The sequence below is a fragment of the Drosophila mojavensis genome, unplaced genomic scaffold, assembly GCF_018153725.1.
Source record: "Drosophila mojavensis isolate 15081-1352.22 unplaced genomic scaffold, ASM1815372v1 contig_231, whole genome shotgun sequence".
Taxonomy (NCBI): domain Eukaryota; kingdom Metazoa; phylum Arthropoda; class Insecta; order Diptera; family Drosophilidae; genus Drosophila; species Drosophila mojavensis.
The window spans coordinates 2,850,063-3,130,332 of record NW_025318772.1 but is presented as its reverse complement, the minus strand read 5'-3'; the positions used below and the strand labels follow the sequence as shown (position 1 = coordinate 3,130,332).

Here is a 280,270-nt window from a genome sequence, read left to right as displayed (position 1 = left end):
TGGACACATCTACTTCGTTAGCTTGTTTGCAGTCAGTTCGATTCGTCAGTTATTCATGATTTCTGATATGGATATATACAAAAGTTAAATGTCTATTGTAGTATATAAAGAATGGCAACTGAAATGGAGAACATTACTTGATATATACAAAGCTTTTATTAAAGACTCGACTGGTATTAAGAGTATAAAGAAACAGATGTCGATAGGCTGAGAATAAATCACATAATTTGTGCTGCAGTTGTCTTCGTTGCTGCATTGGGGTTTGCGTGTTATGCTGCCGTTTGACTATTGGCATGGAAACTGGGGGTTGGGGCCAATGCGGGATTCGTAACAAGAAAACTCATAAGTATTTTACATACATATAACATTTATGCAGTTCAGTGACTCCGCAATGCGTCTCAAATTGCGATAAGTCGCACGTATTTGTTTTGCATTTACATATGCGAGCAATTTGCTTGTGGATATTCTTCTTCTTCTTCATCTTCTTCTGCTACTTTTTGGCAGCTTTAAAAAAGTTTTCATAATCATAACTCTGTCACATTTTCCATTGTCTGGCATTTCACGCAGCGTTCAATTTCGCCAGCACGTGAAAGCACTTACTGTGTGAGTGTGCGTTGGCGTGTGTGTGCTAGGGTGTACATGTGTGTGTGAGATGAAAAGAAACTGGTGAATGGAAAATCAATACATATTTATGAGTTCATGTTGTGGACGCACTTACAAAACGAATGCTTACACCTTATGCCAGGGGGAACTTTTGTCAGGCTTACTTCTTGTTGGAGTGCAGCGCATAAACAGCAATCATGAGTGGGGTGTGGGGCCTAGCATTATGTGTGATATTTCTTATATTCGATTTTAAAAAGTCTTAGCCAGTAAGCCCCTTACATATATTATTTGGATTATTTGTTTTGTAGCATTGTTTTTATATTACTTTTTGTTTTCCCCTTTTGTCTTTTTTTTTTTTTTTTTTTTTTGTGTAAAGCGTATAACAAAAGCAATTCGTGCTACAGTAAACAGATGCTCGACGCTTCGTGGTAAAATAAAAATTGTAAATGGCGTGCGCTGTGAAGTATGCTACGATTTTTCGTTGCCTGTAAGCGGCTTACGAGCTCAGCCGCAAGTGCAATTTGCAGCGTGGCGAGTGCATGGCATGGCGTCAGCACTCGCCGCAGAAGGGATCAGCCAGCAACTAGTGCAGTTAATTTTTAGTGGCATTAAAAGCATCAACAGCCAACAACAAACGAATTGCACTTAAAATGCAACTTTCTGCAAACCGGCCGTAAGAGGCGACTTTAATTCGGCAAAAGTCTTAAAGCTGTTTGCATTCTGGCTGAACAGGTGCGCAGAAAATGACAGTTACAGGTTACAAGTTTTCTCTGTCTATGCATGCATTGGCAACCAGAGTCAATGTCAAAACATTTTATTGCATCAAGTGCTGCACTCAAAAGGAAGTCGAAGCACTCAAATTGTATTTTGCTCGCTTATGCTGGGTGCTTCGGATTTTCCTTTTGCCTCAATTGCTCTGTCTCTGAATACAAACTTTTTAGTGCTTCAATGTTTAGATTGATTGCAACCGACTATGTGTGGGAGTGTGGGAGTGTGGGTGTGTGTGTGTGTGTGATGGTGTGTGGGTGTGTGTGGGTGTGTGTGAGTGTGACTGTGTGTGTGAGCTGGGTATGCGTGTGCGTGGGCATAAAAAATCAATTAACTTTAACTGTGAATTGGATGTGTCTAGTGGACGAGCTGTGCATATCGATTGATTTCGGCGCTGAATATATCCTACAATATCCTGTAGCTATAAATTGGGTCAGAATCGGGTACACTCACATGAAGCCCAAGTATAGATGAGACTAAAGGTGATTTCTAGTATGATATCAGGAATGATATCTAGTATGCTTGGCTTTAATAAAGCTGATTCTTCTTTGATATATATGTTAAATATACATCATATAACCGAGCAATGCTGTATCATAAGATGTCTCATTCATAAATTCATATCTGCCTAGAGGGTATCTCTCGTCTCTCACACTTCATAGGCTTGCCTCAAATTTGTTCCATGCTCTGCACACTTGACTTAATTGCAAGTGAGCCGCATAATGCGAATGTTCTCGCAGTAACAACAAATTGCTGCAGGCCTCGTTTCGGTAATTCAATAGGCAGTCATTTTTGCATTTCAAATGACAAATATGGTCCCGGCTTATCCCCAGTGCTGTAACGGAAAACCGCTTTGATATCAAACAGGCCACTAACAAGCCAGAAACTTGCCCGGGCTTTGGCTGCGTCTCGTTTGTCAAGCCAAGAGCGCAATTTGATACAAGGGCTCAAGTCTTTAACTTTAGCCCTAATCAATGCGAAATAAATGGCAAGAGCCAAAAGGTTGACTTTCCCAGCAGAGATATATTAAATGTATTTACATATATTTATGTATGTATGTATGTATATATGTATGTATGTATGTACAAGACATATTGTAATGGGATCCACAAATATGGTCACAATCTGTTCGAACTTTCAACTCTGTTGCATATTAAAGACTGCGCAAAACGTGTGCAGTTGAGAATTTATTTTTCTTTGCTGTTTTTTGCACAATGTGTCATCCTTGTGTTGTAAACATCGAAATGTAAATAAATAAATGAGCCTTTTGCCTGGCTACAGCAGCCCATTCGAGTCCTTTTCGCATTTGCATAACATATTAAATATGCAGGACACAGATAGAGAGAGAGAGAGAGAGAGACAGCCACACACAGATTTCCTTACGACAATAAAATGACCTATGTGAGCTCCACATTCAGCAGAAAGCTCTGCTACAAAATGCCAACATTAAACACAATTGGTGGCTCGGGTGGCTCGGGTGGCTCGGATGGTGCAGTGCTGTGACAAGCGTCGAGCAACCAGCTAGAGGCAGCTTATCGCTTTGTCGCTTCAGGTATGCGAACTTGGAGCCTTTTGTTCTGTGACAAACGAGCAATTGAAATCTATTTCGATGGCACTGCAAAGGCATTTATCATTGCTTCCATTTAGGGCTTAGGCAGCTAGCTTATGCTGAGTGTGTGCTGGTGTGTGTGTGTGTGTGTTTGAGTAAATGCTACTTCAAATAATTGAAATTGCATGCAATAAAAGTAAATTATATCGATATAAATGTGGCAAGCTTTAGGCTCGATTGAGATATGTGTTGAGACAGAAAAACAGGTCATATATTGCCATTTGGTCGGTTCTATAAATTCCTTATTAAAAATAAAAAAAAATAAAAAAAAAAACGATACAATAAGATATATTAATAATAATAATAATATTAGGTATTTTATATCTCTTGAATTTACATAGAATTCAGAGGATTTATACGTATTCTCTTAAATATCGTGCTCAGTAAAAATATTAATCGCATAAGCGCCTATCGCTCGCACTGTTCATTACAACCAACAACAAAATGAATAGAATTATTCGTTTTTAGGTTTATTTAATCATTATTCTAATTAGATATTCCGTGTGTTTCGCTATTCAGCTTATTTACTTCAATGCGAACCCATCCAAAAATGTACGGAATTTCAATGGATTCCCCAGGGGAACACTCGGAATGCTAGGCACGTATCAGTCGCTTTTCAGTATTTTGTATAATTAGCAGCTGGGGAGCTGACCTCTGTAATCAATGCCATTCAGCAGGCAATTTAATGAAATGAGCTAACAATTCGCATTGAAATTTGAATTTGTTGCACTGTTGACAGTTTTACGGTGCGCCAAATGCCCAATCAGCTCATCAAACGAATCGAGTCTGCATGCAAATAGCTGTCGCCCGAGTGTCGCCGGTATTTAGATCAGCGAAATGGAATACCGAAATGCAGCGGAAAAGACATCACGAACTGTCAGCTATTGAATCCACTTCAGCTCGTTTACTATGTATTCTAGTTGCTGTTAAATTTCACTTTCAAGAGGGTTTCAGTTACGTTTAACTAAAATTGAAAATTTAAAATCGTTATATAAACATTTTAATTGATTTCGTATGATAGACTTTTAAGGCAGCTCCATAGCTGAAATTGAATTCGCTGGAAATTTGTTTACCTGGCAAACAGCTATCATTTGCATATTGTATTAATTGGTATTTCGCGATAGTTTGTCAGCAAATTGTTGACTTACGCAATAAGGTAAAAATTCAACAGAAAAAAAAAAGAAATTAAAAGCAAATTTCTTGCTGCTCCAAGCGAAAAGCAAATAACAAAACAGAAAAAAGAGCAAAGCTATACAGAATAAGCAGAAGTACGCAACTGCAAGATGCCCTGTACACTAGTCTAATATAATATTAAGGCGCTTCAATATGTTAATTTAATTAATTCTCACTCACTGGCAATCGCCTCGTCTGAGTGGCAATCATTTAAAATGGCCGACCTAACTGAATACACCCCATGTTGGCAGCTTGATGTGTACTGGGCATAATAAATTATCGACTGAATTATTGATGCGGCTCAGTGAGATGTGCAAATGATGTTGTCAAAGCGAACGTTTGGGAAACATTTTCCCAAGTCGATTTTTTTTATGCCAATCATTTGCTTTTCACGCGCTTTTCACGCAACATTTAATGTTTGCTGCAGACTTTCCATTCACAAACGAATAAAGCACGAATGAAATGAATGGAAATGAAAATCGAAATAAAAATGAAATAAAATAAAAGGCCAAAGCCAGGCGAAGGCGACAGCAAAAGGTGACAGATTTGTGCAGCGTAACCTTTGGCCCATGACTGGGGGCGTGGTAGGCGTGGCAGGTGTGCAAATTGAGTATTGACCAAACAGCTGAGCAAACGCTGTCGTGACCTGCGACAATTGCGCTCAAGCCTGGCTGTATTTGTATAAAAAGAAGAGAGAGAAAGTGCAAAAGAGAGAGAGAGAGAGAAAGAAAGAGGGAGATAGAGAGAAAGAAAGACGGAGAGAGAGAGACCGACAGCTGCTTGGGGGCAAGCTGGTGCCATAAAGTGTTAATAGGCAATTAAATGTAGTTGGCCCGCAGTGGGCGTGGTAAAACCGTTATGCCGATCACGTATGCAAAGCTGCCCGCAAATCCAAGCTGAGTCCGTGTATGTGTGTGGGTATTTGTGTGCAAAGTGCAATCAGTTCGAGTGTTCAATGTTTCCGTTTTCATTTCCGTTTCCGTTTCGAGCCACCTGCACTGTGTGGCGTTTGCATATTGCGTCTTTTGTATTGTCCTGTCATTTGCATTGTCAGCAGAACTCAATTGAGCTCAGGGTGTGCCACGCGTGTGTGTGGATGTGTGTGGCTGCGGGCGTGGCATGCAAGTGACGCCAAGGACAATTGGAAACGAATTGGTTTTGCATTGTGCAGCTTGGCCAGCCGCAAGTCCCACTAGACCAGCGGCCAGCCGGAACTCATATCAGCAACTGCAAATGGACAACTACGTTACCTGCGGCATAACTCATCTGGTCTGACCGTAACCACGAGACGCCACAAAATGAATTCTGGTTCCGTTTTGCCCAAAAGTTTACTATAAAATCAATATTTACTTCTGCTGCCGCTGTTGCGGCTGATGTGATGCCTGCAGTGAAATTAGCAAGCGACTGAACTGAAGTGAACTTCGCTCGCGCTTGCTCAAGCAGCAGAATCCCAGCTGCACTTGCCTCAAACATATATTTTACTACAACAGCCCCGAGCGCGGAGAGAACGAAAAAACAAGTACTCAAAGTTGCTGTGGTTTTTGGCTTTCAGCTTTTGTGCAGACAAAAACAAACAATATGTCGACAAGCAAAGAGAAAAACTGAAAGACAGAGAGAGAGAGATAGAGAGGGGAGTAACAGCAGGCAGATTGGCATGCATGGCGTATACATAATATGCGCAAATTAAGTACACGAATTGTAGCAAAACATGTTGAAATGCAAAGGACTGAAGAGTTCTTGACAAAGGGATACTTTAAAAATCAGACCAGAGTTAACCCGAATGATATATGATATGGCAAGCGATTGCTGGATTAGATTAACTCATTCAGGTATCCAGGTCTACTTTAAACTACACGACATTCAGATGAGCTGCATGTAAGTCCTTACACATTTACAGGGCATTGAGGCGAAACCCAATTGAGTGCATGACAGCAAACTGTAGTGAATGTTTGTCAAGTCGAATGCCAAAGCATTTCCAGTTTTTGTCTGTGTTTTGTTGAAGCTCTTGCGAGCATTGTTCCGAAGCCAAGAGCAAGACGAAGAGAACACTCGAAAATTAATGAACCAACTGTTGTACATTTCGGTATGTGCACAGCAGAGTGCATAAAAAGGATTGACATTTGCAACTTTTAGCAGCTAAATGAAAGTTTTTTGTGTGCCCGTTGCCATTGGGATGCCGAATGAGCCGAGGAAATTTGAAATATTTGAGGTTTAGCTTTATCGTAGCAGGAGTCTAGAGTGGTCCCAATTAGATGTTGATTAAAGAATTTTTGAAGAAAAATCAGAAAATGTATGTAATTTTATAATGGGTAGATAAAATAAGATTGATAGATGGGTCAAATATAGAATGGCAGATCTTATTAATAGATGAATAGATATTGTAAATAGATCACAATCATTATATCTATTTATATTTTATTTATCAATTAATATTATTAATTATATATTATATTATTATTAGTTAATAAGAACTTATGTGTAAAACGGAAAAAAAAAGAAGCTGATCCGCTTGTCATATCGAATTATCGAGGTTCTATTTTATATGTAATTTATCTATGATTTGATATGCTTACTCAAAAGCATTTACAGCTCATACCCCGTTAGGATAATAATCCATTACGAAACTTGGTCTGAAACAAATCATTTCATAGCAACTAAGCAGTTAAATATTTTACAGTTTTATAATAGTTAATTATTCATTTAGCTTGTTTCGCTCTGCTTAAAATTTACAACTTAATTTGCAAATCGTTGCCATGGTGTATAAACCTTGCCCCGTGGGCCGCACGCTGCTGCTGCTCGTGCTGTTGCACATGCCACATGCCACAAAAATTCTATTTTATGCTTAAATATGGAAAACTCTACCCGGGGCAGACTATGCGTGCTACGTGCAGCATAAAGTCATGTATGTGTGGGTGTGTGTGCCCATGCATATGCGATGTTTGTGTGTATGTGCGCTCGGGCATGCTTTGCCATATTGACCCACGAAGCCATCTGTGTGTGTGTACATTGTATGCTGCAATAAATTTGCAAATAATCCCACATTTTTAGTATTAAGTAAATGCTGTGGGCAATCATGTCGACAATCAAGCAATCTTCCAATTTCACATGCTCATCTGCGAATTAGAGCACGAGTGGCCCAAAAAGAACCAGAAAGAAGGTGAACTTGGCCTAATGAGTACCTGCTCGGACAGTGCCACGCCCCGGAGTGTGCCAGCAAATGACAAATGTTGCTGCATTCAGTTTGTCTCTCATTACGAAACCTGCGCAAGCTGTCCAATTAGCATAGTTGGATGTCGGCCATAATTAGTCAGTGGCAGACGTGTGGGGCAGCTAATGAATGCAGCACTCCATATCTATTAAATCAAATGGGAAGCATCTGCACTCGAAACCATCAACTCGACGACATTTTCTCTTTCTGCATGCGCTCGTGCGACGTCATTTCGTTTTCATTGTATTTAAATGCTCGTGAAACTCAAAGCAAACAAGTGATAAAAGCTGCTTAAACACACACAATCACACACACCCAAACAAATACACACGCTTACACTGCCACGCACAACATGAATTGTACTTGTAGTGCTGAAACATAAAAAATGCATCAGCTGCTTCTTGTTGCCATTTGATGCTTCTGGCGGTTCGCTGCAGTTCAAAGTTCGACAGGAGCAAGTGGCACACTGCTGAGATTTTATTTCATATATATATATATATATATATATATATGTGTGTGTATATATGTTTGCTATATTATTATACATATATATTAAAGTATGCTTGCATTAACATTAAGTTGTAAAAATGAGATTAAAAAAAATTAATTTTCAGATACCAATGAAAACTATAAAATATAGAAAAAATATACGCGAGGAATATGTATAAAATGAAAAAATTTAATCAATATAAGTATGTAGATATATTAAATAAAAATATAGATAGACATATTAAATAAAGATAAAAAATATTAACTAATTCTTCTAGAGTGCAAAGTCAATGTAAAATGCAACAGAATTTATTAAACATTAATTAAACAATAAAAAAATTTGTAATAATATAATCAATTTAATCTAATAATAATAAAAGATGCTTTTGTAACTTCACAAGGCAAACAAATTCCCTCATTAATTACGCTTGCCGTGCGGATAATGCGGCATTCTTGCATTATATTCTATAATTGGGACTTAATGACATTTCAAAGGGCTTTCCGTAGCCTTGTTCACACAATTATGCAATAATTCTACGCCTGGCGAGCACTTTTGTACTTCGGCGTCTGGCGGACCTTTTTGTTTTTCTTGGTGGCCATTGAGTGGGTTGCCTTATCGCCATATCGATATGGCGCGTGTCGGCTGCTGTTGCGGTCCGAGGGATATTGAAAATTCATAGGAGAGCACAGCTGACCAGCACAGCGTATGCGTAATGCTATATAAGCAAGGAGTCATTGATACTTAATTGGCTATCGGCAGCGATAAAACTGGTGGAATACACGTATATTATATGCCGCATACCCGGGCAAGACAAGACATTAAGCATACGACATGTGTGCCAAGCAGTGACATGGCTGACGTTGAGCAAACATCGTGCAGAACAAGCAGAATAACAACATCGTAAAGCAGCGGCACGTAGGCCAAAAAGGGGAAAATGACATGGTACAGTAGCAGCTGCCTATGAAGAAACTTTAAATTAAATTTATTGCTCTTCAAGTACAGCTGACTTTAAAGTTAATTTGATTTATTTCGATTGGCTTTTAGTAAATTTACTTATTTTTACCATATCTATCGTTTTCACCATATCCAATATCTATAGATTTTCTTATAGCCAATACCATTTATTTGATGCCCAACCCCATGTCGAACTGAGTAAGTCGCTGCTCTGTATTTTGTAGGCTCATCAAGCTCTAAATCTGTGTGCGTGACCGCACGTTTCAATCTTTAGTTGCTCGTTTTTACAATTTGGCTGTCGTTAAACAAGCTACAAAATGCATGTGCAGCCATCAAAGTTGAATCGAAACTTGAGCTAGCTCAAAGCCTGGCTCTCATTTTGCCATTATCCAGCCACCCGCCCAGCCAGTCAGCCGGTCCGCCAGTCAGCCAGTCAGCCAGTCCGCCATCCTGACACGGATTAGACTTCTCGAACATGAACTGCAGCACATCCGAAGTGGAATTCACTGTCTGAGACTAAGTGCTTTTTCATTAGAAATGTTTCTCATGCATTCTCAGAGCATTGCCTCCCACTCTCTCTCCCTCCCATTCTCTCTCTATCTACACCTCTCTCTCTCTCTCTGTCTAACTCGCCACACAAGTTTTTGTCTTATGAGCGAGCTTTGTTTTCCCCACAGCGGAACAGAACGTAAAGCGAATTTTTAATTGAAAAGTTTTTCATTTTTGTGTATGTGAGTGAAATTAATTAGATCTCAAGGAAAACAACTTTCTACTCATTTCACTTGATTCCGCTAGGTGTGTATGCGTGGTGATGGACAAGTTAAATGAAATTTGTGATTTAAGTGCAAGCTAAAGCCATAAAGCGTCCATAAATCAAAGCTGGCATTCAAGTCTATGCAAATGTTGTGGCTGCACTTGTTACACAGAAGCTAATCCAGTTAAGACTTTATGCAAACAGCATCATATGTCACTAGCTGAGCCAACTTCTTGCTCTCTCTCTCTTTGCCTCTCTCGCTCTGCCTCCTCCCTCTTTGCCCATATCACTTTTTCAAATGAAATTAGATGCTGTCGTTGGCAGCAGCCAGAGTCGACAGACGCTTTAATTAAATTAAACTGTAAAAGTTGGCACAACTCTACCGAAACACACACACACACACACATGCACACACGCACACTCGTAGACCGACTGGCCACATGTGTGCTTTGAGCTTGGTGCCACCTATGGCGCCTTCTGTGGCGGCGACTCCTGCTGCTGCTGTTGCTGCTGCTGCTACTCCTGCTGCTCCTGAGTCAAAGTTCACGCTGCGTGTGCGTAAATAACGCCTGTTGCCATACGAATTGTGCGAAACTAAAGCAGCTAAAAACGTATAAGCCCATATAAACATAATCCGTTGCATATACAGGGTGACGCCGAGGCTGAGTCAACAAAAATTCAATTTCATATGCCAGCTGATGCTGTCTGAGCTGCTGTCTGTTTGCATTGGATTAAATGCATTTCAATAGAGGCCTCAATGTGGCAACAGGAGGAGAGAAAGATAGAGAGAGAGAGAGAGCGAGGGAGAGCGATACATTGATCGAGAGAGAAAGAAAAAGAGCTAGACACAGAAAGAGAGAAAGAAAAAGAGCTAGACAGAGAAAGATAGAGGGAGATAGACAGAAAGAGGGAGAGAGAGAGAAGGAGAGGTAGAGGAGATAGAGAGAGATAAATAGGTAGAGCGAGAGTAAGAGCGGGAGATAGATAGACAGGGAGAGATAGAGACAGACAGAGATATATGGTTACATACAGAGCGAGAGAAAGATGGAGAGAAAATTGTTGTGGATGCCTAAGTACCTGATTCATTCACATACAACATTTTTATTACATTATATCAAGCCTAGGGCCACATAAAAGACAATATTAAATGCCTCATTAAGTTAATTTTTATTTTCATCAGAAAATATTTAGTAAATATATGTAGAAAGCCCATTTTGAAAATTTACAGATGATAAAACTCTCACTCTCTCAATCCCAACACCCAATAGACTCACTTGAGACTGTTTTTTATGAGCGCTGTATCTCAATCACTCTCTGTGTATCATATATGACCCTAATACATATATGTATATGACAACAACAACAAATTTCAATCAAGATATGTGTAAATACTGTCTGAGCTGCAGGCCAACAAGGAGTGAGCTCCGGCATATGATCCGCAGTAACCCTGTATATTGTGTATGTTTTAAAAATGTAGACAGGCAGCTGCTAAGACCATCAAGAACAAGGCCCGTTGCCTAATTTCATTAAATTCCAGAAACCTGTTGTCTTAAACAACAAAATAATAAGGAGAAAAAAAAAAGAAGAAGAAAATAAAATGCGGGTAAAGCGATGCCAGCGAAAGAATTCAATTTAAGTCAGCCGCAGGGTGAGCTGCTTTGCTTTGCTGCAATTGACGGGAGTTGGCGAGGGGCAAGAGGGGTATTAGCAGTGGGCCAAATGAAAATTGTGGTTGGTGACGTGTGGTTTTCAGCGGAATGCCAGCCACACAATGGCTGAGTGGATACAAGCAAATGAGGTAAGGTTTCGCTTTTAACAAAAGTTAATGAATGTGTGTGTGTGTGTGTATGTATGTATATGTGTGTATATGCCTGTATATATGTAAATCTCTGTATGTAGCTTTAGCATACATATGGGCATATTTTGTTATCCAGTTGGTGCAAAACATCTTAATGGCAGACACGACATTTAAGTGCTTAAAAAGTCAACGCAACTTTTCCAATTTTTATTGAGCAAACATTAAGCGAGTCTTTGCGCGCACTTGTGTGTCTGTGCCTGTGTGTGTGTGTGTGGGTGGGTGGGTACTTAATATAAATATAAATGGCATGTGCATGCGAGTCGTTCAAAAGCGCTTAAATATCGATATGGATCATTGCCTGGCAATGACAGTTGAATTTGTGCCAACTTTTTGGCAACAAGCGCCTGCCCTTCACTTCCCCTTTTATGCATTTCTTTATTTATTTTTGTTGTATTTGGTATTGCGGGCTAGCTCGTACCTCTAACTTATCGCTGTGAAAGTCAACCCTAATCACATTTACCCCCGACATCCAGCACAGTTTTTAACCTTGTCAAGCCTCGGGTAGCTCAGGCATTGCAACAATGCAGCAATGTCGCCGTCGACGTCGACGTCAGCGTCTGCGTTGTGGTCATGCGGTTAAGAGGCACTGGAAAATTTATTACTTTCCTTGGTGGCCCAGTCGCCAGCCAGCCAGCCAGCCAGCCACCCCGTGCCCTGCCCTTCACTGCCCTGTGCAACTGCCGGAGGTTTGCGGAGTGATTTTCTTGGCCGCACTGTGTTAACTTGTTTGAGCAGCTCAAATGAGCAGAGAGTTTGTTAGTCGCCCGCTCGTTCGCCAACTGCTGGCGGTTGCCAGAAAGTCCCACTCTTGGCCCCGTTTGACCAAAGTTTGTTTACTTGACGGCTTTGCAGTCGGCATTTTCGGCTATTGTTGCAGCCCACTAATTGGCGTTTGCCTTGCGGCGCCCCATTGATTTATAATTTCACAATTTTAATATTTAATCCAGAGCAAACGCTGGCAATTAAATAGTTCAAGATAAAATTTATTTGAATTTGCTCAGAGGACGTTTGCTTAAAATATTAGTTACTCTCTTTACAAATATTTGATGTGCAGCAGGTAAACAATTCGTGCTGCAAATATGTCAAATATTAAACAGAAATATAGAATGATTTTAAGAGGACTGTAATAGAAACTCCGTTTAGAGTAAAACTTAATGGCTTAAAACTGATTAGAATATGCATATACAGTTATATATTATGGCTTTATCAATTCATATTTAGATACAAGTAAAGTCTGTAGTTTACTCTACTTGAATCTTATATGCTTTATGCTTCCTCGATTTTTTCATTTTGGATGTATATTTGAATTATTTGTGCACTAGAAAAAAATATTAGGAAATATAGCTCCAAAAATTACCCATTCATAAGCGACCTCGAGCTGAAGGCATTTTTAGTTGTGGCAGCCACAAAATGTTGTATAATTCATTGCTTCACGTCTGACACGTGGCACCTTTCACAGTGCCAGCCATAAAGCTATAAAGGGATGAAGTAAAAATGTCGAGATGTGAATGTGACACTTTTGATTGAAAGCCAGCTAACACCCACACACACACACACACCAACTCTCACACACACACATCCACAAGTTTATGTTTATATGCGTATGAGGGTTAAGTGTGTGCACATTTTGTGTAGCTTAATCAAATTCATACTCGTCATATATTATGCTGTATGGCAAATAGTATTTGAATTCGTCAGATAATTGAAAACGTGTCAACAAGTTATCCAAGTTCCGTAAATAGGAAACGCTGAAAGCCCACGCAGCTTTCAGGTCCTCGAGCCAAACGTGTCACGAAACGCAGCAATATAGATTATCGAGCGAGTGCTTAACTTAAGCGCCATCAAGTTAAGCCTAAGCCTGGTAAACCCAACACTGTCTCGAGTGGATTTCCATGTCTTACGATTTGCATGTTATCATTTTTAGTTATTGATGTTAAAAGTGAGTGGTTTTTGAGTTTTATTCATACACTTTGAGTTATGAGTTGTGTCTTGGTCTAGCACCCAGTGGAACTTCTCTGTATCATTCCTATGAATCATATAAGTGTGGAAGTCTTCTATATATATTGTATTATGACGCATCAGAAAAAACATCAATAATGAACATTTAGCAGGAATTTGTGGTCTGACTTTAAGGCGATAATTCGTATGGACTTGGCTTAGATATTTGAAGGCGAACTAAACTAAAATAATATTAATTCATAATTTGACTATTTACTATGGCCTAACTACAACTAGATCATAGTTTGAAGGTTTGCTGTGTGTTTTATGAATTAGTGGACTAGACAAACTTCATACGTCACATTGATAGCCCTGAGACATGAGTTTTTTTATTTCGCTTTCGTTTGAGGTATTCTCTCTAACAAATTTGCGCTTGAGTGCTAATAACAAATCAAACAATCGACTGAAGTTCGCATTGAGCGTTATCGGTCGCAGATAAAACGGGTAACAGCGTCTTACTTGGAATTAGTTGGTAGTGCTCGAAGCAAAAACAAAAATACAAAAATACAAAAATGTGACGATAAGCGATCGCCCTGCAAACTGTGATAAGAAATAAAAGCGATCGCCAGCTAGGCGAGTGACTCCGCCGTGCAGTTGAGCGCGACATTCGCCGAGCGACGGACGCGTGACAAATTGAATTGAAGAGTTTCAGACGTTGCTGAGTCAGAAGCTATGAATGTGCTCGGGTATTTGCTAGTGGCACTGACGATATCGGCGGGCAGAGCTTATGGCAACTCGGACAGCGATGACAGTGACGAGTCGCAGTGGGAGGACTGTCCGGTGGAGCAGCAGCTGTGCAGCTTAGCGAGCCGCAACAATACGCCCGTGCGCTGCTTGGAGAAGCTCTTCAGGGCGGACATAGCTGGCCTGGTCTACTGCAATGCCCAGCACTGTGAACCGGAAACGTTTAAGCACGATTACATCGTGCGCAATCATGACCAGAGTCCGCATGTCAACAGCTGGAAGCGGACCAGAGCGGGCGAGGTGGGCACGCTGCACGACGTCTGCCTGCTGCGCAATGGATTGCCCGTGACTCGCAAGTGCGAAGTGTGGGGCATGCGTGCGCGGTGGGAGTCGCTCGACCAACGGCCGTACGTGGTGTGCATGCGGAGATTCCGGGAGCGATCGATCAGCGTGGAGCTGAACAACCTGCACGACGACATGCTGGAGGGCAGGAGGCGTGCCAACAGCACCCAGGAGCGTCGTCGCACCACAGCAATGATGCGCGACATGTTCCGGCAGCACGACAAGGCTCTGCTGCCGGCCGACGTGCATGTGGTGGGCCAGGTGTTCGGGGAGCTGCTGGAGCACGAGAAAGACGCCGCACTGAGCGCCGATCTGATCAGCATTTGTCGCGAAATCATGTTCAGCGATGCGCAGGTTCTGCAGCTCTCGGCTCAGCTGAATGCGACCAACTCGCTGCTAAACAAATTCGAGGACTACATGGATGCACTGCCGCAGCAGCTTGTGCCCCGAGAGCGCTGCGGCAAGGTCGTCGCCCATGCGGCTGGCGACGCTGGCGAGGCGGCTGCCAGTGGCATGGAAATCCTCAATAATGCCAATCTCGGCGTGCATGCCATGTTGAGCAGCAACCTGAGCGTCTTCTATGTGAATCCCGAGTGCGAACGAATCACGGGCATAGCTATATATTCAGCGGCGGCTCCAGATCGCAAGCAGGCCGTCAGCCAGTTTTGGTTTCGCTTTCTCTATGCAAACGAGAACGTGGAGAAGCTGCGCCGGGAACAGGACCTGGAGACGGCCACGTATGTGCCAGAGCAGCTGTGGAAGCAGCTGAAGCAGAGAGGCGCCACGTATTTAATACTCAAGATCTATGGCCACGACGGGCTCTTTGTGGAGACAGCCCCGCAGCGCAGTCGCAGGCCGCGCAGCAAAGTCTTGTCCATATCGATACCCGGCTGCGAGGGTAAGTAAATCGTTCCATGGTTACGATGTGTGTGTAACCTGATCTTCCTTTAGGTACGCAGTTGCCCCAGCCACTTCCCTTCCTGCTGCGCAATGAGAACCATCGGCAGCCGGACACGCGGGCTGTCAATGCAGGTTGTGGCTGTGGCTACTGGAACTACCAGACTTGGGTGAGCGACGGCATCACCACCAGCAGTGGAACGGATATGCTGCGGGATCCGATAGTCGTCTGCCAAACGCGTCACCTGACCCAGTTCTCGTACCTGGTGGGCGGCAGCTATCGCAGCAACGACCTGGGCGACGAGGTGCTAGTGACCCCAATCAATGAGCGTGTGCTGGACATCATCTCCATTGTGGGCTGCTGCCTGTCGCTCTTCGGCGTGCTGGGCATCTTTCTGACAGCGCTGCTGTTCAAGAGCTGGCGCAGTCAGGCCTCCACCAAAGTGCTGATGCACCTCTGCCTGGCCATGATGCTGCAAATGGTGCTGTTCGTGTTCATCAACACGGACGACATCTCGGAGCAGCTGGTCGTCCACGGCGACAACGTGCGCTGTGTGCTGCTGGGCGCTGCCATGCAGTATACCATTCTGGTGCTGTTCTGCTGGATGCTGATCATCGCCTTCCTGCAGTTCCAGCGCTACGTCACGGTGATTGGCGTCGAGCGGCCGCGTCGCTACATCCTGAAGGCGGCTCTCGTGGCCTGGCTGCTGCCCCTGCTGGCCACGCTGCTGGTGGCGTGCATCGATCCGGAGTCGTATGTGCCCACAGCCGAGCAGTTGGCCACGGACACGGGCATTTGCTACCCCTCCGGCTACGGGCTCACCTTCGGCATCGTGCTGCCCGTGACGCTGATTACGGTTGCCAACCTGGTGATCTTTGCGTACGTCTTCTACAGCATTTCGCACTCGCTCAGCCAGAGCATTCAGCGGGCGGAGCGCAAGTTGGTCCACAAACAGATTCGTCTGTCTGTGCTGCTCTTCTTCCTGCTCGGCCTGTCGTGGATCTTTGGCATCTTCGCCTACATGCAGGCGGGCGTGGCATTCTCGTACCTCTTCTGCCTAACGGCCACGCTGCAGGGCTTCGTGCTCTTCATCTACTTTGTGCTGCTCGACGAGGTCAACCGGCGAGCCTGGATAGGCCTGCTCTGCCCCACCAAGATGAAAATGGACGTGCAGAAGCGCACGACGGAGCTGCAGTCGATGACCACCAGCTCCACCAACTATTCCAGACCGGTGCAGTAGGAAACCAGCTGCTGACTGAAACATTGTAACGAACAAACTCAAGCTGCGTATTCATAATTTATTGTAACTCATATTTATTCATAATCATAATTAATAAACATTATTTAATTTAAATAATATAACCGTCTTTAAAATACAGAGAAAAGTCCTGTAGAGGAAAAATCATGTTTGATAATTAAAATATGCATTCTACAGTGAAGAGAGTGTGGAAGTTTTTTGAAGTTTAAAATATTTATTATAATTATATAAAAAGTCGATCGTATTTGGGCTTTGTTTTCAAATTATTTTTTTATCCCACATGTATGTCTTTCATTTTAAATAATTATAAGAAATTCAAAAATTATTAAATAAAATTTATGCTACATATAAATTTTCTATTATCCATGATAAATGTAAGAAACATAGACACAAACACGATTCACTTTCATTTGAAAATATTATAAAGTAAGATTAAACGAAATATTTATAAAAGTTCTGCCTTTATAAGCAGCGAGCAGACCTACGATTAACTTAGTAACTTAATATAAATTAACTTGGAAAAAAATTCAGTGAAGTTTCCTTAATATTTATGTGTTTTGTGTAAGCTAAGCCGAATAGAGTTACGATTCACTTTAATATAGAATTGTTGTGCATTAAGATTAAGCGGAAAATTAGAAAAAGTTCCTTCAATATTTATGAGTCTCTTTTAAGCAGAATACCCAAGCCGCGCCACGATTCACTTTTATATAAAATTATTATAAATTGAGATTCAGCAGAAATTTAGAGAAGGTCCTTCAATATTTATGTGTTTCATATAAACAGCATCAGAGACTCGCATATTCGCTGCTGCTTAAGGGAGAAGGGCGAATGCGCAAAAGGTATGCGCGTGTGTGTAATTGAAGTAGAGAATGCTTTCTGTTTGATTAGCTATGTGATAAATGTAGCGCTCGAAGCTGATTGATAGTCAGTGTGCGCACTGAAGAGGCGGAGCCGAGGGCGGAGGTGACAGCCACACACAGTAGTGGGATAACAGTAGTTGTTACTAAACATACACATATATGTAGGTGTATATATGTAGGTGTTTATGTGGGCCCAACCACATTGAACTGAGTGAAATATTCAACAAGCTTGGCGAGCATCGAATCAATGTTGAATGTAATGTGACTCAGACACTATCACATAAAATAAATGTATCTAATATCCAAAATCGATACAAAACTTGCATTTTTGTTTTTTTCTAGATAGCTTCAAATTTAATATAAATCAAATAAATTCCAGAAAAGTTGGCCAACATTTGCCACTGTATGTGAGCGCTTATTTGTGGCTTGCGGGGGTGGGCGTTAGCGTGCATCCGGTGTTTGGCATGGCATGACATGAAAAGCACATTTCGGCAAAACTTTCAGTTTTGACAAATGCACACAGCGTACGGGGCGTATTAAGGACGTGCTCATGTGGCGTATGCGCGATGCGTGAACTGTGAGCTTTAAGCGCGGAGCTGCTGTAGATTTGTAGATTAGAAAAACTCATATGCGAGGTCTGGCTGTGTCGCATCGATATAATTACATATTTAAAGAATTTTCTTGAGTCATGGAATGTCAAGGAACCCGACGGTAAAGGCGAAACAATCGCTGAGCCAACTCAAGCAAAAATTGGCAACAAGTCAACATGGCAAAACAATGTCTTGATTGTGTGCATTAGGAGTCAACGACTCGGCAAATGAATTGCAGGCCAAACAAATTAAATTTGCTCGCATAGCAGCAAACAACGAACAACAAACAACAAACAGCAAGAGACAAAGCAACAAAGTTTCGAAAGAGCTGCGAGACCTACGTCTGTGCACCCAATCTACTGTCATCTAATTACATTTATTTTTGATGGCCAACGCGGCGTATGAGCTATTTTGATGACACGCACCCATTTTTATGCTTCGCCCCAAAAATCTTTGGCTTAGCTTGGCATTCAGGTTGCCTCTTTCAGCCCCAATGAACTTTACTCCCGACCCAGAGTTACTTTTCTAATTGTAGACCCTTTCATGTGGAACCATGTGTGTGCTTAGGGCCCAATCATAGATTTTTTTTTTTTTTTTTATATATATATATTTTATTTGCAATCTGTCATGTACAAAACTATAAGCAAATCTTTAAACTATAACTATAAATAACCGGATGGTTTGAACTCCAACGAGATCAATCCATATATTTACATAGATAAAACTGAAATTGTTTTGGGGCAAAATTGATTATGTTGTTATAAATTTTCATTATGTGAAATATTTTAAATTATTTTCTTATGCTGCTCAGATTTCAATGCTATTGACAGTTATAATTAAAATGGAAAATTTTCTTTTATTTTGTCTTATTCATATCAAATTTCGATTATTGCTGATGTTCGTTAAATGATTAAAATTCTAATAAAAATATACATTTCCAATTATTTCATATGCGCGTGCAACAATTTGCTTGTCTAAGCTGCTCAGGTTTCGGCATCCAGCGCGTCCCGAGGGCCAGTGGCGCTACGACAGCGAATTTAATTGCACCTTGGCGCTCTGGTGTGCCCGCTCGCGTATGAAAATGTGCCACTTGGCCGCAAGATTGGCCTTTCGCCTGATGCTGCTGCTGCTGCTGCTGCTATCAAAATCAACTGATTACAATTACAAATTTCCTAAGAGCGGAAAGAGCCAAAGAGAAAATCGCAGACTCGAGGTACGCATGTGCGGCGCTCTCGTGGCATTTCAGATGCCCCGCCTGCCAGCTCTTACGTCAAACGTAAGGCATCGCGTATACGCAGCGCTGGCCCATTCAACAGTCGACGTCAAGCAGCACATTGAGACGGTACTCAAGCGGAAGTGCTCGGCTCAAATAGCAAACTTTAGGAAACTGACCGATTAGGGTTGACGGGCAGCATCTTAAAGCATCTTCCCTTCTGTCCGCTGTCCACTGTCCGCTCTCCGCTGCCCTCTGCCCTACCAGAGCCTTATCTAGCTTCAGGGGCCATCACTTTTGGGCTACGTGGACTCTAATCGCGCTTCTAGCAGCGCCATAAATTGCTTTAGACGCGCTTTTAATATGCTCGTGGATGCATATTCATAAAAGCGCTATTAAAGCAGCGCGTAAAGCAGACAAGGTGCCCAGCCAGCTGTTGAATTAATTAAAAAGCCCGAGCCCAGTCAAAATAAATGACTCGCGAGATTTATGCTTAAGGTCAACAGCAGGAATTCGCATAAAAATATTTATTTAACACCCACCACGCGCTGACAAATGGCGGCGGTTCAAGAAATTCTGCGCCGTGTATGAGACTGAGCTGCAAAGACTCGATGAACCCAGCTCGGCCAAAAATAGCCGAGGGACTCGTTTAATTGCTGCAAATAGAAGCGCGTGCAACACCTATTTGCACACCTGCCCGCCAAAAAGAAAAGGTCAGCGCCAGCACGCAATGCCCAGTCCGATAGAAACAAAATGCTTTTAACGGCTGTCATGCACGTGAGGCGCTCTATATTGAGATATATGTATATGTGTGTGTGTTAATTCTATATTAAGCAATATTGATTTTGGCTATTGAACTTGGGCTGATTATGTTTATGGACTCAAGGCTAGAGTATATTGGAATGGAATTTGAATTTATATATAAATGGTAGAGCATGTAAATATACTGTTATATAAATAGACTCTAGCAGTCCGTGTTGGAACATAGATTACCATTATCTACCTGTTAATTGACTACTTTTAATGACAGTCAATTATTGTTACTTATCGTAAATTACTATTTACTTAGTTACACTCCATACTGAACTGTAAGGTAGTGATTAAAGTAACGGAATATAAAGTAGTAGTATGGGTATATGTATATAATAGTAGAGTATATAGTAGTAGAATGTATATGTATAGTAATGTAGTATGTGTATGGGTATGTGTTTAGTAGTAGAGTACACGGTAGCAGTATGTATGTATATGTATAGTATGTTAGTATAGTACAATTGTAGTATGTAGTATGTGTATATAGTAATATATAGTAGTAGAAAATATTGCAGTAGTATGTATTTGTCGTTCGTAGTAGTAGTAGTACATCAAATTTAATTATGTATGATAGAGGTAATATATTTGAAATATGAATATCTGTAGTATAACTGATATGATAGTAAATAGTAGTATATGATTTTAAGTATAAGTATTTATAGTGGTAAACATTAGTATATACTACTCTACCTAATAAGCAGTAAATAGTAAAAGTACTTATAGCACCAAATGCATCTACATATATATAGGTTATATATGTCTCTCCATTTCTTCATTCAGATAAAAGTTTATTCGAACAAACCATACGTAAACCACATACATATATTCAAGTAAAGGCAAAAATAAAAACGTTTTGACTCTTCCGTCAGTTGGAAACTTGAAACTTTAATTGAATTCTCTTGCTCAAATCAAGGCTTAAGCGTTGCGGTTTTGATAAGATAATTTATTAAATTTATTACCACGTTTCCTTTAGTTACATTCGAGAACCCACTTTCAGCTTAATTTCAAGAAGTCTGTCACGTGTAATTTGTGGTTTCTGTGGTGCCTTTCATTTGAGTGCGACTCTTAAAACGCCACCCAGATTGACAGATGTCTAGGTAAATGAAATAATATGGGAAGCACACACACACACACGAGCACACACAGCAACAGATAGAGGCACACTAGCGCACACACACACACACGTTAGTCAGACAGACGTCTGCTGAAGGACGCTGTGGGTAATTAAGCGCAGTGCTTAGGCCTGATGAGGTTTTCAGCGCGAGATAAATACTTGCTTATTACAAAAACACGAGCAGAGTCCCTCCCCCAGCTACTCCTCCTCCTGCTACTCCTGCTCGAGCTCAAGCTTTACAGCTGTCTGCCTATCCGTCTGTCTGCCTGTCAGCGCCATTCAAAGCGGAACTCTTTGTAAGTATATAATTTCGAGTTATTTGCTGAAGTAGGAGCATAATATTAATTTGATTACACTCCAGTTGCCAGCTGAAATTGTGTTAGCCAACTTATGCAGCATACTTTTATGTGCCACTGTAGAAATTACGACGGCCAGGGGCTCTTGTCTCCTGATGTCTTTATTTAAGTTAGCTCGTCAGTGTACTCTAAGCCAAAGGCATCGCAGACAACTTGTCGGCCAGGCTTGAGTTTAATTTGGCTTAAAGTGCATTCCACAATTGCTTTCAAGCATAAATTGACATTTAATTTGATATTTATTGTATCTCGTCAGCCATTCACTCGACTTATCTGGCTCCAATGCTAACAGCATAATTGAAATTCCAACAATGTTTCACCTACAATTGTTTACGCCTAATGAATTCATCTGACTACATTGCATCCTGTGTAATGCTTTTCAGCTTTGAAGCTAAACGAAATAATTGAATGAAGTATTTCGTTTAGCTTCAAAGCGAAGAGGTCAACGAATCAACCATCTCTCAATAAATACATATAAATAAATTAAATTCAGACATTATTGGAATTTAATGGCCTTTGCCTGAATGTTTTCCACTTATACCTCAATTTCTATAAAATATCAATAACATATTTGAAATATTTAATTCTTTAGGTAAATTTAATTTATTGAAATATTTTCTAAGCTGTTCATAATCGTTCATAAATTATAAAAAAAAAAAAAATCATTTCATTAAAAGCGTTGCATTCTATTTGCTACTCTCGCATTCTCTTGACTGTCAAGTAAACTATATATTATTCATTTTTCTCTCAGTGTAGGAATGCAACTCTTTTCTCTGCTGTGCGGTGAGCTGCACAAAGTCATTTGCATTGTTTACTTATTTATATGCTTGCATTTTAAAGATAATGGAGCTCAGCTTAAAGCGGCTCAGGTGTGCACAACTAGAACTAGAATACACTTACACACATACAAACACATACATACATATATATATATATGCCCACACGCACGTAAAATGTTTATTGTACGTGGCGGAGCAAACTTTTGCAATTTCAGCTGGACAAGTTCAGAGTGAACTAAAACAGAAACCAAATACACAAGAGTCCCATCAACTTGGGAGAGTTCTTTCGATTCTGTTATTTTTTTTCTCTCTCTCTCTCTCTCTTTCGAGGGGTGGCATGCCAACTGCAAGTGTACAAAACAAAAGAGACTAGAGGACAAGACCAGAAAAAGTATAAATGGAAATGGAATACTTAGAGACATCATAGACTAGCCGTTGTAGCTAGTGAGTTGTTATGGCTGCTGGGGCAACGTGTATTTTGGATTTGCATATTTCATGTATTTATGCATAAGCCAGGCAGCCAGGCATCCAGGCAGCCGCTGGTCATGCAGTCGGGTACTCGACAACCGGGAGTCGCTAAAAGCCAGCTGAGTGCTTTTAGCCCCTGGCAACAAATGCCGCATTAACGTGGCCCTAGGGAGCTGCGTCAAAATGAGTGAACCGAATTTGCATACATCAGCACAGAGACTATTCATATTTACACACAGATGCGGAATAGCTGCAGATATAGATATACATATATACATATATATGTATATATACACATATTTTATATATTTATATGTATGGCGCGTATTGCACAAAACGCATCAACTTATTAAATATGCAAATTTATAAGTGAAATTCGCGGCAAGAGACTCTCGCCATTTGTCAGACATTGGCAATTGAAACCGAAATCGAGCAGGCCGTGGATTAAAGTCAGCCACTGTTGCTGATGAATGACTCCGCCAGTCAGCACTGTCGCCCGGCATCATTAATTATGCAGAAGTCGTACGGTCAAAGACGAAATCTACGCCGCAAGGCGCATCGCTTGCCTTTATACAAAAAGTATTTTGTCACTTGATTCGATTCAGATGCTCCACAGTGGAACTAAAAGCGAAAGTAAACAGAAAGTGAACAGAAATAAGAGTTTATTGCAGCCAACACACGCTAAAGACTTGTTTAGCTTGAAAATCAATAAATATTCTCATTCAGTTTGATCGAATTCATGCCAACATTTCGATCTGGCACATTTGTTTAATATCTGTGCGTCACTCAACGCGCATATATCTATATATGTTAAAATCTACCTTAAATTGATTAAATTTATATATTTTTCCGCATACCCTCACTTTAGAGTTTGCCCCAACTAAATGGAGTTCGACCCACTGTCGACGATAAAACATTTTAATTAGTTTATCGACGGTTTCGGCAAAGTTTATTCACATTTCGCTTGGGTGTCCGTCATTTCGTTAAGCCGGCAGCCAGAGACGTCAATGCCGTGGGCCAGGAGACAGGTGAGGTCTAGTCTGGTGCGGATTTCGTGCCAATGCAACATAAAAAGCGCTGATCCATTTGATCGGCCCCGATAACTGCCAGTTGGCGCGCCCAGCAAATGGCATTGCCAAATGTCTACTTGACCGCGCCCAATCCTAGGGTCGTCTGCAGGCGCAGCACGTGAACGAGTACTTGGTTGAGCGCTGCGCTTAGTCAATTGGAAAGCAATTCAGCCCGACCCAAGCCGGCCCACCAGAGCCCAACCCCGCCCAGCCTTACTCAACTCAGCTGAGTGAAAGGAAAAACTAGAGCGAGGGGACAGTGCAGCAGGAGGCGGCGGTGGAGCTGTAGCTGGTCATGCATAAAATATGAGCGTGCTGCGGGCTGCCTGTCAGGCATAACTAAGTTTGTTGCCGCTCGCATCCAGCTACACATCCTTTTTTGCTGCCACATACGCCACGGCTTGTTTAACGGCCTCGTCATTTTTATCAAATCCGTACGAAATGAAATGCCTCTCCTCAATTGGGTTTACTTCAAAAGCTCATCAAACTCATTACATAACAGTCAGGCGGACCATTTTAAGGGCTGAGAAATTGCCTTTCAAATCCAGCTGGACATGGGGCACCACAGGAAACACACGATTGCCCAAATAATGTGCTGGACTGAAAGATACTCCTTAATATCCAACTCGATGTCGATTCGACTCGACTCAAATCGCTTCTCATTATTGTCTGAGATTGGTTTAATAACTAACTTTGATAAACTTCAAGGAGTTTCGGTTTAAGTGATATATATGGCAAACAGTAAAATGATTATTGGTAAAGGATATCGCATGTCAAGCCTAATATATTCAACTACTCAAGCCTTGGGCTTCAAAGAGATAAATTCATTAATATATAATCGAGTCAAGTCTCCATTCCCATAAATGCCTCGTTCGCAACCTCTTGGAGGGTATTCAAATAACATTTTGGGCAGACAGTCTCCGCTTTATGATGATTATGATGGTTCCTTTGCGCCTCGTATGAAATATATATGAGCTCTTTGTCCGACTTAAGGCTGTTCGCTTGAGCAGAAGATACCCTCATCAATATGGGGAGTGGATGCGGATGGATGCGTGGATTTGCTTGCCAGCTGTGTGAATTAATTGCACAAATAATTTACATAGTAATTAAGCGAGCTTAAACGTTTCATAACACGTCATTCCACACTCCGTTGCGTACTCGAGAGAGCGAGAGGTAGAGAGAGAAAGGGAGAGAGAGAGCTAGAGAGCCATTGCGCAATTTTGCATATAAATCGAGATGTTAATGCAATCCAGCAGATGGAATAGCAAATTCCAATTACGTAATGCTCCTGCTTAGATCAATGCCAATGCAGCGCCTTAATTGAGTACGCCTAAAGCTAACGTAGCGCATCATTTCCGTTTCCGTTTCCGTTTTCGATTCGGTTACCCATTTTTTTATTCCAACTCATTTTCAGCATTTACTCTTTGCACACACCTTACTCTCTCTCTCTCTCTCTCTCTCTCTCTCACTCTTTCTTTCACCTTCTCGCGATTATGCACACAATAATGATTTGAACGGGAAAACGAAGGGCACACGCTCCACCCAGACAGACGTAGTTGGGATTCGCAATCACCGATTGCTACAAACAGCATCGAGCTTGGGGCGTGGGACGTGGGGCGTGTGGCTTGGCGTATGGAGTGGGCGTTCAGCGGGTTTTTTCGCGAAATTTTCAACAAATTCCATTAGATAATTGCATTGCTTGATGTGTGAAACCGAATAAATGAAAATTGAATACACCAAACGAATGCCACACACACAAATTCCTATTTACATAAAGCGCAAAAACGTAAAAAATGTTCATTGATCCAATTAGTCTGACAACACGCAACTATGTGAAAATAGTTATTTACTTTGGGGGTAATATTACAACATGAAAAATATGTTGTTTGAGTTTCCGCCCAATAAATACAAATGAGTTTTCACATATATTTTTGTTATCTATTTTTCAGATTTCGAGCTTTAGCAGTCAGTATAGAAATTGTGGATTACTATACTAATTACCCAAGGCGATAAATCTTTATTGTTTAGTTAATCTGCTGCTAAATAGCAGTAGATATATGAAATGCTGTCTGCTTTTCCTTTAGAGTATGTTCAATATGCTGTCTAAGTCTGTCTTGGAGTAATATAATATTTATAATAATTTCAAATATAAACACTTCCACAATTTTAATTGAAAAGCTGCAGAAATATACTTAACGCAAAGAATTATGCTTGAATCATTTTACTTTTTCTAACGAATGTATTGTATTGTATTCCATAGCTGCAGATAGATAGGCTGATACTGAAAATATTCTGAACTAAAAAAGAAAGTTATTCTATGTCTTACCTTAATTAGCTTTTATCTATAATAAAAAGTTTCATTTCAGGAATAATAAACACAGAGCTATTAAAATAAATTAAGCAAGAATCAAAATACATTTTTCAGAATGATTGTGAAACGAGCTAAATTCTTATCTGAAACCAAAATACATTGAAATACATTGGTAAAAAATATGTAACTATCTGCAACAGAAATATGAACATGTTATTTTTTAAAACATATTCATTATTTGCAAACCGTAATTCTGTCAACCAGTTAGGGTGAGAAAGAGATGGAGATAGGCAAAGCAACAGCTCATCTTGGCAGAAGTCAGTTTGAGTCTTAATTACAAAACAACATCAAGTTTTATTGCCTTGCATAATCAGTTAATTGAGTCATTGACTAGTCCACTTCAGTGTAGACAACCTGAGCCCATCAAAAATGTGAATTCAGAGTATAATTTGCGAAAACATGTGTAGCAGACAAACCAAGTCGTGGCAAACTCAAGTATATACATATAAATTTGTTAATCAGTTAACTCAACGAGCTCATCCCATTCATCTCATTCACTTGCTGATTCACTGATCAATTAAATCACATCATATACAATGGAATTGAAATCATATCATGAGCGCCAATCGACATCAGATTTCAGCAATCAGCAATTTAAAAAAAAAAAATAATTCAATTGGTTATGCTTAAGCATCAATATCATAATATTTATTTATTACTCAATAATATTTGTCATTTAAATAGTAATTTGAACGCAGTTATCGCCAAACAAGGCAAGCCACACACAATACAATACATTTCAGTTAAGTTGTCAGGCAGACAAATCTGAAGCTTTGCAGCACAGATAAATGAACCGAAAGATCGTGCTCAAAGAAGCATAAAGGGGCGGCGATTAAAAATCAATATAAAGCTACAAACGTCTGTTCATCGAACGTCTTTTGTATTCCTATATAGGGAGTGCTAAGTCCATTGAAGCCGACTGAATATTATTATGTTAATTAAAGACTTAGAAAAAAAATGAGTTAAAAAAATACTAAATTAATACGTACATTTAGATTGTAAAGGCACGGTGCCAGAGAAATGATATATTCAGATATATCTTGAGTTATTTGCATAATTATAATGGCGTGAACAGCGGACAAGTCGCCCCGTTGTCTAAGCTTGTCTAAAGCTCACACGCATGTACATTTATATATTTATGTTCATATGTATGTGTCACAGTTCATAAGCTGGGGTTAAGACAGAACGTGTAGTTTATCTCGACAATCTCCACACTCATTGTTTATTTAGTTCGCTTTATGTACGTGGGCTGGGAATTTGTTCGTTACGCACGCTGATCGATTCCACTCGATTGATAAACTTGGAAAAGTGAGAGGTGTTTGCTTGAATTCAAGACACCCTATATGGTAGAGTATTTAGGCGATTTGGAGTCATCTACTACATTATTTAAATTGAATTCATTTACCGCATCTAATGGAAGATGTTTTTACATAATTAAGACATTTACTGAAATATGAATAGCTTTTTAATTCAATTCTAACTCGATTTAAAGCTGATATAATTTATGTAGAGCACTTCACTCATCTAAATCAAAACTATCTCAAGTGGGGCCATTTTAGAACCCATTCCATATCCATCTAGAACAGCGCGTGTTATAAGGCCAGAGCAACTTAATTGCCGCAGCTATTCAAGAAATGTCCGAATTTTCGTATGTGGCTAAGCCTTATGATACCCTTTTGATGCCCATCTAATGAGTATGGTAATGAGTATAAAATGGAAGCAAACTCAAAACCAGATCATTCTAAACTTAAGTTGAAGTGTAAAACATTCCCAAAATAGAGAGAGAGCAACAAGAAAAGAAAAAATGAAGATGATTAAAAGATAAATATTTGCATAAATCACGTGCCCCGTTGGCAGCATTAGCAGAAGAATTAACTTTTAAAAATAAAGCGACAGCTGCCAGCTAAACAAAGATAGAGACAGAAATCGAGAGAGCGAGAGAGAGAGAGAGAGAGGCAGAGATCTAGTTGATGATGGAGATGGTTAGCATCGAGCACCGGTTGGAAATTTATGTAAATGCATTTGCGGTGGCCCGTGAACTTGAAACAGAAACTTTGCCTCCGGATTCAGTTGTTTAGCAACTGCTGAGCCAAGCGAGTCGGCGAGCGTGTGTATTGAATATCGAGCAGCGAGCCAAGAATCGATAGTCGTGAACCGAGGGCCGAGAGTCGTGAGTCGGTAGTGTCGTGTACTCAGTAGCTGGTGTCGAGTGATATTTATATTTAATCATGGCAGGCAACATGGACGTGCATAGGACGTGCCTTTGCGTGAGTGGAGCTGGCAAACAATATGCCATTAATGCCATTCCATAAATGTAATTTGTCTTTCAGCTGGTAGCTCTGCTGCTGGGCGTAGCATGCGCCGCCGGCCCCGCCTACCTGCCCCGCCAGACGCCCACGCAGCGGCCGACCCAGAGCGGCACATACTTCTATGATCCGCCAAGTGCGACGACGATGGCGGCGCTGCGTCGCATCATCCAGGGCCACCTGCAGCGCTTTCAGATGGCTGACAGGCAGCGTTTACAGCAGTGGCAGCTGGCTAGGGTGGATGTGCAGATGCAGCCGAATCGGCAGCTGCAATCAGCTCCGACCACCAAGCAGCTGACTTTCGAGTTCATTCTGCCACCGAATACGCCGACACCGAAGAACTATGCGATGAACTTTCTGCCGGAGGGCAAGGATGTGGCACCCGGAACTTCCTACATACCGTTACGGCTGGTGCGGATACGGCGTTGAATACACATGATTGAGCCAGCGAGACCGATGGAGAAATACAAATGGAGAGAGGGGGGAGACAGATGCGTCGGCATCGTCTGTTATTCAAATGAGCCGAGGCGATGGCAGTCGCAATGCCGTTCTCTATGAGCAGCCGGTAAATGAGGTTAATTTGTTATAATCCTACTGGTTGTTAAATAATTTAACGATACATGTATATATTTAAATATAACGAGCATAGACTAAGCGTTCCGTATTCTAACATAAGTTCAAGCCAATTTGTTGACTAAGAGCACAACCAAAGCATAACTCTGAGTTACGGCCTTTTTTAAATTTCAGCCTCCAAATTGCGGAATTAGATAAGAAACCAAATTAAATAAATAAAGCCACGCATAGCTCGTAATGAAACACACGCAGAAAAAAAACATTCACCGAAATTAACTTTGTCATATCATTTACATAATTTAGAAGCGATAAATTAAAACGCACCAAAACGCGACCGACAAAAAGCGGAAAAAAAACTATATAAACAAAATAAAAACAACTGAAACAGAAACTGAGCTCGAAATTGCTATAAATTACTATATAAGGTCGCGATCGGATTTGGTAGTACAGATTAGTCGCAGCAGTTACGCGTTCCCTTCAATCAAAAGCAATATTAAATGTCTCCAAATCCATTTTGTTTTTATTAACAATTTAAAACGACCGAAAACATGTGTGGATTAGCATTTAATATTCACTAAAATCCAACTGTTGACGCACCTCAACCACTCCATATCATTATGAATATATTTCAGCGCATGAAACATAAAATTAAAAAATATGTATATATTCTAGTTGATGCATATATAATTTGCTATGATAAGTAACTCCGCCAAACTCATTTCCATAACATTTAGTTGCTCTCTTCGGTGTAAAGGTCAAATTCAGTTTGGGTGGGCTTGTAAGCTAATGCACAGTGCATGTCAAACTGGGAAACCGGTTTGATGCACAGCTAAATCATTTAAGCGCTCTGTAAAGTGGTTGGTGTCTTGACTGACAGAAACGTCTGTTGAGCTTTTTGTTGTCGGTTGTGTGTCATGGCTAAATGATTAATACCTTAATGTGAGTTTTTAAGCTTAAAAAGATTTTAAGCTTTGATAGGTATTTAATATGTACAATATTTAGGAATTTCGTGAGTGAGGTCGCTACGGGTTAAAAATGATATAGTAGTATTGATATACAGGTATTTAATCCGACTGTCTACAGCAGTAGCTGGCATATGAACACGATTTTATACTATATCTGAGCATAGTTTTGATGGATTTAGTCATAGAACAGAGCTGCACTGTTACCAGAACTAAGTTATTCAAACTATCAATATTTTATTACACTTCAACAATTATGCTTAAACCAATAGATAAAATACCTGTTACAAACTTTACATATAGTTGTTCGCTGCTGAACGATATTCAAATGGACTTCACTGAGGATTGGGTTCGCCTGGAAGTGTTGCTGGACGAGGCGGACATAGACTGCCGTTCCGCATTGGGCATATTTATTTTCATCTGCCTGGAACAAATCAGACTCAGCCAAGCGTGTCGATTTGAGGCATTCAAAAGCACAAAATAAACAAAGAGCACAAAGCCTTGCAGCGTGGCGCTGAGACAAAAGAGATAGGAGAATATAATGCCCAGGCGCATATAGCTGCACAGGCCAAAGATCCAGGTGAGGCCCAGCAGAAAAAACAGCAGGACGGACAAACGCAGCTGCTGTATAATTAGCTGGCGCCGTGGATTGAGGGCGCGATGAATGCTATAAATGATGCAGAGCATCATGAAGGCGTTGGCAAAGGTTACCAAGCCAATGGGCAGCACGACGCCCAGCGCCAGGCCATAGCCAGAGGGATAGCACAAAGCCGCGTTGCCTTTCAGTTGTTGCTGCGACGGCTGAAAGGAGTCGGCGTCGAGCAGAACGACCAAGAATGTGGGCAGCAGTGGCAGCGTCCAGGCAACCAAGGCCGAGATGAGTATATAGTGACTGGGCCGAGCCACGCCTATCACTGTCACGTAACGCTGGAACTGCAGAAAGGCTATAATCAGCATCCAGCTGAAGATGACCAGCACAGAGTACTGCAGCGCAGCGCCCGATATCAGGCAGCGATTCCAGCTCTGCTTCAGAGGAAATTGCTCTGCCCCCAGATAGCCGAAGAGCAGCAGCTGCAGGGCGAGGGCCAGGCAGAGATGGAGCAGCACCTTGGTGGAGGCCTGACTGCGCCATTTCTCAACCAACGCCGCTGTCAGAAAGATGAAGAGTAATCCGAACAGCGAGAGGCCGCAGCCCACTTGGGTGATCAGGTCCAGCAGCTGCTCATGTGCCGCCTCCAGCTGCACATCCGATTCCTCCACTGAGTGCTGAGTGAAGCTGCCGCCAATCAGAAAGGAGAACTGCGTCAGATGCTGCGCCTCGCAGAGCACATTAGGTCCCTCGTAATGATCCCCGCAGGTGCTCACTCCATCGCTGAGCCAGCTCCCATAGTTCCAATAGCCACAATGGCTGCCCTTGCCAGAGACTCCGACACGAGGCAGCAGAAAGGGCAGCGGCGCAGGCAACTGAACTCCTGCAGGAATTGCAGGATGATTAGCCAAGCGATTGCTGAGCTGGACTTTGCTAGCTGGACTTACCCTCGAAGCCTGGTATGGATATGGACAGCACTTGGCTGCGTGGCCTCTGACTACGCTGCTGAGCCCTCTCCACAAAGAGTCCATCGTGAGCGTAGACCTTGAATACGAGATACGAGCCGCCTCTTTGGCTGAGCTGCTCCCACAGCTGCGTCGGCAGATAGGTGCCCGTCTGCAAGTCTCTCTCGGCTCTCAATGATTCCAGGCTCTCATTGGCATACAGAAGGCGATACCAGAAGCCACTGCTGGCGCTCGTTCGATCCGCAGCCCCTGCTGCGTATATGGCTATTCCAGTGATATTCGCACACTCCGGATTCACATAGAACACGCTCAGATTGCTGCTCATCAGCGCCTGCACGCCCTGCTCCGCATAGTTAACGGTTTGCACGCCCTTCTCAGTGGATTTGTCCGCCTCAGCTCTCGACCTCCCACAGCTCTCGCTCGGCACCAGCTGGGGAGGCAGTGCATCCATGTAATCCTCGAACTTGCTCAGCAGCGAGTTGGTCGCATTCAGCTCTGCTGAGAGCCGCAGCACCTGCTCATCGCTTGACATGATCTCCCGGCAAATGCCGACGAGATCTGCGCTCACAGCGCCCGTCGGTTGCTGCTGCTCGAGCAGCTCTGCAAATATTTGCGCCGTGCTGTAGACATCCACCGGAGCGAGCTGGCCTCGAGCCTCACTCAATAAATGCCGCAGCTCGGTCAAGGCGAGGGCTGTGCTGCTCCTACTCTGGACACCTTCGCGCAGCTGATTGAGCTGTCGGCTCAACTGGCTGCCGGCACTGCAGTTCACACTCCCAAGGGCGGCCCACTGAGCACTTGCGTTGCACAGTCGCCGCCAGGGCAGACCCTGCTCATCCAAGCAGAGATCCCGCATGCTCGCCCACTCTCCAGCTCTGGTGCGTGCGAAATGATTCAGATGCGGCTCAAAGGTCACCTCGCCAGCTGCAGTCAACACTGCGTAGTTGTGCTGGAAGTCCACTGGCTCACAGTGAGCCACGGGCAGCAGCTTCATATAAAATACACTCTGAGCAGGCTTCACTGTGCTGCTGTGGCTCCTAAGCTGCCATTGCTGCTGAGGAAACAGTTGAACACTTCGCTCGGTGGTGCTGGGCGCCAGACGCACATGCGCCAGACTGGGCCCCAGAGCAGCCAAGATGAAGCAAAGCTGCCAAAACATTTCGCCGACTGGTTAATTACGGCGACACATGATTTAAGCCCGTTAAGCTGCCAAAGTATTTAAGCTGTTTAAGCCGCTGTTGTGTTGTTGTGCCCAGCTAGCGCCACGCTCGACTGTCGCGTCTGGCTCGAGCTTGAATGGCATCACGACTTGTGCAATTCGAAGTCATAAATTTGTAGCCAAGATGCGCTTATCCGCATTACGTAATTACTCACCTGCTCATTCATAAATGAATACATACATTCATAAATATTTAAATAAATAAATACTTTATATATATATATATACATATGTATGTGTGTGTGTGTGTGTGTGTAGCGACCTCTCTCGCTGCTGACTCTTGGCAGAAAAACTCAAGTTCAAGTTCGATCGGTAGCTGCTCAACGTCAGAGCAATAAACAGAGAGGTGTACGGGCATCTCCTCGCCTCTCGCCTCTCGCCCCTCCCTCGCCATGCACATTTCACGCCATTTCAGCAATTCAATCTGTCTATAATTTCTACAATAATATATTGAATATATTGAGCAGCAGCAGCGCCTCGACCTGTCGACAGCTTCTTCATAATTTCGAAAACCTCTCGAGCTCGGGCTGTCAGCGCCCCAGCTTGAGCGGAATTTTATTTGGATTTGCTTTTTTGCTTTTATTGGCGGTCAAGTGTGCCAACTAGTTGACTTTTTATTTGCCTTGAGGCTACTCGAATTTAATTAATGGACCAACATCTGGCTCAAGTTGTTAAAATCAACAAGAACAAGCGCCTCGCTCACATTAATCTTGAAGAGTTTCTAATATCGAATCGTTTATAACTATTCCAGCACAATAAATTAGATTTAAGTAATCTTTCTCTAAAGAAACCAGAAATCTGAATTAGATCATATTCCAAATTGGAGCAGCACATTTCATTGCATAACTGGCAATGGATGATAAATAACGGTAATTATCGGAAGGCTATCTATCGGTATTTTAAAATAAACTACCATGATTTAGATTATAACGGAAATATGCTGTGTTATTGCCACTAGCGACAAGGAAGGCAACGAGAAGGCCAATATTCTTTGATTAGTTGTACTATTCATTGCAGATGAATCTGCGATGCATGTCAGAGAGACTTGAAACAATTGTTGAAATCTAGCGCGAATAAATAATATTTGGGTGGGGTATAAAAAATAAAGGAACTCAATTTAGTGCTCAATCCGAAACATTTCCATGCGTGAATTACTACTTTAATTAAAACAAAAATTTGTAGGTCATTTTATTGGGGAAGTTAATTTGTTAATATCTTAGCAAATTGACTAAACTGTTTAAAAAGTCTAGCATGAAAAGCAGCTTAAGCTATGCTAAAAGCGGAAAAGCGGATAAATTTACCTACTACGGAGTTATTTAATCTAGAAAAACAGTCACAGCCAATTATTTATTATTAACAAATAAATGGTACAATCATCTTTAATCAAATGGCCTTAAAGTATTTTGCTTACAATATAACCTTAAGCATATGTATATGAAATACAAATATGCGACCATCATCTGTGTCTGATTCGTTCCGGCCATTCCGAAAACCATTTTCGTTGCTCGACAAGTCAAGGACTGAGTAACTAAGTAACAACTCCTCAATAAAAAGATGTGGCTAAATGTGATTTAAATACTTGTAATAAGTTAAGGAGAAAATTTCTTATTCAAGCGGAATATCTATGAATATTATAATAAATTAAATATTGTAATAAAATATATAGATTGAATTTATAAAAAAAAAAAACACTTTAGTAGTACCAGAATGCATTAAGACTTATTTATATCCCCAATTAATTCATGTAGATAGAGAAATCCAACCTATTATAGAATTTAATTTCTTTTGCTTTGTTATTTTAAAAAATTTTAACTACAAATAATTTGTATTGTTCTATTGCACTACCCACATTACAATCCCTCATTGTCCAACTTGAAGAACATGTAAAACTCCTTAGGTCATCCTCATTACAGCTTGTTACATGCTGGCTCAGGTTGAATGCATTTCAACTAATGATACATGCCAATGTTGTTTCGAATGCTCATATTTATATATACATACATATCTTGGTACGATTTGCCTTTGGCCATTCGGCAGGGAGTCGAACGTTTGCATAGTTCTTGCCTTTTGCATCTGGTCAACTGCAGTTTGAGGTCCTGTCGGACATTTCTTTTCTGCTTGAGTCAATATGTCTGGGCGGGTGGAATGCAAAAATTGCAGAATATTCAAATATTTGTTCGCTGACGAAGTATGAAAGTGCAAAGGTGAGCATCGAAATGCAATAAATGCGCAAAAGAATTTCATAAAAGCGAAATAACGTGCATCCATGAGAGTAAATAAAATGTTTGCTCAGCTCCAATGATTGCCAATTCAAATCGAATTTTTCAACTCTATATGTTATGCTAAGAAGCAACCTAAAAGTAAATCAAATAACAGTCTAGAGAAGTTAGAATTCCATTTGCCCATTTTATAAGTTATCATAATGTATTATAATAGTTTGATTAAAGCATTGAAATAAAAATTAATAACTATTTGTGTGATTTCTCTGGATGATGATGATAATAGCAAAGATATTCTGTGTATATGTAGGACTAATTGAATAAAGTTGATTAGGAAATGAAATTTATAATTATTATTATTATTTTTGTTGTTGTTTTTTTTTTTTTTTTTTTTTTTTTTTTTTTTTTGGGTTTTATTTCTAATCAATTGTTTCATGCATAGCCAAATTTCGCTAAAATTTGTTTTCTATAATTCGGTGAATGATAGTCAAATTAAACTTAGTTAAACTGTTCTAATGAATATTTGAACATGGGAATGACTTGAGTTTCTGGAATATAGTAGTAATATTGTTATTGCTCAACTCAAATTGTTTTGAGGTATTTTTTGTTGTTTTTGTTTTTTAATAAACTTTTCCATATAGAATGTTTATTTATTTATAATATCTATGAAGCTATTTATGATATTAATATTTCTTTTTAATTTCTGAAGATTTAAAAATATTATTTTTATTAATATATTTTATGTGGCCTAGAATGTAAATATAATATTTACTATTTTATTTCGTATATAACTTATTGCCCACCTCACATAAACTGCTTATTAACCAACGGATAATAATAATATTAGCTGTAGGTATGTAAGCAACTAATTGTCGCTTAAAATAGTTGTTGATTTACGAATTCATATAGCAGCAGTGGAAAATTGAAATGCGATTTCCATGTTAATCGAATTAAGTGCTCTGACATGGTAATTAAATTTACAAATTTATAATTACGATTGTTATAAGAGGAAATGATTAAAGTTGAAATGTCATTGTGTGCGCATTTGCCTGATTGATTGAGTGTAGGAATGATGTATACAAAGAGGTCAAGTAGCTGCTTAGTCAAGCGCAACCTGTGCAATGCTGCTCTCAATCAGATAAACAGTTGTTTCTCCTCTTCCCAGTAACTGGAATTGCATCGAAATGCAATATCTCTCTGTCTTTGTCACACGCTCTGTCACTCCAACGGGCAAGGGGAGAGGCGGAGGTGATGGGAGCCATTAGGCTGCGCATCGAGACTGGCTACAAAGTTTCCTTTTCGTTTTTTGTTATTTTTTTTTTTTCGGGGGTCTGTGGGATGTGCGCTGCTTGCCTGGCTGGTTCCACTTCAGGAACTTATTTACTCAAGTGTGATGCGATTATCCTGGCTGCGCTGGTCCTGTGTCTCTATGCGCAACTACCGAAGTGCTGGGCACACACTCTGAATACCATTATTGTCAGTGGGTTTTGTGTGTGTGTGTTCGGTTCGTAGCTCGACTTCTTCACTACGCTTACTGTTTGTTAATTAAATGTCAGACAGATTGTCATCTTTGCGGCGAGCACTTGATTCGAAAAACTAAATAGGTTATCCCATCAAAATTGTAGGGTATCTACTGAGGTATCCTAGCTACAGTGCTCACATTCTTTTCCATTTACTTGCCAAACTCGAGAGCTCTTAATTTGACTTTGCTGCCTGAGCAGCAGCTGTAGTGCATTCCATTCTATTTCAAGGCAAAGCTGGTTAGCTGGTTAGGGTATTCTATTTGTGGTCTACGTCTATTTGGCTCTGATTTTAATAGACTGCTGTCTGCTGCGGGCGCTAATGCCCAAACCATACCTGGCTACACTTTCTCTATTCAAGGCCCGTTCTATCAGTGTCAACGGCATTGTCAGCCTGCCAGCGGCAGCTCCTTCGTTGGCCTTATGCCGACATTTATCAGACATCGCAGCTGACTTTTGTTGTGGTCTCTGCGGCTGCACTTGCAGCCTTTCAGCGTGGTCTTAAATAAAAGCTGAATTAAAACAAATAAAAAACGTTGCAGCTGCTCCGATTATGACGGCAATATACTCTGTCTCTGTGGAGCTGAGCTCGGTGTGGAGTCTCAGTGACTCTAAATTTTCACTCCTTGATAGATAATCAATGTGACTCTAATTTAATTACAATTAAGCAGAGCTAATGGAAGTATGCGTAAACTCAAAGTGAATGTACTCAATATATAATTAGCACAGCGACTATATTTAGAAGCATCGCTCAGGCTTTAGCTGTGTCTTTGTTAATCTTAATTGAAAGAGTGTCAAATGAAACATTATAGGAAATTATTGAATTAATTTTAAAACAAAATATTTATGATTTATTAATAATCTATTAATAATATTAAGCTAAAGTTCATAATAAAACAAGTAAGAAGGCTCCAGTCGAGACTGCTCGACTAGGAGATACTCTGAACCCTCCAAGCTGATATTCTAATCATTCTGGACTTTTTTTATGCACACATACATACACATGCATTTATAAGCACGCGCTCTGCTAGCTGCGCAGTAAGCAGCGACAGCGCTTGGGCTGCGCTGCAATGTGGGCTATATTATGACAATTTATTTGTTGAATAATTTCTTTTGTAGACATACAATCTTAATACAACTTTCAGAGCGTAATCATATGGTTAAATTGTGTGTACATTCCAAAGCACAAGTCTCTAGTACTTGAAATGCGTTTTTTTTTAATTGGGGGCGAGGGGGGCGTGGTATCCAAAATCTGTAAATTACAAAATCTTTGTGTCCATTAACTTTATATACAACGCAAATTTGAAGACTCCAGGTCTAAAAGTGTTCAAACTAGGCTGAAAAAACCAAGTCGATTTTTCGATTATTCTCGATAAAAAAGTTATCGGATGAGTTATCGAAAAAATAAAGCAAACTCGTACTGCCTATGGTATACTCGAGTATGCATGCCAAATTTCAGCTCTCTAGCTCTTATATCTTCTGAGATCCTTTTGCTCATACGGACGGACGGACGGACGGACGGACGGACAGACGGACAGGGCTATATCGACTCAGCTCGTCGTCCTGATCAATAATATATATACTTTATGGGGTCTGCGATGATTCCTTCTGCCTGTTACATACTTTTCACAAAACCATTATACCCTGATTTCCCATTTTCAATGGGTTCAGGGTATAAAAAAATATGCTAAATGCATAAGCAATTAAACTTGAATGTTAGCAGAGCCATCTATTGGCCAGTAGCCAAAGCCAGAGAGAGAAAGAGAGAGAGAGTGCTCGTGAGAGCGAGCTTTTCAGCAGCTTTTATTCGTAAACAGCTGAGCGTGTGCCTGGCACATTGACTAGCGGCTGGCAGGCGACAGGAGCTGACACAGGCCAGCGCGTTAGTGGCTGTTGGAAAAGCGCACACAAGTGTCCTGGCGCCAGCTGCGGTGTCCTTTAATATAACAAGCATCTAGCGGCGGCTGCTCAGTCGTCGATGGCTGCTTCAAGCTAACACTGTTCAAGCATTGCGCTCGCCCAACCTGAGCTAACGGCTATTCAAAGAAGGCTCGCGCGCGCTTCGCTTATCACAGAGCCCAGAACCCAAATACGAGAGTTGTGAGTGGATGAGTGAGTGTGTGTGCTTGTGTGTGTGTGTGGCAGGAAGTTGTTTAGCGAAACTGGAGTGAAAGTCAAATCTCAAATACAAAACAAATAAATCACAAGCCAAAAATAAAACAAAGGCCGGGAGTGAACGAATATATTAAAGTAAATACAGCGGCGCAAGCAAATCGCAAAATAATAAAAACAAAAACAAAAAAAACAGAGAACAAAAACAAAAAAATAACAACAACAACAAAAGCACATAAGAAATGTGTGAGACTCCCGCCAAAGGACTGAGTCAAAGCGGCGTATGCGCAACGCTTCCCTGAACAAAAATTAAAGCATACTTTTGAGGGCTCTAATTTATTTCGATGCGCATATTTCTGTCGCTATTGTCTCTACCGAGTGATGGGGCGTCAGCAAGGGGGCGTGTCATAATTTATGTTTTACGGTTTTTGTTATTTTTTTTTTTTGCTGTTTTTGGTGTCCACGAATAAGAAAAATATTACAATAGCACAAGTGGACAAAGCGTTGGAACAAAACGAATAGAAATATTTGCCTCAATATGTCAAAGTTTATTAGACATTTGGCTTTGCGTGCCCGCGGCAATTTGTGGACAGTTGTTGCGAGTTGTTATTGTGGTTGTGGTTGTTGGTGTTGTCGCATTTCGGGTTGGCACGGATAGTAAAACGTCCATTAGTTTTGATAAATGTTTGCCCAGTTGAACATACAATTGCCCAATTGAACAACTGGCCGCACAGCACGACCTAAGCCGCCTCGGCTGTGGTCTCATTATGAATTGAGCTTTGGCTGAATGAGCGGGCCATCGTTTACTTAGTTACTGCACGTTTAGTGCCAAATCGACAGACAATTTGGGCGCAAATAAGCAGCAAAAATATCATTACAGTTAACTAATATTAGCGTGTTTAACACTTGCGTGCATCACTAGGTTGACAAAACGTTTCGAGGGCATTTCCTGGCATGCCTGATCGCCCAGCCGAACACCCGGCCACCCTCTGACATTGTCATTCCTTAAGCCAGGGCAAAGAGTTGGCTCCCACAGCTCCCACAGACACTCGAGACGGCATTGTCACACTTTGCTTGGCAAGAGAGCTCCTATTTCGCAAAATGTCAAATGTTTCACGTAATTAAAATTCGCTGAATTGGAAGGCAGCTGAAGTGGGTTTGGTGCCTGGCTGCTTGCTTATTTAGTTGGCAGCCAGGTGTGGAGCGTGCTAAACTCGTCTGATTAATATGCAATAACGCCCAAATCAGTTGGCAGAAGTGGCTCAACGCAAACAACTGTGCCGAACGCTAAGCGATAAGCGATAAGTCAAACAATGATACACAGCTCGCAATAATAAAGCTGAAATAAGTACAGAATATAAATATACATATATAAACGGTGTATAAATATCCCTGATATGCACCTTAACGAGCGCGCTAATGGCACACACAACTCATATACACTCACACACAAACACAAACACTCGCGCGAGCGGGCAAGATAAAAATCGATATTTTAACTTGGGCCTTAAAAACTTGTTAAACTTTTGCGGCCGCTCCAAGGGGCATTCGTCTTACATTTGACTTGGCAAAACGGGGCATATCCTAGCAAACAGCTAAGCATGCAGCAAGGACTGCCTCTTCTTCGTCTCTTTCTTTTTGCCACCCAGTTGCATGCCCCAACGTGTGGATTTTGCAGTGTTGCTGCTGGCTTAGAAATGGGTGACGCCTTAATTGCCGCACACTTGGTGTGGCGCATAAATTTTGGTGCTACGCTTGACTTGCTATACACACACACACACACATACATATACGCCCATTTAAACTGTGTGTGCGCTCGCGAGTCTGTGTGTGTAATTAAACTGCGCTCTGCATCCTTTGTGCCGCTCGTTGTTGCCATTTTAGCTGCTTTTCGCATGCCTTTGTTGTGACCCAGTTGGGCTGGCATCGTGTGCGCCTTTGGCAGTTACACGTGTTGCATGTGGCATGCAACAAACAGGCTGGCATGCAATAACAGCTGCAATAAGCCGCCAGCTAATGGCGAAACATATATGGCAAAGCACCAGCTAGCAGCTCCTTAAGAGCTCACTCGCACTCATTGGCATATTTGATTAGCATTTCGTTTTCACAAAACATAAGAAAGAAACAAAAAACACCAGAAATGAAGAACGGTGGGGCGTGGTCCCTTGACATATGCAAGGCGCTGGCCAAGCCCAGCCCAGCCAAGCCAGACCAGGCTAGGCCAGGTCAGAAAATAAATAAAACCAAAGGCCAACAAAATTTAAACGAAGCGAAACGGAACGAGCGAAACGAAATGCAAAGCTGAAAACATTGTTAAGCCGATTTCAATGTTTAAATTCATGAAATATTCATGTCCATTGTGGAATTTCTGTTGTCATCTCAGTTGCCCACACAAGTCCTTAAAGCTTGTCCAGATACTTAGTTGAACTTGAACTCGAATATTTCACTATAAATGTGTCAACAATTAAATTACATAAATTCAACTCTAGCTCCCTATGGAAATAAATTAAATAAAGTGCTAAACTGAAATCCATTTCAACTCGATAAATATTAAATATATTCAAAGCGTTATGCATCACATATGATAAACAGTAATTTGTGCAAGTGAATTAAAACGCCAGCAAAAACTCTTTGCATTTCAACCAACCAACCGAAACTCAAACAGCCGGCCAAAATGGTAAGTTAGAGCATTCAGAGGGCACTCGAAACGAAATTGAGTTCATGCATGAACAGACCCGAGAACGAACTCAAATAGCATGTCATCAATGTATTGAAATATTTAATTGATGGCTCGACTAAATGATAAATTAAATTTTCATAGCTAAAAATGCGAAATGTTTCAAAGAAAAAAATATCGACTAAAAAAGAGAAGAGAGAGCAGAATAAACAAATGCAGTTTTTGGAAGGAGGCAAAATGTTTAGATAGTTGAGAGGATTCATAAATGATTGATGTGGAATATTGAATATAGAATTGATGGATTACTATGCATATAAACAGAATGGTAGAATAGAGAAAATATTTTGCTAAAATATATAATAAAATACAAAAATCTCAATTTGAAATATTAACAAGAAAATATAATATTATTAACCGAATCAAATTTTTATTAAGATAATTAAAAATTATATTTTATAAGAGATTTTGCAAAAATAAATATGTATATAAATGATTTCTAGTCATGCATAATTGAGAGTATTGAAGTACTACCTCATACACCTCTTGAAAACATCAGCTCAATTTAGAAAAGAAAAAAAAAAAAATTGAATTATTAAATAAAAAGATTATATATGTGAGCATCGTAAATTTATGTGTATATATAGACCACAGCATAAATAAACTTGAAATGTTATTTAATACACATAATACGCAGAAATGCCGACGTATCCTGATTTTATGACATAAATCAAACATTCAAAACCAAAAATGTCTCTTAAAGGCCTTAGGTAGAACAAATTAAATGCCAAGGACAATGATAAGATTCAACTTGGCAAGAATATCAACTCAATGACAAGGCAAACAAACTTCACATGTTGACATGTTACACACACACACACACACACACGCAAACACACGCATATAGAGGCACTCAGAAGGACCCACATCAGCAGCGTTCCTCATTTAATGGTAGCGATTTTCGCATTTCTTCGCATGCTTTTCCATTCTATTTTTAAATTACGTCAAACTGACATCCGTGTGCAATTGTTTGGCTCTAGTTGATGTTTTTTGTTTGTATATGTTGTTGTTGCTGTTTGTGCTAATGCTGGAACATTTCAATATATGCACAACAAAGGCAATAAACATCAAATATCGGTTAGATATATCTTCATCAGGCAGCTAACAAAGAGCAACAACAGGCGTATACGCAATGTATGTAAATATATTTCAAGTATTTTCCTGGCATGCTTTGCATCACTTCCGGCGGAAGCGATTGATTGTGCGCCATCTTGCAATGCTCTATGGGCATGTAAGAGCGTTAGAGTGCTTCACTCGCCCTCGCTCAGTGTGCGACTTGATTTCGCATAACAAATCAAATTGATTGCTCGTCGGATACATTTAAAAGAAATGAAATGCGCAATCCTTATTGATTTCACATTTTTAACAACATTTCGCAGGCCCCAAAAAAAAAGTCTGAACGAGTTTTCCATCATACTGCCTCTCTCTCTTTGAATTTGTTTTTTTTTTTCTTGTGTATATTTTCATTTTAAAATTTTTTTAGCCATGCATTCTTAGCTGAAGTCCATTTTATTATCACTTTATTTCGCCAGCGAATGTAATTAAAATGTTGGCAGCATTCAATTTAACTGGCACTTTTATGATTTCATTTTGAGTGGCCATAAAAATGTTGCTGTAATTTCTGAATGGTCGCCAGTTAAATTTCGGCATTTAGATAAATGAAATCCAGATAAAATACCAACAATTCAAGTATATACATATATATATATATATATATATATATATATATATATATATATATATATATATATATATCTGTATATATACAAATTTATTTGGCATTATCATGTAACTGTCCCATAATAATATGATATTATTATTTCCATTTGCAGTATGGCTTTGTTAACTACGCCCTGGAGCTGCTGGTACTCAAGCATTTCGGCGAGGAAATATGGGAGAAGATCAAGTAAGTAGCGCCAGCACTGACGGACAGACAGACGGAAACTCATTAGACGCGTCTAATGCGTAAACTAGCATCGTCTTAAGCCACAACTTGGCATATCATCAGAAATTAATGTGCGACTTTTATTGTGCGCTACAAAAATAAGGCAAGTTTCCCAGAAACGGCAGCCCAAACAGTTGGAAATGCGTTTCATTGTTTTGCGGGATGAAACGGGCAGTGGATGTCTTGATTAACATATTGTATTATGCGAAAGTTCATTAATTTCGTTAAGGCAGCAAACGTATTTATGAAGATACAGATGCAAATGCTGCTGATTATTAGCATGTCGTATATTTTATGCAAAATTGTTGGAGTTGGAGCTTGAATGGAGGACACAGAACTAGCTTAGGCGAAAGTTGCCAAACGGTACAAGTTGAAGGTATGCATTTTTAATTAAAGCCAGGTAGCAGATTGTCTTAACAGAAGTGCCGAAATACCTTAAAAGAAGAGAAATCAGGTGTTTTGACTAAGTTTTGTAGTTATAATATGAGTTGGGATCTTTCGAAAACATATGACGATGAGAATAATGATAATTAAGGTTTAAGATACTGTTAGTGGTAATGATAATGAGAACAGTAATAACTTTGTTGAAAAGGACAAGTAAGAACGTTGCAGTCGGGTCATTATAATTTGCCACGCCCCTACTGGGCGGATCTTAAAAATTTCAGCACATTATAGACAGACAGACGGACGGACAAGACGAACATGCACAAAACCAATATACTCATTTCACTTTTGCGATTGAGTATAATAATAATATTAGTTATGTTGATAATAATAAACCTGGCAATGCCAATATCAATTGAAATAGAAATTATAATGACACTGGCATTGACGATGTCAATAGAAATAGCAATAATAATGACAATGACAATGATAATGTCAATGGAAATAAAAATAATAATGACTATGACAATGACAACGACAATGAAAATGACAATGATGATGTCAATAGAAATAGCAAAAATAAAAACAAAGACAATGATAATGAAATCAATTAAATATTAAATAATATTATTTTTAATTGATAATGGCAATAGAAGCAAAAATAATTTCAAATACTAAATGATAAATACTAATGATCATTATCACAATATCCACAACGTGTCACTCGCTAATGTAATTAGCACAAGGGCTGACTTAAACAAATGACATCGCTGTAATAGCTAACGACTTGCTTTAATGAATCCCGACTCATTTGAAATGAATCCCTCATGACACACATAGAGACACATAAACACTTTACTAACTGCCGGATGTGTGTGAAAACAATTGTGTCCCGTGTGAGTGTGAGTGTGCGTGTGTGTGTGCGAGTTTGTTTATGTTATTTATTTACTATTCAATTGGTGTTGGCCTGCCTTTAGGGCAGCTGGCATCAGTTACAGTTTAAGATGCTGCTGCGAATTGGCATTGTGCCGCATTTAATTAATAACTAATATAAACATAAATTTATGCGTAATTGTGTGCCAAACACTATCCGCAATTAACTAATTATCCATTTTTCATGTGGATGGAACGTGCTGCCACGCCTACGCACAAGAGTACATAAATTAGTTATATGCTGTATAAGTATGAGTGTGTGTGTGTGTGTGTGTGGGTGCAAGTGTGTGTATGTGTGGCATATAAACAAAGCAAAACACGCGTCGCATTAATGTTAACAACGATTTGTGGGCCTAAATGCAGCGCTAGAATTAACGGATATCCGCCCCAAAAATGTCTGATTGTGCGTATGAGTGCGTTTGTATGTGAGCTCGTGTGCGTGTGAGTGTCTGCAGGCAAATACAATTCGCATTTATCTTAATTAAGTTATTGATATTGCGTGTGTATTTGCTTAGCGCCCGTTTCTGCCTCTGTGCTCGCCTTTTGGAAGTCATGGCTCTGCCTGAGTCATGCGTTCATTTCTCTTACTCCTTCTCCTTCTCCTGCTTCCGTTCCGTTTGGGGTCTTTGCGCCACTAGGCAACCAGTCACCCGTTCGAGCATGACGTCAGTGAAGAGAGCAGCTCGGACTGTTGCTAATTGAGCAAGATTTATGATTTTTGATTGCCTAACCGCAAGTCAGCTGACTGAGGAACTGACGGCATTAACTGCGGCCAGCAGAAAGCAACCCTTTTAATTATCTACATGAAAGGCAACAAGCAGTACAACCAGAAAGCTAACTTTTCTCATTTATTGAGCGAGAAGACGCTCAGCTTAGCCCCGGCCTAAACGTCTGTCGCTGCCAATGACATGACTTTAATTACATTGCAGCCCGTCGGCAATGACAGTGGGCAATCACTGCAGCAGAAGCAGTGGGTCAGCGGGGCAGCGGGGCAGCGGGGCAGTGTGGCTGTGTGGCAGTTGGCAGTGGCAAGAACCACACTTATTATACAGCCACTTGAGGCACCCAGCCATTGGCATTGACGTTCGCCCACACTTGAGTCAACAGACACACACACACACACACGCACAGAGAGAGAGTAAAAGAGACAGAGATAGACTTAAATATATTCAATTGGCGCTGGGCGCGTGTCGTGTTTTCTTTCGATTCCAAGAACTGAGTTGAAGTCTGTGTGACTGTCTGTGCGCTCGCACCTTCAACAGGCTAACGTGCAGGACATTACGAAATCTATTACAGAACATAACACGATTAAGCACGATTTCTTCGTAAAAACGACGCTTTGCATATTTGTGTGTGCATTTGGACTTTTGACGGACTGCCGTGTTTTAAATATTATATTGTGTATGCTCGTGTTTATATATATAATATATATAATAAGGAAACTAAGGAAATAAATACTCGGGAAATAAATACCAGTAGCATGTCTGTTGTCATTTAAGAAAGTTTTAGGCATAAATGTTTTGTAGCCAACGAGTTAATCTTCGAGGGCAGTTCTACCAGCACATATACCATATACAAGAGAAATTTCTATAGTTTCGTATCAAATTAAGCGTATTTGTTTATTGTATTCGATATAAATTAGGCTTTTACGATTATTATGTTAGAAGCTTTATTATGCTAAAAAGAGGGAATACTTCAATCGACTTGATTCGCTACTATTTAATACGAATACATAATATTCAAGGATGTTCACAGCTCGCAGCTCTTAAACCTCTCTGAAAATATATATCACCGCATTCCCGCGAAATGATCGTGTGTCGAAAAATGAAATTTCACAGAAGATTTTTTATTATTATTTAAATTTTGTTACTGTATGTTAGCTTAAATTGAAATTCTTTTCCGAAACTAGAGCGAATTCACTTCTTATTTTTGGCAAGTATGAGAGTCAGACGTTTTCTAACCGTTTTATATTAAAATCTCAATTTCGCAAAAATTCAACATATGATCAACATTTAACATACGATATCAAGTTTAAGCTCACTCTAAAGTTTATACTCCCCAAATACTAACAAATATATTCAAATAAAATCTATTGAAGTAGCACTTGAGTATTTCATTAATTTACATCTCATATACCCTATAATTTAATTTTTTAAAATATTTTAAAATTATATTTAGTATGAAAACCGTTTATTCAAATATATATAGAGGCCAGAATTCATTGCCTTGTGCTATCGTCACACACTCGCATCTCTAGCAACGCTCACAGACAAGAGTTGACGTCCTCGTTTGCCTCTCGTTTAGTTGCACTCGAAGGCATTGTCAAAGCGTTCATTAAAAAGAAAGCAAGACCAAAGGCGAATACCATTGACAGGATACAAGGAGCCAGCGCATACGTGCGTGCCCGTTATAACTACTGTCTGTGTCTGCGTCTGAGTCTGTCTCGCTATCTCTTTCTGTGTCTGTGTGTGTATGTGTGTGTATGTGCCTGCGTCTGAGCCTTCAGTATGAATGGCAGTGGCATTTGCCTTGATTGACGCACTGCTGACCGCAAATGAATGAATGTGTTTGACTATCTATCTCTAGCTCTATTTCTGTCTCTCTCTTTCCCACTCACTCTTTCCCTCTCTGTCAGTCGGCCTCTTGTTGATTGCCTTTAAAACTGACAGCTGCTTTATTTAGCTTTAAAGCCAGAAGACGTGGCTATTTAGCCTTCGCCTGCACTTAATCAGAATCTCGGCGCTAAGTGCTTTACGGGCTGCTTCTGTTACTCTTTATCGTTATTGTTGTTGTTGTTCTTCTTGTTGTTGCCGCATAATTGCAAAGCATCAATCTGCAAATGAGCTTCATTAATTTGCCACATAAATAAGAACAAACACAAGATTGAGCTTAAGCCCAAAGCAGCTTCAACTGCTTGGAAATATTAGCTTGAATTTTACTTCTGTCTCTTCGCGTGCTCTTCATAAATGGCTTAAGTTGGGTATATTATATTATTAATAAATATATATATATCATTCAGTATGAATAGAGTTCAGAGATAGAGAGAGATATTAAATCATATTAATAAAGCCATTTATATGAACAAATGCTGGGGATTGCAGATTAAAAGTGCATAACTGATTGTTGTAAACAAGTTGCTTAGAGGGCATCTTTAAGTCGAGTAATCTTTGGCTAATACACTTTCAGCTTTTTTTTTAGCCCTGCGGCTTGACTTTGACTTTGATGTGGCACAAGGATCAGAAAGATTGAGTAGCGGCTCGTGCACAATGTGCGTTGGCTGATTCATTCGTTGAGGCCGCAGTGCTTGACATTAAAGCTCATGAGAGACACACACACACACACGCAGACACACATGCACACATGCACACACGCACACATGCACACACGCACACTGTTGGCCACGGTCAAAGTGGCAGTTGTTTTGCTAATACACAGAGACCGGAAATGTAGCTGATCCCCCCTCCCCTACCGCCGACAGCAGCCCACAGCGGCGCACATCTCTCTGCTGTGCTGTGCTGTCGCAGTGTCGTTTTATTGTTATTGTTGCAAAAGTCCTTGTTATTGTTATCGTTGCTGTCGCCGCCGCCGTCGCCGTTGCCGCCGTTGCTATTGCTGCTGTTGCTGTTATGCGTGTTTGTGGCACTTTAGACAAAAATCGATTTGCCTATAAAATGCTTTACACACACACACACACACATACATACGCAGACATACTCACACGACCACAATAAGGCCAAGCTGCATGTGTCGGCATGGCGTCTAAGCTTCAAGGACCGCCCCCTTAAAGCCACCCGCCCACAGCTGTTTGTCTGTCCGCTCGCCCGTCCGTGCGTCCATCCGTCCGCCCGTATGTATTCCAGTCAACATGCTTGTGCGTAAGTCTGTGCATATGCTGGCTCAGCTGAGCTGCTGTGCTTACTGCCAAAAATTCACTGCTAATGTGTCGCTCCCCCGCTTCTCCTCCTGTCACTCTGACTGACCACACAGCCAACTGGCATGCGGGCAACTGGGCAGCGATTGATTATGCACACATTGTGTGCTGGCTCGCTTCAGAACGCTTTCAACTCAATTTCGCCTGGACCCGAAATAACCCTGGAGGGGCAGCTCGAAAATAACTGGGCTGAAAATGATTCAAATTTATAGAAATTTTGATTAGATCGATGACAAACTAAAGTGCTCAGTCACCTGCCCTGGCAGCCCAATGGAATGATGAAATGGATGGGTTGCTTTTGCATCTAGGAACAATTCTTATTTTCTTGTTTTTTTCCTTTTTGATTAGCTCGCTGTTGCGTTTGGAATTGTCATCAGGGCCCCAGAGCGAAATTGGGCCATAATTCTGCGCGACCTGGCCCTGTCGTTTGGGTCGCAGCTAGTGGCATGGAAAATGTGATATATTGACAGAGCAATGGATTAGCTAGTAGCTAGCAGCTACATACACGCGTCGCCTTCACTAGCAACACAATTTTCGCTACGCTTCGCTTATTGCGCATACGCCCAGTGCGACGTCGCGGCATGTGAAATGCAAATGGACCTGAGCTGGGAGGCTGGCAGGCGGCGCGAACACATTTTTGCAACTTATTAACTTTGTAAGCGTGGCAGCTGCGACAGCTGCTGACAAATCTTAAAGTATCATCAATCATCATTCCGCCATACTGCGGCTGGGCCAAGGGATAAGGATAGCGAGGCGCACCCAGTTTGTCAGCTAGGCGCAGACTTTCAATCTGATGGGACTGCACACGCAATTGAATCCTTTTGGCTGTCATTAAATATACATTTAACACGCGTATTCACACAAAATCACTTCGCTAAGTGCCGCCTAAAAAGCCGAGCATAACAATTTGATTTCGCTATATTTGCTTCATTCAATTTTTCCTTTTGGTTTATGGCCGTAGGAAGGCCCATTAGCCGCCTTGTCCGAGCTTCATATTACAGTGCTTTATTTTAGCCAACCATTTGTGGGCCCTGCCACTCTTTAGATATTCATATCAGCACACACGCTCGCAATCGCACACACACACACACACACACACGCACACGCACACAAATCCACGCCCGCAGCATTATGTGGTGTTTTCCTCTTTCTATTTTTTGTTTTCTGCTTTTGTTGTTGTTGTTGCTTTTTTTTTTTCACACGAAAATCGATCGCATTTTCATGGCAGACATTATGGAAATTCGAGTCGCTTTTCAAGTGTTTGTCTGTGTGAGTGACGGAAATGGCATTTCTCAGGCATGTAACGAGTTGAGGGCGTGTGTGTGTGTGTGTGCAGATATGTGTGTGTGTGTGTGTGTGTGCTAATGCGTCAACAAATGTGCGTTGGTGCGTCTCAAGTTTCAATCCCAACCAAAAAGCCGTTTCGTTTTGCTGGAAAAAATGCCTCTAGTTTTAAATATACAAAAGTTGCCAGCGGTGTGCGATATGAATGTGTGCATGTGTGTGTGTGTGTGTGTGTATCGCAAGCCAACACACATAGACCACAACAAACAATTCGGAGTGGAGTCTGTGAGTCTGCTGGATGCTTTCTTTTTATGCATGCTCAAACTTTTTCAGCTGAAGCCTATTTGAAAAACATAAATAAACGAAAGCAATGAAAAACGACTGATTACAGGGTATCTAATAGTGTGACACTGACGAGCTAAACAAACTTGTATTGAAACAAATTAGAAGAGCGAATGAAACCATATTAAACTCAGTCTCAATTTAATTGCTACAAACTTTGGCACAAGTTTCATAAACTTTTTTATGGCCACATCAGTGGCTACAGGGTATTTGGGCAGAGTCATCAAATCAACCCTTTCTACACCTGCTGACTACATAAAATATCGCCAGCTTATTTTCAACTTTTTCGCTCTGTTCTGTTTGTCAATTTTCATATCTCGCCTCGAACTGTCGCCGATTGTTTTCGACAGCTGAACGCATCCAATAAGATCTTTATATTGACTGTCGGGAGGCGTGTGGCAGGAGGCAGGAGGCGGGGGCATCTGTCCCTCTACTTTTTCCCTCAGCTATGCCAGCCTAAATGCCTCTTCATTTGACACGTTTTCGCACTTATCGCCGAGATTACTTTTCCCAATGATTGCATTTCCGTTTTCTCTCAAAGACGCTTCGCGGCGACTTCTTGGCTTTCTTTTCGTCCCTTTTCTTGTATTCTTCTTCTCTGCTTTATTTGGGCTGCTTCATTTATTGTTCGTTTGATTGCTTCATATTCAGCGCATTGGCACACCAGGTGTAGCCACGCCCATGTCCGCAATTTATGCTTGTAAGTTGGCGTTTTATGTGCAGCACTTTTATCGCTTTATGAATAACGCCTCGAGTGCGTGCGCTCAAAACTTGGCCACGCGGCGCATACGTAATGTGAATAGCGGCAAAGTCGACTATGGCTCTCATCATCGCCAGTTATGACTTCTCAATAACTTCCTTAGACGACCCTTCCGTGCGTCCAGCTCAAAGCGAGTACATTAATCTAAACCAAAGCATAATCGAGTTGTACGCTCGACAAATGTTTATAGACTGGCAGGATAAGATATGAAGAGCATCACAATTTATAAGAAGAATTTCAATACATATATTGAAATGGTATAAATTGAAGAATTGCTTAGATTAGTCAACAGGTAAACCAAAATACAACAAAAATCAACGAATGCAAGTATAAAATTCTATAAAAATAAATGAATTGAATAATCAAGTGAGCTATAGAGATATATTATACATACATATAATCAAGTGAACTATAGAAATATATTCTATACACACATATATACATATGTATATGTACGTATATAAACCTAAGCCTGAAATAATTCACTTATTTTAAGACCATCTATTCTATATATATCCATATCCAAACGCTGATTGTTAATTCCGTTAGACAACGCGGAATTGAGGTCATTCCGCTCTGCTCCCGTCCCAACGTGATAATCAAATCCGACTTCAGCCCTAAGGTGCGAACAGTTTGTGTTGGATTTCTGGCGAAAAGCTGTTGTGGGCCGTGCTTAACTAATTTCCAGCTCACTTGCCGTCAAATGCTAATTATAAATTTATCGACTTTCGTGCCAAAACTAAAGACCGCACAAAAAGTCCATTAATTCATAATAATAACTTGATACAAGGCAAACAGCAAGCCGAACCTGCCCCGTCCCACCCTCCATCAAAAAACCTTGGGCGAGTCGACTCGCTGCCTATACCTTGACGCCATCGGGCAGGCAACAAATATTAATTAAATAAGTTAAATATGCTGGTCGCTTGTTCGGGCTGTGGACGGGGCGTATACGCAATGCCTATCGCGTTAAACATACGCCCAGTGGAGGCTTTGCGGAAAATTTCGACTGAGTTCGCGTGAGTTCGCGTGTGTGTGTGTGTGTGTGTGTGTGCAATACAATTACGTTCATTTGTAGTGTGTGGTCAGCTACACGGCAAGTCTCTGGGAGGGCGTGGCATGATGGTCGACCCACGTATTCGGTGTTTAAATGCATCAGAGGAAAAATGCATATTTATTGCATTCGAGAATTGTGTAACAGCTGTGCGTAGTTGTATGTGTGTGTGTGTGTGTGTGTGGGTGTAACGTTGCCTTTGGGACGCTGTGCAACACTTGAATGCAGTTTTTATGGCGCTCATGCAGCGGATCAACGAAGCGCAACTTCATAAATTCCTTTGCTCTTAGTTGTGTTCTCCTTCCTCATTCTCTCATTGTCTCTCTCTCTTTAAATTCAAGTGAGAAATGCAACTTGAACACGCAATTCGAAATGCATTGAATGCGATTACATTTATTCAAGTGCCTGCAACAGCGGACACATCAATTTGCTGCCACAAGCTGTGCTGCCAGCTGCCGCAACTGCAGCTGCAGCTGCAACTGCTTCAGTCCCAGCTCAAAGCAAAGCTGCACTCGTTTGTCTAACAGAGATTTCTGTCCCAGCACCGCTACGTGCCCCGCCCTCCCCCCACGCTGTTCATGCAAATCGATGACGTTGACCAGCAGCAGGCAGTGCAAGGAAAATTTTTTTTTCCGATCTGCTGATTTGCATGCAACAACGCGCACATGTCTGCGACTGTTTGCTTCCGCCTCGCACACTCACACACACACACAGACATTAAGAACAACAACAATTGAACTGCCTGCGGCAACATTGCGACTGGAAACTTGTAAACTGCAATGGCATGCCAGACCGGAAGTGTTGCCACTGTGCCACTGTCAATTTGCGACATTTTGTTTTGTTGTTTGTTTGCTTGTTTCGTTTTATTCCTTTCGCTGTTGTGTTGCCATGTTGCTGCAGCTGCCTCGTTTATGTCACTTCGAATTTCGCATTTGCTTTGAGTGCCGCCTTGGCCGTTGGGCATCATTAAATCAGACACCCTGCTAACAATATTGGAGCAATGTATACCCTGTGCATATTGCGATAATCCAAGCAGACTTTGAGGCAGATATTGGAAGCATATTTTATAGAAATTGTAAAGGCGCTTTAAGTTAAATTTTAGGTGTAAGGCGAGTCATCTCTGAGTTAAGAAAGTATCTTTAGCTTAAAATGTATATAAAAAATATATAGCATAACTGAATATTAGCACTCATACTGGGTATTAGTCAGCCAGTCATTCACTTGCTGTTTAATCTACGAGGATTCCATGAAAGACCTTTTGGTAATCCAAGTAGCTTATTACGGAAGCTGCAACAGGCGCACAAAAAGCGTTTCATATTTCGCATGCTCGGCATTTCTTAAGTTTTCGATTACGGAAATTGATTTACTGGACATTAAAAAGAAATCTAGAAATTCGGCGAATAAAAAGATACAATTATTAACAAACTTTGGCTGCCCGGAATATGTTCAGCTTAAAAAAGAAAAATGCCAAGTAAATTAAGGGCTGAATGTCTGAGAGCACCCGAAATTTCGTCCAGTCAGCAGCGGCGAGGCACAAGTCAGCCCCAGGCAAAGGCAAGGCAAAGGCAAGGCAAAGGCGGGCCCAGTCCGTCCGCATTTGGGCGCATTTATCAGCGCGTATCGACAGTTGCTAATGATGTCCTAATTTCGAGATGTCACAGTGTGCGCACAGATAAAAATGCTTGCGGATATTGGGGGAGGCAACCGGGCGAAAGTCAATCGATGAGCGGATGGCCACAAAATGCCAGACATAACAAATGGCCAAGGAAATTTCAAGATGGAGATGCCCTGACAAAGCTGCGTTCGCCACGCATGTGGACAGTTATTAATGAGCTGATTGCAGTGCCGGACAAAAGTGGAATTCATTAATTTGGCCAGCCGGGAAGGTGTTTACTTTTTATCTATGTGGCAGATTAAGCTCTGAGCCACTTGAAACTGCGTTAAGGGCTAATCATACGCAGCGTGGCCGTGGCAACGTGGCATTGCTAGCTTAGAGACAGTAAAAATGCTAAGCCGCAGCTAAATTGACTCGAGTCGGCTAATCACAATCACAATGACAATGACAATGACAATGACAGTAGGGAGTGGGGAGTGGGAGTGGCGTTGGGTATGACAATGCCATACGCAATGTGGGGAATGTGGATGATGAGGGTTAAAACTGGCTCCCAGCTGGTGGCCAGGCATGTGGCCTCCTCCATCATTAACGACGTACATCACGTCTGCCTGTGGTTGCTCTGCAGCGGTTTAACGCTAATCGCATACAAATACGCGCACACATGAAAGCCCCAGCAGCTGAGGAGGCTGAAGGAACTGAAAGGGCTGAAGGGGGGGCGACACTCAGAAGGAAAACGCAGTTTCACAAACATTCGCAAAGTACGTGTAATTGCAGAGCGACCTGCCACTGTCCCACTCCCCCACTCCCCCACTGCGGCCTGTTTTGAATAACACGCCTCAAGGATTACGACGCCCAAGTCACATAAACACATAGAGCAACGGACAAGAGCATTTGCCGTAGGCTATGATGATCCTCAAGTTACCCTTTAAAGGCCTCTGCTGCTTAGAATTTAATTTCGAGGGAATACAGAAGTCGTGTGCTCTAAATTAAATTTCCATTTAAGCCTAAGCATAATATATTTACATTCTCGCATTTCTAAATAGATTTCTGATTGAATTCCTCTTTATCAGCTTCGATGCATCCCCAGCATATCAAATACTTTTGGCTAATGGTCTCTATGCTTTACTCTGCTGACTCTTTTTCCCACTTCTAGCGCCACACAACATCGAAATGCCCTTTTCTATAATACTTACAGGGTATTAAAACATAGCCACTCTGTGGCACTTACTCCACCCCTCTCTCTCCCCCTGCATTGGCTGCAATTTGAATGTTAATTTGTTAGCCCATGTGGGCAGTGCTCAATGCTCAGTTAACGCAGCTTAGCGAAGCTCTGCGACTTCGTTTCGCAATCTCAATGCAATTGTCTGGCTTTTGGCCATATTGTCGCCTCATTTTAGGTGCGAGCGGAGCCAGGCAGCGATTCCTTTTACCAATGCTAATGCCACAGCTAGCCCTGGCCATGGGCCAACTAAAGTGTCCTGCTGTGTGCGTGTGTGTGTGTGCGTGCGTGTGTGTGTGTATCTGTGCTTCTCTATTTGCGCACAATAAAACATGTGACTCACTTGAGTTATGCGCCACATTAACTTGCACAAGTCTTAAGTGGCTTTTAACCTTATTTCGTTTCCGTTTCTACGCTGCAGCTTTCCGCAGTGCGATGCCACACGGTTTTTGGTTGAAGGGTCGCTGCAACGGCTCCTTAGAGAGCTAACCGAGCCGAATATGTAATGCACTTAATTTTCTGGAAATATAAATGAGCCTCAATTTGTTTCCAGCCAAGTGAAAGGAAATGTTCTCAAAGCAAATGAAGTCAAGCATTGATGGCTTTAGAAGAACTTGAAACTCTAATGTTATTTTTTATAAATCTGTAAGCTTTTATTTCAAATATAAACCAAATCTCTGAGCCTGCTAAAAATGAATTATCAAACAGCTTAAGCAAGCTCCAACCAAACCTTTGACTCATTCGCCTCAAATATATATGAAAAAGGCTTAAGTATTTCTCTGTGTTTTACCATTGCCCATTATCAAAAGGCCAGCAGCTTATAGCCCATGTTACGGACACAACAAAATCAAAGTTACCCACAAGCCATAGGTAAGCTGTTTTATATTTAGCTGGGCGGAGCGGGCGTGCCTCTTTAGCTAAGTGCCCAGGCATTGCGCTAGTTTTATTCTCTCACTCTCTCTCTCTATCTAGCTATTTGTGTGTGTGTGTGTGTGTGTGTGTGTGGATGACACACATGCGAAACTTAAGTTTTGAGCCGCCTACAAAGCAAAGCAACATTGTGGCAACTGTCAGGGGCATGTGCGCCAGAGAGAGAGAGAGAGAGAGATTTCATGAGCCAAGCCCAAAGCTGGCAACAAAGAAACTCGCAATTTAAGGCTATTATCGCATTAAACTCGCAAAGCAGCGCCGTCTCATTAAAAATTCGCAACTTACTGAAGCGTGGAGTAGGCATTAAAGTCATCGTTGGGATGGGCGATGTCTGATCGGCAGATGGGCAGATGGGCGAGCAGGCGCTCAAAGCCGCAAATGGCAAATCAAATTAGCTAATTGATTTGTTATCAATTGCGGTTGACTTTAGCGAAAAGTTTGTAAGCCAACTTAAAGTGGGTAAGTTGAAGCTGCCAAAAGCCAACAAGTAGTTCATAATAAAGCGATTTAGTGGCTCGCCATAAAATTGACAGAGACAGTCAGGCGGGTAGCCAGAGAGGGTGAGAGGAGCGAGGGGCGGCACGCACGCATGCCAGGCACGAAGGCAGCTGCGTGTTCGAGCCGCATAAAATCCCCAAACAAGCATGTGTGCGTAATGATTATATCCTTGCCAGCATGCGTATGTGTGTGTGTGTGTGTGTGTGTGTGTTTGCCTTGTGGCATATTAAACAATAATATTTGCACGCGAGTGCGTCAAAAACAAAATCCAGCACCAGCTCCAGTTCCACCTCCACCTCCACCTCCAGCTCCAGCTCGAGCCTGGCCGTGACTACAAACATCTAATTGCCAAATGGAACTTTCCTATTTTGGTCCTTTTTTGTTGCTTTCGGTGAGCCATTTGGCAGCCAATTCACGTGCAACTAGGTTAATACAACTGCACGAAAAACAAGAGCATTATTTTTGGACTGCTCCATTGGTTCACAGCTATTTAGCCGTCAAATGTTTGCATATTATTTGCCGGCCAGCGCCAATTGCCAGATTAGGGCACTTAGTGGCACCCACCAGACCACACCCACCACGCCCCACAATATTCAAATGAGGCGAGAGAAAGTGGGGAAATTGAATTTGTAAACAGGCAACAGAGACAAGCGAGCTACTAACTGTCGCCTTGCATTTGTTACGCTACGCTTACGTGGCGTATACTTAACGCCGCCGTGAGTGGCTGCAAATAACAAGGTGATAAATTCCCCACGCCGGTAATTAATGTGCACAGTATAAATTGGCTTAAATGCTCCAAATTAATGTTTACTTTTTTTTTTTTAGAGAGAGAGAGGGGGAGAGAGAGAGAGGGAGAGCACATTAAATAAAGAAAAAACTTTCGCTCCTCATTTCACACATTTATCGCCAATTTGATTAGATAATAAAAGCCGCGACGCAGCCCGGGCATAAAAGACAAATTCAACAAATGGGCAATTTGATGTGTCGCTTTGTTAGCTGCACGCACACACATTAACTTTTTCAATTAAGCTGTCGATCAGAGAGTGACACAAACCCAGACACGCACACACACACACAGACAGTGTTACACTTACATTGAAGTCAATAAATATCAATCAAACTTTGTTTGGGCAGGTGAGCTGTGAGAATTATCAATCAATTTTACGCTGCTGCGATTAAACTCACAAATAAAATATTTTAATTTAAATTTTATTTATTTTAATCTCTGAAACATATTAAGTTCATTCCAAGCATTAACTTTAGAAAACTGGAATATATTTAATTTAGAGATTAAAATATAAATTTTAGTTAAACTATCAAGCAATTCTAGGCTCACATTTCAATGAGCCTTGAACTGTTGGCAGGTTCGAACACTTTATCACTTGACTTCAAACTGAAACTTTAGCCAAGTTACAGTTATCTAACTTTTAAAGATTAAAATTAAAAGTTAAAAAAAAAAAAAAAAAATTATCAAACAATTTTGCGCTTCTGCGATGAAGTTCACATTTCAAATAAGCTGTGAGCTGCTGGCAGAGTCAACCGTTTAAAGAATTTTAGACTCGAAAGTTCAGCTTTATCTAAATTCATTTTATCTAATCTTCAAAGTTAAGAGTTTGCCGTTTCTCTCACATTCAATTTGAATTCGTGCTCAGACGCCCAAGACTCTGCATAAATCTAAATTTTAATTTACGATTTCTTTACACACACACACACACACACACTGAACACCACTACATATCATGGCAGCATCATAAATTGCAACCGAAAAATCAATTTCCATTTAATGCGGAAATCCCTGAGAATTTCGTGGAGAACCGCAACAGCTGCGGCGCCCACTTGGCTGCTCGCATTTTTGTGCTCACAGGAAATTAGAAATCAATTTTTATCACTTACGCACAGATTCGATTCGCCAGCTGAAGAGCTCAAACCCGGTGCACCGTCGTCAACTAAATCACATCAAGTGCGAAACAATTTTGCAACGTAGTTTATTTGCGTGCCGCTGCAAACAGCTGCTGATATCATTTGCCAGCTGCAATTTGACAGCTGCTTCTGGCTGCAGCAGCAATTCGCTGGCAATGCGCAACAAATGGCCCGCCCCCACACTACCCCCACCCCATTGTCAACCCGCTCTATACCCTTCCAGCCCCCACTAGTCGACAGCTGTTTAATGCTTCTGCTGCTGCTGCTGTTGCTGCTGCGGGAATATCAAAAGTTAGGCCAGGTACAGGCAGGCAGACAGACAGAGGGACAGAATGGCAGGCAGACGCCCTGCGAGAAAATGGAAAAACTTTCGCACGTATAACATCGACTTTGACTTGTTTTCTTTCTCTCTTTTATTTTTTGTCCATGCAATTTCTGTTACTTTTCTGCAGCGTGCGCTCTTTTCTGATGACTTGTACGCAAGGCTAAAAGGAGTTGCTCAGTTCACATGCAATTTATAGAGCTATAGAATCCATATAACCAAAGATATTTATAGTTTCTCTTTCTAAATGCAAGCCTCTGTCCTATTTTCTTTTCTTAAATTTTTCCCTGTCTTAAGTGAACAGAGTATTACGCAGTCAGTCTTCATTTGTATATATGTATGTATGTATATTTATTTTTACTGCAGAGCTGTGGTTGAAACGTTGTATTCAATTTGTTTTGGCAACAGCTTGGCACAAGTTCTATTAAATAATAAAGTCGATTCGCACATTGTTCACAACAGCAAATAACAACAACAACAACAACAACAACAATAACTAGCAATAGGTAGCGGGGAATTCCATTGGATTTTGGCTGCTTTTTCGCATTGTTATTCAACGCAAAAGCGTTGCAAGTTTGGTCCTGAATCCAATCATTGCCAAAACTTCTTTAAATGCAAATTTAAGCAGCAGTTGACTTTAATAAATATTTCTATTGAAATTCTAGAGAGTTGCTCATATTTCTTTGTTTTAATGATGCGGGAAATATGAGGTTAAATAAAAGACTGTTATGAAAAGGAGTTCAATGAATAATTTAAAGGAAACTTAAATTTTAAAATTCAATTTTGGTGAATCACATAAGTGAATCATCGACTCGTAACAAAATATATTTCATCAACTGATTCGATTCACATTTATAGAGCAACACACCCTAAATTCAAGGTATACTGAGCAAATAGGTTTAAAGCTGCAGCCTGGCAGTTCGTATATACATACATATATACGCATGTATATTTAATTAACATTTTTTTAGCTGGCATCAAAAATATGATTTTGATCCATTTGGCAGGCGGCTAAAATAAAACGAATGCCGAAAACCATTTGCAACATGCCGAATGCCCGCTAAGACTTTGGATCCGGCTTCCGTGGCGGTTATAAAAGCCAGTGCCATATGCGCGTCAGTTAGCTTTATGGCTGCTCCCGGCTAAAATACACATAAACAAGCAGACTCCCACATATACACACACACACAAGCAATTTAATTAAAATTAATGTATGTATTTTCTGCTTCTTCTCTCTTTTTTTTTTCTACTTGATGCTGCTCCTGTTGCCGGCGCTCTTCATATTTCGGCTGCTGTTGCATGCGGCCGCCCACTCCTCTCTCTCTCTCTCTCTCTCTCTCTTTCTCTTTCGTCTGACATTTTGATGGCTAAAAACAACAACAACAATAACAACGTGCAGAAAAAAGGCCATGGTCAACATGGAGGGACAATTTCTGGTGCGTCAAATTTACGATGACGAAATAACATACAATCTAATTGGAGCAGCTGTTGAGATACTCAGTAAGTAGCTGACGAGGGGCACTTAGCTGGTTATTACTGTAGTTGGTGCCACATAAAACACGGCTCATATCACGCCCCAGCCACACTCATGTTGTATATATTTATTTTTATATGCCCCATACAGAAATACCTGCCGATGATATATTGGAGCTCTTTGGCAAAACATTCTTTGAGTTCTGCCAGGACTCGGGCTATGATAAGATACTGCAAGTGCTGGGCGCTACGCCGCGCGACTTTCTACAGGTGAGCTATGCTGCACTGAACTGCAGTCAAGCCTGGCCATAGAGAACGTCAAGAAGTGATCTCAACAGAGTTGAGCTGCTGCTCTATAAACACTTTGCATAATTAAAAATGAAAATACTTGACGTTTGCTTTGGTCAAGGCTTGGCCTACGTTTGGCCTGCCTACATGTAATTAAAGCACCATTTTCGCATTTAACGCTCATTTCACATGCATCACACACACAGCATCTCATTCAAGAGCCAATGCCGCCCTCGCCCACCTGCCCGCCCATTGCCAGTGCGTTTGCTGGTGCCAATTTCGATGCAAGTCATTTTTCATGTTGCCATCCAGTTGCTGCTCGCTTTTAGTCGCATTGATAAGCATTATTTTGCTTCGCTGCACCTAGACTGTGTGAGAGCGAGATAGAACACACACACACACATATATATACTACTGTAGCTCGTTTGGGGTGTGGCCTGGCCTTTTGTTGCACTCACATTCGATTTATTTTCAATTTTCCACACTTTTCACCGCACCATCAACGGCGCACATCATCAGGCGTCCTCGTCATCCATCTGAGCCCCATTCCTTAGTCATAATGAAAAATGAAATTGAATTTTTGCTGCATTTTCATGGGAAAACATTTGTAAAAACAACAACAACAACAACAATTTTATGGCCTGCATATAGAACCTAGATGCATTGCACGACCATTTGGGCACCCTGTATCCAGGCATGAGAGCGCCTTCGTTTCGCTGCACGGAACAGGACGGCGAGCTGCTGCTGCATTATTACTCGGAACGGCCTGGCCTCGAGCACATTGTCATCGGCATCGTGAAGGTAAAGGAAGGGGCTGGTCAGCCACCTGCGCTGACACCTGCGCTCACGAAGTTAACCCGCCGCATTATCTCTTACAGGCCGTCGCATCGAAGCTGCACGGCGTCGAGGTGGAAATTGACATTGTGAAGCGCAAGGGCGAGCCCATCGACGAGGCCGAGAAGGAGCGCGCCCTGGCACGCGAGCAGCAACAATTGGACACTGAGACGACAGCTGGCGGATCCGATGAGGCGGCAGCAGATGCTGCTGCAGCAGCCGCCCAACTGTCAGCCGAACACAATAATAATCACAATGCCAACAACAACAATGCCAGCAGCAGCGGCACCAACAACATCAACAACAACAACGACGCTCAGCAAATTGCCATTGAGCCGGGTAAGCGAGGCGCAACTATTCAGGCCAGCAAATTGCTCTGGGCTCATTACGTACACTATTAGCAGCGGGTATAATGGACTAGCGCGTTCAATATGCCGCAATTAATGGCTATGGGATGTTGTCTGTAAATTACACTTTGGCCAAAGTCAGCAAAAGCAAAACTCTTTGAAGCTTAGCCAGCCGCAGGCAGTGTCTCTGACTAAGTCGATTAAGGACTAGAGATGGCCTCGTGAGAAGCGAGACTGAGGTCAATATAATAGATTTAATATTAGATTTTCAGCTAAGAATTTTATTTTGAATTGCTTAGAGGCAAATTGAGAACAGGATTAAGTTATAAAATATTTTAGTTCCCATCGTTTCGTATCGCGACTATACTTGCTCATCTCTAGAAGTGAATATTCATAGATGTCCAATTCATATATTATCTAGCGGAAATGGATTAGAGCAAACCCCTAGAGATGGTCTCTTCATCTCTTCCAGATTAAATATGATAATATTATCGGTTTAATATGAGATTTACAAGTTCCAATTTCCTTTGACTTACAATCGGTGATTAACTGAAGGGGATTGAATATTAAATATATTAAGACATCCGCGAAGACCACACAAAGTCTCTCGAGTTTTTCAGATGACAGACGACAATATTATCGATTTATCGATTTGTAAATATATTACCTATAAGCATATTTAGCCCTGGGTAAGCTAAGCGCATATTTAAGCTCACATTCCTTCGTGTCACGACAGTTTTTGCTCATCTCTAGTATCATATATAACATATATATATTGCCTGCTTCTTCTTTGCCATTGCTATTAATCTTCAATTGTAATGGCCCCAACCATTGCACAATCCACAGCTGGCGAGCAATTGCCGGCCACATCGAAGGCCACAGGCGGCGCGACATGTGGCCCACTCGTGCAGGATAGCTTCGATTGCGACGGCGACAAGGAGCAGAAGTGCCTGCGTCTGCTGAAGAACAAGAGCGACGACATCGAGCGCTATGACCACGTCCAGTTTCTGATACGCGAGATCAATGTGGCTGCCAAGTCGCAGGTCGATGCCAAGAAGGATGAACAGGCGGTCATCGATGATATGGAGTTTCTGTGCGAAGGTAACACGAAAAGCGCTTTCTATTAATTTGGCTAATTGCCAGGCTAATCGGTTGAAACCCTTTTGCCCAACAGCGCCCCTCATCTCGCCGGCGACTTTCTGCAAGGTGTTCCCCTTCCACCTGATGTTCGATAGACAAATGAAAATCGTGCAGGCCGGCAAGGCCGTATCCCGCGTTATACCCAGGTGAGTTAAGGACTAATGGACGCTGGCCAGGTAGCTCCACAGCCAGCACAGGGCTTTGTCATGTTTGCGATTGGCCATTATGAGCGACCTTCTACCTTCCTCTTCTTCTTGTTCGCCGCAGAGTGGCCGAGGAGAACTGCTCGCTAATAGAGGTAGTGGAGGCCATTAGACCGCACCTGCAGCTAACATTCGAGAACATTCTATCGCACATAAACACCATCTATGTGCTCCAGACGAGGCAGGGCGCCATGAGCAGCCGGCTCGAGCAGCGCTTTCTGAGACTAAAGGTAAGCTGTGCTTTGATTTGCCAAAGCAAACTGTTCTCTCTCTCTGTCTCCCTCTCCCTCTCTCACTATGTGTTCCTCTTTAGTCAACCACATTTCAATATGCGGTCACACACACACACACATACATGTATATATCACATAATGAATAAGCAAAATGGCCGCTTAAGCGCAGCCGCTGCCGCCATTGGAATTGAAACTGAAATTGCTTTGCATTAAATTTAATGCGGCTTGCCGCAAAAGCATTGCATTAAACTCAATTTTACGATAATTGTTTTGTTTTTGGTTCACATTTTTACTGAGCTTCTTCTCCGTTTCTCTTCTGTCATATTCCAGGGACAAATGATGTATATACCCGAAACGGATCGCATACTGTTTCAGTGCTATCCGAGCGTCATGAATTTGGATGATCTAACCAAGTGAGTAGTAGTAGCAATAAATAAATAAAAATATAAATTTTAAGACAATTGCCATTTATATTTGCAATGAAATGGAAAACGAAACTAGTAAAGTTTTTGTAGTCGGGCGCTATAAAGTGCAATTGAATCTGTTTTGGCAAAGAAATACGCAGAAACTCAAGTAAACATTGCATGATATAGTATTATAGATTTTCCATACCTATGTGAGGAAATTTTTATCTCTTTAATACTCATACACGAAAGTGAAATGGGTATATGGGATTTTAAAAGTATATAAATGAAACGTAAATCCTGCAAATAACATTTCCCGATTTGCCACACCTCTAACAAGTGCATCAGAATAATTGCATGAGTTTACCAGACCAGAGTATATATTGCATTTTTCAAATATCTTGCTTCATTAGCGAGCAATGGCTTATAGACAACCGGACGGACAGCAGAACGGATAATACACAAACTTGTTCCATGGATGAGTAACAAAACTGATTCAAGTCATTTCATAACTTACTATTCCTGCTCCCAACTAATAATGTACACAAATTTTCCAATTGAATGCACAGAAATGTGTATTGTAATCAATGATTACGACAGCAACAATTCCATGAGCTACTCCTATACCAAAACAACCAGCCAGATAGGACTCTCTCTCTCTCTCTTTCTCTCTCTCTCTCTCTTTCTTTCTTACTAAAATTCCTATCGTTCTATATGCAAACTCATAAATGTTTGCTTCGCTCTTCTATTGTTTATAGCTTTTCTATAAGCGATTTCTCCGAAAAAAAAAAAAAAAAAAAAAACATAATCCCAAATGAATATAGACATTGTGCCAGATAATCTCATGACAGATCTTTTGCTATCTGTTGTGCATTAAAATTACTTAAAGCATAACAATTTACATTTGTTTATTTAAATGTAGATTTATAGAGCAGCTGCTGGCACTTTACGGCCCGTTGTTTATTATTTGCGCCTCGAAATTGAAAGAAATGGCAAATATTTCGCTTAAATTTATTGGTGACAGCAAATATGTATTGCCACCTGACTATAAGCCCGGTCATACATACACACACACACACACACGTGCGCACTCCCCCTTCTTAGACGCAGCGATTTTTTATTTTATTTACCAACATTCCAGCTGAAGCCAAGTAAAATCCAAATAGACTTAAGTTATATAAAAGGCGCGTCATTTTTTTTTTGGTAATTCCACTCACCCCTACAACAACAAAAACATCATTTATTACAGGAAGGGACTCTACATCTCGGATGTGCCGCTGCACGATGCGGCCAGAGATTTGGTGCTGCTTTCCGAGAAATTCGAGGCGGAGTACAAGCTGACCAAGAACCTGGAAATGCTGACGGATAAGCTACAGCAAACGTTTCGCGATCTGGAGAGCGAGAAGCAGAAGACGGACAGGTGAGAGGGGAAGCGATGCCAAAGTGTAACACAAATAGAAACACATTAGCAAAGAGCGCTCAGAAAAAAAGAAGAAAAAAAAACACGAACAAATCGTTGCATGCTTTCAGGCGCGAAATTAAAATTACTCGAACATTTTCTTTCCATTTGTTTGTCATTTGTTGCCGTTGGTATTTCTGCCGCCCCTGCTGCTCTGATGTTCTTCGCCAGGCTGCTCTACTCGGTGCTGCCCAAGTCGGTGGCAAATGAGTTACGACATCAGCGTCCAGTGCCGCCCAAACGGTAAGCCAAGAAGCCCCAACCCGACGATTACCCACCCAGGCTGGGCTCGTGTCGTGCCGCATGATATGAAGGTTTTATGAAGAAGAACTGAGTATGAAATTTATAGGCTAGCTAAGCAGCACTTGTATTTATTGAAAATACGACACTAAGCAGGCTATATAAGTTATTGGCTTGTCCTTTCACCTTTGACAAGTGCGTGTTAGCAACCGATATTTGGTAACACGCATTCAAATGCGTTAATAAATTAATAATTATTGACATAAAAACTGACACGAGTCAACACGATTCATAAACAGAGTCACGAATGTATAGCGGATTCGTAATAGTCAGGTAAAGTCTGTGTTTAATCAAATGTATATTGTATTAATCTTCGATTAATATGCATAGTACAAATATATACACATACATGTATGTGTCAGGCAAAATGTGTCTCTAATCAAATGTAATTCAGATCAACATATCAAATCTAAACGCAAATCGGATCAATTGTGTTAATATACCAAGCATATACAAAATCGTGTCACGACTCAGCTCAACACGCACTCATTAACCTAAATAGAACTGGTGGATAGATAAGTCATCTAGAACGCCTCAGCACGACACGCAGCCAGCTCTAAGGCTCAACCCGGAGCTGTCAATGGCCGCAAAGCATTCGCAATGTGCGCAATTTATTTAATGCTTCTATTTATTTTGACAGCTACGACTCCGTAACGCTGATGTTCTCCGGCATTGTGGGCTTTGGCCAATACTGCGCGGCCAACACGGATCCCGAGGGCGCCATGAAAATTGTGAAAATGCTCAACGAGCTCTACACAGTCTTCGATGCGCTGACCGACTCCAAGCGCAACCTGAACGTCTACAAGGTGAGTGCCATTAAATATATGTATATATAGCTATAGCTATATCTATACTATACATGTAGATGTATATTTGATAAAAATCCACTGAATGCACTCGCCTCAATGCGTCTCTAATGGCTGTCAAAACGTGGCCATCAACCTGACATTTAATTACATTTTTTTGTGCTCGGCCGCAGAGTGTTTGCAAAATTGAACCGGGTCAAGCAATTTGCCAGCTCGCTTTTAGGTCAGCTGTCAATTTGCCTGGCAGCCGCTTGAATATCTATTTTCACCACTAACACACACATGCACACACACACTCACACGTTTATCTGTGTGCATTATTTACTTGCCAGGTGGAAACTGTGGGCGACAAGTACATGGCCGTCTCGGGGCTGCCAGATCATTGCGAGGATCATGCCAAGTGCATGGCACGCGTAGCTCTCGACATGATGGACATGGCCAAGAACGTCAAAATGGGCTCGAATCCAGTGGTAAGTGTGAGGAGAGCCAAGCTCAGTAAATATTTAAATAGCAACCAGTTGAATATATTCTGTTTGTATGTTATCTGATGATGATGATTAAATTATAAATTATATATAAATTATTGTACCTATAAGCCACACAGATATTTAGCCAAATTCTAGTCACTTCCTTTGATTTTGATATGTAGTCAATGTAATTTATTATCGAAAATCAACCATGAAAATGTGTCGACCTAATGGAAGTTTGCATTCTCCCTGTAATTAATGCGTCACAAATATGTCAGCTTTATGTAGGAAATAATTCTGTGGATGTAATTTGATATTTGAAATATGATTTGAATTGCATGCAGTTGAGGTCGATTAATAACTCTTTAGTTGGTAACAAGTTTGGGTTATTTACAGCGCTGTCTGCTGTCTGCTGCACACTCGAGGCGCGACAATATTAAATGAATGCTGCAAATTGTATGCACAACTAATGTACAACTTTGTCAAGTGGCAGCACGGGCCGTGGCAGTAACAGAGACAAAGATAGAAACAGAGAGCAAGAGAGAGAAAGAGAGAGAGAGTTGCCAGTTGGTGCCGAGTCGTTTGGCTGCCTGCTAATTGTGCGCACTGAAAGCATTCGAAAGTTGCCCCCGATTCGTGTTGCAAGCTGAACAAGCTGCGCGCAATTTGTTGCTGAATGCATTTAGGCAACGGCTCAATGTTGCATAAATATCAATGGGGCACAGACACCAAAGGACTACGACTCGTAAATCGCCGTGACAAGCAGCACGTAAAATATTGATAAAAAAAAAATATATATATATATATATATATATATATATATATATATATATATATATATGAACGAGACGTTGAAGAGTTAGCCTTTTCGCTTTTCGTGCGACGCCACAAGAGACAGAAAAGTAATTTAAAGCAAGAAATTCACGCGGCCCGAAAAACTCAAAATTTTGCTGACTTTAGACAGTTTCAGTCTTTGACAAATTACTTCCAGGAAATGAGCAAAGTCGAGTCAAAAAATTAGTTTTGCTCTTTCATAGTCAAACCCAAACGAATTTGAAAGGATTTAACTATTTAAGCTGAACTTTTTTTTTGGTAGATTTGCTTGATAGTTATTCAAAAGCTCATGAATTTCTGCATAAGACTCTAGATTCAATGAACGCTCCACTCAGATAAGTGAGCTATGATGATCTAGGCTGAACTCGGATGTTTGAGTTGTAGAGGTTTGTGCTAAGCTGCTACTCAGAGTGGGTCGATGAACCAGATGAGCTAATGCATTCCATGCTCTACTCAGAGCTCTCACAGCAACTCAAACAGCCAGATCTTTGATATACGTCAATCTATTTTGTATTGATCTCTTCCTTTGAGCATCAAAACGTTAAAGAGAGATCCGTAGCACGGGAGTCTGAGTGAGCTTCAATACAGTGTGCTACACGAATCTCTTCAAAGAGTGATGTCCCGAACTTCAAATACTCATCTAATGGAAACATTCTTCTTCACATAATTAGCTTGATGCTCTCAACTTGCAAATGAAGGGCTCCGTTTGATGTGCCCGTTAATATAATGCTCTTATTTAGACAGTATGTAAATATTGCTGAAATATGAAGGAATGATCTCCATTCATTTATATTTAAATAGATTTTATTTACAGCAACCTTAAATATTATATCAAATTGCAAATGCTCAGATAAGCAAATTTAACTTGATCATTGTTGGCCTGCCATGCTCATCAAATTTATATTATTTATAATATCTGCTCCTATCTGTAGCATATAATATACACATATATAATAGCCTCTTTACATACACATATATATTATAGCTTAAAATTAGTTGATACGCTGCAAAAGTTGAGCTGCCAAAAAGTTGTGGCAAATTGTGTAAATTGCTGAAATTAATTCCAAATTGATGACACCGTGTCAAAGCACAAGCATCAAGTTGTGTGACGTGCTTGGGTTGACAACACATTCCGATCCCCGTCTGCCGCCGCACCACCGCCACCATCTCTGCCCCAAGACCTTGGGAGCCCGTGCCACTTGACCGTCAGCTGCGTCGAGCAGCGGCCCGCTGCAATTTGAAAAGAGTTTTGCTAAAGGGTATGCAAATTTGTCACCATCGCACAAAACGAGCGGACGACACTTTGATCCCACGCTTGAGTGGGAATACAGTTTTCAGAGTTGATAAAAACTGGGTCTACTTCTCTTGCTTCTCCTCCTGCTATCAGATATTTATTATTGCTTCAGCCAGCCTTAGAGCGGCATTCGATAATTTCCTGCCATAGCTCCTATTATACTTATATGTAGATCTACAGGGTATAGGGTATCCATCTTTCTGCTTCTGGCCGTGCACACTTGTTTTTCCAAGATCTCTTTCTGTTCTCTCTTGTGGGCTTAAACACTTTGAATGCTTGAGCTTAAAATATACGAGAGACATGTACACAGGGAAAGACATCTGTGTATGTGTGAGTGAGAGGACAAGGGGATGTCGACTTGATGGCATCCTTCACAATTACAGCAGCCCAGCCCGACGTCGGCGCCGATGTCAGCATTGTTGTACGTGTGGACAATGCTTGTGGCTTGTTGCAGTCACTTGCTTGCTGCATGTGCGGCAAGGCGTGCAGCAGGAAGTCGTCCTCGAATGCTCAGCTCATGTCGCCCGGCTTTATTGTCAAAGTTGTTTTTGCTAGCATTTTCATTGCACAGCACGACTCGCCTTGCACCTCACGCCGCGCGTCCCGCGCCCTCCCGCCAGACACCTCGACTGCGTCGTCTTAAACCATCGGCCCATTCGTCCTCCACTCGTGTTGCATGCAAGGCGACTACTGTGAACTGCTGTGGCTGCCACCGTTGCTCATCTTATGAGTGATTGCTCTTGGTAACGCAGCCGGATGCACGTAGCCGGACTCACTCCGGCTCAACTTCGAAGTATGTGCAGCATGTGTCGATGCGCACGACCGACTGCCAAATGCCAAAAAAAGGGAGCAAAACACAAAATAAAATCGAAAAAGACAAAGCTTGTTTGGCTTTCGACAGGCAAAGAGCCAAATTGATAGATAGCTCAAAATGCAATTAACAAATCCCAGCCGGATTCGTTCTACTGCTGCTCTGTGGCTATTTCGCGCTTCATTAGCTGCACAACAACAACCATGTGAAAATAATAAAAATGTAATAGAATACCCTCAAGCACTGTTGCCCCACCCACCACCTACCACCTCCCACCCACACCCTTTTCATGTAGCCAATTATGCAATTCTGTTTTCCTAGCAAAAAGCTTTCTATTCTTTTGGCGCGTTCTGCCAGCTGCTTGCAATCAATAAATATTACTACAACTGTGCAAATAAACTTTCGCCTGCAGTTCCTTTGTCAATACCCTGTATGGCAAATGCAGAGATTGAGTTGATTAGTTGCCTAAAGAAGTTTGAACAAAATTTTGATGCTGAAACTCTAAGACTATATTGTTGCTTGATATAATATAAGTATGTATATATATCGTATTTCTTACTAAATATTTTGTATGACAATTTTTTACTGAAATATCTAACATACATACCTCATTGAAATTAAACACCTACAATTCCGAATTTCTACTAACATCATCCTTCGTATATATTTTGTGCACTTTCTGAGTAAATTCACACAATTCACAAACTTTCTGAGCACTTGGGAGCTATATATGTACATTTTAAGCTTTTATTGAATAGAAACTGCTTGGCTCTAAATCGAAAGCAACACATCAAAATTACATTTGTCCGCCGCATGGTCGACCAGACATTGATTTGATTCAGTTACTCGCAGTTTCTGTGCGAATCGAGCTACACATATAGCACAATCATAAGAGCTTTGGACACACTCTTCAATGCCGTCCAAATGAATGGAGCAAAGTTTTCGACAGCTCTCACACTACCCTCATCTGTGCGACCTCCTCGCGTTCAATTGGCAAAACTAAGACACGTAATTACTGCAGCGCACTCTATGTCTGATATACCCTGTATTCTAGCAGATGGGCGAAACGATTGATTGACTATTTAACTACTGTTGTGAGGAGTATGCTTATGCAAATATTACTAAAAAGATTATAGTATGGGAAAGGAAAGCAATGAAGCTAATTATTGTTGTAGAATATATTGAAAAATCAATACAAAATTTTTCTATTTTTTATACGCTGAACGCAATCACAGAATTGTGGTTTGAGGCGTATAGAAAAAACAATTCTTATAGAATATATTGAAAGTAAATTAAATTCATTTCTGTAATGATCCATTTAATTAAAATAATAACATGTATAGCAATGATATAGAAATGTTAAAATTTAACGGATAAGGCTGAAAGCTGAAGACAGCTCTATACTGATAAAGCTCAGAATATATAATTTGCTTTAGACAGTTGAATTCATTTCTTCTATTAAAATTTCTGTCTATGCACGATTCGACGATTTGAATAAAAACAGATTAAAATTTAGGCTTTGAAGTCAATTCTTGTGTAATTTCTTCTATCTATGTTTATCCTTGCTCTCATATCTTTTATAACAAACATCTATTAATAATCATGATTCTTATATACAAACCTCGCTTATTGGGCAGAAACTTCGTCTAAATCTTCAATATAGGAAATTCCATTTACCCAGAAATCATTGGATATTCTCTGAACTTCAGTTGCGACTACAATCTAAATGCCATTCATGTCCTTCAACTGTTGTTCATTGTAAATTCTCTCAGCATTGGCTTCTCATGCAGCAGCTAGTCAAGCATCTATTCACCTTGCCACACATTCCTGACCAGCTTTGGGGCAACATCACCTGCTGGGGATTGTAGCCTTTCGCCTTTCGCTTTTGGGTTTTTGGTTTTTGGTTTTTGGTTTCTGCGTTTTTAGTATTTTGGCATTTTGGCCGCAACCGCAGCTCATTTCGTTTTAAATTTAATTAAAGAAAAGTTTTGGCCAACACAGAAGCAGCAGCAGTAGCAGCAGAAGCAGCAGCAGCCGCAGCAGAGGATGTGGCACTGGCAGTGGCAATGGCAACTGCAACTTTTTCAAAGTAATTGTGGTAACTTCTCCCCGGCTTTACTTGGCTGCGAACTTGCAACTTGGCACATTTTCGTGCAGAACTTGAGTCATTTCTGTTGGCCTGCTCCGAAAGTTTATTAGCACAATGAAGTGTTGGACTTGGTAATCTGCGCGTGGCACATACTTTAGCTGGGTGTTAGGCAACATTTTATTCAGTTAATAAATTACAAAGTTAGGCAGCTCTTCTGCAAAACTGTCTTAAATATATGTATGTCTCTGTTTATCCATTCACAGCAAATCACGATTGGCATCCACTCGGGCGAGGTGGTCACCGGCGTCATCGGCAATCGGGTGCCCAGATACTGCCTCTTTGGCAACACGGTCAACCTGACGAGTCGCACCGAGACAACCGGCGTGCCCGGCCGCATCAACATCAGCGAGGACACCTATCGGTGAGTGCCAAAAGACTGTGGAAATACTGTGTAATTAGCTAAGCGGCGGGTGGGTTTGGTCCGATGGTGGGTTCACATCCTGGGCAGCAGCATAGGCCTCAATGGCCGCCTGCTTGGCCTCGCCCATGTTGACGCCTTCGCCTGCGGTGGCCACAAAGGCGGCGACAGCTGCCTTCTCCGCATCGGTGACAGCCTCCAGCAGCTGCACATGATTGTCGCTCTCGTCCTCGCTCTCGGTGCCGCTGCTGATGGTCTCCAGCCGCTGCATGGCGTTTGTCGGCCGCTGCACGGGCTTCTCCGGCGGCAGCAGCTGCGTTCCGTCCAGCTCCTCGGTGAGGTCGATGTAGCGCTGCAGGCGCTTGGGCAGGCGCAGCGTATCGATGCCATTTGGCAGCTGATTATGCTCGCGCAGCACATCCCGAATGCGGCAGCTAGGCGACAGAGTAAAGAAATTTCGTTATATAACTAATATTTGACTTTGACTTTTTGTTAGCTAACTAGCTGACATATCTCTAAGGCAAATCTGTGGAGTATATTCCCGAAATTGGCCGTAAAGCTGGCTGCTTTCAGCAACTTTCTCTTTGGCGCTTCGCATGCCTGTCAATCTCAACCAGCTATTTCATAAATTAATTTAAGTTTCACATAATAAGCTGCTATAACGAAATAAAGTAGAAAGAGCTAAAAAAAAAAAAAATCAGCCAAGAAAAAAAAAACGCGCTCCGAGCGGAGCTCAGCAAAGTTCATGTGCTTAAAACTTTTGTTGTAAGAAAATTTCTATAAACTTTACTTTCGCACAAAGTTGCATTTCTCTTCACTCTCTTTTTTTTGCGGCATTGGAATGAGAAAAGACTAACAGGACTAGCGGATGCTCTATAAAATATTATTCGGGAATTTTTATACAATATTTTTGAGCATTTTTCATATTTCGACTCTAAATAATATAGTCTACATTTATTTATTAACTTAATGCAAACAATATTTGCTTGTTAATTTTGTTGTAGAGTCGAAAGCTGATGCATATATAGTAGAGTATTCTATATTTGGTATGCTCCACAAATACCTTTATTTTCCTTAATATACAATATAAAATTTGTAATATTTTGTTTGCTAACAAGAACAGTATTTTAGACAATTTTTTTTTTAATTCTATTTAAATCTTGAGAGCCGGATAAGCGTTGATTGCAGAGACAGCTACGATCCTTGATTGACTGGATTTTTTGTTAGTTTCATAGTCAAGTGTAGGCAGCCTTGCTCGCTGTGCAGGGTATGCGGAAGCAACTGAGTGAGAGAAGTTCGAGTGGCGGAAATGGTGTGTAGATTTTTCTTGCTTGCCTCTCTTGTTCGCATACTTTTTCACTTTCGCCACTTGATTCGCGCGCAATCAAGCGTCTTTTTTGAGGCATAGTGAAAGCTGCTTTCGAGGCGGGCAAAGGAAACTTACTCAACCTTACTCGAGTGCGTGTGTGTCTGTGTGTGTGTGAGTGTGTGAGTGGGCTTTGCTGAGGCAATTGCGAAATACTCTGTGCGAAATGCAAAAACTTGAACAACAACAAAAATTGGCTTCATAAAACGAGGCGACGCCAGCCTTAGAATATGCTAATCTCTCACTTAAGCTGCCCGCCTCAGTCAGCTGGGAGCAACTTTTTATGTAGCCGTTAATTTGCGTTGTCAACATTATTTACAGCTGTAAATTATGGCCTTCTTTTCTTCCGGCCACATCAATGAAGCGTGTCCCCAAGCGACTGCCGCTAAACGATTACGAAAATGACGAGGCACATGGCGTCGACTGGGACTGGAATGCGTCCTGTGGCCGATACATCACATTAATAAGGCCTTAATTGAACTCAAATAGTCGGTGGGCAGAGTAGTTAAGCTGTCGCAGAGAAATCCATAAATCGCACGTCAAGCGCCAGCCGCAGGCATTGAAATTGAAATCTGTTTCACGAATGCGGTCGCCGCTGCGCGCAATGCAATGCCTGCATATATATTGATTGCTGAATATAATATGTATGTAGAGCACACATAGACTCAATATATATTCACCAGCCATATATGCTAGTCCAGTTGCAAGAGCGCAGTTTCCCAGCACAAACATTGGCCAAGGAAAAATAAACTGGCAAATAGCTGAAGAAAAATGCAAACAGATTGGATATACTTTTCAAAGCGATATGTGCACTAGAGATACCCTGTAATGATACTGGAGTTGATGGTTGTGAAAAAAATATTTTTCCCTTTATAGAACACAATTTGTTTTAGCTTTTTTTTTCATTTTTCATGTAAATGAAAATGCAAACATTTCAGCTAAAATCTGAACAAAATCTAAGCAAAGTCAAATAATATTGCTCTATTATTTATAAGGATATAAAAGTAGATAATAAAATAAAATCACATTCCACCCATTATATTGAAATCTTATTAGCCAGAATTTCAAAAAAAAAAAAAAAAAAAATTTGAGATCTAAAATATAAACAAATTATACAAAGTCCTTCCTGAAACAGTTAGTTCTTTACAATATACTAAACACCCGCTAGCACAACGCCTGGCTTACAGGGTATTTAAGCACACACACACACACAAGTACAAGCCGCCTGTGTGGGTGAGTCAAAGTCGTTGCGATTTTTATGTGACACGTGAGTTGGCAAATGGCAAACATGCGAGGCAAATAGAAAAAAGTTGGGGTCAACGCGTGGCCCCTGGGCCCCTGGCCACAAGCCGCAGCCAAATCGGAGCACAAAGTGGAAAAGCCACAGCAAAGTTCTTTGTAGGCAACTTATCAAATTAGTAAATAGCTTGACAGCTTATCGATTAAAGTGCTGACTGCTAATCAAATTTGTACGAAATTCAATTAAATTTGGCCAACAGCTGTTGACTGAAACACAAGTCGGCCTGAAGCGGCGCCAGAGCTGAGAGCTCGCTAAGGCCTCGAGATTGACATAATAGACAAAGGGAGAGGACGGCGCCTGTCCCCTAAGCCATGTCATTAAAGCGACACAGAGCCCAAGTAAAACAAAGAGCAGCCAAATTTAAGGCCAGTTGGCAGGCGCAACAGCAAAAGAAGAGCGTCAACAAAATGCTTTGTCAAACTGTCTGTCAATCAGACAGGACCAAACGCCGTTGCTGCCGCTGCTGCTGCGACTTTTATACTTATTAAATTTTCCGGGCTTATCGTCGACAGTTGAGTGTGGAGCACCAGCAGCAGCAGCAATCTCAGCCAAAGTAATTGAATAAAAAACAAAGTTGAACTCGACTGCCAAACGTCAGCCTCGGCTGTCGCCTGTCAAGCCCGCCTGACCCAGCAGCCATCCTTTCAGGCCGAGGACTTCAAAGACAAGTGGACAGTAGTAGACATGGCCCCATGCCCCTATGCGGAACAAAGTTCGCTTTCAGCTCCCAGTTGATAATTACCGGCACAAATGTCGCAGCGTCGGCACACCATAGACCTGTTCCTTGCCCACGATTTTGTCCATTAGAAGTCGTCCATAGCGCTCGAAGAACATTTCTCGGCGTGTTCCGTACACCATAGGCTGCAAAGAGAGCAGAGGGGCGACAAGTTAAAAGTGAGCAGGCAGCACAGTTGGCCGATAAATGCACAGAGCTCTGACTGCCCGCATCTGGCCGCATTTCATCTGCCAAACCAAACAAACGGACAAACAACTCCCAGTTCCCAGAAATAGTTTTCTTTTGAGTTTTGGTAACAAAAATTTCTTAACCCTCAACACAGCCAAGAGATGGCCTAAAACTGTATAACATCTCGAATAAAATTAAATTTTGAATTTTTAATTTTATAAATGTATTGAAAATAATATTCTAGATATAAATTATGAATATTTGCATTAAATTATTAATATTTTATATTCATAAGGACCAAAATATTAAAATTAATATTTACTATTTGCATTAATTAATTAATAAATAATTATTATATTGAACTTTCTGATTAAATTATATATTCAATATTATATAAATATCAATATATAATTAATATGTACTATATACATACATACATATATATATGTTTTCAATTTTGAATTTTATATAAATAATATAAATATTATTCCTTATTTAAATTATGACTATTAAATTAAATTATTTATATTAATATTATATAAGTATATATATGTATGTATTTCCACATATGTTGCTTAGTTAAAATCTTTTCGAAATATTGAAGAAACTGTTTCTGGGAATATTCTCAGGGAAGTGAACACAGGACAGAAACGACGAGTGTCAGCTGAATGCTTGTTTGCTACTCACCTTGAAAGGCATTTCAATCATGGGCACATTGCGCATCAGTATCTGGAGACAGAGCACCAGCTCGCAGCTATAATTGCGTCCATTCTCGATGAGTTTGTCGAGCAGCGCAATTATCACGGAGGTGCCGCCGTCAGGTGGCTGTGGTGCGGCGCCGTATCTGAAATGAAAGACGGGTCACGGGCTATGGGTCACGGGTCACAGTTGTGGTTTACGTGCAATGTGCTGGGTGCACGTAGTTGGTTAGCCGGCGCAAATGCTTGCGGTTCTTAACTGTAATTTGTTGACGACGTTGCTCACGCTGCACTAACAGCACTATGCAGGTACAATATAATCGGGGCGGGGCTAGCGGGGCGCATACGGCAGGAAAGGGGCGATAAAGCTTTGAAGCGCTGATAAACAGTATGTGCTAATGAAATAATGAACAGAACACGGTTCGCGGTCATGTAGTCGACGTCCTGTCATATTCACACACACACATACACACACACACACACACATGCGTGTGGTAAATTGCAAATGAAGTGCAAATGTGGCGTGCGGAAGCACCAGAGGCTGTGGCAGCAGCAGCCGCTGCCAGCTGGCAGCAAACGGCAAATGTTTGATGGTGAAGGGCATCAGGGCTCTGTCACATTTTAAATTGAAAATGTTTGTCAAAATGTCTCAGTCGTTGCGTCGACTCTTCTATTTGCATTTCCCTCTGATAAGCTGCGTAATGTATATTTAAGTACTTAGACAGAAAAAGGAAAATCTCGCAAAAAATTCACTAAATTGAAGACGACAAGAGGCAAATTTAAAGTTGAGTTTAAAAAAAAAAATTGAAATCATAATACAAACAAAAATATTTAATTTGAAGACAAATTCCTTACTTTCCTTAAATGTAAAAATATCACATTTATGGCATTAACTATAATAACTATAACATAATATAATAGCTTGTCAACATTTACACTACTTACACTAATACACACACATACACCACATCGAACACACACCCACACACAAAGCGAAGTACCATGATCATGAATATTTGAAAATGTATGCAGGTGCGCGGCAAAACGTAGTTGAATGGCGTCAATTTGCATATTTCATGGCCAATTTCAATTGAAAATGCAACAAAGCGAAAAGCCAAACACAAATGAAAAGGGCAAACAATCGAAACCCACAAATAATGACCGCATCATCAGCGAAATCAATCGAGAATCGAGACTGAACGCAAATCAGAAACAAAGCACCACAGCCCCACAGCCCCAACCCCTTAACAATGCTTGTCATAATAAGCCAGCCAGCTCTCCACAGCTGGAAGCTGTCTGAGACGGTGCTTTTGCATCTATTTATATTATGAATAAGTACTGTGCTTAAGCATTTCCATTAAATGGAGATGGAGAAATAGATGAAGAAACAGAAAGAGTAATCCGAGTAAAAAAGAGCTCAATCATGGATGCTTAGTCTAGAAGACGAAAGCGTTTGCAATCTGTGGTTTATAGGGTTCATGATGAATATTAATAGTGATGTATTATATTATATATTATTATATTGTATTATATTATATTTTAATATATTATATAAGCCTTTGCTCAAGAGATCGAAATTAGATTTTAATCAAATTATAGCTACTTTTAGATAGAGTATAAACAAAATTATAGCTATTTTAGCTATGAGCTAAACTTTATTATTATTTATTATTATTATTATTTCTCTTATCTTTTTTTTATTTTTATAAAAATTTAAACATTTAATTCAAAATTCTAGAATTTGATCATTTCAAATCTATTTTAATTCATAAAAACTGCATAGAAAGGTGATTTTTTCTCTCCTTGGCCATTTCGTTCACCTTAGAGAATCTGATTCAAAGTCATGCCCGCTGTCTGTTTGTTCGTCCGTAACGCTTTCATTCCTTCCTTCCCTCTGATTTTTTGCTCTGTCCTATTTTAACTCTCGCTTTCTTTGCTGCAATTATCTGCCTCACAGTTCAAGTAATATTGAGATGCAGATTCGCAGAAACTGATACACAATGCCTTCTATAACTTATTAATCATCTCGCGCAATATTACATAGTTAAGAGAAATTGATTTTTAGCTGCGCTCAAAAGTATGCTATGAAAATGTTTCTGCTGTGCAATATGAAACTTGAGCGAAGCAAAAGTTCCACAAACTAACTAACTATGAAAGCGCTTAGTATACGACAGTAAATTCAAATGTCAAATTGGAAACCAACTATGGCTGCTTATATTACTGGCACCACTCTCATAAGCATTCTCATTGTTATTATCATCATTAGCATAACTTGCATTGCATTCACATTCATATCTAGATATTGAAAATGTATTTATGCAGTGCTAAAGGATAACCTTGCCCTAATAATAATCAGTTCGCATAGTTCAATTGAATCTGAATGGTGTGGAAGCTCTCTTGTTTGCAACGCTTTATGGCACTTGCTGAGAGCATTTGCATTTCGTGCAATTGGACATAAATTGTTATATCTAGTGGCCGGCTCTGATTTGATTGCAATCTTTGCCTTTTTGCCTTTTGCCGCTTTGGCTCTTCGATTTTTGGCTGGCAATCAATATGCGCATACTTTTTGGCGCTGCATCAAGAAATGCAACGAGAGCCGCCTGTGCCAAGGGGCGGCGCTGAGCAATGGGGCGTGCCGTAGCTACAACAGCAACAATGTTTAGGAAACGGCCAACAACTTGGCCAATATCGAGTTATAAAACAATAAATTGCCAACCGCAACCAGAAACCAAAAACAAACAAGTAAGAAGGCTCTAGTCAAGACTGCTCGACTAGGAGATGCCCTGAACCCTCTAAGCTGATATTCTAATCATTCTGCACTTCTTTTATGCACACATACATACGCATGCATCCACACGCACGCATAAGCCTGCGCTCTGCCAACTGCGCAGTAAGCAGCGGCTGCGCTTGGGCTGCGCTGCAGTGCACTATGGGGAAAAATCCAAATTATCGGGTATTAATTAATAACTTAAAAACTAAGCCAGATTTTTTGATCCGGTTTTTGTATTATTAATATGTATACCATCAGAAATATATTTTAGAAAAATGGGCGTGTCACCGCCCACCCAAAAAAAATTTATTAAAATTTTGTATAAAAAATTTTTTTTTTTTTTTAAGAATTTTGCTTGTTCATACTTTAAAATAATAATTTTAATTGAAAACAATCGAACTTTCATAAAATCGAAATTAGTTTTCTTCAGTTTCGAGTTCCAAATCAGCCAGAAATATTGATCCGCTAAAAAAATTCGGGTTCTTCAACTGATTTAATTGTGCCTTCAACTTTACATAATACAATACGTACAACTTCATTAGACAGCGACCTTTATGCTTTCAAACTCTTTTCTAAAGATTTGCCGAAGAAATAATCTGATCAGATGTATCCATTGTTAAAAACCATCAGCGAAATTATGGATTCTGCTCTCATGCTCTCATGCATGATGAAATTAGTCTGATTTATAGACCTGGTTGGGCAAATCAGACGCTTCCTTACCAAAAAAGCCTACAGGATGAACAGTACTTTCCATAATCTGCCTCAAATGAACAATTATTTTTATAAACATTTGCTGTCATAGGCAGTCATTCATAGTTGTCAGCTAGTTTTTGTTCCTGCTGCATTTCTTCCATTTGTAATTTATATTTTGGCAAAAAAAGCGGCTTTTGCTTTTTTAATATCATTTATAAGTTGAATCAATATTAGTCTTATTTAGTTTCAAAATCACAATTACTATTTCTTGGTTAGAGTTGCCTTTTTCATTGAGCCAAATATCACACAGGTCAGCTCATAGTCACCTGCTAAAAATTGATTTGCGCCGGTTGTGCGCAAAAGTGCACATTGAGACAAAGGCACTAAGATCCCAATTGATTACTCTATAACATGCAATTGGAATTACACTGGTGCGCCCTGGTGGCTGTTTTATATGTCTTTGCAAAGTTTAATTTTATTTACAAGAAATGAAATTTGACAACATTTGCTAATTATACAATAAATGATTAAAATAAGTTCAAACATCAATTGGTTTTTAAGCCAACGCATAGTAGAAGCCCTAAAAATTCATATCCTTTTTAAATTTCTCAAAAATAATGTCTGGTCATTGAATAACGATGATTTGAAAATCGGCTAACACAAATTGTAAGCTGAAGGCAAATGCTTTTCGAAGATAACAGCTGACTTTAACAGCTGTTAGGCTTAACAGTGGACTGTTATTCAACATTTTGGGTACAGTACCTTAAAGTTTGGAGTTTTATTAAGATGTTAACATAAAAAAATTATAAATTTTCATACTTCGCAAAAATGACTAAATACCCGAAAAACGGCAAAATTCCCCATAGTGCAGTGTGGGCAATATTATGAGAATTTATTTGTTGAATAATTTCTTTTGTAGACATAAGATCTTAATGAAACTTTCAGAGTGTAATCATATGATGAATATGTGTGTACATTCCAAAGCACAAGTCTCTTGTACTTGAAATGCGTTTTTTACAAATTGTGGGGAAAGGGGGCGTGGTATCCAAAATCTGTAAATTACAAAATCTTTGTATCCATTAACTTTATATACAACACAAATTTGAAGACTCCAGGTCTAAAAATGTTTAAATTAGGCTGAAAAAACAATGCCGATTTTTCGATTATTCTCGATAAAAAAGTTATTGGATGAATTATCGAAAAAAGAAAGCAAACTCGTACTGCGTATGGTACACACGAGTATGCATGCCAAATTTCAGCTCTCTAGCTCTTGTAACTTCTGAGATCGACGCACTCATACGGACGGACGGACGGACGGACGGACGGACGGACAGACGGACAGGGCTATATCAACTCAGCTCGTCGCGCTGATCAAGAATATATATACTTTGTGGGGTCTGCCACGCCTCCTTCTGCCCGTTACATACTTTTTCACAAAACCATTATACCCTGATTTCCCATTTTCAATGGGTTCAGGGTATAAAAACAAAAAAAAACAAAAAAAAAAAGAAAGAAAAACTATGTAGAACTAGCTCCAAGGACAACGTCTGTACGGGCTAAAACTAGTTGAAACTGCAAGCGTTTACATATAAATTTTATGAATATTTCAATGATATTATTGTTGTTGTTATTGCTGTTACTGCTGCTAGTGCTGCTGCTGTTGAGTGCATGCTCGCAAGTTAGTGGCAGGCTGCTTGGCTATGGCTGTAGCTGTGGCTGCCTCTTCTGCTGGCCATGAGACACAGCGGAGACGCCTTGTCATGCAAATTCGCTTTGGCAGCGACTTTCATATTTAATGTTAATATTTGCATCTCGCTCAAGAGCCGTTACGCCTGTCAAGGGTGTCGCGCAGGGGGCAAAGCGAAGGGGGCCTTCCATTGTCAGTTGTACCACTTGATTATGCTAAGCGCCGCATAGAGTTTTGTGTTGCATACATTATGATGACGCCGCCACTGCCAGGGCACTATGCATATTTTTTGTGCTAATTGAAGTGCGCACCCAACCAGGGCCCCGCCCTTGCTTACCTGAGCAGAATGAGCAGCAGCTCTGGAGCATTTGCCTGCAGCGCAATGCGTAGAGGCGACGAGCGTCCACAGGACTCAATGGGCACATCAATGAATCTGCAAATGAAAAAAAAAATCAAGTGAAACAGTTAGTTGACAATGTCACTAAGTGGATTCTTAAATAATTCTCTGAAATGTGAGCAGAACGACCAAGGCAAGTGACTCAACCCTAATGCGTGCCACGCCCTGCACTGTCCCTAACTACCAGTCAAATGGCTCCACTACATTAGCCCAAAGCAGAACCTTGCCAAAAGGAAATTAAGCTGCCTGCTGTTTGTTGCTTGTTGCCTGTTGCCTGTTGCCTGTTGCTGTCTACTGTCACAATTTGGGCACTTTTTGGGCTGCTCTCTTGTGCGCCTGCGGTGGGCTTTAGGAATGTAATCTAACATTGAGGCACTCATCGGCAGGCACATAAGTCTCTCAGCTTTGAAAGCTATGTTTGTTCAAGTTCTGGAAATTTTCCCACAGACTCAACTGATTGCATTTGAAAATGCAGCAGACATGTGTGTAGATAGACGAAACGTCTTTTGTGACGAGGAAATTCCTGTCAGAGTGCATTCAAGGACAGACTAGAAACAAGTTGGAGTTCATCCAATTGGACAGCTATTAGAATTTAATATGAAATATGATTTTGCTAACTATAATATGCAAGTGAATAAAAACTTCGTTTAGATTTTTATAAAGGTAACATATTGTTATTAACATATTTCTATAAACATAGATTAATCAAATATAGGAATATGTAAAATACATTTATATATAATATAATATATAGATAATATATATTTATATGTAATTTGTTCATTTGAAAGGGTATCTAATTTACGCATATTACTCTCATGCTCTCTAAATAGTTCTTTGTTAGCTCTGGCGTAAGCCTGCTCTTAGAGTGCACAACTTCAATATTGCGTATACGCAGCGTTGTTAGATGGCGTTTAGCTCCATTGAGACATTACCTTGTACAGCATATGCACTTGAAGCACTCTGCGGCACATGCGACACAATGGCACACAGCTGTGTGTGAATGCCTATGTGTGTGTCTGTGTGTGTGAGTGTGTGTGCGTGCGGCATTTTGTGTGCTGCTGTTGGCTTTTATGTCTGCGCATAAAAGTGGGCCCAAAACCACAATAAAGCGACAGCAGCCCGCATGCAGGTGATATACTCACACACACATACACACACACACACACACACACACACACACACACACACACACACGCACACACGCTGCTGTTGCGCAGTTGATAAGCGCATTTGCCTATTTTACATTGCCTGTGCTGTAAAGTCCTGTGCAAATTAATTTACAGCTAAGCACAAAACAACAAAAGTCCAGTTTGCCTATCAAATTTGTGGTCTCTTAGCACGTTTATGATAACGGAATTACAATTTACATTTATAGTGCACAATAAACTTTAAAAGCAACAGCACTTTAAACTGTGAATATGATGCTCTATATATACACAAATATGAGCGTAATTAAACTGTGACTGCAGAGGATATTTACATGGTTAGCCTGACATGATTTCTTTATGGCACATGTCCTTGCAGGCCTTTCTGCCTCAAATAAAGCTCCACAGTTAAAGCTGGTGTGTTTTTCTCTTTGAGCTTCCAAATTCAAAAACATTAAATTTTTAGCGAAATATTGCGATTCGATTTCAAATATCAAAGTCTTTTCGTCTTCCTTCACGCTTAAGATGAGGCAATAATTACTGTTTAGCTACTTTTAGCTGTATAGCTATTTTTAGCTTCGTTAACTATTTTCACGCATTATGCTATGAGCTAATTCTGCCTTCAAGCGCTGAACATAAAAACGACTTTCATCCACGCTATCGCATGGCCTACGTTGCGTATACTTAACAGCAGCTGTCCTTAGATCTTTAAGCTCGGCTAAAATTAAACAATTTCTTTAGCAGTATTAATCTCTTTGTGATATATATACACAAATTTTTGTTTATATTTATATATAAATAATATATACACATATAGGTTTATGCTCTACATAAAATTCTTGTTATTACACATTTTATGTTAGTTTGTGACGCTGATTTGTGCAAGTTTAGTGACACTCAGCAGCAATGTTTATTGGCACATTGCTTGCTTTTACTGTCGCTCACACACACACAGTCACACATACATAGAGCCAGCTATTAATGCTTATTCATTTGTGTTAATGTTTGGCTGAAGAAGACACAGTTTAAGCTCTGTCGAAAGGGGAACATAAATGTTCTTATGTTTGTCAGACAGCTTCACTGCTCTCTCCCTCTCTCTCTCTCTCTCTCTCCCTCTCTATGTGGGCGTGTGCATCATCGCTTGAGTGTTGGCTATGTGCGCTTATTACACGCATTTTTGACTTTAATCCTCCAGAGTGCTGGCAAACAAAGCCAAAATAACAAAAGGTTTACATTGCTGCCAGTTGGTTTGCAGCTTATCGCAGTCAGCAACACACACACACACACATGTACATAAATCTGTGGCAACTAAGAAACGACAAAAAAAAGCAAGCAAACAAACAAGGAATGCGAGAGACAGCAAGTTGAGCTCATGTTAGAAGCGAAAATCTTAATTATACATGACACCAACAGCAGCCCAGGCGAGTTTCAGATTGAAAGCCGCAGCGACCATTGTTCAAATAAATGACAGTGTGTGCGTGTCTACATGTACATATATATGCGTGTGTGTATGTATGTGTGTGCGCGCTGGTAAAGTGTCGGCATCTTTTACTCAATTACGGCGACAAACACGCGCCGAGCGCTCAAACAATGCAGCATGTATTAATTTAATTAAAATCCTTTTTATTTGTAATTTTCTCTCGCTTTCCCACCAGCCAGCCGGCAACAGGCAGCTCCCTTGTTTGCCCGCCTTCCAAGGCAGACAGATTCATTAAATTTGCCTCAATTTTTCAGGCTTTATCAGCAGCGATTCCGTTCTGGCATTCAGCATCAATTAGTGAATCAATTGAACTTTTATTTAATTACAAGTAATTCTCTAATTTTCTATCGAATTTCGCTACTGTCTTTAAATGTATATTTACCTTTGAATGTAAAGGGTGTTCGCTGGCTTCCAATTAACCTGCGCCAAACTTGTCGTATCTTGACAGAAACAACAAAAATAGCATAGACTTTGGCACACACGACCTGAAAACTAGTTTGGCTGGCTGCCTTCAGGCACTCGCGCTGAACAGCAATAACATCCGACTACACGCAACACAACAAGCAACAGAACATTGTTGCCATTGTCAACTTGAAAGTCATTCCTCGAGCACTTGCGGCATTTAGAACACAGCTACATACGTGGTAAGCTTTCACTACTTTCTGTAGAATATGAAGCAGAATGTAAGGAACTTTGGTCCACTCTAGACTTGCTCTAGATAAATTGCTTCCAATCAAAAGTTTAATTATAATTAAAAAACGGGCCCATGCTCTTGCCCAATAGACAAGAGATGAATTACGCCATTCCAGCACAGTTAAATGGGAAATTTATGATCCCAAATTGAAGGTTTTCATGTACTGCCATCAATTAAAAAGTCACGAAGCGAAAGCTTTTCGACTCATTTAAATTGCTTTTTCTCTAGAGTATTTCCCATTCGATTGAAGCCAAGTGCAGAGCACATACATATACATTTATATTTCTTTTTTGTTCTGCTCTTTGCCAGCCATAAATTTGGCGAGAACTGTCAGCTTACCTGAGCTGGCGCTCCTGCTCGAAGCGCGGTATCCATACGGGCAGCGTCAGTTGTTCGCGTGTGGCATGCTTCAGGAAGTAGACCATGGCACGCACATTTTCGTTCTGTTAAGCAAAGCAAAGATATGAAGTACATACTTATGTATATGTATGTATGTATATGTTCCAAGTGTTTACCTGATCCCGAAAATCGCTGCGCCAGCCGGCTATGAAGTGCGGTGCGTGTGGTCCAAAGAGAGCGCCCAAGAAGATGCGCTCGAACGTCTTCTCACACTCAAAAATCGACACTGTGGAGCAGCAAGAGAGAAGCAATTAGAACATTCAACTCCACAGGCTACAGCACATACCATATCCCTCAAAAAAAAAAAGAAAAAAAAAAGCCAATTACCCAGCTGCACTTGTTGCCAGCTCGCCCCTTCTGCACCCTTTTACAGTTTTTCCGACTGCCACAGAATGGAGTCGCAACGGAAATAGTGAAACGGAAGCTTGCAAAATGTCAGCAGCCAAAAAAATTAAAACAGAAAACAGAATTTTGTGTGTAAAAGCGAGCACAGGTCTCGAGTTAACTGGGCTAAGAGCGGACCGCATTGCACGCAGGCGAGGCAAAGGACTGTTGGCAACATTTTGACTGCTGTTGCATGTCCCCAAAAAAAGCATGTGAGGTGTGTGTCGCTGGCGAGTGCAGGACTAGCAAATACCCTGTATGCGAGACAGTTAAAATAGGGGCCTAGATGATGTGGTACTAGAAATTATTCTATTTTTAGCTGGATAACTTGCAATTGTTCTTTTCTTTGTTAGCTAAACTGTGATCTATGAGCATGATAAACTATATAGTGCAGGATATCGAGCTGCTTGACTTGGAGATTTCCTATTCCACTCTTGATAGACTCTCTGAAGCAATATTCGATCTACCTTACCTAAAACATTATTTTGGCTACACATGGCTTGCTGATATAAGAAACACAAGTTTTGCCGCTTGCTAAAAGCTAGACATACACACACACACACACACGCACACACACAGCAGTTGGCCTGCAGCCTTGGCATACCATTAATTCCGCTCGTCTTCAGGCTGTCAAGTTTAACGCAGCATTTTAATTAGAGAAAACACACACACATGCACACACACACACAGCCACATATCCACATAGTCAGGCGCGCAGCCTCTGGAGGCATGGCCCAAATAACTTGCAACACTTTAAGGCACTTTACAAGTTTTACGATGCAACAAGCAAACAAGCAGCAGCAGGAGCAGGAGCAGGAGCAGCCGCATTAGCAACACCTTTGTATCAACTTAACGTAATTCCGGCTCGCAATTAGCACAAACACGTGATTAAATGAGATTCGCCTGCTTATGTGCGAGCTTCATAATCTGATGCGACGTCATAAAATTCATTAAAATATGCAAAATAAAAGGCCAGACCCCAAAGCAAACCACACCCCAAAGCATATACACACGCAGACACACACACACAGCTGCATATGTAGGTATTAAATTATTAAGTTTGTGCCTTTGGCTTACCCAGAAGTTGAACCACAACCTCAGAATCGCGTACACCCCAATCCCAACAGGTGCGCAGCGCAATATACAAAATGTTGTGATATTTTCCCATGAGGCAGACCTGCAAAAAGGACACGTTTACATATTCATCTAAATATAGAAAAAGTTCCTTTTTTGTTGTCTTCTCACATAGAGTGCATTTAAATTTGAATGAAATGCTAGCCAAGTTTTCAGACCATGTGCTACAAATTACGCTGGCATTAGGGCGGGGCTTAAGAGCTAAGCATTAATCTCAGCTATGTAAGTCTGGCATAATACCGGGTCTTACATGAAACATATATATCTTTCCTACATAGATATATTGATTCTTCGTTATGTGCTATAAATTAGATGCTTGCCATCAAATATGTAAATGAATATTTTGGGTATTTAATGCCAAAGAAATTGTTTCAACTTGCTTTGCAATATTGGTAAAAATAAAAAGCTAATTTGGGCTATCTGATAGCTCTTAAGAAAGTTGAAATTGGTAAAGTTCTATAAGAGTAAACAAATGTTCAAGAAAAGCAAATTTATATACAAGTCTTTTGGCTATAAAAGTCTTAAAAGAAAATAGGCTGAAATACTTTAAGAGAAAATAAATCTAAATTCCTTCTAAATTCCTCATATATACTATATATATTCTTTATCCTGACCTTTTGTTTCTCTACATTACAGATATGCAGTTTGAAATACTTAACTACTATTATAGAGATTTTATTTTAAGCATATCAGAGACTATGATTTATATTAATTACTTTTATTAAGTTGTCTGTAGAGTTTACTGTTAGAGCAGATCAAGCCAAGTATGTATTATAGGGAATTCCAAAAATAGCAAATAGAGAACTATAAACCTATTACACTATGCAGAAAAGTGAGACTCTTAAAATCGACATGGGAATCTAAGAATGACAAAAATTGTACATTAAAATATTACAAACGATGGTTGAATCTTACATTTCCATTGCTCTGCTTGGCCAGTCGATGGAACCGCAAGGCGGCTGTGACCGCTATGCTGGCCGCCTCATCGGTGGCCACATTCTGGCCATCGGCACAGCCCTTGACAATGGCGCTGAGGTGATCGAGGACGTCGCGTCGCGATTGCCGGTCCTGGAGTCCGTTGCGGGTGATGTGCTCGAAGGTGTCGTTGAAGAAGCACTCGAAGATGTAGTCCATGACCAGTCGGTGTCGCGGCAGCTGTCCGTGGCGCTGGTAACTGGCTCGGCTGCTCGCCACACGGGGCTGGCCGACCAATAGCCGGAAGCCACACAAATGTTGCGGCAATGTCACCAGCCACAGCGAAGCCAATTGTCGTTTTAATTGACTTACGAACTGCTGCAATGCCAACAGCAACTGCAACAACATGTTAGCAAATCAAATCACAACGGTTAATATGCAACAAATGCAATTTCCGGCCAGTTAATGGGCCAATTTCGAAAACACCAAAATACGTTAAACAAAGTTCAGCACACGGAAGTTGAGTGAAAGAAAAACTACGCGGACGAGAGAGACGGATAACATTTCGCTTCTAGGGGGTGAGCTACACACACAGTGAGAGCGAGAGAGAGCGTGAGTGAGCGAATGTGTGTAAGCGTCAACTCTCTGCTCTACGCGCTCTCCGCTCTCCTTATTGATTTTTTCATGCTGGCAATGATACGAAAGAAGACAACAAAAACAAAACGGCAAACGAATACAATGCGTAAACAAACAAAACTATTCACAAATTATTTGCATTTAATTAAATGTGGGAATAGCGTGCAACGAGCTGAATCAAGTTTTATATTCCACTTGTAATTTGTTTGGCTTTATATGTGATTCTGAGTGAATTTCTAGCAGCAACAGGTGGAACTTACACCTTGCGTCCCTTTGCAGTTATCTTGCAACTTACATCACTTCATGCAGCATTTAGCCAAATTATTTGCCGTATTTCACTCTCAACACGCAACGCTCAATTCAATAATTCGAGCTGTTCAAACGCCGACAAGCAACTGAACTGAACAAAACAACATAACCAACAAATGCTCATATCAAATGCTCAGCTGTTTTTACCTGCTCGCCGCGCTCTGTTGCTCTGCCGCTCTGCTGCTCTCTCTCTCTCTCTCTCACTCTTTCAGTCTCTCTGAATGGCTCACCCACACGTACTTAAATTTCAGCTCGCTGTCACTCTCTTTTCTTTAAGGTTCGTTTTTATTGAATTAAATTTTTTGAATCTCTATCAAGTTTGAAACTGAGATTCTAATCGACTTACTTATATGTAATTACAGTTATGTGAAAATTCCTCTGATTTCCCCCCGCTCCACCCTCCTCGTCAACACATAATTTGTATGCACGTAGTTTTAATTGAAATGCTCGCAAAATATTTATGATATATTTTATTAAATGCAATTGAAATGCAGACAATTTTTTGATATATTTATAAATATATATATTCAATATTTTTTTTGCCCTGTCTGGCTGATAATTTTATTTATTTGCATATGTTAATTCAATTTCAGTTTCTCATTTTTCACAGTTTATTCGAGGGTCTCGAATATGAGTAAGGAGAAACGCTTCAATGTTATTTATTTGTGGCTATGTTCATAATGTAATGTATCGTAATATATGCATATTCAGTGCCTGCATATCAATTACCCAGCTTCAATATTCATAATGTATTCGCGCGATATCTTCAATATTTACGCAGCAAATTATTTCATTACTACCGTCTGCTTGCATCTGAGGGCGGTTCCTTAATCGCTTGAATAAACAGAAGTTGATTAATAATGTACTGCTATATACCCTGAAGCCCAGATTAACAGTGAGATTTGTCACAAAACAAAAAAAAATTTTTTTTATTAAACAAAATGACGATATAGAAATATATTAAATCTACTCAAGTTGCGCGATAAATACCCTCTAAACTGGTTTAAGGTGGTATATTCTTATGAAAAGAACAAGCAAATGTTAGATATATAATGAGAGGCTAATTATATACATAGAAGCTTATATTGTCTGACATAAAGATACTTATTAATCAAATAAAACCGAGACAAAGGATAAATGTAGATAAATAAAACACATAATAAAACAAATAATTCAATACCTAACACTAGGTTATGCAAAATAACAAGAAAAATCGAAAAAATTCATGAATTTACCAACAATTTACAGTATACCCCATTCTACATGTCATCGTACAGGGTATTCAGCTGATAAAATCGCAAGATCTTATAATGTGCAGTCCATTAAAAAGTGAAAAGACATCAATTTCACCAGTGACTTTTATTATATTGTTCCATTTAAGGGGTGGCCCATCGAATATTGTGTCCGAAATGTAAACCGCGTATCGAACTGTAAAATAAATTGAATTAAATATGCATGCAATCAGCTATTGAGCACTATAATCAAGTAGATGCTGCAGGGCATCCCATACACACACACACACACGAACACACGAACACATTGGTTGTGTGAGGTATTCAAATAAATTGTGGTGCAACTGCACCGAAAACGGAAACAGAAATGCGACCACAACAAGCGCCACGTACGCAGCCAGACAAATTCAATATATGCAGATACCCAAAAAAAAAAATAAATAAATAAATAAAAACTGAGAGAGAAATGTATTGAAATCTGAAAAATCGAGCAGAAATGTGTGCGTAATAAATTCAATGGGAAAACACACAATGCAGATATTTACATAAATTTGTGACAGGAAACAAATAAATTGCACTTGGCGACAGCAAAACTAGCGAGAATGTGAAAAGTTTTAGAGATTTTGGAATGAATTTAAATATGCGACAATTTGTGTTGCTTTGGCAAGAAACAAATATGATTATTTTGCTGTTATAGTTTAAATCATTACGAATTTTTAACGAGGACAACAGGATGTGAAGAACTAAAATGATCGTTGGCTTTGACTTTAGTTGGCAAACTTTGCAAATCCTGCAAATTCGCGTCAACTCTTCCGAGAGTATAGCTTTCTTGAGTCTTTATTAATTTCCTAATCTTTTTTTTTTTTTTTTTAATACATAGAGCCCATTCGCTATGATGTCGAGTGAGTGAGTGAATGCGCTCTTAAAGCACTCGCTCATTTTACTGAAGACTCTAGGGTATGACTCTTAATGGCTTAGAGCCTTCACTAAAATGAGTGAGAATAACTGAAGTCTTAAAATGAAATGAAAAAGATGAGAAGGCGTCGGTCGAGTCACTTAAGTTTTTGCATGCATAAACGACTTCGTATTACTACTTCGCATTCGCTCGGCTCGGCTGCTTGAGGCTCGAGCAGTAAAAATATGACACGACAAAATCAGTGCACTCGAACATAAATGATCACTCTCTCTCTCTCTCTCTCTCTCTCTCTCTCTCTCTCCTTACTTTTTCTATCGGCCTATGATCTCTCCCTCTCTCTCTCTCTCTCTCTCTCTCTCTCTCTTTTACTCTTTCTATCGGCCTATGATCTCTCCCTCTCTCTCTCTCTCTCTTTTACTCTGTCTATCGCCCTATGCTCTCTCCCTCTATGTGCGCAACGATTATATTCTGTTCCTTCTGAGTGAAGATTATACGTACTCTTGTAAGAGTTTTTTATGCGCATGCAAAATGTTTGCGTTTACATGATTATTTATGGGAAGGGTATAAAAGCATTGATGGGCATTAAGAATATTACAGTCCCGTGCTTCATGCATAAACATCGTTTTGCCCATATGCGAACTTGACAACTCATTTACTCAACTCATTAACTCGCACTCCCAATCCAATTTTTGTTCGGCTGAATATTCTGCCCCTGAGTCATGTACGAGCGGACTTTTTAATTCGAATCCCGTTATTTTGCTGGCATTCATGCTGCTCTCTACTACATAAATGACAAATTAGTTTTTCTTGGAACTCAACTCTTCATCTCAAATGAACAGCAACAGATAAGAGTATTTAATTTAAATGCCATAAAATACTGCTGTATGTAAATAAATTTTAGCTTAAATGTTACGACCAACATCTTTCGAAATTTCTTGTCTATAATAATTTCTATAATAATAAATTATAAATTTAAAGTGAATTTTAAGCCATGAATGAAAAACTTTTTGTGCTTTAAGACTTTAAATATATATAGCGCTGTTACATGTACATATATTAATAACACATATACCATGCGTGCATATATATGTATATATATCCAGCAGCAATAATTTTTCTTCTGCTTCTCAGCATTGTATAAAATGTGCTCGCAGTAAATTGTGAAGTACTTCCGAAATCATTTACCAACTATCTGCAATGGCCAGGACACGCTCAAGTGACTTCAAGTGCTCATCTGTGTGTGTGTGTGTGTGTGTGGGTGTGTGTATGTGCCTTTGTATGTCTCTCAATGTTGACATACATTAGCCATGTGCCGGCAATAAATTGCAGACGATTGTAGCCGCCTTTAAGCTCAAACGTAGTCAATATGAAGTGCCCTCGCCGAGTGCTGGGACTAGTTTTAAGCGAGTGTCCCTAAATCATTTTCTTATCGCTAGTTGAAGTTAACTTTTGATTGTAATTTGTAATGTCTCTCTCATTCCCTCACTCTCTGTCTCTCTCTCTCTCTTTGCAGCCTGCTGTGCCAGGAGATCAACCAGGATGATTCGTTTAATCTGGAATATCGCGGGCCGGTCATTATGAAAGGCAAGCCGACGCCAATGGACTGCTGGTTCCTGACACGTGCCAACAGCGCCCTAAATGCGAGCAGCAGCGGCAACGGCAGCCTCGACTCGCCGCAGCTGCAGCCCACAACGCCAACGGCCACATCGCAGCGCCTGATGATGGGCTTGGGGCATGCCCCAGTCTCACGTACGTCCTCGGCGAGCGGCAGCGGTGGCGGTGGTGGCGGTGGTAGCGGCGGTGCAGCCGCAACGGGTCCTGTGGTGCCACCAGATGCATAGGAAATGCAAATAAACTGTAAATCTACGTGCAACTCCTTGACTTCACCAGCCAAGCGACTATCTAACTGAATGTGTATGTGGGTGTGTGTGTGTGTGCGTGTGTGTGTGTGTGACTGAGCCACTTAACCACTTCATTTCAATGCATTTGTCCTCTGCGTGTGTGTGCATCTGTGTGTGACTGTTGCTGCTGCTGCTGCTGTGGCTCTGGCTCTGGCTCTGGCAGCGACTCAAGAAGCTGGCATCGGAATGTGTTGTGGATACTGTGGATGGATCGCTGTGCAAGGTAATTTATGTTAATGCTCTAACAACTGTAACCACTACACAAAAGATATATAGAATGGGCGCTAGAGTCAATGGGTGGCGCTCACACAAGCTAGTTTACAAATGATTTACAATTCTTCAGCGATTACGCTGCGTATACGTAATTTATGGGCATATTTACAAGGCTTATTTGTACTGCATGAATCAAAGGCGTCTATCTGGTTTACAAAATTAGCATTATGTATCATTTCTATGCCGGCGCACTCCGTGGCTGTGGCCATTAGTTAAAGTGTTATGCGATTGGCAGCCGGGCTATAAAAGCGAAGCACATCCTATACAAGTGTTCATACTGTTTGCCCAAACGCCGCCGCTTGTGCCGTAAACTAGATAAGTCCAAAACAACTCAATATAAAAGCCATAATATGGCAAACAGTTAAATATACACACATACATATATATGTATTTGTATGTCTATCTCGGGTTTGCAGTAGCAGCTGCCGGGACCAAGGCACGACACGCTTCTCTCACATTTTGTAGCATACTTTGCGGAGCAGCCGAAAGGATTGTCAACAGCAACGAGCGAAATGTTTGCATTTATCTTGTCTGTGTGTGGGTGTGTATGTGTGTATTTGTTTTTTGTTTACAAAAGTTCGGCTAGCCTCTTTCTGCGCCTGTGACTGCAAGCGTGATATATATACATATATATCTATACACTTAGGATATCAGCAGTAGACCACAACAAAATGAGCTTTGCCATGAGCTAGAAAGAAAGAGCACCAAAGTTTAGGAATTTAACACATATTTTCATATCAAATATTTGGCATGAACAAACAACCGCAGAAGCAGAAAGGCTGCCATGCAAGAAACAACAGAACAAAAAATGTAAATTTGCGAGGGTTGCCCGACAAATTGCCAATTATAAAGCATAATTGAAATGCAAATAACAAAGTTTGTCTAATTACCAAAAGTCAGAGAGAGAGAGAGAGAGAGAGAGAAATATAATGAATACTTTTAAATAAATTAATTTCTATATTATTTTTCAATTATCCGTTATGACTTATCCCTAGATCCTTTTGAGCCCGTCTTGGGACTTTCAAATTATAACAAAAATGCCAAAAGGAATTAGTAAATTAATTTTCGTGTTTTCCTTCAAAAAAATATTAGAATCTAGTACAGACCTAGACCTTAAAGAAGTATGTATATCTTACATATATATGTTAGAAAGTTCTTTTAGATGATCCCTATGATAATCATTAGATATTGTGTAACGTTAATCTATTTCTAGCAAACGCACACAAATCAAATATGTTATTTATGCGTTAACAGCTATGTTAACAGCTATGTTAAAAGTGTGACAAATAGCTGCCTGGAAATTGTCAGCGACCCTCGCGCTGTCATGTAACTCAAGTTTATCTTCAAGCCAACAAAACTTTGTTAATGTATATGGGCATTGAGACACAGGCACAACAAATCGCATTAAACGCCCAAAAGACGGCCCATGCACACAGATTCACAGATACACAAATACATAGACAAATACTGGCGACAGATTTGGCGAGAGTTGCTCATAGACTTGCATACGAATTTGTTTGGAAAGTGTTCGTGTGTGGGCGTGGCATTTTATATTGGCTCTCAATGTCTGTTTATGGCCTCGATATGCCGACATTATCGTTAAATGTTAACAATAACAATAACAATAATAGCAACAACAATGCAATTTGATGACTTGCAGGCTGGAAGGCATTTTGATGATGATGCCATACAAATACGTGTGTGACGTGTGTGTGTGTGTGTGTGTGTGTGTGTGTGTGTGTGTGTGTGTGTCAGTGTGTGTGTGTGTGTGTGTGAGTGCCTCTAACGATGGCTCGTTAGAAATGGATTAACATTGATTAGTTGTCGCATTTTTCTCTCTTTTCTATATACATACATACATATTTTATTTTACTAGCGCACAAACAATAATTAGAAGGGTAAAAGAAATGCTTGGCAAGCACATTTCACATAAATTATATAAATCACATTTCCGTCTCGGTCAGCAGCTCATTTACATTCATAACGAATGCAGGCAGCACAAAAGATTCAAATTAAGGTCTTTAGCCAGAAATGGGATTGGTTTTGGGCAAAGAAAGTTTTTAGCTGCGCAACGGCCTGCTCTAACTTGGATTAGGCTACAAAAATAAGCCCTGGCATTTTCTTTTATTTAATATCATAAAATATTCGATGCGTATACTGCCTGTCTGTATAATTTCTAACGGGACCTTAATGTAATGCAAGCTGAAATTATGAGGAAAATCTGTTTTTAAGCTTGAACACAAAAACTTTGAATGATAACAGCGGATATTTTCAGTTGGTAAATAACATTTATTGTAGCTAAATATGTTTAGAAATGTTCAAAGTGAATCTATAAAGTTAGATTTGCCTGTACGAGAGCTACTTATACGAACCTCTTCTGATTGCTTAATTTAAATACTTCTTTAAAAGTAACTCTTCATTCTGTCATACAATATTTCATTCTTTACTCATACTTCAATAGACTTTAATATTGGTAGAGACTCAATGAAAAATTTAATAGACTCAACAACTTTTCACTTAAAGAGTGTGTCTCTTTTTGGATGAGCATAATCGAATATACACCTGCTCGTTTCTTAGGGAAACACGGCATAAGTAAGCTTGTCTATCCAGCAGGAAACCATATTAAATATGCTTCGTTGGCTGAAAATTCTTGCAACACTTTCGTCACGCTGCCTGCTCCAAGCATCCGGTTGCCCCCAGCTACTGCTTGCTGTTACCTTCTAATAACGGCACTTTTTTCATATTTCTTCTATATATACACATATATATATATATATATATCTGTATATATATATTTGACATCCGGTTTATTTGGCCAGGATGTTGACTCCAGTTGTCCGCTTTTGGCCTCTTTAAATTTGAAGAGCTTCAATCCTTGTATATTTTTGATGGGCCTTCGATATGAATGAATGCTGCCGGCCCTTGGACACCCCAGTTTTGTAGCTGTAATTAATTTAGCTGAATGCACTTACTTATTCAGCATTATTCATTTGCTTTGAATGCGCAAACTAAAAACACTCTAATGAGCTCTTAATTAGGTTTGCGCGTCTTCGAACCGCTTGCCCCTCCCTCATTTATAATCCTTGCACCGGTTTTCAAATATAAATACCTATACAAATATATAGTAAAATTTCTTTACATTTCCGTGCTGTTTACAGTTCATGGACTTATATATATACATATATAGCTACCGTACTCTAGCATTTTTATATTTACTTTATTTTCCTTTTTTAATTTTCGCGCACAATTTGGTTTGCTGTTCGCGTCGCTCACATTTCAAATACTCAAATGCAAATCCCGAAACCAATCAAATAAATATTTGCCTAACTAAATACAACATCTTCTCACGCAGCCTTCGCCGGATGCTGCCCATGATTCCATCCAGTTCTCAGCTCAAGGTCGAGCCATACAAAAAATTTAGTTCAAATTGCAAGTGACAGGCTAAGCGGCTGCCACTGCCGCTGCCACTGCTGAGGCTGCTGCTGATGCTGCTTATACTTCTGGTTCGTTCTCCAGTTCGAGTTGGGTTTTTCTCATTAAAAATTCATAAAGATGGAAATTATGATTGCGATGAGCCGCCAACGACAAAATGTCAGAGGCAATGCTGCTGCCTTTCAGTAGGCCAGAGGCAGGTGGGAATCGCAGATGGCACACAACAGCAGTAAAAATTATGAAAAATTGCCCTAGCTACCCTTAAATACCCTGGCATTCTTATGCAAATGTTTCACATGAATTTGTAGTTGAATAACCAGATTCTCGATTTCCACAAAAGGCTTTATTTTTGCACAATTATTCCACATTCAATTGGCAAACCTCGCATATTTTCTACTGGGCATATTTTGATGGAAGTCAAGGGAACTTAGTAGGCTTGATGATACGACTGAGCTCTTGAGCAGATACCTTTTTATCTCACTTCTAATCAGGGTCTCTTCTATCTACTGCCAAGCAGAGCAAACAACTTGGCATAACTAATATGCCCTACAGCAGCCACTCATAATACGGCAAGGCACAAAAGCTGAGCCAGATAATAATATGTCTAACGTTAATGCTGATGACAACGACTATGTCAATGATGATAATGTGCTCGAGCGCTTCATCCGCTGCGGCCCACTCGCAGGCGTGACTTTTTAGAGAAAAATTACGCATACGCCGTGTGTGCAATGCCAAAATATGAACACGAGAGGGAAAAAAAGGGCTGCAAGTGGCGACAAACATCTGGCGCATGTGTTGCGCATTCTAATAGAAACAACTCACACGTTGGCACCGCTGCGTGGCCCGAAAGGTCTGCTGGAAAGAAGCTCAAAGGCACATTTCATATTGAATTATTTTTGATGTCCTTCTTGAGAGAGCCAACGCAACTTAAGGCCCTTTACTATTTACTTTACACTCAGGTACCATAGCTTCAATTCACTTGTGCAATCGTGGGCAAAAACTTTTGGGCCACATTTTCAGTTTTGGTCCCAAAGTTGTGCCCTTTGATTATTGCTAGCGAAAAGTTTTATGGCTTCAACTCTGTGGCATTAATAAATGATACCTAGTTGTGTCCATAAAGTGTCTCTCAGTTCAGTCCAGTTCCCAGCTCCATTAAATACAGTTGTGTGGGCGTATGTGTGTGTGTGTTTGTGTGTGAGTGTGTGGCCGAACAGTAGATCAAAGTTAAGTTCCCATTGCGATTGTCCCACAATTCAAATTAACTCACAGACAACATTGGGCTTACGCACACTTACGTTGAATCTCTATGTAAATATGAGAGTCAGGACTTAATCGAAAACTCGGCACTAATTTCAATTAAAGTTGAAACGCCTGCAAACACTCACTGGAACGCACACCCGCCCGGCGACAATGCACGATTTAACAACAGCATTAACTAAACGCCACTCAGGCCCGCCCCTCTACCACATAGACAAACAGACGAACGCACTGACAGACAGACAGTCGACAAACAGACGCCTTTCATTTGCATAAATTGCCAAGGACATGCGCATGCAGCGCTCTCTGCCCCACTCTGCTGCAATTGCTATGCCACAATTTGTTGCAGCTGCCACAAACACACACACACACACACATACAGCCGTTGCAAGTGAATGCTGCCACGAAATGTTGCCTACAACAAATCAATTTGATTCGAGCTTAGCATATTTAATTGAACTACAATGCTTGTTACGCCCAGCCAGCCCAGCTTGTGGTGCGCTCACGCCAGCTGGCATACACTGCGCAAAATTGGCAGTATGGATGTCCCATGATTGCAATAAAAACAATATGAAATAAAATCCAGCTTTGAGGCAGCTCCGACTATCAATTCGGCCAGCGTTTAAATTTTCCTCCCCTCCCTCCTCTAAACACTCTTTGTGGGTTTACATAACAGCTGCTTGCACCTGTATACCCATAATTATTATGGCAATGCATTTACAAATTGCTTGCTCTCAGCTAAATGTGAAATGCAAATTCAAAGCTGTGGCAAATTAATTAAATACATTATACAATGGACAAAAATGGTTTTAACAATAAGCTGCAGAGAAACGTTTTGGTTTGAAAAGTTAATTAAAGCTGAGAGCAAAATATTTCAGCAAAAAGCAAAATGCTTAGCTCTTAAATTCTCTGTATTTGTATTTTATTCTACAGAGATTTAAAATGTGAAATAAATGCAGGAATTGCCGAGAAATAAATACACAATTTAATGAATATCATAATATGTGAAATTTTAGAAATACATTTGTTAAAAATTCGCACTGGAATTCTCACTTTTTTATACATTCAGAAGCAAACAAAGAAATCACAGTTTAATGAAAATTTTTTATTAAACATTCCTAATAAATTCATATTAAACTCTGATAAATAAACATTAAATACACATCTACCTAAAAACCGCACAACAGTCTAAAACAAACTAATTAGATTTCAGCTGCCTGCAGAATAATTTCATTATATTTTCTTTCAATTCGCCAGCATAAAATGTCCAAAGCAAATTCCAATCTAGCGGAAAAAATAAAACAATTTTATTTATTTGTGCACAATTGCATTATAGATAGCGTATATCTTTGCCCTGGTTTTTGTTTCAGCTCCGCATCAAAAGCGACGTGAGACAAAAACCAACCAATAAAAGAGAGCAGACACAAATAGATTGTAAAAGTGCAAAAAAAAAAAAAAAAAAAAAATAGAGCAGCGGCCACAGCCACAATGAGGGCAGCGCTTACAGTGTTTACAGGTTTACGGCTAAAGTTCCGCCTTACCGGGCGTATGCGCAATATTTGGCATGAACCAAAAGGCCAAAGCGCTGTACAGTCAGACAGGGTCCCGGCGCGTGCATTTGATTTGTGGGCTATAAAGTTCGTACCCGAGTTGTGATATTTACAATTTTAATTCAATTTTCTCCATAGCAGTCCATGTCCAACCAACTCAGGCCAATCTCCACGAATGCCAGCTGTCCGCCCAAGTCACTTGCTGCTGCCGTTGCTGCCGTTGCTGCTGCTGTTGCTGCTGTTGCTGCTGTTGCTGCTATTTTTGCGCATTCGACTAATCGATAGTTTATGTGCCTTAGATGCAAGTACATTTAAGCCAAATGGAGAGCGGGCCAGTCAATTCAATGACAGCTCAGCCCAAGGACAGATGCCGTCCGCAAGGACCCCCCGAGCATCGTGTTGTTGTTTAATTGTCTGTAAAATTGTTAAATTGCTTAGCGTGTCATTCTCTTACTATGTACATATGTCTGCGTGTGTTTGTGTGTGTGTGTTCGCCTGTCAACGGCTTACGGTTTACATGCATGTGCAATTACGATCAACCACTCAGTGCCACTCAGACACCGCCCCATGTCATACCGCCCAAGCATTTTCAATCCCAGCAATTGTCATGCATTAAAAATTTAAACGCTTTCGCACAATTTGTTCGCAGTGAACTTTACTGCAAATTTTATAACTTCCGTTTGACATTAGAAACAATTCTGAATATATAAACTTATAGATGACAGAGCTAATGAGAAAGAGCAACGAGTGCCAATGACATCTCTTAAAATCTATCCCTCCCTCCCTTTCACTTCTCTCACACACAAAGCAGTAATTCAGACAACTGAGAAAATCTGCTTATATTAATTTAATATTCCTTTAATTTAATATTCCCTAATATATCTATTCGATATTTAGTACTTGGCCAGGGCAGATAAAAGACATTTTGGAGCCAGCAGAAAGAAATAAGAAATCAAATATTTTGGCCAATCAAACTGTTCAGCTAACGGTATAAATAAACGTCTCTTGGCAGACATTTGAGCTTTCGTTGGCTTCTGTAGTGAAACTTTACGTGATTGCAATTTTTAATTTTCGACCGTCAGACGACGAGACGGACGCAAATAAAGATAACGGTATGCTGTGTTTGAACTGACTCTTTTCTTTCTTCTTCTTGATTTTTTTTATTTATTTATTTTTATTTTTTTTTTATTTTTTTTTTATTTTTGGCAAACAAAAGTTGTTTAGAGCCTTTGTAGTTTGTTGTTGTTGTTGTAGTTGTTATTCGGGCCACGCAGTTGGCATACGAAACGAGGCATACAACAAAAGTTGCCACGCTGCGGCCAGGTTTCAACTTTGACACTGACACTGTTGCCCCGGCTCTGTTTTGCTTGGCTCAATTCGGTTTCGCCTGCCTGTCCTGGCTCGGCTCGGCTTGGCAACGTAATTGGCCGTAAAGGGTTCAAATTGAATTGTAAGCGCATAGAAAGCCAGAAGCAGCAAAAAATAGGTAAACGAGCTGAGAGCCATGCAACATGACTGACTAGAAGGTGCTCTGTAATTAGCTCTAAGGGCATCTATCATGAAGCAAACATATTTCTCAAGGTAATCTTTATACAATACAAACTTTTGCTCTATATAAATGATATATAAGTACTTCTATAAATACATATTCACGCATATATAGAGATGATATAAGTAGACTCCACATGCAGTAAACTTGATTATATGATCAATAAAATTAATTACATAGATTTTTTCTACTAATTCCCTTGACCTGTTGCATAAACTCGTGCAAACCCCTGATACCCCTTAACCCACTTACCCATTCTAGAGGGTATAACAAAGAATAAAAACCAAAGCCAAAACAAACAAAACCCAATAGAGCGCAAATAAAAGGCGCTGTCGTTTTGGGTTTTGATTTTTAATTCAACCGCATTTATGGCCAAGCTAAAAACTTTATGAACTTTTCATTTGCACAAGGCTTCAATTATATACAGTTTTATATAGACTATATCTATTTCATATATACATATATATATATATATATATATGCTCTTTTCTCATTTCAGCAATCGACAGATTAAAGGAACCCATATTGTAACTACTCGTCTGTTGTAATTAGTAAGTAGAGAGGTGTGTGTGTTTGTGTGTGTGAACGATTATTTCAAACTGTACAAAAACCAAAACAAAAAAAAAAGGAAAGGAAAATTTAAATGAGTTAAATATATATACATGTATTTATGCGTCGAGGCTTTTATGAGTGTATTTTGTGAATAAGCTCGAGACGTGAGTTTATATTTATTTTTCTACTTTGTGATGGTTTCTTAGGCTGAACTTTTTGTGCTTTGTACTATAGGTGTAATTTATGTAGGCTCTACTCAAACATACATATATGTAACTCTAACTCTGTATAAGTATGCTTAACCAGAACTTCATTGAAAATGCAAAACAAGAGCTCATATGCAAAAAGAACTGTATAAACATGTCTATGAGTCCGTCGAGTAAGGCAAATATTCTAATCCACACATTGGACACTAATTAAGCGAAACTTAACTCGTTAATACTTAAGTATACCACAAGGCACCAAATGTACGTTAGCAACTGTAGCACAGTCAATGGTTACCTAATGCTGAATATGCTGAATACGCTGAATGCTGAATGCAGAATGCTGAATGCTATATACATGGAATCTACGGAATGGCTTTGCACCCAACTTCTATACAGGGCTACTGACCAGAAAACCAAATGTTAGCTAACTCAAATGCACCAAAGACGAAACTTGTAATCAAGTAACTAACAAGATAACCAAATAAAGTACCAATTAAATACCAAATGAAGTACCAAATAAATACTCAATATATACAAGAATACCAAATAAATACGAAATATATATAAATAGATACATACATACATGTATGTAATATCTACAGCAAACCAAATGTTAAATATCTTAAGTAAATATAAATCTAACCAAAGGAATATAAAAACTAAATCAAGCGCATCCAGAACCAGTAATAAAAAAATACCTAAGTAAATATACTAAAATACTAAAGATATTATTTGTGAAATTTCCTGTACATTGATTAAACTATTGGCAATATACATCTATAAGTGTTATGAAGACAAATCTCTACAAGTAAAACTATACTTTAAACTGAAAATAGCTTTATAGTTCTTAAGCCAGCCGATTCGAGGAGGAGACACAAGAAATACGCAAGCATTATAATCCCGAAATATCAACAGTGTAATCACAGCTATAGAAAGCGAAAAACAGATATATTTATAAGAGAACAAAATATATATATACACAAGATAAAGCATCCATTAGATACTAAACTGTTCAGCTGAAAGAGTTCTATGTAAGTCCTGTAAGAAATATATAGTTATGGCCATAGATCGCATAGAGCTGTTCGTTTGTTGCACGTGTTCTATAGAGAGAGTTGGGCGCAGTTTGAGAGAGTTCGTGGCAAGTTCTATATATTGTAAATTATGCAGGTAAAGCTGAAACGGCATCTCTGTCTCTACTTATTCTCTCAACAGTCTCTCGTTCTGTCTCTCACTCTCTTGCTCTACTTAATGTGTAAATGTTAAATATTTTAATAATATAATGATAAATAAATAAATAAATATATATATATACATGCATATATGTAACCTAAACTAAATATTAATAAAAATATCTAATTGAGCCCTGAAATTCTTGAAAGTTGTTTTCATTTTTTAATATGATAATACAAAAAAATCGGATTACTTTTGTTTAATTACCATAGCTTATTCATACATTTTATTGTCTACTTTACACAATATATAAATTGTATTGTATAACAATTTTTTATTTATTATATTTACTTTCTAAAGAATTCAGATTAAATATTGATTTATACATAAATATATTTAATATTTATTGTACATATTTATATTTTTTAAATATATATTTTTTACAATCTTAAACATTCTATCAACTACAAAAATAATAAATACAGGACATTTGATGTGTGTTTTAAATTTATTTTATATCGCGAGTCGACAGCTGACACAACCACAGAGATAAAACCCATCACACGATTTGCGTTATACGCCTCATTAGCGTGCTAATCAAATCTGCTCATTCTCAATCTCGTTCGCAATCCCATTTCCATTTCCATTTGCATTCCCATTCCCATTCCCATCCACATTCCCTCTCAGCACGCGCTTGGGGCGTTTCGGCAGCAAAGCGGCAGCTGCCTCCGCCTCCTCCTTGGCAATTCTTTCGCGTATCCAATAGCTGGCCCCACAGACCACGAGCAGCAGGCTGGGTATCACAATCAGCAGTACCATGCCCAGCGAGATGCTTGCCACACGTGCCGCGTGCTCTTCGTGACCTGTAAGATGTTGGCCAAATGGTGTCATAATAACGAAAGTTGATAGTAAAAATGGCGGCCTTAACTGAAACCATCTTTTTTCTTTTTTTTTTTTTTTGGCTAGTGGAAAACACCTGATTGCGGTTAGCGTGTGCAAGGCCCAGTAGCTTCTGAATATAATGAACTAATTTATTTGCATTATATTATTTTATACTATTTTTTATAAATATGCTAATCTCTAATCTCTGATCTCGATGTCTATTACTTGAATATTTTGTTTGGATTTGAAACACTATAGAATAGAGCTTCATAGATTCACTACATGATAAATTTGATGCGCTGCTAAAGGTTTTCTAGCATATTAAATATTTATAAATTATAAACAAATCTACTCACTATAGATTTCATAAATTAAGCAACCATTCAGACGTATCATCCATTAGTGCTCCAAGTGATTCTAACTAGTTGCCTACTTTTGAGCGCAACTGTCGTTCGCGAGTGCTTCAACGCCATGACAGACAAGACACACATGCCCAAGCACACACACAAGCACACCCACACCCACACACATGCACACATACATACACTCACTGACTCACTCGCAGATAACTAACGGCAACTTGTCCATCAATTTGCTCAAGATTGATTGACAACAGCTTAATGCACACAATACATTTGCCAGGAGGCGTGGCTGTACGCCCTGCGTGTGTGTGTGTGCTAGGGAATGGGGACGTGTCATGGCTACGTCCAGGGCGGACACCAAAGCACGTGACAGTTGGCTCAAGATTAATGTCTTCGGTTCTGACCCTATTGCTTCGTTATAAATTTCGTAGCAATTTCTTTGCACTGCAAGTGCACATAACACACTATCCAACAAAATACAGATCCAACTAATGAGATGAGATTAGCTTGTTATTATTATTGCTATTGTTCAAAGTGTGAATAGGAGAAGATATAAACTATCAAGCGAGCATTATTCTCTTTAAGAGCTTCGATGACTATTAGCTTTTCTCTGCTTTCTTACATTCATGCTCTTAATAATCAATTTAGAGAATCTATAAGCTGATAGAAGGTTTAATATAATGGCTGATCTACTTTCATCTATCTAGACTAAAAAATACTAAATACAATAATTAATACAAAATATGTAAGTTAGTCAAATAAACCGAATTTTAATTTTAAAACTCATTCTCATAATATTTAATAAAACGTAGGTCTCTTTTCAACTATCATTTCCTTCTTTTGCTGTCTAGTGTAAGAAGGGAATGCAATTTGGCAACGCTCGTTTTGCAAATTATTACAGAAAATTGACATGCGATTCGCGCTCGTTGGCTTTAAGACAGGTATTTTAACCCAGCTAGCAGAATTTTAGAATTTATATAGTTTTTTGAGATGATATCGAGAGATGTGAAGCGAAGTGTCAAGATTCATGTAACAATTGGCATTATCCGAGCACGCTATAAGCTATAGATATAAAGAGTGAAATATACGTCTATTAACAAAGATTTTATTTATAAAATGATGAAAATTGCATACAAATTGACGAAACACATTTTTGTAATCGCTTAAGCCGATTATTCATGAGGTATTTAAATACAAATTATATGCGGTCTGGGCTATTTGAGCACAGCGTGGGAGGTATTTGCTTAAAGGTCATGGCAACAACAACAAACCAAAAAAATAATAATAAGGGTATTTTGATGACAGGTGGGGCAATTAGCAGTGTGTATAATAATTATTTAAGTTTAGATAAAAATATACATGTTATATATACGATATATGAAATTAGTTATACAAAATTTGAACTTTTTAGCCTGTGCAGGGAAGGCAAATGTTTGTGTGTGTGTGTGTGTGTGTGTGAGTGTGTGTTGGTGTGCTAAACCTCTGTGGATTTTTGCACCGATGGTGTTGGGGATGTGGTGAAGGGCGGCGGCGAGGGCAGCCCGCTGTCCTGTGTCAGTGTTGTTGCAGGCGCTACTCGCAGAGGCGTGGCATTTGTTGTTGTTGCCGCCGGCACACCCGAGGCTGGCCTATTGTAGTACTGCGTGTTGCTGGGCAACACGGGCACGCCCCCAAAGCGATTCTGGGCCGCCGACTGGGGCGTGTAGTTGATGGAGCTGGCTGCACTGGTGCGACTGTCGACCCCGCTGAACGTGGGACTGTATTGCTGCTGGTGCAGCTGGTCGGCCTCCTCGGGCGAGAGCGGTTGGTGATAGCCAGCCGGATGGATTTGGCCAGTGTGCACGTCGGCCTCGTCGAAGTCATCGTCCTCCTCCGGCTCGCGCTGACCCTCCTGGTGCTGGTCCAGTTCGGTGCCGGATGCGGAGCGCAGGGAGCGACGGCCGGTCTGCTTGGGTTTCTCACCTGTTGCGTGGGCAACGTTATTTTGATTAATGTAGGAAATATCCTTGGCTACTTTTGTGCTAGTTCTATTATCACTACCTTCCGATGAGGTCACATCCTCGTCCTGCATGTCCAGATCCCATTTCTTAGCTGGAAAATCAATTTGCGGTTTGCCCGGTAATGGTTCGTTCGTGCGATATACTTTATCGTAGGACCTACTTTTTTTCAGCGTGCTCGCATCGGTATCGCTATCGTCCTCGGGATCGTAGTTCAACACGCGCAAATTGCGCGACGAACCGGCACGGGAGCGGGGCAGGGTCATCTGCCAGTGTGGATCCTCCTTCAGCTGCTTCTGACGATAGCGATAGACGCCGCACACGATGCACAGCATCAACGGGCATATAACGAGCAGGATAATGCCAATTGCAATGAATGCGATACGACGCGTGTAATACACCTCACCTATGCGCAACACAAAACAAGGTCAGCTCAAGCGGCTCAAAGGCAAAATGGTTTCACTCAGATGCAAGCAGGAATATGAAAACTTACGCAGACACTCCGTATAGCCATACTCGGGCAGATTCCAGAGGCCATTGGCCAGGCACTCGCGTCGCTGATCGCCGATCAGAATGAAGCCCTCGTTGCACTCAAAGGAGACCTTTGCACCGGGCATAAAGTCAAAGCTGAGCTTGCGTCCGAAACGCGGCGTTTGCAACACGCCGCAGGAGACAACGCGCCTGGAAGAGGAATTAGTAAAGTAAAGATTCTCTCTAGCCAAGTGTATATCTTGAGCTCCACTCACTTGGCGTTCTCTTCTTGCATGTTGACCAGACTGTCATAGTAGTTCTTGGTGAAGTGTGCCAAGTCTCGATTCAACGTCATCGCATAATCATATTGACACTGCGAGCACTCGCCGCACAGCTCCTCGGCACGCTCCAGATCATAGCTGCGATTGCTGGGCAGGAAGTCGGCGGGATCCATGACGAAGTTCGGCTGGAATGTGGCATTCGAGTAGTAGCTGGCCATGCGTCCGAACTCGCGCGTAAACAGCGCTGCGCCCACATTGGGCACATCCCGATCCGTCAGCATCCACTTGAGGCCAAAGTTGTTGTACAAGCTGCGCTGGTCGTTCACGTTGATCGAGGCCACCTGGCCATTGGGCAGCGTGAAGTCGTCCATGGGATTGAAGCTCCAGTTGCCGAACAAGCCAACCGTTTTATTCTACAACAACAAACAGTCACATATTAATAGGGATGTTCCCCCTCTGCTGCGAGAGCGACCTACAATAAATTTCCAGGGCAGAAAGACGCGTCCCGTCATGAAGCCTTCGTTCTCAACCACCTCCACGCCAATGCCTGCATCGAATTGCACGACCACCTGCGACTGGTTCAGCAGATAGGTGGGCGTATAGACCGTCACGCCATCGAAGTGCTGGAACTTCAAGCTCTCGCGATCGAAGTACACCTTGCGTCCGTCCGCCAGGACATCCAGGCGATAGCGCCATCGCGCGTGCAGCGGACGCAGACGCACCTCGATCGTGGTAGTCGTATTGCCACGCATGGCCAGGGCCGTCAGCTGGGTGGCCATCACCTGGCCATAGTAGTTGGGCGGCAGCTGCTGGAAGCGGCCCTGCACCTCGAAGCGTTCGCTCTGGTCCGTGCTGCGAGCGAGCACGAATTCGCCCAGGCCATTGAAGGTGTAGGCGGTGCCATCGAACGTGATCAAGTGGGGGTCACCGAACACGCCAGCAATGCCAGGCGCCTGGTAGGCAACGCAATCCTGCGAGGGGCGACGCTCGAAGCGGTAGGTCTCACAGCCCACGGACTGCTCCTCCTGCCAGAAGCAGCAGGAGTAGAACGGACGCATGTCATGGAACCACATGGACAGCGAGGGCACCTTGCTGGCCTCATTCCAGGGCATCTTGCCCAGGTTGTGGATGCGACGTGGCCGCGAACCCCACATCTGGTCATAGGTCAGCATCAGGAATCCGTAGCGATCGTAGCAGCACTGCTGCTCAGCACCTTGGGCACTAAAGGGGGAGAAAGGACATTGATGAAGTGGATCGTGAGAGTGGATAAATATATTACTACTTACACTGGTGTTCCGCTGACCACGCAATGAATGGCACCACTGTGGCGCAAGCAGCTGGGATTCGAGTCCTTGTCGCACTCACGGTCCGGTCGGAAGCGGCCCAGGTCGAGCACCGCCTGCTCCAGGGTGCAGGGGCACAGCGGCAGGTCGGCGGCAAAGTTTCTGCAATTTGACATTTCGATTAGTAATTTTCCCTGAGCCAGAAGCTAAACTGAGCTGAGATGTGATGAGATGAGAGCACAGCTCTCCCGAAACTCGTTCAGCTTTTAATGAGCAGCTGCAGTTGCCATGACATACCTGAGAAATCTGTCGGCCCGTATCCAATTATCGCATAGAGCACGAGGCCAGCGCTTGCCATGCTTCTGCTCCCACTGCGGCGCCATATACCAGGCCAATGGAATCGGGCGAGACCATAGGATGCTGTGGGAGAGAGACAATGTTTGATTAGCTAAGCACTCGCATTACTCATACGTCCTGCTGACCTTGTCAGCACTTGCCAAAGAAACTGTAAATGCTAATTGCATTTGTGTGCATGTGCGAAACACCCAATTAAGGAGTCCTGCTCAATAGGATTCCATACACAAGACAATGGCATTAGCGGCCAACCAATTGATGGCCCGATGCAAACAGCTCAAATTTATAAGCGCGCGTGTCGCTCATCAAATGTAAATTAAATTCGCGCGCACACACACACACACAGACGCAGCTGCAACTAAAATGAAATGATATATGGGCTGTTGCCACGTGCCCCATTGAAACTGTAGCACAGTCTAACGACACCCAAAGGTATCATAAACCAAAGCGCCCTAAGAAAAGAACACAAAAGCAGACCAAAAAAACAAGTGGGATATTTGGCGAGTCGAAGACTGAATGCTCTTTGAATTGGAATTGACTTTGCAATGGCTGTGTTTGCTTAGGGTAAGGCTTAAGGTTCTGTATAATAAAAAATGTGAAAATGTGAAATAAAGCTAAAAAATAAAAATATAACTGCTTTAGGGCTTTTTTTTCTGTATTTTTATCAAGATTCATTCTTATATTATTTTTAATAAAAAATGTTGCATTCCGATATCAATACCTCTAATATTCCGCTCACACTGCCATCACTATATAGTTAACAGTGTCATATCTAGGTTTAACAGTGGTTGAAGACTAGATTAGACTAGAGTTGTCTCACTCAAACAAATGAAATCAAAGGAGGAGGGAAATTTACCTTGATCTGCTTTATGAAATTCATTTGAGATAAAGAAGCCAAGCGCTAAAATAATTTTGTGTTTCTAGTAAATGAATAAAAGTTAAACCGCTCACCAAAACTAAGTAGCTTTAAGGAAGCTCTAAGACTGCATGCTAAGATTACAACTATAAAGGAAGATTTGTAGAGAAAAACATCAAACAGTTCTCCTTGAGTGACCTACACAATTCATAGCATAATAATAACTTAAGATACGCATTCAACTAAGATGCCTAAGCAACACGCTGTGAAATAAATTGAAATAATTATAGATCTAATCGGCTCGGGTCTAATCCATTGACACACTTCCAGGTATTGTCGGAGTACCTGGCTATTGTTGGACTTCGCCGTAATTCACTTGCAGTGCGATTAACTCGACCATTTTCAGGAATTTCATTGCCTCTTAAATGTTATTACGAGCGTCTTTTGTGAGCTTTTAACTGCTGCAAATACTTCAAGTTTAAGTGCGAAATAATTACAAGGGCGTAATGCAAAAACAAGTCCGAAAGCTGTGGATGAAGTGTATCCGATTGGCAGATACCCTGTTGCTAGCTGTACTAAACGGGAATCTATTCTCTGCACCCTCTGTATTATATATATAGTAAAGACAACAGAGTATGCTTGAAAAAATGAACTCCTTAGCCTCTACTTTTGTGTTTACAGGGTATGCAACTAGCACAGGGAGTTTTGTGCTAAACAGAGCTATGCAAATTAGCAAAAAACGAGCGAGCGAGTGGGCGAGCAGGCGAGCGGGCGAGCGGGCGCTCGTCAAAGCAGCCAACAATTTGAGCTGACTGTGGCCATGGTGAACACATTTCACTTAGCTATTGATTGGCCATCTCGTCTAATTACAAAGTGTCATAATAAGCCATCTATGGCTGAGCCAACTGAGCCACAGTCAGAGCCATAGCCAGAGCCAGAAGCGGAGTCAATGCCAGTGGTTACTGATTGGTCCCCAAAGACGTGAGGACGAGATATGTGGTTGCACACAGCACTCTGCAATTGCTGTGGTAAATTGAATAAAAATACGAGCGAAACTTGGGAGGGACCGAAGCCAGCTAGCAGCTGACACAGCTGAAAGTCAATTAAAATATAATAAACAGTGGCCCAGCCAACCAACGGAGCGTTTGAGCAACAAGAGATAGCACTTAAAGACTAGACAGAGATTCAAACTCGGTTTGCCACATTTTTTAACTAATCGAATTAGACGGCTTTTTGCTGTATAACAGAAATTTCCATTAGTTAATGTAAATATAAAGAAACGAAATCATTCGATTTGTAAAAAATAAAAAACTCGAAATTGAATTCTTGAATGTAAAGAAAAGTATGTGAGATAAGGCAAATGTTGATTCCCTTTCAGCATGGACAGCAGATACAAATTTTTAAACATTTTAAGCTAAAGATTTCAACTACTTACGGACTGAGCGCCAGGTTGGAGTATTGAGCCGGCTGGGTGAGATTGATTTGAAGGAAGCCGAACTGCATGTCATTGTTGATGTTGTGGCGGTTTATGTAGTTGGAGGGCGTGATGACATAGCTGCCGGAGTTGGTCAGGCTGGCCTCGATCACATCAATGTACTCCAGCTGCGGCTCGATCTTCGTTTCGCGGTAGCCCCACAGGGAGATCATGACATTGGCATTCAGATTGGAGGTCAAATTGAAGGCGTTCCAGCTGATGCGAATCTCGCTGGGATTGCGCTTGTGCACATCGTCGGTGGCAAAAAAGATCTTCTCGGTGGCGGCGGCCGGTGTCTCCACGAAGTACTTTCCGCGCCACTTGAAGCGCTGCGTGCCCACGGAGATCTGGAAGCGGATGTAGCCCTCGGCCTTGAGGAAGGGCTGCACGCAAATCACACGATTGCGATCTACATAGGTGCCCAGCACAGACTCCGTGTCGAAGTGGCAGGTAACGCGTATGTTCGGGTCAAAGCAGGGTCCCGTTATGTTCACCACCTGCCCGCCCAGCATGTTGCCTGACTCGGGCGCAAACGTCAGCGGCAGAAGCGCAGCATCTGTCATAGGTAGAGGCCATAATTAAAGTGAAACCCAAAATCGACAAAGGCCATTAATCATACGCACCGATATCCTTGTTGCACGACCCAATCAAAATCTGTTCGTCGATGCGGAATATATGCCGTCCAGGGAATCCATTGCCCCAGCCCCGATTCGCCAAGTCCCGTATGACCATGTTCTGACTGTAGGGCTTGTACTCATAGGCCTGAGTGCCGTTGCCCGCATTGAAGCCGACCTACATGAACAGATATGCAAATCGATATTAATATCCAGCCGCAATTAAATTGTAATTAGTAGCCGACTTGAACAGCTCGATTCGAGTTGGTGTAACGCTTGGCCAAAGAGCAGCAATTTAGCCAACAACTTGTGGGCCATTATGCAGACAAAGTTGCCAAAGTGCGTTTAATTATAATTTGTAAGTTGCCATCAACAACATCCACACAGAAAGCTTTGGCTACGACGACTAAGCAATGCGCTGCTCTCAAATGATTGAAATAAATATATATAGATATGTGTGTATATATACATATATGCATATAAAATATAGTTTTAAATCGATATTGAAGCAGTTAAAATTCATTTTCATTCTAAAATATTCATTCATTACATTATATTTCATATGTTTATCATTATTTGTGTATATGTATATCCTCTATCAAAATCTATGTATATCTGTGTATTAGCTTACTAGCTGCCAATACTTTACCATCTTCATTTATACTCAACTCAATTGTCTTAAACTTCCCCGCTTTTTCTTCCGTCTAATTGCAACCTAGCCAAATTCATTAAACTAATATGCCCTCTCTATTGAGCCTTATCTATGTGCACTGTCATAACAATATCGTTGCAAGCTATTCATAGCAGTAGACTTTGGAAATGGAATTGAATTTCATGAAATGATTCGATTGAACTAGAAATTATTTGAATATAAACTCACATAACCACACACACCTACACACTCAAACACACCCACACACACACATTTAACTGCTACATGCTAGAGCATTCTAACGAAATGCCTGCCCACATAATTTCAGTTAGAAGACCAGCATATGCATGAGCATATATATTATAATATCTGAGAAAAAATGTTCTGTGAAAATTCAGTTAGCAAAGCCGAACATGAAAGCGCTCGACAAAGGGAAAAGCTGCCAACGTGCACCTAAAGTGCAATGGAAAACTTTACCGTTGCTTGGCAGCCGTTAATTAAAATCGCGTCGCTTGTAGCTTAGAAGCTGTGCGTGTGCGAAAATTTGTGGAAATTTTTCATTATGTAATTTCTTAATTAGGTGCGACCGTAACGCATGCCAAAGCGTGTTGTTTAATTAGAGTGCTTCAATAGAATTTATCCTATTTGCGAGACTTACGAATGCGGGCACACCGCCCTCGCCCTTGGTCGTATCGCCGCCCGCCTCAGTATGCGAGAGCCAATTGAGAACTGCATAGTTGAAGATGACATAGGTGTAGACCTCATCGGTGGCCAGGACCATTTGGAAAGTGTTTGTCTGCAGTCGTCGAGAGGGGCAAGAGGAAGAGAGAAGAGAAAGAATGTTGTTAGTGAAAAGAAATAATAATTGTAATAAGCCAGCATTGCTGAGTGCCATTAGCTTTCTTTCTGCCATTCGCACTCAATTAACTCGCGCAGAAAAGTATGCTATGAATTTTTTTGTGAAATTGCCTTGAATGCAATTGCTAGCAAAAATAACTTAAAGTAATTATAGCCGTTATCAAAGTAAAATGAATGTTTTTTCTTTCTCTTTATGATGAAGAATTTTCATTGCAGTGCTAAGGAATACCATTGTAAAAGAGTTTAAATACATATAAATATATAAGAGAGTATCTCACTGTCATCTTTGTATTAGTTCGCTCAGCTTACCGTAAAGAGTGAGTTATCAATGCCGCCGGCAAAGGAGACATTCTTCCAGGTGGCGATCACCACGTGCTTGGGCACAAAGGTGTCAGCGCCCACAACGCCCGTGCGTATGTCCCACATTGTGCGCTCACGCACCTCGACGCCGAAGCGGTCCGTGCGTCCCATCAGATCACGTACCACACTGCAAACAGAAATAAATATGAATTTATAAGAATGCGAATGTGTGAGCAAAAGTAATAAGCGAACAGGTGAATGGGCCGAAATCAAATCAGCAGGGCGGAGCAGATGCTATTTGGATTTGGCAGGCAAGAAGATAAATGGATTTGGTGTTTGGCATATAAATCAGCATACTCCTGCGCTGTCCATATATATAGATATATATATATATATATATATATATATATATATATATATAGTGATTTTATATTCGTTATGTTAAAGCTTTCAAATGTGAGGCCAGCCACCATGGCGTATGATTCATGTTCCTTAATTATTCATTACGTAAATGCGAATGAGCATTTTGACTTTGTTCTTAACTTCCATTTTAAATTTTTTGCAAAGAAGAAAAACAGAATCATTTTCTCTCGAGAAGACAATTAAGAGATGCCAATTGCAATGAAATTTCTTTAGCCTTCATATCGTATGTACTCGGAATCATTCCATTGATAGACGAAATTGCAGAGATGCTTCTCTCTCAGTCTGTTCTACTTATGAAGTCAGCTTTGGCCTGACATACAATGGATGCTCTCTCTATTTGGTATGCCTCGTAGAATGTCTAAACTTAATTGCTTTTGTGTACGCTCAGCGCTTCGTATGAATTCTTTAATGGTTGATACAACTTTTTATGAGTATTTTATTTAAATTTGAAGCCCTTGCGATTCGACTTTCGGGTGGCAGACAAAAGTAAAAAGCTGATAAACGAACTGTATTGCAATTAAATGAAACTCAAAATATTTATGTCAAACGAAGTGAAATGTTTGTGCAGCGGCAGCAACGGCGCCAGCATTGATAAATGTTTGCGTTATTTGCATTCTGGCAACAATTTATTGATTTTGTTGATTTAAACAGCAGCCGCCGCTCGACATTGTGCTGCATGTAAACAACAGGCACAAAGTGGGCCCAAATTTTTTTTTTTTTTTTTTTTTTGTTTGGCTGTGCAGCGTGTCCATGAATGAACATGCATTCATCACGCATGTGAGCAGCTGCAAGGCACAGGCGGCGTATGCGCAATGTTTATTTATTAACACATCGACGCGTTCACAAAATGCAAATAATTTGTAAAAATGCAATAAATGCGCATGAAATGCACATGAAAATAAGCAACTTATTAACATATATCCTATTACTCTATGTCGCACATCCGATGTCTATTGTACACACACACACACACACATACTCGCATACAGCTGATGCAATTATGGCTCTCATAAATTATAACTGACAGCAGCTGGCAATCGAAAATAAATTGCATTTCGGCCTCAACTGACTGAAAACACATGCTGTCCACATTGTTAGCGCAACCAGTTACCAACATGGCCCGAAAAAAGCATACACGTACACACACAGACACAAGCGAAAAATGGCTAACAGCAGCCGCACGAAATGCCAGCATGTAAAAATAGATGCCATAACTGGCAGGCAGTATGCGCCCAGCAGATATCTAGTAGGTGCCCGAAAGAAGTTTGCATAAATTGCACACAGAATTTCTTGCAATTTGCAAGCGCATTTTTAATTTAATGGCTTAAGTCTGCTGGAGGTGGGAAAAAGGAGCGAGAAATTCGTTTAAAAGTTTAATATACTAAAAGAAAAGAATTTAGCTACTTTTACTATACTAGACTTAAGAAAGAAATTAAATATATATATGTATATTTATAATTTACCTACTTTTAAAAGACATAAGCCGCGCATGATAATTATATTAGACTTATATATTAAATTGACCTACTTAAGTACAAAATTTTAATATAATTCAACTACTACTATTTGCAATAAATTGATAAAAAAGAATTAATCACAGCTCAACTTTAATACTAAGAGAATTTCCAATTTCATTGGAGCTTTGAAAATTTAGTTAGACTGATGGAAAATATAGGATTTTAAGGACAAGAAACTACTGCTTAAGCTGCAGGCAGCGTGTATAGGATAAAAATGTGTTGTGTTTTCTTCCCCCTATTTAGTGTATTAAGCTTATTTAGACTTTAAAATAAATGTATACAAAGAGGAATGCATAGAAATATTTTTAAAACTACTATATAAATATTCTTAAATTTACTGAAGCCAGTACGTGTCATACATGTGCAACGATTCTTATCAAAAGAATAATCCCGAATAATTCTTGTCATATCTATGTATTATACCCCTTGAGCAACTTGCATTTAAAGCAGCGCATATACATTTTTATATATGAAAAAAAAAAGAATGCAAAAAACGGCATGTTCAAAAAAACCGCACAGTAGAAACCTCATGCCACAAAGAGACAACTGCACACAGACATGCAAATACCACAACACGCACACATACAGACACACACACACACACACAGATGCAGCTGCACTTGCACTTGCATAGTTTATCATTTATGCACAGCCCCATGCCCATTGTGCAGGCTGCCTCCATCTTAGGCGGCTGTGCGCTTTTGCCATGAAACTTTAAATGTCTGCAATTGACATTCAAGCCAAAATAGACCAAAAGAAAAAAATAATAATAATAAAAAGATAAAGCATAAAATTGTCACACGGCCTAAAAATGCGCGCGCAGCAGCCACGTGAAAGTAAGCCAAAAAGCTACAGACATACACACACACACACACACACACACAGAGATAGACACAGCTGTGAATGAGTGTAACAACAGTAATGGAATGTATGTATATATTCTATATAGACAAAGTATATATGTAAAGAGCGCGTCGTACTGCTCGCTTTGCTAGTCGTCAGCGTCAGTTTCAGGCCAGCCCACCTACGCCCTGCCAACTCGCTCCAGCAGCACCGCCTCGCGCCTCCTCTGCTCGCAGTTCTTGAACTGCGCCATTATGTACTTTATTGCATACATTTGGGCGCCGCCGCCACAGTTTTGTCTGCATTTTGGGTTGAAATGCCTGCTCCATGGCTTTGCTCTGCGCTCGCCGCCATCAGCCAGCTGCTTCCACATCAACATCTCTGACTTTTCTTTTGGCCCCGTTTCTCCCACTCTCTCCCTCTCTCTCTTTCTCTGTGTGTATGTGAATGAACGTGAAACAATGGCCGCACTTAAAGCAAATGGCGAAAATGGCAAAAATTGTATGCAAGCTGCAAGCTGAACGTAGCCTTCGCATGCCTCGGACCAACCACAACTCAATTTCCTATATTGTGAAATGAAAACATTTCCACAAAAGTTGTAAAAGTCGAAAACTTGCTCAACTTCACTCGACGCCAAAGTTTAAGCAAGTGAATTAAAAATCAATCAAATGGGAAATATCAACTGACTGATATGAGGTCAAATATAATGGGATTTTCTGGTTTTATTTATTCATTTTTTGTATTTTTCTTGAAGCCACGCCCACTGGCCCATTAATGTTTTAATTGTGGCAGCAACGCCCACACTTGTGGCTGCCCTTGGCAAACAACAATTAAACGCTTAGCGCTGCTGATTTACACACTTGAAAGCTTTGCAAACACTTTTGAGGAAGTTTTACTACCCAACAGCCCCATTCATTTGGATGATACCCTAAGAAATACTGGGCATATTCATTTTCAGCAGAAATGTGTAACATTTTTGGAATGCCAAATGGAATGGCGAATATTTGAGGAGTGGCAATAGGATATCAGTTAAGGATCTATATAAGATCAGTCTTAAATAGTAGTAGTAGTAGTTTGTCTTATATATTAATGTTAATTTTTTTTAAATAAAATAATATAAAATCTTATAAACATGTCTTATTTTATACCCTATAATATTCTACAGTAAGTGCATTAAAACTGTGCCTATACAGAAGCCCTTCTACTTTATTGTTGTTTAATTTGCGCTGCCAACAATTTGCGTGAGTGTGTGCTTATGCATGTGTGTGTGTGTGTGTGTGTGTGTGTGTGTGTGTGTGTGTGTATGTGTGTAATTAAACCTGCGCTCATCACAAATTTAATGGTCAAGCTGCGTGTGAGAAGGAACTGAGGTATTTTGCTGCAAATGAAGTTCGCACTGAACAAGCGACTCACGAGGCGTATGCGTAATGCAGCTGCCAGCAGTAAGCCACATCCTTTCCCCTCCCCATTTCCACAGGCCAACACTCATACTTCAGCTAATCCCGGGTAGAGTGTTAACTATAAGCATGTAATTAAATTGATAGTCGCACATAAAAGTGAGTGGGTGAATGCGCGAGTGTGTGTGTGTGTGCGGGTGTCTGTGCCTCTATCTGTGTGTGTGTGTGTAAGGGTGTAAGCAAAGCCAAATGCTGTTAAGCAAGCGGAATTTACATAGCATGCCTGTCGAACAGACGCTGCTACATCGCTTCAGCTCAGCTCTTCAGTCGAGCTATTTAAATTAAATTCCTACGAGCGTTACACCCACGCACACACTTCAAAGTGGCGTCCAGCATTTTCTTTTCTTTTTTTGTTTTTGTGCAGGACAATTAAATGTCAGAGGACGCAGCGCTCTCTCGCTGGAGTCCGACTAACCCATAAGCGAGTCCTCCAACTGATGCATCTTTGACATATTGTCCAGAGCTGACTGAAAACTGTCAAAGTGAAAATTGAAATAAAAATGTAAATGGAAACGGAAACGGAAATGGAAATGGAAATGCATACGGCGTGCCACAGCCATTGTCCAAGTCGTATGGTCGCAGCTCGCTCTCATTTCTCAATGTGTGTGTGCGCGTGTTTTTCTTTCTTTTTCACTAAATTGCTCGCAACAAATGCGCTTTACAGCCCGTTAATTGCTTTGTGGCACCAATTTGTCAAAGTGTGCCAAAGTACACTGAAATCAAAGGGCGACAAACATTGCTGGACATGTTGAGAGAGTGCGGGAAACGTTAGCTAGAGCAGAGCATTAAAGCACATTAAAGACATTCAACTTAGAGATATTATATGTGGTTACAGAACTTGGAATTATAATTGAAATTGAAATAGGGAACGGGAAGAATTTAATAGTAATGCTTTACTGGCAAAAGCAAAGAGATAAATATATCGATATATTCATCTATGTATCGTTAGCCACTCACAATTACAACAATAATTATGGATCGCACTAGAGGTCAATAAATAAATGATTAAAATGTCATAAACAGGAATCCAGAAAGTGCTTAACTTATTTCTACATATATTTAATAACCTAAAACATTAATTTTTGCGTATATCGACTTATACAAAAGTAAATATAATCATAAATCTCTTGAAGGGCAGACAGGAGAGCTGAACAGATTAAGATAACAGTCACTGCTTCTATCGAAATGCATCGATATAAACGTATATCGATTTCGCTTATCAGTATGAATATATAAAGATCAATACTTTAATATATTTATCGATATACCTATATAAATATAAAGCCTTTAAAGTACACTCAGTGTATATCACTAAAGCTGTTCGCCAGAAATATTGATCCAATTCAACTTTTCGAATCTGCACTCTCTGTACTAAGTTCACCAAATCCCCCTATGACTGCATATACGTGCTCTCATCGCTTTCCCAGTTTCGGTCTCACTCTCAGCAATTGGGATGTTATTTATGTGGTCTATGTGCTATTTTTTAACCGCATTTTTTGTCCGTCAACAACGAACGTCTGAAATTTAAACAAGCCTCAGCAATCTAGAGCGAGGCGACTATAAATAAGCAGCCCTAGTTGTATCTGTCTGGTTTAAACATTGTTTGGGCAAATACACAGAATGCTTTGCATATAGCCTCGAAGTGTGGGAGGGAGAGTCTCGTTATATATGCATAGGTCGACGCTAAGTGGATGGCAGCAGTGGACAACTGGGCGGCTAATTAATGCGTTATATTTCTGGTAATTACAATCCAAAGCCAGCAGCTCGCAAAGTTTGAAAAGAAATTTGCATAAACAGCAAAAATAGCAACAGCCAAAAAAAAAGTGATGAAAACTTGTTCATAAAAAAATGCTGTGAATTTAATTATACGAAATTAATATGAATAAAATATACGAAAAAAAATATAGCGAAATGCCAGCGCAGCGAATCTCCAATATATTGCATGCTGTCGCTTACCTGCCCTTACCTGCGCTGGGGCTGCGGCTCTGCTGTGCCTCGAGGCCATCAAAAATGCAATACGAAGCCGAACAGCAGCTCCCCCTGGCGACATTATGAAATTGACTCGTGTGTGATAGGCACGCGCTGAGATCAGGTGGAAATAGAGATGGCAATTTGGCCAATTCCGAAGGATAAATGCTAGCCAAAAGTGAAGAGGAGAAGCGAACAGAACAACTCAACCGAGAAACGCCTTCGTGTGTCAAGGTCAGTGGGAAAAGCAGAGCGAGTGTAAAACACAAACAGCAAAGCGCGCAGGAATGCAATAAGTCGAGCAACGAGAGAAGCGAGAGAAGCGTTGCAAGCATGCCTCGACGTGCATTGCTCGAGTGCCGCAGTGCAAGACGCTCTAAGAAGTAAGCCGAGACGTGAAGAGAGTGAGATGCAAATAATAAGAATAATGCATTCAAATCAATTACCTACGGTAAAATCTCAACGAGCTGTGCTATCATAATCTGCAGACCTGGACTAATATACCTCGATATTGCCTATAATTTTGGCTGTAAACTAGCCAACACTGACTGCCGACTGCCGGTTGCCGGCTGCTGTTACTCTCGCCGCCATTTTGAAATGGATGCACGCATAAATGAATGCTGAAATCAGCAACACTGACAGCTCAATGGGTAACAAATGGCAGCCAGAGCCAGATAGCCGAGCCGAGCAAAAACCGGATCTGGTAAGAGCGAACAGGTAACAACGCAGCTGTGCAAACAATGCAAAATGTGGCAATAAATGACACTAACCAGTCAGCAACAATAACAGCACACACATATACATATATAGATATATACAATATGAATGCGAAACATGCACTCACACACACGTAAACCATGTGCAATCGGATATGGAGAACTCGCATTGGCAAACACGCCTCACACAATCTGTGCTTAAAACAAATCAGGACGTGCCAACAGGCTCTGCATGACTATGAGATACTCTGGCTGGGCAGCTAATGGAGCTGAAGATGAGAAGCATTAGAGACTCTACACCAAATGGAATGCTATTGGATCAGTAGAAGAAAAGTATATAAATTATGGATGAATGTCCTCTTAAAGTATATATATTTTCTGATTAGGAGTTCAACTTGAATATAATTCAACATAAAGATACTTAAATATAGTAAAGATGATGTCGCTAGTATCAAAATAACTGTATCAAAACTATGCTAATCAAGTCGGCAAGAAGAGATCTAATCAGCTCAGACCGGAAGAAATCTAGCTCACAATCTCAACTCAAATCCAATATACTCCAATTTAGACTCAAGAGCAGAGTATAATAAATGTAGTATAACTGGAAGTGCACGTATGGAAAGTGATTTTAAAAATGCAAATGGCATAAGGAACTAACAATAACTGTGATTAGAAATGGCAAAATATAAACAGAGTAAAATATACAAGGGCAAAGTGAATCAAAACTAACCGGAAATAGACGCCAGGAGTGCGCTGGTCCAGGTCCGAGGGATACTGGCGGCCCACGCGGCACTTGCTGAAGAAGATGCCAATGAAGGAGGGATCACGCTTGTTGGGCCAATCCTTGATGGGGAAGACCAAGGGATAGGTCAGATACTCGGGTGGGTCCGAGAACTCCAAGTATCCATTCAGCGAGAGCTGAAAATGCGAATAGAAAATTATAATATTACTTGACTCAGCAGCAAATTGTCAACTCACCCGAGTATAGTTGAAGCGGAAGCCGTAGAAGGGCATCTGGAAGTTCAGATTTTTGTGGAGCTGCGTCATCGAGGCGTGTATATCAAACTGATAATCGCCGCGTCCGCCGTACTGGTCCTTGTCGAAGAACCAGTACATGAAGTTGGATCGCAGCTCGGCGAGGCGGGCGGGCGTGATGGTGTATCCGCCGGCAGCCGTCGAGGGCGTGTCCGGTGGCGCCACATTATTGTTGGGATCTGCCGCGCATAATGACAATAAGCAAAGAAATGCATATAGATATATTAGTATTACAGTCAAGTCTGCAGTAAGCCATTATAATAATTTCACATTTCAGCAGCTAATCCTGGGAGATTACGTATTCAATTTCTGCCCATGCAAGCGCCTGCAGGAGGAGCCGGCAGCATTTCAATTTAGGCCCGTCGCATGCAACGCTCGCCACATAAACTGAATAACTTTGCACTTGCATTGCAATCTACGCCCTGCCGCATGCCACTTGCCACTTGCCACGTGTCTAACTGCAGCCTCGTGCAGCTTCTTTCTGCTGACTCACTTACAAAATTGCTGCCTCGCTCCCAACTGCACTTAGCCATTAAAGGTCACAGTTAATATTCATTTCAGTTTTACCAACTTGCCAGCTACACTTTCTGGTGTTTCCCTTTTTTACTTTCTCTCCGGCTTAACGTTGTACTCGCTCACAAAAGACTATGGGGCATATTGATTTTGTTTTAGATTCAATATCAGTTGCATCTTACGAGATTAAACTCCTTGAGTTCACCTAAGGCTTCCGCTTTCTATCTATATGTAGCTATACCCCCTCTAATATACATATCTATAAGTATTACGCGGCCACTTATACCCGTCTGGAGTGTATTCACTCGTTTTTGCCATCGTTTCAGGCAGTTTTTCGTAATTTCTTTTCTTATTTTTTATTTGCTCTCCGCGTTGTCTTTTTAAAGCAATTTAAGCCGACTAATGTTTGAGGGACACAAAAAGCAGCCACAGCAAGCCAAGGGCCTTAGACGAGGATATTCAAAGGATGTGAATCGCTCGTAGGCAAAAGCCTGTCTGTGGCTTTTGCCTGTTTGCAACTTGAACCCTTGGGTGATATCTCAATTGAGAACTTTGTAGCTGAAACTATTTTCTGTATTTTAGATAATACCTGGAAATTCTAAGAGCAATTGCAATTATGGGGAGTAAGAAGAGTTTGTATATTTATAAGGAATTTTATAGATATCAGTTATTTCTTCTAGTTTTTGGGGAATCGTTTTTGGAAGAATATTACATTAAAAATATGTTGATATTGAAGAAGAATATCTAAAATGTTCATATGAGTAGCTCAAGCTCGATTAGGGCATAGAAATGAAGTCATTGTTAAATTTTGTTAAATATATTTATTACCTAATCACTCTGATCATTGCACCGCTTATAAATCCAGAAGCATATTTATGCATAGCAAAAATGTTTTTTTATTGAAATCAAAGAAAAGTTATTCTTGCATTACGAGTATAATATAAAAGCTTATAAAGCATTGCATGAGCCGGCATAGCATTTATTGAATCTCTCACCATATAGAAAGGAGTTAAATACATTTCTCTGGGTTCTTATTTGAACTCTGCTTAAATACATTCTCGTTCTGCACAAACCGATCACTGCACTGGGAACCATATAAAATATGCATATTAAAATATAATTGCTAAATTGATTCTGGGTCTTGCTCTGCTATATATTATAATATATAATATATTGCACATTTATTTTTATTTTTTTAATTAATTGCTTCTTCCCTTTATTATAATCAATAAACAAATTAATTTCACCTTTGACAAATCCTTATTAATTGAGGCTATCAAGATTTCCTATACGCTTCAATGAGAGTTATTCCCCGAGCAGGGCTTAACCATTCAGTGGCCAGTTAATACATCGATTCCCACTGAGGCAACGATTTATTCATCCATTAAGCTCTGCCGTGCCCTGCTCCGGCGGGGCAGACAATTATTAAGTGCATTTCAATGATGATGATGATGATGATGATACATATATAAGTAGTGTAATGCCCGATAATTGTTGATGGCAGTTGCGGCTAATTAATAGTCAGCGAGGACGGCTGCCTAAGCTTGGGCCAGGTGCGCGTCCCTTTTCGAATTTGTTCCAGCTGTTTGAACTGTTTTTCGCGCAGCTGTCGCAGAATGGATCAGTTTTTAATCTATTTATGAATCAGTGTCGAGTTGACAGGCCATAAAATGTTATCCTGCCGGCACTAATCCTTTTCGGGCAACACTATGATGAGTGTTGTAGCTGCTGTTGAAAAAAAAAAAACACTCGTCGCTCAGGTAGGTGGGTGTGGGCGTCAGGATTAGAGCTTGATTTATGGCCGCTGGGAAAATACGCAAAATTCGCGTGCGCTGCCCGCGGTTCGAGGGAAATCTCGCACGGGTTTTCTTTTTTCTTTTTTTGCTGATACATTTGCCGGAATTCACATTTGCAGGCAAGTCAAATTTAGTGACCAAAAATTAATCTGGGCAACTATATAGTTAAGTACCTGAAGTCTTGTGGCCAGCTGCGCTGCGCTGCGCCACACTATAGCAGCTGTCAGGTAGATAAACATTGCGCTATATAAACTTGCAACACGGTCGCATGCAGCACATTCAACACGCAACACTCGACGCAAGATGAGCATCAGCACATTTAACTTTCAGTTCTACAACTACAAGCTGCCCGCCGCGATGCCGCAGCTGAATGCGGCCAACAGCTTCAGCGAGCTGGAAATGGACATTGACGAGGAGGAGGAGCAGCAGCTGCAACAGACGCCGCCGCCGATTACATCCACCCCATTGCCAGCGCCGCCCGCCAAGCCCCGTTACACCAGCGCGTTGTCTTTGACAGTCGGCAGCCCCGATGTCAGCAAAACGCCAACGCAATCGCTGCGTCCGCAGCTGCATCGACCGCAGAAGCGCTGGTCCATGGAATTGCGTGAAAAAGTTCTGGAAATGTCCAAGCGCAACAATGCCTCCGATGAGAAGCTGTCGTCGCAGCCGCAGCCGCAGTCGCAGTCACAGCCGCTGTCAGCGGATTGCAATGCCACATTCTGCGCCAGCAGCGAGCAGCCCGATGAGCCCGCAGCGGTGATCACGCGCAGCGTCAGCGACAAAATCAACTTCTTCAACAGGCTAACCAATACCTACGAATCGTCCAGTGGCCACTGCTCGAACAAGAACAGCAATCACTTCATATCGCTGCTGCGATCGAGCCGCCCACAGGGCGTGGCCACCATGGGCAGCACTGGTGTAGTGCCGCCGCCAAAGCCCAAGCGTCTGGGCAGCATACCCTCGACGCCCACCAACACAACGGCGCAACATTCGCTGTTTGCCACGCCCACTGCCAAACCGCCCAGCAACGGAGGCAGCAGCATACAACGAAAGAGCTCGCTGCGCCGCAAGCCCTCAGTGGAGAAATCCCGAGCCACCATCGCTCGACAGAATTCAAATGCAACGCTGCGACCGCAGCGACATGCCATGATGGAGGACCTGAGCCTCGTAGTGCCCGTCCGGCTACGCATTGCCGAGTACGAGCAGCGCATCTCGATGAGTGCATAGTGCACAGGAATGAAGCCATTGACGCCACGCCCTACATGCCCATCTGAGTCAATGGGAAGGTGGATGGATGGATCAAACTAGTGCAAGCTCCCAAGGATTAATATTAACTAGCTCTTTAGTCATAGCCAAGTGTTCAACATATGCATAGGAATAAACACACATATAAATAAATATAAATTTATGAAATTTTAAAATGTAAAACATAACAAAATGCTTAAAAATATAGAAAAATTGTGGAAACTGAAAAAATTGGTATGCATTTTATGCAACTTAGTATCAGAAATCGAATATATATACAGAAAATTTAAACAAATTTCAGTTGTAGAAAACTGTTATTGGTATTATGGCTTTTGAGTGCATTTTACCAGGTAAAATATGTATATCAAATAATTACATGTAAACTCATATGAACCTTTCTTATACAGTCGAGACTCGATAATTTGCACCCCGCTAAATAAAAATTGGCGATAAATCGAAAGAAAAAACTAAAAAAGAATCATTCTCGATAATTATCCATAATTTGAATTTCTGTGTATATCGAAAAAATTGTATCCACTTGCCATTTCGAATAATCGGGACTTGACTGTATTATAAAAAATTTATGTCATAATGAATTCCTATATACATATATAAAGGGAAAGAAAATGGTTCCAAATTTGAGCCATAAAATATATTTTATATATCCCATATATTGGTATAATATGTATATACTATATATATACGAAATTTGTCATGCTGGACTTGAAAACATTTTTTCTTTAATTATAAATTTGTCTAAATTATTGTATTTATGTATATTTAATATCCGTATATACATATTATACAGGTCGCCTTCATAGCTTTAGCTCTATATAGGTTAAGGACGTAGGTAAAATTTATATAAGAAAATTTAGTCATAATGTGTAACCAGATATGACTAACGTATAGGAAAAGCAATTCTCTTTCATATATATTATCAGCGTCGATTACAACTTATCAGAGCCGCTGTAAACTGAATCATTGAAAATGTATATAATAAGCCACACCTGTTTATATCAACCTGCACAAATTCAGATTCTCTCTCTCTCTCTCTCTCTTTATCTCTCCCTCCTTCTCTCTCCCTCTCTCAGCTCTCTTCTCTGATTTCACTTGTTTTGTTTGCCCAGCAATGGCACAACAATCGTTAGCTTTAAATACCTATACTGTTAGCATTATCTTATCTGCTACTAAAGACTGATGCCGTCCGTCCGTCCGTCCGTCCGCCCTACGGAGAGACAACCAAGCCATCGAGCAAATATTGGTTAGACATGCAAGCCAAACGCACTGCTCGCTGTTCGCTGATAAGATAGTTGTACGTTCAACGCGGCGTATGAGTAATAATGAACTGAATCAGCAGCGACTGGTAGCTGCTGGCCCGTTACACTTACCCCAATTGTAGCCAGTGGTATCCAAATCGTACAGCTCGCCCAGATAGTCAAAGGGCATGACTAGTGCACCGGATTTGGCCAGCGGTTTGAGGCCCGCCACGGTGAGGATGTCATCGGTGCCGCGATTGGAGGCGGCGACGGCAGGTGCCGGGCTGGGGGCTGCTTTGGCTTTAGCTGCGGACGCCGGACTGGGCGTGGCAGCAGGCTTAGCGACTGCCTTTGTGACGGCGGCTGCGGGTGCTGCGGGTGCTGCGGGTGCTGCGGGTGCTGCGGGAGCTGCGGGAGCTGCTCGTGCTGGTGGTGCTGCTGCTGCGGCTGGCGCTGGTGCTGGCGGCGGCGGTGGCTCAATAATTTCCACAAATTCCACTGGCTGCGCCTTTTTGAAGGCTTTGTTCGCGTTTGCTGGCGCATTTATAATTTGATCTTCCACTTCCGCTGAGATATTCTCATTGGCCAGCACATAGGCCATGAAGCCGCAGGCCAGCGCACAGACCACAAACAGTTTGAGGCGCATTTTCACAATTGCTGCGCCAAACACCTTTTGCCTATATTTTCGATTCGCTCGATTCGTAATTCGATTTTCGTTTTTCGTACTGAAAAATAACACACATAGGCGGAAAGGATAATTGATTTATCTAGCTTTGCACTTTCAAAATACGTTTTTCACTTGATGACATCATCAACAGACAGTCAGTCTTAGCGCACTTTACAACACTGCCAAAGTACAGGCAATTAATGGAATTATTATATGTGCAAATAATTTTAAATTTAATTTTCAGTTTTTTCACTGTCAAATTCTTATTTCGAAACCATTTTTTCACTTGATGATATCATCAGCAATTTCTTATCAGCCACATATATTTATATATATTTTATTCCCATATCACTTTACAGCACTACCAACCTTATAGACAGCTAAATAAGTACGTTCGTTAGGGCGCCACGCTCAGTTAAGACTGAAGTCGGGGCGTTGCCAAAACTTGTCGACTGCCTACACCTGTCAGTGTTTTTTTTTTTTTTTTTTTTCGATTGTGAAATCTTGGAACCCCGTTATCTCCTATGCTCCATAGCTATTGCGTGCGTTATCTTATCAAGTAAAACCACCGCGCACTGATAAGGCATTCCGCTGCTATTTGGCGTTCCACATTATGTTGGCCAGGTCGAATCGCCTGGGCTATTGTGCAAGTGTTTTTCGATTCAAAATGCCTTTGTTTATTCAATGTTCTCTCATTGAAGTGATTCAGTCTCTCTCTCACTCTCTCGCTCTCCTGATCTCTCTGGGTGCCTTCATATCTTTTTGCATCAGCTTTCGTTGACTTTAATGGCATTACGATTTATGATTCATTGCCATTACAGTTAATCACCGTTATTCCTTACTCCAATGGCCAGCCTCTAGCCCGCTAATATAATTATAGACAATGAGGCATGCAGCAACAACAACTTGGCATTTCCTGTCCATTTATGAATGAAATCAACGTCACAACAATCAACGCACTTCATTTCAACAAATAATAAAAATCGCATAAATTTGCCACCGTTTTACAGTTATTTGTATGTAGCCGTTTTTGATAAATCGTGGTCATTTATTTAATTTTTAAAATTAATTTAAATTGATTTTGAGATAAATGCGCTCAGTTAATTAAAGTTTTATTATAAGCCAAAAGTTTCATTACTGACAACAAAAAATCGTATTAAGCAACAATTAAATTTCATTTAACTTTTATGAACGTTTAAAATTTGAAAAAAATATATACATATATTTAAATAGATACATGTTCATACATATTCTACTCTAGCTTGTCATACGAATATCTGATATATATAAACTTATATTCATCAACATCAATATCAAGTACAACGCTCGATTAGGCAATCTGAATAGATTGCATTCGGGGTCCATTGTAGTTGAAATATTGAACTATAAACAATAAATTTCCGGCTAGATTAGACTAAGAGAAGTAATACGAAAAAAGTACAACATAGGATGTCATAGTACATTTAAGGAGGCCATGGCATAGCACATTATACAATTGTACAAAAGGAAAATTAATTATTGAATTAGCACTTTAAGCTTTGGGGCGGGATCCCAATGAAGCTCTACTTTCAACCGAATCAAAGAGCTTAGAGTCTGTATTAAGCCGGCTTTACCATACCATGCATATCATCCGACACCGCATTTGCAAACATTGAATCTTTTCATAGCCAAACATATCATCAATCTCACTGTCCACGCTTAAACACTTTAAATTAGAGAGTAGTCAGAATATCTCACTTATATAAAAAAAAAAAAAAACTTAATTAGTTTGATCCCATCTAACACAATCCGTTCCATCAAACATGCAAGCTCCAATTGGCTTCACAATATTGAATTTCGTCGACGGCCTAAAAGTATGCAACGAAAATTTAACTTCGATTTGTATATACTCAACTCAGCTGGAACATTGCCACAGAAAGAGAGAGCAATATTTCCAGGCTGAACGCCAACTAAGCAAAGTGACTGAGAAACTGAAGTAGAAGAGAGAGCAAATTGATGTGTTTGTCTCTATATAAAAGAGCTCCGCTGATCGCTTTGCTTATCAGCAAAGCAGAAGCCCAAGGGGGTCTCAAGCGAGTGAAATGACTTTTAGTTCTGGGTCGAACGCGAGCGACGGCAGTTGACGACGGGCATAAAATCAGCTGTGAAAAAAAAACTAATAAAATAATAAATACTACATAAAATTTACTAACAATCAATAAAATGCTGCGAAACTTTGCGAGTGCGAGAAGTAAATTGGCCAGTAATTGGCCACGCCCACAGCGCAACTATCACAGCAAAGTGGGCGTGTGGGGCTATCGGCCAGTGACCAGGCGCGTCTTCAAAGGTATTAATACAAACAAACATAATAAAACGACAATTTATACATTTGTACCTGAAAGTGAATTTTGCTACGAATTTAGAAGTGTAATCAGCTCACAGCTAAAAGATTGCAGCTGCTTTCTTGATAATCTGGCTATATAAAATTTCCAGTGTGTTGAGATAACAATCGTCTTTTTTTTAGCAAGCCCCATTTGATAAGCCGAACAAAGCTAAACACTAAGTGTAATTGTGCTGTAAAATATTTTTCTGGCAGGCGCTGTCCACAACCTCTGACCAGTTCTGTTGATGTCGTGTTTGTCTGTTTATCAATGCGTGTTTGAGTGCAGCCGCAAACCCTTTACCTACAACAACAACAATAAGAGCGACAAAGACAGCAGCCGCATACAAAAACAACAATGCGAATCGCTGTGGACAAACCAAATACAAACAGACGCCGCGCAGCTCAAACATGTTCGATGCGCATGCAATTATCGCCTCGAAGCTCGAACACTTTGCATACGCACATCGAACATGTGTGCAGCAACCTGTTGCAGTTTGTTTAAGTTTGCTCAAACAAAAATTTACGAATATTACAGTAACGTTTAATTATAAAAAACTGCGCAGAAGTTGTATAGCTTCATTAAAATCAGCTTTTAAAACAAAGAAGAAACTAATAAAATAAAATAAGCTCATTTATAAAGTAATTTTCAAATTTATATTTTTATACCCTGAACCCATGGAAAATTGAAAATCAGGGTATAATTGTTTTGTTAAAGTGTGTGTAGCAGGCAGAAGAAGGCGTGGAATATAGAGTATATAATCTAGATCCGGACGATAAACTGAGTCGATTTACCACTTTCTGACCGGCCGTCCGCCCGTCCGTCCGTCTGTTCATCCATACGTCCATCTGTCCGTCTGTCCATATGTGTGACCGCATCGATCTTGGAACCTATAAGATCTAATTTCAAGTTAGCTATCTCACATAAGAGTAAATCTTTTTGAGGTAAGGGAAACAGTTTTTCCTAAGCTATGATTTTTCAATGGAAAACTAACATGACAGCAACGGAGTTTGCCAATAAAGTCAATCATTAGGCTCTGCCATCGGGCTAGCCCATGATTAAAACGATTTTCAGTTGCAAAAACGATGGCCAGCTAAGCAAACCACACGTACGCACATGAATACACATGCGTGTGTACCTATGTATGCGTATGTGTGGGCGCCTGTGCGTGTGTGTGTGCGCGTGTGTGCACAGCAAAATAACAAAGTTGTGCAAACAAAAGCCCAAAAATTGCGAATTGGACTTCTGAGTCTCCAGCCAGGACTTAGAGAGAACCACACAATTGGCAGTGCTCAGTGAATGAGGGTGTAAAGGTGTGTAAAGGTGGGAAAGGGCTAGGTGAGGACTCTTATCAACATGCAAAGAGAGATGAACAGAGAGAGAGGGAGAATGAGAATGAGAAAGGCACGCAATATGACAGAAAAGAAACTGAACTTTTGCACTCAGAAGCTTATGGATTGATATGTTCAACTTTAATCGGTTTAGAGTCAGCTTCCGTATTAGATAATATATATGCAAAATGTGCAGATTTGTTCACAAAAATAATAGTGCTACACTGCACAAAGGTTAATATGTGATATAGTCCATTAGTTGTGGTATAGTTTTTGCAAACGCCTAGGTCAATCATTCCATGCTAGAATCGAGGCAAAATTTAAGTATATAGTTGCCATATATTGTATATGCAGAATGTAAAGTCTGGTTTACCAAGGACCAAGTTAATGGTTTATCTAACCTAAAAATAAAATCCCTTTCAGTACAGGTACAACTTTTTAGATAGCAGACTTAAGTTGGGACACTTCACTAAATAGGCAAATCTTACACCTCTAGCCCCTCACCTTTTCCCATCTTATTTTGAAAGTAAGCAGAACCCACCCGGATATTTCTCTATCTGTACGTGCTCACGGTGGCCAACTTGATCAAATACCGGCGAACAATGGCATGACTTTGACTGAAGTCAACTGGAATGTTGTTTGGCAGTTCCTTTGAGCACTTGTCCTGCACAACCTGCCGGACCACGACGACATGACTCAATTGCTTGTGGACTTGATGCCAGTTTATTGTATGACATCAGCTGCCAGCTGCGAACTGCGAACTGCGAGCTGCGAGCTGCACAATGCACGCTGCGAGCTTCTTTTTAATTCAGTTGACAGCGTCCAATCAAACGGCCAACATCGGCTCGGATTTCTCATCCAACAACCTAGTAGCCATTGCTCAATGGGTGGGATCAAGGACTTGCTTGCACTTTTTTATTGTACGCGCTCTCCTTCCAACTCTCTCCCTCTCTCTCTGTCTATCTGTCTCATATATAACTGTCAGGTTTGCCATTATGTCTGTGCTCTGCTCGTTGGTTCAATAATATTTGCACGCTCAAGATGAAATATCTTCGCCACAAATATCATTCATCATTCATTGTGTGCTTGACTTGCGCAACAACAGCGGCAGGACCTGCATGTCCTGCCACAATAAATTGATTTATTACCAGCAAAATAAAAGGCGAAAAGGAATGTAATTTTGTCAACGCATTGCATAAATTGTTAAAGCATATTACATTTTAATGCATTTTCAAGTAAGTGCTCGGAAAACTGTCAAATGATCCTGCCTGCCTGCGTCAAGCACTTCGTAATCGACTTAGAGTGCACACACACACACACGCACACTCACACTCACACATCCTTTAAGCGGGATAACACTTTGGCACATAAACACCTAAACAGCAACGAGCTATCAACGGCTTAGCCCCCGAAAAAAAAAAATACCATAAAAAAGGCAAACCCCATAAAAAACACACACCAAATACCATATCTCACTTAAATATAGCTGCAAACCAAACATTTATTTACTTAACAACGAAGCTCTAATGCTCTTTAGAGTTAGATATGTAACAAAATAGAAAGAAATTTTTAATTTAATTTTAAAAAACAAAATTTTGCCATAAGCATCAACATTATTTTCGAAATACACTTAGATATAATTTGTAAATTTGTTTTTTTTTTTTTTTTTTTTTTTTTTTAAACCCCCCAAGACTTGCAAGAGCTAATATGCCCGTCTTGACTTTAGCCGCGCATTGAACCTAAGCCCAAATGTTTATGCAATAAAAATAAAAAGCCAATAAATTCGCATAGGCCACACACGTTGGCAATACAATTCGCTCTCTCTCCCCCTCCCTCTCACTCGTTCTCTTTCTTTGTCTCTGTGCATTTACTTTTTAATAATTTATAACTGAGAATGAAAATATATGTATATATATATATTTACGCATGTGTTTCAGTGCCCGAGGAGGTGAAGGAGTCGCGCAATGCACAGGGCAACGTCTACCGCTGGGTGGAGGCATTTCGCCAGCATGGGCACAAATTGGCAGCCGTAAATCCCATCAGCATCAAAGTGTCCGGCGGCCAAAGGTAAATAATGCGGGAAATCGAGCCGTGCCGTGCCAAGTCGAGCCGGGATCCATTTTAAGTATCATATAATTTTGTATATTCGCTTGCCGGCTCCTTTGTATTGTCAATGTGCTATGTGGCCTTTTGCAGCGAGCTGCAGGAATTAAATCCCGCATTTTATGGACTGCAGACACAGCAAACGGTGCGCACCGCTGGCCTCCTCAGTGCGCCGGCGAATGCCCAGAACGTTGCCCAGTTGGAGCAGCTGCTGCGCGACATTTACTGCAGCAGCTCGGCCAGCGCCGAGTTCGCCTACGTCGAGGTAAGCACTCGTATAATTCATATATAAAACTGCTGAGACAGCTATACACAAAAAAAAAAAAAAAAAAAAAAAACTCAAATAAGCGAAACGAAACGAAAGAAATGTAATATAAACCTGCCCGACAGGACACCGAGGAGCGCGAATGGCTGGCCAAGAACTTTGAGTCTCTGTCCGAGCGCCAGCTGCAGTCGACGGAGCGCTGCGAAATCGCCGAGCTGCTAATTAAGTCCCAGGCATGGGATAATTTCATGGCCCTCAAATTTCCCACGGTCAAGCGCTACAGCGGCGAGGGCGCCGAGTCCATGTTGGCCTTCTTTTGGCAACTCCTGCGCGACAGCGTTCAAGGTCAGTTCAGCAGCAAGTCGCTCGCAGCGCTCTCCCAATTGGGTGACAAAATGAAATACATGTGCCTCACCTCATCGGACCCTAAGAGAAAATGTCAACAATAATTGAAGATAATATATAACAAGTCGGGAATTTGAGGCAATTGAAAATGTTTATTAAATGATACTTTCCTGCGGGGATTCAACTAGAACATAGCTCGAACGTCTTCTATCTAAGTGACCCACGATGTTTTTTTGATAGATTTGATTTAAATAGTGTTTCAGCTGTACTTATCTTTAATGAACTTAAGAGACTAACCGAAGAACCTATCCTAACTTAGCTTAAACACTGGTGTCACTGAAGAAACATGCTGAGGTTGTTGAAATTAATGAAGAAGCAGGAAGATGTCTAGGAAGTCTTGAAATAGATAAATGGATATGATAAATGAAATTAGTATGAAGAGTAGTGTAGAGACAACAACAAATAAAAAGGTTAAATAGAAATTGTGATTTATGAATAATTAAATTAGTAAATCACAGATGGATTTCATTCATGTATGGAAGTGCAGTAGAATCGGATTCTAACGAAGCCAACGGCACCGTTGGTAAGACGCTATAACAAAAGTAAGTTTGTTCGGGGATCAGAATTTGTTTAGGCAATAACCGTAACCAGACGCTATAAGCGGAGTCGTTATACTAAGATTCGACTGTATTTCTCCATGCTTCGAAATAAACTGATTAGAATTCTTGGCAATTAAAAATTACATATAAACAGACCTATGTACAAACGATTAAACAAGAATTGCTGGTCAACACACAGCAAGAACAAACTACATCAACTCTCAACAAATTTCTGCCCTTCCATCGCTCTATTTTCCTATCCTTGCCTAACATATCATTTCCGACATTCGGACAGAACATGTACATATATCAAAATCCAAGAACTTCTACAAGTAGAAAGTAATATCCATGCAAAAGTTTGTAGCCAAATTCAGTTTCCAGTTTATTATAGGATCTGTTGCGTAGTTATAACAATAACATTTACACATACATATACAAACATACATACATATACATACATATATAGATACATATATATTTATAAATTTATGTACATACATATATAGATACATATATATTTATAAATTTATGTACGTGCTTATGATATAATCCACGCGTATTTCGCCGCACGCTTGTTTTAACCCTAATCCGATTTTCTTCCAAAAACTTTGTTCCATTGCCATTCGCCCACCTACGCTGACAACAACAACAACAATGACAACAACAACAGCTAACATTGAGCATGTGGTGCTGGCCATGCCCCACCGCGGACGCACCTCCCTGCAGGCGGTGCTGCTGAACATGCGGCCGGCAAAAGTTTTTCGCAAACTCAGCGGCGCTTCGGAGTTTGCCGACGACATTGAGGCCATGTCGGACGTCATAAGTCACTTCCGTAAGTGAAACTTTTATTAGAAATGTATTGCTGGGCGCCGAGGGGGCGATGGCGAAGGGAGGGGTGCTCTTCGGGCAGACGCGACGTATGCGTAATTTAATCAAACCCACATCTTACGCAGATGTTTCGGAGCAGCTCCAAGTGCTTGGCAGAAGCATCAACTTTAGCATGGTGCGAAATCCTTCGCATCTGGAGGTGGGTCTTGGTGCTATGCAAAATCGAGACGGCCCTAACTCCATTTGCCTCTCTTTATCAGGCCGCCAATCCCGTGGCCATGGGCAAGACGCGCTCCAAGCAGCAGAGTCGCAGGGAAGGCGCCTTTAACACAGATTCGGAGAGCGCCGAACCCTTTGGCCAACATGTTTTGAATGTGATCCTCCATGGAGATGCAGCCTTTGCCGGTCAGGGCATCAATCAGGAATGCCTCAACATGGCCTACGTGCCGCACTTTGAGGTGGGCGGCAGCCTGCATCTGATTGTTAACAATCAGGTGGGTTTTACCACACCCGGAGAGCGCGGACGCTCCACCGAATACACCTCCGATCTGGCCAAGACCATTCAGGCGCCCGTCTTCCATGTCAATGGCGATGATCCTGAGGCACTGATACGCATTACCAACCTCGCGTTCCGCTATCAACGCGAGTTCCGCAAGGACGTCTTCATTGATCTGAACTGCTATCGTCGCTGGGGCCACAACGAGCTAGACGATCCGACCTTCACCAATCCACTGGTCTATAAAATTGTCCACCAGCGCCAGTCCGTGCCAGACCTGTATGCTGCAGAGCTGGCCAAGCAGGGCGTGCTCAGCGTCGAGCAAGCTAAGCAAATGCGAGAGCAGTACATGTCCTACCTGAACGAGGAATTGTCCTTGGCGCCCAGCTATCAGCCGCCCGCAAGCTACTTTGAGCAGCAGTGGGCGGGACTGCAGCTGGCGCCCGCCAATGAACTCACCTACTGGGATACGGGTCTGGATTACGGTCTACTGCACTGGATTGGCCAGCAGAGTGTCGCCTTCCCTGATGACTTTGTGAGTAGTAGAATACAGAGAGAGACTGCCGCTTGTATTTTGGGAGGATTTTAACATTTCAAAGAAGTCATTCAGATTTGATCGGAAATTCCCCTTTTCAGAACATACATCCACATCTGCACAAAACGTTTATTCAAGGCAGACTCAAGAAACTGGAGGCTGGCGCCAAAATAGACTGGGCCACCGCTGAGGCGCTGGCCATTGGCAGTCTGATGTATCAGGGTCACAATGTGCGCCTTAGTGGCGAGGATGTGGGGCGTGGCACCTTCTCTCATCGCCATGCCATGCTGGTGGATCAGCAGACCAATGAGATGTATGTGCCGCTCAACCATATGGAAGGCGGCAACGGTGGCAAACTGGAGCTGGCGCACAGCATATTGTCCGAGGAGGCAGTGCTGGGCTTCGAGTACGGCATGGCCATAGATAATCCGCAGAATTTGATTATTTGGGAGGCGCAGTTTGGTGACTTTGCCAATGGCGCCCAAATCATCATCGATGCTTTCATAGTCTCCGGCGAGAGTGAGTACCGGATGGCCATAAGTAAGCTAAAACTTGTTTAATCTCTTCTTCATAAACAGGCAAATGGATGGAATCGAATGCCTTGGTCATGCTGCTGCCCCACGGCTACGATGGCGCGGCCTCCGAGCACAGCTCCTGCCGCATTGAACGTTTTCTGCAGCTCTGCGACTCCAAGGAAACAGCTCCAGATGGCGACAGCGTCAACATTCATGTAGTCAATCCCACGACACCGGCTCAGTACTACCACGTTTTGCGTCGCCAGCTGGCGAGAAATTTCCGTAAGCCGTTGGTGGTGGTAGCGCCCAAGACGTTGCTCCGTCTGCCAGCTGCGACCTCCACACACGAGGACTTCCAGCCGGGCACGCTCTTCCAAAATGTTATAGGTGAGTATGGACGCTTTAGTCCGGAAATCTTTGCAAATCGGTGTGAAGTGAATAAAGCAAAGGAAACTTGGGCTAACCACAAAGAGCATATCATTTCGATTAGGAACATCTAACTCCATATCTGGGAGCCTATTTGTATGTCTGTATGTTTTTCTATATTTTATTCGTGTTGCTCAATAGTATGATTACTTTTTACCTACAGGTAGCGTATGATAAATGCCTCATCTTTCAAAGTAGCTTATTTTGAGTCAGAGAGCACATTTACTGCCCTGACTCGCTTTGACCCATGTTCTCTCACAATTTTCCAGGTGACAGCACTGTGCAGCCGGAACAGGTGCGCAAGGTCATCATCTGCAGTGGCAAGCACTACTACAATCTGGTCGAGGAACGCGCCAAACGTCAGATTCAGGACACGGCCATTGTGCGCCTAGAGTCCCTCTGCCCATTCCCAGTGCAGGAGCTGCAGGCCCAGCTGGCACAATATGGCAATGTGCAGAGTAAGTGCGAACATAAACTTGCAGGGAATACGTTTGTGACATGAAGCCCCCTCTCTCTATCCCCGTCTCTCTCTCTCGCTCTTTATCCCAGGTTTCGTCTGGAGCCAGGAAGAGCATCGTAACATGGGCGCCTGGACATTTGTGCGGCCACGCTTTGAAAATTTAATTGGCAAGCAAGTAAGCACCACCACCCACACACATATATATTTACATACATACATACATACATACATATTTAAACACACACACATGCCCACAGCTCCACTATTGCGGCCGCTGCGAGGCGCCCACGCCCGCCACGGGCATTGGCAAAGTGCATAAACGGGAAGTTGATGAAATTGTTGCAGCTCCATTTGAACTTTAGTGCGATACCGCCGCTGCCGGACACGGCCTTCCCTCCCCCTCCTCTGTTGTCCCCGCGCCATGCGCCCGTCCATATATCACAAAGTACTTTAGCTCAATAAAACTGCCGAAAATAAAGAACAGCAAACACAAATTGTTGTGCTCTAATCTGCACTTGATAGACTTGACTTGGGTAATTCTATGGTGTATCTAGTATCTAGTGTCTAGTATCTAGTATCTAGTATCTAGTATCTAGTATCTAGTATCTAGTATCTAGTATCTAGTATCTAGTATCTAGTATCTAGTATCTAGTATCTAGTATCTAGTATCTAGTATCTAGTATCTAGTATCTAGTATCTATCTAGTATCTAGTATCTAGTATCTAGTATCTAGTATCTAGTATCTAGTATCTAGTATCTAGTATCTAGTATCTAGTATCTAGTATCTAGTATCTAGTATCTAGTATCTAGTATCTAGTATCTAGTATCTAGTATCTAGTATCTAGTATCTAGTATCTAGTATCTAGTATCTAGTATCTAGTATCTAGTATCTAGTATCTAGTATCTAGTATCTAGTATCTAGTATCTAGTATCTAGTATCTAGTATCTAGTATCTAGTATCTAGTATCTAGTATCTAGTATCTAGTGTCTAGTATCTAATATCTAGTATCTAGTGTCTAGTATCTAATAACAATATAATAATAATTTATAAGCTCTATAACACCTCTTTCTACCTGTAACATACATTTTCACATAATAATTATACCCTGATTTCCTATTATTAATGGTTTCAGGGTATTACGATATAAAAAAAAAACACTGTCGCGTGCCATAAAAGGCGGTGGCAGAAAGTTCAATGTGGCATTACATAATAATTTATCGTCAGTGCAAAAAACACGTTGAAACTTTAAGCAAAAGTTTTTAATTACTTAATGTTGCTTTTGTTGTTTCGCATGGCATTTGTGTTCATCGGTCTGTTGTTGCTTTGGACTCATTTCAAAGTCCAAGCTGATGACAGGAAAAGCAAACCCAATAGAAAAAGAGAAAAAGAGAAAAAAAAATGAAACTAAATGAGACAGGAAGACCAGTTAACCTATCGTAAATATTTATTATGTTTATGAAACATTTTACAGACTTTCAATTGAAATTTTTTAAGCAGCGACGTGACTTAACTTAAGTAGTTCTAGATATAAATGTGGTCGTAAATCGGGGATTAGATAGTATAAGGCCTAACATAGGTGGATTACATAGAAAAGAAATTAAGACAAGTGCTTATTTGAATAATTACTACAAACTGAAATGAGTAGAAGAGTGCAAATGGTTTTAATGGAGTTTGGAGTGTGTGTCTAGAGTATATGGAGGGTTTCTACATATAAGGCGATACCAAGGACTCTAAAGATCGGTAAAAAGGATTAAAAAGCCGAACAAACAAAAACAAGGTATTGAAACAAAGTCTCTCATCACGCTTAAATTCTAGATGTTGCAGTTGGCAGAAGCTTAAATGACTTGTCTGCCATAGACCTTCTCTAGAATATTGTAAAAGTCGGTGGACGTCTTATATGCAAAGTACAGAAGTCACATCCAGAACACAAATGCCAAACAAACGGCAACTATAACCATGGCAGTTTCTCGACAATTGGCATTATCCCAGCCACATTCCAGATCAAACTTCAGAGCCTAGAAAGTAGAAGTGTTATGGTTAAAGTACAATCATATCAATATATCACCTATGGAATCGTATATCTTTCACGCAGCTCACCTCAAGTAGCTGCTGTCCGCCTTTATTATCACATCGCGTCTCTCGCAGATCGTCGTCATGGTCATCGCAATTGTGTCTACCGTACACCTGGCAAGGTGAATTCATAAAGGTGCGGAAAACCGTGTCGGTCCAGGTCTGCGAAGAGCAAATATATTGACGACGTTTGCGCTGCCAGAACTCCACCCAACTAAATAAATCAAATATATCAAAATCTTATATTCGAATAAAGTGGAATTTCCTCACATACCCCAAATCGCAATCGCAATTGAGATCCGTGTGCGACATCTTGAGATCGGTGAGAAAAACGCTATTAGGCAGATAAGGCACGGCACCCGTATTTGGATTGGGTATTTTCTTCAAGTTGCGATTGTGATAGCGTATGTCCAGGGATATATTTCGAACGCGACCCATGTGCTTAAAGAAGTTCGGCGGCAGAGCTTGCAGCGAGGTATTGAAGAGCTGCATATAGAGATAAGGCGAACGCATGCCCTGTTCAGGAAAGAAAACGATATGATGCAATATTAAATAATACGGTATATTCTTAGGCCAAAATCAAATGTATTTCAAAGAAATGAAATAGTTATTGCTAGAGCTCATAAATATATATTTTCAGAAATGTAAAACTATTTGCATATATCTATATGATAGATATCTATATCTACAGACAGATTCTAGATAAATCACAATATTCAAAGGAATAAATCTATAATTTTCAATTGCCGAAAACTCACCCGCAATATGTGCTCATTAAGATTTGTGAACTGGGGTCCACTGAATGTAATGTTGGTCAGCTTGGAGGGCAGATGTCCCTCCATTTCGCGCTGCAGATCTGTGGGCATGCCCAGCTGCAGGGTCTGCATTTCCTGCGTTGGTCCAGAGCCCTTCTTCACGATGCGTGTGAAGGGCTGCGGGGCCTCAATCCAGAGCTCACGGATATTGTGATGATGGCGCAGCAGATGGGGTATATTGAAGTGCTCCAGGTGCGAGTAGGCGGTTAGCTTGAGCGAGCGCAAATGGGGCAGCGAGTCGAGGCAGCCATACTCGAAGTAGTGCAAACGGAAATTGGATATATCCAGCATTTCCAGGTCCTCGTTCACGCCGTCGAAGCTGTTGTTGTTCAGCGAGGTAATGGGATTGCCAGACAGCATCAGACGACTGCAGTAAACAGATGCTCAAATCAGTTCTGGGCTGCAGGAGAAACTCTTGCCGCACTCACCGCAAATGGGGCAGGGATTGCGTCATTAAGGGTACGTTGGTCAGGTCATTGTTGGAGAGATCCAGCATGCGTAGATTGGTCATATTACTGGCCAGCTCCTGTGGAATGGAGGGCAGCTCATTGTAGCCCAGTCGGAACTCGCGCAGATATTTCAGACGTATTTCGGGCACCGTGCTTAGAGATACATTCTCCAGGCCGAGCTTAATCAACGATGTTTCCAGACCCATGAATGATTTGTCCATAACCTTAAGATCGCGGTTATGTGAGAGATCCAGAACAGCTAGCTTGGGCATCGTGGCAAATACCGCGTCGTCTATTCTCAGCAAATAGTTGTAGGAGATGTCCAAGTAACGCAGAGACTAAAAGACATAAATAGGAGGAAATTTCGATAGGATTAAATGTAGAGATGGGAGAGCTTGACGAATATTTCGTCCTTACTCACCCTAAACTTATTGGACAGATCCATGCTGTGTATGGTAGAGATAAAATTATTGGACAGATGCAGCTCGCACAGGGTCAATGCGGCTAAGCTGGACAGCGAGGAAGACGGTATCTTCAGTAGCATATTGTGCGAGACATCCAATCTGCAAAAGGGTATATTCAATTAGAAAAGTTACTTGGTGAATTTCTCAGTCATTCACTTTTCCATGCCGCCGTTGTAGAACAAATTGTCTGGCAGGCCACGCAGCCTGTTGTGGGAAAAGTCCACAATGCGCAGGCTATGAACGGGCTTGAATATATCCTGGGGTATGTCAGTCAAGTAGTTGTGGTCAAAGTAGACCAGCTGCAGCTGTTTGGTATTCTTAAAGGCATCAAAGTCCAATTCATGTATCCAATTGTAGCTCAAATCCAGCCACTGCAGATGCGGCATATTGCCAAAGACGTCGCGGGTGGTGTTCTAAAAGAAGAAAGTTTTTAAGATTAATTATAGATACTGACAGAGAGAGAGAGAGAGAGAGAGAGAGAGAGAGAGAGAGAGAGAGAGAGAGAGAGAGAGAGAGAGAAAATACCCACCATAAGCGAATTGTAGCCCAGATGCAGATGGGTCAGCGAGATCTCGGCGGGTCGGAAGTAGCCAGGAAATATGATGGAGATGTTATTGTGCGACAAGTCCAATATCTTGATATTCGAGTGATACATGCCACCTATAGAAGGAAACATTTTAGTATACTGAATATACCAGGAATCTCACTGATCTCCCTTACCATGCTCATTGCGGCCACTCCAAGAGGAGTTGTACATCAGCTGCTTGATTTGATTGTGGCTGACGTTGACATTCAGATTCGACAAGGTGCCCACTTGGTCGAAGTAGTCAAAGTTAAAGTTGGGCAGCTGATTGAACGCCATGTCGAGTATCTCCAGCTTGGGCAGGTTTTGGAAGGACTCATCGGCCAAATTGCTCAGCTTGTTGCCGCGCAGACTCAGATACTCCAGCTCGTCCAGGTTCATGAAGGCGCGTCGCTCCACCTTGTCAATCTTATTGTCATCCAGCTGCAGCTTGCGCAGCGCTTCCAGATCGAAGAACGTGTGCTGCGAAATGGATGTGAGATGATTGAAACGCAGCGAGATCTCCTCCAGCTTGGAGTGTATGTCGCCCTGGAAAGTGCCCTTGAGCACCTGCTCAATGCGATTGTCGTGCAGCTCCAGCAAACGCAAGTTCTTCAGAAAATGGAAGCTCGTGTCGCTCATGGTGCTAATATGATTGTTGCTAAAGTCCAGCTCCTGCAGGGAGGTCAAATGGCGCAGGGGCTCGGCGGGCAGGGCACTGCCGGAATAGCCATGGGCCATCTTTAGCGAAATGAGAGAGTGTCCGATCTGTAAGGAGAAGACACCATTCAGTAATTCGTTGCAGTCACTCCCCCAATTACTCCCACCTCATGGAATGCATCGTTCTCAATGCTGGAGATTCCATTCTCACTGAAGTCCAATCGCTTCAGACCACGCACATGCTTAAAGGCGTGGGACTGAATGCCCGAGAGGCTGGCGCGTGTTATCTGCAAGTCCTCGAGCTCAACGCCAAAGTCCTTAAAGTCCTCCGGACCCACAGAGGTGGTGCCCATGCGCGAAATGGACAGCGAGCGCATGTTCCGCATTCTGGTCATACTTTTTGAAAATAAATACAAGATCGATTTGCTCGGGTAAAGGGTGTGTGGGGAGCAGGAACTCAATTGTGCTGGGGTCCACTTACTTGCGTAGCGTTTGCAAATTGGTCGGATCATTGCGATCTCCACTGAGGTCCAGCTTGAGCAGCGTATAGTGCATGGCATTAAACGTTTCCGTGGGCTTCGGGATTTTGATCTTATTGTCGCGCATGCTAATGACCCTGTAATGGGCACAGAACGGGTGGATTGGTTTCGTCAATTATAGCCGCTTATTGTTATATCGTTTCTCGTCACGTTCTTCGAAACCGGGTCACACACTTAGCCCACATTGGCGAAGCCCCACATTGTAGGGTACCGGACAATCGGATTAGGGGCTGATTTTTTTCCTTCTTCTTCTTGTTTCTTCCAACCAACTCACCTCAAGACATCGAAATTGTTGAATAGCTTGTGATGCAGCTTGGTTAAATTGTTGCCAGACAGATCTAAAATCTGTAAACTGTTCACCAGACTATCGAAAGCCATGGGCGAGATATTGGTCAGACCACAATAGCGCATATAAATCTCACGTATCCGAGCTGGCTTGAAGGCATCGTCCTATAAAAAAAAAAGTAGAGTATTTATATACCTAATCCACTGTCTGGCAGCACCCACCTTAAGCGTATGTATGGGATTGCCATCGAAGAAGGTTCTATTGACTGTATCGAAATACTTGAACGAGTTCGGCGGCAGCACTTCTATGTGATTATACTCCAGGTGCAGATTGTCCAGGTTCAGTTTGGTGCTAGCCTTTATGTCGTAGGTCTCATTGCCGCTCAGTGACCAAATGACATTGTGTGATATATCCAAAGTGCGCAGGCTCTTCAGCGGGCCCAGTGCATCATAGGGTATCTCCGACAGTATATTGTCCGTGAGCAGCAGACGCGTCAGTCTAGGCATTCCATCCACAAAGACATTCGGATCGATCTCGAATAGATTATTGCCGCTCAAATCCAAGGTCTCCAGATTCAGCAGACCCGAAAAACTGTGCGACATGAGCATGGAGATGCAATTCTCGCCCAGAATCAAAGTTTGCAGCGATTCCTCCAACCCACGAAACGAATCGTGGTGAATGGTCGTTATATGATTTTGAGATAGATCCAGAACTCTCAGCTTTTGCAGGTGACGCAACGACTTTGAGGGTATCTCAACTAGATCGTTCTGTGGCAATATGAGCTCCCACAGGGATCGCTCCAAGCCGGTAAAGGCATCATCTGGTATTTCAGTCAAATGATTGCCCGAAATCTTAAGTCGATACATGCCCGTCGACTGTAGAAAGTAGGGCTCGATCTCGCGCAGACCCGTGTTTTCCATGTGCAGCATGAAAACCTATTACAGAGATTAGCTCAACTGCAGTATAACGATTGAGCTACACCTACCTTGGACTGGTTAACCATGCGCGGCAGTGCAGGGAATGGCACATTCTTGCAATGCACAATGCCCAGATCTGTCGAGGATTTGCTGCATGTGCACATCACATTGTATGTGCACGGCGGGTAGCGAGTCTCCTCCATCTCGCGACTGAACAACGAGGCACGCGCTAAGGACATCCATATCATGATAATAAGCGTTATGGTTAGAAACGCATAGCCGAACTTAAAGAAGAACTCCAGACCCTGAGAAAGAGTTGAAATGGATGGATAACCAGTTGAAGTCTTAGGGATTCATTGCGGCAAAGCCAGATTGTAAATACAATATTTAAGGAAGTGCTAAAGTCTGTTGGCTTTGAGGGGCTTCGCGTGGTTTTTGGCTCTTTCTTTAGTTTTCTTTGTTTCGTGGTCAAGCGAATAATTCAACCCTTGAGCAAAAAAGAAAGAGAAGGCTTGCACTTTTACGGTACGTGCGTAGGGTATTAAATGTCCTCTATCCTTTTTATGTATTCCACATTTAGTATTCAATACACTGCCAGAGGATTCTACATTTTGCAAGGCTTTCACGGTAAATTTGGCTTCCTCAGTTAGAGAATATCTGTACATAGCAGGATAACGAAATTTGCTAATATACTTATTTAGTAAGACTTTAAGGAAAACCAACATAATAATTGGACTCATTATTGCTGAATAAATATAGTTCTCTATTAGATTGATCCAAAATATCGAAAAGTCTGCACTGATTATTCAACAGAAAGTGTTGCTTTCCAGAAATACAAAATACTAACACCTATCAACAGTGAAGTTTTCAGCTTTTAGTATTTCATTCTATAGTTTTCTAAATTATTTTAATCCCAGTAATTGAGACGCATTCTCATATATAACTCGCTTTAGATAGTTTCAGTCTGTTATAAGCAATTCATAATTCTTTTTTTGAATAAGAATAGGTCTAAGAAAATGTACTCTTCACCACGACACAAAAATTTTTTTCTTTTTTACGATAACTCATGAACATCTACATAAATTTTCTCAGGAAGTACATATACCAAGAAAGTCCTTTGTAGGTATCAATTGATAGTTTTTATATTTCTATTAAAAATGGTATATTAGATTAAGTTAGTTTTTTTTATTAACAGAAGTAATATTTCTTTAACAATCCAGAGATTGTTTTTCTTTTTTCTCCATATATGCACTGTCTTGTATAATACACACCATTTTGTTAATTGGATTATCGGTGCGCGATAATTGGCATTTAGACTGTAGTTAAATTAAATAAATGAACAAGGCTTTCTTTTGCTTATTTTTGCATATATTTATTTATAACTATGCTTGGCACAGGATGTGCGTCACTTTGTTGAAGCCTTGTGAACTTGCAGCCGAATGTGTGCGCCAACAAATAATCCTTTTGTTTTTCTTTATTTTTTCTTTTCTTAAATATATTTGTATAATTGCCGTTTTAAAGCGCGACACGTCCGAACCGCAGCGCGTTCCACGCACGTCTGAGACTTGAAAATCAATCGGGCTAAGCATTTGTCGACGACAGACTGGAGCATTGCACTAATTGGATTGTAACATTTTTGGGGGCTGTTTGCCGTGGCGCCAGCTGCACATGAGCTGGCCATTGGGCACACGTTTGGGCCGATTTATAGCATTACTTAACGCTTGGCTGCAAATATGCTCATTTCCTCGCCGTGTTTGCACTTTGTTTAGAATATGCCAAGCAAAACGCACGCTAATTGTGTTTACTATCAGCATTTGAAATAAATAGATTTAGAACCTTGAGCGATCCAAGACAATTGCATGGATTAAAACTTGTAAGTATTCAGACGACATGATTTTGGTCTGCGGCTCTTGCAGTGCGATAAGCAGGTTGTAAGGTTAAGCGACAAATATTTATGATTAAATACACAATAAATGATACAAATAATTAGACAAAACAAAACATCAATTTCTATTTGAGCGTGCGAATTTTTCGGTAGAGCCAACAATGATAGGTACGCTCCTTGACCAGCTCCTTATCTGCAATAAAGAGTATACGAAATTCATATATAAATATCTTATATTTATAGAAAAGAAAATGAAAAGTTTGTGCTTCAACTAACCGTCGGACTGAAAGCATTTCGCCAGCTCAGGCGGACAAATGTTTTCTAAATTAAAATAAAACGTGGTCGTGTTCTCCCTATATTTGTTCTGTGACTTCATTGTTATTTGGCGTGTGTGTGGATCCTTGCCATCCAAGTGTTCGCGCACATAATGCGCAGATAGCTGAATGCCAGCCACATCGCTTAAATTATCATCAATGCTCTCCACCAGACGCGGCTGCTTGTTCAACAGCTGAGTGCAGACATCAGCGTAAACTGAATAAATAAATATTATATATGAATATTGACATTAGGATAGATTGCTCAGCAAGTGCACTAACCGTTGGGTAAATTCAAGTTCACATGTATCATCAACAGATGCTCCAACGTGCAGTGTATTTGAAACAGCTTGGATATTTGCAGCATGCTCTCCTTCTCATTAAAGTTACTATTCTTAAAGCCAGACAAATCGCCATTCTGATAATTGGCGCCGGTTTGCTTGCCGCCCGCGGTGTTGTGCAGCAGCGTCTTGCGTATGCCACCACCACCACCACCACCCGGCGCATCACCTCTCATGGCATTATGCAGCGATTTGCGCAACTTGGATAGATCATTCGTTGAGGAGCCATCGATTATGTCGGAAGTGACCGATTCACTGCTACCTTTTAACAAACTAATACTGCAAATTTTGCTCTCCGTAAAGATGAACTCGTAATCCTTGTGAACCTTCTCCAAACCGATTTCTAACAACAATTCCAAAGGCTCCGTACCGCTCAGGCAGGGCATGGCCAAGCGACTGTTGGCCAAATTTGCAATGATTTCAGCCAAACGATTTTTATTTGTTGGTGTGTTCTGAAAATATGGAAAGAATTAGTTTGATAGCAAGGATTCTGTAATCAGGTTAGGTACCACAATATTGCAGCGCACAGCGCATTGAAAGAGGATGTTGAAGGCTAGTTTCAAATCCTTGTAGCAAGAGCAAGCTGTTGAAGGATAAAATGATTAGCATAAGCAATAAATACAAAATGCCTGAGATACACTTACATTTGAGCAACTCCCACAGTTTGTCGGTGAGATCCATGAGCCTGCGCAGCTTGGCGCGCTGCACCACCTCCTCAATATCATACTCCGCATGGCCATCCGTAAAGACGTCCGTAAAGCCAGAAACCTCAGTCATTGTTTTGTTAATGGATTCACGCAGTTCGTCCATGTCAATGCCGCTGCCACAACGATAGACCGGTTCCCGTTGCACACCCACCCGCTCATCGTTGTGATAGCTAACGATGTCTTCGCGTATGTACGCTAGGATGCGCAGCTGGTTCATGAAGTCCTCCGTCAGAGGGCCGCAATCGCCCACGCGAAATGCCTGATTTAATAACACATTGCAGCCGCTCAGATTGATGAGCAACGGCAGTGGCGCCGGCGTCGACCAGCTGCATAGTATCGTCATGTGCGGATTAATCTGATAGTTGTTCTCAATGTATGTCTCTAGTTGTGCGCCTGCGCTTAGTCCGTGCTGTCGCACCAGAGACTGGGATGACACCATATAGGCGGGCATTACGCCCGAATAGCTGACTATGCCGCGAGAGAAGTGCGTCGGATGGTATTCGTATTGCAGTAGCAGCGTGTGACCGAAGTCGCTCCCATCGCAGAGAAACCAAACGGAGCCCTGACCATCGGCCTGTTGAAACGATTCTGTACAGATGATCGCACGCGCTTTATCGGCCGGCATGCCTCGATGATATTCCTCATCCGGTTTCCAAGGATTCCGATTGACTATATTCAGATCCAGCGAGAGATCGGCAATAGCATCCACAATACAGTCGTCTTTCAGCGGACTGCCAGTTAGATCCAAATCTGTATTGGGTGATCGACGCTCCGGTTTCAGTAGCAACTTGGTGGGCGTGGTCGTCGTAATGCCGCCACTGCGATCCTCCTTGTAGACAAAAACAATTTTATTTGCTGATTCGCGCGCACCAACTAATCTAGTTAAATAACTTGGCGGCACACTATATGTGATAGTATGATTATCACCATATTTACGCATCAACTCAGCGTAAATATTTGCCAGATTAACATGCATTATGTATAAATAAAAAAAAGTTCACTTTATACTTGATATGCCGCCTTAATTGAAGTAAAATGGCATCTAGAATCTTAACATTTTGCGGAACTGTTAATAACAGTGAATCTGAAAAATTGAATGGAAAATGCCGTTACTCAGTTAAGACATTGTGTTCCATAACGTGATGTTAAAAAGCATGTAAAAATTCCAAATGATTATATTCACTTACAAAATAATTCAATTAAAGCAATACTTTAAAAAGTGAATATTGCAGCTTTTTTGGCTGCAATTGGCAGACAACAGACTTATTTAGCCCACTTCAAGCGGCAAGTTTGATTTGGGGTTGCCTTGAATCGGATTATCGATGCTACCATGAACTACAAGACAAAAGCTAATTGCTACACTTAAATATATGCGCGCGGCACATATTGTTATCGATAACCATTTGCGGTTCGCACGTGTTGGCTTTGTTTTTATTTAGTCAACTTCTCTTAATAATATAATATAATATAATTTTAAAGCATGGCTGACTTTGAATTACAAGACAGTGGCTCAGAATTCGATTCAGAGGACAATTCTGATGCTGAGGTATGTAAATAACACTATTAAGAAAGTCTGCAATTATTTATGATTTACAATTTCAACAGCTGCAAGCGGCTTTCGAGCGTGGAGATCTAAAACCTGGTCTTAATGTTGAGTTCAGCGGACAACGAAATAAAATAAATGATATAGTAAGTTAAACTAGTGGGACTTGAACTATTGTACTAAAATTTATCAATACTCCCAGACCAAACTGTTGGCCAAAGCTCACGCCATACGCCTGGATCTACCATGGGTGGAGCGCCTGGATATGATCAACAATTTGGCTCCTCTGGCACCCGAGCTGGCTGTACAGCTCGAAAAGCACGAACAGAAACGTGCGAATCAGTTTAAGGGAAATGCCAAAATACCTTATGTTCGACCCGAAGAGGATCCCGTCCTAAATGACTTTAAGCGTGAAATGTTGTTCCATCGCCAGGCACAAAGTGCGGTGCTGGAGGGAATAAAGCGACTGCACGAGCTGGGTATTAAGACGCGTCGTCCCGATGACTATTTTGCCGAAATGGCCAAGTCGGACGAACACATGCAAAAGGTACGCGCCAATCTAATGGCCAAACAGCAAGGACAAGCCAAATCCGAGCGCATCAAACAAATACGCGAGCAACGAAAAATGGGCAAAATGCTGGCCAAGCAGACCAAGGTGCAGCGCGAAGCTGAGAAGAAGGAGATGCTCGATAAGCTGAAGAAATTCCGCAAGGGCAAGCTTAAAAATCTGGACTTCCTTGAAGATGCTAAAGCCTTAGAGTCCAAGCAGAAGCAATCGGCAGACAAACGCAAGCTGCGCAACAAAAAGTTCGGATTCGGTGGCAAAAAGAAGGGTCTCAAACGCAACACCAAGTCGTCGGCAGCTGGTCTTGACTCAGAGAAATCCACACGTCGTCAACGCGGCGTCAAGGCCGGTGCCTCGGTCAACAAACGGCTGGGCAAATCCAGGCGCATGAAGGCTAAGGGCAGAAAGTGAATCAGGATTAAGGGACAACAAAACTAGATTTATAAATGCCTTCGTTTAGATTTATTATAACTAAATACATTTCATATGTACATAAAAGTGTATGCTATATATCAATTATATATATATATATTTCAACTACTCCGCTTGCTTATGCTTTTTTTTCTTTTTCTTTGATTTGACAGCCGGCGCAGGTTCGCTTTCTATGCACTCAATAACCAACTCCCGCTTCTTAGACTTCTTTGTTGGCTCTTGCTCCAGCTCAATCGCATTCATCTCAGGCTGCTCTTCATCGACCTCTTTACATTTATTCTTCTTTTTCTTCTTTTTAATTTTATTCGACTTCTCAGCTTCCTCACCAGCTGTCTGCACTTGTTTTCCCTGCAGCTTGGCCAACATTTCGCGCTCCTGCTGCTCTATGCGCGCCAGCTTGCCGCTCAATTTGAGTCCATGGCGTGCGCCTTTGTGAGCTGTCCGACCGCCACATGCCTGGAATAGTTGCTCATCGGTCAGCACTTGCACTTTGGCAACAGCAATGTCCTCCACCTTGATTCGTTCCTCGTTCTCCACTTCGCCACCCTCTTGGGTAAGAAGCGCAGATTTTAGGAAATTACCATACACGGCTCCACTGTAAGAATCTTTTTGCTGATCCTTGGCCTTTTTCAATTTACGCGCCGAATAGCCCTTGGTTGAAATTTCCACAGCCTCTTGGCCAGCTTTGCGCGCTGTGCTCACCTGACCATTCTGCTCCACTTGAACAGATACATTTGATGCTGCCTCGTTGAAGCAACGCTCCCACCAGTGATCATTGAATTCTGTGGCGCGATCAACGCCCAGGCCAGCATTATCAAATTTTAGACTCGCTTTCAATGGAGCCGCTATGCCATTATTGTTTTTACCTAAGCCATCGCCTTCTTTCCAACCGTATTTACCCAAAATCTTCTTCCCAAAATCCATGAACAATGTGGTTTTTATTATTGTAAATTTATCGGTTACATATTTCCAAAGTAATCGATAGTCCGCAACAGCGTGTTTATGCCACAATGCAGGGCTGTATTTTAAGCGGCAAAATTTAAACATGCGAACGGGCTGGAATCATACGAGGTTTTCTACCTAAAATTTGTTGTACAAATCTAAATATCTATAGAATATCAAAACTACAAATCATCTTTCCTTAACACATTCAGTTTTCCTTTATTTCATATTCCTTCAAATACCAATATTTCTCGTTACTCTAGCCAATAAAACAAACCCCACTTTATTCGATTATGTGACAATGATTAAGTGGCATTCAAGAAATAATTTAACAAATAGAAAAACATGTTTTAAATACAATAAACTTAAAGAAACGTTATCAGTACGCGCCACATAATTCAAAAAGTGTAGAAGACGACACAAAAGCAAACACTCCACGCCCTCGCCAACAGCCGGTCTCAATTGGCTACGAGAGTTGGTTGCACGTGCTGCCGCTGCCGCCGCGACAGTCTGATGTTGCTGTTGTCAAGGCTATTGAGGGGAGAGAGAGCCGAGGAACACGGACAACCAACTCACAGAATGATGGAGAGGGCGCATCATGTCGATTTCTGTGTAGTCACCTGCGTGTGGGGTCTGCTGATGCGGTGTGAATTTGAAGCTTGCATGGATTAAAATTTAATTTTAATGTTTACAATTTCAATCTCAACTTTTTGTTTATATCGTGTCTTCGTTATGTCTATCTCGATGCACTTCTGCCGAGTTTATTCCAATGTATTCTTTTTTATTAGCAGTTTGTTGTTTTTTCTTCCTATTTTGGCTTAAACTTAAATCGATGATGTGTTGAATCTGCGCGATGATCTTGTTCTGCGATTGATTTAGGCGATTACTACAGTTTCGAATGTTTTTAAAAAACAAAATTACATATATTATGTTGTTGTTGTTGTTATTTTATAATTAGATAGTACAGGATGTTGTTGCCTATCAATCATTTATCAATTATAATCGAAAAACGTTGTTGGTGTTGGTTGCTTATTTGTTGAAGTTGTTGTTTCTTCTTTACTTTGCTTTCTCGTTGCCCCTGACTGTCGCTAGCATGCAGATGGCCATCGGGATAGATAAATACCCCAAATGCCCACATCAACATACACACCGACAAACAATTGCACGGAAAATTGAAGGACGAGTAGCGGCGCTTAGAAGGCGAACAGCAACAGGAAGGCCATCATAAGACAGAACAGACCCATAGCCTCAGACAGGGCAAAACCCAAAATGGCGTACGAGAACAGCTGCTGTTTCAACGATGGGTTTCTGGCATAACCAATGATGAGGGAACCGAATACTGTTCCGATACCAGCACCTGTTGTATTGGTCAGATAGCGAGCGATTTATACAGAAAAAAGAAAAAGAAATACAGAATAGATTAATCAAATTGTACAGATATTAAGAAGATTTATATGGAAACCACATCGGCAGTTGCCGATGGAAACTCGCTTCTTCAGCGAGCAGCTATATACCATATGCAATGGAAATCCTCTGCCAGTTAGTCCATACTCATCTGCTTTAGGGTGACCAGTCAGTCACAGATTAGTCTGAATTGAGTTCTACGCACCTCAGAGTTGAGGTTTGCAGCAAGCACATCGCACTAAAATTGCTGGCCACGAAAGCTTTCAATGCAACATGGCCGGCGGCAGGTTATGCGGCAACAGCCATGCTGCAGCATTTCTGGTACTTTCGCCTTGTGATTACACAAGTTTCCTGCTAGGAAATGAAGCTCCACGACACACAATCACCTTTCAGCTTTTGAGCGTTGTTACGGCAACAAGGGAGCTTTGACCAAATCTCAGACCTTCCCGGGGCAATCATAAGAGTAATCAGATACTCGTTGTGTGTGCCCCAGATGCTAGATTGTAACTGACTGAAGAAGAGTATGTGACCGTTGGTTAGGAGAATTCAACATAGCATATACAGTAATAAAGATCGGACAAATCGAAAGCTTAACGAAAACCAATACGAACCGGAACCAGCGACACCGACTGTTGCAGCACCAGCACCAATGAATTTGGCAGCCGAATCAATGTCACGCGTGACTGGCGAGGTCTGGAATGACCTGATCTGTGGCAGTAATGCTACGGGGGTTGTGTTCTGAGCGGCCAAAGTTTGGCTCTGGCTGATGACGGCGCTGCTCAATGGTCGCAAGTATTGCTTGGAGTTGGCGAGGAGCTGCAATAAGAGAATAGGGAAAGGTTAAATTATGTAACTAGATAAGCTGACAGTTTAGTTTCATCTTTCATGTGAGATAAAAAGAAAATTGTTATTGTTGTGGTTGTTGTAGGCTTTGCGCGTTGACATTTTGCATCCCATTGCCAAGTTATGCAATGCGTTAAGCAATTTGGATTTTAGCCATTTGGCAGTTTGTTGTTGTCATTGAAAAAGACGGCAAATAAATTTAATAATTATCGCTGCTTAATGTTGTCAATTAATTTTTTTTAATTAGAGTATTGATCTATATAGCTTCAACGGAATAGATATGAGAGCTTTCACCGGTTCTAACCTCAACCATTATCAGTAACAAAGTTACTATAACTTGTTATACAATGCTTACACTGCATTTCAATCGCTTAATTTTATTCCAGAATAAATCGAATTTTATAAAAGTCTGTCGCATATGCGTTTAAATTGCTTTGCATTTTTATAGATTAAAAAGTTGCAGCTATGAAGAGCACATAACCTCAATTTTTGCTTTCAACTTATGTAACTGTATGTGTTTTCCATTGGAATTCCAAGTCACCACAGTCGCAGCATAGATATTTTTTGTTAGCACAATGAAAATCGATGCGGCTAAGAATTATGTAATTAGCAACAAAAAAATCACATAACTATTTATCTCACTGAAAGAGTTAACACGTTTTCTACTTACCGCGGTCCTGGCAACGGGAGCAATGCGAGAGACTGTCGACACGAACATTTTTAGTTGAATTTTAATTGGCGTTTCGCACAAAATTGAAGCAAGCGCACGGAGCTCTGCAAAAGATATAGATGTAGATTTTTTGTAAATATATATTTTTATTTATATATATGTGTAAATATATAATTGTTGCGAATCGGTGCCGCAAACGCCGCTGCCCGCCTGCAAGTTGCTGTTGGTTACGTAATGGGAAAAAATGTATCTATCCACACAAATTAGAAGAATTCTCAATTAAATCGGAAACACAAATCAATCGGAACTCAAAATTCGAGCTAGTTTCACTTAATTATCTTAAACTAACACTAATTTTCTTCAAATCGTTGAACTTTTCTAGTGACGCAACGACTTCACACAGTAACACTGACAGTTCTCTTCATACGCCCGTGTGACATCTTGCATGAGTGTGTGCGTGAGCCGCAAGATGGCGACATTGAACACGTTTGAAAAAATGTTATTTTCACTTGTTTTTTTAATCTTCACTCTATTTCACTAATTATTATTAAAAACAATTGTATTTTGAATAATTATTTTCTTGCATTTCCATTCGAAGCTGATTATTCAACCAGCAGCAGCTGCAGGAGGCATGGTGGGGGCGCTCCACATTTTTAATTTCAACGAAAGATATGCGTCCAACTCACTTCGAACAAACCCTTAACAACAGTGGAACCGTATTAAACGCGAATTTTTACTTTACCCTACAGTCGTCGTGCAATTCTTTGCTGTGGTGAATTGGAAGTTCATCTGGAAAGTCAGCGAGCGCATGAGTGCATATCGATAACAATATGTATATTTTACAAAATAGCGGTGCTACCACCAAAGAACCTATGCCTGCTTTTTAGGCATAAATCATGTTTAGTTAAAAATGATTTCTGCATATTTTACTTAAATGGATATTAAAGTCTTACATGTATACATATTACAAATAGTTTTCTGAGTTAACAGGCACGCAATTACACACGTATGACATGCAATGGCAAACGTTCGAGGGAATATGTCTTGAAGTTCTAACTTTAATTTCTAGGCATTCGCAATTCTATTAATGTAGATGAAATTATTATTCTATTTACCTTTATATAGGGAAATTAATTATGTTATCAATTATCTATATGAATTGCAGTCCTGACCTGTGGTGAATTGGAAAAAATCTTGGAAGTTGATGCCGGTTTAACTTACCAGCCCTGAAATCGCGATTTTCGTCAACAAATTATTAAATTTTTTAAATTTGGTTTGAAAACACGATTTTAGAAATGTTGACTAGCACATAACATGACAAATCTTAATCTGAACACAATCCTGCAGAGTTTCATCCAATCTAAGCAAACAGCACTTTGATTAGAAAATTTTGGCGCGCAAATTTCAAATAATGATAACCAATTATTATGGATTTATTATGCTAAATTTAATAAGTGCCAAACTCAGTTGGATGCTTCGCTGAGATTTTAAGGCATTAGACGGTTTATAAGGTAATAAAAAATATTTACCTTTCGTTGACCTTATCGAATATTCATCGAATAGTTATCCAGCCCTGGTCCGCATACAGCCACGCGTCGTGGTGTCGTCACGTCGTCTGGTTTATGTTATAAATTGAGTAATTTAAAGCCCACCACAATTGAAACAGGATGCTGTAAGTAGTGGAAGCTTGCTGAATGTATATCTAAAAACGCAAAGCGTAGATTTAGTGCCAAGGTAATCATAATATACTTTTATGTGTCATTGCAGCCCTCAATTGCATAACAGCGTTTTTGCATAAGTGTGTGTGTGTGCGTACGGCCAGGGAGGAAACACAAATACATACTAATCGACGGATTGTTTCTCATTTCATCTGGCTTGCTCATTGATAATAACTGCTATAATCAAATTCGATATTCGCTGCATATTGCATTTTCGCTGGACTTAATTGATTAATTGTATAAATTGGCTGGGACGACGGCGGAGAATAGTTTTGATTGCCAGCTATCGTAAACATCGATAACTAATTATACACGATAGTTACCCATCACCCACAGTATTCGTTTGAACAAGCTTAACAGAAATAAGTAACAGCTTAGCAAACTGTTAAGTTCTTGGATGCCAGAAATATAACATTAAACAAACAGTGACACTTACATAACGCGCAGTCACAGTCGTACGTCGAGTGATATGGCCGTGTTTCTGATCAACATCTGCAAATTCAATGGCTGTTTTAAAACTTTTCCAAGTCTGAACGACTTAATATCACACATCGAGGGCACCCACATAGGCAAGTACTTAAAATAACAATAATTAGTGCAATAAACAAGTGCGAAAGTGCGAAAATAACAATGGCAAACAACATTAATTAGTCGCGTGATGAGCGGGACGGCATATCGTATCGACGCCGCTGACATAGTCGGCACTCTGTGTTTTGTTTATTTAATTTATTTATATGTACATAGTATATACAGGTTTGTCAGACTGTTTGAGTGTGTGTGAGAGTGATTGCGTGTGCGTGTGCATATGCCCATTAAATTGTAGGTAATCTTGTGAGAGTGTGCATATAAATACACGCCCGTTGTTGCGTTTCGGTGCATGAATAAAGTATTGTTTTCGTTCGGTATCGACTGCCCAGCCCTGAAAACAATTTTAGCTGTGAAACAACACACACATTTGAAATGATGGCAAAATATATTGCTGCAGTGCAATAATATCAAAGTGTGCCATGGAAAATCAATATGGCCAGGCCTTAAATACGCACGCACGTTTTAATGCGTACGCGTCGTCGCCTTCAATTGAAACAAGCGAGCGCATTCACAATAGGCGACAAGCCAAGCTGAATTACCTGTGCTCGCACTCACACACACACACAGGCAAATGTCCATTCGTGGCATGTACAGCATTCATTCTATACAATTACACACAGATATATATGGGTGTATGCATGTATGTAGGTACGCTTGGTTTTGTTACGCCAAGTATACAAGTGTGAGCGAGAACGCAGTTGCGTGGCAAGCAAAAACAACAGAAGCAAGCAAAAAGCCGGTGATCCATTAAACAACAACAATACATACATATGTGTTGCCTTAAGTGTGTTAGTGTGTGTGTGATTGTGTTGGTGAGCCGCCAGCGTAGCAGCAGCAGCATCTGTACCCAAGCCGGCAAGGGCAAGTGAGCGCCTTTTCTTGTGTGTGTGTGTGTCGGGCTGTGTGTGTGTGTTTGACCTGTCTTTGGCTTGGGTTTGGGCTTGGGATTTTAGCGCGTCTTTTGCAGGTGTTATCACCTGTTCGGCACCAGTATCTCATCAGTCTAGTGGTGACAAAACTTGTGCTCCAGTTGCACCCACACAGGTAATCAATTCTTGTCAATGTTGCGGCCCATTCACAGGTGTCTGATTACGTGCATTTCACTACAGTGAAAGTTCACTTTAGCGAAGAACCTACTATTCTTCAATAAGAAAAGGTATATACACATACATATAGAAATATATATTACACCCAATCTATATTTATAAAGGGAGCTAGAAAGCAATAATACTCAAGGGAAATACTCAGGGTTCATTCAAGCGATTTGTTACTGTAAACAAGTTACGTGAACCGAAGCCGGCTGGCATGGATAAGCTAGATGTGAGTGTTGGAAAGCGACAAAAGAATGCTATAACTGGGCTAGCCGGGCTTTTCACAAAAAATGTCTAATTTTAGACCAGGCACTTAACAGTGACGCCAATGTATGTGTGTGTGCGTGTATTTGTGAGGGGGTGGAAAATCAATAAAATTAAGCTCAGTGTTGCCACTTGGCTGCAATGGGTATTCGAGCATAGGGGTTGAGTGTGTTACGTGTGCCCAGGGGGTGTTTTACATATTGGTGGTGCGAGACTCAGGGGCTGTTTCAGCCCATTTATTTGTACTTCATTTATATTTGTAAATAATTATGTCTGCATAACTTATGTCGAAATTTGAGTGCGCATCGTGTCACGAACTGGCAATAGCCAAAGCGAGCTTGAATTAGTTGTCACGACTTCACGCTAACATTAATCATAGAAATCAAGATAATAAATTTAAAAAGAAGATGATAATAGTACCAAATCAAATAATAGAACCATTGTACATAAGCGATAAGGGGATGAGCTAACATTTGAGAGAAAATTTATAAGCCTGAAACATCATTTACGAAAATAAATACATTTCAATTAACAACAAAATATATTATTATATAAATTCAGAATAAATGTTACTAAGAAGAATTGTGTGCCGTTTCGCCCAAAGTTCGCTCCTCTCTAACGTAAATATTGGGGTGGCATCAAGCTCAGCTGACTATTACAGCTATAAGCAAGCAGCTGTTTGTTGTTGCTGCTTTGACTGCGGCTGCGACTGCTGCTGCTTAATGCTGCTACTGGTATTGGTGCCTTGATAACGGTCAGCAGCAAATGGCGTCGTTGACAGGCGTTCGCTGGCATTACATAAAATTGGTATGGTTAATGGCATCCACGCCCACGAGCCTCCCTTGTCCATATATACATAAACGTATATGTATGTTGAAATGTATTTATCTAATATAGTTGTGTGCCCACAAGTGCGATATCAACACGAAGGACTTTTGCCATTTACTTTATGTGCATGCATACATATATAGTTTTTATGTGTGTGTGTAGATGCGTATGTATGTAATTGCTTGGCCCAGTTGGTTAGTTGTCTTACGGTTATCGCATCGCAACATCTCTGTACATGCTTTCAGTCGTCAACGGCACGGGAGTTGGGAGTTTTTTTTCACGATTTCCTTTTGCTGTTATGGCAACGCCGTCGCAAGACCTTCAAGTTTGTCCTTTGCACAGTTGCCAGGCACCTGTTGTGTATACTCACATACACTCGCACATATGTGAATACATATACATAGCTACATATACATAGATATAAATATATACATAAATCTATAAGCGCAGCGTGCACTGTTGATTTATCGATAATTTGTGCATACTGTGAAATGCAATATGCCGTTACATATTTTGCAATATGTTTAGGTCGACATGTGCCAAACCGGCGCGGAATGTTGTTAATCCAATTTGTTAACAATATTTCGTTTGTGTTTCCAGTCAGTGACATTCTGGACGCTCATTATCAAATTTCGAGATGAGCATTGCACAAATTTTGCACGCCCAAAAAGCAAACACAGAACATCTGTATATATATAAAGAGTATATGCATATATTGAATACATATATTTTTGTGTATGTATAATTATTATCTGCAAAGAAAAAAAGTAATTCTGCAACAAGTGAATGACTCAGATGACGACGCAAAAGCAATAAGACTAACAGGAATAACAGCAGAGAATCGTTGTTTATATTTATTTTACTTTTAAAACTGCGAATGTATGGTAGAGATACGCGCATGCATAAATATAAATGTGTATATGTCTTAGATGTATACGTATAGCTAAATCAACTTTGATTCACAACAAATGTGCTGCAGTATTTGAAAATTTTATAAACCAACTGTCAGCTGAATTATTGTCACCTAGCGAGAGAGACACATGTGAGAGAGTAACAAGAACTGGTGAACAGACGGACGGCAACGACTGTCTAAGGTTATCAAGAAAATAACAACAACAGTAACAATAACAAATCATAACAATAATGACTGTAAAGAAATATAAACAACAAAATAGTAAACTGATTTGAGCGTAACAAATGACGCTGACCGGGCGGCGGTCGTAGACATAGACAAAGGCAAGCCAATACGCCACTCCGTTTTCATCAATCAGCAAAAAATAAATACAAATAACTGTTAGCCATAAATTGTTAAATAACAGTTTTAAAATTCATATTTGCTTTACAGTACGTGAGCCGCCCCATTGGGAATGTGTCAGCGATTGCAGGGCACGTAGTCATCATTTTAGTAATAGCAACTGATAACGCATACATTAGTAGAGTTCTTGTGATATATGACAGATATATACATTTACATTATGTGCGCACATATGTTTCTCAATCAATTTTCTAATTTGTCGCATATGTTTTATATTTGTTCATAGCGAATCGCATTGCATTGTTATCGACCCATCGCTATCGCTGTGTGCGGTGTGCGGTGTGTTCGTATCCAACGATAAGAGATGGGCAGGATATTTCGATTACCTGTTGCGCCCCAATCGATTGCATTTTGTCTGCAAGTTGTCTCTAGTGCACAGAGTGAATGTGATTGGCTGCTTGCACTAAATAGTAATGCCATGTGCGGTCGTGGAGGTTAGGTTACGCACACATGCGCGAGTAATGAGCCAATCACCTGTGCGCAGCTGTTATGCACTGGGTTGATCAAGCAAACTTTGAGCTTATGCTTGTCGTCTGTTCGCACGATAAGATAATCACACACATGTGCTCGCCTGTGGCCCGAATCCCCCGGCACATACCCCTATGTACAACAATTAATATATATACATACATATATACTTATATATGTAGTTTTTGGTGTGTGTCCACAATCACAAGACCCCCATAAAAATGCGTCAGCAACCGCATTACGAGCACTGTGGGCCACTCGGAACAGAATATTACAAGCGCTTACATTTATTTGTTTATTTATTATTTCAACTTTTCAATGGAGGCAAGTGCTGGTGTCTGTTTCGTGTTTCTATCCACATTGGAGATGAAAGCGTGTCGTGTTTAAATCTCTGCCACGATATAATATAACGATAAGATAAAATCCACACGCAAAACAACACCCCAAATGTGGGTATATACCCATTCTTGAACTAATGATCTTTAAATTGCCGAAACAACCTAAAAACCCGTCTGAGTGTTACAATGAGATTAAACTTGTTTCAGTGCTTAATTAAAGCATATATTTATACAAAATCAGCATATAAGAAATATATATACATACATATATTTATAATTTATGGCATTTTGAAAATGATTGTATTGTATGCAGGTTACTTGTCTGTGAACCCGTATTGGGTGTCAATTCGGAATTAGGTGTTTATATGAAACTCAAACAATACTCATCCATCATTCTCTCGCCCTACTTCTCTCTGCAGACTATGATCCTCAGGTGGTCGAGCAAAAAGAGCTGGCACCGCCTGCGTCTTTGCCGCTGAGCTATGTGCTACGCTACATCTCAGATGATGCTCGCAAGGAGCCATCCACTTTCCTAATCAACAACACCAGCAGCAACAACAATAGCACCAGCAATGCCGGCAGTGGCAATGCGGGCAATGCGGAGCTCAAGCGCAAGCTTGCGATTAAGCATCATAGCTATAGCATGTCATCGTCAAATCGCAGCAATACGCCCACAGGCAAGCATCGCATATATTCATTTAATGACTTGGCCAGTGAGCTAATATCTTATCTCGCACTTTGCAGGTAGTGAAATGGACGATGATGAAATGGTTGTTTCTGAATCGGAGGACAGCAATGACTCTTGGACCACCGAGGAGTTTAGCTCTGAGTTCATTATGCGTTATGGCAGCAGGTGCGTTCCATTCACTTAACATTATGTATTAAGCTATAATTTGTGTCAACTCCTGAAGGCATTCCGGTGGCGGCAGCAATGGCACGCCTGGCAATGAGAAACCGTTTGCCTGTCCCGTTCCTGGCTGCAAGAAGCGCTACAAGAACGTGAATGGAATTAAATACCATTCGAAGAATGGCCACAAAAAGGACGGCAGGTTAGTAACCAAAAACATGTCAGCAACAAAAGACACACAAAACTCATTTGCCCATTCCCATACAAATTCCCACAGAGTGCGCAAGGGCTACAAGTGCCACTGCGGAAAGAGCTATAAAACGGCGCAAGGCCTGAAAAATCATGCGCTTCACACCCACAACTCACAGCCGGAGAGCGTGCTAACCACGCAGCAGTTGGCTAGCTTAGCGGTGGCCGCTGCGGCGGCAGCAACTGCCGATAATGTGGGCAGGTGCAAGGCCGACAACAACAACAGCAGCAATGGCAGCAGCCTGACTGGAAGCAACAATGCCAACAACAATGTTGGTCTGCTGCAGCGCAGCAATTCGCCATCGCAATCACTTGGCTCGCTGAGCCCATCCAGCAGCAACATGTCGAGCAGCACCAGCGCCAGTTGTCATGGCGCAGGCAGCTTGGGCAGCAATAGTCTGTCCAGCAATGCTGCTACTGCCAGCAATATGTTGCAGCAGCTAAGCAATGGCAACATTGTGACTGTAACAAATTTGCCCCAACAGCAGCAGCAGCAGCAGCAACAACAACAACTTGCACTGCCACAGCAGCAGCAACAACAACAGCAGCAGCAGCAACAAATGAACGTCAGCACACAGTCGCCAAGCGTAACAGCAACAACAGCAACAGGTAACAGCAACAACAGTTTAATGCGCAGCACACTCGGTTTAGTATCCATTAAAGCCAACAACAACAACAGTAATGTTGCCGCTGTTGCTGGCGGCAACAACAACAACAACAACAACATTACCAAGTCCGTTAATTTAATAGCCGCCAATGCCACGGCCAACAAAATACTCAAGTTGGCCACCAATGTGGCAAACGGCGTGGACATTGCACAGCAACACAAATTGGTTGACAGCAACAATAGCCTGTCGAAGGCCAACGGCAGCAATGTAGCCAACGTGGCTACAGCTGTCGTCCCCAGCAGCTGCAGCACGCCCACTAAAATCACGCTGCCCAACTTGGTTAACCTGGGCATACTGACGCCGGCCACATCGCCCACCAAGAATACACAGACGTTGACTTTCACTACCACGGCCGCCAGTCAGCAGCAGCAGCAACAGCAACAAGCACTGGTGGCAACACTCACGACCAACATGTTGCAGCAGAACCAGAAGCTGTCAAACATAACCAAGACCAACATATTGCTGCTGCAAGAGCCAAGCACAGCTAGCACCCATCTGATACAGTCATCGTCGCAGCATCACCAACAGCAGCAGCAGCAGCAACAGCAACCACAACAACAGCAACACCAACATGTGCTGCCTATTAGTCCCACCAGCAGCAGCAGCAGCAAGAGCAGCTCACCCACACCGCCCCAACAACAACAGCAGCACAAAAGCTCAAATGCTGCTGTCCTGAAGCAAAAACATGTCATGACAGCTGTGGCAGCAACAAGTGCTTCAAACGTCGAACCCATGGACACAGATGAGGCACCACAATTGGCCAGCGATGCATTAATGTTGACGGACAACAGTCTTTGCTCAGCGACTGCAGCTGCTGACGGCAAGGATATTATGCCGTCAACCATTGCAACGGCCGTCAATTCGGGCACCATCACAGTGGCAGCCATTGAAGTTGTTGGTGCCGGCGTTGTCAACACCGAAACGTAGCCTATACTCAAGCAGCTACTAATGCGGCGCCAATGCTCGCTGGAGGCGACGCCGGCTCCTCCAACTTAAACAGCCAGCGTCGCTCCTCGTATACGAACAAAAACAACAACAACAACAAAATAAAAGAAGAAAACAAACAAGAAGAACAGCAAACATTCTAACAATGCACTGTAAAAGAACAACATTGTTCGCACTGCTTAGTTAATGTACTCAATTTGTAGTTATAACTTTAAGGTACGCCCCACCCCTCTGGCTGATACATAGATAGAAAGTGTGTGTGGGGGGTGGGCCGTCGACACTCACCAAAACCCATTGGAAAAACATTTTTTAGACTGCTTTTTAAATATTTTTTTCGGCTTATATTGTCCAGAGCGTATATAAGTTGTGTCTTTAAAAACATTTGTATTATGTATTATGAAAACGCGAATCGTACAGATTGTGCAATATGATTTTGTATACAACACTTTAGTTAGCGATTAACGGCTGATCTCCATTTAATTTAATTAGACATAGTAATATATAGACGAAGCGATTGCATATATTTATGCAACCCATTGTAATAAACTGCAAAACTTTTGAATTTAATTTTTCAATCTAACGAACACTTTTATTGTCAGAACCAGACTCTATATGCCTCTATATAGAGCATGCAAAAGAAAAGTATTATTTATGTTTTAAGAATTAGCAAATTGAACTTCATATAGAATATCACACACATTTTAACATATATATTAATATATCCATCTGTACTATAAGCATTAGCCTACAGAGCTCGCATTATATATAATATATTAAGTTAACACACATTTCGAAAGATACTTTCCATTTTGGTGCAATAATTTATTTTGTATTTCTCATCTCTCAGACTTAACACAAATTATATTTCTGTTGTAATCGTTTATCTTTTGTTCTTTTTTCATATATTTGGTTTGCCTTTTGGTTTTTTGTTTTATGATTTCGTTACTTCTTTTCCTTTTCTCTCTACCTATTGCAGAAACCTCTTACTCCTGCTCACACAACAACAACAGCAACAGTAGCAACAGCAACAGCAGCAGCAACGACAGCAGCAATCAACTTGCCGCAGCCAAGTTCAATCGGCCCACAGCAACAGCAACAGCAGCATCAGCAGCTGCGACAACAGCAACGATGCCAACCAGCAAGCCGGCAGCAACCACGCCCATGCAAATCTCGTACACCTTCATTGAGCACAAGTATTCGCTGGGCTTCAAAGAGAAATTCTTTTCGAATCTGCGTGCCAGCCGCAATGGAACCTTGTCAGCGGGCAATGGCGATCAGCTGGCAGCAACAGCTGCTGCCATTGGGGCAGAGTCAGCGGGTACCGCAACAGTTGGTGGTGGTGGTGGCAGCGGCAATGCCAACATGCTCGGCGCTGTTGCTGTGGGTCAGATGTGCGCGCTGCAGAACGAGCATATACATCAAAATCTCTACAAGAAAACAATCAATTGAGTGTCAGATCGGATCAGATCGGACCGCATATAGAGCGTTGGCTGTGATGAAATAGCACTTAAGTAAGGCATTAAGGCGGAGCAAGAGGATTCCTCAATAAGGCAGTAGAGGATTAGGAAGAGCAGACCGAATTTTATTTTTAAAATACATAATTTTCTATATAATTGTTAAAATAACTTCGAAAACTACACCCAAACAAAACTAACCTACGATTGGCACAAAACAACAACTACAACACACACCAAGCAGCAACAAATATATTCATTTATATATAAGATCTATCTCTCTCCCTCTCTATCTCTCTTACTCTGCATTAGAAAAATTAAAAAAAAAAAAAAAAAAAAAAAAACCCCATTTAAAAATTAACCATAAAATTTAGTGAATAAATTTTTGAAGGTGTTTCTTCAACTAGTCATTATCGTAGTTAAATTAAATATTTTTGATTCACATTCACGTCTAGAAATGTATGTAGCCAACTACTGCGTTTAGGATTTAAGCAATTTACTCTTCAACGTAGTAATTGGCTAACAGCATTTTTCATAACAAATTCATCATATTGGCAAGAGAAAACACATTAGCAAAATTTTTCGTTAGGCGCGAAGTTAAATTTGCCAAAAAATAAAAAACTTCGTGTAAAAAAATATATTAATAAAAGTAAAAAAAAAAAAATATTGTATCGAATATGCAAGCAAATAAAATAGCTAGCTACAAATTAAAAAAAAAAATTGAAACTGAAGAAATACAAAAAAAAGAAAAATAAAAATATAACAATAATAATAGAGCTGAAGCTTCAAAGCTTCAACTGTTTCCGTTTAACACCCACAATAACTCGTATGGTAGTTATAGTATTATATGATATAAATTAGAAATATATTATATATATATATATGTATGTGCGTGTATATTTAATTTATATATTGTTCTCTATGTGTGTGTCTGTACGATTATCAATTGATCTAATGTTTGTCTTAATTACAATTTTCGATCGTCCTTAAATGTAATAAACATAATAATAATATAATTATATATATATAAATATACATATAACAATATGTTCTATTTCTATGATGTGAGTCATATTCAAAGTATTTTATGCATGCATACAAAATTAACATTAATAATTAGAAATTATTTAAAGAAAACAAAAACAGAAGAACGAAGAGAAAACAGGGAAGTGTCAAACCACGCCCAGCAATCAATAAGAAAGAAAAAACTGTAATTGGGTTCCTTATGTACGAATAATGCATTAAATTGGAAGGATAAAAGAAAACACGAAGAAACTAAACACGAAACAGAACAAATTAATTGAAATTTTTCAAATATATATCTTATATATTACATATATACAATACTATATATACAAGCATAAACATAAATAATGAAATATATATTATATATATATATATATATTGTATAGGAATACATAATAATAGTAATATAGTATACCTAAAGCCGCCAACCGCCAAACAACAAAAAATTTTGAAGCGCATTTGCGAGACGCCCAGCGTTTAAAATTAGACTACAACTAAATATTAAATAAATGTGCGTCCCCTCCCTAATCCTATATAATACACATATATACAGTAGATCCATAAGACCACACGCTTATGCGGCCTATAACTGGCTGATATAGTTTAGCTATCAACTTTTACATAAACAACAAGAAAAAACTAATGCTTCGGCCATCCGAAGCTTATATATCCTTGCAGATTGTTTTTTTAGAAATCAAGATTTATTCAGAAGCACATTTCTCCTGTCACTGCATAGAAGTTAGGCACCCAGACTTTCCCATCTATTCAATCGATCTGCAGGGGTAAATAGAAAACCTTTTGCGCTAAGGATATATAAATCGGAAATAGGCAAAAGCGAAAAAATCAACTTTGAAATGCAACTCAAAACCCTCTAATGAAAACAATAAATTAAATATATATATATATACATATTTCTATATTTAAATGTATTTCATCTTATATAAGACTGCTGTTATGTTCGTAAATATATTTAATATATATTATAATTAACGAAAAATATAAACCATACAAATAAAAAAAATAAAAACAAAAAAAATGTAATAAATGAATAGTTAATGTATTCATACTCTACCTATATACATACGACTATGATATAATGTACTGTAATTAACTAAACTTCGTAATTATGTATATGTAGAGGATTAATTGAAGCGTATGTGTATGTAACCAACAAATCAATCTATATATTGAAACAAGGGCTAAAGTTGTAGAGACTTGAAATATGACGGGTTTTAATATCGAGTAACCTAATTACATCATCATTATCATTATCATCCACAAAAAAAAAGTAGTAAAATATTCTCTTTTTGCTTTATGTGATCTATATATACATATACATTAAAACATACATAACTACATACATATATACATATATCTATATATGTACAATAAAAAATGTCCTTGGAAAAAATGTTTAAATTGTTTAATCTATTTCTGGAATATACTAAGGAATGGCATAAACTGGAATTAATAATCGACCAAAGTTTATAATATTCTCCCTCAAAAATAAGTTCCAATAATCTTCTTTCATAGAACTTTAAATAACAATATATTTGGTTAAATACTTGAGTATCTTTTAAATATGTTCTTCAATTCTAAACCGAGCGAATTTGAAGTTGCTACAATAAATAGACATACATATACATATTACATTGGTGGAATGTTAGGTTAACGTCTTGCTTCAAGCATGCCAATGTAGTGGCAAATTTTCTCGAGAAGTACGGGGTCTCGGATCAGTTGCATCTTTGACTGGAGCTCATAGAGGCTGTGCAAATCCCGTTGCTCAAAGGCGCAATCGATGGACTCCTCGTACAAGCTGAAATGGAATAGTTTCAATAGACATATCTCCAGGATATAGCTTGACAAAGAATTTACCCAGCTCGTGTATACCAGTAAACCTTGCGCTTGTCCGGACAGCGTTGAATATATTTTTGCGCTTCTCGTACATTTTCCCGCTGCAGACAAACCTCCACGAAAGGTTCATACCCGATGGGGCTTTTCTTGCTCTTCGAAAACTTCTCCAGCTCTACCCAGTTGTATTTCTCGGCCAAGGTAAGTATTCGCAACCACCAAAACCTGCGATCAGGCACCTTATAATCGCTTTTGATCTTTTCCGCCTCCTTGAGCTCGCCTATTTTCAACAGTTCATACATAGTATCATGTATGGAAAGTCCGTTGAATTCGGCGGCACCAATGTGCTTTGTCGAGAGAGTCTTCTGCAGCTTAAGCATGCGCGCCGTATCCGCACATAGTTCCGCCTCCACAGTGCATCTGCCCTGTGCGTAGCTATTGCCAATGTTGGACAGATTCGACTCAAGACCCTCACTTTCAAGTGCATTATAAAAATGATACTCGGCAATGGACTTGTGATCATCCTCGGTGTTGTAAATATCATAGAGTGCCGTTCGACTGGACTCCATCATAATCTTCTTGTACATATTTAGTGCCAAAGGATATTCTCTTATAATCATCTACAAGATTGAACCAATTAGTTGGGAAATTAGGTATATGAAATAGTTAAATTTACATGGAAATTAGAGAGCATCATTTTCTTTTTTATCTCGAGCAGAACCTCTGTAACCAGCTCTGGATCGCCAGATTGTGTGGCACTCGCCACTGCCCGATCGAATTTGCCCATTTTCAAAAGCAATGGCACATGCAACGAGGCACGCGGCTCGAGCTCCAACAGCTTAATTGCCAATTCACTGCGTCCATTTTGATAGGCCTTTTCTGCTATATTGCAATATGAAATACCCTCAATTGAGGGATTCTTGAATTTCTCCGTTATCTTTCGAGCCACCTCATTATCATCTGAAAACAGAAAAATAAATAGCTATAAGAAATGGAATAATTCATGTTAATCATCTTACTCTGATCATTCATAACCTTATGGTAAGCCCAATGCTCCAAGATCCAAGATTCGGGTAATTTTAGATGCTTGGCCACCTGTATGGCCACGGCATAATGCTTGCGAAAGACTAGACGACTCAAAATCACCTCTGGATTAAGATGAGAGAATCTGCAAAAATATATTTATAAGTAGATATTTAAGTTATTTATATGCCCATCTATTTTACTGTTTATAGGTCAGTGGCATGGCAATTTTCTCATGGCGCAAAGTATTTAAGACTCTCAATATCCTCAAGATGCGCATATACTCTTCAGGATTATGCAATGGTATAAAGCCCTTACCGAAATAAGCTGTCTACAATGGAAAGTTTTGAAATGACATTGGTGTGAGTTTGGATATTCAAAGTATATACAACTTACTCGCATTAGACTCTTCTGGGTTTCGGGACAGAATTCATATGCTGCAGCCTCGATGCACTCGTTGACAGCCAATTCAATGTTTGAACGGCACATGCTTAGATATTCATCGGACTTGTAGGATTTCTCCTCGAACTTCTTTTGTGCCTCGAATAGATAGCTCGCTGGCGCCTGGCTATTTACGGCAAATATGTTCTGCACACACTTCGGCAGGCGTTGAATCATTTCATGTGAGGTTTGGCTTATAATGCGAACACCATCCATTTCAGCGACCAGAAACATGACCGGATCACTGGGAATTTCGCTTCTGTCTGCATTTCGGTTAACAATCAAGAGATATGAGGGATAGGAAATGACAACAGCATCTGCATCGCTATTATGGGTATTCATAATCCATTCAATTTGCAATGGAATATCCTTTCGGCCAGTGTCGAACTCGCAGTACTTCTGCCGCATGTCGACGCTGCCCAGCCAGAGCAAACCGGTGTTGGTGTAGAGAGCCAAGTGCTGATGGTTGTACGAAACAGAAATCTTGATAATCCGATCATGGGGTTTCTCAAAAAGATTTGCCGTCACGGTGCCCACAGTTTGGCCGTGCTGTAGCTTGATGACCTCTCGCTCACGTCCTAGCAGACAATAGCTATTGCGACCCTCGGTTACAATTTCCCAGCACGAACAATTCGCATTGGAATCTGACAAAAGTGAAGTTAATTTGGTTAAATGTACGGTGAAAATCTCATTCCTTCTCTCACTTGGTATATCAGGCAACTTTCGCTCAGTTTTGTTGCTGTTCTGCTTTAGGAATATGCGACCGGAAGTCGTCATAACGGCAACGCCAGTGCCAGCTGCGGATTGAAAGACTTTGGCCTCCACAATCTTAATAACGCTCGCTTCGCCGCCAATGCTATACGATTCCTTCTCATTGCCAAACAGATCGTAAACAAACACTTTGGCGTTCTCCAGCACACAGATGAGCTCCTCAGTGTCGGACCAGCCCATCGAAATCAACTTGCCATGATTCCACTGCATTTATATATATATATATATGTAAATATAAATATCCACTTGTTGCTCTTTACATCAGCTGCTTACCAAAATATGACCAGTCTCATTGCCACTGGTATTAAAAATCCGAATCATCGGCCTCGCTGCGCCTTTGACAGGCACCAATTTTGTAGCATCGCGTATTGCAGCCAAAGGACCTCCGTAGGGTGCTACTGCAACTTGCATGTATTCCAAATCGAAATCGATCGGCCAATCAGGTGTTGCAAGCTCAACTTTTCTGTGGGTGTGTGGGCGTAAGATCGCAAGAGAGACAGATATGTATCTACGTATTTTTCATCAGTAAAAAGTTTAGATTATTTTATCTCTCACCTGTAGTAGTCCGGTCGGACCTTAAACCACTCTCCTGTATTGTTCATAATCGGCATGATTAAGGGAATAAATATATAAATACTTCAAGGAAAAAATAAACAGACGTAGTGCATTTTTCCGCTACTGTTGTTGGTCTGATTAGAGAATACAGAAGTGTGTGTAACAGTTACTTGTCACGAATCGTGGTTCCATTGCATTTATCGTCTTACGATAGGTCATCATAAAATTTAAAAGAATATCAAATAATTAAACTATTGCTTTGTAAAAAATAACTGTAAATAAACAGGTAATTCACATTTTACAGTTATAGTTTTACTAATTGTTTTCTTGCTTAAAATTGACTTTTGCGATAGTTTTGTTTCGTGACAGTGCTTTTCGTGTGTGAGCCCCTAAGATATACAACGCTGGCTCTGCACATGTGAAAGGCCAATTTCAACAGCCAGTATTATTTGTCACAGCGTTACGCTTTAAACAACTTTAAACATTGCTAATTTATTAACAAATGGCTGACACTAAGCAAACAGTTGTTGAGGGCGTCGATGCACTCACCCTAAATGGCAAATCCGATGCAGAGACGGTTGAAACGGCAACAGACGCTGCTGGCGCTGAGGCAGGAGGAACAACAACAAACGCTGACGATGTGGTTGATCCATGGAATGTGGCCAGCAGCAGTGATGCAGGCGTCGATTACGACAAGCTAATAAGTATGCAACACGATTTTGTGGTCACTCTAATGTGTACATCTTGAATATTATCTATATACATATATAAATATTTTGTGTTGACACGTTGCAGAGCGCTTTGGCTCGAGTAAAATCGATGAGGAACTTATCGCACGATTTGAAAAAATCACAGGAAAGCCAGCTCATCATTTGATTAGACGCGGTATCTTCTTTTCGCATCGTGATCTACACTCAATTTTAACGCTAATCGAGCAGGGCAAACCATTCTATTTGTACACGGGCCGAGGACCCAGCTCTGGGTCCTTGCATGTGGGTCACTTAGTGCCGTTTATTCTGACCAAGTGGCTGCAGGAAACGTTCGATGTGCCGCTGATCATTCAGCTGACGGACGACGAAAAGACGCTATGGAAGGACCTGAAGATCGAGGAGGCTATCAGGTTGGCCCGTGAGAATGCAAAGGATATTGTTGCCATGGGATTCGACCTGAATAAGACTTTCATATTCAATAATCTGGAGTTTATGGGGTAAATACATACATATATGTACCATATACACTGCGCATAATCGAATCGTTTCTTTTCCAGCAAATGTCCTGCATTCTACCAGAACATAATTCGCATTCAAAAGTGCGTCACTTTCAACCAGGTGAAAGGCATTTTCGGTTTCGGCGACTCGGATATTATAGGCAAGATTGGATTTCCCGCCGCGCAAGCAGCGCCCGCCCTGTCAAGCACATTTCCCTTTATCTTTGGAAATAAAAAAGTTCACTGCCTGATACCCTGCGCTATAGATCAGGATCCGTATTTCCGAATGACTCGCGATGTGGCGCCACGACTGGGATTCCCAAAATGTGCGCTCATCCATTCCAGCTTCTTTCCGGCTCTGCAGGGCGCCAAAACGAAGATGTCGGCGAGCGAGCAGAACTCGGCTGTATTTCTGACTGATACTCCTAAGCAGATCAAGAATAAAATCAATAAATACGCATTTTCGGGCGGACGCACCACAGTCGAAGAGCATCGTCAACTGGGCGGCATTCCCGACATCGATGTAGCCTATCAGCTACTCAAGTTTTTCCTAGAGGACGACAAGAAGCTCGAAGAAGTGCGCCTTGCCTACAGCAAGGGTGAAATGCTGACAGGCGAGATCAAAAAGCTAGCTGTTGAGGTGAGTTGCAACTGGAAATTCCACTCACAAAATATAAACTAATTTCTCGATTTCCCCACAGACTCTAACGCCCATTGTGGAGCAGCATCAGGCAGCGCGCAAATTGGTAACAGACGAAGTGCTGGACAAATATTTTGAGATCAGAGCTCTGAAATTTGGAAGCTAGAGCCAGTATATATGTAGAACGAACATTATATACACACAAATGTATTTATTGATTTGTGTGTTTGCCACACAGCTGAAAGCTTGTTGCACACACACAAGCCGCACGTTGCGCTCGCTATTTATTTACTAAGCAAAATTTTGTGTTATTATTTTTATAAGCACACAGAGAAGCAAAATGCAAACAAACCAATAAACGGCCACAAACTGACCCACTTTGGCTAGTTGTAAAATCGCTGTAAAACTCCAGGCTCAAAAAACGGGAATGGCGATTGAGCCGTCGCGTCAACTCCAATATTTTGTATATATAATATTTTTATATATTCATATGGTGAATATATAGCTACTATTCTGACGCAAGCATCTGGTAAAGCAGCTAAAATAATATATTTCAGACTCGTCGCTGCGCAAAAATGTAATAATTTCCGTGTAATTCGAGAGTTATTGAACGCATTCGATTTCTGTTTCGCTCATAATAATACAATCTCAATAAAGCGAGTAATGAATTTAGCTACAAGTCGAGAGTACTAGTTGGGCCCACGATGTCTATGGGCCAACTATACCTGAAGTAATATAATTGATATACAGATATGTACAAATATGTATATGTATATGTATATGTATATGGAAATGTATGTTTATCAAACCCTATACTAGTGATGGGTATATGTATTTGACGTACATACAGGTATATATGGGTTTCGTTTTATTTTATTTTTTTTTTAATTAACCCAAAACACTTGTGTTTACACGCGTTGAAAATATATTTATGTATATATGTATATCTATGTATATATTTATACACATGTGTGTGTATATATAGAGCTAAAGCCAGCCTCTATACGGAGCTCGGTCGGTGCGCTTGTGTATATCATATACGAAGAATGCTGCTGCAAAGAAAAATGAACTCAAACTCAAGTCGAGACGACAACGACGATGACGACGTCGACAACGATCCATAAAGCCAGTTGCCCATAAGCCAAACGCGACTTCAGCATTGCACACGCGCATCATCTTCGATTCTCGTTGACAATAGAAGGAAATTAAGCCGCAGTCACCTTTGTTATTATCGGGGTTGCTGCTGTAGTTGTTGTTGTTGCTGCTGCTGCAGCGACAGGTAAACAAAAGGAAAAGCCGACACACGTAGCCGATCACGATCCTTGACTGTTGACACACGTACCAAGAGGCACTCCATCAACGGGCTGACGCCATGGACCCCAGCTCCACTGGCGAATGATGAATAGCTAGGAAAAACAGTTTTCATTGCGTACACTTCTAGTGCAGCTCATGCATCGGGCAGAGAGAATTCTTAAGCGACAAAAACAAAATCAAAAGTGGGGATCATTGGCCAGTGACAGGTCGTCGTCAGCGGACGTCAATCGGCTTAAGCGATGAGCGATCAACTGTTGAGCGCTGCCACGGATGACGATCCACCGGCACTGATACCGACGCCGGTGTCATTGCCCAGCGCGTATGTGGACGCTGATGCGTCTGCCGAGCAGCCCGTGCTCTTGGAGCTGGGCGCCGCTCAGCCGCCGGCAGCGAATCTCAATTATTCACTCTCACCGGACGGCGCGGCGATGCTCACCTATACAGCGCCCACACACGCTCACATCAGCTATTCGCCCACATTGATGTCCAGCTACGAGAAGCAGCACAATCTCGGCCTGATTGGGCCGGCAATTGGGGGCAGCTCCGCCTACAGCATCAGCATACCACAGCCCGTGTCCATGTGGCATGATGGCTGTGCGCCGCCTGAGCCCAAGCGCAGCGAACTTGTCGCCGTGCCACCGCCCACATATATGACCTATAGCGGGGGCAGCAGTGGGAGCGGTGGTGTCGGTGGTGCCGTGGAGGTGGAGATCGCCAAGGAACAGAATCCAGCATGGCGCGAAAAGGCGCTGCAAATGGAGAAAGACTACAGACGCACGGCCTGCGATCGAGAGCGAACGCGCATGCGCGACATGAACAAGGCCTTCGATCTGCTGCGCTCCAAGTTGCCGATCTCAAAGCCCAATGGCAAGAAGTACTCCAAAATCGAGAGCTTGCGGTGAGTGGATCATGTGTGTAACCCATCCATCATGCAGCTGATTAGCTAGCTTCCCCTTGCAGCATCGCCATCAACTACATCAACCATCTGCAGGCCATGCTGCGCGAGAATCACGTGCTGCCCGAAACAGAGCTGGTTTCGTTCAAGTGCAGCAATCGCTCCCTGAACTACGACGGCCAGGGCCAACATCTCAATCCCTCCGCTGGCTATGACTACGAGAACAGCGCCTCGGCGGCGGCCTCATCCCAGAATGGCTGCACCTGGAGTGGTGGCAGCAGCAGTTCCCCCAACTACGAGACCAACTCCAAGGATCATTGGAACACGTAGCCAAGGATTAGGCTAATCAGCACAATTACCGTGTCATTGCCAAAGAAAGTTTCGGAATATGGTTAGTTTGCATCATACAGTGACTCCGTTTGATTTATAGAAATCGAATGATACCAGTGTACCATGGCTAGGCTTGATCTGTTGTTCAGTTTATAAAAATATATAATTAATACGAAAATAAAATGATTAATACGAAAATGAAACAGAAACTAAATTTGCAATATTCTAGCTATATTATTAAAATATTATAAATACATTTAATTTGAAAAAAAATCGAGATATTGGCAAACACTTCTAAAAATTATTGCATCAATAAGCAAATAAAATTAAATAGAAGAAAAAAAATAATAGCAATCCTTAAAAATAATTATATTCAATATAATTTTTAATTTTTAAAATCTAGTTTGTTTACCATTTAATTTAATAAATATTTTAAGGATGCAGATAACGTTATATAATTTCAAAATCTTGTATTAAATCTTGGGCCATTCCAATTTGAACATATTTATTTGAATTAAACATCATTGAACTAAGATATTTTTATGAAAATCTGAGGTCGATTCAATGAATTACCAATTTAAATTTAAATGCAGATATTTGCCAACCTAATATGAAAATATACTAACGAGTATATGTATATAAATCGAACTTACAAAAAATTCGACTGCAAGTGGATAGAGTTCCAAACCTGAAAAGATACTGAACACCATCCCGATCCCTTCGTTGCCAATGACAAAAAATTAAATAAATTAATTGTCACTACAGCAGTTGTCTTTTTAGGTTATATTTATTTTAACTTTACGCTTTAAACATTTTACAGTTGGTAATTTACATAAGTTGAAAAAAAGAATTGATTGTTTCGATAATATGTTAACCTAAAAAGTACAACAAACAGAAAAAATATATAACAAATAATTATAGTTGATAATGGAATTACTGAACTGCATTTTAGAGTAATAAGTTTGTAATACTTATTGTATTATGTATAGTTTATGGGTGGCATACACAAAGCCAACTACACACTGTTCACACACGCATACACACAATTTGTCCGCTAAAGAATTGATTTAAGAACAGTATTAGTTTTTTTTTTTAGTTTTTGAGTTGACTTTTTCGCAACATAAATGGGGCGAAATAACAAATGATGTGGAAGGTTTTCAGACGCTGTTTAGCAATTTAGCAAACGAGCGCTTAGTTATCCTTCTTCATCCTTGTGGAGGTCATGCGGTAGATGATGGAGTCCCGGCCGGGATCCATGGAGCCGATGGCGTAGCAGATGGCCAAAAGCGACAGGCCGAATATGACCATGAACCACAGGATGATGTTGAAAATGACTGGATAATCTTCGTTATAGTAGACGGCGAAATTGTATTTGTTATCGTCATCGGCTGCGACAGTTTCGCGCTTGTAACGGGAATTGGTTTCCTTGTCCGTGGATAGAACGAAGAGCACCGAGTCGCTGGACTTTTGTGCGGCAGCCAGAAGACGACTGATGGCAGCAGAGATCAGCTTGTTGGCCTCGTCCACAGCAAGAGACTTCTCTCCGTGCGCCTTGGCAATGCCGTCGACAGACAGGCGAATGAGCAAAACGTTGGACGGTTTCAGCATCTCGGCCAAGTTCTCGGAGGCGGCATTGATGAAACCAATTTCCTGCAGGAACTGCTTGTCAGCATTGTGCAACGTGGGGTTCAGGTGCTTGGTAGGCTTAGCAGCAGGCGTCTCGAATTCACCAAAGCAAGCCTTGAAGGCTTGTACCTTAAGAGGAAAATGTAATTGATTAGGTAAGATTTGACCATGAGCTACGCGAACTTACGCCCTCATCGTATTGGTCGAAGTTAATATCGCAGACGGGCTCGTTGGCTGCCTCCAGCTCAGCGGCCAGTGCATTGAGCGAATGTCCAGTATTGGAGCCCACCAGTTCATAGGATTTTGCATTGCCTGTCGTTGTCACATGGCTAAGGCCCTCCACATGCACGGCAATAACGCCCTTGGCCAAATTGAAGGGATCGTTGATGGTCAGGCCAGTCCAATCAGAATCGCCAACGACGGAGTTGCCCATGGAGGCATATAGCACATCGCCGATATCGCGACTGTTCAGGGGATCAGTGCCCTTGAAGCTAATCGCCTTGGGGCTGTTCAGCACGGTGAACTCGCCAGCGGCATGGACTGTAGAATATTTTTAACAAATTTAGTTTCTATTTTAATACACTTAGTTAAATATGGTAATAGATGCAAGTGGGACCTTTACGATTCTGCGCAACCAGCAGTCAATGGGGCTCTTTCAGCCACCTCCACCCTGATTGGCAGAATCGATGCGAGTTTGGATTACAGAATTTACTCAATTCAAACACATCTCACACCGTGTAAACATTTTACAATCAATATTTAAATAGATTTACTTACTTGCTGCTATACATAGTGAAAAAACGAGTACGTTTTGCAACATTTTCATTTTTCTGCCAGCCTTTTAATCATATGACGAACAACTGCACAGAGAAAAACCTACTACGCTCTGACTGTCATGTGATGGGTCGAAGAAGTAGTGGCTATCGAAAGTAGCCCATCTCTTATGGCCAGGGCTGTCATGGCTTTGTAGCAAGAAATGTCAAATATTGTGACGTCACAAACTAAGCACCAAACGTGATATAACAGATATATAAAAGTATTACTGTATTAGTGTTATGCAATGGTCTTCACTATAATTATATGTAAGCAATAATCACACATACAGTGATATAAACCATCGGTTGCACTTATATCGATGTCATATGGTATAAATTATTGACAGTCCATTTTCGGTATTTTGGTATTTTTGTATTTTACAGTGACGGTCACAAGTTTTTGTTGTGTTTTTGCATTTGTTTTTGCAAAATCAACAAAAAAGTGTGTGAAAACCACACAATTTTGCTGAATTTTAAATATGTTATGGTCTCTGGAACAGGTTGAGGGCATGCTAAGTGTCCTCAAAACCTCGACGGACAAAACTGTTGTTTATAAATGCCTCGTAAAACTTCGCACAGATTTGATCAAAAGTAAAGATGGAATTGTGTTGTTTCGAACTGCAGGGGGTGTTCCAGTAATGGTTCGCCTGATTAGCAAATTGAATGAAAAGATAATGGAAGTGGTACTGAGCATATTGGGCAACTGCTGCACCGATGATCAGTCCTGCGTAGAGGTGAGTAGGATAATATCTAAAACGAATTATGAGTAATAATTTAATTTGTCTCCCAACAGGCTGTGGATTGTAAGGTCATTAGCCCTTTGATAACCATATTGAAGACCGTTCCCAATCCAATAATACAGTGCCGGGCCTGTCGCATGCTTGGCAACATGGCCAAAAATAAGAAAGCCTCGTCCTTTTTAAATGTTCACTATGGCGCCATAGCGCCAGCCATTTGCCATATCATCGAGTCCACGAGCGCCGTTCAAACGAAAATAATGGCCTTTCGTGTCTGTCGAAACTTGCTGGTCAGCCCTCAGTTCTATAAACCGTTCCTAGCCTCCAATGGCTTCCTGCAGCTGATGCACATTTTTGTGGCGGTCATGAAGAACAATGAGGCGCCCAAGGCCTCGGAGCAGAATGCCGTCGATGTCTCAGCTTTAGTTGGCCTCAAGCGGAATCAGCACCGGGAGAAATATTTCGAGGAGGTGGCTCGCAATCTGGAAGGTGTACGCAGCGACATCTTCGACTATCAAATGCTAAAGAACTCGACGCGGAACTGCGAGTACGTGTTGCCCAAGGAGAACGATGCCATCGAGCTGGCCTATGAGATCCTGAAGTGTCTCATGCTGCTCTCGGCTCAGCAAATTGGCATGAAAGCCTGGGAGGTGCGTATGGAGAGTTTGATATTATGCTTATTGCCTATCTTAATCCATTTCTATATATTCTAGGTGCTTTCACGCAACACTTCTCTGGCACCCATTGTATATTTCGTGAAGGAAGATAGTGAGCAACGCGCCTCGGCCCTTAAGATTCTATCGAACTTCTGCAAGGATCCCTATGCATTCTATATGCTCAGCACTGCCGACGCCATTGTGGCTGCCTGTGAGCTGCTCATGGCCGTCAATATGGCCAAGCCGCTGTCGGAGAGCGAGAGCCGACATTGCGTGAATATTATAGCAACACTGTCGGTGGATGCCTGCAGCCGCTCCAAGATACGGCGCTGCGGTGCACTACGCAAGCTGGTGGCCATGATACGGGACTCACATTCACAGAGCGAGCGTTCATCTGTATGTTGAATAACCATTTATATATTCATATCTTTGCTATAATATTATCTTTTAGCTCTTTCACATTCTGAACAACTTTCAATACGATAATCTGAGCATGGAAATGCTGCTGTATGAGGGTTTGGTGCCGATGCTGGTGCGTGAGTTAAATGATTATCTGACCAGTGATGAGGAGTATCATAAGCGACGGCGTGAGGAGCGTATACAGGGTGGCAAAAAACGAAAGTTAACTGATCCCACGACACCAGAAACTCTCAGCAAGGTATTTAGAAATATATATTTGTATATATTCATTAAGCACTCAGCTTCTCTCCACTTCTGTGTCAGTTCTCGAAAACCCAGGAGCCACTCAACTTGGACTTTGACTCGCCCAGTAGCTCGCCGCGCTCTTATCGCACCACCAGTCCGTGCAGCTCACGCAGCATGTCGCCCGTTTGCTCCAATCTCTTTGCCAACGATGACGACGAGAACTATTCGCCCGCCTGCAGTGACGACGATGACGACGAGGACGATAGCAAGGCGAGCAGTGGCAATATGGATACACGCGAATCTCGCATAGCTTCGAATCGTGCACAGCCGGCCAATGTCATGGACATACTTAAGCTCATCGATGAGGGCAGTGAAACAATTGACGACACCTTGTCCGACAAGGAGGACATGGAAGAGCTTAGCTCTGATGTGCCGCCGAAGCTGGCTCAGCTGCGCAGTCAAGCAGGCGACACCATCGACATCATTGAGAATCTAATTTACCGCATTACGCTGATGATCAATAAGCGTCCGGAGCTGGGCAAGCCGGAAACACTGGACACCCTAATACGAGCCATCAATCTCTTTGGAGCCAACAATAATTTTGCCAATGCGTTGACCAATATATTGCTGTAAGTTTGGATGTGGCCTGTATGGTGAAATGATTCGGTAATCCTTTAAATCTTTCTACAGCGAAAGCCAGTTCTTTGCCCAGATCATCAAGCATGGCGTTGTGCATCAGCTTTATCAACTGACCAAAGTGGAGGAGGTATTACAAGTCCCTTAGCGAATTGAGTTGTTCTTACGAACAAACCCATTCCGATTCCCACTATGATCTTCCGGTAATCTCATTTAAATAATCTTGCAGATGCGCAAGGATGGCTTTGCTTTTCTGGAGACGCTCACGAATGTGGGTGAGTCCAACTATGGCAAGGAGGAGCTGGTGCGACTGCTGCGCTGCGAATCAGATTTGAATGCACAGCAGCGGGCGGCCATATCCGTGGCGTACATCATTAAAAGCCATCGGCTGCTCTATCAGTTCTTGTATGACGGCAATGCGCTGACTCTGCTCTTCGACTTGCTGCTGCGCAAGAAGAGCGACAATTTGTATGCAGACGAGGCGGCGGATGCTGTGACGGCCATGTCACGCTTTACGCTGGGCATTGTGCTGCCCAAGCCGGAGCAGGTGGACAGCAGCAGCAGCATCTGTTTAAACCAGATGAACGCCACAAATATACCACTGCATGAGCATTGTGATATGCGGTTTCTACTGCCCAGCGAGAATGTAGATGGCAAGGATGCGGAAAGCCGGACGACGCTCAGCATTGGCTTCAACAAGCAGCTGCTCTGTGAGACCAGCGAGGTGTTCAACAAGATGCTCAATAGCGACTTCCGCGAGGGCCACGACGGCGAGATCCAGCTGCGCGACTATACGGCCAACGGATTGAGGTATTTCCTCCACTTGATTAGCTGCCAGGAGAGGCATCTGGTCATGCCAGACTATGGCGCCCTGTTGCAGGCTTTCGAGATGTCGCGAGTGTACATAATACCAGAGCTGGAGGCGCTGCTGCACGAGCGGCTAATACAGTTCCTGGACTCGCGCAATTGCCTGCGCTTGCTGGAGTGGGCCCTGAAGAACTACCATGCGGAGCTCACCGAGACAGCGATCAGCTATTATCTGTGCGCCTCGCTGCCGGCCCAGGATAAGCTGCAGCTGTTCCGAGCTGCCGAGGACTCGGTCTATGCCAGCGAATGGTTCCAGCTGCTCAACGATGCAGTCTACGAGAGATGTCGCAGCACCGGCTATTAGCTACTTAAGATTGATGCCCGACCTGCCAACTATTAATGTGATTGTCTTTGTGTGTCTATGTATTTGTAATGTCTAGGAATGTAATGGGAGCTTGTGCCAAATCCAAACAGTTTCTATTTAAAGACCCAGCCAACTTCATAAGAATGAGCTACAATATTATTACTAGGAATAATAAACTATTTAAACCTAACTTCGTTGCGCGGACTCGAAGCTGGGCATGGCACAGAACCGGAGCACCAGCCAATCCGTCAAGGGAGTTGGCGTCAGCTTGAAGAGCCAACGGTAGACCTTATAGCGCCAGGGCTCGTGTATATACAGCGTCTTCGGCTGAGCATTAGTCAGCGCATCCTTGAACTTCGCCAGCAATGCCTCGTCCTGGAGCTGATTGGGTCTCTTGAATCCGCTCAGCATGCTTAGGTACTCATGGAATACCTTGAAGTAGCTGCCATAGTAGGCCAGCTGCTCCGCGCTGAATGCCTCTAACTGCTGCTGTGCCTGCTGCTGCTGGCGTGCGGCGATGTTGCTCTCCAGCACAAAGGAGCCGGGCACAAAGTTGATCACCTCCATGCCATGCGGCTGCAGCTCGATGCGCAGTGCATCGTTCCAAACCCGCAGCGCGGCCTTAGTGGCAGCATACGGTGCCAGAGCGGGCAGCGCCTGGAAGCCACAGTGGCTGGTCACGTTGATGATGCGCGCTCGCTGCTGCCGCAGCAGCGGCAACAGTTGCCTGGTCAGACGCATGGTGCCCAACAGATTGCAGTTGAGCTGATGCTCGATTTGCGCCGGCAGCTGCCATTCGAATTCGCCGAAGCACATGACGCCCGCATTGTTGACCAGCGCCATCAGATGGCAGTCCGTGCTGGCCAAGAGCTGCTCCAGCTTGGCATGTAGCTGCACTATAGACTCCGGCTCCAGCAGATCCAGCTGCCAGATGTGCATGCGTCGTCGCTCATTCTCGCTGCTCATCTGCTGCAGCAGCTGGGCGCCCTGCGACTCCAAGTTGTGGCAGCAGGAGATGACTGTCATATGCAGCACCCTATAGCAGTAGACAGCCAGAGAGTGACTGCATAGCAATATATATAGAAATAACGTATATATGTGTATGCATATGTATGCACGAGGTCAGCTTACCCCAAGCCCGAGTCACAGCCCGTCACCAGCACCACTTGATGTGGCCCAACGCTCAGCTGGCGTCGACCCATGCCCAGGCAGCGTTTCAGGGCGTTCAGCAGTTGATTGCGGCTGCCCATATCGGCGGTTCCAGATAAACTGACGAAAAAACTCCCAGCAAAATAAAAAATCAAGGGGAAAGAACGAATAAAATATAAACATGCAAAGCGAACCCGAAATTTTAATTCATCTCATACATATATGCACTTCTATGTATGCGTCGGCATTATCTGTAGCTCAGCGATATATATATGTATGTATGTATAAATATATTTCAGTATAACACACTTATACATAGATCCATTTGCTTGCGACTCGCTTCTTTAGAGTCTTACCTGCGCATTAGGCTGTTGCCAAAAAGAAATAAAAGAATAAAAAACCCTAGTCGTAGCACCTCAGCTGGTTTGCACACTCAAATATCTTCTTTATAATTATATTATTTTTGTTGGGCATTTTTATATTGTTTCAGGGAGATATACAAACATATACTAAATGTTAAATCATCATCTGAGATTAATTATTTTTAATTTTATTTCTCTTTGTAATAAATTAAAAATTTATTTATACACACTCAATATCTCCATATCCAGTTTAAGTCAGTATCCAGTTCTATGGAAATATAGCTGAATTTTAATACCCACCCACAATCTTCTGCCACATTTCATAAAAACCAGCCTTGGAGATCTTTGCCATATTAGCTAAAGCCGCACTCGTATATCTGCTACTATATCTGAGCTATGCCGAGATACTTTACCTTTCTTATTCACTTTTTTGGTCCAGCCTAATTTACCTGACATATTTCAGTGTGCGCTGAGCCAGCGTTTTTGTAATCTTATGCGATTTCAATTGTTTCAGACACATCCGTTCCGGCAGGTAGAATCCATACCTTGATCTTGAACTCCCCCGGTCCCTCTCACTCTCTCTTGGATAAAGAAGACAATTTGCTTTTAAGGTTGTTCTGTTTTATATTTTATTTCTCTTACACAATTTTGGTTGTATTGCTCCATTTGGGAAGTGCATTCAATTTTCTGTTTCTGTTTACAATTTTGTGATTTTCTTCAAGTTAAAAGAATTCGCTTATTGCAGAGAGTTTTCAGTTTCAGAGTTTCAGGGGGATTTACTCGTAAGGCTATATCAAATATGTTTGCCTGATTTGCATTTGCTCGTATTTATAATCAAATATATATCTATATATATGTATATATATATATATATATATATACTTTTTTTTTTTTTATTGCGTAATACACATAATTACATATTAAATAATTGCTTTGCGTTTTGTTTTGTCATTTCTTATAAATTGTATTTGAAAATAGAGCGCATTTTGCGTTTAGTAAAAATATATTTGGGTTTTTATGTTTTTTGTTTTCTTTGTTGTTGTGTTTTTGTTTTTCTACTGTGCCTTAAGTCTTAAATAGTATAAAGTATATAGTATATATATATATATAGTAATTCAAATTCTCATTTTTCTCTCATTTGCAAACTATATTTATATCATTTGTTTCATATTCCCTATTTACTTTTTATCAAGGCAACGTATTTAGTATTTTGTATTTTATAAGTTATATTTTGTTTTGTGTTTCGTTATTTTATTTATTAATGTTTAAATGTACAATTTTAAAACCGGCATAGTTCGTTTCATTACACGCTCTGTTAATGCTTTCTTTATATGATTTATTTGTAGTTAATTTATTTAATTATTTACTCTTTTGTTTTGTTTAACTTGTTAATAATAAATATCACAACGCATCCTTCATATACAACAAACATTCTTTGCCAAACTCAACTTCAATCCTTACTTAAAGCATTTTTACATTTCGTTCAAATTTTTTAGGCATTCTTTAAATATATATGTATATATATACTTATGTATATATTTCTATGTATGTATATTTTTTGAAAACACACGCAAATCAAAATGGTTGAAAAAATTGCACAAAAAATACAAGTATAGTATATACATATATATATGTATGTGTGTATATATATGTATGTATATTCTATATGGTATATGTATAAGTAGTTATAGATAATTGATAGCAAATCATAAATTAAACATAATAAAGATAATAATACAAAAGCAGTTATACATGTAACGGGGGGAAAAAACAATGTAAAATATTAAATAAGACAGCCAGGCACACCCCAAGACTGGGGGCGTGGCAGCCGAGCTACAATAAACATAATCGTCGTTACAAAACAAGAGAAAACATTGCGTAAAAATCTTAATTAATTAGCGTTCGTTCAATGTAAACGTTAATTTATGTATATGAACATTAACATAGCTGTTGCCACATGTGACATGTTGCATGCTGCATGCTGGATGCACGCATTCGACTAACGGTTATATGTTTGACTTGCTTTCGTGGCATTCAGCATTGACGCATTAAACTAAATGTAATGTTTGACTCTACTTATGATAATTTGCAGACGCACATAAATGGTTGCCACATGTGGCACGTTGCACGCTGCACACACGCATTAAACTAAATGTAATGTTTGACTGTCGCTAGTGAGGCGCGCCACCGCCACGCACCCTACACTGGTTATAAGCTAACCAGCTTGGACGGCTCACTTGTGGGCGTTGGCAGCTCCAGCGGATGCTTGTTCTGCGAGGAGCAGGTGGGCATCAGCGGCCCAGAGACGGGCGTCAGTCCGGTGCCGCCATCCATCAGCGAATCGAAATTGAAGGTGCCCGTCGAGGGCGTCTGAATGGGCACGCCCTGGATCTGTGTGGGCGGCGCCTTGCCATCGCCAGCGGCAGCAGCGACGCCAAACGGACGCTGCGCGTTCACATTGAGCGTATTGGGACGCGGCTTGGGCAGCTTGTTCAGCGCATGGGCATTCAGTGTGGGACTGCTGATGGCGCTGCTGAAGTGCGCAAAGCTGGACGGTGCCGTGCTCGAAATGGGCGTGTTCAATGCGGCGCCAGCGGCCGGGCCCGTGGGCGTTTGCAGAGATGCATTGAATGTGGCAATGTTGGGCAGCGCAAAGCGTTTGGCCGGCGTCGGTCCATCCTGGTCCAGCGATGAGCCCGAATCGATGGCACCGTCCTGCGGCTCGTGCTTGATGTGCTGCAGCAGCTGCTCATCTATGAGCACCGGCTTGAGATCCAGCGGTGAATTGCTGCGTCCGGTCGAATTGAGCGTGGCATCGAAGCCGGTGATGGTGCCGTTGCTGCTGTCATTGCTGTTGCTGTTGTTGTTGCTATTGTTGCTGTTGTGGAGGCTGACGCTGCTGGTGTTGCAGGCATTGAGCAGCGTGGTGGGCCCAATCAAGCCATTGCACGTGGCCACGGTGAGTAGATCGTCGCGCACCTTCTGACATGTGGAACTGTGTGTCTGGAGCACGTACTCCAACTGACTCTTGGTCGCAGTCAAACTCTCAATCTCCTTCTTCAGATCCTCGCTCTTCTTCATCAGCGCATCGACCTCCTCGGTTAGCTCATTGGTCTGATCGACGCGACGCTTGCGACAACGCGCGGCCGCCAGCTTGTTGCGTTCACGTCGAATGCGGCGCTTCTCCTCCTCCTCCGGGGACATGTTGGCCGCCTTGTTTGGACGACGTCCGCCGCCGCGACGCGCCGGCGTGGCACTATTTGAGGTAGTTGAATTGGCCGCAAGGCCCGAGCCGCGTCCACTAGTGTTGACACCCGACAGGGCAGCCGCGAAGTTATTGACCCCGCCATTGGAGCCGTTGCCCATCATATGGCCGCCATTCTGATAAGAGGTGCTGTCTGTCGCGGCACTAGCTGCAATCGGAAGATAGAGATTAGTTAAGCTGTACATTTAGCTGTTGCCGCTGCACACGGGCCACTCACAAGTATCTGTTGTGCTTTGGTCGTCGTTCAGCTGCCCCTCGTTCCACGAGCCATTGGACTCCTCCGTATCACTGCCGGGCACACTGCCAGCACAGTTCAGGGCAATCAAATCGAATTGCGGATTCGTATTGATCAGATTCGCATTGATCCCCGGCAATGTGGCGCCGCCAGCCGTTGTGGACGTGATCGTGTTGTTGTTCGTTATGTTGCCCAGGGATGTGAGAGGCGGCGGCTTGAAGCCCGCCTGGAAAGGCACATGCGAGTCTGTGGTCAGCTCATAGATCGTGTCCTCAATGGTGCGCAGCGTAGTCGGCGTCAGCGTTGGCGTTGTCAGCGTCGGTGCACTCTGCATGCCATCAAATGTAACGAGCTGCAAGAGAACGAGGGAATTTCAATTAATACATGATAATTCATTATTTGTAGTATACAAAAAGTACTAATTATATTCGGCCCACAAATAAAAAGTGATCGATATTTCTCTAAGAACACCTAAAATACATTTTAACAACAATCATCGATTATTATCGATAGCAAGGTGAACTCATTTCCCATCTCACGTGAAAAATAATGTACAAATAATCATATTCAAAAATAAATACGCATTCAATACATATATCGATATATTAATAATCGATATACACAGCAAATAGTTCGTGTGACCATAATAATGCAAAAAAGCAGTTACACAGGAGTTTTGATGCCCCTGGACTATTGGCACGCCTATTTCAGTCAGTTCGATCCTTAATCGCTTGTTATCGAGCTATCGTACCTGCTGCATAAAAAGCTCATTAGCCAAAAAATTTGCAATTTCATTGGCACTATCCAATGTTAATTTATCGCCATTTGTTGTTGCTACCGTTGGCAAATGTTGTTGTTGTTGCTGCTGCGACTGTTGTTGTTGCTGCGACTGTTGTTGTTGCTGCGACTGTTGTTGTTGCTGCGACTGTTGTTGTTGTTGGTTATAATTAATATGCGCAGAATTATTGCTGTATTGTTGTTGCTGTTGCTGCTGTTGCTGTCGTTGCTGTTGTTGCTGCTGGCTTAAAAAGCTTTGCATTTGGCACATGGCTGCCATCGCGGCTGTCGCAGTGTTGGCGTTGGCGGCGTTGGCGTGGCTATTGCCGTTAGCATTCACAGCAGCAACTGTTGTTGCGTGCATATTGCTGCGCGCCATGTTGGCGTTGTTGTTGCTGTTGTTGTTGTTATTATGACCATATGATTGCTTTGCATTTTGTTGCTGGTAGGCTGACTGCGTGGGCTGTTGCTGACGTAACAATTGCTGTTGCTGCTGTTGTTGTTGTTGCTGTTGCAGCTGCTGCTGATAGTACTGTTGTTGATTGTACTGCAATTGTTGCTGCTGCAGCTGGTTGTATTGTGCTGCATAGGGCAGCTGTAGCTGTAGCTGTTGCTGTTGCAAATGTTGCTGCTGCTGTTGTTGTTGTTGCTGCTGCTGATGTTGCTGCTGGTGCAGTTGCTGATGCTGCAACTGTTGCTGATAGTAGGGCTGGTAGCACACATTATGCGCTCTACCATTGAGATTTTTCATCATGACGCGCGTGGCTTATAGACTAGTGTGTTTCGCTTAATAAATATTAAGTATACGTATCAAATATAACGCATACGCACAGTTAACTAAATGTTGATTGGCTTTTTTGTTTTCTTTTTGTGACTAGCTTTTGAAAATTCGTATTGGCTTCTGGTCGTTTAACAATATAAGTGAACAACAAACAATATGTGTATAAATAAACTATATATACTTAATTTAAAAAACTAACAACAGCTGTTGCGAATTTTCTGTGTGTTAAATTAAATATTTACAGCGAACTTTTCTTGGAAAAGCTTTCAATTGTAATGATGTTGTCGTTCTTGTTGTGGTTGTTGTTGTAGTCGTTGCTCTTGAGTTGTTGGGCGCCAAAAGATATATATATATCTATCATATATATATATATATATATAGTTCGTTCGTTTCGCGTTTTGGCTTTTACGTTTGCCTTTCGTTTAGTTATTTGTTCGTTCGTTTTGGACTTTAAATTCGTCGTTGTTGTTGTTGTTGCTGCTGTTGCTGCTGCTATCTTAGCCTCTTTCCGGCGGCTTGAGACGCGCCACCAGCAGCGTTTGCCAATTTCGCAAGGGTTCGAAATTTAAGTTCAACTCGGCCAATGCAAACATAATAAATTTAATTATCAAACTACAAATAGCACGTGTTGACAACGTTTTTTTTTTTTTTGCTTTCTTTCTTCTTTCAAACAGTAATTACAAAAAATAATAAACAATTATAATTAATAACAGTTTACAAAAGAAAAACTGCTCTTAATTGCAGCCAAATTGCGCGTGTTATATAATTGTGTTGTTGTTGTTGCTGTTGTACATACATAAAGAGCTTCATATATATATATATTCATATGTATTTATATTTATATATCTATGTACTATACGCTAGGTACATCTGTGTATTATTCTATATATATTTCGATTATGTTAATTATCGCTTTGCACACTTCTTTGCATGGGCCACGCCTCTATATGAACTTTATTGTGTGCATATATATGTATGTATATATATATAGTAGCATATACATATGCGGCATGCAGCGCAAAGAATTTGTTGTTTTCCTTTTCCTTCAACTTTTGCTTTCCTTGTTTCTCTTAATTCTTAATTTCCATTCGTTGTTTCAAATTCGTTTTGGCAATTGCACGCGCTGCGAAAAACACACCAAATTTTTCTATTTCTTTTATTTTTGCAATTTCGTTTTTCTTTTGTTGCTTTTCGAAATTTATTTTCGTAGTTGTATTTTAATTTTTATTTTATTTTTGTTTTTTTATTGTTCGTTCGAGGGGCAGCGCGCGCGCGCGATCGCAGCAAAAGTTTTTCCTTTTGCGTTTGAAATTCAAAAAGAATTCTCAACTTCGATGGTTCGTTGTTCGTTTGCGACTGAGCGAAAGAAATTCAAATTGGCAGAAACGATTCTTTGAGATTTGGATACAGATGCAAAGAGAGAGAGTGTGAGTGTCGTATGTGTGTGTGTGTGTGTGTGTGTGTGTGTGTGTGTGTGTGAGCGTTGTTATTCTCTCGAGTGAGTAAATTAGACAACAACAACAGCAATAATAGTGTTTAGCAGCTAAGCAAATCGAATAAATTTCAAATGTGCCTGCTCTTAATTGAGGCAGCAACCCACACGACCAACAACAACAACAGCAACAACAGCAACAGCAAGAAGAAGCAGCAACAGCAAGCAAGCAGCCCACGCCAACAACAGCAACAGTTGCTGCCATAAGTTTTGCTATAAACAATTCCTCAACTAATTTGATTTCCCATCAATTTTAAGGATCTGAACAAGCATTCAAGTGAAAGTGAAATATATTTTGCAAACATGTTGCAGCACTCAAGCAGCAACAGTTGCTGGCATTCGTTATGCTATAACCTTTGGCGAGTCTCATAAGAGATTGTTCATGTTAAGTCAGTCAAAAATCTTAACAAATTCGACTTATACAATTTTAGTATTTTTATTATATACTACAAAAGAGACTGAACTGAGTTGAAATAAGTTTAAGGTTAAGTCTCCACACTTCTCAAAATTAGAACACATTTATGGCAACTCTAATTGCGTTAGGGCATTTGACTTAAACGCTTCGAGCTGCCATTAATAAACAGCTAATATAACTCAATACGCCTCCTTCAGGCTGTCAGCCGGCAGCATTTAGCAAGAGTTATGACAGACCCTCGCCTGCAGCGCGAGTGTGTGTGCGCGTCTGTTTGTTTTCTTTCGTATTTATAGCAATCAGCGCTGTCACAGCTCCCAGATGAAATCAAAGAAACGGAACACAATCCAGATGCGAATGCGTGTGCCGTCGTCAGATTGGCTGAGAGCAGGTGTCGTGTCAGCCCCAATGAACAATAACAATTATTGTACTTTCAGATATGTCTATGAATAAATAGTGACCAGTGGCTCTCGCTCTATCTCTCCCTTTCTCTATCTCTCTCTCTCTCTCTCTCTGGCTAATTGACAACTTCTAGTGTTGTCCAACACTGAAAGCAGCTCATTTCACGTGGTTATTTGATTTGCTTCATTGCACATTTTGTACAATAAATTTTGCATAATAAATATTATCGTGGGGCATTGATCCTTTGACTTATCTCTCGGCATTTCCTTCAACTCGTTTATTTGCGAGCCAACAATAAAATTTATTCATTGTGTTTTTGTTGACTTTGGGTCTTATTTTTTATTTTTGAAGTAAACCGCTTGTTTTTGTTTGCATAAATGTTTAAACATTTGCGACTTTCGTTTTAACCCACTTTCCCAAAGTGACAAAGATTTTGTTTTTGTTTTTTTGTTTTTTTTTTTCGTTTTGGGATATTGCATAAAAAGCAAACAGAAATAAATTGAAAATTTAATGAACGCAAATGTTGTCTGCTTTATTTTCCTTTTTTTTCACTTTTCGCAGAACCCATTTGCAGATGAATCAGCCAATTTACTTGAATTAAAAATATATAATAATAACAATAATATACATAGTATGGAGCTCTCGCCGTAATCGTAATTGTCTAAATTGAAACGAGCTTGCTCGACGCAGCGAAAAACTATTCTTATCAGGGCGACGGTGCCGAAGTTCAGGTCGGAGGGGTCAATTGAGCGAGAGGCGAGTGGAAATAAAACCACACGCTGACGTCGAAAATACCCTCGAATATGTGCATAAAGTTGGGTGTATTAGTGGTACTCTTTCAACATAAAAATAGAGGGGGCATAAAGATAATGAGAATGAGAGCATAATTATAGAGAGAGAGAGAGAGAGAGAGAGGGGGATAGCAAGAGCATGAGACTGATAGAGTGTGGCAGCATGGACTAATTGAATAATTAGCTAATGGAATACCAAATGACAAGAGTGAGAGGGGGACTGAGAAGAGAGAAGTCTTAGGAGAAGTTAGAATATATAGAATATAATACTGATTTAAACTTGAACTCATTCAGCTATTTGAACTGTTCCCATACTACCTCCCAAATGCTCACTTAATCTACAGGGTATCCCTTGGTCTCACAGTGTGCTATACTGCTCAATATACGCGCATTCAATTCGCTGACTAATGCGACGATTGACGAAGTTGACTACTACAAAATTTGATTACATGGGCGCGCTTGATAAGCGAATGTAAGTCAACTAAACGCAGACTGAGTAGCTACAGTAATTACTGGCTAGTGCAAACACTGCAAGTGCAGACAATAATTAAACAAACATTTAGCAATTTAATAATATATTATTCAACAATTGACAATGTGATTTATGTTGAGTTCTCGGGCGAAAGTTGAAGTGCCCTTGAAATTAATTAGTTCACTTGAAATGAATTCGCACTGTGCTTGTGTTTATATTTGACAAATACGCGGCGAATTGAGGGCTTAAGAAGGCGAACAGCAACAGAAAACGACGGCATCGCTTTTTACTTTTTGTTGCTGCTGCTGTAGCTGTTGTTATTGTTGCTGTTGTTGCTTTGTATAGCTGACGTGTTGAGTTATTTTAAGCCAATTTTAGCCAGACAATGACGCAATAAAGCAAAATACAAACAACTTAGCCGCGATGACAATTTCATTTGTTTATATCAAAAGCGAACGCAACGAAGATGTTAAATGTTAAGCTTAACAGACTGTTAGGTAGCACTGTTAAGGGCGGCTGTTATTGGACATAGAAATAAAAATAGAAATAGAATTTACAAGATATTTTTAATTGAATAAAATAATTTATAAAAAAAAAGAATACAAAAAATAAAAAAATAAAAAAAAATCACACAATTAATTAGAAATTTTTAAAAAAATTTTCCCTTCTTATAACTTTATCTAAATATTTTATATATTATTCTAAGGCATATTCTAGTCGCAATTATAGGCCAACTGTAGCTGAGCTCAGTTTGGCTTTGTGACAATGCTCATTTTAGCCAGGTTTGTTTGTTTTTCACTTTTTTTATGTCTATTATTTATTTCTATGTGCAATTGCATAAATTAAGCTGAAATAGTGTATAGATGCATTAAGATACTGCCAATTGCTCGATGAAGGTTGAAACAAAAGCTCGCCGACTTATTAGAAATGCGCATTATTTACAAGCAAATAGCAAAATTTTTTTGATTTCTAATTGGCAAAAAAAAAAAAAATTATATATATATATATATAAATATAAAAGAGAGTTGCCAACAATAACGACGACAAACGCTCAAGTGCATTGCATTTATTTATTATTTGTATTATTTTCGTATCGTGACTGCAGTCAAAGTTGTGGCAATGCCAGCGCCAGAGTTGACAAGTTCAAGTGCGCTGTCAGTAGGCCAGAGTTGCCAGCTGCATAAGTGAGTGTGAGATTGATTTGCGAGTACCCGCATGTGTGTCGGTGTGAGTGGGTGTGTATGTGTCTGTGTGTGTACAGTTTTGCACTTCCCATTGCGATAAGCGCATACATAATTGAAAATAATATTATTATTTTGTGTTTCTTTGCATAAGCAAATTTTCGGCGAATAAAACAATTAATGCAAAAGAGGGAGAAACGCAAAAATAAATACAATTTTTGTTTTTAATTTTTAATACACGCTCATGAAGTAAAATATGTGAGTATATTGGGTATATTGGTATATTGGCTATGCTTGCCTATTCAGGTAAAGAAGCTGAAATTTGACTTGGCTAAAGCATAGTTAAAGCGGGCACTCATGGTCAACTCATGTGGTTAACTGATGCCCTACCTTAAACATTGACTGGATAAGTTTTATATAGGTTATTATAGTATGGCAATTTGAAAGTATTTGTGTAGTTTCCAGAAATAAAACTAGAAGTTTACGATTCTAAATCCATTTCTTACAAGATTAACTCGATTTTTTCCTTGTACTTCTTGGCGCTGCTGAGCGAGTATTAAGCCGTCGGTTATTGCCGACTGCACTTTTCGTATTTGTACATCTTTGCTTTGTATTTTCTGCGTTTCGTTTGGAAAGGAGAACGTGACCGCAATGCCGTAGTGAAATTGTCTGGAGTGGTTTCGCGCTGAGTGCCAGCTCTTTTTGATAAAGCCAAGCTTTAGGTCTGTCTCAGAGCCGATTCGCAGTCCGCTCCCAGTCCCGCTCCAGCTCCCGGTCGCGCTTCCGCGCCCAGTCGAAGTCAACGCCCGGCCGGTTGCCTTCATCATTTCTGTACGCTTATTTTTTTATTTTTATTTATTTTATTTTTTTTCGTGCCGGCCTTTTTCGGGCACGCAAACGCCGCTTGACCATATGCCCAGATGCCATATACTATATAAATATATATACACTTACATTATATGTGTGTACTATATATGATTATTTGCGACTGGCATTTAAAAACACTTGATGTTTGCCCATTTTCGGAACGCCCACGCGAATTGCTTGCGCATTGCCGTCTGCTCGGACAAAATTGAATTAAACTTTTTTTTTTCGCAAGTTTTTTTGTTGAATTTTTTTTTTATTTTAAAGTCATAATTCAAAATTTGCCAAAAAGTGCAGCCAACCACCCGAGGGTTCCAGCTACATAAATTTCAACTCAAATTTTTCGAGGGTTCATTTTATATATATATATATATTTTTTTTTTTTTTTTGTGGTATCCGATTGCGATTGCCTGCGTGCCAGGCTTTTAGGTTCAGTGTCAAATTAATCAGACTTTTGTTTGCCCTGTGCCATTTGAGGCTGACATGGGGCGTGGCAGCGGACAACAGCAACAACAACGGCAAGCCATTTGACAAATTTACATGTGTTGTTCAACAACAACAATATTTCAGTTCTGTCGTTTTGTTTGACTTTAAGCAGTGCATTGAACCCGCCTAATGAATATACTTGTATTGTATTATTATACTCAAACACTCACACAGTAGAATGAGAGAGAGAAAGAGAGAGAGAGAGAGCGAGTCGAAAATATTTGCCAAAGGTGTGAGCTGCTCAATAACAATTCCTTCAACTGATTTGGCTCCACCCAATTATATATGCACTAAACACAATAAATAGTATTGAAAGCAGGTATATTTTGAAATAGTCTTTCATCTTTTTGTTTCCTGGAATTTGGAGTAAACATGGAAATACTAAAGCGACTCTCCAAATCTATGATTTTTTATTACGGCCTGGTTCTGGCAACGTTTCAAATGCATTTAGTGCCACGCCCATTGAACTATATACATATATATATGAAAGTAGATTTAGTGATCATTTACAAAAATTAATGAATAAATTTATAATAGGTCGGGAGTTACGTGAGTCTGCTTGGACTACTTTGTTGATGCAAACGTTTACAGCCTGGCTTAAGCAGTTGGTATATTAGCTTGATTGCATTAGCTGCAATTCAATCGAAATTCGCCAAGTTGATAAAAAAAAAAAAAGAAAATGCCAGCACAGATAAGCGAACAATTGTGCACATTGATAAAGTCAAAGAGTCAAAGATAGAGTTCCATTGAACCATAAGCGATTTGGCCAGCCGGTGCAGCACTTTGGCTCGAGTGTTATTAACTTGTAATTAAATTTGTAATGTAAAAAGTAAAAACTAAAAAGCAAAAGGACGGAAGGACAGTCGGACATAAATGCGGGGAAATACCCGGCTAATAAAGTGACGCGACATTGGTCTAGGAATAATTTATTTAAATGCATTTTGTCGCGACACGCGCTACAAAAACAATCAGCTAAAGCAACAGCAGCAACAACAACAATCCAACAAAAATAATAAAAACAAACCGAGCTGCGGGGGAGTCGAGGAAATTTATGGTAAAGTTTTGCTAGCGACGAGGAAATGGCAAACAAACGACGCGACGACGAGGCGCCACGGACGCAGGACGCAAGGACAACACGTAAAATGCAAGTCGCGTTGCACGAGGGGCCAAACAGACGGCGGGGCAACAGCTTAAGCTGGCAGACAGTGCCCGGGCACAGACAACGGACAACAGACAACAGCCAACAGCCAACAGACAAGCAGACAAGTAGTAAAAGTTGTTTTCACTTTTCCAGCGTGTCTGCCAAGAGGCAGCTAGGGCTTGGCCAAACACAATTCCAAGAAGGACAATGCGACGCCCGGGCCAAAGGGCCAAAAACTTCTGCTCAAATTGGCAAAATGTGCATTTGCGGTTTGTTGTTGTTGTTGTTGTAATAGCTGGTCACTTGACTGCTGTCTCAAATTACAAACAAGAGTAGAATATTATGTTAGACAGAATGTCCTTTTTGGCCAGGACAGAATGCCAAAAAGTAAAATGCCCGATCAAATTAGTAGCCAAAGCAATTCAAGCAGACTTGACTGCAGTCCAAATTATATTGCTATATATATAAGTATATATGTATATATGTACATATACATATACATATATAATACCTGCAATCTGAGGCATTAGCACAAAAAATTGAATTGCAATTCAATGAGCGCGCCGCACTGCTCAACTTCACGCTGCAATTAACTGGGATGTCTGTCTGCTAATGGCCATAAAAAACATATATCTCCTATCTCATATATCTCTCTAAATATGTATATATTTAGACATACATACACGCTCAGCTAATGGCCATAGCTTTCTTGTTTGCTTAGCCACAAAATGAATTCATTTCTAACGGTCAGTTGGCAACAGGGCAACAACAGCTGCAATTGCACTCCAGCTGTGCTTCAACTAGTTGCGAATTACAAGAGCAATTGGTATACGAAACAGTTATCTTTGGAGTGACGAGCGCCGCTGAAAGTTGAAGATCTCTTTAGGAAATATACCAAGGCGCCAATACCACTGATATATTATATAGATCATAACCAAGTGGAAATTCAAGTGAAAGAATTCTTATTATTCTCAGACTTTTATCTCTCTAACTCTCTAACTTATTGCATAATCAAATTATACATTCCTATATCTACATATCTGATCTATATTTCTCTAATAGCTCTTGCTTCCTTGCCTTCACTTATCGATTGATTGACTGTGATTGATCTGCCTCACATTCCATCCACACACTCAAATTTCTCTCTCTCAATCCATTTGACCCATATATCATTAGCTATTCACTCAATTCAGTTTTCGCGTAATACTTTGCATGGGTAGTTATTTGTATTATAGCATTCAGCTATTTTTATTTATTTATTTATTTATTTTTTTTTTTGACACCGGCTGTCACGTATTTATCAAGTGCTTTCTTACTTTCTGGCCCACGAGCTGTCCAAAGACGCCCACAAATCCACTCGAAAAGTGCGCCCCAACCATAAAAAACTAAATAAGTAAAACAAATCGTACAAAACTCATAAGAAAACAATCGAATGCTATCGAATGTCCCCCACACTCTGTGCACTTTTGCCCATATTCAGTTAATTAAGAGTGCCAAAGTCGAAATTTGTATGCCAAAGAAAGTTGAAATTGTCTTCAGCCGCTTTGTGTTGGGTCTCAGTGTGAGGGGGCACACACACACACACACACATACACGCATAGACAACAAATGTTGTTTCATTGAACGAGTTTTTAGTGTGCATCTACTTAAATGAGTGATAGACTACCCTTGTAACTCCCTCGCAGAGCATCAATGGCAAATACACTCAGCGAAAATTTAAAATCGAAATGATAAATATTTTCATGTAATAATGAAATAATATTTATAATTGAAAATATGCGTACAACTGAAAGATAATACATAAATATAATAATAAATTAGTAGTATACAATTCACTTCATATATAACATTAATTTTGTAATATCTCCCATTTTAGAGTTGCTGAATGCATTTTTGTCCTGCTAATCATATTTGCTGCAAGCTACAGCAATATTTTTCTCAGTGCACTTGTGCATAAGCGCCTTTAATTAAACAATTTGAGTCGCTTAAGTCGCATATGTCAGAAGTCGCAAGTGTTTGACTTGAAGCATATTACTTTGAACCGCCCCAATTGCAGCAATAAGTATATGTAAGATATGGGAAATATGTACATATGCGCTTATATACTTACATATAGCCATGTCTTATATGCTTATGAAAGCGAGTATCAAGTGTCAAGCGAATGCCTTTTGGGCCAGTTTGGTGGAAGTTGAAAGGGTCATGCATGCGACGGCTGCCAATTTCAATTCGCTTTCTACGCTCGCATTTAAGCCCAGTTAAGCTGAACATTGAACCCTGCCCGGGCCATTATAAGCAAAGGTGCTATACACACACACACACTCACACAAATATACATTTTTGTATATAACAGATGTAAACCCCAAAAAACTTGATAAATTGCTCACAGATATCGCACGTGTGCAATATAGTCAGCCGCCCGATCACTGGACTGTGAAATGCAATGGACGTAATATGCAAAAAAAAAAAAATGCAAAAAAGACAAAAAAAGAAGGAAAAAAAAAAATACTGCAAAAAGTAAACATATATTAACGGACAACTTGTTTTTGTAGCCGCTCATGAGTTGGCAACGTGATTTATTTTTAAAGGGGTGCAAAATTGAAGCGGGTGAGCAGCCAAATAGATTTCCATGTAACATAAAACCATTGGATGTGATATATACATACATAAATATATATGTATATACATATGTACAAATCCACGCTCAAAATATAATAACAAAATACTTAAAAGGCGCAAAGTCTAGAAGAATATTTAGAAGCCAGAAAACCCTCATCATATAAAACCTTTTTTGTTTTCAAAAGTGTTATACATATAGAGAAATGATTGTAGCTATAGCTGTTATACAAAGTGTTATAGATTTATTGGTAGTATAACAGTTACCCGTTCTTAAATTTTCTGAGAAATCGAACAAGTTACATCAAACTATCAAAAATACCCAAGATATACAGCCAGTTATTTATATAACTTGATATGCAATATATTTATGTATATAGCTCGCTATCTATGAAAAAGCACACATCAATCAAATTTTATATAGCTAACTAATATTTTTGTTTTTTTTCATTAGGAGGTACAAAAAGAAACTCATTTTCGACCTTCCGTTCATATAGAGTTAACCCTAAGAAACAAGGTCTTTCATAACTGTACAAATATTCGAAATATTTTTAAGTTATCAGCAAATGGATTTTAGGTGGGTTCCGCCTACAAACTATTTGAACTATTTGTGCACTTGCCACACACAATAATTATTAATAATATTATCGCAGGGGAAAGAACAAAAACAAAAAAATATATATAACGTGGAACATAAATCGCTGTGCTGATAAGGCGTCTAATCATTAAGCAAACAAATTCAATTGCAAAACAGAAAAATCACATCAAATACGATATAATAATGGGGGCGCAAAATAAAAAATAAGAATAAAAAAGTCGAATATACATGTAAAAACCAAAGGGTATACGACGACGAAATTTCCAAGAACGATAAGGCATGCAACGATAGAGATATGCATGCATATATACATTATATAGTATATACATATACAGTATTTATATAAATGTTTTCAAAACTGCAAATCGACAACTGGGCTCAGGCTTCTGGAAATTTCAGTTACCCCTACACTTGCCTGATAAGCGAAACAACTGTTTTTTTTTTTTTTTTTATAACTATTTGCATATTTGCTTACCGATTTGGGCAATGGCGATAACGGCATATTAAAGAGATGATATTCATCGCCGAAGATATTGTAACTGTCCAGGGTCATGTTTGCCGTATATTGTGGATCTATATTCGCTATATCTTTGCCGTTAATAGGCGCAACAGGCGACGACGTCGTCTGTGCCGATGACAAATGCAAATTTCTGACGAAATTCGTTTTTCTGTTTATTTGTTATTGTTGTAGTATATTTATTTTATTTAGACTCAACGCACACTTTAAATGTAAATGTAGCTGCTTTTTGCCTTTTCTTTTTTGTTTCCTCTTTTTTATTTTTTGCAAATTAATTTTGCTGTCAGCTTTTCCGAGAATTATTCGCGCGCTCGCTCGCACATGCCGCGTTTTATTTACAAAATATGCTCAACAGTATTTTTCGTTTGGATATTCTTTTTGTTGCTTTACAAACTTTTTCGCATTTAGCTTTTAACAGTTTTTTTTTTTCTTCTTGTAACTCAGCTTTACACTTGCTGAAACGTTTCACACGGCCAACGGGTTTCGACTAAATGCGTCATCGTTGCGCTGACGACTTTTATATGCGAGCTGCCCAGCGCCAACGACTTTTGAGCGCTTATCGCATTCCACAGCGCACTTGCTCTCTCTCTCTCTCTCTCTCTCTCTACCTCTCAGAGTGGCTGAGAGTGACAGCGCGGCGACAGCGAATTCAACGTTTGAGTGAGTTAAAAGTTGTTCGAGACGTTCGGCATTTCCTGAGCGGCCGCACAATGTTCGCAGCTTTTGGCTTTGTATGCATGCATGTGTGTGCTTGAGTATGTATGCGTGTTTGTGTTTGTGTATGTGTACTTGGCTCTTGGGTTTAGCCCAGACTGCCGTTTTGCCTTGCATTTTGGGCTCACGTGCCCACGCCCCAACATTTTCTAGGCGACGTTTCGCTAAACAGCTTCTTTATCTTATCGCCAGACAATTTGATTATGACATAAGCAACTATATTTGAAGACCTAGGTAATGTACCTTCCTTACACCCACACACATACATACACACATAATTACAATGGCCAGGCTTTGTAGGCCGCCATAGTTGGTCTCTCGACTTGGCCTTATCAGCCGCTGCGCTTCCAAAAAATGGGTCGAACGACCCATCGTATCGCCGTAGTTCGATTCGCTGCGATTTGGCTGTTTTATTTTGCTTTCCTTGTATCTACCCCAGTGCCTACAGGTGTGTGGCAGGCGAGCAGGTGTTTGTTTACTCTAGCTTCGAATTTATCAACGATATGTCAGCATTCACACAAATATTGATGGGGCATGCGACTGTGCACGTTCTATTTGTAATATTCTATGCACAAAGGAAGCCCCAACGCAAAATATAGTTTCAAGTTAGACTAGCATAATACCCTGCAGTATGTGCGAAAGCTGTGGCACAAGCCTGCAAGGTTATAATAATGAGATATTTGTATATAAAGCACTATGTATAACAGTTTTGACAGTATGGCACTTTGGAATAAGGTACCGAACAGCTTTAGGTAAAGACTGTATAACGACTTTTCGACTTCGTGTATAACAGCTCGAACAGTTTTAGCTGTATAACAGACGGTATACACACGCATACATACCCATCATTAATTTGTACGCGGGGTATAGAAAAGTCCGCACTGACCTTGTTTACAATGAGAGTATCAAAGGCACTTACTACAAAGGGGAAAAGTGAGATATCAGGGGGCAGAGGGACTTAACGATGGCGACTGCAATTGGAGCTGGAACTGGGCCATGTGACACGAAGCATTTGCAGTAATTGATTTGCAGTAACCCTTGGATTTACTTACCTGCAAAGATAAATAGAAAGGAAATAGGGTTACAATAATGAGAATTATACATATATTAGAAACATATGGAATGAAACTGATGAGTCGGCAGTAAGAAATATGTATATCGATAGAAAAATAGTACATATTTAAGTGTAATAATGCGGTTAGTTGGGGTTTGCATATAAGCTGTACGACGATTATCTAAATCTGTATATGAATATTTAATTCTTTTTATCGCAATGCACCCGCAGCGTATGAGCTAAGAATCGGAATCTGCAACGAAAATAGACATGACCAGGGCAATCTGTTATACTACGCGGTGGCAACTGTACCGCAATTGTACATGAGGGTCCCGCGTCCGTATTGCCACCATTTTTATGCATATATATTATATATATGTTATATTAAATATATGTTATATTTATAATAAAAACCCAACTTGGACGAACGTTGTCGTCTGCTCCAGGAATTTACAGTTAAGTCGAGCGTCTAACGTCATCGCCACAATGCCCTTACTTCGATAAGAATGTAAATGAAAGGCGAATACGAAACTGGAACTGCGTATAGTATGTACATACATACAAATAGAGTATGAAATCGTCTGGTATGTGACATAATTCTGGGATAAATATGCGGCCTTACTTCGACACAGGAACTTTGGGCTCAAGTGCCCAATTGATGGTATGAATAACTGCCGAATTTCGGCGAATCCGCCGATCCATATCTATATATAAATATATCATTTCATTTGGAATTGATACGCTACGCGTGATTTCTGGAACAGTTTACATCAGGAGTTTATAAATAATTTGCAGCATGAAGCATTTGTTTACTTGTTTTACCTGCTTGATAGGCCAATTGCGATAAGCAAAACGCATTGGATCCGCTGCCCACTTCCGGTGATGATTTATACAAAGAGGTGCGAAAGGTATTGACTCTGTGTCGTAGGCCCTGTACAACTAGCCGATAAGATTACAGAACGCTAACAACAGTACTACCAGGAAGACAGCGCTGTTGAATGACTGAATTATTCAGTTGAAACAGGGGAAAGCTAGCCAAATAAACTTGCGATTATGCATGATAGCAACCTGTTGATAAAGACGGAGCTGTCTACGTGTAAAGATCATAAGTATTGAATTGATAGCTACGAAGGCGGGAAGCTTTATGGTATATAGTCCACTTGGTAGTCCAAAGTTTGACTCATAATTCAGGTTAATTAGGGAGTCAATATATGTAAATTGAATATATTTAGTTCTATGGAATATATCTAAAATGTAACTAATCAATATCCATGAATATATAATTTTTTTCCTTTTTTCTCTATCTCTCAAAGTTTTTTTTTTTTATTTATATTTTAGTCATGTTGCAATGCTTTCAAACTGTTCTGACTGTTCTGACTCTAAATTATATATTTGGGGAGCACATTTTGAAATTTTTTTTTATAAATCGGAAAATAAATTGAATACAAATTTTTTACCCAAAATTTCAGAATGTTCTTTACGGTGCGTAACCTCTCCAATCGCACCTCTCAGGTAGTGAATTATGCCTATATTCAGTATCGACTGCTTAGCTCTACCACCAAGACAAAGGGTCTGCCCCGCCTGATTAAGGCCATACAGGGCAGCTCTAAGGATCAGCTAGCCGATGATCATTTGCACATGATAGATGATCATCGGTATGGAGAGGATAGCTGGTTTGTGAGCAGCACGCCGAAGGCTGAAACAATGGGCGTGGCAGACGGTGTGGGCGGCTGGCGTAGGCTGGGAATCGATTCTGGCCTCTTTGCCCAGGAGCTGATGACGAATTGCAGTGAGTTCGCAGAGCAGCCGCAGTACGATGGCTCCGATCCGCGCCAACTGCTCATTGACAGCTTCGATCAAATGAAGAAGATGTCGGGCAAGGTCTGCGGCAGCAGCACCGCCTGCCTGGTGACACTGCATCGGCGTGACTGCACCCTGCACTCGGCCAATCTGGGAGACAGCGGCTTCATGGTGCTGCGCAACGGAAAGGTGCTCCATCGTTCCGATGAGCAGCTACACGGCTTCAATACGCCGTATCAGCTGACTGTGGCACCGGAGCCGGGCATGGATTGCATTCTATGCGATTCGCCCCAGCAGGCGGTGACCTCGCACATAAACGTGCAGCAGGGTGACCTGGTTCTGCTGGCCACGGATGGCCTCTTCGACAATGTGCCCGAGAGCATGTTGGTTCGTCACCTGCAACCGCTGCACGGCGAGACACGAATGGAGCACCTACAACACGCAGTCAATCGATTGGTGGACATGGCCAAAACCTTATCCCTTAGCAATACGTTCCAGTCGCCGTTCGCGCTCAAGGCCAAGGCAAGCAATATGAACTATGGCGTTGGAGGTAAGCCCGATGACATAACGGTCATCCTAGCCAGCGTCGATGTGCCCGATAAGGATTGACGCACCTATAGAACGAGTTTGACTCCACGGATAAATTCTAGTATGTCATTTTAACAGTCTTACCCTTTTAAGCAATACGTAATGACAAATGAAATTTTAATTATCTTTACACAAAAAAAAAAAAACATTTTAGAACTAAAATTCGTTGGATAACCTAATAGAACGTGTATTCTTCTTTTAGCTTTCTGTTATATAGTCTTTCATATAAGAGTAATTGGTACACATTTCAGGATTTTGATCTTGTGCTTTTAAAAAAAGTCCGAGGAGATCCTCAAAATATAAACTATAGAGATTATATAGTTACTGAGTTCAAGGGGATCCGTTTTACATATGATGTGTATTAGAATTAGCTGTTATCAAACACTTGTAACTCAATAAAAATCTGCATCTTAAGCGAGTGTGAGCCCGCATACCAACTTGGTATAACTCCCGCTCTCATAGATTCTGAGTTAAGATAGGCCTTTAAAATACTAAGGATCTCACAATTGCAACTAATATGTAACTGTTAACTTCTGTACTGTTTCTTAACAATATTTACTTTAAGTGAGATCTCATCCTCTAATATCTCATGCAGTATATGAACTATTATACATACATTCACATACATGTATATATATATGTGTATATATATATATATATAGATTTATATATGTGCATATATAACTAGTTAGGTGTTGAGGCATTGCTTTTGTTGCCACTGCAAATATTTGAATGCCTATAAACAGTTATAACAATGACGGCACCAGCAACAACAACAAGAAGAAGAAAAACAAAGTCAACTTTAGGTAGCTGCGATAACAGCGCAAAATTTCATTCATACGGCTAAAAGAAAGAAAAAAAAAACCAGCAAGTAGAAGCAGAAGCAAAGCATGAAATGAATGAATCGAATGTGGCTACAACTGCGCCACGACACGCCACTACGCTCGGCGATGACTCATACGCAATTTAGCCAGAATTCATGCGCTTATTTAAGCCAAGTTAGCGGCGGCCTGGCCGCCCTCCCTCTCTCCCCTACAATAGGCGCAGCTGGCGTAGGAGCAAATAACGCCGCAAGCGCTAAAACTTGAACTCAAAACACGTTTCGCACAACTTAAAAAGCACTCAAAGAGAGGAGAGAGAGAGAGCGCTACACTGAGCCCCAAAATGCCAAGAGAGCGTTTGAGTGGGACGAATTGAGCTGAGAGTGCTGCAAATGCAAAGGAGTGAAAACCGTTGGAAATCCCCAGCATATTTTAAGCAAAAGCAACAAAAGACAAATAACAACAAAACAACAATAACAACAACTGTTCGAAGTCCAAGGAGCAGCCGCAACGCCAAATGGTCCACGTCATGCACCATTCGGTGGGGCATCACAGCATTGGCTAGAGATGGTGGCAACTCTTTGGTATATGTACATATATACCCTGTACTTTACAGGGTACAAAACAGTGTATTTTTCTAAACTTGACAGGATAATGTTAATATGCAGTAGAGACTGCACATAAATCAGTTATTTCTCCACCTGGATAACGCAGACATTCAGAGACTTCTCATGTACATATATACACAGATGCATATCATTTTATACTTATAATTTAATTTATTGCAAAAAATTAAATTCATATGGGCTCTGCCACATTCACTTTCTGTATATTGAATGAATTTCACCATCCAGCTGTCTCATGCATCAGATTTTGCGCGAGCTAACTCTGTCCCTTTGATTACATGTGCTAGAGGGAGACAACTTCTTACCCTAGTTTTTTCAGCTACAGGACTGTTAAAGCTAGGCTTGACACTGTTAACGATGTAGTAATGGCAATGTTAGCAGAACAGTAGAGATATAGCTATCGGCCCGTATATGAATATATGAATAAATATCTACAATATTCGAACAGGGTAGCTGTTAGTTGTTCTCACTGAACTAATGCATTTAGCTCTCGTTTTTTTATTTTTTTGTGATTTCCTTTAACTTATCTCAGTGCGCCGGCATTTTTCGCACTTCTCGAAGTGGTTGGTTGCTGGCAGCGCGGAATGCTGCGCCTCTTTCTTGGAATTCGGCGCCATGACGCGTCACAAAATAATCCCCACACGAGCCACGCCAGCAACAACAACAACAACGCTCGCCTGGCATTGCCAGCGATGCGTGTAAATCTTTCACTGCTTCGGCAAAAGTGCAGCGTGGCCAGATGTGCCGGTGCCCTCGATTCGCCCCGCTTTGCGATTTCCGCTTCAATTGGCTACCATATACCTAGCCGCATATAGCTCAATTACAGTTAGTCAGCTAACAGTACCTCACAGACGCCACCCCCACCTTCCTCCTTCCCCACCCGGTCAGGCTCAACCTTTGACTAGAGTTCAACAAACTAAGCCAAGTTCCTAATTGCTTTCTCGGAATTTCACCGCCCATCCGCCCCCCACAAACAACAGTAACAAAATAGAGCAACGCCTCCGGCCAAGTTTTGTTATTGTTGCGACGAATCGAAAGTGAAAACACGCAACATTTGACATTTGCCTTCAATTTCCCACGGCTTTCCCAAAATCGTTAGTTCAAAATATAACATGACATAATTTGCTTTTCGCCGCCTCAAATACAGTATTTAGCCTTTTCAGAGTGGACTGAAAGCAACACTGGCGCTGCCCGACTAGCAGATACTCTGTAACATATAGCTATAAATTTGAAATAAATCAATCAAATGAATTCGATCAGACTATAATCAGAGTTAAATCTCTTTTGGTAAATATCAAGACAATTCTGCAAAAAATCAGTGTTCAAATTTTGATCCGATATTTCCAAAACTTTGAAAAATACTTTGACCATGGCCTCAATTTAAAACTTTTGCATTTTGTCAATAGGTAATATCTATTTTAACAATAGATTTCGTGGGATCAAGCAACAAAGACGTTCTATCTGTATGGTGGAATTCTGATTCTTATTCCATATTTTAATTAGGTAATGCGTATAGCTGGGGCATGTAAAACGTAAATGGATTAATAGATAAGAATTATTTCTATAATAATATTGAGACCATAATAATGTAGATTTTGCTCGAAGTATCTAGTGTTACAATGCCCAAGTCGTATATTCATCCGGCTGAACAACTATATATATGTATATATACTCATATATATTGGCAAACATATATACCTTATATAATCATGAACTTGGTTTGCTTTTACAGTTTCCATACGCTCCAATTAGTCACGTATGCAGAGTATTACAAATACAAATATTAACGCTGCGTATACGCAACGTAAAATGTTAGACTTCAACAATGCATCTCGCTCTCCCTGTCTGTCTGTCTATCTGTCTCACTCTGTTTATGAGCCTCAGTCTACGCTGCTCTGCTTGCTTTGTGACGTCAGCCAGCTAAATTTACTACCAAATTAGGTGCTCAATGCGATCGCGTCTCGCTCTTTCAGGAAAAAAAAAAAACTAAAAAAAAATAATTAAAAACCGGCTTATCTACGGGTGCGACTTCAACGTATTTTTATTTATTTTTTATTTTCATGAAGACCCAAAGACTCAAAGTGAGCTTTAGACATTAAATAGTTTAAGTTGATTGACGTCACGACGAGCGAAGAGTTCGTATCGCACAGAAGCGATAAAAAATATCTAGGCGTTTATACACTCAAAGTACAGTTGTCACAGTTACAGCAATTGCGATTTCGGGGTTCCCCTATTTAACTATGGGTTCATTATCAAATTCGCTTTAATTTCAAAATTTTATGATATTTCCTTTGCCATAAAAAAATCAAGCGAATATTTATGATTTGTTTATTTGTTTTTTTTTTTTGCTTTGACTCCTTAGAGCGATTTCTAATGAAATTATTAAAAAAAATTATTAGGTATAAAGTGCATATTTTTTTATTACTTATATTTATTTTTATACCAGTTTGACAATTAAATAAAAATATTTATATATTTAAGGCTATTTGATTCCAACAAGTAAAAATATATACGTATCTATAAGATAACCAATCAATCTATCAGGTGGGCTGTCTTTTCGAACTGTATTGGTTTTGTCGAACACAAATACCAGATAAACTGCCAGGAATTACGAAATGCAATGAAATTACTTGGAAGCAAGCGACAAAGAAAAAAGTCAGATAAGTTTATATATGTATATAACTGATAAATATGTATACATATACATATATATATATAATATTTTTTTTAGACACACTTATGTACGTCGACCGAGGACATCGGACGATCATAAACTTGGCACGCCAAAGTTAATACAACCATAAAAGTCACATAAGCAGAAGAAGACGAAGAACAACAACAACAATAACAACAATTAATGCTTAATTGTTATTATATATTGATTGTTGTTTAATAAGCCAGCAGCGCGGGCGACGCGTCGTTGCAGTTGGCAGCTAATTTTTATTTTTTTATTTTTCCGTTTTTTATTTATTTTTAGTTGATGCGCGCATTAAATTCCCAATTTCAGCGTGGCATGGCAGCCCGATCAAATGTATCAGCGTTTGCATCTGCATCTGTATCTGTATCTGTGTGTGGCATTTGTATCTGTATCTGGTCGAATTTCAGTTTCAGTTTGAGTTCGCTTTGAATATGCAAATAGCCTATACTCATACGCAACTGAAAGATACGCTGTAACTACATAAATATTGTAAATGCTATATGATTAGTCTATTTGATTATTATAATCTCCGAAAGAATTTCTTAAAATGATGTATGATATTAGTTCTATACATATATTATTCGTTATATCTAATTGAAGATTTAGATCTGGGTTATTATAAAACTATATTCGTAGAGTGTATATGATCCAATAAGTTCCTTTTTACTTCTCAGCAAATCGATAAATATCAATATCAAGAATATAGCAAAATTTTCACTTTAGTCTAATCCAAGCTTATGTTAAACCTCAATATACTCAAAGGCTACCCCTATGTCTACAGGGTATATTTTTATTTTAGCAACAACAAAAAGAAGAAGAAACTAAAGTGCGAGTCGTAAAAAGGTTTATCACCTGTGGGGACTCGACTTTTAATGCACTGCCTCTTAATGCATGAATATTTATGTATTTATGCATACACAACAACTGACGCATATTTTATGCAGCAGCAGCAGCAGCAGCAACAACTACAACAACAACTACGTCAACAAAAAGCCACTGAAATTGGCATTTTGTGTGTGTTTCAAGTGCAACGCGCCTTTTACGGCCCATTGGCATAGCGCATCCATACATTCACAATTGACAATTCACAATTGACGATTCACAATTAACAATTCGCAATCGGCTGTTCGCGCTGTTCTCAAAGCAGCCACAACAAAACGCGTGATCCGTTTGACATTCCAATTGGAATTGCAATTCCAATCGGAAGGTAGTGAGGCAGAGCTTAGGCTAACCAGCAACTGCAGCAGCAGCAGCAGCAGCAGCTGTGCAAAATTTGACCTTGGCATTGTATTTAATTTTGTTGCGAAACATAAGTATATATTATGTATGTACATATCTTAAAAAGAAGAGAGGTCAGGCAGCTTGAAAACCAGCTATGAAAACATCAAATTGTATTGCAATCAAAGCGATTTATCGCATCAAATTTAGCTATGCAATTTACTTTCAAAAAACATGTTTAATCTCAAAAGAAATGTTATTTCCAATAACATTTAAAACTCGATAAGCCTTACAGCTTTTATGTGCTTGAAAATCTGCATGATTTACGTATTTATGTATGTATGTATAGTAGATTGATCAATTTTATCAATCTGTCGTCGTAACAAATACATACATACATATGAAATAGTTATTGCTAAAATCTAAAAGGTGGTGTTAAAAAACTTTACAAAACTATGTTCAACAACTTCAGTTTTTATATACATACTTAATCAATGTTGCCTGAGTTGGCAAAAATTTCTTAAGCATAATTACCTAACATTATTGTGCAGCACTATTATTATTCGATACATTCTATTATAATACTTTTCAGTGTTGAGCAACACAAGAGATTAGACATTTTCTTAGCTTCCGCTGGCCTCTCTGCGTGATAAGCATAATTTCCACTCTTTTTCGCTGCATCGAGAAATTGCTGGGCAGCCCCATGAGTAATTCATCTATGGGACAGCCACGCGCTAGATAATCAGCCTTGACCTTAGTGGAAGAAAACCCAACTAACCGCAAAGTGCGAGTACAAGAGAAAAGAGACAACTAAAGACATCGTGAATCGCACGTGCTGCATGCGGTGGCGGCAGCAATAGCAACGCCCACACAAATCTTTGCATAGAAAAATAAAAAGAAGACGAAAAAAAACGCCACGAGAATAAAAACGAAAATGCTAAAATGGCAAAACAGAATCAAATGTGCGGCCAGCCTTGAAAAGCCGCATGGCGAAATAAGTGAGTGCGAAATTGCGGCGAGTGCAATTGAGTGTGTGAGGCGAATTTGAGTGAGAAGCAAATGAAAAAATAGTAGTTTACACAAATCGCATGCGATAAAGTGCGCGTACGTGTGCGAGCGCATGTCCGTATCTGTGAGAGCGTGTGAGTGTGCCTGTGTGCGTGAGAGGCAGCAAGACCGAGTGCGAGAGCCACAACGGCAGTGAGAGCAAGGCAAATGCGAAACAACAACAAAAGTGTGAATTGAAATTCCAAAGATGTCGACAAAATAAATACGAATACAACAACAACAGCAACACTGGAAAGATACAATAAAATTGCGCACAATACAATTCGGCGAATAAGCGTAAAAAATAAAACAAGGTAAATTTTTTTAAACAAGTTTTTTGACTGCAAAAAAAAAAAAAATTCTCAACGAGTTGTTATTTTGTTGACTGTTAATTTGAGAGATTTTTTTTTTTCCATTTTTTGCACAATGGGGAAACTTATTGCGTTCTATGCAACAGCCTAAACAACCCAACGAACCTCATAAATAAAAGAGGAATGCATAGATGGAGCAACGCTGGCAGGGGAGGAGGTTAGAACTTACGATAAGATTGCGCGGAGTTGTTGCCGTCGTGGTTATTGTTGCTGTCGTTGTCGATATCGTTGTTGCCATATCAGGCAAAAAGTCCAATTCTTGCGCCGTTGTCACCTCATCTTCCGCCTCCTCGACAGCCTTTGTTAATGTCCTCGTTGTTGTTGTTGCCGTTGTCGTTGCTGCTGCTGCTGCTGCCGCGGCTGGTTGCGTTTTTGTTGTGCGTTCGACTTTAACTTTCATTGTCACTATTGTTGTTGTTAGCACTGTTTCGCTTTGTTATTTCGAATTTCGTACACAATGCACAAATTTACATGTGCGGGCGATATATTGTTTGGCTCTCTTTAGCTTACGCTCTCTGTGCTCACGCTCTGTCACTGTTTTATTTTGTATCTCTTTCTGCCTGCGGTTTACTTTTCCAGCTGTCAAATTGTTGCTGCTGTCACACTTGTTGTTGTTGCTGGCTGTAGCTGTTGCTGTTGTTGCCAGCCTGTCTGCCCTCTGTTTGCGTTAAAATAAATTGTTAACGGGTAGCGCAGAATTTTCTAGAGTAACTGGCAACGTCCCGCACCCACCACTCTGCTGTAGCCGTTATTTCGCTTTGAACTTCGTACGGCGAATTTTAAGTTTCAAAACGCTCGCCTTGGCTGTTGAATATGTCGCAATTCAACAACAACTTTTATGACGTTTGACGTTGTCACAAATGGACGATAAGAGGCACAAACGCACACACATACACGCGCAGGCAATTGCTTTTACTCTGGATAAAAACAAATACCTGGGACGAAAATGATATTTCTTCTGCTGCGTTCACGAGCGCACTTGTGAAAAACAGAACAACAACAACTCATGCATACGAACGCACATATAAACAGAAGCAACAAATTCAACTGAAACGAGCGTACAATAAAAACGTTTGTCTGCTAGTTACGCGGCGAATTGTTGTTGTGATAGCCGTAGCTTAGCGCGTGTGTGAAAGAGACAGAGTGAGAGAGATAGAGACGGCGAGTATGAGAGGGGGGAATTAACTACACGGATAGACAAAGACAGTGACTGGGGGACGTAGCCGCGTGGCTTTCCGTGGCCGTTGCAGTCGCGTTGCCTTAACAAAAAGCGAAAAATAACTGAGCTAGTAGCTCCCAACCAGCCCGCCGTCGTCATCCGTACGTTCGCGTGACGTTTTGGCCATTGCCAGGCACACACACATGCATACGATTAACACACAGATACGCACGCATACATGCGCCGGCTTATGCTGGAAATTAAATACTACTGGTATACCAGGGCTGCACGTTAGTTAGCAAATGGAACCAGCTACAGATTACCAACCTACTTTAATATGGCTAATGTTAATATATTAATTTAATTACGATTGGGTTTAACTTAATAAAAGCATGAAGAAAAACGTATAGCTATAAATAGTTATAATTGGGATATGAAAATGATATATACTGAATTAAAATTTTAAAAAATGTAACTTTGAAATAAAAAATAAGAAACTCATAATTCCTCATATATATTAAACTGTTCAGTCTGCCTATAAACTATTTGCAAAATTACTAAAATAAATAATAAAACTTGGTGCACGTAATGATATGAAAATAAATTTGTTAATATTATTAGACTGTTTACAGATTAAGTTTGAATGTAAAGGAAATTTCATTATTATGTATACATCATACAAAATAAATTATATCATTTTAACAAATTAAATTTAAATTGTTCCCAAAAATTGGTCCCTAGTTTATTTCCGACTTGGAACTATTCATTCAAGTTCCAGTTCACAGTGATAATCCGCCCTGACGAATGACTGCATGCAAGCAGAGCAAACAATGACTGTCAGAATGATGGCACAAAGCAGATAGCAAGAAGATTGCTCGCGCGCTCTGCTCTCTTTCTCTCTCTCTCTCAGCACACACACATGCATAGAAGCAGGAACAGTCAAACAGAAAAACACGAATTTTTATCGCATGCAATAGATTTTGAGCGTAGCTCTCCCTCTCTATTTCGCTCTCTCGCTGCCCCACTCAACTTTTGTGAGCAATTGAGCGGCTATTTTGTTTGCACTCAAATTAGAGAATTTGGCGCGCAGCTCGTTTGTTGACATTTTCTACTTGGCCGCTCGGCTGTTGTTGGCCGCCTTTTATTTTGTTTTGATTTCAGCAGCATTGCTCTCGCTGGTTCGCTCTCTCACTCACACACACGTCAGCTTGCACTCTCGCCCGCTTGCTCGCTCTGCTGTGCACATGTTCAACTCGTGTTATGTATGCCAATGTGGCAGCCCACGCAGCGGCGATGACTCATCGGGGTTTCTACACACACAAACACACACACGCACATTGAATACCTGTGTGTATACAAATTGGCTTCGCTGTAGGCCCCCTGCTTGGTATTCGCGCAGCGACAGGTCCGCAGTCCCCATCGCCAATTGACTCCTATTGAAAGCCATTTGTTGCGCCCACTTGAGAGCACAGTGAGGACTCCAAAGAATGCACAGCAAAATCTGATAAGCCATAATTTTTCAGACTACCCTCGTCGCTCAGCTGCCTTTACCATACTTTTATGCATATTGAATGGCCCAAAGCAGCACAAATAAGCTAGAGCTTTGAATGTATCTTTCAGATACATTTTGGACGCGTGCTAAATGCGCCTATTAGGTTTGGCCAGACCTGCCCATTAGCCAGGTAGCCAGGTAGCCGAGTGGCGTCTAAATCTTGCCCAGCCATTAAGCCGGCGCACACCAGGACGCCGCGATAAGACGACTCGCCTCGCCTCGCCTCGACTGCATTTCTGTCCGTCTGCGCGCCGTCCACAGTGGCTGGCGTCGCGGCACTTCCAATTGTCTGACTCAATTAGATAAGCAGACACTGGAACAGACGGAAGGAAGAAGGCACCACACCGCACGGCATGGCACGGCACGGCGGCAAGGTGACAAGTGGAGGAAGTCGGTGCACGGTGCAATTGATCGACCCAAACGCAAATGTTCGCATTCAGTTGATCCTCAGTCTAAACAGGAACTGCACCCATAAAACCAATTTTCAGCTAAACAAATAAATTCCGATATGAGTTTCATAGCAAAAAAAAAAAAAAAAAAAAAACAGAATATTTAAACTTGTGTGTGTGTGTGTGTGCTCGAGTTGTTTGAAAATCTTCCAGAAGCTTTACGACTTTTGTAACTGAATGGCAAAATTATTAATCTAGTTGAGAGTGTGCTCGACTAACATATACCCTCTCGTTCAATTTGAAAGCACTTGAATTGTATGTTAAATGCAGAATGTAGCCTAAAAATAAGTAAAAGTCTAGTATATACGACACTTGTATATACAAAATTTCTTGCGCTTAACTTTTTTTTAGTTTTGGAGCTATTAGAAACATAAAGACTTTATAAAAGTTTTGCTTTTATTGATAGCGAGTAAAGCAAAAATGTGAATTGTCATTTGAATAATATTATAATATATGTATATAATATATATGAATATTTATTATATGCAAAGAACAACTAAGATTAAATTGACTCTTGCTTTATATTTGTAATGCGTTTTACAAATCAAGCAAAAGATGATAACAAATAATAATACTTCTTTAGCTCTCTATGATAATATTTAGTTGTTTTCTTGGATTATAATCTTTATGGTATTATTTACATTTGTAAAACAACATAAAAGAGCTTAAAATATAGATATATATTTTTATATACCCTGTCCATAATCTTTATGTGTATAACCTAAAGGGGCTCTAAATATACATATAAATACCCTGTAATCTAAAATTATTATTTAGGCTCGTCTTATTTACATAACTGTAAGTGCAACTGTTATGACAGCAATTACCGCTCACTTTTCTATACTATCTCTAAATCCATTTTAGATATCGAATAAGGGCTGAAAGTATCCATGCATATAATTGTATTTATTTGACCTTTTTACATAATCGCAGTTTAAGCTGTTATGAAAGCAGTTACCTCTCACTTTTCTATACTAACTATCTAACTACCAATCTAGCGTATTTTATGAACTCAATTTTTAGTATCTGACGAGAGATAGGGTCTTCTTCTTACTGTCTTGTTTAATTGTTTATTTGACGATCGTCACGATCGTCGCTATTCTCGTCATTTCCATTGTCGTCGCCTACGTCATATGTGACATCGGTTCCATATTACTATGGCTATTGCTTTCGACATAGAGAATTACTTGGAATTTCTATAGAACTTCGTGGAATTCTGTTGACGAACATCGGAACATCGAAATCACGGAATTTCCGGCCCGTAACTTCGACAGCAACCCAGTGTGGCCAACCTAAAACTATGCTACACATATGCATATTATAGCTTAAAGTCGTCTAGAACAAGACGATCTAACAGTTATAATATATGTACATATATCTCTTCAAAGGGCTGACTAATGCGCTATTTCCGTTCCAATCGACGGGGCTTAGTCATCCTCTGCGGGAGAAAACAACTTTTGTTAAACGCAATTGACAAAAGTTGGCATCTATTTTAAGCCAAATTCAATTGCTTTGCTGATTAGTGTAAAAATAAAAGCCAAATCTGTTTCAGGGACATAATTTGCTTTGGACTTTCGCAGACGTTTAACAGCATTTGAATCGAAATTATAAATTAAAGCAAATTATCAAATTCGAATGTTTTAAGACCAGACCTTGAGGCGGAGACACAGAAACAGCTGATTTTCTTCTATTTCTTTTTTTTTTTTTTGCTAATGGGCCTTGCACTAGTGGGCGTGGCTGCAGCACATTGCGACGCAATATATGATTAACGAATTTAATGGCTTTGTTGTAGAATCGACTGCACTGGGCTAAACATAACGAGACAGCTGCTGGGCGAGCATTACGTGCTAGCAGCTACCCTGGAAATGATCAAGTTAGGATGTGATATGATATGATATATGTGCATATTAGAATTCAGAGGTATACCTCATTTCATTTAGAATTATCATGCAATAGTTTTTTAAGATCCCAGCTAAGACATAATGTATGTCGATTTTATGTAAAAATAAAAAGCTGTTAATTATAAATATTCAATTTAACCAGCTCAATTCATTAAAAATAAGAAATCAGGCTATATAGCATAAAGTTCCCAAGTATTCTTAGCTGCTTCCCGTGGTATATGTACCTTGTCATACTCTTAACTTGTCCACTTTGAATGGGTATACGAAATAATACTCAAATGTGACGCTCATTAAAAATAAAGCATACGAAATATAATATCAGTAGCAGCAGCAGCAGCAGCAGCAGCAGCAGCAACAACAACAACAACAACAGTTAAACGACTGCAATTTAAAGTTGTTCATTTCGAGCGCTTAATTGTTTTTGTAATAATTAGCAACAACAACATCTGCAATAAAACCACTAAAAGCAACTGCAACAACAACAACAACCACAACAATGACAACAAAGCAAAGCAAAGTTCAAGGACCAGCTACAGCCGGCGTTTAACAGCTCACAAAAATCTATAACATTAACATGCAAGGCACAACTGCAACAATAACATTAACAGTCTGTCACACAGCAGATAACAGCGGATACGAATCAGATGTTGCAAAGTAATTTTGAGAGAATCAAAAAGGCTTAAAGAAAATAATTTATAAATTTTCTGTTTGGACTTGGTATATACATACGACTATATATCAAATTTTAAAATCAATAAAGTTTTTTTGACTTTTGCGAATTAAAAGGCAAAGTATCTATTTAGTAAACTATTTATCGATTGTGTTGGGCTAGAATGGAATGTATATGATTGAGAATGCAATAAAATTCAAGTCAAGGAAACAAAGAAATTTTAATGTCTAAAACACCAGCATATGAAATCTCCAGCTCTAACCGATTCTCTCCGAGTAAAGGTAGAGTTTCCAGAGTCAGCCACTTGTAAGTCCTCAATATTTACATTTAAATGAATCATAAGTGAGTAATAGGTTATTAGATCATATTACAGATTTAAAATAAGTTCCTAGTTATACAATTTGTTTACTTGATTTGGAAAAACCTTTTAGTTTAGCTAATCTATTAATAATAAAAATTAATTTAAATGGAGTTAAATAAAAAGTTTATTCTAATAAAATAATCATCGTGACAGGTTGAATTAATCTTTAATTGAGACATATTTACAAATTTATACCTTAAGTTCCATTTAGTTAATATTGATAATGAATTGGTTAATCACTGGTTTTCTGCCTATTACACTTTCTTTTTGATCGCCCCTTAAAAATAATTAGCCAGATTGAAATTGATTGCATTTTAAAAGCATTTCTTGAAGGTCAAACTGTAAAGGTCAAGCTTTACAAAACACTCAAATTGATGTTTTAATTGTGCTGTTTTGATTGCGATTGTTTAATTTTGTGATTGTTATGAATTTTTCATAATTATTTTATTCATAATTTGTATACATATTTTTTTGTTTTTAAGAATGATTTATCAAATTTTAATATTCCTTCCTGAAAACACGGTAATTTATATATATATTTAATTCAGTTTCTAACTTGCTTTTTAACCGTTTGTTAACAGTGCTGTTTATGCTATGCGCTGTTAATGTTAATTACTTAACAGCGACCACGTTCGCCTCCGGTTGATAAGGAACAGTTGGTCAAATATGGGCATGTCTCTCTAGTGGCTTGTGTTTTGGCATTTCCGTTACGCTTTTTTTTTTTTTGCTGTTGCTGTTGTTTTTCGAGCGTATTTGGAACAGTTTACAACTTCCTGGGCATGCCAGGGCAGCCCAGTTCAACAGGGCGTGGCAGTTGGCACGGCCAAGCTGGCCAGCTTCGTGACTTTACAATTGTCATCTTATCTCGAGCTTGTTGTTGTTGTTTTTGTTGTTTCAACTTGGTGATAAGGGAGCTTGGAACTAACCTAAAGTCGAAACGAAAGCCAGTTCATGACATGGTGACAAAGACCTTACATCTATTCATATTTAACATGAGCTATATATATATATATATATATATATATGTGCGTGTGGAAACACCACGAAACGAGCAATAAAGATAGCAGCTGATGGAATCTAGAATAAATATTTGTTAACTAAGACAAAAGCCTTATTTTTCGGCTTTAGCTGCTAAACTTCCTACATTACAAATTATTAATACACAATATGAAAGTCTTTTTGAAATGAAAATCCAAAGTACTTGGCGGATTAAGCTCTTTATGACTTTCGCTTGTAATTCGCAATGAATTCATGCTTTATAAATTTGAGTGGTTTTTCAATAGCTGCCAAAGTAAATTATCAAATGATTATTAATGCTCTATCTGAACAAAGAGACTGTTACTCTTACTCTACATAGACTCAATATAATACAATATAACATATTTAATTACATACATATACAAATTTTTTATTTTGCTTTCTGTATTTATTATTATTTTTATAGCTGTCTGCTGGCTTAATTTAAACACACATGCGCCAACTTTGTTCGCTGTTCTCGTTCCCCCTTTCCACGTTTAGCTTCATTTTGCGAGTTGAAACAAATTTAACTTATTTAAAAAAAGCGAAAAAAAAATCGTATTTTTGCGCTTGGGGTGCGGCATTCCCACGCCGCAGTGAAATATATGTGGTAGCAAATATTTGCGCGCAAATCGACATTAAAAATATATACAAATAATTTCTTTCGTTGTTGTTTTTTATTTGTGCGCATTTCCCCTTTCATTCAGTTGGCCATGCGCCGTATGCGTAATGTGCGTTGCGCATACGCCCCGTTCGCCATTTCGCTAAGCGCATTTTCAGTTGTAATTCAACTAACAATAAGACGCAATTTGAATGTCAAGATGTACGCGATACATACACACACACACACACACAAAGAAACATAGACTCCGCCTACTGCTTGAAGTGACTCCACCCACAAAACCGCAAAAATGAAAAGCAAAAGCAAGGCGGAAAAAGTCATCGCATATAGAGTGAGATAGCATGCTGTAATTTAAGTGTATATAAACCCTGCCTAAGTGTTGCTGTCAAAACGTAATTAGCTATGATTTGTAATTAATTATATTTGAAAAATTAGAAACATTTGAGCTTCTAATTAACGCTAAAGTTGAAATTTAAATCGGGCACCAAATAAATCAAGAGAATTAAACAAAAATTCTAATTAGCCAATTTGCCATTTGTTCTAGCTAATTGGAATATTGTCTCACTTCAACATCAAGTCAAAGAAAGAGCTTGGCTCACAGGATAGGCGCACGCCTGTTAAACAGCGCTACCCCAGGTTCGATCCCAGCCGTCGACTTATTTTGTTTTGTTTTGTTTTTTTTTTTTTTTATGAATTATTTAATTTTAAGATTTACACTAATTATTTTAAACAAAAATAAACTTCTGTATTGTATCTATGTTTTTTCTGCATCATAATATTTACTTACATGGCATTGTTGCTGTTGTTGGGTCTGCTGTTGCTGCTGCTGTTCCACGCGCCCGCCACCTCCCACACCGCCCACTGTTGCTGCGGCAGTGAATTGCGCGCGCAGCATCTGTTGTGCGTCCTGTGGCAGCGCCTGTTGCGCTTGTTGCATGTGCCGTTGCGCGGGCGCCAGAAATTGTTGCTGCTGCTGCGATTGCTGATGTTGCTGCCTCTGCTGCTGTTGTTGTTGCTGCAGCGTGGCATAGTAGCAGCTGCTGACAGCCGATGTTGTTGCAGGCGCCAGTTGTTGTTGTTGTTGTTGTTGTTGCGTGTAGTTGATGTAAGTTTGTTGCATGTATTGTTGCTGTTGTTGCGGCTGCTGTTGCTGTTGCTGTTGCTGCTGTATCCAGTGCTGATTATAATTGACTGTTGTTGTCATATTATTGTTGTTGTTGTGACGCTGTTGCTGCTGTAGCTGTTGTTTGTTGTTGCTATTCGCTATCAACAAGGCAGTGCGTTGCTGTAGCTGCAGCTGCGTGGCGACGTTGTTGTTGTTGCTGCTGCTGCTGTTATTATTGTTGTTGGCCCAAACAGCCCAATTATCGGTCATATTACTAAACTGCAACCTTTGCTGTTGTTGTTGTTGTTGTAGCTGCTGCTGCAGATTACTGTTGCTGCTGCCGTTGCCACTGCTGCCGTTGTGTTGCATTTTGTTGGCTTGTAAGGCAATCATCAACAATGCAACAAAATTATCAACGTTTATCACAAGATTTGCCCTCTCTTTCTCACTCTCAGCTGTTTTGATTTTTGTTTTGTATTTTTGTTCTTTTTTTTTTGGCTTAGTTTATCATTTATTTATTCATATATTTGCCCATATTCCATCTTAATTATTTTTGTTTCTTATTTATTTATTTTAATAAGTTTTATTCTATGCAATATTTGGTAAGTTTTTGGGTATTTGTTCTCTTCAATATGGTAAATGGCTTTTTCAATGAGTATCTCTTAAATGAAAATTTAGGTTTTTATAGGCTTTAGTGGAGCACAGTGAAGCTTGTAGTTTAAATAGAATTGCCAAAAATATACATTCAAATGAAGGCAGTAATTTGATTAATAAATATGTATATTCATATAAATCAATAAATAAATTATACGTATTTATATAAATTAATTTTTGAATCTTCACTGATTTAAAAGTGAATCCATTAATGAATGTTAAAAAATTAATTTTCAAAAAGTATAATTATTTATACAAGTGTATTTACAATAAATTATATTTTAAAAAATAATTTAATTAGAGAACATTTTTTAAATATCTTAAATCCTCAAAAATGTTGTATTCGTTTTAGCGAGCTTTCACTGTGACTGCCTCTTATTATGTCTGTTTATTTGTGTCTTATTTAATAAAGTTGCTTTATAATTATTTTGGTTATATTTCACTTTTACTTTCTTTTTTAATATTTACTTTCTTTATTCCTTTATTTTTTTAATTTTCCGTGTATTTTATTTTATTTTTTATTTATTTGTTTACTTTTTATTTCAAATTTTCTTTGAACTTTTAATCTTTCATGTTAACAATTTATGTGAAATATTTGCATATGTGCAATTGCACAGCTAAGATAAATATATTATATTTTCATATAATTATTATTTATTTTTAAATGTAGATATATATTTATTATAAAAAAATTTTGCGATGACTCAACTTTTCACTTGACTCGCTTATTATTACACTACACTTTATACAAATATATGCACACACAATATACACATTCACATATGCACATATGCAATGCGTGTGTGTGTGTGTGTGCGTGTAAATGCGAGTATCTGAACTTTTTAGTTGTGCGCGCAATATGTAAATTAATTTTTATTCATCCCGTTGATTTTATTTTGTTTAATCTTGCATGTTTCTTTAACTTATTTTTATGATTTTTTTTCACTCTTTCGTTTTTGCTCAATAATTTGCATATGCGCCTGGCCACGCCTTGCCGCCTTGGCCCCGCGTCGGTTCGGTGCCTGCTGCCTGTGGAGGCGCACACGTGTCGGGCAAATGGTAACGGTTACATAAACGAGTAGCGGTAAACGGCGCGTAAACAAACACCAAACAAACAAGCGACAAACAAGCAAGGGGGGCAGCTGATCGGAGGGGCACCGAGTGGGGTGGATAACATAAGCTGTTCAATTGCTACGCTTGTGTTTTCATTTGCTTTTTACGACTCCTCCGCTGCGCGCACGGATTAAATTACGTGATTCTTTGCTATAAACATACAAGCGTACACACACACACGCAAACACAAAGCACACATACACAGGCGCAGACACAACAGGCGTTCAGGCTGGAAGTCAGAGCGCAGACGCAGTTTGTTTATTATTTTTAATAAGTTTCCACTTTTGCTTGATTTTATTTGTATTCTTATTTGCCCGCATGTCTTGCACTCGTTTCGCTGTGTTTCTGTGTTTTCTATTTGCTTCTTTTCTAACTTCGATTTTACTTCTTTTGATTTATTTATTTACTTTGCGTCGGCATCTCCTGCCACTTCCACACGGCAGCAAGGCACAAATTGTATTAAAGCACAAAATGAAAATCGAATTTTGATAAACCTGCGCTCAGCAGGCAAAGCAGCACTCACACACATACACAAACACATCGCCGACACACACACACACACACACGCACACACATTTGCTTACACAGCGAACGAGACACGGACACAGACAGCGAATGTGTTGAAGACGGCGACGATTGTTCGTTTGCTTCGCTTCGCTTCGGTTTTTGCGTTTCGGTTCGTGATCGTTTCAATTTGCCTCGTTTCGTTTACGGCCGCCTTTTGGGCTCTGCTCTGCTCTGGCCGGGTTCTGGGCTTAAACTGCGCCGCCAGGCTAAAAACGCGAGCGAGAAATTGTCAAAAAATGCACAGCTCAAAAAATACCAACAGCAACAACAACAATAACCCAGCTGTTGTTGTTGTTGTTGAGATTGTGACTAATCGCGTTTGGTGGTCGCTCGCGTCAATGTCCAGCGAAATATCGCAAACACCTTTTGTGGCGCCAATTTGAAAATGGGCTCGTGCGTTTTGCGAATTGGCCAATTGGGTAGGTGGGGGAAGACCCTTAGCTGTCGCAGTTACTTTCCGCTACTGCTGACCGCTGCTGCTCACCGTGTAATTTTGTGCCGTTCCGTTCGCTTTGCTGGTTCATAGATCACTCACAGCGCGTTGTCGTCTTCTTGGCTGCTTTGCCTGCATGCCGCTCGACGCAGAGGCAGACGCTAACGCTTACGCTGACGTCGACGCCGGCGTTCTCTATGACTAACGCCAGCAGGCACGCGGCTGTAGCTCCAACTACAAAAACAATATGTAGAACAGCAGCACCAACGTCAGCGTCGGTGTCGGCGTCGACGTCGGCACCAACAACAAGTGCGAGCTCCCTGCAAAGAGCTGAAATTTATTTCAGTTTTTATCTGCCGTTACGGGAATCTATGCAAGCACAACAATAACATGCTAAAATATGCGCGACGTGCCCACTTTTTGAGCAACAACAAGATCAACTTTGTTCTTGTTGTGAACACACATACATATGCACATTTTGTCTTGTGTATGTATGTGTAAATGCATTATAATCAGTTTTAGCGACACCTTGCGCCGCCTCAAATGCAAATGATCCTGGCACACTCGCACTCACACAGTCCCACACACACGTCTCACTCGCGCATTCTCTCTATTTGAATGCCTGCTCTCTTACATAAACATAAACACACAAATACATACGTACACGCGCGCGCAGAAATTTTCGCCGTGCCACCCTCTCTCGCTCGCTGTCGCTCTCTCTCTCTCTCTCTCTCTCTTACGCTCATGCTTTTTACCTGGCTCGAAATGTTAATTGAAGAATTTATTGTTCTGCCTCTTATTGTTGTTGTATTTACGGCTGGCGCTGGCCTGGCGACGACGTCGGCGACGGCGGCGGCTCTTTTTTTCTTTTCTTCAAATTGTATTTGTATTTGTCGCGTTTAATTATGACAGCAACAACAACAACATTGACAGCGACAGCAAGAGCAAGAGCAGCAGCAACGGCGATCATTGACTTCGTTGCGTCGCGTCGCTGCTGACGCCTCCGCTGGTCGGTTTTGGTTGTTTTCGCTTAAAATTTTTGACTGGCCTTTAAATATGGCCCGCTGTTGTTGATGGACTTTTGCATAAGCAACAACACAACTGATCCTATAAATCGGAAATACTTGTGGGAATTCGTCTCATTGTCTGTTTATACTAATGCAAGTACACACACATGAGCACATACAGGCATACGCTACACATGTTTATCTGGCATACTCGCCGTAATATTTATGGCTATACATTTTAGAGTATATCAAATTCGCTCCAAACAAAAAGCACATTTCGAACTTTGCAACCCGTTGACATGTTAATGACATTTTTATAATGCGTGCAAAGCAAAGCAGCAGCAACAACAACAACAACAACAATAGCAACAAAGGCGGATGCAGCAATTCACTTTATTAATGGAACGGCGAGAAGGGAGCGGCGACGACAACAAATCGTTTTCGCTGTTCTCGCTTGTTCTTTTTTTGTTTTTGTTTTTGTTTTTTTTTGGCAAAGGGAGCGGTCGCGGTTCACAAATAATGTACATAATGCATTTATTTCCATTGACGTTTGCCAGATTTAAACGCATTTTTGATGTACGAGCTGTATCTGTGTTGTGCTCACATGTACATGAGTATGTATGAATTTACTTATAAAAAATAAAGCTCAAATACAGACACACACATGCGAGCTGTAAAAGGTAACGGGTACAGTGAACTCGGCGCAAACGCGTGCGTTTTAAAAACGACTGTAACATTTGAAATGACGCGATCAGCGCGCCACAAGGAAAGCAAAAGCTTTTTCCTTTTTCTGCACACAAACACGCACACGTACGTACAACTTGTGTGCATAATTGGCGAATGTGCAGAACCAAAACAAAAAGCTCAAACGCGCAAAATGGCGGCAAAAGAACAGAAGCCGCCTTCGCTTCGCCGCGGGCGTTTTAAAACGCGCCGCACTACTACTTTGACAAGAGGAAGAGAGGTCGTGGTCGTGGCTGTTTTGCTGTTATTTACTGTCGTTTGCCTTGGCCCAATTTCACCGTCCCTCTTCATGCGCTTCACTCGCCACAGGCTCTTCTTGCGGAAGTTATTCGCATTCCAAATGGAGCGAACGCCGAAAAGTGAAGATATTGCTTTCGACGCTGTCGTTCCTAGTGCTTTTCCTTTATGCTGTCTTGTTGTGTCTTTGTTTTTGCTTTTATTAGCACGTTTTGCTTTTATGACCGCAGCGTGATTTCTGCTTTGTTGTTGCCATTTAACTGCGTCGCAGCTTTTTATTGTAGTTTTCTCGTCGGGTTTCGGCAACAGGTGTGGCCCTTCTAAAGCAAAGCAACACACACACACACACGCACATGTGCATGCGATATAGCCTGTACATTGAACTTACAGGCGACAGGCATAGACGAAGAACCGTCATGGGAATGACGTGTTCGACATCCTTATCGCAACAAAACTAACAACAACAACAACAGCAACAGCGTGACGTCTTTGGGGTATTTCTACAAAATTCTGTAGTGTACGGAACTGGCTTACGTGACCATGACTCATAGCGGAGCAACCCGCTTCGATTTCTAACCTACATTAATCGAGCAGCGTCGACGTCGACGCCAGCGCCGGCGTTGGCGTCATCGTCAATACCGCTGTCAATTTAGTATGCGCAGCTCACTTTGCTATCACTGCGCGCTCGCTCTCCGTGTCTCTCTCCCTCATTCGCACTTGTTCACTCTCACTGTCGCGCGCTCTTTCTGTTGTGCTACCGGACCTAGGTCTACAAATCAGTTATTATACACACACACATACACACGCTTACGCACAGAAAGGGTTTATGCATGTTCGTTCATGCACGTTGAATTCTGCTGTAGAGTTTAACAAAATCTTAAAACTTCGCTGATTTGTGTGAATCGAGATTCTTTAAGCAGACCCATAAAAATAAAAAAAAACTCCAATCATCCAGAAAAACAAAGCAAAACACCAAATGCCTTTTGCCCAAAAAGCAAAATAAATAAATAAAAATAAACAAAGTACATACAAACAGTAAGAGTCGAAACTTAAATACTCTATAAAGAATATAGCTAGTTGATGATATCTTATATCTGTGTATATACATACAAATATACCTAACATCAATATATGTATGTATGTATGAATATGAATATTATATTATATAATAAAGTTGGAGGTTCTCAAAATCATAATAACTTTTGAATAGGGTATATTCAGAATACAAATAAAATAAAACCAATAAAAACAAGCCAAGCTCTGGCTCTGGCTCTGGTATTTTTATGCCCTCCGCTCGAAAGTGTCGGACGCCGAGGCATACATACATATTTCAATTCCGACTTGTCAAGCGCAAAAGGCTCGTAAAGCTAAATCTGAAATCAGCAAAGCGGCAATTCACGGGTTTTTGGGGTAATTAATCGACGGCTGCCACATGGAGCAGAGACACTCAAATACAGACATACATACACACACGCAGTGAGACCCCAAATAACTGAGCAGATCCCAAAAATAAGAATAAGAAAGACCCCAAACGAGGAGGGGCATTTGCAAAATATAAAAAATAACACTTTAAGAAATCTTGGCGATTTGAAGATTCGAAGTGCAATTTCCATTTGAATCTAATTAAGTGGAATCGTAAAAAGCTCCAGTAATTTTGGTATTAATTAAGTTTTAATGTTTTTTATATTCTCATCTTCGATTAATGCCTTAAATCTCGCCTTTGTATATAGTATACTTATGGGAGTTTATATTGGGCTTATATACTTACATAATATATCAATTATTTCTGAAAGAATTTCAAAGTATACGAAATTTTATAAAGTATATCAATTATTGACTATTATAGATTAAAATCAATGATATATATGTATATATAGATATAAGAATAAATAACTAAAGGAGCAATATATAAAGATATACCCAGTCGGACTTGACACCACAGATAAAACACTTCCACGTTAAAAACCTTACACGCCTTAAAAAAAAAACACACACACACACAGAAAATGAAATGAAAAATGAAAATAAAAACAAAACAATACAAAATAAAAACTAAAAATTTACTTCGTGATAGTGGAAGACGTAATACTCTGAGATACTATTTTTAACAACTAATAAAAGGTGAAAGAAAAAATATATCTTTTAAATTTAAGACTCTTTTCTAAAAAAAAAAAAAAAATTTATTAAAATATATAAATTAACTTTTTCCAATATATTTTAAAAAAATATTTAAATTTAAATTTAAACCTAGTTCCAAGCAATTTGTTAGGGTATACAAAGAACGTTTGCTCATAAATAAAAAACAAATTCGTCGCTATATAATAACAACGGTCGCAGCAACCCCAAAAACAACAACAATAACAACAACAGCAACAACAACAAAAGCTAAGAAAGCGACGCAGGCGCAGGAATATAAAAAGTTGGTGGGTGTTAAGTGGTGGAATGGGTGGGGAGCAGGGTAAGAGGGGCTTTACGCAGTTCATCTCAGCTTGTAGCACAAAACACAGCTGTGTTGTTTATTATTTGAGTTTGTTGTTGTTGCGTTGTTGTTGTTGTTATTGTAGCGTAAATTTTAACTACCGCAACGCTGGCAGCGCAGTTGGCGATACAATTCCTAGAATTTCACAATCAATTTTAAACGCGTATACTCTGGTAATATACAAGCCAAAGGGTGTATTCGGCTAGTGAATTATTATTTACATGTGTATATAGACTTGAAATATAACTGGACAACTGTTAAGAGCAGCAAAATTCTGGCAAAATTTATGCTTTTATCATATAAATATATGGATCGTTAAGCTATCGATAAGCCTTAATTTCAGACTCTATGAGAAATTTATTTCGTACCAATAAAAATTAAAGTCAACGTATTGTTTTTATTCCCTGAGCCCATTGAAAATGGGAAATCAGTGTATAATGGTTTAGTTAAATTTATGTAACAGGCAGAAGGAGGCGTGGCAGATTCCACAAGTATATGTATATTCATTATCAGGGCGATGCTAAGTCAAATTAGCCCTGTCCGTGTAAGATAATATTTTTGTGTGCTTTATTATATTTGTGTTCAATAGGAATTCAGATTTTCTTTTCTTTTCTACTATGACAAATTCAACTATGATGGTCAGAAAACAGTATGGATTGGGTAAAATTTTAATGAGAAAAGCACACAAAAACCTCTCTTCCGCTTTGCTTATTCGACACAAATTTGAAATTTCAAGAGGTATAGCTGAAAGCTTTATATATTATAGAGATCTACCTAGAGATATATCGTATTCACATATGCAAACACAAATGATCTATTATAATGCGTGTTTGCTACAGTAGCAAAACACAATACAGGGCATCTGGCAGTCGATCACACACCACTGTTTTACTCTTACTTATTAAACGTATTTTGCTGCTGCTGCTGCTTCTGGTTTGCGTAGTTTCTTTTAAACATATTTGTGAAATTGAATTTATTATTTCACAATTTTTGGCAGACACACAAATACATATATGCATATGTATATGTATATGTATGCATGTGTGTGCCTTATAAGTCGCGCGACAATGGTAGCCTGTAATTGACCCACTTACGATCGCTCAGGCTCGTGTCGCGGCTGCGGGTGGCTGCAACGGCTGCATGTGGCTTGAACTTTATGCAGCGCCTGGCAATGCCAATTGCAGCCAAAATGAAAAGAAGGACAAAAAAAAATCAACATGTTGCACGTGTGCACCAAAGCCAAGCCCCGCCGCACAGTTTGGCCACAAAACCTGTTTGCAGGCGCTCTAATTGCGCTCGTATTCAGATAGCCAAGACAATCCTCTGCCCCTGGGCCTCGGGGCCACCCCCCTTCCGCGCTTAGGTGCCACATTTTCATTCAACAAACTGCTGCATGCAGCCGCCAGTTGTAAATATTGGCCGCTCGTGCCATAAGTCGGCACCACACTTGGGGCCAACGTCTCAATGTCCAAGGCGCATGAGTCACTGCAGCCAGCAGCGGAGGCTTCAGCTCACAGACTTTGTTGTGGTTTGTGAATCGCGCTAGCGATGGGAGCGTGAGCGAGGCGACACGAAAATGAGGATGAGCTCGAAGCACGGCTGTCATGCGTGGGAAGCTGAATATGATTATTATTATATATGATTATTATTATATATGTATGCATATGTATTATACGAGTATATCATTATTATTATATATGTATGCATACACAGATGTTCATTATAAGGTCTCAGTTTATTAAAGGAATATATTTTAATTGAAATTGTAAAACAATTTCTTTTAAATTTATTAAATGAAATTTATTAACTGAAAAATATAATAAAAAATATGTTGAAATATAATTTTGATTGATAATTAATTTTATTTGTATTTTAAATATTTTTTGATTATCACAAAGTAAACAACACAAATATTTAAAAATATAATAAAATAAAAAAAAAAAAAAATTAATTATAAATTATCAAAATAATTTATATTTTATTAACATATTTTAGTAATATTTTATATACGTATATATCTTGCAGTTCAGTTTTAGAAAATCTTTTGAACAAAACAAGTCAATACTCGTGCTAGTTCGTGTCACGCCATAAAACACAATCATCGCCAGTTACGATCCTCGATTCTCGTCGCTCGCTTCTCGGTTATTATCATACGGTACACGCATTTGTGGAGTTATCTGTTGCGGTTTGCGTTTTGCGCTTTGCGCGGCTTTTCTATTTAAGCCCAAGTTGTTTTCTGGTCAAGAGATGTGGGAGGGGGCTGGCTACGAGTACGTGTGTGTGTGGCCCATTGTGTGGTATTACGGTTGAGACTTTTTATTTACATGTAGCTATACTTAAGTGTATATGTATATATACATATGTATATATTTAGCTTATTTGCTTTGGGGGTTTGTCCATTTAGCGACAAAAGTGTGTGTGCTTTTTATTATGGTCACACACACACATACACAAGCGCACACACGTATGCATGCTATATTCATATTTGTACAAGCAAAACGGAAACCCAATCATATGTATGCTCCGCACATAGAGCTATTGGGGAAAACCCTCGATGAGACATGCTCCAAAGTAGTCCAAGCTGATACTTAGATATCATTTACTCTGCATGTTAAAATAAGACAATAAGAAAACTCTATCTATATACGGTTCCATTTCTCTGGGAATTTAATGCTATTTGTATAGTGCGGACCCAAGCTCAGAGTGATAAGCAGTGATGAACATATATTTGTAGACTATTTGTATATATATATGTATATATTCATCGTATGCATAAGAACATTATGATCTCATCGCTCGGTTACAAACGATCGCTGCTACCTTCTTATCTCTGCTGACTTGTAAAAAGATAGCTTCCATTCAGTATTTGTGGTCTATGGTGCCGTTACTATTACGTCTGACTGTATTACCTTTAAATACGACTAGTGACAGCCTATCTGAAAAGACAATATAGTCCAATATTCAAGTAGCTGCTATTACCAAAGTACTCAAGTATATATCAGATAGCAAAAGTTATTGCTTCCAAATTGGTATTTAGTCATAGTGCTAATAGCTATCAAGACTGATTTCCATTTCCTTTACATTTTAGTCACCTTAATTCTAAATTTATTTAAATGATCATATCAAGTACATTTTGTCTATACTATATATATAATCTATATAGTGCTATCATATAAAATTGTCAGTGAATGAATAGAGCTAGAGCTACCAACTAAAGTCAGCAGGCAGGCTCATAAAACGATAAAACGATGATCATGTGCAGGTCTCAAGATCAGTAGAATATAGCTGAAATCGTGCAAGATCTAAGAGCTGCAAAACAAAAATGATTAAAGAATACTGTAGAGCCGCTCCTACAAGAGAAAAAAATAATAAACAAATATTGGGGAAGCAAAAAACAAACACAAAACGTAAAACATGAACATTAAAACATTAAGCAATGCAAACTGCAGCTAATTTGAAGTATTCAACCATTTTTTTTTTACAACAATTACAACAACAAAAGACGCCGAAAACAAATCTTGAGCCAAAGCCAAAGCCAAAGGCAGCGGCTCGTTGCGCTTTGATTGAATTGAATGCGAAACGTTGACGCTAAGGTTCGACTTTGAATTGCAAAAATAAAAAAAAATAAATAAACAAAACTGAAAAGAGTGCCAGTGCGATGCCCTATAAAAGTTAGAAATTATCTACCATGACTTCTCTTAAAGCATAAATAAATAAACTATATAATAAAATAAACAGCAATTTTTAAAAATGATTATTAAGTGCTAATATATATGTACATACATATATACATACGTAACTTTTACTTAATTCCATATGTGTAAATTCTATAGATATATGTACTCCAAGAAAATACCATAATATATCTATAACAAGAAAATACCATAATATATCTATAAAAAGAAAATACCATAATATATCTATAAAAATTTCCAATACTACTAAAATTGTCAATCAAGTTTTAAAATTTACTTTCCAGATTCCCACTAAGTTTCCCTTCAATTTCATTTAAGTTCCTTCTTAACTTCATACAGTAAAAAGACAATAGTACTTTAAAATTTTGTGTTATTATCTTTGATATTTATTTACAATGTTTTTTTTTTCCAGGGTATTTAGTTTTGTTGTTGTCAAATGCAATTGCTGCTGCGACAACAATAACAATAATGAAAAGCATTTAATGCATTTTGCGCACGCTTAAAGCGAGAAAATTATGTGAATTTTATGAATGTTGTGCATTTAGTAGATTGTTTGTTGTTGCAGTTGCAGTTGTTGTTGTTGTTGTTGTAGCACACCTGCGTGCCAAATTAACCGCATCGGTGACAAAAAAAAACATTAACAACAAAAATATCAACAATGATATTTCAAGTTTAATAAGCGCAAAAATGGGTGGCATTTGATGTGGCCAACACGCCGCTTGTCTTGGCTTGGCTTGACGTGGCCTGGTAGCTGGAGGGCTGGCGGTGGGTTAGCCTAGGCATTAACATAATGATCTCAATATTTGCACGGCTTTATCACGATCCAGCTGTATTTAATTATACGATTACGACAATATCACGGCAGTTCGCTTCATTTTCTGCCCCACACACACATTAGACACGCGATCTCACCCCCTCTCTCTCCAACCTCTCTATTGCTCTCTCTCTCTCTCTGTCCCTCTCTCTAGGCTGGGCGTATGAGTAAGCGTACTCCGTGCTGCATTGTTGTTAATGCTGTGATTATTGCAATTGTTGTTGCTTGTCAACCAAACAAACCTCCCCCACTCCGCCCCACGCCTCTCCCTTACACTATGGAAATTGTTCTTAGCAATGATTTCAGCAACTAAAAATACACTCCAAAGACATTTTCGTTGTTTTGTTTTATTTTTCTTGTGTGCCAAACGAAACTATTTCATGCTGTGCACCCATTGCAGGTGGCTAAAATGGGCTGGATGGGTTAATGAGCTAACAGGTGTGACAGTACGACGCTATAAACGAAGCAAGATAAACATCAAGAATTCTGCTAATTCAATCTGTGGCAAACTGCATATTGGGAATATCGATAATTATCGATTTATGGCAATAACTAATTGTAACTAATTAAAAATATTATATATAGGGATCTCTCAAAGCTGTCATTATAGTCATATGCAAAACTATATACTTATATTAAAAGTAAGTTTCTGTTATTTGTTGAATTTAAGGAAAATCCCAGAAATTCGCCTTAGATAAGTTCAGATGCTATCATACTGCGTCCCCAGGGTATCCGCCAGTTAGTCATACTGAGCCAGAGCAATGCTGGTGCCAGCACAGCTCGTTGTGTGAGTGATTGACTCATGGCAAGGGCAGCTCGAAGCCAATCCAAATTCAAATTCAAGTGCAGCCAAAACGAGCGCGTGAGAAATGCAGCAAATCAAATTAGTGCAAAGTTTGTGGCTCGGCTCGGCTCGGCCTGGTCGTACCTATAAATAAGTAAGTGGAGCGCCCCAACCGAATGGCGTGACGGTACGGCGTGAAGCGATCTGATATAATTGAGCACCAGCTCGCATATGGCATGACAGACCCCTCCTCCTGTCGGTCTTAAACTGCGGACACGACACTTGCCAATTGCCCTTATTATCGCTCTTCAGCTTATAATAATAATCTGTAAACATTGTGAAGCATTGTGTTTAAATATATCAGTGAGCATATTGAAGAAGTTAATAGGGCAGAGGGAGAGAGAGTTGGTAAAGACAGCTTAGCTCTGAGGAGGAGAAAGATCAATTGATTTTTCTATCACAATACATATACAATGTTAATAAATAACTTTTCCTGTTTAATAAGTATTAATTACTCTTATAAGGTAACTAATATCCCTAAGGTTTATTAATAATTTTTTGTTCAGTTTTCATCTGTCTCTGAATATATAATATAAAATTCATACAATTGTTAACTGTGCCATCTCAAGTGATATAGTCTTATTTAATATAGCATCTACCATAGGTAAATCTGTCATATCTATAAGGTAAAATAGATTTCGGTTAATAAAAAGTAACGTTGAAGTATATTTTACTTAGTCTTAATTAGTAAGTATATTATATATAATACCTGGCAACCTACTTATAATGAGGTTTGCAAATTTAAAAAAAAATGTAGCCTCAATATTAAAATAAAGTTGAAAGCCCTTATATTATAAAAATTTTAAGGAATGTAAAATATAGAGCCCCTATATTAAAAACCCTCATGTTAAAATATATTGTAAAGAAAGAAAAGAATTTATATCATATAATAATAACCATGATGAGTAATCTCAAAAATGGATAAAATCTGTTTAAACAAGTTCAGTTTTAAATAAAATATTTTAATAAGATTTATAAAATAATATTCTTTCAGGACACCCAAAAAGTAGGCTTTAAATATTTTGAGAATATGCAATGTCAAACTTTAGTTCTGAAACGTGATTTGTCAAGTTACTTTAATGCTTTCCCAGAGCAGTTAGAATCAATTAAGATGACAATAGGTGCAGAAGAAGAGCCCAAAAAGGTTTTTTTCTTATGCCTTTCATAGCTTAAATAAAGAAACATCTGTGAGTGTTGTTAATTGCATTTATACAGCCCGATGTCTGTCAGCTGGCTGGGTGATCTATGCGGACACTTTTTTTCTGTTCTCTATCTTAGTGGTCCTTGAGCCACTGCCAACAACAACAAAAAAAGAAAACAGCTGTCCAAACAGACACTTAAATACAATACACGAAGCGGTTAATGCCATTGGTTTAATTGTTGCAATTAGCAAACAATGCGAAACAGTTGTTAAACCAATTTCCAGAATCGACGGACCATTTGCATTCAGCGTTGTCCGAACAAAAGACTCCGCTGAAGTGCCAATCCATTAAATAAAAGACGAAAACTAAAACACACACTCGATTCGGGCTTTACATATGTAAATATTGGCTATAAATGCCGTATATATAGAGAAAATTAAGTCTACCTATAGAGAAAATTCAAGCTGTGAGAATTTATGCGTGTTGAGAGGCTTTTTCTTTTCTTAAGCTCAGTTTCCAAAAATCGAAGTGAAATCGAAAGAGTTTAAGGCTCTGGCTTTTTTGGCTTACGACGGTCAGACGGACATGGCTAAATCGCCTCAGTTCGTCGCGCTAATCATGAATATGTAGGCCACAGCCTGCCACGCCTCCCTTTGCCTGTTGCCATTTCAATGGGTTCAAGGTATAATTTAAAAAAAACTCCTTTGTCTTAACTCAAATATTTGCCATTGATGTGTTAAATTTTTCAAAATTTATTTTTATTGATGATTAGTACTAAATAATTTAAATTTTTTAGTTTTTCTTCCTATTTTTTCATTTTTTTTTTATTATTTCAATATATCATTTACCACTTTTAATGAATTTCTTTGCAGTCTTTAAAATTTGTCTAAACAATGAATTTTCATGTTTTGTTAGTTTTTCTGGGGGTTTTCTTTTTTTTTGTGTTTCGTAATTTTTTTTTCATATAAATTTCATTCTCTAATTTTTATGTTGCTCTGAAAATTGTATTTTCTAGAAATGTTATTTAAAATGAATGCCACAAATATTCGATTTCTAGAACTAGGTAGCTTTACTTTTCATTTGGATTCTTTTTTTGTTAATACCTTCTTGCTAGATAAATTGCAATAGATGTACCAATTCATATACAACTGATGCGACGATGACAACAATCAGATTTTTTCAAAATTTAACATTTTTTTTTTTGTTTTTCACTTGCGGTTATTGTTTTTTGTTTTGAATATTAAAAAATATATATGGAAAAATTGTACACTGATATTGAGGTATTGGAAAAAATCGGCGTATATGTATATATATATATATACAATATATATATATATAGGTCAAATATATACAGGCTTCAATATACATATATATAATATTTATATATATGTATAAAGTAAGGTATATATTATATATTTGTTATGTAACTTTGACATGCAAAAAATGGCTTGCGCTTGGTGCTGTTAGTGGGAAAATTCACATTTAAAAATTGTTGCTACCAAAAATTTGGGTTTTCTTTTGTTGTTTTTGGTTTTGGTATCTTTTTCCTATATAGAGCAACATAGGCAATAACAGGTGCAATTTTTACTACGTACAAATTGTTATACGAAAAAGCTTACAAATTAATTCGTTTCATAATTGCTTGCGATTTTTCTGTATGTGTTTATGTATTTACTATATAAAAATACAATATATATATATTTATTAAAAGTCACAATTGTTATTTTGTTTTTCATCAGTTTTGCTGCGTGCATACAGCAAAAATGGCATTACAATTTGTTTACAGCGTTCCTAAAAAGTCAAGATCTGGAATACTAATGTTATTTGGATTTGTTTTCTTCTTATAATTCTGAAAATGGCTGAGCAAATTAATAAAGGTTCTGTTGATAATACATACGTACACATAAACACTCACACACACACACGCATACCACATGAAAATGGATGTGGAGTAGAAAATACTTAGATATACAAGTAGCTTTGAAACGTGTCTGAGATTAACGCTTAGCTGTGCCATCTGATTCTGACATGTTTGCAAAATACATTTAAATTTATTAAAATAGCCCGCCCGAGTCTATGTAACAAAGTGCATAAGCATTCATGTATCATACGATCACACACAATCATGCCATAGTTGTTGGGCTTAATATGTTATAAATTGCAAATTATTTACTAGCTAGTATGTTATTTTCCATTTAGTATAGTATATTTTACATTTATGGATATTAGACTAACGAGGATTTAGGTAAATGCTTAAAATAATATCGTGACAATTTTAATAAGTATGCAAAATTTTTATTGCGCCTAGGGGCAAAAAATCGAAATGGAGACTTAGACATCGAGTTGGCATTCAATGCACACTCGCCGCTCACACACACACACACTCATACTCATACTGACACAATCACACACATCGAGAGAGGCAGACACACGCACATGGAGTTTATACAATTCATGCATACACTTTAGGCTTATAGTTGGTTGTTTTTTTTTTTTCTTTTGGAATAAGAGCTAATAAATATACAATGCTAAAAATTTCAAGCACTTTTGCTATTTCTTTTTGTTTTGTCATCTGTAAATCCTTTTAAAGCTTTTTTGCGCCCAGTTTCAATGGGCCAGTTGCACGTTGCGCTCGTCGCGCCTCCAGTTCCCGCTGACGCTGCAGCTTCTTCTCCTCGCGTTTACGGCGCGCTTCGTCCAGTTTACTGTTACCTATGATAAAAAAGATATGATGATGTTAGTTAAGAACGTTGCTAGGTTCATATTGTAGTTCGAACCCACCTAAACCGGGTTCGTCTAGAGGCTCAAATTCGCCGTCGGCCCAGGAATCGCTGTTCCAATTGGCATTATGCGTTGAATTATTCAAATGTGATGTTGGCGGGCTGATGTTATTGCAATTGGTCAATGCGCCCGGCGTTGTTGGTGAAGTGTTGGCGCTGCTCGACAGATTTGCCAGTTCCTTTGGTCGCAGTTGCTGGCGCGATGGCGATAAGGTGTTGTGTGAATTGAGTTTGGCCAGCGGCTCGATAAGATCGTTTAGCTCATGCTGCTGCAGTTGCTGTTGATGTTGGTGTGGCAACAGCGGTCGCTGCTGTTGCTGGCTAGATGATGTCGTTGAAGATATCGATTGTCTGGCCAGCTGCTGCTGTTGTTGCTCCTGTTCCGCCTGTTCCTCCTCCTCGCACTATGAAAGTGTGTTACGAAATTAATTTGATTTCACAATATTTATAATTTGTTGTATTAGCTTACTGGATCCTCTTCCAAGCTACCCCATTCCTCATTGTCCCAGCCATCGCGCACTTCATTCAGCGGATTGGTCGTTATCAGTTGACCATTATTGGAGCTAGCTGCAAGCGGACTGCTAGGATCCTGTGAAGTCTGCACAAACAATTTATATATAATAAAGCTTCGAGTATTTTGCAAATTAAACTTACATCCATTTCTCCCCAGTTCTCATTATCCCAATCGTTGTTACCATAATCAGAGGCTGAGGCGGAGGTATCGTTACTTTCGTGCTCCAAAGATGTCATGGATGTAACGCTACTTGTAGTGGTCGACAGGCTGCTACTCGATGGTTGTTCTGTTCCAAATAAATTACATATTACTACTTCTATTTGAGGTTTGTTTTATGTAAAACTTACCCAACGACGCTGGCTTCGATAGATTCCGGCCTGTTAATGGCGGTCTGGGTCTGGACGAATCGCTTTGACTGCGATAGAACTTGGCTGTCACGGCGGTAACTGCCCAGCCCGCCCAGGTGGCTGCAGCATTGCCAATTGAAGGCGTTGCGGTGTGAACATCCGCTTCTGCAATTCAATACGTTAGCTTCTCATTTCAATTTGTCTTATGTATCCAACTTCTTACCCATTGTTTCACGCAGACTGGGATCCTCGGAGACCTTCTCCAATTTTCCCAAAAATCCGCGTATTGTTTTAAAGGCCGGATCGCGTACAGTTTTCTCTGGATCAACACTCAGCGAACACAGCGATGGTAAGACACGATTGGCCACCTCACTAAGCAAAAAGTATTGTTGAGTGGCTGCCAGCGCCAAAACACCAGCAACACGTGCTGGCGGAAAGGGATCCCGCATGGCACGTATAAAGGCTGAGACGAGAACACGTTGACGCACCTGCGGATGCAGATGTGGCGCAATCTTGCCCAGACAAACTGTTGTATTGGTACGTATGCCGCCCTGATCGTCACGCGCTTGCAGTCGAGCGAAGTGGCGCAACACCTCCACATTGAGATTGTTGTAGTTCAGCTTGGGCGCCAGGTGAATAATGGATTTGACCGTCTGCTCGCGTATGGTGGCGTTGGTGTCCAGAAAGCCATGCGCTACTTGTGGAAATATTTGCTCATTTACCACCGGCGGTTGCAAATGCGCAATAAACAGATCCAATTGCTGTAGCAGACGAGAACGGGTCACGCGATCCGTGGAGGCAAAGAGCTTCACTACACAGGGCACAATACGTTTCTGATACTCTACTTCGTCTAGCAGCTTCCCAAGCTAAATATAGATGCAAAACAAATTGTTAATGCCATGTTTATATATAGTTATATGTATAGTTACTCCACCTTGAACATGGGCGCCAGTACCGCTGAGCCAGCATCGCCGTATTCGTAAGCTGTTATCAGTTGTGGAAGTATTTTGTGTTTACAAACGTTATCTGGAAAGTTTTCCAGGTGCGTGGTCAGCCCGCTAAAGAAACGATTCTTTTCCGCTTTGTCTTTGATTTGAATTTCTTCAAGAAAGAGTAGTGTGTCCACCAAATCGTTTTTAAAGAACCCGCCTGGTTTGCGACAGCGCGTTATAATATCAGCTGGATTGGGCCGATTTGAAGGCGATGCACCAACGAGCTCGCAATATAGAGATTGCAGTGATTTGGGTATGTGTTCGATGTCTTTGAGATTCGATCGCTGCTTTAGCACGCCGTTAAAGGCCTCCCAAACGAGACATCCCAGACCCCACATGTCCACAGAGCTGTTGAAACGAGATTTATGGAATTAAGTATGTGATGGAACATAAATATATATGAGGTGTATACCACTTGGTAGCAGCCTTGAGTTTAGTCGGATCATTCTTCTCTGGCGCATCATATACCTCTAGCGTTACGGGTATTTTCGCGGGCGGCATAGGATTACCATCAGCAGCAGAGACATACTCCAGGCTGCCCAGCTTCCATTCGCCGGAAGAATTGACGAAAACCGACCATGCAGAGACATTGTTGTGCCGCAAATTTCCATCGTTATTGAGAAAGGAGAGAGCACGCTGTAGATATATGAAAGATGTATAATTATATGAGTGCAAATATGCTCATTATTTGACTTGCCGTAATTTGAAAGATGCCCCAAGCCAGATAGAGGCCCTTCTGTACACTGTCTGTGGCTAGTTTGGTGAAATATGTGCCCAGTGGTTCCACGGCCTCGGTGGCCACATATAGCATCTTATCCGTTTCCAGTGAGTCTAGATATTGCAGTATACTGGGATGACGCAACGTTTTAAGGCGTTTTAGTGCCGCCTTGGCCAGTTCACTTTTCGTCTCAGATCCACTTCGTATATCATAAACAAAGACGGAGACCTCCTCTAGGGTGCCTTTGCGTTTGGCCTTGTGCAGTGTCCATATGGAATAGTTATCAAAGCCAGCCACGGGTTCGCCAATGTCGTACGGAAAGTCTTTGGAGGAGTCGCGCGAGAAGAACGACCACATCATGTGTTTTGCTCGACGGCTCAATATTTTGTTACGTCCGACAAACACACAAAATGCGACAACACAGACACCCACACACACACACACGCGCGCACACACACAGCTGTTGCTGTCTGTGTTTCTGTTGACTATTGTTTAAGGCAGTAGAAGAGAGGCGCTGCCGAGAGAGATAGAGATGTTAACGTTAATGCGTGTGCACCACCACCATCAACACTATTGCCTGCTACATACTTTTCAGACGTTTGCATTTATCGTATTCCCTTTGTTTTTTATGCCAGCTGTTAGCGTGTTGGATACTTGTACTTATGCTTTATCTACGCATTCAAGAATCTTATCATCGACTCGGCTGACTTCGACTTATGTTGTTGGCTTCCTCTATGCACAGCAACAATTTTTCAACATACTCTTGTGTTTTGCAACTCGTGTGGTATTTGGGCTTAATGAAAAATTAGAGACTAACGCATTTATTGTTGCACTATATTACATTATTAACTACTGCGTTGTGTCTAATGTGTATTAATTGCTTAATTATTTCTAAACTTTTTCCCGAGTACGTCAGCTTTTTGCTTCTTCTTGCTTTTGGTTACTTTAGTGATGACACGCGAGCTGAGGGGTACACAATCGAATATATGAGCAGCTGACTTGGCGCAATGTTATCGATTGAATAATTAATATTCATATAAAATTAAAACTAATTATCTGATTAATTAAAAATATAATTGAAACAAATAAATCTATAACAATAATTTATCTACTAATATGTGACTAAAATTTCGATTCTTTTTTAATATTGAAGGGTTAAGTGCTTGCAATTCAGAGCAGTTGCTGACATTCACAGCCGAACACTTGACAGTTGCTTAGTCTGGCAATACCGCCCTGTGTTATAACATTCGTCTCGCTGCCAACTTCACGCAGGTAAATTTTCGCTGTACGTTCAGGCAATATTTGTGCTAATTTCTTGTGCAGGAACTTCAACAGCTCACAGGATGATGATGCAACGTACTACGCTTTTGCTGCCAATGGCTGTTGAAGCCACCAATGTTGCCCAACAGCAACGTGGTATGGCCACATTGAAGCATATTTCCATGCGCCTCAAATCCGTAAAGAACATCCAAAAAATTACGCAATCAATGAAAATGGTGTCCGCGGCCAAGTACTCCCGTGCCGAGCGTGATTTAAAGGCAGCGCGTCCCTATGGCATCGGTGCTCAACAATTCTTTGATAAGACCGAAGTGCAGGCTGATGGAGCTGTCGAGCCCAAGAAGCTGCTTATTGCCGTAACTTCGGATCGTGGCCTCTGCGGTGCCGTGCACACCGGTGTTGCACGTCTCATCCGTGGCGAGCTGCAGAAGGACGATTCTAACACCATGGTGTTCTGCGTTGGCGACAAGTCGCGTGCCATTCTGTCCCGTTTGTACGGTAAGAACATCCTGATGGTGGCCAACGAAGTGGGCCGTCTGCCACCTACTTTCCTGGATGCATCCAAGATTGCGCATGAGGTATTGTCGACCGGGTACGATTATACTGAGGGCAAGATCGTGTACAACCAGTTCAAGTCTGTGGTCTCGTACAAGTGCTCCACGTTGCCCATCTACAGTGGCCCCACTGTGGAGAAGTCGGAGAAGTTGGCCGTTTACGATTCGCTCGACAGCGATGTCATCAAGAGCTATCTGGAGTTCTCTCTGGCCTCGCTCATCTTCTACACCATGAAGGAGGGCGCTTGCTCTGAGCAATCGTCCCGTATGACTGCCATGGACAATGCCTCGAAGAACGCCGGTGAAATGATTGAGAAGCTGACCCTCACATTCAACCGCACCCGACAGGCTGTCATCACTCGCGAGTTGATTGAAATCATCTCTGGTGCCGCTGCCCTGACATAAGAAGTGTACTCGTAACACACTCCAGTTTGAGCCGCAGCTTTAGCTTGAACGATTTCATCAAACCTAATTCAAACATTACGAAGATTCGAAAACGCCATTGCTGCGTGTTAAATGATATAAAACTTATAATTATCTGAGATAAAAACCAGAATAAATAGCGTGGAACGAAAAAATCGAATTTTGGTTACAATAAGTAATAGTTTGGTATTTTTGTTTGTTTGTTAATTTTTTCCCTTACGAAATTGTTTTTTTAATTCCTATATTTACTCGGCTAGTAGCCTATTTTCATTTGTTTCCAAATATGGCTTGGAGACTTTTAAGTAACTAACCTATATTTTAAACATATTAATACAGCATTCTCCGATATCTCAGAAAGTGGTACAAGGATGTTACGGACAAAGTTGTATACTAGATAACTCTATCTTCATTATTGTTTTGAAAATATGTGTTAAATGTATTTTAGATAACTTCAAAAACCACAATTACAATTAACTTGTTGCTTAAAAACTATGGAATCGTGCTGAACACGTTAAGGCTCGATCAGAAAACTGATTAGACTGGCCGTTTTTGTTCCTTAACTAATTTTAGCACATATTCTGCAGAACATTCAATATGTAAGCGCCAATGTCTTCATCTTGGTTAGTCCAAGTAATTAGTATAGTCTTTTGCTTGGGATCTTTTTCGTCCTCCTCCACATTGATCTCAACGGTCTCTATGGTTATAATGCCGCTCTCCTGTAACATTACGTTCCAGCCAATCAGCTTCTCTTCCAACAGCGTTTTAAGCTTCTCGCTGGTGCGCAACTTTGGTCCTGGATCATCCATTTTGACCTTTGATGTGAAACGCATCACATGTCTATTAATGCCAATCTCTTTGAGGGCATCAGTCAGATTTTGTAGCATAATGCGATTGTCTTTCATCACCAGGACGCCGTGTATGAGGCGACGACGCTTTGGATCCGGTGGCTGAGCATTGTAGGTGCGAGCCTCCGCCTTCAGCAACGAAATTGAGGCATCCACGGGTATTTTGACGGGCGTAGAGATTACACAGGTCTCGCCATTGGCTGGCATATATGTTTCCAAATTAAACTCGTCTCGAATTTTGGCTCGCAGGAATTTCATCTTCTCAGCTTCGCCGTGGACAAGCATTACGTGTTTGGGCTCACAGTTCTGGATGAGCTGCATTATACCTAAAATGAATATAATACTTATTTGATGCAATTAGGACATATCTATTAATATTACCCTTGGCATCGGCATGAGCCGAAAAGCTCATGTACTCCACGGCCATTTTGACCTCTATGATCTGACGATTCTCGCATTCGACTTTTTTGGCACCACCTAAAATCTTGTTGCCCACTGTGCCCTGCACACAGTAGCCGGGCATTATGACCATATTGTTCTCATTCGGTGCCCATTTCTTAAAGATTTGTAACGAGAGACCGGCGTGCAACATGCCTGGGGTGGCAAAGACAACCATTGCACCTGGATTATCAATGTATGCCTTGTCGAAGGGCTTTATGTGTTTGAAATCAAACATATTTCGGTGTACAAACGTTTTGCGGATCTTTTGATTCGTCCAAGTGATGAACATTTTGTAGTATGTATTCGCCTTCTCAGTGAGACCCAGTGCAAAATAGATGGGATATTTCAGATTCATGCGTTCCCAATATGTTTCTAGCAGAATGCAAAGCTCCTGCGCTCGTCCCAATGCAAAGACTGGTATCAAGACTTTTCCTCCTTTTAGCACGCATTCGTGTACTTTTTTAAGGAAATCTCGCTCCCTACAGCGTTTTGAATCTCGTATTGTTGTGGCGTATGTGCTCTCAGTTATAAGCAAATCCGGTCGGCATTTGTCAATCCAGGCAGCGCCTAAGTGCCGATCCGGAGTCATATTGTAATCGCCGGTATAGACAACACTTTGGGAGCCAACTTTGATCCAAAACATTGCGGCGCCAAGCACATGGCCTGCATAGTAGGCCTTGATCTCCAAATCTGTGTCCACCATCATGCTCTGATGTAATGTGACGGGTATTACCTTCTTCATGCAATCTTTGATCATTTGTGTTGTAAAGAAATTCGATTCACCTTTGCGTTCAACAGCCACTTTTCGCATATCTTCCAGTAGAATGGGTGCAATAGCCTTGGTCGGATGAGTCATGTATATGGGACCAGTGTAGCCCACTATCTCCGACATATAGGGTAGAGCGCCACAGTGATCTAAGTATATATATGTGATTAAATACAAGTGCTATTGGAGCTTGATAGAAATTAATTACTGCTCACCAAGATGAAAGTGTGATATGATCACGCAATCAATGTGACTGGTTATTGGTCCTTCGGGCACAATGTATGAGAAGTCCGGGAAGCGTCTTTCATCATTGTAGCCCATATGCATGCCGCAGTCAAGCATTATGTTTTTTCCGCCCATCGACAGTAGTAGACAGCTGCGGCCTACATCCTGACCGGCGCCTAATGGTGTTATTTTAATATCCGGCATTGTGTGTGCGAGTACTCGAAAAATTCTAATGCAGTGTAGATTTTGTTAACGCCACCGGCCATCTGTTTTCCTCGATTGGTGATAATACAGCGCTGCCACTTTTGCTACAGATGTTGATGCGTATGAGGAGCATGCGTTGAGTGAGGAGTTATTCTGTTAAAGCTATAGCAAAATATTCGTTATGTTATGCTCGCTGTTGATAACATTGGTTATGTTAGTGGTCAATTCAGTTTTATTGTTCAACAATTCAGTCCAAACAGAGAGGTTGGCGGCTCATAAAACTTTCTCAAAATGCCTGATACGCTGGAGGATGCGGGTCCTTCCACGGTATCGCTACGAATCTGTATGGAAGGCCATGCCAACGCCTTGGCCTTAAACAAGGAGCATAATCAAATTGCAGTTGCCGGACGTAGCTGTAAGTAAAACCCCATTCCTGAGGTTCCATTTCTGAGATTAACGAAAAGTTTCCTCCCAGTGCTCAAAGTCTATTCGATTGACGCTGAAAGCTTCACGGAAGTGTGCAACATGCGAGTCGGCAAAAATCAAAATCTCAGCTATTCCTCTAATGATGTTGCTTGGAGCACATTGGATAGCAATATTTTGGCCACGGCAGCCACCAATGGTGTTGTCTCCGTTTGGGATCTTTCCAAGTTTGGACGGCAAAAGCAGCTGCTCGTTTACAATGAGCACGAGCGCACTGCTCACACAGTTACGTTTCATAGCACAGAAGGGAATATTTTGATATCTGGCTCACAGGATGGCACCATCAAGTGCTTCGACATACGCTTTGATACGTCCGTGAACACTTATTTCAGCAACTCGGAGTCCGTTCGCGATCTTAAGTTCTCACCGCACTCGCCGAATATATTTTCCGCCGTATCAGAGAATGGAACCGTTCAGTTGTGGGACATGCGTAAGTGGGACAAGTGCATGGTTCAGTTCACGGCGCACAGTGGACCCATCTACACTTGCGATTGGCATCCCACACGCAATTGGCTGGCTACCGGCAGCCGGGATAAGCAGATAAAGGTGTGGAATATGGACGGACGTGCCAGCTTGGAGTACACCATACATACGATCGCCGTAGTTGGCCGTGTTAAATGGCGGCCAGAGCGAACGTAAGCTAATCATATATGAATTGATTTGAAGTCTTATAATAATAATGACAATCCATAATCCATATCGGCAGCTATCACATAGCCAGCTGCGCCCTCGTGGTGGACTACAGCATACACGTGTGGGATATACGTCGCCCCTATATACCCTTTGCCTCCTTTAATGACCACACAAACGTCACAACGGACATTGCTTGGCAGGGCAGTGATTCGCATTGCTTGCTCTCTACAAGCAAGGATTCCAGCATATATAAGCACGCATTCAAGGATGCTACACGTCCGGCTTTGAAGGCCAATGCACAGGGCGCCAGCTTGGGCAGACATGGGGACATCTCATTTGCCAATAAAATCAAGGAATACGCAATTAAGTCGAGTGGCTTATCCAATACCAAGAGTACCAACTTTATGTGAGTTTAAGCATACAGAAATATTATCTATAATAACATGTATTGATCTTTGTAGAAGTCGCCGTAAATCAAATATGCCGGGCAACATTCAATTCCATCTGGACCATTCCAAGATGTATATGTTTATGCTCAAAAATGTGGTAATAACGAACTGAAAATTTGAATATATAACCTTCATTTTAATATTGAACATGGCTCCATATAGAACATGACCTCAGGCTCTGAATTTCCCGCTCACGATACTACCACTGAGCTGCGGGTGCATGAAGTCTTCATTGGGTGTGCCCGGGAACTGCTGCTGAGCGGCAAGAAACTAGCCGAGCTGTGCGAACACAACGCAGAAGTCTCCCGGAAATACGGAAAATATAATGTAAGAAATATCAGTGATGTTAGTGAACCTTCAATGATTATTAGCAATCCCTAAAGATGAAGATCAATTTTATATCAATTAATTTTATTTGTTGTACTTTCAGGCTACCACACTATGGAACTTCATTAAACTCTTCTATGGCACCAAACACTTTGAGCCGCCCTTCGAGCATCGCTCCTCGTTCTCCAATCAAAAGAATCCCATTACCTCACGTCGTGCTGCACAAGTGGCCAGCGATTGGACGCCACACGATCAGGGTCAGGAGATGAATGGGAATAGCCAAGAGGCACAGCTGGAGGCAGTCGATGCCAATGAGGATAGAGATGAGCTGGCTGTCGGTGGCAAACAAAATCCGCCGCCAACCAGTTCGGTGATACTCTCTGAAACGCAAATCATTAGTGAGATTACGTTTGACAACTTTGAGCTGTTGCGCAATGGGTTTATTTATGTCGGACCCGCGGACCTAACAAAAGCTCTGGCATTACCGGACACGGCGTTGCATCATGATGTACAAGCAGTTCGTTCACAGCTGGATCTCAAGGCATCCGAACATGAAAAGTCTCCGGTGAGAAAGGAATTTCTCGTCGATTGGAAACCTTAATAAATATTTTTCTCAATTTGTTAGCCACCCCAAGTTCCGAGCATATTGAAGGTGAGCCATGTGCCCCCCATACCCATGTGGGAGCCACATCAATTCGTGGTAGATGCCCTCATGCTGCAGAACGATGTGGGCGATGTGCAAACCGCTCTGACCATATTAATTGTTATGGGCGAAGCACGCCAGCTGCTGCCCATTGAAGATGTCGTGGTGGTAAGTCTGTCAAGTGAGTTAGTTGTGTTCGCATTCAGCATCAATTTATAATTACTATCTGATAGGAGCACTGGTTTCACACCTACGTGGATCAGTTGCATCGCTACGAGCTCTGGAACGAGGCCTGTGAGGTGATCAATCGCGCCTGGGTGCGCTCTGTGCGCCAATTGAACCAACAGTCAACGGTCATGCCAACCAACTGCGGCGAATGTGGCCGACCGCTGGGCGGCGCTGTGGGCTGGTACTGTGACAAATGCAAGTCTATGCAGTCGGCTAAGTGCACCGTCTGTAATCTAATTGTGCGTGGCGTGTATGCTTGGTGTCAGGGCTGCTCCCATGGCGGTCATATCGACCATTTGCAGCAGTACTTTGCCAAGCACTCGAAGTGCCCCAAGTGTGGACACTTGTGTGCATTTTCCTGACACCCAGACGAGCCCTACGCTTAAACCGAATTGTCAGCGCAGCTAAAGTTGCGCTGGAGGAGTGTTCAAATGTGATGATAAAATTAAACATAATATTTTACAAATAGTGCCCAAACGTTGTCTAGCAGCAAATATTGTTTAGGTCCCGTCAATCATTTAAAGAATTGTACATAAAACGCTGTTGGCATTAGTTGTTTATTTTTAATTATATTTATATATACTTTTTGTAAAAAATGATGGCTATTTGATGAACGTGCTCTTGAAGGGCATTATAACAACGACCTTATTATATTTAAACAAAAAACGGGCGCCGCCCACATTCAGTAGCAAAAAGGAGAGAAAAAATTGTAAAATTGTGAGTTCTGTAAGAATTTGAAAAATATATTGAGCACAACCAATTACGGTTGTCTAAGCCATGTATTAACTACTTGTATGCCATTGTGGTGTAAACCACAATGACACCACCGCCTGCCAGCGCTGTCCAAAAATCCACGCGCCAAGCGCAATGAAATTTTTGCAATTGCTAATGGTCAAATAAATGCAACAAATGGAGAAATTGATAGCTTTTATGGATGTTTCCATTTGATGATGTGTTTACATTGCGCCTCGCGCAGTTCGTTGCTTTAGATGGGTGATGATCTATAGCTTGGATTTTGGAGCAGCGTTGGCGGCTAATTGTCAAGAGGCAAAATCGAGGCTCACAGTTTGGTACGCATCGCCTGCCGCGCCAGTGGCAGCCGATGTGGAGTTACGCTTTAATGTTGGCGTATCCTCGTCGTAGCGTATGGTCATAGAATTTGAGTTGCCGGGTATGAGAACATAGCCCAGAGATTCATAGAATTTGATGAGCTTGTCCTTGCAGTCGAGCGACATTTTGTAGCAGCCAAGGTATTCGGCTAGCAGCGACACGGTAACAACAATGCTGTCGACGAAACGGAAGTTATAGCAGAAGTACATATAAACACTTTAATGTTGCTCAACTCACAGCTTGCCCAGCTGCTTGCCACGATACGTGTCATTCACCACTACATCCTCAAGACGTCCGCGCTGCAATTAGAGGTAGTATGTATTCCCTGATATTTCAGATAGATCTTCCACCTACCACTGCACAATTGTGTATAAACTTGCGCTCAATGATGAGCGAGGCAGCACCAATTATCTCGCCCTTCCGTGTATCCTCAATGACCGTCACATAGTAATCACCGCTGGCCTTCATCTGCGAGAAGCGTGCTGAGAATCGACGCATTAAGAACTGTTGCAGTCCGTTGGAAAGACATTCACTTACTCAGAAATTGTGTGCGTGTTATATTGCCCACATTCGTGAGCTGAGAGAGTAGCTGCAGAAAGCCGCGATCATAGTCCGTATCCTTTAATGGGCGCACCCGCAGCCACGACTCTCCCGGATTGGCAGCCGAGATGAAAGGCTGAAATTTAGCTGGGCTGCGATGAAAGTCAAGCTTCAGCAGCACGTTCGGATCGTACAGATACGTCTCTTGCTGCAATCAGTTAGTGAATGCCGATTATTAATTAGTATATATATGTTGTAATGGCATTTGATTAAATGTCTACCGTATATTGCACCATTTTGCGTCGTCTACTAAAAAGACCAACGTCAGCACTTGATAAGCTAACACACAGTCAGAAAATAGCTAGGAAGAATGGTAACTGCCAACTGGTTTCATAAATTGCTGTCGTTTTCGTTGGTCGTTGGCTGGACTGGTTTTTGCCCAACACGTTTTCGAAACGTTACCGCAAACCGGTAAAATGTGTAGTCTTTCTTATACACTATCATTGAAGGAATCGGGTACTTGTCATGGACACAAACAGCCGAGCCTGTCAGCCTGCATCAATGCTTAGCAGTCTGACAGTTTGCGAGAGTAAAAAGAAGAAGCAGATAATCGAAAGGCCTATGATAAGACCTACTACATACATTCACACACACATGTTCACATGTTTGTTATTGTCCGTTGGAGAAAGTCTTCAAGTGCGTATAGTTTTAAAGACCCTTGCTAACACTTAATGAATACATACATATGTACATATGTATGTAAGAAAGTATGTAGTGATTTTTTCAATTATTTTGTATAAATATAAATGTTTATATATACATTTAAATTTAAAAAATGATATCTTTCAGTGTATTTAATCTTCGCCTAACCGAGTACAATCGATCTGTCTAGTTATTGATTGAGGTGTGTGTGTTTCTTTTGCTATGAACAGGATTACATTAGCAAAACAATTCAAGGTCGTATCGGGCTGTTGTGTGAATGGCCGCCCCATGGTCACGTTTTTGTTGGCTAATGCAAATTTGTCTAGTTGGCAATTTCTTATGTATGCTAAAAATACGCACCATTTTTACTTATCAGTTATTTACGTATGATATATAGATAAAAATAATAATACAGCAGCTGCGATGTAACGTTGAGGCGGAAGTTTTTTCCGCTGTTTTATCAACAACTATCAGGAACCAAAGTTAGAGTGAGACTGAAGCGGCATTCGAGTGGTGCAAAGCGAAAGAAAATTGCGAACCGTTTACCGCTCACACGGCTTTGTTTGGCTGTCGTGAAATGCCATATGTATGTTGAAATCGAAGCACCTTTCAATACCTAAAATGTAAAACCGAATTGTAAAAAGCACCTGTAACTGTATATTAACAGACGAAAACCAAAACAATCGGCCCTAAAAGTCAGTGCAATTGTAAACATTTAAACAGCTGATTTAAGAGAGGAGAATTGCCCGGACAGAGAGAGAAATTGAGAGAGAATGAATTAAAACGTGCATTTATTTTAAATGCTCAATATTCTACAATTAACAGATTTTTGTTTTTATGTAGCTACAATATACTTGGGTGTTTTGTACATTTCGTAGGCGAATTCCTCTTGATGGCTGGGATCATACTCCAATCCCACATAGTCAATTTCCAAACCAAATGGCCCATCCATGCCTTTTTTGGCTGCCACAGAGAAGCCAAAGTGAGTTACACAATCCAGACGTATTGCATTCTGACGATCCTGTACACGACCCTTGGAGGATAGAAAAAACTTGGAGAAGGGTATCTTTGCTATTTGCCAGTGAGGGCCACCGCGTGTATAAAGTACATAGTGATATATATCGTTCCACATGAGATCGAAATAGCCCTCTGTGTGTAAATTAATTAGATAGCTACGTCCGTCGCCGCGCACCTTCATAATCAACATGTTGTACTGAGTCCAGTCGTATGTGGACTCTCGCTTAAATGATTTCTATTAGGAAATAGACTTGCAATTAGAAATTAATCCTGCAGTGACTTATTAATCTTTACTGACCCGCACACGCTTAGTGCGTATATTCGCATAGCCGGTGCGCTTGATGATGCCATCCTTGGTATGCTGAGAACTGACCTCGCCGTGGAAGAGTCCGGCCCCTGAAGCACTTAGCTCCAATGTGGCTCTGCTTTTGCCTTCACCATGATCCGCATCTGTTGTCACTGTCCATTTATCGAGTACGTCCGGTGCTTTGAAATCGAACACTATATCCGTTTCTCCGGGTCGAAATACTAGAATTGGATCGCTTTCGAGTTTTTCTTTTACTTCCTGACGCCATAGCTTGATTTCCTTTTTTAAGTCTCGTAGTCCATCAATTATAAGCTGCTTTTTTGATGGCTCCGGTAGTTTTGTTTTGTAGCCAGATTTCTTCTCTCGCTCCCAAAACGTGCGCTGCACTGCGGTTGTATGAATTTGCGCTGCTGGGAGCCAGCAACTTAAACGTTGCGTTTGTCTGACTAGGCAGTGCATATTAACATATTTTGTTAAATAAAATAACAATTAAATAAGCGGCACCAAGAACCTCAACGTAACAATTATCAGCTGTGCATTTTTTTGTATTCTCATCATTGCGGCAGCAGCAATGCTCCACAGATGTTTGTGAATGGCATTGCAATCAAAATTGCAGACCCTTCGCTGTGAATGGCACAACTGGATTGTTCTTGTTATTAATGCTGTTGACAGTGCAAAGTTCTTCGAGTTGGACATAATAATTTAGTATGAGGTCAGACCAAGTTGAAAAATGTGCACCAAGCAGTGAATGGAATGTGCTGTACTGGATACTTGGGAGCATCCTAATGCCTGTGGCTTTGCCACTGGCCTTCATTAATTTATGGCAACGCTTTCGCGTCCAGAAGTACCGAAACCAATTACCCGGCAAAGTAGAAGACAATAAATCTAGTTTCAAATTGTTTTATACTAAATTTGGTATCAAATTCTTCTAGGTTGTGCTGATAACTGGCGCCAGTTCTGGCTTGGGGGAGTCCCTTGCGCACGTCTTTTATAAAGCGGGCTGTAAGATTATCTTAGCTGCCCGTCGGGTTGAAGAGCTGGAGCGCGTAAAGAAGGATCTAATGAAACTGGACGTTGTAAGTTATGTCTTCTACTTTTATTGAAATATTCATATTGATATAAATAGATACTTGCAGGATCCCGCATACCCGCCCACCGTTCTGGCCTTGGATCTATCTGAACTTAATTCTATGCCAGATTTTGTTAAACGCGCTTTGGGTGTTTACAACCAAGTCGATATCTTGATAAATAATGGTGGCATTAGTGTACGCGCAGATGTTGCCACCACAGCTATTGACGTCGACCTAAAAGTAATGGTGGTCAATTATTTTGGCACCGTGGCATTGACAAAAGGTATTTTCCAGTAGCTTTATCTGCGATAATATTTATTATCAAACTCATCTAAAACAATGTAGCGCTGTTGCCTTCTATGGTAAAACGTCAGAGTGGTCATATATGCTTCATTAGCTCTGTGCAAGGAAAGTTTGCGATACCTCAGCGAGCAGCTTATTCCGCCTCCAAACATGCACTGCAAGCATTCGCCGATGCGCTGCGTGCTGAGGTGGCCAATAAGAATGTGTACGTTTCCTGTGTCAGTCCTGGTTACATACGCACACAGCTCTCGATGAATGCCCTGACAGGAGCGGGCACTAACTATGGCAGTAAGTATAATCGTTATTCATAAGTCAGCTGCTAGTTAATTCATTTGCATTTCATTGCTTTTAGAAATGGATGAAACTACGGCCAAGGGTATGTCACCCGATAAGTTAGCGGAACGCATATTACAATGCATTATGCGTAAGGAACCCGATATAATTGTCAGCGATGTCCAGGCTAAAATTGCCTACTACTTACGTCATTTGTTGCCCTCTCTCTATTTTTGGATTATGGCTAAACGGGCCTCAAAATTGGAAAAGTCTGAGAAAAAAGCTAATTAAGTAAATGTGTTTCGTTTCTGTAAGTTTAGTTTCATTTTTTTATTGTTATTTTAATTTTGCTTGAAATGGGAAATTATAAAAAAATATTGCAACAGTGTGCAGTTTAAAAAAATTAGTTACAATTTGCATTAACATTTAATGATAAGATTAATAAATTAAATAATTACTGCATTCATACCATTATTATTATTAAGTAAAACTTAAGTGTCACACATTTGCTCTCTGTCTCTCTGTTAGCAACTTATATTATTTAAGAATTATTGTACTTAAATTATGCTTGCTTTTGCTTTACGGCTTTCGATTTACGCGTTATTTAATTGACGACAGACATACTTTTCGTACTTGATACGTTCTTTGACAACATTTAAAACTTTGTTATTTAACTAGGGGTTTGGTTCTCTACGAGTGTTTCTTGGAGTATGTGTATTTTAAATTCATTTAGCTAAATTATAAAAAATAGTTATTATCAAACCAGTGAAGTGGGTGCAAACCCTTTATCAAAAGGAATACACAAATGAAATTAATTACAATTGAGGTACACACACAGATTTCAAAATCGTTTTGCAGTTTTACGACTAAATTATTTATGTATATATATATATATATATATATATATGTATATATATATGCATATATATATAGTTTAAAATCAATAAATTTCTTATGTACAATACACAAAAATGGTTCATTTCGCGCTAAAATAGTCTTTCTGTCACGCTCAAAATACTTTCAGCTTAGATAATAATTATTTGCATTTTTTATATACAATACATAAACATTGGCAATTTTTTTTTTAATTTTTGTATTTTTTTGGTAAATTTTATGATTTTGCCGAGATACCTTAATGTTATAAAATAATCAGCGCGTTGTATACTTTCATATTTAAATAGTTATCAATAGGTGTTCGTGTGAGATTTTCATGGGTTTTTTCGTTAAGATAAACTTAATACTATATTTCGATTTATGTTACTTTTAATTTTCTTAATAAGCATTTCAAAGCGATTGTCGCGTAATTTTGTTTTTCCGTTTCATGACTTGCCTACGCGTTTACGTTAACTGTCTTTACTTCCACTTGTTTCGGGTTGATCATTTGAGCTGAGCTTATGACTGACTACCTATTAATGTGTTGTATATTCCAAAAAAATATACCATATACCCATGTGCTCAGTGCACGCCCCCATCTATGAGTACTTTGTCCAGCCAATGCGTTAATGCAAATACATATCAGAACTATACGCAATTTAAAATACGACGAGCTTTCAACACATTACTTACATACATATGTAAATATCTAGGGATTATTCCAATTAGCTTAGACTATAAAACGCTAGTTATTTGAGGCTCTCTTTCTATATCTCCGCAAGCCGTCTGCTTTCCTTTGTGATTTGATACGCTACGTGACTATCGTATGTAATGAATATCGGTTAGGTGCTTTGTTCTTTATTGCTTTCTAATCTTTTATCGTTTGCATATAAAAACTATTTGTCTTTCGATTTTATTTCCTATATACACTACTTCTAAGAATGCGCAGGCAATAGTGTGTGTGTGTGGATGTGCGGATGTGGGGAGAACTGCAGAGTGGAGAACTGTTTAAACTGCTTTTTATTAAGTTTCATTTGATTCTGTTGCGACTACTAATTACTACAATTCGATGCATTTGACTTTTGATTTATTGACAGTTATCGTTGGTTATAATTGTTACTAATATCATTTATGCATATTATTTGCAACTTTCCCGGGCTAACCACTTGGCTACACTCGTCCCATCTCAACTACAAATCTTATAATCATTTTTGATCTTCTTGGAAAGTATTCATAAGAGTATTCATTTGTTTTGTTTTAAAATGTTCTTGGTTAAATTTTCGTTTATGTTTGTTTTATACATTCCTTACTAAAATAGCACCTTATATTGTTTTTCTGTGTGTCGAAGTTTATATAGACAATGGTCGTTTTTCGAAACGTAGAGAACATGATTTAAGAAAATAAAGATATGTCATATGTAAAGATAGCATAATACTGTGTAGGAATTCATATAAAACAGAGATAAATACAATAACAGTTTGAAACTGTGTAGCGATCGAGTTTCGTTGTATCGATGTACATATGTATGTAGTATATATAGATAGATATCTAGATTAGTTTTTCATCGGTCTATTGCAATAATTATTATTTGTTTGCTGTACAAAAATAGCTTAGCCTAGGCCGATTTCATGACGGTTTTCTTTGTTTTTCAAAGCTAATAAAACTCTAATTGTGGAACGTTAGTATAAATTGCAAATTAGTTAGGATATTGTTGTTTCATACATACAATACGATCGATCGTATTACGACAACTGAACACAATTCACATAGGTATAGACAAAAGTACAGAGTTACAAGTTACAGTTACGTAGATCACGAATACAATACAACAGTAAATACAGTTAAATAGTATGTAGTAAAAGGTACAATGTGCGGTGAGTGCATCTGGCTTCGGCGGTGGCATTGGCGTTGGTGTTGGTGTTAGGTGTTAGTATTAAGTGTTGGGTGTGTCAGGTGAATATTCAATGGTATCGATTTGTGTGTTAGTGAAGCCATAAGCACGAGCGTTGTTAGCATTTGTATACCCTTGCAGTACGGATCATAGTTCTATATGTACACATAGCGTAAAGAAGAAGACGCATAAATATCTACTACCAATCACTGGAGCTTTTTGTTTTTAAGTCCAGATTATGTCTATATATCTATAGATATAACTGAGTAAAAATCGTATTTAGCTTAATAACTCTCTGATAACACATGCATCTTATATACTCGTATTTGCTATATAATATATCGTTTTATCTGCAAGAATATTTAAAATTCGGCATTCCGAATATATGTAACTATTTTTTTTTGCTTGATTAATGCGGGATTCGTGGTCGGTTTGGTATGTGTGGAGGGGCGTGGCGTTCACATATTCAGCAGAAACGGCAAGTTTAAGGCAGTGTAAAGTACATATATGTATGTATTTATGTATATATATACAAATCTAAATTTATATATATATGCATGTAAACCTATGCGACAATTTGTATAACTAACTTTAGGACTTATCACTTTCACTGGGTTGCTTTGAAATGGATACGAGCAACTGCGCTGCTCTTAGCTAACCAGGTTTTCAATGTCAGAGACAACCACCTCCAGATCCGATGGTAACTCGTTGTCCAGCGTTGTTGGTGGAGGTACAACAGCAGCAACAGCAGCGGCAGCGGCAGCTGTTGTCGCATTGGAACGCGCTCGGAAATTGTTTAGACTGCGTCGCATCGGCTGCGTCGCCTGCCGTTGACTGGGCATGGCGCTTGTGGAGGCGGATTGTTGTAGAGGGAGGGAGGATGGCAGCGGTAGCGCCGGTGCCATTCCGCTAGACGTTGTTGTCGCTGTGCTTGTAGACGACTGACGTGAAAAGCTCGGCGCCGTCACCGGCAACGCTGCGGAGACACTGCTCTGGCTCTGGCCATTGAGGCTGGCGCGTGGAATGTTGCTGAAGCTGTTGCGTGTATTGCGCGTAGGCGGGACCGGAGCTGCCTGGGGCGTTGCATTGGAGGTGCTGCTATTTCTGCGCAGATTTGCGTTGGAAGAGGAGCGACGTTGCGGCGCTGCGGCTGCAGGGGCTGCCACAGCTGCAAGCGCTGTGGGCGGATCTTTGCCGTTTTTGGCTGCGCTCGCTTTCAGATTCAGACTGCTGCGCTTCTTGGACTTAGCCATGTTCTGGCTGAGATTTATCAGATTTTGCGTGCTACCAAAGTTACGCGTCAGATTTATTGATCCGCCGGCGGGTTGTGACTCATGCTTGGCCGTTTTGCTGCTGCTACGTCGCGGCGCTACAGCGAATGGATTATGCGTGGATAGCGAATTGGAGCGCCGATAAGAGTTGCGCTGCGACGCAGGCGCAGCTGCAGCCTCTAGGCTAGCACGATTGGAAGAACTAGGCGCTATCTTGCCAGCAGCACTACTACTGCTGCCAGGCTTGCTTGTGGCGGCAGGCTCAGCGGCTGCACTGGCTGCGGGCAGCTCCCCGTTCTCATAGCAATGCTCTGTGCTGCGCGGGGGCGGCTTTAGTGTCTCGTAGTTGGGCTCGCTTACCGTCAGTATTTGATTATCGTCATCCGCTTCGTTGCACAGCAGCAAGGCAGTGCGCTTGGTACGCTCTGTGTAGGGGGCCTTGGATGTTGTGGCCGCCTGCCCGCTGGAGCGTGTGTTTTGAGCCTTCTGCGCACGTTTTGGACGCGCGCCAGCGCTTACGCCCACCACGTGCGTCTTTACCTTCGGCTTTTTGGACAGACGCAGCGAGAACTTGAACGGCGGCTTGTAGACGACTTGCAGTTTCACCTTCTCATTTGAGAGATTGCCCATGGACTTGGTCTTCTGCGGAGTCTTCTGCACCAGCCGCTCGGGCGTTGACTGTGATTTGCTCATCACCTTGTGCACACGCGAGCTATGATCTATGTGCGACAGTGGCTGTGCCACAATCGGTGATTCCAACAGCCAGCGCTGCACTTTGCCAAAGGTGTTCATGTGATTGTTAGTGGTTGACAGATTTGAGGCATCATCGGCGCCGGCTGCATTGTTGTTGCGATGCGAGTAGTCGATGATTTCCTTCATATGCTTGCCCAGCTTTTTGGACTTTTTGGTTGTCTCCTCCTCAGCGGCACTTGACTTCAGCTTCTTTTTGGTCACCGCCTGCGTTCGGCTCGGTTTCTTTGGCTCCACATTCCCGCTGCCCTTGGTTGCCGCACTACTACGTACTCCTGCTGCTGTTGTTGCTCCTGTTGCTAAGCCGATTCCTGACTTCTTGCTGCGTTCGCCACGAACTTTTTTCTTGAATGGCACCTTAGTGCGCACGGCAGTGTGTACTATAACGCCGTTGTTGTTCTCCGGCAGACGCACTGTTTCCGTGGTGGCACTGTGTATGATGGTCACTGACTTAAGCTTCAGATTCGAGCGTTTCGCCAGCAGCTTTGTGCTCATGACCTGTGGCAAGAATATAATAAATTATTATATTTATGGTAAATAAAACTGGGTGGTTGGGTTGCGTATGAGTGCATGAAATAAAGCATAAATTGGCTCTACATAAGCTATTGAGATCAATGGCCAATGAACTGAGCTCTACGGGGTTCAGTTTCAGGTACATTGCTGGCCTCACCATCGCCCAAGGCCTGCGTTTTGGCCTCATACTGATCCCTCAGCATACTTGTGACCACACGCATTAACTTGTCAAACAAAAACGTATTAAACATAACAAAACATAATTTTTCTTCGGGTTTCCGAATATGAAAGAAAATTGAGATTCATCACATACCAGTAATAAGAAGACGCCAATAGCGGCCAGAGCTACAGTGTACCAATGATTCTGCACCCACTTCTTGAAGGTAGCAATACTCTCCTCGGAGAGCAGCAGTTTACGCAGCGTGGCTAATGGACCCGAGGGGTCCACTTCACGGCATTTTTGGAAGACATCACAGTAGCTGTCGAAGACGATGAGATTAGTAAATAATAACATTATTGGAATGCCATAAAATACCCATTGTAATCATTGCAGGGCGTGCCCGGTTTGGAGTACATATCGGGCACATCGAAAGGCGCCTCGTTCCACTCAAATGAGCTGCGACAGGGATTATCTTCACCAGGCAGCTTGCAGCATAGTTCGCAGGATTTGATACGATCATCCTGTGGACCTGGTATGCACTGGCACGACTCTAGACCGTAAGCCAAGCAAATGCTGCCCGTACAATCACCCATGTAACATACAAACTCCTTGTTGCAAATCGTTTTGTTGGGCTTGTTCACCGATGGCGGGCACTGGGGTACGCGTCCGTCGCAGAACGAGGGATCCCGGCAGCCATTGTCATCGCGACACTTGTCGCCGAATTTCACCTTGCAATCGGTGGTGCAGCAGGGTCCCTGCGAAGGACTACAGCGTGCATGCGGCGTTAGTGTGCACGGCGTTTCATCCAAATGCGGCTGCCGGGACATGGGAAAACAGCACGAATCCTTGCAGTCCTCCTCCCAGCCGCAGTCGCATTGTTCGCCCGGCTCGACTACACCATTACCGCAAATGGATGACTGGGGCTCCGTGAAGCAGCCCTTCATCGAACGCGCTTTGGCGTTCAGCACGGGCTCAATGGATTTCAAGGAGCAGGCACTGAATTTATTGTTATTCTTCTTATCCCCCGAAGTGGCACGTGCGAACATTATAAAGTTTCCATCCTCGCCGCCTGGCGTGCACTGCTCCGGATCGTGCTGTCGATGGGTAAGAGACTTTGTTAGTTATACATATTTTATATATACTAAAGGATTTAATTACGGGAGAGCCAAAGTTATGGCCAATCTCGTGAGCTAGCGTAACATGCGAAACGGCGGGCGGCACATGTTTTCCATAATTGAGGAGCGTTACAATGCCTGTGTTTAAGGATTTAAGGGAACCGCGATAGTGCCCGTTCTTTTCGCAAACACCACCCGCATTTTTCAGATCGCCCGTCCAAGCTAGACCCAGTGTGCCCATCTCAAAGTCGCGGTATGTGAACATGTAGGCCAGGCAGAAGGCATCGTAATCCTCCTCTGTAATTGAAAGTAAGGATATTATAAGGAAACCGCAAAATATAGTTAATTGCTGACCTGAGAACAATTCCAAGAATTTTTCCACACCATAGTTGCCGGGAAATCTATAACTAGGATCCTTCATGGCGTTCATGTTGTGCACTTTAATACGCTTTATCATAAACGTAATGTTGTCGGGCTTTCCGTCGTTATTGAAATCCGTATTACGGTAAATGGAATTGGCACGCTGAACGTGGCGTGTGATGGCCTCGATGGAGGCCTCATCGCTGCCCATTTTCTGGAAGAACGTGTGATCTGCCTGCAAATAGAGCATGCAAGTTGTCTTGCGATCATATAGCAGGCGCGGAGCGTTGTGTATATCATCGCCTCGCCCACTCAACAGATTCGTCATCAACATGCTATTAAAACTGGGATTGTGTGGATTGGGTGCAAATATAATCTCCGGATTGTAGTTGTTCACAATGATGTTCGGTTTCTTAGTGGCACCATTTTTGGTAATGATCTCCACGTGTGTCTTGTGGCTGGGTCGATCGTTGTTGCCCATTGAAAGTGTTGTCCAATTTGCATTGAAAAAGTTATTTGGCAGGCTGTTGTTATTGTTGGCATTGGGCTCCTCATAGGGTGTACCGAATTCCGGTTCTATGGGTCGATTGAAGGTGCTAACGATAATATTTTTGTGTTTCGTGTACAATTTTCGTACATTGTTGTTGCTGTTGCTATTAGTATTGGTATTGCTGTTGTAGCTGCGACTGGTGTCGCCAACATTGGAGGGATTATAGTTATTTACAAGTATGTTGCGATTGGGCGTAGGTTTCGTTAGCGTGGCCAGAAAACTTTCTGTGCTGCGCATGGTTGATGTTGTGGACTTTTTAGCTTCCTCGTCGCTACGATCCTCTTCAGAGGCGAGCACACGAAAGTCATCATTGTAGGGCACTTCTAAATCCAACGGCAGCGGGGGATTGCGATTATAATTTGGTACTGTGACATGCTATGGTTGAAAATTAAAGCGTTAGTAAAATATTTAAATATAAATATAAATATATTGTATTGTATTTCTTATTTATTTACCTCCTCTTCGGGCAGCCACCGTTTACGTCTCAATCGCTCACTGGCGCAGTGCGTCTTGACAGGCGCCTGGGAGGATATGCCACTGGCAAATGAGTTCTGATGCTGCATATTTACATCGCTCAGCTTATAAACTATGCTGTGTACGCCACTCTCCGCCAGCTGCTGTGAATATCTCTGCGCTGGCTCTATATAATAGTGCTCCGCTTGCGTCTCAATGGTACCATCTAGGAGATTATCACTTGTGAGTATCGCCTGAACATGGGCTTGTTCATCGTCCTCCAGGCTGCCCGTGTAAATGCGTGAGACATCGTAATCGATGGCCCCCAATGTATTCTCAATTTGAACATCATGCGCAAACACCGAATTGGGTTGCTGACGCAGCACCAGCAGGAAGTCTCTGTAAACACAATGAATCAGTTTGTGTGCAAAAAATGAGGTGCAGTATCAACCCACGCACGTACCTGTCATGTGCAGAGAAATTCAGGCGAATTGTGTGCGCCAGTCCCACAGGTGAACCACTTGAGGGCTCAACTTGCCGTTTTCGACGTGCGCGTGCTTGCTCCAAATGGCGCAGCTGCGCTGCCTGCAGCACGGCACGATCAAAGTTCGCCGCCTCCCAGTGCTTGATATATGGCGTCAGTTTATGTGTGTAGCCTAAATAAGAGCGTAGGTTAGCCAAACAGTGGTTAGAGAAAGTTCAATTTGTGGCCTCACCTGGTAGCTTGAGCGGCGTTGGGATTGCTAGCAGCTCGCTGATGGTCAACAGCAACGCCAGGAGCGCCAGCAGCCAGCCCATGCTTGCTCTAACTCTGTGTATATGTGTGCTGTAAAATCTATGTTCGTGTGTGTGTTTGTGTGTGAGTGTCTGTGGAAACCCAACTAGTTCTAGGCTGCGTTTGCTGGTTTCGATTCACCTTTGTTAGCCCGTCGTTTCTTACATTATTGCAGCAGTTGTTGCTTTGCCAATAAGAATTGCCAAACTGAAAAAATCCGTTACAGCCGCAACGCAAACAACATGCGACATCTCACGCGTAGCTGCTGCAAGAGAATGAGCAAAACACATATAAATAAGATTATTGCAATAACGGTAGACCGAGCAGCGCACAAAGAAATTGCACTTTTATAAATACGAATTCATACAAAATATCACATACAGCATCCACTTGAGCAAAAGCAAACAACAATATAATAATACAACAACAAATCTTGCTTTCACCTTTTGCAGCGAGTTCGTTAGCTGGCGAAATTCGTAACTGATCAAAACAATAAAATATGTATGTACATCTTTTGTTCAAAATTTACGTATATGTTTTGCATAAATGGCAAAAGCAACAAAACAGCTGGCAAGAAGAAGCACAGCATCAACATTCAGGCATCAGCATCTCATTAGCACTTTGTTCGCACACACACACGCGCACACCTTTATACACGAACATGTTAAGCGTTGTGCTTGTGTTTGTGTGTGCCCGTGAAAATTACTGTTAGTTTTTTTTGCACACATTTATATTTGGTCATTAAATGTATTGCATTCTTTGACACTATTGACAACCGTTAAATTGAATAATAATCCTTTACTGTGTATATTTGTTTGCTTGTGTATGTGGTTGTGTGTATTCTTGGAGTGAACCAAAATTCTACTCGTTGCCGTTGTTGTTAAGTAGCCAAAATAAAATACGTAAAATTCAATTAGCCAGTGTGAAAGGGGTTATTTTTCTGCACATAACAATTGTTGCACTTTTTCGATTTGGTAATTGGATTTAGCTAACTCACAGGCAAAATATTAAAGCAACTACAAAAGCACACGAACACACACACACGCACATAAACACAAACACACATACGCAAAACAATCGACCTCCGCTCGCTGTTGTATTGCCATTAACGCTGTGGCGTAAATGGTAAGCCAGCCAAGTTTTTTTCTGGCCTAAACCTGTTCTCTGGCTTATTCACAGGCCCAAAATAAATTTTGGGTTCTTTATGTTGTGTGCATTTTATTAAGATGGTATTTTCAATTCACAAAACTCACTCTTTAATTAATTTAACGTTTTCATTTTAATGCAAATAATTTAAAAACAATTATTTTATTTCTCCCCACATAAAAAAACGGCTGCAGGTAACAAGTATCGATACTCTCTGAGCGCAGCCTACCAACATACCCGATTACAAATGTTGTGTATGTGTTTGTCAACAATAGCAATAGGAATCAGTTATCGATATATAAAACTGCTGATTTTTGTATGTGATAGAATTGATGATAAACAAATAAAATTTCTGCAGGTCAACAATCAACCACTTCTTTTATTAACGTCTGTTGCTTTTGGATTCCCTTGCGTAGACTTTTAGCATTCTTTTCAAGCTTATCTTTACACGTCAATAAATTTTCCTTTTTTGCTTCTAGTGTGCCCTCCATTAAAGCCAATTTCTTAACTTTTTGGTCATATTCGTCAAACACTTGCCACCATGTCTCAAGAGTTAAGTTTTCAGGCTCTGTAAGCAGAGCGTGTTCCAAAGCAGTATTACTACTGGCATTGCCCCCTGTCGGTTGGGGAATTTCAAACGACTCAATATCCGCAAGCATTTCGTCTAGACTGGGTGCTGTGGGTGGTGGTTCTACTTTGGGCTTCGATTTTTTAAACATTGTTTGTAGAATTTCCTGCAGTAGATGTATTTGTTTTTGTTTGCTGAAAACAAAATGATAACGTCAGCATAACATTTAAACAACTTCTATTTATATATCCAATTTTACGTAGTTGATATTTACGGTTAAAACCCTGTGTACAATTGTCTTTAGATGCACATATAATTACCGTTGTTTTATTTATGAAATAAACTTAATAATAATCCAAGCGTTTGCGTTGTTTACTTGCTTACAGATTTCCAGTGCTCTACAATACTCGAAGTAATAACCAGGGCTGCATTTTGATTTATATGCAACACTAGTTTCCCGCTTTAAAGTGCACGGCACGCTCTGCTAGCAGAAATATACAAAACAGTTTGTATAAAAAAAATAAAAAAATAATAATGACAAATCGGGATGACCTTAGCTCTGCGGCCAAGCACAAACTTGTCGAAGCCGCGGCCCGTGCTAAAGTTCCACTAGACACTCTACCATATGAAAGCTACAAGTCGCCTTCTGGTGAGGAGTTTAAACTATATTGCCGCGCCAAGAGCGATATGGATGCAAAGACCCTGAAATGGACATTTAAACTGGCGGAGCAGAATGTCGGCCCATTCTACAAGCAGCTTAAAATGGGCTGGCAGCCAAAGATTAAACATTCTGAACTAAATAAGAACTGGGCGCGTTTCTTGGTGGCCCAAAATCAACAGAAGCAACCCGTGGCCTACACCATGTTTCGCTTCGACATGGACGGTGGCGACTGTGTGCTCTACTGGTAAATAATTGAGCATTGGAATATGTATCACATTAATAACACTTTCGCATTTTAGTTACGAAATACAAATTGCTCCCGAGTATCAAAGAAAGGGTCTGGGAAAGTTCATGATGCAAACGCTCGAGGCTTGTGCTAGGCTTTGGAAGTTGGAAAAAGTTGTGCTCACCGTGCTAAACAATAATTACAACTCGTTAACGTTTTTCAAAGCGCTTGGCTATACCAAGGATGAGACTTCACCAGATGTATTGGAAGAGGCTGACTATCAGATATTAAGTAAGTCCATGCTGGGCTGATTACTTTAATCATTTTAACAACAATATTTTATGTGCGGTACAAACGAAATATATATCAAACAATTATTTTAATACATTTAGCTTAGTAGCTTTGCCTGTGCCTCAAAGTATGTGGCCATGCGGATGTCTTGGCTACTTAGGCCGCCAACGTCATGGGTGCTAAGGGTAACCTGTATTTTGTTGTAGCAGTTAAACCACTCGGGATGATGATTCATTTTCTCAGCCAGCAATGCAACACCCGTCATAAAGCTGAAGGCCTGATTGAAATCCTTTAGTACAAATTCCTTGTATATAGCATCGCGTCCCTCAACCAAACTCCAGCCTCCATCCAGCAGTGGCTGCAGCTTCTCAGCGCGTTCTTGTTCAGTCAGTTTGGCCTAGGATTGGGTAAATTTGTAGAAGCAACAAGTGTTTAGTTTAGTGTGGCTCTGTTTTGCGGTCTCCACTGCCCTTGGGGGCCAGTTGCTGACCTCGCGTGGCCTCAAGCGATAAGTGCGTTCAAGCCGAGATAAATAAGGCACATTTTGTTTTCCGACTTTTGCAATATTTGGCAATAGGTTTTATTGCCCCAGATATGCATTTATTCACTTACCACCATTTTTCGTTTTTTCGCTGTTGGGGTTGATGTGAGAGGTTGGTGTTTGCTGTGAAATCTGATATGGCCAACACCAGTTGCTGCTGCTGCTGCTCTCGTTGCTGTCGTATACAGAACTGAGCTCTCATATCTGTTGCTGCTGCTGCTGCGCAATCAGAGCTTCTCAAATCTTGTCAATAATTGCAGCTTATACTCACCAATACAAGCGTTGCGACCCTTCACTCCACTGATTTACGTTCAATGTTTTTGTTGTTGCAGTCGTTGGCCAGCAAAATTTGTTTCGCTCGTTGAGCAGACTAGCAAGTTTTTGAAAGCTTCGCATATTTTGCGCATATTTATTTGTTAGTAACATTCTAAATAACTGGTTTACATATACCTAAACCGGGTATGCTGCTCACCACGAGAGCACAGCTGAGTGCAGTGTGGCCTTTGAAAATTATAAAATTTTACAGCTGATTTGAATGCAAAAAACCATTTAAACAAAATCTGGTCACACCATTCAAAAGTAATAAGTTTTTTATGTAGCGAAATTCATGTTGTCTGGCTAACTGAACACGAATGAATTGTTGTATGTTATTTAACAGCGCGCTGTTAGCTTCTTCTTCTGCAATTGACAGTTTCTTGAAAATCAAACCGTTGCTTAAATTTGAATTTAAATTTGAATATTGATATTTTGTTTATCCATTATTGATCCTTCATATGTTGTATAATTGAATGTGTATATATTGACATTGACAGACTTGTAATTGTTGTTTATTTATGCACAATATTATCTGCTTCGCCGTTGCCATAGTAATCGTAGTCCGGACTGGTTGTAGAGGTGCCCACTTTCCGACGTTCCGTTGATGTAAGGGGCTCGACGACACGCCCAGTTGTGGTCTCTGGCATCACTGTCGTAGTTTTACGCCAACGTAAGCTGTAACGACTGCGCACAAAAGGCGCCTTGGTGCCAGCGATGTCATGTCCAAAGGCTATAGATCAAATGGATTCTAAAATACATATCAAATAAAATGGATATGACTTACCCAAAGTAAAAAGGCAGCAGCAAAAAACCAAGAGAAATGCGATCTTCATTTCGACAAGTTTTCAGTAAAAACTGAGGCAATGTCTGCTGTTTACGCTGCATTTATAGGCAAAAGCAATTCAGATAATCCGATTCCCTCGGGTCTATCGCAGTGAAAGCTGGGCACAGCTCTGTTCTGCATATCCCGAGGGTCTTCCCTACCAAGTGCGTTCACCTCACATTTTTTTTTATTAATTTATTTATCTTTGATGAACACTTACTAAGCTTATTAAATTACATTATTGAACGACATATATCAAATCGAAATGCTTAAAGAAAATGGTAATAAATACGTGTATATTTCGTAAGGGGGCGGTTCCCCCAAAAAACGCCTCAATTATCCTTTGGTCTGGGGCGCTTTGGACCCGAAGGTATTGGTGGCGGCGGTACATCGGGCACATCGATATTTTTATTTTCCGACCCATTTTTGATGTCATCGAAACTGGGCGTTGCATCCAGGCTGTCCAGTGGCAAAGGCTTCACCTCCGGCTCTGGTTGTTGAACGGGCGGCGCATCAGTTGCAGGACTACGCGTCGGGTATCCTTGGCTGGGATAGTAATCGTAGGGTGGCAAGTAGTTTTCGCGCTGCCGGGCGTAGCCCGCCTGGTCATAAATGACTGGGAACTGCTGAAAGGGATAGGGTGGTAGCTGATCGTTGGGTTGATCGTTGAACTGGGATGAGAGTGGTATCAAAACAGGCGGCAATCCCCGATCATTAAGAGGTAACGGCAGCTTCTCCTTGCCCTTAAGCTCTTTGGGCCCATGCTCATCAACTGTTGGCGCTTGGGGTGCCAGCTCCTGTTGTGGTTGCGGTGGCGGCTGCTGTTCCCCAGGCAGAATGTTGGGCTGGTTAGGATCAAAGGATGCGTAAACAGGCGGATATTGCGGCGCTGTGGGCAGTGGATACGGCAGCTGCAAGGAGATAATAAGATTAACTATTTATAGTTGTAGCCGTTGCCGACACACTTACCCGCTCATTGGGCGGCAGACCTGGCACCAAAGGCTGACCAAATCTCACAATTGGCGGACTGTAGAAGCCAAAGGGATTAAATGGCCCGAATGGCGCATAGCCCGGCTCGTGTATGGTGGGTTGTATGACCGGATAGGCCCGACTCGATGTCAGATTGTCGTCCGTGGTGATGAGCGCATTGTAGACCTTGGGCTTCTTGCGCAGCCGACGCGCGCCCTGACAGCAGCTGATGCATAGCGAGAGCGCCAAGAGCAACGCCAGCAGATTGACCTGAAAGTGTGCAGGGGAGAGTGGGGAGACATTAGCTATATTTAGCTTTATTGTGGGCAAGTCCATGATTTGTCACCAAGACTATTTAACGCAGCTTAATTGATTGCCCAAGCGATCATCAATCAATGAATTGTTTACACCTTGGCCATAATTGTGTCCAATCTTTGACGGAAGTTTGGGATCTGCGGACAAGGAAGCCGGCGCTGAATGGAAGACCACAAGTTCGACGTCAGCGCACATGACTTTCAAATGCCAAAGCAGAGTAGAGAGATCGATTCGCTTCGATCTCTAAGCAACTATTGCATTCAAGAAAACGTGCTACGGCAACCACACGAACAACAACAGCAACAAATAGAACGATCTATAGACATGTGTGTTACCCATTGTTATGAATTAACTACAGTTCATTAGTTTTGAATTGAAATGTAGATTGTTCCTTTAATTGGATTACTATGGAAGCCGATCAAACCGGACGGCGGACCAACGCGATCGACATGGGCTAGAGACCATTGGAATTTTGAGCCTTTCCTTAGGCAGCTTTGTCATAGGTCCGGTTAAACGAGTTGACCACTTGGCATGGAAATGCGCCAGCCCATGAAGTTGTAACCCACACACACACACACGCACACGTGGAATGAGCTTACACACTCACACACACACACATATGCTGGGGAGTGCGATCTGTGACCGAGTTTTCGTTGATCTTGATCTTAGCATATGCACGCCCCACTCACTCCCAATTGTAATGTGCGCCGACTGTGCTCAGATTACCCTAGAGACATATCTGCTGGGCTTCCCCTTTTGGAACTGCAGCTGGTAATTGGCTTTGCTTTCCATGCATTTCACTTTGACTTTCCTTTGGCCATGGACAACAACAAAGAAGTAAACAAAAAACATTCTCCGCCCACGCACCAGCTCATGATTGCTCGCCAAGCATTACCCGATCTCCGATCTGTAGGTGCTTTCCAAAGACGATCAGAGGGCAATTTTGAACGCTTTTCCTTTTTGGCTTTGAAATGAATCCAATTGTTTGAAATTGAATCAACAAACAGCAAACAAAAAGTTATAGCAACAATTGCACAGCTCGTGCCGATCATGAGACGATCATAATGATGATGATCATGCCGTTCATGATGATGAAGTAAGTAAGTGCACTTCAATTCTCGAAATTGGGCCATGTTAAGTGCCAAAAGTCGGAGCTACAACAACAACAACATCAACAGCAACAACAGCAACAACAACAACAACTACGAAGATCGTTTGCTGCTGCACAAGTTAATGCGGTTCGCCTTTGAAGATCACGCTCTTGGCCCTGGCAGTGCTTAGGCTTAAAAGCCTAGGCTCAAAAAATAGCCGATTATCAGATATTTTTTTATGATGTGGGTGTGCCAAGTGAGCATTGGAAAACTCATAAACATTGAAGGAAAAAAGAAGTAACGTTGAACCAAGATGATCTATTGCTCTATAATGAAGTTTGAGTGGGTTTTTGTAGCATTTCACTAAATAATTGGTTGAACTTTGAGCATGCTTAAGTCTTGTTAGTAAGATTATTTAAATATGTATAGTAAAACAATTATTATTATGATCGCAAACAGGTGTGAATCGGTAGCACTCCTAAATTTGTTGTTTACGTTTAAACACGCAATTTGTTAGGCATTTAACGTAGCTTTGGTTTACGCTTGACTGTTTAATTGCTTAGTCCATAATCTTTCATTTTTTTGCAATTTACAATTTTTGGATTAAATTTTATATTGGTTCTAAAAATATGGTTTTATTTTATTAAATTTTAAGCTTAACTGGAATATAAAAGTTTAAAGACTTATTACTTATATGGATAATAATAATGGAGTCTTCTTCTTGTTTAATATATACCAATTGGACTCCAATATGACATATATTAATATCCCATAAGAAGAAAAGTTTTGCTCAATCCAATATAGTTCTCTAGACCCTGAATCAGCTAGGGTATAGTTATAGTCTATATTACATTGTAATTTTAGTCTTAGCACATTTAATTCAATTCGTATCCCATACAATATTCATTTAGTTCTGACTAAGTTCTGCCTTCAGTTGTGCCGTGTTCTAGTGCTTGTGTTTTGACTGACTATGTAGAGTTATGAATGATTTACGATTTGTGGCCGGTCCACTTATGTATCAATGTATGTGCGCACTCGCTCGCTTTGTATATATTTTGTTTTTGTATAACTAGCTTGCATTGCCAGTTTTGCATGTTAGACGCTGAGTCAGCCAACAGCGGTTGGCCCGAGTCATGGCTAAGAGATCAGAGACCAGTTCAAAGGCAATAAAATGGACACAAATGTGTAACCTTAAACCTGGCAAAAAGCAAAAAAGTGAAAGTGCTCACACGGCAAGCGCGGAATCTATAACAAATGGGGCTGTCTGTCTCTCGATCTGTCCGTCTGTCCGTCAGTCAGCCAGTCGGTTAATCTGTCGCAATGTCTGCCCCAATAAACACCCATCGCCCAGTGGTTAGCATTTACCTTAAAGCTGTGCATTGTTTTCTGCCTTTTTGGTATGCAAGTTGAGTTCTGAGCGTGTTCGCAGGAAGCTCAGGAAATGTCCAAAAAATTAACACATAAATCGTCAACTGCACTCGGGATTTTCTGATTTACTTTATGTTTTTTTTTCTTTCCTTTTTTCTCGTCTTGACTTTTGTTTACTTTTATTTTTGTTGAGTTTTCGTTTTTTAACTTTTAAAATGCACAATTTGCGGACGTCGCACGACACGTTGTGACTTTATTAAAAACAAGTTGCTATAAATTATATTGCAATATATACTACGTGTGTATATAATTCACTTATGTCTGTGCACAGCAGCAACTAAATGCAACGCGAACTATAACGGAGCTCTTTAGCATGGGATCTCACGAGTCGCAACTGTCGGTCGGCTGCGCACGCGCGTTTCTTATTGGATTTTGAGCGAGCACTGGGCGGTCTTCTACCTTTTATACCTTCGACGACGGCAGCGACGTCGACGCCAACGTCAAATGCTGCGCAGTTGCCGCGCTGTTGTCGGCTTCGGCTTTGCGGAGCTTTATGACTCGCTGCAGGAACTTCATTTGCAATTTGGCCCAGATTCGAGCATCCAGCTGGAGGTTATCGCAGTTCACTCGTGCAGCACAGCAGGAGGAAGTGTCCTTAATCTGAAGAACGTTAAGATATATAGTCGAGTTGTTGGTTTTCTCTTCAGGTCCAGAGTTTGGCTAGAGGTGAAATTCTTGTGGTAATTTAAGTCGAGTCTCAAGAACATATTTTTATGTCCTTTCGAATTTATATGTTTGACCCGTTAACAGGCAAAATAAAAGTAGGCTATTAAGTTGGCTTTCTAAAAGATTGAAGCCTTGAGGGAAAGAAGAACTTAGCTAGTAGATTTTTAAAGAGTTAGTTAATTATAATTTAATTTGTTTTATTTAAATAAAAGTTAATGTACAATAAACGAAAAACACAAACTTGGTAAAAAAAAATATTTCCACTATTTTAGTTTATTTATTGTCAATAGGCTGGCGGAGTTTTGGTTAGTTATCTTATCTCTAACGAAGTAGGGTATTAAAACCAGGTTTATCTTGCTTCTCTTGAGCTTTTGTTTAGTTTTGATTTAATTGATTTAGCAGCGCAATCAATTGGATGCAGTTAACTGAGCGAAAGTCAAGAATAATGTGCAAGAGACAGACAGAGAGAGAGCGAGAGAGAGAGAGAGAGAGAGAGAGAGACAGAGAGAGATGAAGAGTAAGAGAGTGATATAGGAGAGAGAGAAACTGTTACTTGGTCTGGTCAGCGATCGAGATTCGAGCGAGCAACGATTTCCATTCTAAGTCCATAGCCAATGCGCTTGACAGCAATAGTTTCACTTTCATCCACACAATGGGTAAGAACTGCCACGGATTGTAGCCAATGTTGTTGTTGTCGTTGCTATATTTGTTGTTGTTTACTAGTTACTACACACACACCCCACACTTTGTACCAAAAACAGCTATTAAATTGCCCCCACAACAAATCTCCAACTGCTCTGGCTGGCATGATGAATATACCCTGTAACCGTGGGTGTCGTGAGAAGAGGTATACATGATTTGATAAACCATTTGTAAATGTTATTTAAGGTGTTTATCGGACACCTTATCGGATGTTGAGATATGCATATGAATATATACATATATTCATATATTCATATTATTTTATATATACGTTTTTTATAGGGTATATTTAGTCTGCCATTTCAGTTCGCTGTTCGCTTTGCTGTAGTCACGTTCACTGGCAGAGGTGATAAGTGTCGGTCTGTCAGCTGCGCGCATATCCCAACCACCCACGCACACACACACTCCCTAATGCACACACACACTTGCGCAGACAGAGAGACGACTGGAGATGCCGACAGCTCTTGGGGTCAATCAACAATTTGTAGATTTCTTGTTTCTTTTTGTTTTTAATTTGTTGTTGCTGTTAGTTGTTTGTTGCAGTTGCTGTTGTTATTGTTGCTGATGTTGTTGTTGTCGTTGTTGTTGTTGCTTGCCTCCTGTTGCGTTTTCTTTATTGCTTGAACTTTCGCTTTCCCTTTTTACGTTTGCCGTCCGTTTGATTGGCATAATGAGTATTTGAACTTTTCGTGGCAGCCTGATCTGGCAGGTAACAGTTCATTAGATGTTGTTGCTGTTGCTGCTGTTGTTGTTGTTGCTGTTGGTGTTTCTCTCTTTGAGCCAGGTGCGTCTTATCAAGTGCCTGCTCGACCAATCAAATAAATGCTATGAATTATCTTCGTAAAGCTTTCTACAGAGAAAAAGGAAAATGCAGTGTTAATTAATAATATATTATATGAATCATTTTTGTACTCAAACTCAGTGTAAAAGACATTTAATAAAATATACATATACAGATCTTTAATTAATAAATAATAATAAGGTTTAATTAAAATAAATATTTGTAATTTATAATTTTTTTCAAAAAGTAAGCAGACACTTTAAAGATTAATATAGTTAAACATGTTAATTATTTAAATTACAGGAATACTGTTGAAACAGTAAGAAAATCATGTAAACGTAAATAGTAATACGTTATTTTCTTATGAAGTTGAATTTATAACGCCTAAAATACTAAAGTGCTCGTTGCTCACTGTACAAAGCTGACAGCTACAGTCGTGTTTATTTGAGCTTCACGGCTGTGCTACCAGATGGCGCCAAAATACATTTTTCAGACAGATGGCGGCACAGTTCCCTTTTTGAATTACATATGAATCTAGTTAGGGACAAACTTATTAGAGTATGAAAATTGAGACCTGAAGATGGCGCCACTGTTCTTTGTTATTCAGAGAATGACTGAACGTTGTCTGATTAGCAGAAGTCATATTGGAATTATTAAATTCGGGTTTTAAGAGTCTAAAAGTCTATCATGAATTCCAATTGCAGCAGATGTTGTTTGTTACGTTATCATGAACGTGTGTGTGATTGTGTGTTGTGTCGGTATTTGGAACTTGACAATTACTTGAGACACCTTTAGCCCGTTGATAAGACAATCAATGTGAGTCAGTCAATCACATTTGCTTACGCCGACCTTAGAAGGTGATCATCAGATCCATCCAGACCCTCCCAGTTAGCTATAAATACAAATGCAGACGCAGCATTAAATTGCAGTTGCAATCTTCGCCAAGTGAATCCCAGCATCTTCTCAGCTAAATCCAACATGAAACTCTTTATTCTTCTGTTGAGCTTGACTCTGGCCTTTGCCGATCACCATGAGGGTCACTCTCATGACCATGACCATGGCTCGGGCTATGTGGTGAAGACGCACGAGGATCTGGTCAGGTTCCGCAATATATGCGCCGAGCAGGTGCATGCCAGCGCCGAGGATGTGGCCAAGTATGTGAAGTGGGACTTCGCGGATGAGGAGAAGAGCCGTTGCTATCTGAAGTGCATATTCGAGCATTTTGGCCTGTTTGACGCCACGCACGGCTTCGATGTGCACAAGATCCATGAGCAGCTCGCCGGCGGCTCCCACGTGGACCACGCGGATGAAGTGCACCAGAAGATCGCCGACTGCGCGGACAACAATGCCCAAGGCAGCGATGCCTGCACATGGGCTTATCGCGGCGGCATGTGCTTCATGCGCTCCAATCTGCAGCTGGTGCAGCAGAGCGTCAAGGCCTAAGTTCCCAGACTACCAGACCAGACTACCCAGACATTACACATTTGATTTGCCAAAATAAACTTTGCATTCTCTTTATTTGATTGCCTGCATTTGCCTCTTGTACTCCCTCAGCCACTGTCCCAGGGTGCCAGCCGTGGCGCACTTGTAGGCCGCATAGGCCCACTGTGCGGGCTTCTGCTGCAGCCGGCGCTCTCTGTCGTTGCAGTACTCCACGACCAACATTAGCTCCTCGGTTTGCTGGTGCGCTGCAAAGATTTTGGCTATGCGCCTGGCATTGTAGCCCTGCTCGTCGGTCCACAGGCCCAGCTGCTCCACGAGGCATCTCAGCTGGTTGGCCCGCTGGCCCGCTGAACTCTTTTGGCAGCTCCGCTGAATGCGCTGCGTAGCCTGCGCAGTGGGCAGCTGCCAGGTGGGCGTGTCGGCAGCCCACAATGGGCCGATCAGCAGGCAGAGGCACAGGCACAGTAAACTCAGCTCCAACTGCTTCATATTGACTTATATACGGAGCACACGCATCGCTTTATATAGAGAACGGGAGAGTGTGCTTCGCTGTCGTGAAATAAACCAGTTCCGATTTCTGCCTTGACATTGACATTAGTCAAGAATTCGTGGAACTCGACGCGTACCACAATTCTAATTGCTGGCCCTCGCACGTAGCTAGAGACATCCGGACATCCAGCACTTGTTCTGTTTATGCTTTCGATTCGCCTCTAGTTTATTATGGCAATTTATAACTCTGTCATTGACTAGATAGCATCTTTATAGCGCACTACCTGCCTCATAAATTCAAGCTACTACCATAATTACCAATAGAAATTGTCACATGTGTACATAATTTTGTGACTAGCATAGTTGGAGCCGAGTCGATTCAGTGTTTGCTTGAATTACTCATCTCTTCGTTGCCCTTCTATATAACACATATGTAGAGCGCGCATTAATTGAATATTTTAGCTTGTTTCAAGTTTAGAGAAGTAATTAAAAACAAGCTTGTTCGTACTCCCCGACATAACTTACAATTTATACACTAGAATATATGTACATATATTAGATGCGCTTTGTTTCTGCTCAAAGATAATCAGTAGCTGATAAGCCTAGGGGCGTAAATAATCTCGGAATCGCAAATTGAATAAAATATTAAATTTTTGTCTGAACCGTGACTAATGCATGTATTAATATATGTTAATTAAAATACAAAAAACATATTCTGACTAGCTGCTGACAGCTGCGCATCGATGATAACCCTCAGCTATTTAGTCTGCTAATTGTCTCAACGTTTCAATTTGTATTTCAGTTTAGTTTCATTCACTTATATGCTGATTAATATCAAATATTACAATTAATATTATTATATTATGTATTGTTATACTTTATTTTTAATGTACTTGTATAAATGTATTAAAATATTTTGAAAATATAAAAAATATTTATATACTTTGCACACATGTAATTAATAAAAAACAATTATTAATTTTTAATGTACAAATCGGTAAAGCTTTACTTTATCGCTTCTTTAATTCATTGATCAGTTGCTACATTTTTATTAATTTCTTTACATTATTAAATTCCTCATCAAATTTTTTCTTATATTATAAATGATGACAGTTCCAATATTATGTGAGTTCCTATTTCTATAGCCGCCTGATTCTCCATCAAGCTATACTTTCTCATATTCATATTTGCCCGATTGCTCAATTAACTCATTATGCTTTGAATCTATTTCCCAATTCGCTCTCTTATACATAGTTCTCTTTCATGCTCATCCATAAATCTTGATTACTGCCAATTTTTTTATATACATCCTTACATCTCCTAATATTGTTAAATAACTTATTTCAGTGTTCAGTTAAATTTCCTGCATTTAGCACATATATTAGATACCCTTTCCGCTGAGCTACAATGGGGTAGTCTAAATTGCAACTGCAATTATAAGCTTGCGGCTGATTGCGCAATTCGTGGCTTTGGGCAAATTTGCCGAGTGCATTGCAATCAGACGTGAATTTCAACTTCTCTTTTTTATTATTTCCTCAGCCTTTGACTGTCGTTGTCGAAGGCGCAGAACACATAGTGGGAACAGAGAGGGAGAGGGGGGGGGTACCAGCACATAGGTGACTTTCTCCGTTGACTGTGACTACTTCATTAACAACTCGCTGTGTCGTTTTCACGCTGCAATAGATCTTTCCGCACCATTCAAGCTCAACCGGTGCATATGTCAGCCGCGTTGACAAAGCTAATTTCATTGCGACGCGCGCACCGAACCGGGCGCTACGTAAGTCCCTCAGCCTCCTCTGCCCATTGCCCCCCCTCTCCCACTCCTCATTCCCCTCTCTCGCACGGTACCACGCAAAATGCCAAACAAACACTTCACACGACCTATTCAATTATTTCTCAATTAAATGTCGTGTAAAGAAATCATCGAAAGAAATCGTCATCATCCTCTACATCCCCATCATCATCGCCACCATCGTCATCATCATCACCATCATCCCCATCACCATCATCATCAATATCGTAGCTGCTGGCGTTTGCATTGAGGGGAGCTCATCGTTAAACCCTTGACACTTTTGGCGGATCGTTCAATAGGTGGGGCTGCCATATGCTGGGGGGCGTGGTCTGTGGCGCGGGTCGCGGTACGGAGCGGTGCGGAACGTGTGCATTACAGTCAAAGGCAAAAGTGAATTCAATTTGATTTTTCATTTAGCCACGGCGAGCATAGCGAACTTTGGTTTTGGCTCGAACTAAACTAGAAAGGGATTTGCTAGAAATATAGTTTGATTGTTCATATTATAATATGATATTATATGAGCTTAGGTGAAATATAAGAACTTACGATTCTATTATAAATATATATACTATTCGATTATAAATATATTTATTATATAAATACTGTGTAATATGGTGTAAACTGGATGTCTATCTCTTTCTGGCTAATAAGACTTTCTGCTAAGACCACATGACTGGAATACTAATACTACATTATCATTATCTGTTTTTCGTAATTTATTTGATAGTTATAGCTTAATCCCTCTCTCTCTCTCTCTTGATCTCGCTTCGCACCATCTTTCAATTGTTTATCTGCCTTCCTCAATCGCTTTCTCTATGTCTCTCTAACTCTCCCCTTTTCTTCTACTCTTGCTCCCTCTGTCACCTTCTCTCTCTTCCTCACCAGCCGTCTCCCCTCTTCATATTGCCATCTCGCTCGCACTCCGCTTCGTATTATTTCACTCGCTTTGCATTTGATTGCGCCATGAAATGTTCGCTTTGGAGTTAAATGGTCTGCGAGTTGTTTCTTTTGATGCGCATTGTTTCTGTTTGACGAATGCCTTAGTTGTGTGAGGCTACTGGGGGCGTGGCAGCGGTGTCCAGTCTGAACTGTTTCCATTGTATGGCCTATGCTCCGGCCTGAGGGGCATGCCCCATTGGGTCAGTGGCAGTCGCCCATTGAAGCCGCTCTAATTGCAACTTTGAAACTCAATTGGGTGGCCCAACGGTTGCATGGAACCACTTTGCGACTTGAACACACTCACTCACCCACCCACACACACACACACACGCACTCACGCTCGCATACACTCGCCCACCAATTAAGTAAAAAATTGTTTTGCGCTTTTTCAGCTTGTTTTCCCAGCATTTGCAGAAAATGCACAGTTTACTGTATACAAAATTTCACAATTTGCGGCATCCACTCGAGGTTTTTATTCAGTTATTATATACATATATACAATATATATATATTTTTTTTTTGCACATGCTGTTGGTCAGGGCCCAGTCATAAGGTCAGCTCTACTTTGTATGCTAGGTGGGTGATGGGATGGTGGGGTGGTTGGGTGGTGCACACGTGCGGCTTTTATATTTCTTGTTGTTTTGTTTAAAGCAGCGGGAAATCTTCGCTCGGGCTGGCTGGCTCCACTCGGCCATGTTCGTGTGCAGCGGCGCGTGTGTCTGCAGTTTAGTGCGCCAAGTGCGACAGTAAAAACTTTTATGCCCCCCCTCCTGACGCCTCTCTCTCCTCCCGCAGTGGCAGTGGGCGTGGCCAGCAGGATTGGCAGCGACGACACATTGTGCTAAAAGTTCTGGCACTCCTGGCAAAGTTTGAGCAACTTTTGCACACAGCAACTGGCAGCTAAAGAAGCGCTGCAAAATGCTAGAAAATTGGAATACTTTCCAAAGTCGAAAGTTCCGGATTTTTATATAATGCGCAATACCTCTTAAAAATATGCAGACGAGCGTATTGTTGAGCGTTGCGAATGTGTGCAGAAGCTGGAGTAAAATTAGGGACAGCACACACTAGGTATATTTTTAATCAGCTTCGATGCGAGTGTTTGAGTGTTCGTCTGCCTTTCTATATGAACTCTGAGATCCTAAGAGCTATAGGCCTGAAATTTTGTATATAGGTCATTAATTTCACGTATATATTTATTTTATATCGGGTTTTGGTTTAATGGTGGATTCAAGAACTGTAATCCATTAAAATTGATAAGCTACATACATCATATATGTATTATATTATATGGATTAAAATTGTCGATATTTGTTGTACCATAATCACAATGGAAATCGAATTCTTTGATCGATATTTTATACTTCATATATTATATTAAATGGATTAAAATTGTCGATATTCGTTGCACTATAATCGAAATCGAAATCTTTATCGATATTTTATACTTCATATATGGATCATTCAAATCAAATCTCATTTACGGTTCAGTAAATGGATCTAAAGTCTAAGTTCTTAGTAAGAGAGAAATTTGACCTATAGATGCTCATATTATATATCATGGATAGCCCGATTTTCTAATTCAATTTCAATCACATTTAATTTACCATTAACACAGTTTATTTGTTTTTTTGTTTTCGAGGGTATTTCCCGCCCTCGATTCGCACTGGAGTTGATAGCCGCCTTGACAGCACATTGTGGGCATGGCAATTGTAAGCTTAATTAATTATTAATTAGCGAATCTCTCCAACAAGCACAAAGCCCAACAAATGCGGGAAATAAAAAATGTTTAAAAAAAAATGTAAAAAAAAGAAATTGAAAATAAAGAAATAAATGAGTATATCAAATAATTCACATTAAAACATTGCACAAAAGGGAGCAGAAGTTGGATGAGGACCAGAAATAGCAGCTGGATGGTGGTTGGGTGGTGGTTGGGTGGCCACTATGGGTGGTTGTGGTGAGCGCGTGCGGCTGCTTTTGTTGACCGCAGTCCGCGCATTAGCGTGGCTAAATAACTAAGGTCTGTGGGCGGTGTATGCGAGTGTGTGTATATGTGTTTGTGTGTGTGGCTTGGCCTGACTCGAGTGTCCACTTGTCGGCTGACTGCAGCGGGTAACGTGGTAATTGGAATTAATTTAGCATTAAGCTGCATTTCTTTAGCCAACTCTTGTTCCACTCCCTCTCCCTCCCTCCCACTCTCTCTCTCTCTTTCTCTCTCTTCGACTCTCTTCTCTCTCTGACCCTCTGAAGTGCCTAGATTTTATATAATTTTCTCTATTCTCATCTGGCTGTTAATTAATTGCACCGCAAATGGCAGTTGGCAATTGCCGCAGTCGCAGCCACAGCCACAGCCACAGCCACAGCTCATTAGCGTCCAGTAATTAGTGGGAGTTGAGGCGGGATGTATCTCAGAGGTCTTGAAGATCAAAGCGCAGTTAATAAAGACTTTATTATCTGTTCCCTTCAGTTGCTATCTATATCTAAAGATCTTTCCATAAACAAAGGCAACAATTGCTGCTGGTTACACATACAGACACACACGCACACACACAGACTCACACACACAGAGCATACACGGCGTATGCGCAATGTCAAGTGCACAGACCGAGAGACAGGATACAAACTTGGGCAGCAGTTTGTTGCTTTTGAGGCGTGGCAGCGAGCGAGATAGCTAAAGTCTGTCTGCAACTTATTGACATTTTGCACAGCGCATGGGTTGATCGAAAAGTTAGCGCAATCTCCATAATTGAGTGTGAATAGGAGAATCAAATATTGAAATGTGACTTCTTATATGCTCTTTGGGCTATTTTGAGTACATTTTTCAGAAATGTAGGTTATATATATAATACTGATAAAAATGAAAGCCTAACAAGAATGACAATTTTGTTCATAAATGAATCGAGATAAATATCAATATCAATATATTAATTAAGTTAAGTTCATGAAATCGTCAATGAGCTCTACATTTTATATATAAATAATTGAAATCAATAAACTTTACAAGCAACCCTCTTCATTTGGCAGCCAGCTCACATACACTATGCATTTCTGTTGTCTCCTGTTCTGCTTCTTGTTACTTTTATCTGTTTTGCATGTACGCACAACCACCCAGGCCACCCAAACCACCCAAATCACCCAAACCACCCGAGCCACCCAAACCACTCAACATACACGACGTTCGTTCGCTTGGCATTGGTCCGACAGTTGGCAAGACACGGGCACACATTCCAGTTCACATGTTGACTTCCACCTCTCTCCCTCCCTGCCTCTCGCTCAGTCAGTCTTTCTCTCTCTCTCAGCCGGTATTATCCGTATTACTCATTAACCTGCGTGCGCTGCAAAATCTCTTTGTTTGCCAACTGACAATCGGCAGCTTTCGCCCCAGCCATGCAGTTTGGCCATTGTTATAAATATATTGTAGATATATTCATTGTACTATTTTACGCTTGATTACAGCCAAAGGATTTTTTGGCGCATACCCAGCACACACCCACCCAACCACACACACACACACACGCACACCACACGCACTCATTGTTCGTTCGCATTTGACCGCGTGTTTTGGCACTCTCTCCTGGCAACCGCTAAGTGGATACGCTTATTATCCTTTTGCTGGCGTTGATATGTGCCCCCGACTCTGACTCTGACTCTGGCTGCTGCCAGTGACTCTTGGCGTTGGCTCTCGCTCTTGCCACTGGCTGACCTGGTTGCCAGCAAATGCCGTGTAATTTTATTCATAAACTCGACCAGAAACGTATTTGCTGCTGGCACAGAGCTTTGGCTTAGCGCTCCGCTCGCATTGCCCGGGGGCATCATTGTTTTTTGGGCTCCGGCTGCTTGGCATAGTAAATATAAAACACATACAGCGCACAGTATGCCTGGCTTTTGTGTCAATGAATACAATAACCAAATTAAATAACCAAGGTGATGACAGACCAAGCGAACGCTCTGCCTCCCGGCTCCCACAGCCACAGCCACAGCCACAGCTGCCAGCTGCCGAAAGGGGTTTAAGATTAAAGCCCAGAAGATGCTCGACTCTAAATGCCGCCGCCGCTGCTGTTGTTGCTGCAATTAGCCCACTCAGTATTTAGACTGCTAATAGATACTTATCGCAGATGCCAGCCACAACAATAACGGCCACTTGAGCATATTGAGAATCATCAAATTGTCTCGATGCATTTATCATTTCAGTTTTTCATTTTTTATTTGTATTCCATATGCATTTCCATTTCTACAGGATAGATACCTCGTGGGCGCTGAAGGAGATTGTAGTGGGGTATTTAAGGATGCGAAATATGGATTATGTATTTTTACAAATATTATATCTGGAGTATGTAATTTATGTGAAAATATACAATCCATGTTTCATAGAGTAAAGTATATTCTATATATTCTATATTCTTGACTTTCCTTACACGACATACTCTCATTTTTCATGCTATGAAAGATTGTAATAAACCATTTGTAAGTTCGTTCGATAATAATTGAACAAACGATAAATATCGATAGGCAACATTCTGACATTCAATGTATGTATTTCATAGTCTTACTGTCTATATCGTATAGCCCCTCATCTGTTCCCAGGTGTCACCCTTCAGCAGCTCAGTTAAAGGAATACAGGGTATTTACTGATCGAGCAGCCGCTGCTCAGACTCGATTATTTATTTATTTATTTGCGTTTATTCGTATAGCACTAAATTGGGGGCCCCAGGACATTCTCATGCGTTGTTGGCTCCGAAATGGCAAACAAATAATGAGATAGACATAAACTCGCATCTGAAGCAGCATTTCGAGTGCAACCTGCTCAGACTTCCCACAATCACACACACACACACACACACACACACAGAGAGAGAGAGAGATTGATGCACATGCGTATCCTTTAGATACATTTACTTGAACCTTTTATTACACTCGAGCGAGCAGCCTGCGAAACAAGCAACTAGGCAATCCGTCGGTCCGTCGGTCCATCAATCCGTCAGTCTGTTAGTCCTTCAGCCAGCCAAGGAACACTTCAGGTCAAAGACTAACCTCTGCCCTTATCTGATTTATTTTGATTTCTTTGTAATGTTCGTGTTTGCGTTTGCGCTGCTGATTTTTGGCAAATTGTGTGCAATTTAGCTGCAATTAAATTGCAATTTCGCCGCCGTTGTTTGCCTGTGGCATGCCACACACATTGCGCGTACTGCGTGGCAAGAAGGCAAATTGCGTAGCGCCTTGCAGCCTGTCGAGATGGCGGCTATTGTGTGTTACACCTTTGTGCTGTCAGGGCCGGGACGAGTGAGATGCCTTTCAGCGTGTTTATACCACAATTATTTTCGCACTAAAAGCGGCTCTTCTCTGGGCGGGCGGGCGGTCCGTCGGTTGCATGGTAGGTCGTCCTTTGCCCCTCTGATCGTTTGGCTCGCTTTGGGCTTTTCCTCTTGGCGCCTCTTGACTTGCGGCTTGGCTTTTGTAGTAGTTGCTGCTGCTGTTGCTTTCCTTTGTGCGCGCCGCACAAAACAAAATGGCCGACTTCTTAACAGCCCCTATAGCCGGCCACGCCCACCGACCGACCTGCCCGCCACATTTGTTTGTTTGTGTGCAGCGGCGTGTGCTTTGTAATTTGTATTCAAAAATAAAACAGATCTGCCTTCTGCCAAATAAACCAAAATTCCTTTGTGCAACATAATTACTGGGCTTTGTGACGCCTTCTACCTCCACCTCTCTCGCTCTTGCTCGCTGTCGCTCTCGCTCTCATGCTCTCAGTCTTGCTGTCGTGGATTTTGCGGTCTCTGCTAGGTGCTCTAATCTTGGCTCACAGACGCTCAACTTTTTCCTTGATAAACTTAATCAAAAAACTGTTTGACAAAGAAATTGCTCAGACTGCACTTTACAGAGCAATTTACAACAAGATTTGCACTTGCAAAGTTTTCCAGCTTAAAGACTCACTTGAAGATACCTTAAATTATACTAACGGATCGGAACTTTGTTATTTTAATTTGTTTTATATTACAGTCGAGTTCTGATAATTCGAAATGGCAAGGGAATCAGTTTTTTTCGATTTACACAGAAATTTAAATTATCGAGAACGAACTTTTTTCAAGGGTATAGAATATTTTCGATTTATCACGATTTTCGATTTAGCGAGGTACAAATTATCGAGACTCTACTGTATATTGTTACTATATTAGTGCTAGTCTAGTCAGTGCTAGTGTTAGTCCATGCAATCCTCCATGCCTTCCCGTCTTTCATCTATGTAATATTATACTATTGATAGAATATTATATTTAATTTAAATTGTAGAATTATCTGTTATCTAATTTATATATAATACACCCTTCCATCTCTTTTATACAAATCGAATCATTATGTTTTGCTTTAGCTCCTTTTGAGTACGATTTTTTTCAGTGTACACGTAATACATTTTAATTACAGCTAAGCTGCGAATAAGAATTATTTGATTTGTCTAAAAACGTGTAAAATTGCAAAATATTTATACGTAAATGTATGTATAGGTACATGCATAAGTGTTTATTAATTAAAATGAGATCAAATCAGGCGCCCAAAAGGTGGCTAAGACGCTGTTGGCCACGTTAAGCGAGGGGTGGAGTGGAGAGGCGCTGAAGCGTGTGCTGAATATTTAATTTAATTAAATTCGCTTTGAATTA

General features: G+C 40.7%; 37 protein-coding genes across 54 annotated transcripts; 16 read left to right on the top strand and 21 right to left on the bottom strand.

Annotated features, from left to right (window-relative positions):
* Positions 1-14,001: 14,001 nt before the first annotated feature.
* LOC6574787 (adhesion G-protein coupled receptor G7) lies at positions 14,002-16,696 on the top strand. The gene is made up of 2 exons (XM_002000779.4): positions 14,002-15,339; positions 15,393-16,696. The coding sequence occupies exons 1-2, from the start codon at positions 14,088-14,090 to the stop codon at positions 16,577-16,579; spliced, it is 2,439 nt and encodes an 812-aa protein (XP_002000815.1). The 5' UTR covers positions 14,002-14,087; the 3' UTR covers positions 16,580-16,696.
* An 11,262-nt stretch (positions 16,697-27,958) lies between these two features.
* On the top strand, positions 27,959-29,462 carry LOC6574786. Its single transcript, XM_002000778.3, has 2 exons — positions 27,959-28,492; positions 28,556-29,462. Exons 1-2 carry the CDS (start codon positions 28,454-28,456, stop codon positions 28,958-28,960), a joined length of 444 nt encoding a protein of 147 aa, XP_002000814.2. The 5' UTR covers positions 27,959-28,453; the 3' UTR covers positions 28,961-29,462.
* Positions 29,463-30,279: 817 nt separating this feature from the next.
* Positions 30,280-32,922, bottom strand: LOC6574785 (adhesion G-protein coupled receptor G2). Its single transcript, XM_002000777.4, has 2 exons — positions 31,603-32,922; positions 30,280-31,538 (listed from the first exon to the last, which is right to left on the bottom strand). The coding sequence occupies exons 1-2, from the start codon at positions 32,777-32,779 to the stop codon at positions 30,391-30,393; spliced, it is 2,325 nt and encodes a 774-aa protein (XP_002000813.1). The 5' UTR covers positions 32,780-32,922; the 3' UTR covers positions 30,280-30,390.
* A 5,545-nt stretch (positions 32,923-38,467) lies between these two features.
* Positions 38,468-102,708, top strand: LOC6574783 (guanylate cyclase soluble subunit beta-1). Of its 4 annotated transcripts, none has more exons than XM_015167651.3 (18): positions 38,468-38,678; positions 41,180-41,367; positions 43,257-43,330; positions 59,958-60,058; positions 60,183-60,301; positions 60,971-61,120; positions 61,198-61,492; positions 62,347-62,601; positions 62,675-62,786; positions 62,908-63,073; positions 63,407-63,489; positions 64,730-64,900; positions 65,111-65,182; positions 65,880-66,045; positions 66,378-66,515; positions 71,804-71,961; positions 92,534-93,144; positions 101,482-102,708. In XM_015167651.3, exons 2-17 carry the CDS (start codon positions 41,365-41,367, stop codon positions 92,859-92,861), a joined length of 2,391 nt encoding a protein of 796 aa, XP_015023137.1. In that variant the 5' UTR covers positions 38,468-38,678; positions 41,180-41,364; the 3' UTR covers positions 92,862-93,144; positions 101,482-102,708. The 4 variants fall into 4 exon arrangements, with proteins under 4 accessions (XP_015023137.1, XP_032584896.1, XP_002000811.2 ...); XM_032729005.2 differs by having other exon boundaries at positions 41,074-41,367; XM_002000775.4 differs by having other exon boundaries at positions 38,468-38,690.
* LOC6574784 lies at positions 71,700-88,440 on the bottom strand. The gene is made up of 8 exons (XM_002000776.4): positions 87,928-88,440; positions 86,956-87,055; positions 85,611-85,720; positions 85,435-85,538; positions 81,714-81,809; positions 76,216-76,372; positions 75,367-75,485; positions 71,700-72,392 (listed from the first exon to the last, which is right to left on the bottom strand). Exons 1-8 carry the CDS (start codon positions 88,333-88,335, stop codon positions 71,996-71,998), a joined length of 1,491 nt encoding a protein of 496 aa, XP_002000812.1. The 5' UTR covers positions 88,336-88,440; the 3' UTR covers positions 71,700-71,995.
* Positions 102,709-103,403: 695 nt separating the features above from the next.
* Positions 103,404-127,193, bottom strand: LOC6574780 (protein mesh). 3 transcript variants are annotated; one of them, XM_032730846.2, is made up of 16 exons: positions 127,100-127,192; positions 126,196-126,788; positions 121,197-121,432; positions 120,949-121,136; positions 113,304-113,481; positions 112,795-112,932; positions 111,494-111,662; positions 110,832-111,426; positions 108,484-108,606; positions 108,190-108,348; positions 107,380-108,124; positions 106,898-107,316; positions 106,645-106,832; positions 106,315-106,557; positions 106,195-106,245; positions 105,240-106,116 (listed from the first exon to the last, which is right to left on the bottom strand). In XM_032730846.2, exons 2-16 carry the CDS (start codon positions 126,707-126,709, stop codon positions 105,629-105,631), a joined length of 4,434 nt encoding a protein of 1,477 aa, XP_032586737.1. In that variant the 5' UTR covers positions 126,710-126,788; positions 127,100-127,192; the 3' UTR covers positions 105,240-105,628. The 3 variants fall into 3 exon arrangements, with proteins under 3 accessions (XP_043863880.1, XP_032586737.1, XP_032586733.1); XM_032730842.2 differs by having other exon boundaries at positions 106,195-106,557; XM_044007945.1 differs by lacking the exons at positions 105,240-106,116; positions 106,195-106,245; positions 106,315-106,557 and adding an exon at positions 103,404-103,773 and having other exon boundaries at positions 127,100-127,193.
* On the top strand, positions 123,817-124,968 carry LOC6574781 (protein bottleneck). Its single transcript, XM_002000773.4, has one exon. It carries the CDS (start codon positions 123,866-123,868, stop codon positions 124,787-124,789), a length of 924 nt encoding a protein of 307 aa, XP_002000809.1. The 5' UTR covers positions 123,817-123,865; the 3' UTR covers positions 124,790-124,968.
* Positions 127,194-128,808: 1,615 nt separating the features above from the next.
* On the top strand, positions 128,809-137,487 carry LOC6574779 (probable 2-oxoglutarate dehydrogenase E1 component DHKTD1 homolog, mitochondrial). The gene is made up of 12 exons (XM_002000771.4): positions 128,809-129,056; positions 132,359-132,488; positions 132,618-132,789; positions 132,915-133,134; positions 134,404-134,565; positions 134,687-134,760; positions 134,822-135,592; positions 135,694-136,111; positions 136,171-136,494; positions 136,803-136,991; positions 137,083-137,168; positions 137,251-137,487. The coding sequence occupies exons 1-12, from the start codon at positions 128,933-128,935 to the stop codon at positions 137,353-137,355; spliced, it is 2,775 nt and encodes a 924-aa protein (XP_002000807.1). The 5' UTR covers positions 128,809-128,932; the 3' UTR covers positions 137,356-137,487.
* Positions 137,488-138,420: 933 nt separating this feature from the next.
* Positions 138,421-145,116, bottom strand: LOC6574778 (chaoptin). Of its 2 annotated transcripts, none has more exons than XM_032728182.2 (15): positions 145,028-145,116; positions 143,825-144,061; positions 143,061-143,774; positions 142,828-143,003; positions 142,496-142,630; positions 142,182-142,410; positions 141,513-142,122; positions 141,322-141,452; positions 140,949-141,205; positions 140,750-140,891; positions 140,308-140,666; positions 139,823-140,246; positions 139,339-139,580; positions 139,092-139,278; positions 138,421-139,009 (listed from the first exon to the last, which is right to left on the bottom strand). In XM_032728182.2, exons 1-15 carry the CDS (start codon positions 145,028-145,030, stop codon positions 138,908-138,910), a joined length of 3,948 nt encoding a protein of 1,315 aa, XP_032584073.1. In that variant the 5' UTR covers positions 145,031-145,116; the 3' UTR covers positions 138,421-138,907. The 2 variants fall into 2 exon arrangements, with proteins under 2 accessions (XP_032584073.1, XP_002000806.3); XM_002000770.4 differs by having other exon boundaries at positions 142,182-142,401.
* A 96-nt stretch (positions 145,117-145,212) lies between these two features.
* Positions 145,213-148,087, bottom strand: LOC6574777 (protein zwilch). Its single transcript, XM_002000769.4, has 5 exons — positions 146,941-148,087; positions 146,806-146,879; positions 146,238-146,748; positions 145,918-146,172; positions 145,213-145,834 (listed from the first exon to the last, which is right to left on the bottom strand). The coding sequence occupies exons 1-5, from the start codon at positions 147,977-147,979 to the stop codon at positions 145,767-145,769; spliced, it is 1,947 nt and encodes a 648-aa protein (XP_002000805.1). The 5' UTR covers positions 147,980-148,087; the 3' UTR covers positions 145,213-145,766.
* A 311-nt stretch (positions 148,088-148,398) lies between these two features.
* LOC6574776 (probable rRNA-processing protein EBP2 homolog) lies at positions 148,399-149,651 on the top strand. Its single transcript, XM_002000768.4, has 3 exons — positions 148,399-148,549; positions 148,609-148,692; positions 148,749-149,651. Exons 1-3 carry the CDS (start codon positions 148,484-148,486, stop codon positions 149,520-149,522), a joined length of 924 nt encoding a protein of 307 aa, XP_002000804.1. The 5' UTR covers positions 148,399-148,483; the 3' UTR covers positions 149,523-149,651.
* LOC6574775 (G patch domain-containing protein 4) lies at positions 149,547-150,513 on the bottom strand. The gene has a single exon (XM_002000767.4). The coding sequence runs from the start codon at positions 150,465-150,467 to the stop codon at positions 149,649-149,651; it is 819 nt and encodes a 272-aa protein (XP_002000803.1). The 5' UTR covers positions 150,468-150,513; the 3' UTR covers positions 149,547-149,648.
* Positions 150,514-151,392: 879 nt separating this feature from the next.
* Positions 151,393-154,191, bottom strand: LOC6574773 (ATP synthase lipid-binding protein, mitochondrial). Its single transcript, XM_002000766.4, has 4 exons — positions 154,089-154,191; positions 153,403-153,506; positions 152,501-152,705; positions 151,393-151,842 (listed from the first exon to the last, which is right to left on the bottom strand). The coding sequence occupies exons 2-4, from the start codon at positions 153,448-153,450 to the stop codon at positions 151,679-151,681; spliced, it is 417 nt and encodes a 138-aa protein (XP_002000802.1). The 5' UTR covers positions 153,451-153,506; positions 154,089-154,191; the 3' UTR covers positions 151,393-151,678.
* A 765-nt stretch (positions 154,192-154,956) lies between these two features.
* On the top strand, positions 154,957-164,350 carry LOC6574772 (homeobox protein 5). 2 transcript variants are annotated; one of them, XM_002000765.4, is made up of 7 exons: positions 154,959-155,074; positions 155,170-155,689; positions 160,432-160,689; positions 160,757-160,865; positions 160,924-161,061; positions 161,137-161,717; positions 163,698-164,350. In XM_002000765.4, exons 2-7 carry the CDS (start codon positions 155,590-155,592, stop codon positions 164,168-164,170), a joined length of 1,659 nt encoding a protein of 552 aa, XP_002000801.2. In that variant the 5' UTR covers positions 154,959-155,074; positions 155,170-155,589; the 3' UTR covers positions 164,171-164,350. The 2 variants fall into 2 exon arrangements, with proteins under 2 accessions (XP_032584077.1, XP_002000801.2); XM_032728186.2 differs by lacking the exon at positions 163,698-164,350 and having other exon boundaries at positions 154,957-155,074; positions 161,137-163,288.
* A 2,373-nt stretch (positions 164,351-166,723) lies between these two features.
* On the bottom strand, positions 166,724-169,991 carry LOC6574770 (vacuolar protein sorting-associated protein 16 homolog). The gene is made up of 9 exons (XM_002000763.3): positions 169,843-169,991; positions 169,561-169,750; positions 169,221-169,491; positions 168,472-169,160; positions 168,279-168,406; positions 168,072-168,220; positions 167,729-168,012; positions 167,077-167,672; positions 166,724-167,017 (listed from the first exon to the last, which is right to left on the bottom strand). The coding sequence occupies exons 1-9, from the start codon at positions 169,896-169,898 to the stop codon at positions 166,870-166,872; spliced, it is 2,511 nt and encodes an 836-aa protein (XP_002000799.1). The 5' UTR covers positions 169,899-169,991; the 3' UTR covers positions 166,724-166,869.
* Positions 169,992-170,230: 239 nt separating this feature from the next.
* On the top strand, positions 170,231-172,062 carry LOC6574769 (tryptophan--tRNA ligase, cytoplasmic). Its single transcript, XM_002000762.4, has 4 exons — positions 170,231-170,546; positions 170,638-171,049; positions 171,110-171,689; positions 171,751-172,062. Exons 1-4 carry the CDS (start codon positions 170,345-170,347, stop codon positions 171,853-171,855), a joined length of 1,299 nt encoding a protein of 432 aa, XP_002000798.1. The 5' UTR covers positions 170,231-170,344; the 3' UTR covers positions 171,856-172,062.
* Positions 172,063-172,691: 629 nt separating this feature from the next.
* LOC6574768 lies at positions 172,692-174,461 on the top strand. Its single transcript, XM_002000761.4, has 2 exons — positions 172,692-173,901; positions 173,964-174,461. The coding sequence occupies exons 1-2, from the start codon at positions 173,243-173,245 to the stop codon at positions 174,226-174,228; spliced, it is 924 nt and encodes a 307-aa protein (XP_002000797.2). The 5' UTR covers positions 172,692-173,242; the 3' UTR covers positions 174,229-174,461.
* A 535-nt stretch (positions 174,462-174,996) lies between these two features.
* LOC6574767 (ATPase H(+)-transporting accessory protein 2) lies at positions 174,997-176,754 on the bottom strand. Its single transcript, XM_002000760.4, has 3 exons — positions 176,632-176,754; positions 176,042-176,394; positions 174,997-175,983 (listed from the first exon to the last, which is right to left on the bottom strand). The coding sequence occupies exons 1-3, from the start codon at positions 176,678-176,680 to the stop codon at positions 175,420-175,422; spliced, it is 966 nt and encodes a 321-aa protein (XP_002000796.2). The 5' UTR covers positions 176,681-176,754; the 3' UTR covers positions 174,997-175,419.
* Positions 176,755-177,059: 305 nt separating this feature from the next.
* On the top strand, positions 177,060-180,704 carry LOC6574766. Its single transcript, XM_002000759.4, has 7 exons — positions 177,060-177,403; positions 177,463-178,056; positions 178,120-178,458; positions 178,514-178,720; positions 178,786-179,336; positions 179,398-179,473; positions 179,573-180,704. Exons 1-7 carry the CDS (start codon positions 177,149-177,151, stop codon positions 180,512-180,514), a joined length of 2,964 nt encoding a protein of 987 aa, XP_002000795.1. The 5' UTR covers positions 177,060-177,148; the 3' UTR covers positions 180,515-180,704.
* LOC6574765 (D-beta-hydroxybutyrate dehydrogenase, mitochondrial) lies at positions 180,556-181,795 on the bottom strand. The gene is made up of 2 exons (XM_002000758.4): positions 181,646-181,795; positions 180,556-181,577 (listed from the first exon to the last, which is right to left on the bottom strand). The coding sequence occupies exons 1-2, from the start codon at positions 181,762-181,764 to the stop codon at positions 180,701-180,703; spliced, it is 996 nt and encodes a 331-aa protein (XP_002000794.1). The 5' UTR covers positions 181,765-181,795; the 3' UTR covers positions 180,556-180,700.
* Positions 181,796-182,957: 1,162 nt separating this feature from the next.
* On the bottom strand, positions 182,958-218,283 carry LOC6574764 (transcription factor kayak). 4 transcript variants are annotated; one of them, XM_044008180.1, is made up of 3 exons: positions 217,508-218,283; positions 185,508-185,877; positions 182,958-185,438 (listed from the first exon to the last, which is right to left on the bottom strand). In XM_044008180.1, exons 1-3 carry the CDS (start codon positions 218,216-218,218, stop codon positions 184,234-184,236), a joined length of 2,286 nt encoding a protein of 761 aa, XP_043864115.1. In that variant the 5' UTR covers positions 218,219-218,283; the 3' UTR covers positions 182,958-184,233. The 4 variants fall into 4 exon arrangements, with proteins under 4 accessions (XP_043864115.1, XP_015023134.1, XP_002000793.2 ...); XM_015167648.3 differs by lacking the exon at positions 217,508-218,283 and adding an exon at positions 209,159-210,326; XM_002000757.4 differs by lacking the exon at positions 217,508-218,283 and adding an exon at positions 198,011-198,247.
* Positions 201,183-202,387, top strand: LOC6574763 (protein phosphatase PTC7 homolog fig). Its single transcript, XM_044008181.1, has 2 exons — positions 201,183-201,302; positions 201,357-202,387. The coding sequence occupies exons 1-2, from the start codon at positions 201,291-201,293 to the stop codon at positions 202,227-202,229; spliced, it is 885 nt and encodes a 294-aa protein (XP_043864116.1). The 5' UTR covers positions 201,183-201,290; the 3' UTR covers positions 202,230-202,387.
* Positions 218,284-233,239: 14,956 nt separating the features above from the next.
* LOC6574761 (N-terminal kinase-like protein) lies at positions 233,240-237,909 on the bottom strand. The gene is made up of 10 exons (XM_015167647.3): positions 237,494-237,909; positions 236,885-237,419; positions 236,600-236,823; positions 236,130-236,535; positions 235,419-236,061; positions 235,196-235,360; positions 234,989-235,134; positions 234,804-234,932; positions 234,336-234,738; positions 233,240-234,266 (listed from the first exon to the last, which is right to left on the bottom strand). Exons 2-10 carry the CDS (start codon positions 237,263-237,265, stop codon positions 234,139-234,141), a joined length of 2,625 nt encoding a protein of 874 aa, XP_015023133.1. The 5' UTR covers positions 237,266-237,419; positions 237,494-237,909; the 3' UTR covers positions 233,240-234,138.
* A 161-nt stretch (positions 237,910-238,070) lies between these two features.
* Positions 238,071-239,335, top strand: LOC6574760 (ATP synthase subunit gamma, mitochondrial). Its single transcript, XM_002000753.3, has 2 exons — positions 238,071-238,177; positions 238,229-239,335. Exon 2 carries the CDS (start codon positions 238,249-238,251, stop codon positions 239,140-239,142), a length of 894 nt encoding a protein of 297 aa, XP_002000789.1. The 5' UTR covers positions 238,071-238,177; positions 238,229-238,248; the 3' UTR covers positions 239,143-239,335.
* Positions 239,336-239,569: 234 nt separating this feature from the next.
* Positions 239,570-241,729, bottom strand: LOC6574759 (integrator complex subunit 11). Its single transcript, XM_002000752.4, has 3 exons — positions 241,428-241,729; positions 240,387-241,361; positions 239,570-240,331 (listed from the first exon to the last, which is right to left on the bottom strand). The coding sequence occupies exons 1-3, from the start codon at positions 241,639-241,641 to the stop codon at positions 239,727-239,729; spliced, it is 1,794 nt and encodes a 597-aa protein (XP_002000788.1). The 5' UTR covers positions 241,642-241,729; the 3' UTR covers positions 239,570-239,726.
* Positions 241,730-241,825: 96 nt separating this feature from the next.
* Positions 241,826-245,186, top strand: LOC6574758 (GATOR complex protein WDR24). The gene is made up of 8 exons (XM_002000751.4): positions 241,826-242,056; positions 242,117-242,759; positions 242,831-243,163; positions 243,219-243,303; positions 243,369-243,533; positions 243,637-244,098; positions 244,159-244,344; positions 244,410-245,186. The coding sequence occupies exons 1-8, from the start codon at positions 241,933-241,935 to the stop codon at positions 244,764-244,766; spliced, it is 2,355 nt and encodes a 784-aa protein (XP_002000787.2). The 5' UTR covers positions 241,826-241,932; the 3' UTR covers positions 244,767-245,186.
* Positions 244,954-246,443, bottom strand: LOC6574757 (probable glucosamine 6-phosphate N-acetyltransferase). Its single transcript, XM_002000750.4, has 6 exons — positions 246,336-246,443; positions 246,052-246,262; positions 245,869-245,996; positions 245,752-245,813; positions 245,469-245,688; positions 244,954-245,048 (listed from the first exon to the last, which is right to left on the bottom strand). Exons 1-6 carry the CDS (start codon positions 246,348-246,350, stop codon positions 245,007-245,009), a joined length of 678 nt encoding a protein of 225 aa, XP_002000786.2. The 5' UTR covers positions 246,351-246,443; the 3' UTR covers positions 244,954-245,006.
* A 1,087-nt stretch (positions 246,444-247,530) lies between these two features.
* Positions 247,531-248,638, bottom strand: LOC6574756 (complex I intermediate-associated protein 30, mitochondrial). Its single transcript, XM_002000749.4, has 2 exons — positions 248,072-248,638; positions 247,531-248,008 (listed from the first exon to the last, which is right to left on the bottom strand). The coding sequence occupies exons 1-2, from the start codon at positions 248,537-248,539 to the stop codon at positions 247,592-247,594; spliced, it is 885 nt and encodes a 294-aa protein (XP_002000785.1). The 5' UTR covers positions 248,540-248,638; the 3' UTR covers positions 247,531-247,591.
* A 67-nt stretch (positions 248,639-248,705) lies between these two features.
* On the top strand, positions 248,706-250,045 carry LOC6574755 (dehydrogenase/reductase SDR family protein 7-like). Its single transcript, XM_002000748.4, has 5 exons — positions 248,706-248,949; positions 249,013-249,156; positions 249,217-249,433; positions 249,496-249,741; positions 249,806-250,045. The coding sequence occupies exons 1-5, from the start codon at positions 248,788-248,790 to the stop codon at positions 250,015-250,017; spliced, it is 981 nt and encodes a 326-aa protein (XP_002000784.1). The 5' UTR covers positions 248,706-248,787; the 3' UTR covers positions 250,018-250,045.
* Positions 250,046-251,921: 1,876 nt separating this feature from the next.
* Positions 251,922-259,823, bottom strand: LOC6574754 (disintegrin and metalloproteinase domain-containing protein 10). Of its 4 annotated transcripts, XM_015167644.3 has the most exons (10): positions 258,881-259,059; positions 258,379-258,702; positions 258,126-258,318; positions 257,665-258,061; positions 256,654-257,584; positions 256,343-256,596; positions 255,560-256,278; positions 255,338-255,503; positions 255,182-255,248; positions 254,863-255,009 (listed from the first exon to the last, which is right to left on the bottom strand). In XM_015167644.3, the coding sequence occupies exons 2-10, from the start codon at positions 258,458-258,460 to the stop codon at positions 254,963-254,965; spliced, it is 2,856 nt and encodes a 951-aa protein (XP_015023130.1). In that variant the 5' UTR covers positions 258,461-258,702; positions 258,881-259,059; the 3' UTR covers positions 254,863-254,962. The 4 variants fall into 4 exon arrangements, with proteins under 4 accessions (XP_002000783.2, XP_015023129.1, XP_015023132.1 ...); XM_002000747.4 differs by lacking the exons at positions 255,182-255,248; positions 258,881-259,059 and adding an exon at positions 259,691-259,823 and having other exon boundaries at positions 251,922-255,009; XM_015167643.3 differs by lacking the exon at positions 255,182-255,248 and having other exon boundaries at positions 251,922-255,009; positions 258,881-259,056.
* A 104-nt stretch (positions 259,824-259,927) lies between these two features.
* Positions 259,928-260,556, bottom strand: LOC6574753. 2 transcript variants are annotated; one of them, XM_015167642.3, is made up of 2 exons: positions 260,472-260,556; positions 259,928-260,345 (listed from the first exon to the last, which is right to left on the bottom strand). In XM_015167642.3, exon 2 carries the CDS (start codon positions 260,300-260,302, stop codon positions 259,943-259,945), a length of 360 nt encoding a protein of 119 aa, XP_015023128.1. In that variant the 5' UTR covers positions 260,303-260,345; positions 260,472-260,556; the 3' UTR covers positions 259,928-259,942. The 2 variants fall into 2 exon arrangements, with proteins under 2 accessions (XP_015023128.1, XP_002000782.1); XM_002000746.4 differs by having other exon boundaries at positions 260,426-260,539.
* Positions 260,557-260,586: 30 nt separating this feature from the next.
* Positions 260,587-261,421, top strand: LOC6574752 (N-alpha-acetyltransferase 40). Its single transcript, XM_002000745.4, has 2 exons — positions 260,587-261,056; positions 261,112-261,421. Exons 1-2 carry the CDS (start codon positions 260,686-260,688, stop codon positions 261,347-261,349), a joined length of 609 nt encoding a protein of 202 aa, XP_002000781.1. The 5' UTR covers positions 260,587-260,685; the 3' UTR covers positions 261,350-261,421.
* LOC6574751 (pterin-4-alpha-carbinolamine dehydratase) lies at positions 261,317-262,397 on the bottom strand. 4 transcript variants are annotated; one of them, XM_015167640.3, is made up of 3 exons: positions 262,142-262,397; positions 261,942-262,089; positions 261,317-261,726 (listed from the first exon to the last, which is right to left on the bottom strand). In XM_015167640.3, the coding sequence occupies exons 1-3, from the start codon at positions 262,294-262,296 to the stop codon at positions 261,427-261,429; spliced, it is 603 nt and encodes a 200-aa protein (XP_015023126.1). In that variant the 5' UTR covers positions 262,297-262,397; the 3' UTR covers positions 261,317-261,426. The 4 variants fall into 4 exon arrangements, with proteins under 4 accessions (XP_015023126.1, XP_002000780.2, XP_015023125.1 ...); XM_002000744.4 differs by having other exon boundaries at positions 261,942-262,086; XM_015167639.3 differs by having other exon boundaries at positions 261,942-262,083.
* A 45-nt stretch (positions 262,398-262,442) lies between these two features.
* Positions 262,443-263,064, bottom strand: LOC26528132. Its single transcript, XM_015167638.3, has 2 exons — positions 262,970-263,064; positions 262,443-262,915 (listed from the first exon to the last, which is right to left on the bottom strand). Exons 1-2 carry the CDS (start codon positions 263,016-263,018, stop codon positions 262,698-262,700), a joined length of 267 nt encoding a protein of 88 aa, XP_015023124.1. The 5' UTR covers positions 263,019-263,064; the 3' UTR covers positions 262,443-262,697.
* A 130-nt stretch (positions 263,065-263,194) lies between these two features.
* Positions 263,195-267,194, bottom strand: LOC6574750 (extensin). Its single transcript, XM_002000743.4, has 3 exons — positions 266,749-267,194; positions 263,978-264,247; positions 263,195-263,919 (listed from the first exon to the last, which is right to left on the bottom strand). The coding sequence occupies exons 1-3, from the start codon at positions 266,761-266,763 to the stop codon at positions 263,341-263,343; spliced, it is 864 nt and encodes a 287-aa protein (XP_002000779.2). The 5' UTR covers positions 266,764-267,194; the 3' UTR covers positions 263,195-263,340.
* Positions 267,195-269,878: 2,684 nt separating this feature from the next.
* Positions 269,879-270,478, top strand: LOC6574749 (general odorant-binding protein 99b). The gene has a single exon (XM_002000742.4). The coding sequence runs from the start codon at positions 269,939-269,941 to the stop codon at positions 270,401-270,403; it is 465 nt and encodes a 154-aa protein (XP_002000778.1). The 5' UTR covers positions 269,879-269,938; the 3' UTR covers positions 270,404-270,478.
* Positions 270,459-270,916, bottom strand: LOC6574748. The gene has a single exon (XM_002000741.4). The coding sequence runs from the start codon at positions 270,890-270,892 to the stop codon at positions 270,476-270,478; it is 417 nt and encodes a 138-aa protein (XP_002000777.1). The 5' UTR covers positions 270,893-270,916; the 3' UTR covers positions 270,459-270,475.
* Between the last annotated feature and the right edge of the window lie 9,354 nt (positions 270,917-280,270).

Coding starts and splice junctions, on each gene's coding strand:
- LOC6574752 (XM_002000745.4), top strand. CDS start 260,686: ATGACAAATCGGGATGACCTTAGCTCTGCGGCCAAGCACAAACTTGTC. Junction 261,057..261,111: donor GGCGACTGTGTGCTCTACTG/GTAAATAATTGA, acceptor TTCGCATTTTAG/TTACGAAATACAAATTGCTC.
- LOC6574750 (XM_002000743.4), bottom strand. Junction 263,920..263,977: donor GTCTGCCGCCCAATGAGCGG/GTAAGTGTGTCG, acceptor ATCTCCTTGCAG/CTGCCGTATCCACTGCCCAC.
- LOC6574773 (XM_002000766.4), bottom strand. CDS start 153,450: ATGTTCGTGTCGACAGTCTCTCGCATTGCTCCCGTTGCCAGGACCGCG. Junction 152,706..153,402: donor CTCCCGTTGCCAGGACCGCG/GTAAGTAGAAAA, acceptor CTCTTATTGCAG/CTCCTCGCCAACTCCAAGCA. Junction 151,843..152,500: donor AGTCGGTGTCGCTGGTTCCG/GTTCGTATTGGT, acceptor CCAATACAACAG/GTGCTGGTATCGGAACAGTA.
- LOC6574753 (XM_015167642.3), bottom strand. CDS start 260,302: ATGTTTAAAAAATCGAAGCCCAAAGTAGAACCACCACCCACAGCACCC.
- LOC6574758 (XM_002000751.4), top strand. CDS start 241,933: ATGCCTGATACGCTGGAGGATGCGGGTCCTTCCACGGTATCGCTACGA. Junction 242,057..242,116: donor TGCAGTTGCCGGACGTAGCT/GTAAGTAAAACC, acceptor GTTTCCTCCCAG/TGCTCAAAGTCTATTCGATT. Junction 244,099..244,158: donor CCGAACATGAAAAGTCTCCG/GTGAGAAAGGAA, acceptor TCAATTTGTTAG/CCACCCCAAGTTCCGAGCAT.
- LOC6574764 (XM_032731742.2), bottom strand. CDS start 187,056: ATGATGAAAAATCTCAATGGTAGAGCGCATAATGTGTGCTACCAGCCC. Junction 185,878..186,276: donor ATGAGCTTTTTATGCAGCAG/GTACGATAGCTC, acceptor GTTCTCTTGCAG/CTCGTTACATTTGATGGCAT. Junction 185,439..185,507: donor CCAAAGCACAACAGATACTT/GTGAGTGGCCCG, acceptor TTCCGATTGCAG/CTAGTGCCGCGACAGACAGC.
- LOC6574778 (XM_032728182.2), bottom strand. Junction 141,453..141,512: donor GAGTGGCCGCAATGAGCATG/GTAAGGGAGATC, acceptor TTCCTTCTATAG/GTGGCATGTATCACTCGAAT. Junction 140,247..140,307: donor CAATCCCTGCCCCATTTGCG/GTGAGTGCGGCA, acceptor TGTTTACTGCAG/TCGTCTGATGCTGTCTGGCA.
- LOC6574769 (XM_002000762.4), top strand. CDS start 170,345: ATGGCTGACACTAAGCAAACAGTTGTTGAGGGCGTCGATGCACTCACC. Junction 171,050..171,109: donor AATAATCTGGAGTTTATGGG/GTAAATACATAC, acceptor TTTCTTTTCCAG/CAAATGTCCTGCATTCTACC. Junction 171,690..171,750: donor TCAAAAAGCTAGCTGTTGAG/GTGAGTTGCAAC, acceptor ATTTCCCCACAG/ACTCTAACGCCCATTGTGGA.
- LOC6574783 (XM_015167651.3), top strand. Junction 60,302..60,970: donor CGCCGCGCGACTTTCTACAG/GTGAGCTATGCT, acceptor GCCTGCATATAG/AACCTAGATGCATTGCACGA. Junction 66,516..71,803: donor AAATGGGCTCGAATCCAGTG/GTAAGTGTGAGG, acceptor ATCCATTCACAG/CAAATCACGATTGGCATCCA.
- LOC6574767 (XM_002000760.4), bottom strand. CDS start 176,680: ATGAAAATGTTGCAAAACGTACTCGTTTTTTCACTATGTATAGCAGCA. Junction 176,395..176,631: donor TTCACTATGTATAGCAGCAA/GTAAGTAAATCT, acceptor AATATTCTACAG/TCCATGCCGCTGGCGAGTTC. Junction 175,984..176,041: donor TCGACCAATACGATGAGGGC/GTAAGTTCGCGT, acceptor TTTCCTCTTAAG/GTACAAGCCTTCAAGGCTTG.
- LOC6574768 (XM_002000761.4), top strand. CDS start 173,243: ATGAGCGATCAACTGTTGAGCGCTGCCACGGATGACGATCCACCGGCA. Junction 173,902..173,963: donor TCCAAAATCGAGAGCTTGCG/GTGAGTGGATCA, acceptor TTCCCCTTGCAG/CATCGCCATCAACTACATCA.
- LOC6574780 (XM_032730842.2), bottom strand. CDS start 126,709: ATGCGCCTCAAACTGTTTGTGGTCTGTGCGCTGGCCTGCGGCTTCATG. Junction 121,137..121,196: donor TCCGCTTCAACTATACTCGG/GTGAGTTGACAA, acceptor TCGCATTTTCAG/CTCTCGCTGAATGGATACTT. Junction 106,833..106,897: donor ATGCAAGAAGAGAACGCCAA/GTGAGTGGAGCT, acceptor TTCCTCTTCCAG/GCGCGTTGTCTCCTGCGGCG.
- LOC6574781 (XM_002000773.4), top strand. CDS start 123,866: ATGAGCATCAGCACATTTAACTTTCAGTTCTACAACTACAAGCTGCCC.
- LOC6574784 (XM_002000776.4), bottom strand. CDS start 88,335: ATGTTGTTGCAGTTGCTGTTGGCATTGCAGCAGTTCGTAAGTCAATTA. Junction 85,539..85,610: donor GCAGCGATTTTCGGGATCAG/GTAAACACTTGG, acceptor TTTGCTTAACAG/AACGAAAATGTGCGTGCCAT. Junction 75,486..76,215: donor TGATTGAAATGCCTTTCAAG/GTGAGTAGCAAA, acceptor CTCTCTTTGCAG/CCTATGGTGTACGGAACACG.
- LOC6574777 (XM_002000769.4), bottom strand. CDS start 147,979: ATGCATGTTAATCTGGCAAATATTTACGCTGAGTTGATGCGTAAATAT. Junction 146,880..146,940: donor ACTGTGGGAGTTGCTCAAAT/GTAAGTGTATCT, acceptor ATCCTTCAACAG/CTTGCTCTTGCTACAAGGAT. Junction 145,835..145,917: donor GAAATGCTTTCAGTCCGACG/GTTAGTTGAAGC, acceptor TCTTTATTGCAG/ATAAGGAGCTGGTCAAGGAG.
- LOC26528132 (XM_015167638.3), bottom strand. CDS start 263,018: ATGAAGATCGCATTTCTCTTGGTTTTTTGCTGCTGCCTTTTTACTTTG. Junction 262,916..262,969: donor CTGCTGCCTTTTTACTTTGG/GTAAGTCATATC, acceptor TTTGATCTATAG/CCTTTGGACATGACATCGCT.
- LOC6574748 (XM_002000741.4), bottom strand. CDS start 270,892: ATGAAGCAGTTGGAGCTGAGTTTACTGTGCCTGTGCCTCTGCCTGCTG.
- LOC6574766 (XM_002000759.4), top strand. CDS start 177,149: ATGTTATGGTCTCTGGAACAGGTTGAGGGCATGCTAAGTGTCCTCAAA. Junction 177,404..177,462: donor ATGATCAGTCCTGCGTAGAG/GTGAGTAGGATA, acceptor GTCTCCCAACAG/GCTGTGGATTGTAAGGTCAT. Junction 178,721..178,785: donor CACCAGAAACTCTCAGCAAG/GTATTTAGAAAT, acceptor CTTCTGTGTCAG/TTCTCGAAAACCCAGGAGCC.
- LOC6574755 (XM_002000748.4), top strand. CDS start 248,788: ATGAGGTCAGACCAAGTTGAAAAATGTGCACCAAGCAGTGAATGGAAT. Junction 248,950..249,012: donor GAAACCAATTACCCGGCAAA/GTAGAAGACAAT, acceptor AAATTCTTCTAG/GTTGTGCTGATAACTGGCGC. Junction 249,434..249,495: donor CACCGTGGCATTGACAAAAG/GTATTTTCCAGT, acceptor AAAACAATGTAG/CGCTGTTGCCTTCTATGGTA.
- LOC6574770 (XM_002000763.3), bottom strand. CDS start 169,898: ATGCCGATTATGAACAATACAGGAGAGTGGTTTAAGGTCCGACCGGAC. Junction 168,221..168,278: donor ATGCCACTGACCTATAAACA/GTAAAATAGATG, acceptor ATATTTTTGCAG/ATTCTCTCATCTTAATCCAG. Junction 167,673..167,728: donor TGATGCTCTCTAATTTCCAT/GTAAATTTAACT, acceptor TCAATCTTGTAG/ATGATTATAAGAGAATATCC.
- LOC6574775 (XM_002000767.4), bottom strand. CDS start 150,467: ATGGATTTTGGGAAGAAGATTTTGGGTAAATACGGTTGGAAAGAAGGC.
- LOC6574785 (XM_002000777.4), bottom strand. CDS start 32,779: ATGTTTTGGCAGCTTTGCTTCATCTTGGCTGCTCTGGGGCCCAGTCTG. Junction 31,539..31,602: donor ATCCATACCAGGCTTCGAGG/GTAAGTCCAGCT, acceptor CAATTCCTGCAG/GAGTTCAGTTGCCTGCGCCG.
- LOC6574760 (XM_002000753.3), top strand. CDS start 238,249: ATGATGATGCAACGTACTACGCTTTTGCTGCCAATGGCTGTTGAAGCC.
- LOC6574776 (XM_002000768.4), top strand. CDS start 148,484: ATGGCTGACTTTGAATTACAAGACAGTGGCTCAGAATTCGATTCAGAG. Junction 148,550..148,608: donor AGGACAATTCTGATGCTGAG/GTATGTAAATAA, acceptor CAATTTCAACAG/CTGCAAGCGGCTTTCGAGCG. Junction 148,693..148,748: donor GAAATAAAATAAATGATATA/GTAAGTTAAACT, acceptor CAATACTCCCAG/ACCAAACTGTTGGCCAAAGC.
- LOC6574749 (XM_002000742.4), top strand. CDS start 269,939: ATGAAACTCTTTATTCTTCTGTTGAGCTTGACTCTGGCCTTTGCCGAT.
- LOC6574761 (XM_015167647.3), bottom strand. CDS start 237,265: ATGATGTGGTCGTTCTTCTCGCGCGACTCCTCCAAAGACTTTCCGTAC. Junction 236,536..236,599: donor CTCAAGGCTGCTACCAAGTG/GTATACACCTCA, acceptor TCGTTTCAACAG/CTCTGTGGACATGTGGGGTC. Junction 234,267..234,335: donor TCTAGACGAACCCGGTTTAG/GTGGGTTCGAAC, acceptor TTTTTATCATAG/GTAACAGTAAACTGGACGAA.
- LOC6574787 (XM_002000779.4), top strand. CDS start 14,088: ATGAATGTGCTCGGGTATTTGCTAGTGGCACTGACGATATCGGCGGGC. Junction 15,340..15,392: donor ATCGATACCCGGCTGCGAGG/GTAAGTAAATCG, acceptor ATCTTCCTTTAG/GTACGCAGTTGCCCCAGCCA.
- LOC6574759 (XM_002000752.4), bottom strand. CDS start 241,641: ATGCCGGATATTAAAATAACACCATTAGGCGCCGGTCAGGATGTAGGC. Junction 241,362..241,427: donor CATATCACACTTTCATCTTG/GTGAGCAGTAAT, acceptor ATATATACTTAG/ATCACTGTGGCGCTCTACCC. Junction 240,332..240,386: donor GGCTCATGCCGATGCCAAGG/GTAATATTAATA, acceptor TATTCATTTTAG/GTATAATGCAGCTCATCCAG.
- LOC6574765 (XM_002000758.4), bottom strand. CDS start 181,764: ATGGGCAGCCGCAATCAACTGCTGAACGCCCTGAAACGCTGCCTGGGC. Junction 181,578..181,645: donor GGCTGTGACTCGGGCTTGGG/GTAAGCTGACCT, acceptor ATTGCTATGCAG/TCACTCTCTGGCTGTCTACT.
- LOC6574786 (XM_002000778.3), top strand. CDS start 28,454: ATGGCAGGCAACATGGACGTGCATAGGACGTGCCTTTGC. Junction 28,493..28,555: donor TGCATAGGACGTGCCTTTGC/GTGAGTGGAGCT, acceptor TTTGTCTTTCAG/CTGGTAGCTCTGCTGCTGGG.
- LOC6574751 (XM_015167640.3), bottom strand. CDS start 262,296: ATGTTACTAACAAATAAATATGCGCAAAATATGCGAAGCTTTCAAAAA. Junction 262,090..262,141: donor GGGTCGCAACGCTTGTATTG/GTGAGTATAAGC, acceptor CTGATTGCGCAG/CAGCAGCAGCAACAGATATG. Junction 261,727..261,941: donor CGAAAAAACGAAAAATGGTG/GTAAGTGAATAA, acceptor ACCCAATCCTAG/GCCAAACTGACTGAACAAGA.
- LOC6574754 (XM_002000747.4), bottom strand. CDS start 258,460: ATGGGCTGGCTGCTGGCGCTCCTGGCGTTGCTGTTGACCATCAGCGAG. Junction 258,319..258,378: donor AACGCCGCTCAAGCTACCAG/GTGAGGCCACAA, acceptor GCTCTTATTTAG/GCTACACACATAAACTGACG. Junction 256,597..256,653: donor ATTCTTGGAATTGTTCTCAG/GTCAGCAATTAA, acceptor TTTCAATTACAG/AGGAGGATTACGATGCCTTC.
- LOC6574756 (XM_002000749.4), bottom strand. CDS start 248,539: ATGCACTGCCTAGTCAGACAAACGCAACGTTTAAGTTGCTGGCTCCCA. Junction 248,009..248,071: donor TACGCACTAAGCGTGTGCGG/GTCAGTAAAGAT, acceptor ATTTCCTAATAG/AAATCATTTAAGCGAGAGTC.
- LOC6574772 (XM_032728186.2), top strand. CDS start 155,590: ATGGCCGTGTTTCTGATCAACATCTGCAAATTCAATGGCTGTTTTAAA. Junction 160,690..160,756: donor TCGCAGCAATACGCCCACAG/GCAAGCATCGCA, acceptor CGCACTTTGCAG/GTAGTGAAATGGACGATGAT. Junction 161,062..161,136: donor GGCCACAAAAAGGACGGCAG/GTTAGTAACCAA, acceptor AAATTCCCACAG/AGTGCGCAAGGGCTACAAGT.
- LOC6574757 (XM_002000750.4), bottom strand. Junction 245,997..246,051: donor AACACGCACACAATTTCTGA/GTAAGTGAATGT, acceptor GTCGATTCTCAG/CACGCTTCTCGCAGATGAAG. Junction 245,814..245,868: donor TTATACACAATTGTGCAGTG/GTAGGTGGAAGA, acceptor CTCTAATTGCAG/CGCGGACGTCTTGAGGATGT.
- LOC6574779 (XM_002000771.4), top strand. CDS start 128,933: ATGCTGCGAAACTTTGCGAGTGCGAGAAGTAAATTGGCCAGTAATTGG. Junction 134,566..134,686: donor GGACGTCATAAGTCACTTCC/GTAAGTGAAACT, acceptor CATCTTACGCAG/ATGTTTCGGAGCAGCTCCAA. Junction 136,112..136,170: donor TTTCATAGTCTCCGGCGAGA/GTGAGTACCGGA, acceptor CTTCATAAACAG/GCAAATGGATGGAATCGAAT.